Source organism: Oncorhynchus clarkii, chromosome 19 (genome assembly GCF_045791955.1).
Source record: "Oncorhynchus clarkii lewisi isolate Uvic-CL-2024 chromosome 19, UVic_Ocla_1.0, whole genome shotgun sequence".
NCBI lineage: Eukaryota > Metazoa > Chordata > Actinopteri > Salmoniformes > Salmonidae > Oncorhynchus > Oncorhynchus clarkii.
Window position 1 is genome coordinate 17676865 of NC_092165.1, and position 272500 is coordinate 17949364.

The following is a 272500-nucleotide window of genomic DNA, read 5'->3' on the forward strand; positions in this document are numbered from 1 at the left end:
ATCATAGGCCCCGGGGCTTGTTTATAGCCCCCCCCCACATTCCTCAACAACCACTTGAAAAAACGTATCCTGGAAAAACTCCCCAGTTGTTAACTATTATAAGCATACACACCACTATGCTTGAAAATATGGAGAGTGGTACTCAGTATTGTGTTGTATTGTTGGATTTGTCCCAAACAAAACATGTTGTATTCAATTAATTGCTTTTTTGCAGTATTAATTGAGTGCCTTGTCGCAAACAGGATTGGAATATTCTATTCTGTGCAGGTTTCCTTCTTTTCACTCTAATTTAGGTTAGTATTGTGGAGTAACTACAATGTTGTTGATCCATCCTCAGTTTTCTCATATCACAGCCATTAAACTCTGTAACTGCCACCATTGGCCTGAAAGGGTGAAATCCCTGAGCGGTTTCTTTCCTCTCCGGCAACTGAGTTAGGAAGGACGCCTGTATCTTTGTAGTGACTGGGTGTATTGATACACCATCCAAAGTGTGATTAAAAACTTCACCATGCTCAAAGGGATTTCTGTTTTTTTTTTACTCATCTACTAACAGGTGCCCTTTTCTGTGAGGCATTGGAAAACCTCCCTGGTCTTTGGGATTGAAACTGTGTTTGAAATTCACTGCTCGACTGAGGGACATTACAATGCATGTGTGGGGTACAGAGAGGAGGTAGTCATTCAAAAATCATGTTTAACACTATTATTGCACACAGAGTGAGTCCATGCAACTTATTATGTGACTTGTTATGGACATTTTTACTAACTTATTTAGCCTTGCAAAAGCAACGGTGTTGAATACTTATTGACTAAAGACATACATTATTCATTAATTAGTAAACATTTTGAAAAACACACTTCGACTTTGACATTGTGGGTTATTGTATGTAGGCCAGTGACAAAAAATATGTACATTTTATCCAATTATAAATTCAGGCTGTAACACAACATGTGAAAATAGTTAAGGGGTGTGAAGGCAATGTATATTATTCGGCTACAGTAAGCTACACATTTTTAAGTAAATAGCTGTATTAGACTGAAAATATATAAGGTGATTTCGTCAAACTTGTGAGGCTCTCCATGCTCATTAAGTGCTTTAACATATTTTCTGCTACTTCACACAAACCAGTTTTAAAATTCTCCCTTCCTGTTTTACACTCCCTGAGACCAATCAGAAATGTTTCCTTGGCCAAGTTTTCCCCAGAGTTTCATAAAACATCTACACATTTGGTCTCCTGTCTCTGCATGATCGCATTTTGCGCCAGGCAAAGGATTGGCCTATAGGTCCGCTTCAATTCTTCGGTGCAGCAGAAGGGGGATTTGGTGGTGTGCTGCCCACAAACATTATTCATGAAGGCTACACTGTCCCAAAAAATCCTCCCTTTGTCCTGCATCTGGGTATTTTAAATCACCCTAGAGGCCAGTGAACCCACAGCACTAAATGAGCCAACCGGGCCTGTTGTAAGCGTGACATATCCAAACTCCACGGTATGTCCCCAGGTTACTCTTAGACGGCCAGTCGAGTTGGAGCGAGAGAAATGAACAAGACAAGTGAGAGAGAAAAACAGAAAAGATATGGAGAGAGATTTGCATAAAAACTATGAACGGGGGGCTACTAAGGAGAAAGCGACACGGGGAGGAGGCACAGGGCTTGCAATTGACGTTATTACCAGCCGGCGCAGGTCCAGAGGTCCGTGATGTGTTTCGAGGCATTTTGGAGTGTTCTGTTTTATTCGAATGCCTCTTAAGGGGAAAGCAATCCAAAAGTAACTTAACATTATCCGATTACATTACTGAGTTTGGGTAATCCAACATTTGCATTACAATTTTGGAGGTAACTAGTAACTGTAATGGATTACACTTAGAAAGTAATCTACCCAACCCTGTTGGTCAGTGACCGGCGGCAGTAAGCCGGCAGGTATTTACAGAATGCAATATATATTTTATATTAGTTTTCCACAATTGTTTACACATGTTTGCTGACTCTTTGGCCCATTTCCCCAAAACTGTAAACTACAAACAAAATGCAAAACTCTACAAATCTCTGGCAAAAGCAAACACTGCATTCAAAACTGTTTTATCCCTTTCCAAAATGTTTTTGCATCAAAATGATGCACATGCGTCATATGACTAGATCTGTCTACTAACGAACACACTGATGTGATCAACACAAAACACATCTATGAATATCCCATCAGTAGGTTTATGCCTTTTGCATTTTCAGTGTTACACTGTAGCCGGTTGTAAAATATTGTTACAGTAATATATACCTACTCAAATATACATAAATAAACACACACAAATGTAATACAGTAACAAAAACATTGTCATTTATTTCCAAAATGCAGTATTTTTGATCACTGAAGTCTTGTATATAAATGAAATTTGTTGCAAAATCAAATACAATTTATACAGCCCTTCTTACATCAGCTGATATCTCAAAGTGCTGTACAGAAACCCAGCCTAAAACCCCAAACAGCAAGCAATGCAGGTGTAGAAGCACAGTGGCTAGGAAAAACTCCCTAGAAAGGCCAAAACCTAGGAAGAAACCTAGAGAGGAAACAGGCTATGAGGGGTGGCCAGTCCTCTTCTGGCTGTGCCGGGTGGAGATTATAACAGAACATGGCCAAGATGTTCAAATGTTCATAAATGACCAGCATGGTCAAATAATAATAATCACAGTGAACAGGTCAGGGTTCCATAGCCGCAGGCAGAACAGTTGATACTGGAGCAGCAGCATGGCCAGGTGGCGATAACAAGGAGGCATCATGCCAGGTAGTGTATAGATAGATAGATAGATAGATAGATAGATAGATAGATAGATAGATAGATAGATAGATAGATAGATAGATAGATAGATAGATAGGAGAGAGAATTAGAGAGAGCATACTTAAATTCACACAGGACACCGGATAAAACAGGAGAAATACTCTAGATATTACAGACTGACCCTAGCCCCCCGACACAAACTACTGCAGCATAAATACTGGAGGCTGAGACAAGAGGGGTCAGGAGACACTGTGGCCCCATCCGATGATACCCCCGTACAGGGCCAAATAGGCAGGATATAACCCCACCCACTTTGCCAAAGCACAGTCCCCACACCACTAGAGGGATATCTTCAACCACCAACTTACCATCCTGAGACAAGGCCAAGTATAGCCCACAAAGATCCGCCACGGCACAACCCAAGGGGAGGCGGCAATCCAGACAGGAAGACCACGTCAGTGACTCAACCCACTCAAGTGACGCACCCCTCCTAAGGACGGCATGGAAGAGCACCAGAGCATAACACTTTCTAGACCCAAAAGGAGAAACCCATAAAAAAAAAAAAAAAAACAGGCTAACCTCATTTTCCACACCGTGGTCCATCTTTGGCCACCAGACGTATAACCTTGCTAGGTCTTTCATTCTCGACATCCCTGGATGCGACTGATGCAACAACTTCAGTAACATACCCCACTCTTGTGGTGGGATAACTACTCTTGAACCCCACAGAACACATCCATTTCGAACACTCAATGCCAAGCAGTGAGTGTAGTAAGGCATGATCTGAGGCTCTGTCACTGTAGGCCATCCTTTCAGGATAAATTCATGCACTGTGATAACGTCTCATCCTTTGAAGTCCATTGCCTGATTTGTGCGGTGTTCAGCGGTGCATCATCCAACACACCGATCATCAACACCTGGTCATTTTCTTCGTCCTGAATGATGATTTCTGGAACTGGCAGCCTACTCCGAGCATCAGCATTCCCATGGTATCTACCTGGTTTGTAAATTATTCTGTACTCGTAGGCCCTGAGCCACACAGCCCAACGTTGAACTCTTGGAGAGACCATTTGTGGTACTGGCTTTTGTTCATGGAACAGAGAGATCAGAGGCTTATGGTCGGTCACAATAGTGAATGTTCTCCCGTACAAGTACTTGTGGAATCTCTGTATTCCGAATACGGCAGCCAGTCCTTCCATGTCCAGCTGAGAGTACTTGTTCTCCGCTGGCGTCAACGTTCTTGACATGAACCCGGTATGTTTCTCCGCACCATTCTCCATCCGGTGGGATAGCACCGCCCCCACACCATACGATGAGGCACCACACGATAAGACGAGATCTCTGTCTGCTGAGTAGTGCCCAAGGACTTCTGCTGATTGCAGTAACACCTTTGACTTTGCAAAAGCTTATTCCAGTCTTTCTGACCATTTCCAGGCCACGTCCTTCCTTAACAGTTGATGCAGAGGAGCTAAGAGGGTAGAGAGGTTCGGGAGGAAGCGATTATAATAGTTCAGTAAGCCTAGATAGGCTTTCAGCTCTGTAACGTTTGTCGGAGCTGGAGCTTCCACAACAGCCCTCACTGTAGCTTTGACAGTGTGTAACCCCTTGGCGTCCACCTTGTGACCCAGGTACTGCACTTCATCAGCTAACAGCGTACACTTGCTCCTCTTCAGCCGGAGACCGGCGTCCTCCATCCTCCTCAAAACTTCCTCCAAGTTTCTGAGATGTTCCTCCTTCGTGACTCCCGTGACAAGAATGTTGTCGAGGTAAACCGCTACCTTGGGTATCCCCTGCAGAATTGCCTCCGTTGTTCTTTGGAAGATAGCTGGTGCAGAAGACACCCCGAAAGTAAGCGTTTATAGGTAAACATCCCTCTGTGGGTGTTTATGGTCTGGTACTTCTGTGAAGCTTTATCCATTAGCACTTGCTGATATGCGTGACTCATGTCCAGTTTTGTGAACTGTTGCCCTCCGGTTAACGTTGAAAGCAAATACTCCACTTTGGGTATGTTGTACTGCTCCAGAGAGGAAACTATTTACAGTCAGCTTATAGTCACCGCATAGTCTGATTGAACCATCTGGTTTTAGTATGGGAACAACTGGTTCTGCCCACTCAGAAAACTTGACAGGTATAACTATATCCTCTGCTAAGAGTCTGTCAATTTCCACATCCACTTTAGGCTTCATGGCATATGGAACGGATCTTGGCCTATAGAATCTGGGCGTAGCATCAGCAGCAACATGAATGGTAGCTTGGACATTAAAAGGGTCCCTAGCTCTTCGTTGAAAACACACTCATGCTTTGAAAGCACCTGCTGTAGTGTCAATGTCTCTGTGGTGACATGTTTAATTTCATCCCAGTTCAATTTTATTTCCTCCAACCACCCTCTTCCTAGTAAACTGGGGCCAGTACCTTCCACTACTAAGAGAGGCAGACTTTTCTTTTATCCTTGATATTCCACTGGAACATCAACAACTCCAATCGCAGTGTACGTTTTGAGTTTAATGGGGGTGTCTCTCAGTTTAGGCACTTCAACGTTTTTCACACTTCCTATAGAATTGGGACCTGTTCATCAGCGTGACACTACATCCTGTGTCTAGTTCAAACGGTACCTTAAATCCATTTATTCCTCATTTCCACAATGAAAGGCTTCACCTTTTTCATATTCGCCACCTGTACACTGTACATTGAGAATGCTTGCTCTGCGTCTGCGCACTCACTTTCTATGACTTGATTAGAGCAGTAGCTAGAGCGTCTGGATGTATTCTGTTTCCTGTTCTCTTTTCTGTAGCCCGTGGCTTGTTATATTTCATTGCGGCACGCCCTCGCAACGTGGCCTATTATCCCACACGCATGACACTTTTCGTGTTTGCATTTACAGTCAAACGCTGCGTGTTTGCCTTTGCAACGATAACAGTCTATTGGCTGCTGCACCACGGTTTTCTGTTCTTTGAAGTTCTACGTGCCCAGAGCTGCTCTCTTTTAATCTATGGCACACATTTGCCTGCAAATCCAGTGCCTTGCCTGCAAATCCAGTGCCTTGCCTGCAAATGCAGTGCATTTCTATTCGCGGACTCCATGGCCTGGGTCAGTTTGAGTGCATTCTCAAAAAGTGAGATTAGACTCTGATAACACGTTTATTTGTATCCTGTCATCATTAATCCCACACCCAAGCCGATCGCGTAGCATTTGCGATAATGCATTCCCATAGTTACAGTCCAATGCTAGTTCTCGCAACTCAACCACATATCCCCCCACTGATTCTGTAAATTATCTCATGCGTGAATCAAACTTGAATCTTTGTACTATCTCACTGGGTTATGGGTTGAAGTGATTTTTTAATAATAGCTCGACTAAATCTGACTGACTTTTCTCCTGGTTTATTTGGGTTTCTCATTAAACTGTACGTCTGTGCACCGACAACGCTTATGAGTATGGATTTCTGTATAGCGGCATCCGTTATTAGTTTCATTAGCAGCAAAGAAGTGATCCATTATTTCACAGTCCCATTCTTCATTTTTAGGATCAAATGGTGGTAGCGAGCCTATTGTTGCCAAAGCCATCTTTTCCAATTATTTCTCCCCTCACACAGTCAATATGTTGTCCTACCTGTATCCAGGGAATCAATCCTCCAGAATCTTCTACCGCTCACTTGAGTCTCACCTCCCGCGTCGCACGCCAAACACTCCGTTAAATTCGTGGCAAAAATAATCCAACGCAGTTCTCCATAGTTATCCTTATCGCCAAATATGTAGTATCCTTAGAGACTTCTAAGATTGATGAGACGTAAGAACGGTTTATTATTTAATTGTAACTTAGAATTACATTCTCTAATGCACCTGGCTTAAACTACCTGAAGCTTCCTTAATCACAGTTATATAGGCAGACATAGGAAATAGCTACGGATAGCGGGAAGCAAACTCCCGTCTTGAGTCAATACTGCCATCTATTGGTAAACATAACTATACCAGGTTACTACAGTAAGATACAAGGGTTTTCTGGACCAAAAAATGCAAATGGCTCATTCGGTGGAAACTCACGTTGTCCCAGATGACAACATACCTGGGCTGCTCTGGTCCACCCCTCTGAATGAGAATGCTATGCAGTGTGTTCAGAAATGTGATGTGAAGGGCGGTGTTTTAGGGACCTAGGTTGGCATGGTGATGGAGGACACCTTGCTGGCTAACGGCTGAGCACATGGTGATATTCCCTCCACGCTGTCCAGAGACCATCACAATGGCATAGTGGCCATCCCCTTCTTTTGACTAGGTTGAAGCCAACCTCATCAACAGTTGAAGTCAAAGTTTACATACACTTATGTTGGAGTCATTAAAACTCATTTTTCAACCACTCCACAAATGTCAAACTATAGTTTTGGCAAGTCGGTTAGAACATCTACTTTGTGCATGACAGAAGTAATTTTTCCAACAACTGTTTACAGACAGATTACTTCACTTATAATTCACTGTATCACAATTCCAGTGGGTCTGAAGTTTGCATACACTAAGTTGACTGTGCCTTTAAACAGCTTGGAAAATTCCAGAAAATTATGTCATGGAATTCGAAGCTTCTGATAGGCTGATTGACATAATTTGAGTCAATAGGTTGTGTACCTGTGGATTCAAGGCCTACCTTCAAACTCAGTGCCTCTTTGCTTGACATCATAGGGAAATATAAATAATTCAGCCAAGACCTCAGAAAACAAATTGTAGACCTCCACAAGTCTGGTTCATCCATGGGAGCAATTTCCAAAGGCCTGAAGGTACCACGTTCATCTGTACAAACAATAGTACGCAAGTATAAACACCATAGGACCATGCACCATCATACTGCTCAGGAAGGAGATGCGTTTTGTATCCCAAAGCTGAACATACTTTGGTGCGAAAGGTGCAAATCAATCCCAGAACAACAGCAAAGGACCTTGTGAAGATGCTGGAGGAAACAAGTACAAAAGTATCTATATCCATAGTAACTCGAGTCCTATATCGACATAACCTTAAAGGCCGCTTAACAAGGAAGAAGCCACTGCTCCAAAACCGCCATAAAAAAGCCAGACTATGGTTTGCAGCTGCAAATGGGGACAAAGATTGTACTTTTTGGAGAAATATCCTCTGGTCTGATGAAACCAAAATATAACTTTTTGGCCATAATGACCATCGTTATGTTTGGAAGAAAAAGGGGAAGGCTTGCAAGCCGAAGAACACAATCCCAACCATGATGCACGGGGGTGCTTTGCTGCAGGAGGGACTGGTGCACTTCACAAAATAGATGGCATCATGAGGAGGGAAAATTATGTGGCTCTATTGAAGCAACATGATATTGTGACACAAAATCACAACCTGTGTTATGGCTCGATCACAGACTCTGTACAATCACAGCGTCTCCTGTCCTTTATAGCCAGGAATTATGTGAGGTGAAGTCTTTTTTGTAGAGCCGGGTATCATATCACTATTAATTAACACTGTTTAGTTAACTGTGGAATGTAAGAGGGTCAAAGGCATTGAACAACTCTTCTATTCTATCCTATGTGACGAGGTGCCGCAAATTAAAAGGGAACTGGAGAAGAAGTCACAGGGGTAACAGTATGAATGCGTTTCAAATATCACCCTATCCCCATAGTGCACTACTTTTGGCCAGAGCCCTACGGGCCCAGTGTGTATCTCCCACTGCTCCTTACCAGTGGCAAGGCTAAAATTGGACACATTGTCATGAGGTTATATTTGCCTGAGGGCTCAGAGGACAGTCCTTTGACCTTTCTGTCTAACAAAGACGGACGTAAAAGACAGTAGGATCCACGTGGTAGCGTGACCTTTGAAATGCCAAACAGAGTACCGCTCCATTCGTATACGATGCCTGGTGATAGTACAGAGTTCTATGATAAACTGGTTGGGATTGCGTGTGGGAGTGGGTATTTGTGTTTTGTTCATGTGTTTTTTTTTGGGGGGGGGGGAGGGGTGCATGTGTATTTGTGTGTGCGTGTCCTTGCTTGGGTTTGTCTGCCCTACCAATGTACCTTTGTGCTTTTATTGTATCAGTCCATTTTGTCATAATGGAAAATAGGAAAGACTGACAACACACTGCGTTTTATGACATTTAAATAGCAATTGTTAAGGAACTTGTGTTGTCTGTGCTGACAAATAGTGCTCCCTCACCACACTGAGCTCCCGGTCTGTGAAATGTATGGCCACATGTATACACACACAGAATAATGCAATTGTCCATGTGGACTTCCAAGAGTAAGCGGGGTTATCTTCACGCTCTCAGGTTACAACAGTACCCTGGTTCGGTGTGTTGTGTGTGTGTGTGTGTGCCCCTCTATGGCAGTCCACTCTGTAATCTCAGTTTCTTTCTCCCATCCAATGAAAATGTTTGCCTCCTTTAACGATGGCACTAAACCACCCATCTGTGTTTTTCACACACACACACACACACACATACACACACACACACACACACACACACACACACACACACACACACACACACACACACACACACACACACACACACTTGTATAACAGATATCCCACTAGGCTCAGAAGTAATTTCAACTATGGGTCTGCCAACATGGCCATGCTCATGTTCGTAATCGTATCCGTAAATTGGCAGTTGACAGTCGGATCGGATGAGTTGAAATAGGCGTAAGTAGATGTTGGCAAAATACCTCCCTGCATGTTCTCACTTCAAAAAGCTGTTGATTAGGAGCAGCGCACGGAGGGGTGTGCCTGCGTCTCTGCTCGGCTTGCAGCAGGCAGCCAAGTCTGCTGTCACTCAGAATGCGCATCAGAGCTTAATCTTTTTTCCCTACCCTCGTCCCACTTGTTAGATATCATGCACATTGATAGCTTGACAGAAAACGTCCTCGCCGTGTGAGGCATCATAGTAGCAGACAGCAGCAATCTAAATGATCAGCCTGACAACATGCGAGGGAAATTAGGAAACGTGATTGGGTGAAAATATGAAGTGAGTAGATGGAAAAACAGGCTACAGCTTCACTCTATCTAATCAGACCTGCAGGGTCAATGTACAGCATCCTTTGTCTGTACAGACAGGCAAACTAGCCAGTTGAGTTACTTAGACCGCATAGAACGTCGCACATGACTGACATGACTGGTACACTTTTTATTTTTTAGGACAGATAATTCAAATAAATACTCGGATCATAATCGTATCCAGATAATTGCCCATATCCGTTACGATACTCGTTTTCTTCGACAACTCTAATTTTTTCTTCGACTACTCTAATTTTCAATTATATTTTTGATTTACGTTTGGTTGAGTTATCAACTCATGTGAATTCAACATGAAATCAACAAAAAATGTCACCATGTAATTGGATTTAGGTTCAAAGTTGGGTGCAAAATTCCCTTACGTTGACGACGTATATCTAATCCAATCAGCTTTCCACGTTGATTCAACGTCATCACATTACATTTTTTGGGGTTGAATTGACGTGGAAACAAACATTGATTCCACCAGTTCAACACCTAGCCCCATTCCACTGTAACTCTCTTGCCCTGTCGCCACACAAACATGGCAACGGCTGCTGTCAAAACAAACTTTGACAATGATGTACAATGCAGAGCGGATTTTTGCCAACAAGGCAACACACATCCATCCCACATCAGTCATTGTCAAAGTTTGTTTCGACAGCAGCCGTCCCCATGTTCGTGTGGCGACAGGGCAAGAGAGTTACAGTGGAATGCAGAGTAGATCATTGGGCCATCAGGTTATGCAGTGATCTGTTGGGGCTTCTTAGGTGGGGAGTTACTTAACCTTGGTGATTGTTGGAGATAGTGGCTGGAGATAGTGGCCGTCCAGAAACAACACCTAGCCCCTACACCAATGCACTTGTGTAGATTTGTAAGGATTTGATTAGTTTGGCAAATAGTACATCTCTATTAGAAGGCAAGATGGAGCTACTAAATAATGCATTGAAATACTTAGATTGGGTCCATAACGAAAGATGGGGAGTACAAAAGACACACACACACACACACACACACACACACACACACACACACACACACACACACACACACACACACACACACACACACACACACACGTCTTTACCAGTTGCCCGGTAGTCCTGCGAGCGCTTGTTGCTGTCAGGTCATTTCATTAGACATCTGTCAAGATGTCGTTGATTCAGGGTTAATTTCGTTCAAAGTATCGGTGTGGCGAACAGAACAGAACACAACCATCATTAGATTGAGAGAGGGAAAACATAATTCAAGTCATGGTGAGCTGAGAACACTCGCTGTGTGTGCGTGCGTGCACATGAGTGCGTGTTTTGGGGGGATGGGGAGTTGAAAAACCCAGCGGAGAGAAGCCCCGTGTTATTTTGGTCTAGAGAGTCTACTCCAGGTGGTTCTGAGAGAGGTTGGTTTGCCCATTAGGGTTTCTCATGGCTGGTGGCTGAAGTGGGTTTATTTCACTGGAGAGTGGTGGTCCTGAGGACCTGGCTCTCATCTTTAGTGCTGTTGTCTGGGTATGACCACACCCACACACACACACACACACACACACACACACACACACACACACACACACACACACACACACACACACACACACACACACACACACACACAGAGAGAGAGATTAGCAAGCAATAAACTTTTATAGAACTCAAATTGCTCAGACATGACTCCCAAAATGCCATGCTACAAATGAGAGCCTTTACGTTTTCTCAATTTCCGCACGTTGACATTCAGGAGGCAATTGCATTACTCTGTGACGAGAGACTCAACTATCGGTTCCGTGTTCTCACGGTTCCGTGTTTGGGTAAACATGGCTATTAAACGCATTTACATGCAGCTTTGTCACTTTGGGGTTATTTGTTTTTATTGCTCATTTTGTGTTCACCGTTTTCGTATTGTTTGGTAAAAAATAATACCGTTTGTTTTGATGAATGTGAAATCAATGGCTGACTGAACAAAGAATATCAAAACATCACAATACTATATACAGGAAATCACAAGATATATTTAGGCCTTTCAAATGATCATGAACATATTGTATTGATTGCCGTGAGAGAAGCCCTTTTGACTGACTTAGTGGACCACATGTCCATATAGATATCGGCCACAGTATTGAATAGGATCGCCATCGTCATTTTAGGCATGATCTCCCATGCATTAAAACATATACGCCCTTAGATCCACAGATGTGCTCAACCTTCGCAAGACATGTGACTGTCATGCCAATGCCAAAGATGGAGGAGTTACGAATGAGGAAGGATCACTTAAAAGCACCTTCCCAAGTGCTCAAAGCACTTTATAGACCTATTATAAGCCGGTGACCTCATGCTAATGTTGAGTATCGGATGCTATGGTAGCCATTTTGTACTATAATGCTCACCACCCATCAGCTATAATAGTGAAGGATACCCCCCACTTTCGCTCCAACCATATATACTGAGTATACCAAACATTAGGAACACCTTCCTAATATTGAGTTGTGCCCCCCCTCCCCACCACACACACACACACACACACACACACACACACACACCTTTTTGCCCTCAGAACATCCTCAATTCACTGGGGCATAGACTCTACAAGGGGTCAAAAGCGTTCCACGGGGATGCTGGCCCATGTTGACTCGAATGGTTCCCACAGTTGTGTCAAGTTGGCTGGATATCCTTTGGGTGTTGGACCATTCTTGATACATACAGGAAACTGTTCAGTGTGAAAAACTCAGCAGCGTTGCAGCTCTTGACACAAACCGGTGAGCCTGGCACTTACTACCATACCCCATTCAAAGGCACTTATATTTTGTTTCTTGCCCATTCACTCATTGAATGACACACATACACAATCCATGTCTCAATTGTCTCAAAGCTTAAAAATCCTTCATCTACACGGATTCAAATCAAATGTATTTATATAGCCCTTCTTACCTCAGCTGATATCTCAAAGTGCTGTACAGAAACCCAGCCTAAAACCCCAAACAGCAAGCAACTTCAGGTGTAGAAGCACAGTGGCTAAGAAAAACTCCCTAGAAAGGCCAAAACCTAGGAAGAAACCTAGAGAGGAACCAGGCTATGAGGGGTGGCCAATCCTCTTCTGGCTGTGCCGGGTGGAGATTATAACAGAACATGGCCAAGATGTTGATCTAGATCCTGACTAGAACCAAAAAATGTGATCATATTACTCCAGTGCTAGCCTCCCTACACTGGCTTCCTGTCAAGGCAAGGGCTGATTTCAAGGTTTTACTGCTAACCTACAAAGCATTACATGGGCTTGCTCCTACCTATCTCTCTGATTTGGTCCTGCCGTACATACCTACACGTAAGCTACGGTCACAAGACGCAGGCCTCCTAATTGTCCCTATAATTTCTAAGCAAACAGCTGGAGGCAGGTCTTTCTCCTATAGAGCTCCATTGTTATGGAATGGTCTGCCTACCCATGTGAGAGACGCAATCTCGGTCTCAACCTTTAAGTCTTTACTGAAGATTCATCTCTTCAGTGGGTCATATGATTGAGTGTAGTCTGGCCCAGGAGTGGGAAGGTGAACGGAAAGGCTCTGGAGCAACGAACCGCCCTTGCTGTCTCTGCCTGAACGGTTCCCCTCTTTCCACTGGGATTCTCTGCCTCTAACCCTATTACAGGGGCTGAGTCACTGGCTTACTAGGGCTCTTTCATACAGTCCCTAGGAGGGGTGCATCACTTGAGTGGGTTGAGTCACTTATGTGATCTTCCTGTTATGTTTTCGAATGACATCCCCCAATAAGTAAAATATTTAGTGAAAACAATAGTGGTCCTAAAACGGAACCTTGAGGAACACTGACATTTACAGTTGATTTGTCAGAGGACAAATCATTCACAGAGACAAACTGATATCTTTCTGACAGATAAGATCTAAACCAGGCCAGAACTTGTCCGTGTAGACCAATTTGGGTTTCCAATCTCTCCAAAAGAACGTGGTGATCGATGGTATCAAAAGCAGCACTAAAGTCTCGGAGCACAAGGACAGATGCAGAGCCTCGGTCTGACGACATTAAAAGGTCATTTAACACCTTCACAAGTGCAGTCTCAGTGCTATGAAGGGTCTAAAACCAGACCGAAGCATTTCGTATACATTGTTTGTCTTCAGGAAGGCAGTGAGTTGCTGCGCAACAGCATTTTAAAAAAAAATTGAAAGGAATGGAAGATTCGATACAGGCCGATAGTTTAAAAAAATATTTTCTGGGTCAAGGTTTGGCTTTTTCAAGAGAGGCTTTATTACTGCCACTTTTAGTGAGTTTGGTAAACAACCTGTGGATAGAGAGCCGTTTATTATGTTCAACATAGGAGGGCCAAGCACAGGAAGCAGCTCTTTCAGTAGTTTAGTTGGAATAGGGTCCAGTATGCAGCTTGAAGGTTTAGAGACTATGATTATTTTCATCATTGTGTCAAGAGATATAATACTAAAACACTTGAGTGTCTCTCTTGATCCTAGGTCCTGGCAGAGTTGTGCAGACTAAGTACAACGGAGCTTTGGAGGAATACGCAGATTTAAAGAGGAGTCCAAAACTTCCTTTCTAATGATCATGATCTTTTCCTCAAAGAAGTTCATGAATTTATTACTGCTGAAGTGAAAGCCATCCTCTCTTGGGGAATGCTGCTTTTTAGTTAGCTTTAGTTAGCTATTTTCCTCAATTAAGTTGGAAAAATAGGATGATCGAGCAGCAGTGAGGGCTCTTCGGTACTGCACGGTACGGTCTTTCCAAGCTAGTCGGAAGATTTCCAGTTTGGTGTGGTGCCATTTCCGTTCCAATTTTCTGGAAGCTTGCTTCAGAGCTCGGGGATTTTCTGTATACCAGGGAGCTAGGTTCTTATGACAAATGTTTTTAGTTTTTAGGGGTGCAACTGCATCTAGGGTATTGCACAAGGTTACATTGAGTTCCTCAGTTAGGTGGTTAACTGATTTTTGTCCTCTGATTTTTGTCCTCTGGATTGAAGTGGATTTAACAAGTGACGTCAATAATGGATCATAGCTTTCACCTGGGTCAGTCTGTCATGGAAATAACAGGTGTTCTTAATGTTTTGTACACTCAGTGTATATTATTTTTTGCATCACCGTGGCAGTATTCAAAGTTGAGGTGAAATTGTGAAACTGGGAGCTCTGTCAAATCTCAATTTTTTTGTTGCTGTATTGGATTCATTTAGCTGACTTGTTCCTTCTCTGTAGGCTAGCAGTCAGAACATTTTCAGTCACCCCGAGACTTGACAGAGATACCCTTTTCTTTGTGCGTTTCCGCCCCAATTTATATGCTAAATGAATCAATGATTGAGACTCATCTGAACCAGCACGCGAGTAATATGCTGTAGCTCATGTGTGACTCGATTGGTTAATACCGGCTGGATAAGACAGAAAATTTTAAAAAAAGTAATGAACATTATACAACAGTGTCGAATGGTGTGTCTGGTCAAATGAATTGTGAGCAGACGTGTTTGAGGAAACTGTTGGTGTGATTGATCTTTGACTCAAAATGGCCACCAGAGTGTGTTGGACATGGTTTCTGATGCCCTGTTCAGAAAGTACCTCTAAACCAATCATGCACCCACCCCTTATTGAGCCACATATGTCCTGGTCTCCTCCTAGTCTCTTTGATCATCTTCTTCATGCAATTCTAGCCAGGTTCAAATGTACTTCTTTGCTACTATAGGGCAGACGTGGGTTCAAATAAAATCATCATTTCAAATACTTGATCAGGGATTTGTTTAATTTGCCTGATGCAATGGGATCAAAGGACTAGTCCCAAAAGTGCAAACCCCGCCCACCTGGTACTCCAGGCCAGCTAAAGTGACCGCTCAAAGTATTTAAAATCGTTATTCGAAAGAGTATTTGAACCCAGGGGTATCTGTGTGAGACTTAATACATTAAAAAGCCTACAGGTTTATTTCTGACACTTGTGAAATAAGGATGGGCTCAATAAGCACTGAATGAGCATTTCAGGGGGGAGGGGAGGGGAGGGGGGGAGGACTCTAAAATCAATGAACACCTTCGTTCGTATTTCACTCAGAGATCAATACAGGAAAGGCCTTGCAGAACCCTCTCAAGTCATAAGTGATAATATTCGGCCGCCAAAGTTTGCGAGCAGCACCTTGAGGAGTTACTATCTCAATCGTCATGTTTATTTTGGAATGGAAAGGATAAAAAAGATGGAAAGGAGGGCAACAAACAAAAAGAGGGCGAGGGGGAGAGGATGGTTAAGAGTGATTTGGGAGACGACTGATCTCTCTCTCTCTCTGCCTAGCAGGCCCCGGAGGTTTTTTTGCGGGGAGAGGGCGGTAGAGGAATGTTTGATAAACGCCTCGCTCTTTGAGGTGTACCACTTAAGACCTCTCTGCATTAACGGTGGGCACTCACGATACTGAATGACCATCCATACTCCTACAGTAGACGACAGAAAGACAAACATAATAGATACGCGTCGGATTCAATCCGATCGTGCTTTGTTGGCTGTCCGGCATTTAAAGGTCATTCCCGATTGAGTTGACGTATGCGGTGTTCACTGTGAATGCCGTCTCCGCGAATGTGGGAGCATTGCCTTTGAAAAGTGCCTTGCCGACAAAGCGTGATGACTCAATGCAAGGCGTAGCTCAGTGCTCTATACAGCCAACAATGTGCCTTTTAAAGGCACTTTCACAGGTGTTCGCAGAGATCTAATTCATGGTAAATGCTGGGCATGTTGGCTCAAGCATAAATTACCTTTTAACATGTGACATAGTGCGCAGCGCTTTAACAGGCCTTGAATTGAACCTCTGTCTTAGGGAGAGTGATCGCAATGAGAACACAACACAGTATTTTTCACTTCTCATTGTTTTTATTGGTAATCAGTATGACATCGCCATTTGGCAGATTTCACCCTTTTCATCATTGAGCATCTCAAAGGTATAAAATGGTTCCCTCTCCTATATCATCACTGCTCTGAAACCACAAGATAGGTCAACACAATATACCGGCTATCTGGCCATATACCACATCATGCCTTATTGCTTAATTATACTCTTGCCGTTCTTTAGCAGGCGTGCTCCATAGTAAACATTGTCACTGTCATCCTTGACAGTGAACTAGTAGACTAGGAGAAACAGGAAGTGACATCAATTCTGTCTTTCTATCGAGTAACAAGTGGATATGTGACATACCGTGTAGACCACAGGGTTGGGATCAATTCCATTGCAATTCAGTCAATTCAGTCCAATGAAATGGGAATTCACCATTGTAGGGTCCAACGTCTCCTGAACACAAACGAGCAGAGAAAATCCAACTCAGCTGTGAACACGGGGACAAATGGGAGAAGATGCCTTGACAATGAATTGCATTACCCTTACATGCATCGCAATCAAGTACACTCAGCGCTGCCATAAACCAGTGTCTGGGAATAAAATGGTTCTGTGTGGATTATGTTGAGTGATGATGATGCTGGAAATGAAGAATACATTACACTGTAGTGAAGGATTTGTCATGTAGAGACCCCATTTTGTGTTACCTGCTGAATTCTCTGTCTTCGGGCTACTCCTCCTGGCTCTAACTGATGCTCAGTCTGACCTCAAAAGCTATAGGCCCTCACTCACTGTCCATTCTCTGTCTTCGGCTACTCCACCTGGCTCTCACTGACGCTCAGTCTGACCTCAAAAGCTACAACAACATTAAGAATAACGTGGATAAGCATTGATGACACAGCTCGTACATACAGAATTGTAAGAGATATGTCTTACTCTCATCACTTAATTATCTGAAATCTGACCCTCACTGGCTTGTCAGTCTGGCATCCAAGGGTAAAATGAGACCGAAGAATCATTAAAAGCAGACTCCTTGCCTGTTTTCCTCTTGTGTCCTAGGCTCGTTTTGATCTGGAGGTTAACATCAACCAGCTGTCAATGCACAATGAAACCCGTTTCATACCTGTGTTTGTCTTTCCAGTTACACTAGCAGAGCCATCATCTCTTCATTCTGCTGGTCAACCTTTCACTCATTGGCTGTCTCTCTGGTCTCAAACGCTACAAGAGAAGTCCAACAATGTAACAATTATCACTGCTGAGTTAAACAATACTTGATTCAGGATATTTTTATGGCAGTCTCTCTCTCTCTCTCTCTCTCTCTCTCTCTATCTATCACTCCCCCTCTCTCACTCCCTACAAGCCTGCCACTTTGTTCTTGGTCAGAATCAGCTCCACTCTCCGCTCGGCCACCTTGTCCTCGCTGTCCCTCAGTCCGGCCTCCACGTTCCTCAGCTGCACTCTCTGCTCCAACACCATGTCAAATAAAATAAAATGTTATTTGTCACATGCGCCGAACACCACCTTACCGTGAAATGCTTACTTTACAAGCCCTTAACCAACAATGCTGTTCAAAAAATAGAGTTAGGAAAATATTTACTAAATAAACTAAAGTAAACGATAAATAGTAACACAATAAAATTACATGACGACATAACGAGCCTGTATACAGGGGGTACCAGTACCGAGTCAATGTGTGGGGGTACAGGTTAGCCAAGGCAATTTGTACATGTAGGTAGAGGTAAAGTGACTATGGATAGATAATAAACAGAGAGTAACAGCAGTGTAAAAACAAGGGCGGGGGTGTAATTTGATTAATTGTTCAGCAGTCTTATAGCTAGGGGGTAGAAGCTGTTATGTTTAGGAGCTTTTTGGACCTAGCAGTTGCCATACCAGCCGGTGATGCAACCGGTCAGGATGCTTTTGATGGTGAAGCTGTAGAACTTTTTGAGGATCTGGGGACCCATGCCAAATCTTTTCAGTCTCTGGTGGGGGAAAAGGTGTTGTCGTGCCTTCTTCACGACTGTCTTGGTGTGTTTGGACCATGATAGTTCGTTGGTGATGTGGACACCAAGGAACTTGAAACTCTCGACCCGCTCCATTACAGTCCCGTCGATGTTAATGGGGTCCTGATCGGCCCGCCTTTTCCTGTAGTCCACGATCCTCTCCTTTGACTTGCTCACATTGAGGGAGAGGTTGTTGTCCTGGCACCACACTGCCAGGTCTTTGACCTCCTCCCCTCCCTATAGGCTGTCTCATCATTGCCGGTGATCAGGCCTACCACTGTTGTGTCATCAGCAAACTTAATGATGGTGTTCCACAGATCCACAGATGACGCAATCTCAATCACACTCCACACTGCCCTTTCAACACCATAGTGCCCCCATTTTCTCTGACCCCTCCATTCTCTCCCGAGCCCATGCCCCAGTGACAGAACTATAGTAGTCTTCATTCTGAAATGACGCTCCTTCAGAAATGGTGTAGTATTTTAAGGTTCAGTACTCAATTTTCTCATTATAAACACCTGTTTCCACAAATACCATTAGAAATCAAGTGTTCTGGTTAAAAATTGTTTTTAAGATAAAGCGAGAACTCTAGTGTGTTTACCCTTTAGACAGACTCTAGTCACGTCAGGAAACATATTTGGTAACTAATGTAGACAATAAAGACAAAATTCCTAGATCAAGAATTAACATCAATTGATTTGAAGGATTATTCTCAGTCAGACAAATGAGGCAAGAGTAGGTAGAAGTTGCCCCTAATAACTGATATTTTGTCATCGCCGTAATGGTTGTGCTCAGGACTGGGGTTACTTAATCTGATCCCAGATCTGTGGTTTAAAAGCCAGCTTACCCTTTTCCCCCTTTCACCAAGCTGTGTGGGGCGGAATGTAGCCTCGAGGTTACAGCGCTGGGCCAGTAACTGAAAGGTCTCTGCTTTAAAAACCGGAGCTGACAAGGTGAAAAATCTGGCGCTGTGCCCCTGAGCAAGGCACTTAACAGTAATTGCTCCAGGGGCACTGTACAATGGTGACCCTGGCCGTGACCCCACTCCCTGCGAGTGTGTCAGAGGGAGTTGGGATATGTAAGAAAATAACACATAAAAATCCATAACACACTTGTGTAAAAAGATATATAAGCACCCCCCCCCTCAAAAATTATTATCATGGTCGTGTGATTACCCATGATCCTTCATATCACTGTGCCACATAGGTGTGCGAACGCTTGGCAAGTTCCCATCAGTAGCCTCGACAAACTGTTTTGATCCCGCCGACCCCCTACCTTTCGCAATTATCCTTGCCATTATGAATAAAGGGAATAACCAATGGCACTGGATTGTTTAGGAAGCGCACTCACCCTGGAGTGATGAGGAGAAAACGGTCTGGAATTTCCAAGCGCTTGTGGGCAGTTACCAAGTGATACATGCTTAAATTGGCGGCCACGGCCTGCATTTTTTTAATAAATTTAAGCTGTGAGATTAAGTTTGAGCCAACTTCAAAGGTGGTCAGGGCATGCATGGCATCGGACCACCGAGTTTTGGAAAACCCTGCCTTAAGCCACACATGGGACATGTGCGCTGTGAGTGGCAGTTGAGATGCTGCACAAAAAGCATTGGGTGTTCACTGGGGGGCCAACTGGCTATCCTTCGTGAGACAAGGACAGATTTTCTTCCACTCAATTTCACAAATGATGAGTTCTCTTGCTACCACTGCTAGCAAGCTCTAGTAGGTGATAATATATAACATGTGATCTCTCTCCAAGGGGATTTATTGGCATGGGAAATACATGTTAACATTGCCAAAGCAAGTGAAGTAGATAAAATACAAAAGTGAAGTAAACAATTAAAATGAACAGTAAACATTACACTCACAGAAGTTCCAAAAGAATAAATACATTTCAAATGTGATATTATGTCTATATACAGTGTTGTAACGATGTGCAAATGGTTAAAGTACAAAAGGGAAAATAAATCAACATAAATATGGGTTGTATTTACAATGGTGTTTGTTCTTCACTGGTTACCCTTTTCTTGTGGCAACAGGTCACAAATCTTGCTGCTGTGATGGCACACTGTGGTATTTCACCCAGTAGATATGGAAGTTTATCAACAGTGGGTTTGTTTTCGAATTCTTTGTCGATCTGTGTAATCTGATGGAAATATGTGTCTCTAATATGGTCTCTCTCTCGCTCTCTCTCTCTCAAATATGCAGCAGCTCAGTGCATTGGACACTATACCTGGGCTGTGTTTAGACAGGCAGCAAAATTCTGATCTTTTGTCCACTAAATTGGTCTTTTGACCAATCACATCTTTTCACATCAGATCTTTTTCAGAGCTGATCTGATTGGTCAAAACACTACTAAAAGTCAGCAAGCCTCCCTCCAATAGTGGGTGAATGAAGATCCACATGCCATAATAAATGCTCTATATCCCCTAGCATTAGTCTATAGAAGCTGCAAATTCCAGTAATTTGTCTGTACAGCACATCATGTAGATGGGTTTATCTGACAGTGGGTGTTATTGTCAGGACAATTCATGTGGTGTAGATGTTAGTGGACCAGGGCATATGGGCAACCAGAGGTGTCTTGCATGAACACTTTTTGAATGGATACTGATGACCATATGCTATATCTTTGCATTCATTTGGTGTTATTCAATCGCCTGTAATGTTGGTCAAACAAGCCTATTATTTATGTGTGAAGTTCACACAGTGCAGGCAGTTCATGAAACTGGGTAATAACATGAAATAACCAATAAAAAACGAAAACTAAAATGCCCATAAGGCCTTGCTGTGTGGGGGTGTAGCTATCCAATTAAACAGACTAAATTAAGATATGAGCCACACAGCCAACGATTGCCATGCAGCAAACATAGAGAAGCTAACTTGCTATTTATCAAACTTTTCTATATGTCGCAGAGACACCGCCCTCGGCAACTTTCGTCAACAGTCGGCTTCGTTAGCCTTACTGCTCGAACACACCCAGTGTAATGGACACATTCCACCTCTCAGATGTTGTTGCATGCATTAACCAATGGTTGAATGCCAGGTCATCGACTGTGCAGTCGGGCACCAGATCACTATAACAAGCGATGTGGTTAGGTGATACGTTTAAATACCTATCCAAGCGTTGTAAGATATGGCATGTGTCAGCAACATCTGAGCAGGGGAGCATCTCTGCTTTGTGTGTTTACCTGATGTAAGTATTTGGCTGGTCAACTTAATATTAAAAAATACTTAATTTGTCTCTGTGTTAATGGTCCGTGTTTAGGCCCAAGCCACATTTGTTTATTGGCACACTAGTTTTCACGCTCTCCGGAGCCGATGTGAGCAAGACCTTCAAACAGGTCAACATTCACAAGCACGCGGGGCCAGACGGATTACCAGGACGTGTACCTAGAGCATGCGTGGACTAACGGGCAAGTGTCTTCACTGACATTTTCAAACTCTCACTGACCAAGTCTGTAATACCTACATGTTTCAAGCAAACCACCATAGTCTCTGTGCCCAAGAAAGAGAAGGTAACCTGCCTAAATGACTACCACCTCGTAACACGTAGCTATGAAGTGCTTTGAAAAGCTGATCATGACTGACATCAACACCATCATGCCGGATACCCTAGACCCACTCCCATTTGCATACCTCCCCAACAGATCCACAGATGACGCAATCTCAATCGCGCTCCACACTGCCCTTTCCCACCTGGACAAAAGGAACACCTCTGTGAGAATGCTGTTCATTAACTACAGCTCAGCATTCAACACCATAGAGCCCACAAAGCTCAGGACTCTGGGACTAAACACTTCCCTCTGCAACTGGATTCAGGACTTCCTGACGGGCCACCTCCAGGGGGTAAGGGTAACCAACAACACATCTGCCACGGTGATCCTCAACACTGGGGCCCCTCAGGGGTGCGTGCTTATTCCCCTCCTGTATTCCCTGTTCACCCACGACTGGGTGGCCAAGCACAACTCCAACACCGTCATTAAGTTTGCTGACGACACAACAGTGGTAGACCTGATCACAGACAACGATGAGACAGGCTATAGGGAGGAGGTCAGAGACAGAGACAACAACCTCTCCCTCAATGCGAGCAAGACAAAGGAGCTGATGGTCCAAACACACCAAGACAGTCATGAAGAGGGCACGACAACAACTTTTTCTGGAAAGGTTTGGCACGGTTCCCCAGATCCTTAAAAAGTCCTACAGCTGCACCATCGAGAGCATCCTGACCGGTTGCATCACTGCCTGGTATGGCAACTGCTCAGCACCCGACCATAAGGCGCTACAGAGGGTGGTGTGTACAGCTCAGTACATCACTGGGGCCAAGTTTCCTGCCATCCAGAACCTCTATATCAGATGGTGGCAGAGGAAGGCCCTAAAAATTGTCAAAGACTCCAGTCACCCAAGTCATAGACTGTTCTCTCTGCTACCGCACGGCAAGCGATACTGGAATACCAAGTCTATGCCCAAAAGGCTCCTTAACAGCTTCTACCACCAAGCCATAAGACTGCTGAACAATTAATCAAATGAATCACTTTACCCCTACCTACATGTACAAATTACCTCAACTAACCTGTACCCCCGCACATTGACTCTGTAACAGCCTCGTTTTAGTTATTTTATTTAGTTACTTTTTTATTAAATTAATTTTTTTACTTTAGTTTATTTAGTCAAATGTTTTCTTAACTCTATTTCTTGAATTGCATCGTTGGTTAAAGGGCTTGCAAGTAAGAATTTCACTGTAAGGTGTTGTATTTGGCGTGTGTGACAAATACAATTGTATTTTATTTGAAAGATTTGGTAGCAACCCATTTGGAAAGAAATTTTAATAATGACGAATGCTAAAAACGATCGTTAGAAAAAGTCTGATTTTCTACATTACAACTGTAAGCTGTTTGTGATAGCTGTAGTTGTTGTATCACTATTAAGGGGATAGTTACCTTGTAAGAGGTCTATGGACGAGGTATGACAGCAATCCATGCTTTGGTTTAGTTTCCCTGGCACTGTTTCTAAAATGTTAACGTTTTAGCAAATCCTATTCATGTCATGGAACCGATATTAGCATTTTTGTGTGCATCCTGTCTTGTTTAGGGATGGAGCCCTTTTTAATATTAGCCAGTGTGCAGATTGATACATAAATATGCACATTTTTCTTACTTTATTTAGTTTATTCTATTTTCTATTATTAAATTCTTACCACTGCATTGTGAGAAAGAGATCAAGGTCAGAAATGCATTGTACTGTCTTACACCTGTTGTAAACATTGAAACTTAAAACTCACCATGAAGAGAATGACATTCATAGCCATAATCATGCATTTCTATACAGTACAGATCAGGGACCCATGATGTAATCCCATTACCATAATTCTGTTACCAGGTGTAAATACTCTTCTTTTTATACTTCAATAACCAAAAGAGATTTTTTCTAACTCAAAGTGTCATGTCATAACTGACACCCCATTCTTTCTGCAGACATCTTTGAATCTTAGTAAAGAGCTTTTACATTTAAGAGTTTTTGGAAAACATAGTCACATAAAGAACTGAGGAAGATTTTGACCAATATTCTGTTACCAAACTTTGCATCTGCACAGTTCTTCCAGTATATGTATTTTTGTATAATGTTCCGTTAAAATTTTAAAAGTAGTCACTGTATGGTTTGTTAAACTTTAAATACATTTTTTTGTTTGGCATACATTTTAAAGTGAGACATCTGAGACTTTGTGTAATTCAGTTATCGTGGAATTGAACAGATACAAACTACAGTAGATCCTGTGTGGCATGCAACCCCTTCCCTGCATTAAACTCAGTACTTGGTAATATTCTAGACTAGTCTCTAGTATATAAACTCGGTCAGCGTGTACAACTTTCCTAGAAAATAAACCCACAACTGTTGTCGTGACGTGACTTTCATTAATGTGATGACTGTTATTTATTAAATCAAACTACCTATGTTTAATTGTTACTCGATTAAATTAATCATGTAACAATTAGGATTTTGGGTCACTACGGAAAAAGTTGTTTAATGAGTTACTATCTCCCGACTTAAACTCTAAAGATATATAGATATCTCTTACATCAATAACAGTCACTTATTAATCATTACCTCATCAGTCTCATTCTGAACCCTAGCCCTTCTGAATACTCAGTACTACACAAATGTATTTAATCATTTATTTACTTACTAACTAAATAATAACACAGAATACACATACACACTTACAAGAGACAAAAGTCCCTAGTGGACTGTCAAGATATGACGGCTTGTTACACATATGTAGAGTTGAGGGGTAGATAAAGAGAGGGAGAGAAAGAGAGAACACTTGAATACATTTGGAACTTACACTCAAATGAATAGTAATACTTTGCAGATGAACCACCGATCATTCAGAGAAGAAATGCAATATATATATTTACGTGTAGCTGTCCTTGATCGTCGTCTCTCTGTTGAACCACTTTCTCAAAAAGGGTTTGAGTGTCCAATCCCACTTCGGTGTGAGACTCGGCTGGTCTTGGAGTGTTTGTGAGAATAGATACTTCAGGTGTACCAACGGTTGTCTGGGAAGGATTCTTCCTTTCCACCTCGTGTCTTTTACTCAAAGTTCTAGGACCACTTTTACATGCACAGCTGCAGACTGTGAATGTTCTGGTCTTTATCTTCTTCACTCGTGTTGAGAGTTTCAGAGTTTCTAACCTTTTTGTAATGTGGAGCCGCCGCTCCACGCTGTCTGGTCTTATAGTTTTAACCATTTGTGACATCTGGCTTACACCGTCCATCTGCTTGGTCTCAAGGTTAATTATTTAGTTTCAGGCTCCTGACCACTTTACACGCCAGCAGCAACCCGACATGTTTTGGTCTATTGTACATTTCGTTACCAAGGCTTTTATCCTCAAGTTAAAAGGGGGGCGTTCCATCACACCGACACAATGTCACTTGGGCCTGGTTACTGACTGGGCACAAGTTTATATGAAAAACGATTTTCTAATTTAGAAGGCAACGGTATTCTGTAAACAAAGGCCTTTCTTTGGTGGATACTGAAAGGCAGAGAGGGAAAGTTCCCTCCTGCTTAAATGTACGACCTAGTGTTAAGGTGTCCAGACCGGCACAGCCCCCCTTCCCCTCTTCTGTGGGAGAGAGAGGGTCTGGCTACCTTCAAACATTTGCCTGATGGGTCCTTTGATCCACAGTCAGGAGAGTCATGACACTGTTAAGGAGTGTAAGGTGGACAACACCCATTAACCCCTAGTTAACTTGTCATTTGGAACAGGCTTGACGCGGCTAATATACACCAGTGTTTTGGGAGGCGGTGAAGCAAGGCAAGAAACAAGGACAGTTGAATATGGCATATATACAGATTTTTACAAAGCATTTTTTGCCTGTAGGGGGTAGTGTGGTAAGTTGAACCAAATATTTAGTTGAGCCACTCTTGTTTCTAGGAAACCATACACAAAATGAATCATGTGACCAAATATTTAGGCAGAGGTCATCATTCCATGGAGTATGTGAAGGAAGAAACCACATGGAAAAAGCAGTAAGCAAGTTAGGCCTAGAAATGTTCACAAAGTCAAATAAATGTGTTATAGGTTTCATGATGCTTGTATCTAAAACAAAGTAGGTCACTTTAATATTGTTCTGCACATCAGTTGGGGTCTCTATAAGCTACAATATGAGGTCCTAAACCTAGCATGAAAGTGCATCCTTGTAGCTCTGTAGGCTAATATAGTCAACACGTTGAGCCAATGGCCACCATACCCCATACAAATGATATTTACATTTTGTCCACTGTATGCATAATATGCATAGTATTTTTGCAATGTGTCATTCATATGAAATCAAGATAGTGTTTTTTTTATTGTTACAGAGCGGATAAGGGAGTGAGAGAAGGGAAGAAGCCAGTAGAAGAGCCAAAGGGTATTTTCTGATGACATGGAGTCTGAGCTTGCATATCAAGAATCTCAGGGACCAGTTTTATGGGCTTAGTGGCCTCAAATGCAGAAAACTTGCCTACGAATTGGCACATCGAAACAAGATCCATGTCCCAGAGAACTGGTCAAGAGCTGGAAGCGTAAGTGATATTGAACAGAGATATATCTGAATGTAGGCATACATTTAAGATATACAATATACAACAGCTGCATTCCATGAATAAAAGTTTGACCTACCAACACCATCACCTTGATGTAGTGATACCGAATGTAAAAAAAAAAACAACATCTCAACTTACCCCACTCTACCCTACATTGTTAACCTGCATCATTCACTGACAACATTTTTTTTTAGAGATAGTGGTCTGAAAGACTAGTGATGATGTGAAGTTTAAAACTCAGCATGAAAGTTTGGGGATAACAACGTTATTCTAATCTAAACCTGTGAATGTGAGGTCCCAACCTCACTGTTTTGTTTCAGCTTGAGGCAGCGATTCAGGAACGCGTAGATATGACTTTCTTCCATCTGTAGAGCGTTAGTGGGCTGCTGTATCATCACTCAGTTAGCGGAGCATAACTACAGACACATATGTGAATATGTGACTACTGCAGGCTTAGTGGTGACTGCCCTCTAGTGCAGAAAACGCCTAACAAAATCTGACACGGGCACAGTCTTGAAATAATACACACTTGATTCTATGTGACGCTTACGTGTGGTGATTCAAAACGGATTTATCATCAACTCAACACGCACACGCACACACACACACACACACACACACAAACACAGCAGCAGACCACGCAGCAGCAGATTATCAATATTATATTTACTCAAGCCGAAAACATGAGCTTCTCCTGATCTGGCCTTGTCTGGTCTTACTTTGAGGGTTGGAAGTAAAAGAAACGTATAACCTCTACTAAAGCACCCAGTAACACCCAGTGAATACTAACTCATATACTCATTTAGAATATATATTTTAGAGGACAACTCCACCATAATGTCTTAAGGCCCTAACAATATGACTTAAACAATTGATTGTATGCTGTAAATAGTATTTGTTACACAGCGCCATCTGGTGGGTTTTCAGTGCTACTATAACATCAAGCTGATCCAGTGACAAACTGCACTCGAGGCAGAAACGGCAGCCTACTCCAAACTTCACTCAGTAATTCCTGATCCTATACATTATGCTATGTTCCTCATTAATTATTTAAAGTTTTAGATAATTAACCCTTTAGATATAAAACAAATATATAAAACAAAAATGTTTGATACAATATTGTTTTTTGGCCTTTACGACTAAAGCCCATAGAAACGCATTGAATAACAGATTGACAAAAAAGAACAGTAAAATAATTCATCAAAAGAAACAAAGTTTTGAAGTGCCTGTCCTAAATCTAGGAGATATAAAATAACTTTTGTTCCTTTTTTTTTACACATATTTACTGTGATTTTCGGGATGTCTCATGATCTGACAAACACAGCTTTGTCACATTTCACCGCAGATGCGAAAGTGTGACACTGGTGGATTGAGACACATAAAATGCAAAAAAAAAAAACGGATCTCTCCGAGATTGTTATGTAATTTAGATTGAAGCACCGGTTCGTCTATTGAATCTAGAAGGTTAAACATTTTAAGCAATTATAGCCGCGACTTTGTTTAATAGAAAGCACCCCACATGCCATTTGGGAATTAAATTGGATCTGTGGAGTTTAGGATTAAGGGAAGGCATGAATGATTGTGAAATAGCTAGACCATAAACGGTCCCCAACCTCTGTTCCAGGCACAGATCATTTTTTGATCCCCCTAATAATTAAGGTTAGGATTAAGGTTAGTAATCTGATTCTAGATCTGGGAACATCTACCTAAACTGTATATTCTCACCCTATGTGTCACCCCACGCAACGGTTGAGACAGATCAAGGTAGGAGAATGGTTCCCGAATGGGTCTCAATTGAGATAAAGCATAATCCCAAAATACACACAAAAGGTGGAGTTGCATCATATTTGTAACAGCCATTCTGTCATATGCTTCTTCTATTTTAAATCACGAAGAAATGTAACCCCCCCAAAAAAGCATCAACATATTTTTGTAAAGTTGGACCAAATCATTGCAACAATTATTTGTATTGTGCAGAAATGTCTATTTTCTTTTTTTTTTTACATAACATGGAAAGCTGGTTAAACATTTGATTTAACAGGGCCCTTGGTTTGAAATGTCTACAAAGTCCACTCACCTGAGAACAACTATAACAAAAAGTATTTATAAACACACAACATTCATTTGCATTTGTTTGATACCGTTCCGTTTTTTCCATTCCAGGAATTTTAATGAGCCAGTCCTCCACATTTCTCCCTGTTCCATCCTCCACTAATATATTTAAAAAAAATGGCATTGAGTCACATCTTCCATAAGAAATTGTCCAGACTGTGCTCCTGAGAGTTTTAAAAGTGTTTTCCCCACACATTTCTGTTGATAAATGGCGTGATTCAAACTCTAATAACTCATTAGGATGGAGGGCCAGACATTCTAGAAGTTCTGGAGGAGTCTGCTCAAGCAGGAAATGAAGGCCCACAGGGGACCATGATGTGCAAAAAGTGAATTAAATGGGCACAACTTTTCCCCATTTATTTATTTGGTCATTTTTCAGGTACGACCATTAAAATGTCTCTGTCTGACAGGCGATAATACACCATGTCAAAGTTTACGGATTGTTTAACAATTCTAATTCTGTCACCGAGGGAAAACAAATGTTATATTGATTTTGTTGACATATGGGTGGACTGAGTTTGCCCCTAGAATGCCTTACTTACAAAATAACAGGTCTGAATAGGCAGCAGACACTCCGCAAATGGTTTCTGAGAAGAAAAAGCTCCCAAACATTCCATTTCACACCTTGAATAAGGCCAATTCTAACTCTAATGGATATCATCAGGCCAATTGTAACTCTAACTCAGCTTTTCCCAAACTCCGTCCTGGGGTCCCCAAGTGGTGCTCATTTGTTTTTTTCTCCCTAGCACTACACAGCTGATTCAAATAATCAAAGCTAGATGATTAGTTGATTATTTGAATTAGCTAGCTGTGTAGTGCTAGTGTAAACATCTAAACGTGCACCCCTGTCATGGTTAGGTCAGGGTGTGACTTGGGTGGGCAAATCTAATTTTCTATTTCTTTGTTGGCCTAGTATGGTTCCCAATCAGAGGCAGCTGTTTATCGTTGTCTCTGATTGGGGATCATACTTAGGCAGCCCTTTTTCCCACCTTCAGTTGTGGGAACTTGTTTTTACTGTGTAGTTACTGTGTAGCCTGCAGAACGTTACGTTCGTTTATCTTTTTTTGTTGTTGTTGGTGTTCATCAAAATAAAAGAAAGATGTACGCTTACCACGCTGCACCTTGGTCTCATTCCAACAACGGACGTAACACAAGATCCCACAACAAACGGACCAAGCAGCGTGGTCAGGAGGAGAGGACACAACGGAAACCCGAGAGGCAGCCCAAAGGGGCAGATGACGTGGGCGTCGGTGCTGAGGGGTGAGTCCGGGACCGAGGAGGAGTTCTTGGACCATTTGAGCGAGGAGTGGTTGGCAGTGGAGAGGGACGAAAGAGTTTGGAGGGGTTGGAGTCTGGAGCAAGACAGTCGCTTTGAGGAGCGTGTGACCCGGTACGCATCCACAGCCCGGTGCGCTCTGTGCCAGCTCCCCGCATTTGCCGTGCTAGAGTGTGGGCATTCAGCCAGGACGGATTGTGCCGGCTCAGCGCTCCTGGTCTCCGGTGCATCTCTTCGGCCCAGGATGTCCTGTGCCGGCTCTGTGCACTGTGTCTCCGGTGCGCCTTCACAGCCCAGTACGTCCTGTGCCACCGCCCCGCAGTTTCCGGGCTAGGGTGAGCATCCAGCCAAGACGGGTTGTGCCAGCTCTGCGCTCCAGACCTCCGGTGCGTCTCCACGGCCCAGTATATCCTGTTCCAGCTCTACGCACCAGGCCTTAAGTGCGTCTCTCCAGCCCAGTGAGTCCTGTGCCAGCTCAACGCACCTGGCCTCCAGTGGTGATCCATGGCACGAAGCCTCCAGTGATGATCCAAGCGGAGCAGGGTCTGCGTCCCGCACCGGAGCCTCCACCCAGATGAGATGCCCACCCGGACCCTCCCCTATAGGTTCAGGTTTGCCGCCGGAGTTCGCACCTTTGGGGGGGGGGGGGACCTTAGAGAGCCTTTTTTATTCTCTGTTTGGTTCGGTCAGGGTCAAATCAAATGTATTTGTCACATACACATGGTTATCAGATGCTAATGCAGGTGTAGCGAAATGCTTGTGCTTCTAGTTCCGACAATGCAGTAATAACCAACGAGTAATCTAACCTAACAATTCCAAAACTACTACCTTATACACACAAGTGTAAAGGGATAAAGAATATGTACATAAAGATATATGAATGAGTGATGGTACAGAACGGCATAGGCAAGATGCAGTAAATGGTATCGAGTACAGTATATACATATGGGATGAGTAATGTAGGGTATGTAAACAAAGTGGCATAGTTTAAAGTGGCTAGTGATACATGTATTACATAAAGATGCAGTAGATGATAGAGTACAGTATATACATATACATATGAGATGAATAATGTAGGGTATGTAAACATTATATTAAGTAGCATTGTTTAAAGTGGCTAGTGATATATTTTACATCAATTTCCATCAATTCCCATTATTAAAGTGGCTGGAGTTGAGTCAGTGTGTTGGCAGCAGCCACTCAATGTTAGCGGTGACTGTTTAACAGTCTGATGGCCTTGAGATAGAAGCTGTTTTTCAGTCTCTCGTTCCCAGCTTTGATGCACCTGTACTGACCTTGCCTTCTGGATGATAGCGGGGTGAACAGGCAGTGGCTCGGGTGGTTGTTGTCCTTGATGATCTTTATGGCCTTCCTGTGACATCGGGTGGTGTAGGTGTCCTGGAGGGTAGGTAGTTTGCCCTCGGTGATGCGTTGTGCAGACCTCACTACCCTCTGGAGAGCCTTACGGTTGTGGGCGGAGCAGTTGCCGTATCAGGCGGTGATACAGCCCGACAGGATGCTCTCGATTGTGTATCTGTAGAAGTTTGAGAGTGTTTTTGGTGATAAGCCAAATTTCTTCAGCCTCCTGAGGTTGAAGAGGCGCTGCTGCGCCTTCTTCACGATGCTGTCTGTGTGGGTGGACCAATTCAGTTTGTCTGTGATGTGTACACCGAGGAACTTAAAACTTACTACCCTCTCCACTACTGTCCCATCGATGTGGATAGGGGGGTGCTCCCTGTGCTGTTTCCTAAAGTCCACAATCATCTCCTTAGTTTTGTTGACGTTGAGTGTGAGGTTATTTTCCTGACACCACACTCCGAGGGCCCTCACCTCCTCCCTGTAGGCCGTCTCGTCGTTGTTGGTAATCAAGCCTACCACTGTAGTGTCGTCCGCAAATTTGATGATTGAGTTGGAGGGTGTGACTTAGGTGGGCAAATCTCTGTTTCTATTTCTTTGTTGGCCTAGTATGGTTCCCAATCAGAGGCAGCTGTTTATCGTTGTCTCTGATTGGGGATCATACTTAGGTAGCCCTGTTTCCCACCTTCAGTTGTGGGATCTTGTGGGAAACCCTGCTCTAACTGATAACATCAAGCAGTTACATAATTATTTTATTCATAAAAGTAACCTATTAACAATCTTTCACTGTACATTTAAAGGATGGGTAACAAATACAAATGTATGTAATTAATTGACTAATTCATCCCTTCATAAATACATCTATAGTACAGTACTACTGACACAAAGGCCGGTTTGGCCCAATAAAGGGTTAAATATACTGGAAACACAATATTCAACATCTTTTTTTTCAAAGCCTTTTTTAGGGACCTTTGTAAGACTCTTCCTGCGCAATAAGAGGTGACTTTTAAGTGAACTGAATAGACGTGTTCCATCCTAAATGGCATCATTTTCCCTATATAGCGCACTTATTTTTTACCATGGTCCATGTAGCGCACTATATAGGGAATAGGTTTCAATTTGGGATGTAGCCATGAACTCATCAGCTCTTTGAGAGCTAGCTAGCTAAGTGAGGGGCTTTCAATGAAAATGTGTTATTGATGTGTATGACCTGATGTTAATGCATGTGATGTGTCATAGAAACTCTCTATAAGGGCTGAGACATCAATCAGGTGTAAACAAAACGTATTTTTGAAGAATGTGTCTGTTTTCCCGATTTCTTTAAAAGACTGGACCACTAATGAGAGCTAATATTCTATAAGACTGGGGGAGTGTTTCCAGTGTATGTGTGTGTCAAATCAAATCAAACTGTATTAGTCCCATGCGCCCGAATACAACAGGTTACTGTTGTTACATGCTTACTTACGAGCCCCGAAACAACAATGCAGTTTAAAAAAAAATACAGATAAGAATAAGAGATAATAGCAACAAGTAATTAAAGAGCAGCAGTAAAATAACAATAGCGAGACGTTATACAGGGGGGTACCTGTACAGAGTCAATGTGAGGGGGCACCAGATAGTTGAGGTAGTATGTACATTGAGAGTTATTACAGTGACTATGCATGGATGACAATAGAGAGTAGCAGTGGTGTAAAGAGGAGATGAATGAGGGGGAGGGGGTAAGGGGGGGGGGGGGCACTGCAAATAGTCAGGGTAGCCATTTGACTATCTGTTCAGGAGTCTTATGGCTTGGGGGTAGAAACTGATTAGAAGCCTCTTGGACCTAGACTTGGTGCTCCGGTAGCGCTTGACGTGTGGTAGCAGAAAGAACAGTCTACAACTAGGGTGGCTGGAGTTTTTGATGGCAGGAAGGTTGGCCTCAGTGATGTACTGGGCCGTTTGCACTACCCTCTGTAGTGCCTTGTGGTCGGAGGCCGAGCAGTTACCATTCCAGGCAGTGATGCAACCCGTCAGGATGCTCTCGATGGTGCAACTGTAGAACCTTTTGAGGATCTGAGGATCCATGCCAAATCTTTTCAGTCTCCTGAGGGGGAATAGGTTTTGTCATGCCCTCTTCAGGACGGTCTTGGTGTGCTTGGACCATGTTAGTTTGTTGGTGATGTGGACACCAAGGAACTTGAAGCTCTCAACCTGCTCCACTGCTGCCCAGTCAATGAGAATAGGGGAGAGCTCGGTCCTCTTTTTCCTGTAGTCCATAATCATCTCCTTTGTCTTGATCACGTTGAGAGAGAGGTTGTTGTCCTGTCACCACATTGCTAGGTCACTGACCTCCTCCCTATAGGCTGTCTCATCATTGTCCACTGTTGTGTCATCAGCAAATTTAATGATGGTGTTGGAGTCGTGCCTGTTGGTGCAGTCATGAGTGAACAGGGAGTACAGGAGGGGACTGAGCACGCACCCCTGAGGGGCCCCTGTGTTGAGGATCAGTGTGGCGGACGTGCTGTTACCTACCGTTACCACCTGGGGCGGCCCGTCAGGAAGTCCAGGATCCAGTTGCAAAAGGAGGTGTTTAGTCCCAGGCTCCTTAGCTTATTGATGAGCTTTGAGGGCACTATGGTGTTGAATGCTGAGCTGTAGTCAATGAATAGCATTCTCACAAAGCTGTTCCTTTTGTCCAGGTGGGAAAGGGCAGTGTGGAGTGCAATAGAGATTGCATCATCTGTGGATCTGTTGGGGCAATATGCAAATTGAATTGGGTCTATGGTTTCTGGGATGATGTTGTTGATGTGAGCCATGACCAGCCTTTCAAAGCACTTCATGGCTACCGACATGAGTGCTACGGGTCGGTAGTCATTTAGGCAGGTTGCCTTAGTGTTTTTGGGCACAGGGACTATGGTGGTCTGCTTAAACATGTTGGTATTACAGACTCGGACAGGGAGAGGTTGAAAATGTCAGTGAAGACACTTGCCAGTTGGTCAGCGCACGCTCGCAGTATACGTCCTGGTAATCCGACTGACCTGTTTAAAGGTCCTACTCACACCGGCTGCCGGAGAGCGTGATCACACAGTCTTCTGGAACAGCTGGTGCTCCATGCATGTTTCACATTTATTTGCCTTGAAGCGAGCATAGAAGTAGTTTAGTTCATCTGGTAGGCTCGTGTCACTGTGCAGAGAAAAATACATTCATAAAAAATCCTACAATGTGATTTTCTGGAATTTTTTTTCTCATTTTGTCTGTCATAGTTGAAGTGTACCTATGATGAAAATTACAGGCCTCTCTTATCTTTTTAAGTGGAAGAACTTGCACAATTGGTGGCTGACTAAATACTTTTTTGCCCCACTGTAGACCGCCTCCCCTTGTTCTATCCTGCCGGTACATCGTATAACCAGCCAGCTGTATGTTGATATTGTCATCGTTCAGCCACGACTCCGTGAAGCATAAGATGTTACAGTTTTTAATGTCCCGTTGGTAGTTTAGTCTTCCGCGTAACTTGTTGATTTTATTCTCCAAAGATTGCACGTTTTCTAGCTGAATGGAGGGAAGTTGGGGTTTATTCGATATCCTACAAATTTTCAGAAGGCTCTTCATGCAGATCACGTATATCCTTTGCGTGTGGCTCATCAGTGTCAAAAAAATAAATTCTGCTAGTCCGTGGTGAGTAATCGCAGTCCTGATGTCTAGAAGTTATTTTCGGTCATAAGAGACAGTAGCGGCAACATTACATACAAAATAAGTTACGAACAACACAAATAAACTAACAAAAAAATACAATTGGCTGGGGGCATGTAAAACATCTGCCTTCTTCTCGGGCGCCATCTTCACCTGTGTGTGTGTGTGCACGTGCGAGTGTATGAGTTAACTGCCAGAGCAGTTATTACACCTAACCAGACCTACAGATCCAGACACAAATGAACATTAAAAACCCCAATCTATCCCTCAGTTTTATACTCATATGTGCCTCTTAATCTGTAGGGTGATTGCAACAACAAAAAATTCTGCCCTCTCTTAGAACATCTTGCATTCCATTTTATATGAAACACAAAATAAAGTACAAGTAGTCAGGTGCTTTTTCTTGCATGACAATGTACTTCTCAGACAAATAGCTCACTAATAACCCCGTTCATAATACACCCAAAACAAACAGTTTTTCCTACAGTGTGGTAACTCACGGTTTTCCTCATTCCAGCAAGTAGTATGTTTTAATTCTTTGGTTGACTGTTGGTTAAAGAGAAACTTAATGCAAAAAACAACTTATCTGGTTGAAAACAAACTATGTGGCATTGATATAGTGAACGTAAGACACTGGCCCTGTTTGAAAGCATCAAATTCATGATGCATTGTGAGCAAAGGGTGACTGACTGATCTACAAATAATAATGAGTAGTTATTTATGGTGCAAGGTGATTTGTAGATCAGTCAGTCGGCAGTCGCCTGCACTGTCGGCTTCAATGTCGAACAAGCCTAACCACATCGAAACACACCCCCAAGACCCAAATCTCGCTTTGTTAATGAGTACCAAAAGAGCCCAGGTGGAATCGGTAAATGTAGCCCCTCTTTAAATTTAACCTTCCCTCTATCACTGCAAAAGACAATACACGGATAACTGAGTAACACCATTTACTTATTTATAAGGGCTCAATTCAATCAAACCCACTCAAACCATAATACTTTAAATCTTTCTGAGTGTTTGATTTAGCCTACTTGGAGTGCCAGGTTTGCACTTTAGGGACTTTTCTGTTGGACTTTTTCTGCCTGATTGGATTCATTTCAGACAAAGACCTCGCACCGTTCAGAGCCTCAATCAGAGATAAAGCAGAAACATACTATGGCTTCACTCTGAATGTTTATCAGAGACGTTCCTCTCACTGGCATTGTCATTTAATATTGATGTCAAACCACACCTGCATAAAGCCTAATCATTCTGAGTGAGTCTGTGGTGCGGTGTTCCTTCATCTGCAACTGATTGAATTGGGGCCTTGTACATTTTCAGTTGTAAAGCTTTTCTTTGATCCAAAAAGTACTCGAAGGAAATAGTAGCAACATTTGTCCATGGTCAATATGTACAGTTGATGACAAAATGCAGTGGCTACTGGATATTTTTGCCAGAAAAGAAGGGGAAGAAGAAAGTTCATCAAATCTATTGCATGAGCACCTGCGAAACCAATAACCGTTAGCAATAGGCAATACTCCTTGATCAATAGATGTGACCCGATAACACTCCAGACATCAGCTGTCCACCCACACAATTGCCCTCAGCATGGTATGTTTGCACAATGGGTATGAATTCATATAAATACACCAGATCTCTTACTAGCAAAGATACACTGCAAAAAGAGAGCTTAAAGAGCAGGTAAGATGCTAATTTCTGTACTATATCCTTACTACAGTACATGGTACACATCATGTTGATGTCTTTATGATATACACATATTACTGTATCAGAAAAGTGGTTGAGCCTTTCTAAAAAGTAAATTTTCCTTGTTACCTCCTGCTCCTCTTTCTGTCCACTGCCTCTACATTTCCAACCATTGATACAATCAGGGATCGGAGAAGCATATGGTACAGAAACGTCTTTCCACGACATGGTCTCCATCAGCTTTAGGGGTCTGTTGACCAATCAGAGATCGACAACAACCATGACATCATCCAAACCCATTTCGATCCAGCCAGAGGTGACTATTGCTTTGGTTACTTCAATAATAACGAGTTTCCTCCCAGCTCTGACCGATCCAAAGAGGCAAGCTTACTACGCAGTGGGGGATATCAGTAAGGCTAACTCTTGGACCTTGCCTGAGTATATCACTCAAAGCTACTACAACACACTGAAGTCAGGGAACAGAAACAGGGACAGGATGATTGTTAGGGTTGTCCGGGCCAATGGGTCAAATCAGTTCAGGTTGGACGAGGTCTTTGTCACTCAAGTGTATCCGTTCAATGACAACTAAGCAAAGTCCTTTGATCCAAATCACACAAATAGCATTGGCTTCGACCTCTTACGAGACATTCACATGTTGCAGATGGTCAGAGGGAGGAACAACACATTGGCCGGTTTGGAGGCATTTCTGATGCAATCAGGATATCAAACGTGCCCGACAGCCGAATTTCAAGTCCGTTCCGCAAAGTCGGTCCGATTCCGAAAGGCTTCAGATGGTGGAAATCAAGATAGAGGATGATTGTGTACCTGATCAAACTTCAAGTCAAACCAGCTGAGAACGGCCACCTGAAAGTTAGTTGGAGCAACCTAAAATCATGGACCGTTACAGGGCGGTGGGGCTTTTCAAGGATGATGTTAGTCCGACCAAACTATCTGAGTCCCCTTGTCGGCAACAACACATCCAGAACCTCGGACGTTTCCGTGGCCCTGAACCCTGGTCTTCAGGTCAGGCTGCATAAACGGAAAATCTCTCTGGGACATGACTGACATGAAAGTCTGGCGTGGTGCTGAATTTGACGATGTGGACGGGTTGATTCCCATTGTTGTGAAAGGCTACGACACTAGCCTGCAGCTCTACATTAAAAAAATGGCTACGCCTGCGCTCGCCTGTTTCTGAAGACGTCCTTCGCTGACTGGAAGGAGGTGTTTAATTACTTGTGGGTAAGGCGCTACTCTGCGAACAGCGTCCACGACAACGAGTAGCAAACCTACCAGTGGGGCAGTGTATTTTACGAAAGAGACTTCCTTAGAGGAGATACCTGCATATGATGTCTATTTTTATGAGTTCAGCATGGCCCTTTCTCCAGGTTCCCAGGCTCGATTCATGCTGTTGAACAACAATGAAGTAGCACGTACGGTGGCCTGGGATAGTCAACCCTAATAACCAAAGCCCACAATGAAATGTAGAGCATTTTTATACCATGATGATGTTGGGGTCTTTCAAGGAAATCTTTATATAAAAAAAGTATTTGACCTTTGAATCATCGTTGACATGCAACTTTTAATCAGACAATAAAGTCATTTTTTCAAGGAAACTTGAATTTGAATCTTGAGTCTAATTACAAAATCACCGGTTTTTATTTGGCACCTCTTGTTTCATGAATAATTCTAAACCTAATTTTCTAAATAAAATGCAATAGTAATAAACTGTACTAAATAAGCTATATCTATGATTAACGTGTTCGTAATGTTAAAGTTGATGAATAACTGAACATTGCAAGAATACATTTATCAGTATGCAGTCATGTTGAAGTATGTGCATTCAACTTTTACAATACACTTGGATTTCAATTGGATCTTAAATGTAATACCTATTAGAGTTGTAGTTTCACTGTTTTTATATAGTGGTGCATGTGGTGAGTGTGAATGCCCCAGATGATCTGTATATGAAATAAACAGTTAAGTCTGTTAAGACCAATGTTGGAAGTCCGTGACCTGAAGCAGCAATGTAGCATGATGCCAAGTTCAAGCTAAACTGCAATAACATGATTAACGAGGGATCTCAATAACTCAAACATGGTGAGTTTTGATAAATAAACCTCGTTTGTGGCTGGTAACCAAGATGTAATGCGACTCAGTTTCGATGTTAACATGGTAACAGGGAATATGCGTTACTGTATCGGCCTAACACGCTGTCTGACTACACCTATGCAGGCTAGACAATTTCCTGATTATGTCACTCGAGACCATTCCAGAACAATAGGTGGCACTGAGCGTAATTGAGACAGGATCGTTGTTAGAGTTGTCTGTAGAGATTTGACGAGAATAGATCATATTTTTATTATACATCACCTTCCAGTTCAGCACAAATCAGCCAAATACCTTTGTGATACACATCGACCTTATTAGACAGATCTGAAATCAAAATGTGATATCATTTCTGGATTAAGCAGGATTCAAAATTAACACATACATGCACATTAAAGCCAAGGAATACAGTCATAATGAGACCTCGAGCTGTGAAAACACGAGGGTGTTGATTGCTGGTATGAAGGTACGAATTAGATGGAGCGACCTAACCGCAGAAGGACTTTGTTGTCCTTAAGCCATTTTGCCACAACTTTGGAAGTATGCTTGGGGTCATTGTCCATTTGGAAGACCCATCATGAAGCCATCTATTTTGTGCACCAGTCCCTCCTGCAGCAAAGCACCCCCACAACATGATGCTGCCACCCCCGTGCTTCACGGTTGGGATGGTGTTCTTTAGCTTGCAAGCCTCCCCCTTTTCCTCCAAACATAATGATGGTCATTATGGCCAAACAGTTCTATTTTTGTTTTATCAGACCAAAGGATATTTCTCCAAAAAGTACAATCTTTGTCCCCATGTGCAGTTGCAAACCGTAGTCTGGCTTTTTTATGGTGGTTTTGGAGCAGTGGATTCTTCCTTGCTGAGCGGCCTTTCAGGTTATGTCGATATAGGACTCGTTTTACTGTGGATATAGATACTTTTGTACCTGTTTCCTCTTCACAAGGTCCTTTGCTGTTGTTCTGGGATTGATTTGGACTTTTCACACCAAAGTACGTTCATCTCTAGGAGACAGAACACGTCTCCTTCCTGAGCGGTATGACGGCTGCGTGGTCCCATGGTGTTTCTACTTGCATACTATTGTTTGTACAGATGAACGTGGTACCTTCAGGCGTTTGGAAATTGCTCCCAAGGATGAACCAGACTACAATTTGTCTTCTGAGGTCTTGGCTGATTTCTTTTGATTTTCCCATGATGTCAAGCAAAGAGGCACTGAGTTTGAAGGTAGGCCTTGAAATACATTCACAGGTACACCTCCAATTGACTCAAATTATGTCAATTAGCCTATCAGAAGCTTCTAAAGCCATGATATCATTTTCTGGAATTTTCCAAGCTGTTTAAAGGCACAGTCAACTTAGTGTATGTAAACTTCAGACCCACTGGAATTGTGACACAGTGAATTATAAGTGTCTGTAAACAATTGTTGGAAAAATGACTTGTGTCATGCACAAAGTAGATGTCCTAACCGACTTGCCAAAACTATAGTTTGTTAACAAGAAATGTGTAGAGTGGTTGAAAAACGAGTTTTAATGACTCAAACCTAAGTGTATGTAAACTTCCGACTTCAGCTACGTCATACATGATATTTCTACAGTTGACGTTGATGTTTACCCTGACTTGCTTTACTTAATTGCCCCCTAAATAAAGTTGGATGAATAAAGTTGTATCGAATTGAATTCAATGAAATACTTGAAACACCAGCAACAAATAAAAGACACAAGGCACCCAAATGTTTTTTTTATGAATAATTTATTGCCAGTAGGAAAGCGTGAGCTAATGGCAGTATTCAATAAAAACCTTAACAAGACCATAGCACTGCTCACACCCACATAGACATCTGAAAAAGTCAAGTGTCTATGGATAACTTTGCACTATAAATATATTGGGTCCCATTTTCGTGGTGGAAAAATAAAGAGGTTCCAAAGTCACCATGTACAAACAAACAAATAAAAAATAGAACAACACAAGAATATGCAGTCGCTCATCGAAAGACCCTTTCTGAAATGAGCAGGAGACGATCAACTTTCAACGGATACATTGTGTTCTGGAAAAGCAGAGCTCTTCTCTTTTGTTAAACAAGTTTTTTCTTATTGTGAATGAAGGAACAGTAAGGCTGATAATGTAACACACCATTTAACTTGTGTTTTTTTTTGGGGGGGGGGGAAACAAAAGCATGAAATATCTACAAAACCTAGTAAACCTTGAAATCAAAACTGTACATTTAAATTTACATTGAAAATGAACGAGGATTTGTATCAAAATCCGTTTGCACTGTTTTACCTCTACAAATACAGATATCACCTTGAATTCTGAGTTGTATTTATCATAATTGTTAATGGTGTCAATGGTTTTCTTTTTTTCTTTGTAGTTGTACATCAATGTACTTTTCCGTCAGACATTTCTTGTGCATAATTGACATTTACTTAAAGCAATGGCACAGCCAACTCAAACAGGGGTATTTTTCCAGTACTGCAGGATTTGGACTGAGTAGATAGAGGAGGCTACGGGGTCCAGTGCTAAATGATATCTCCTTGAAGTCACTGCCGCCCAGCCAAGCAGCCTTCAGAGTAAGACCAGCCCCGATTACTCCTGTTTAGGTGAACAAATTCATTGCTCTCTGTGTGTACAGCGTCTTGCGAAAGTATTCGCATTTTTCTTATTTTGTTGCCTTACAACCTGGAATTAAAATAGATGTTGGTGGTTTGTATCATTTGATTGCAGCTCCTTCAGGGTTATCTTTGTTCTCTTTGTTGCCTCTCTGATTAATGCCCTCCTTGCCTGCTCCGTGAGTTTTGGTGGGCAACCCTCTCTTGGCAGGTTTGTTGTGGTGCCATATTCTTTCCATTTTTTAATAATGGTTTTAAAATGGTGCTCTATAGGATGTTCAAGGTTTTGGATATTTTTTTATAACCCAACCCTGATCTGTACTTCTCCATTCCCTGACCTGTTTGGAGAGCTCCTTGGTCTTCATGGTGCCGCTTGCTTGGTGGTTCCCATTGCTTAGTGGTGTTGTAGACTCTGGGGCCTTTCAGAACAGGTGTGTATAAACACTGAGATCATGTGACAGATCATGTGACACCTTTCACACAGGTGGACTTTATTTAATTAATTATGTGACTTCTGAAGGTAATTGGTTGCACCAGATCTTATTTAGGGGGTGAATACATATGCACGCACCACTTTTCCAGCTGTCATTTTTTTGTATTTTTTTTAAACAAGTAATTGTTTTCATTTAACTTCACCAATTTTGTTTATGTCCATCACATGAAATACAAATAAAAATCAATTTAAATTTCAGGTTGAAATGCAACAAAATAGGAAAAAATGCCAAGGGGGGGCGTGAATACTTTTGCAAGGCACTGTATGTATAAGTGTGTCTGTGTCAGTGTAGTGTCTCTTTGTGTTGTGTGTAGTTGTAGTGTGTACATACACGGGTAGAGGGGGTTAACATAAGGGAGAGATGGAGGGGTGGGGGTTCAGGCACTTTTGTTTGGATCCAGTGTCAGACTTCAGTGTGCTGTTGGGAGTCCAGTGCGGGGATGGCCAGCTGCTCAAAGTGTCCCTCGTCACCGCTCTCATAGTCGCTCATCATGACCTCTGACTCCTCGCAGCACGCCGACATGTCCGAGCAGGAGGCCGTGGATGTGTACAGGGACATGGACATGTTGTCCAGCGCCGGCGCCTCAAAGTCCCCCCGTCCGTACCCCATGGGGTAGCCACCCCGGTAGCTGCTGGCGCCGCCCATGGTGGACGTCGGGGTGGAGTTGGTGGCGGCCGTGGAGCTGCCCCGGCCCAGGCTGCCCTCAGCGTCGCTGGGGTAGTGGTGGTGCGGTAGGTACTGGTTAAGGCTATAGAGCTGGGGCAGTGGTGGGCGGTGGCGCACCCCCGAGGCCGAACTCGAACCTGGGCTGCCAGGAGGCGCCAGGTCCCTCCGGGGTGGTTCCAGGGTGGCGTAGCGGTCGCCATACTCGGGTAGCGGTGGCAGGGGCAGGTCTTCGTGGGCAGGGAAGTCCTCTAGCGGCAGAGGGAAGTCGCTCTCGATGTCGTAGCCGCCGGGGTAGTAGTCAGTATCGATGGCGTTTGGGTCACTGTACAGGGGGGCCGGGGACTCCACGACCTCATACTGCGGGAACTCCTGGATTCCAGGAAGTTGAACACTTGGCATCCAATCAGAGGTGTCCCAGTGATAGCCTGTTGGACAGGATGCAAAGAATTAGACACCACAGGTCCCACCACCTTACACCTCAAAGCACATACCCACACACCAGCAGCATGTTAGTGTTAAAAACCCACACCATGCAATTTTCATGACACACCAACACATTCAGTTGGATGTGTTAAAAAATAAACACAAAAATCCCAAAACAGTTTAAAATGCACACGAACACACAGCTAGTATAAACAAATACTGATTAAGATGTAATACACTTGAAACAGACACTTGTACTACATTTACTGCTTTTATGGAGTGGTTTATGCTGAGATCATTTCCAAATGGGGGTGAATACGATTAGTGACTTTCAAAGCAACGTTTCAAACATTTGCTTTAGAATTGGCTCAATTTTTTTTTAGTGTTAGACATCAAAGGAATCTAACTTCATTCAACGTGGGACTGTTATAGTTACTGGGGGAAAGCGGGGACACAAAACACATTTTAGGGTCTATGTGAGGGATTTGAATTGAAGTACTGTGACAAAATTAGTTTCCATGTTTAGTTTATAACTATCGATATGATATTGTTTCGACCAAATAATGCTTACACATTTCCAGTCTTATTTCCTCACAGCATCTACGTCATGCAAAGGATTGTTTTGTTGGTTGACAGTAAGGGGGGGGGGGAACACCACTGGGCTTCAGGCAAAAAAATGACAAAACAGTCACCTCTTGGGTTCTTGAGATCATGAGCCAAAAAAGACTCTTTAGACGCGGCGAGACGGGAGAGAGGGAAAACAAGTCAAGTTAAGAACCCGAGAGAGAGAGAGAAGCCCAGAACAAGAATGAAACATGAAAAAAAACACCTACTGCTCTTGAGTAAAGATACACGCCTACAATACAAACAACAGTAGTGCCATTTTCTTAAACGGTCAATTGAGGGGCGAGGGAAATTAACCTAGCCCCTTCCAAATGACATTTTCGCTGCTCTGTTAATTGGCCAATCGTGTGAGACATTTCAATTTTGAGACTCAAATTAAGCAGCGCGATTCAAATTACAATAATTTGGATGTCAATGAGATGAGGCATATCATTGGATAAGGAAATGGCATCTCCGAGGCCTAACTCATCATCCTGACACTGAGGACGGAGCATGAAACTACCAGAACTGGGTTAAAATAGTATTCAAAATAATTTTAAACTGTGCTTGCCTGTTGCAATGGAACCAATAGAAATGTGTTTTTAAAGTGCAAACTCCGCCCACCTGCTACTACTCCAGGCAGGTGGAAGCAAACACTCAAAGTACTTGAAAGATTTCAAATAGTATTTGAACCCAGGTCTGGAAACTACGGAACGCAACCACACAGAAACACCACAGACGACTAACGAGTATTGAGGTGATAGTAGTAAAAAAGTACCTTCTCCTTCCACCGAGTCAATAACAGAGTTGACAAGGTGGATAACCGTCACTATGGAGGCTTGTGAAAGGTAAGGGAAAGGAGCAGATGAGGAATATTTTTACATTAGTACAAATGATTTGGAAAAAGAAACCAAACAAAAATGGAAGAGCACGTTTGCGTCGGGAAACGTCAAACCGACGTTCGAGAAACGTTTCCCTACAAAAACATTTTCCCCCCTTGTGTTGCTCTGAAACGTATGTAGTTTTTGGTTGGTGGGGGGGAGGGGTAGGACGAAGACGGGAGGGTAAGACTGACTGCATGATGTTGAAGGATGTCTACATTGGATGTTTGGGTTTCAATGGTTGGTCACAACACAGAGGTGGAACGGGACACGGTGGAGAGGGGAGTTTGGTCTTTGTGCAAGAGAACACACAGCAACAACATACGGAGATGCTAGGGGTGCCATTGATAGTATGGAAGGAAGGATCAGAGAAATTCTCAAGGATAAAAACGCCTTTCCAGCCCTAAAATAGCTAAGACTATATTTTTGTCCAAATACAGTCTAAAAAAACAGCTAAACAATACTTCACAAAAAAGTTGAAATATTTTCTATATAGGTATACTGTGAAGATATCTATGATAAATACATTAGATCGATGTATCAGAAATCCAGCAGGTTTTCACGGTCAGGTTATAAGGATAAGTACAGATGAAGGTTGTGGTGATTGATGGCAAACACATTCCCTACAACCCAATGTGAAATGAGGGCAGATATGGGAGAAGAACCATCATATGTACTTTATACCCTTGCTTAATTCTCCTCACTGTCTTCTTCAAACATCCATCCGTGGCTAGATTTTGTTTGAAAAGAAACACATGCAAAAAGAGAGACAAAAAAAAAGAAAAGGGGACATACAAGTAAAATAAGAGAAAATAACTTAAAATCATGTTATGATGCTAATTTGCTAACTTCCTTGGCTAATGCTAATTTCCCCTCTTGCCACTTCGGTGGGGAAGCCTGTACAAGCACGCCTGTTTTGCGGCTCGGGCTGAGTAGAGGGCGAGAAAAAAAAAAGAGACCGACAACAGAAAGGCCTTTTTATTCTTGGAGAATCTTGCAAAATGTTTTTTTTCTTTTCTCTTTGATCGCTTCCTTCTGTACCGAGGTGATTGAGGACTTACAAGCTGACCCCTAGTTAAAACCGTGTTCTGGGTCTGTGGACCGATTTGATCCAAATGGGAACTGAAGCCCCGCAGCAAAAAGGGAGAGAGAAGAACACATGACCCCACAGAGCCACCGCCGCAGCCAATCACGGCATGCAAAGAGCGATGATTAGCATGTAGCATGTTCACAAGTCACCTACGGCCAAGGGGCCACTCTACAAAGAACTGCAGTCAAACAAGAACCAGAAGAGTTTTCCACAAGCATCCACACTTGTGCTGTCCACTGCAAACATGCACGAGTCTGATGTACTGCTTCGGGAATTCAGAATTATACAACCAAAGTAAAAGAACATATTTAGATCTACAAGAACAAATATGGGTCTGTAGACGACCAAACTTGGTTCACTTCGGGTATGAATCAATCTAGTCAATACATTAGGACATTTATCAATGAAAAGAGGTTGACCATTTCTGTTCAGATGCATACCGTTATCGTCACAGGACTCGGACTGGAAGGAGCTGAGGGACTGGACCTCAGACATACTGCCCCTGGTGTTGTAGTGACAGACACTGTCCTCCACTGGCTTCTTGGTCAAACAGTGATCCAAGTCTACTACCTTAGCTGGAGTACAGAAGCACACACACAGAGATGTAGGTGGGTGAAGTAGTATGTCCGGGAAGGGACGACACGCAGGGATTCGCTACATTTCTACTGTGATCAAGTTCGAGTGGTTTTTGTACTTTGGCTTTAGTATTGGACACGAGGGTTGAGAGATATCTGCCCCTTTAATGTCTAGATAGATCATTCCAGACTGTACAATTGATGTCCATATTTATAATATTATTGTCACATTATTTAATGACAATCTTAGTATGGTGAAAAAATTATATGTTCATTTCGACATATTCATTCAGTCTAACTGATAAAACTTCACAGTTTTGATTTGTAAAGTACAAAAAGAGTATAACTCTTGCATTTCCCGACTTATCGTCAATATCAAATATCACGATAGTCGATTTAATCATATAAAATCGGCCCAACCCCATTGGTCACACCGTGAATGATGTGAAGGTAATTCCCACCAACGAGCCCATCAAAATGTATAATAGGGAATCTACAAATATGAATCAACAATAAAGATATGGACTGAAGTAAAGGAGCTTTACCGTCGTACTCGTAGTCCCAGCTGGGCTTCTGGATGGAGTCGCTGTCGGAGACCGAGTTGGAGGGCGGCGGCGGAGGCAGATTGGGCGCCACGCTGCACACGGCAACCGTCTTGCGGTGTCCGTGCATCGTGTCCGGGTTGAACGTGCTGAACTCGGGGTGCTCGGGGATGGCCGAGCCCTCGAACGAGTTGCGGTCCAGGTTGTTGCGCGAATCGCTGGGGATGCTGGGTGTGTACGAGCTGGGCCGAACAGGCACCTGCGGCGGAATGTCAGAGTAAATGTTCTTACAGAGCTTTGCGTCAAAGTAGGGCCCCTGGAGGAAGGAGTGCGGCGCTCCTAGGCCTCCCGGGCTGCGCTTGTTGTCGTCAGACTTGGACTTTCTTCGGCACGCCCTCTTGCGGATGACCACGAAGAGGACGACCAGGAGGAAAATGGCGGCCACAAAGACCACAATACCGATGACTTCCTCAAGGCCGATGTTCCAGGAGGTGGAGATGAACTCGTTGCGGACCTCGGAGCGGAGTTCGCATAGCCGCCCGATGTAGCCCAGGGAGCAGTTGCAGGTGTACGAGCCGTAGGTGTTCTGGCATTGGCCGCCGTTGGAGCACGGGTTCTTCAGGCACTCGTCCACATCACCGAGGCACCTGCACCGCAACGAAAGGACAGGGAGGATCAAGAGACATCAACATGTTGACAGTAAAAGATAGTTGTTTGGCCAATGGACTACGGGAAAAACGGTGGCTTTGAGAAGTAAGACGGCCACCCTTTGTGCACACATACCTGTCACCCTGGAATCCCTGTTCACACTCACACACAGGACCATCCAGGCTGTCAATGCACTTCCCACTGTTTTTACAGGGGTTGTCTGTGCAGTACGGCCCCACCTGGCACCTGCAGCGAAAAGATACGTATACAATACAGCAGCCTAGACCAAAGAGTAATGCGAAATAACCGTATTACTTCCTGACAGTCACTGATCCAATGCGGCATCCGAGTATCTCAGAGAATTATCGAGACGCGTGCATGCGATTCCAGCTCTGCGGAAACGCTCATTGCCATTTCCTACAGTGCAATGCTTCCGTTTTTTGTTATCAACACGAGGCTCAGGCTCAATTTTCATTTCAGATTGAGCGGATGTTATGGATGGAGAATACTGAGGGCCTGGCTAGGAGCAACAACAAAAACGTAGATAAGCTGAGATTGTTTCCTCTGTCAAAATATTTATACAACACATGCCAAAACAGAATATATATATTTTTTAAATGTCATCCAAACATTGAAATTGGTAAGAGGGCATCATTTGTAATACCATGCTTATATCTGTCAGCAAAAGTCAGGAAAAATGGCTTGTCTGAGCTCCCAAATCTATAATTCCATTTTCACCCTTAAGCAGTACACTATGTTCATAAAAGCATCATATCTATGCGAAATAGACAGATTCATACCGTTGTCCCGAGTACTGCCCTCTGCACTGGCAGTAGAGGTCGTCGCCGCGTGGCACGCAGGTTCCCCCGTACAGGCAGGGGTTGGAGGCACATGGGCTGATGCCAATCTCACAATGAGTACCCATGAACGAAGCCTTGCACTTACAGAAGTAACCTGGTGAAACAGCAGAGAAAGCACAAGAGAAAGGTTGGACATGCCATTGTAATTTGGTGTTCACAGGACCGTGGGGGAAACAGGTTTGGATTGAGGATTGAGGATTACAGCTGTATACTTTAACTTTGGGCTCAGAAACGCACATTCGGATGACACAGTAATCATCTTCAAATAATCAAAACGTTGGGCATTATAAGCAGACTAGGTTGAGGAGCATAACTACGCAACTCGAGTAGACACGACACCAGGCGACAAAAACCACAACGGGAGCTTCGTACCTCCGTTGGCCAGTGAGGAGCAGCTGCCCCCGTTGGTACAGGGGTTGCTGGAGCAGCCCTCGGTGGCGGGCGCCAGCACGCACCCGGGTGCCACGTCCACCGCGTCCTCCAGCACGGCGTGGGCGCCACGCGCCTTGGTGTTGAGCGGCAGCTCTTGGCCGTTGAGCACGATGGCTTCCACGCAGCCTCGGAGCCCATTGGTGAGGGGCAAACTGCGACCGTGGCGCCCGGCTGTGGAAGGGGGGTGCTGGCGCACATGCCCGCCGAAGTAGACGCTGTTGTCCAGGTTGAGTGTGCGCAGAGTACCCGGCGCTGTGCCCGAGGCGGCGTGCACGCGGTCCAAGACCAGCTTGGCGTAGTTGCCATCCACCTCGAGGGTGACCGCGTGCCATTCGCCGTCGTTGACCTGGGTGCTGTGCACAGAGACGATTCCAGGGCCACTGCCGCAGTCAAACTTGTACTGCAGGCGGCCATTCACAATCTGACGGAAGGAGAAAGGGAGAGAGAGGAGTTAGGCCCCGTCCAGATAGAACCGCTAGTCCCTACCCACCATAGGAACTTCTGTAGCTCTAACCAGCCTGGATAAGTAGCAGCAATATGGCAAAACGGTCACCTTGCCAAGGCGGGGCTACCATAATTAACCAATAAGGAACGGGCGGGGGTGTGGTATATGGCCAATATACCACTGCTAAGGGATGTTCTTAACTGGTTACAAATGTAACCAGAGCAGTACAAATAAATGTTCTAGCAGGGCAGACATTTGACGAACTGACCTGTAGGGATGGTGGCATCCTATGACGGTGCCACGCTGAAAGTCACTGAGCTCTTCAGTAAGGCCATTCTACTGCCAATGTTTGTCTAGAGATTGCATGGCGGTGTGCTCGATTTTATACACCATATACACCAGCAACGGGTGTGATTGAAATTAGTCGAATCCACTAATTTGAAGGGCTGCCCACATACTTTTGTGTATATAATGTATCTTGCCGTATCACATTGTCTTGTGATATCATGTAATATTCAAACCAGTAAGCTAAATCCCTTGGAGCACTAGTGTCCCAAATGGCACCCTATTTCTTCTATAGTGCACTACTTTTGACCAGAGCCCTATGGGCCCTGCTCAAAAGTAGTGCACTATGTAGTGAATAGCTGATCCTCTGGCATCCAGACCATACACCGGTGAGGAATGTGTGAGAAAGTGCTTTCCGCTTCCCTCTCAGCATTCCCTGAAAATAGCACGGCTGTGTGTGTTGTTCGACATGCAGTCCCACCACCGCATTCCCAGAGCCCTTTCACGTGAGGATCATAAAAGACAACCAGCACACAGCATGGTGGCCCCCCCAAGGGGAGGTCCTGGCAGCTAGCGATTATCAGGCCGTTGCCTACACAGGATAACATGGGCTAATACGGAGATTGGGCATGGGACTGGGAGCTGGAGCAGCAGACTCAGAATAAATAGGACAGTACCCACAGCACAGACAAGAAAGTGGTTTGTTTACTGTGATTTCATGCCCAAGCTGGGAAAAATACTACGGTGGACTTGAAATGGTGTGGGAAGGAGATTTATGTTCTTGTAGTCTGTGGCTAGTAGCTAGAATCCGGCGTCTTCTCACATGGACACGCGCAAACTGTGTTTGACCTTTGACCCACCTCCAGGATGCTGTAGTCGGTGCCCTTGGCGTACATGACGGTGGCGTGGCTGGAGAAGGTCCTCAGCCTGAGGGACAGCTTCATCTCCTCCTTGTTCTCATTCTCCATCAGACGGTACTTGACATAGCCCGTCCCGCTGAACGTCAGGGACTGACCGTCTGGGGAGGAGGGGGGGGGTAAAGATAAGTATGGGGGGGAGAGATAATAAGAGGGAGAGACCGATAACTAGACAGTGAATACAGAGACAAAACAAACAGTAGGTTCATATACACTCATTTGACAGCTTCATATCAGTGAGCGAGAGGGAGAGAGATATGCAGAGAGGGGGAGAGAGAGAGAGTCAGATAGGATGAGAGGTGTGTCTGCTCTTACCGGAGCACTTGCCCTGCTTGGCACCATCTGGACACACACAGCTATACTTGGCCTCCTTCCGGTCTGCCACACACTCCATGCCCTCTGGGCAGGGGTTGGCATCACATAGCTTGTTCACCGTGGGGCATTTGCCACCTGGAACAACAACGTACACGGATTAAGAGCATGATGAAGCCAGAATGGGGTCAGGGGGTGAGGGGTGTGTGTGTGTGTGTGGTGGTGGGGGGGGCATGTACGTATTTAGGTCCATGTACGTCTCGGTGTGTGCCTGTCAGTACCTTCACATTGACAGGTAGCCGTGCGCTGGTGTCGTGGCGTGACGAAGCTGAGACGGGCCGTGCTATAGGTGGACATGGCGGTCCTGTCCAGGCTGATGACCTCGTCGCAGAAGCGCAGCGGGCAGTCCAGGCCGGCGCACAGCTTCTTGACCACGCGCACGAGGCGCACGCCCGTCATTTCCTCGATGACCGCCGCAGACGAGTTGAGCTTGCGGAAGACCGCCTGGAGGAGCAACGGTGAAGACGTTAAAAAGACTGAAAGATCAACCTGGAAGTCCTTAAACGGACATGTGACATGTTGCAGCGAATTCGGCACTTGACTATTCTTCATGGTGAATCCTAGAGTTTTGATTCTATTTCACAACTGTAAATACATTCGGTCAATTTCTATGGTTGCCCGTCTTCTATTCATACTTTTATGTTAGTGGAAGACAGACCAGTATTTTAAAATGTATTCATACATAGTGTGCCATATTATGTGTTATGCTAAAGTTAATATCCCTATCACCATTATTACAAGCATTATATTGCGTTAAATTATTACATATGCTATTGGTATTATTATCGGTATCATAACCTCAATGGCTAGTAAACAAAGTCAGTGCTGATCTAGAATCAGTCACAATTGATAGGATGATATGGACAGGGGGAGGACCCGATCCGAGATCAGCACTCCTACTATGAGCCGTGGTCATGGTTCTTACCTCCTGTGGTTGGTAGGGACTCCCGGACTTCTCCAGAACCAGTAGAACATCCAGGTCTCCTGTCCCCTGCTCGGAGGGCTGCAGACTAACCAGCTGGGCCTCGCTGCGTCTCACCCCCGCTACATTCCTCAACGCCCGCTGGAACGTGCGCCAGTAGTCCCCGACAAACTCCTCGGGCGCGATGCCGGCGAAACGCACGGCGATGGAGTTGTCCAGCGCCTGCCGAGTCACTTGGCGCACGTGCACGTTCACGTCGGCCGTCGCCGAAAAGCGCCCGTCCGTGACGGTGATGTTGAGCGGGTAGTGGCCCACGTCGAGCGGGCGCCGGGCGATGACTTTGCCGTCCGCGGCGGAGACGGTGAACAGAGCGTCTTCGGCGTTATCCGGGGATGATGGAGGTGCGAGACTGTAAGTTAGCGTGTCGTAAATGTCCTGGTCGGTGGCGTGGATTTTGCCGAGCACGCCGCCGGGGTACTCCTCGCCGGCGACAGAGATGTAGATGTCCAGCGGAAAGACGGCGGGCGGGTAGACACTCTCGTCGATGACCCGGATGCTGATGTAGGCCGTGGAGAGGAGCTGGGGCTTGCCGTTGTCAGCCACCTAGAGGGAGAGGAGAGAGGGATAAGTCTCACGTTGTGTCTGTTGCGAGAGAGATAGAGAGAAATAGATAGAGAGATAGAGAGAGAGGAGAGAGGGATAAGTCACACGTTGTGTCTGCTGCGAGAGAGATAGAGAGAAATAGATCGAGAGATAGAGGAGAGAGGGATAAGTCACACGTTGTGTCTGTTGCGAGAGAGATAGAGAGAGAGAGAGAGAGAGAGAGAGGAGAGAGGGATAAGTCACACGTTGTGTCTGTTGCGAGAGAGAGAGAGAGAGAGAGAGAGAGAGAGAGAGAGAGAGAGAGAGAGAGAGAGAGAGAGAGAGAGAGAGAGCGGTGACCCAACTAAAGCTTTCATATTAATTATCAAAAACTCATACTAGGCCTAGTTATAAAATGTCTCCAAAACTTCGACACAATTCACTTATTTTACTGCTTTCATTCAACAAGTTAACAAAAATTACTATTTCTGATAACATATGAGCCCAAATAACTGCCACCATGTCGGCGATCCCCCATATCATCCCTACACGGGTAATAACATAACTGTGCTCGACCTATGATAGACTATCACTGCGTCAGTTGCGTGTTAGTTTGCTTGTTTATTATACTCTAGTATCGCCAAATCACTTATCGTCCAAGAGCGCTCAGAAGGCTAACCAAATGACATACAGGGTACAGCAGAAAAACAAACAAGACACGTGTTGGAAGTACTCCATCTTTGCCATTCATTTTGCTGTATGCAGCTCCACTTCCCCACTGTAGAGGGAGCTTATGCTCTTCCATTCTCCTAATGCTGAACCTTCCCCACTCATCAATACACAAGTCAAAATGGACCACCTGCAGAAAGACTAAGGGCCTACGTGCTCAGACAAAATGAAAACGTCCACCTGCGTTTGGAAGGCATTTACACAGCCAGAGACGCTACAAATCAAATCAAATCAAATTTTATTTGTCACATACACATGGTTAGCAGATGTTAATGCAAGTGTAGCGAAATGCTTGTGCTTCTAGTTCCGACAATGCAGTAATAACAAGTAATCTAACTAACAATTCCAAAACTACTGTCTTGTACACAGTGTAAGGGGATAAAGAATATGTACATAAGGATATATGAATGAGTGATGGTACAGAGCAGCATAGGCAAGATACAGTAGATGGTATCGAGTACAGTATGTACAAATGAGATGAGTATGTAAACAAAGTGGCATAGTTTAAAGTGGCTAGTGATACATGTATTACATAAGGATACAGTCGATGATATAGAGTACAGTATATACGTATGCATATGAGATGAATAATGTAGGGTAAGTAACATTATATAAGGTAGCATTGTTTAAAGTGGCTAGTGATATATTTACATCATTTCCCATCAATTCCCATTATTAAAGTGGCTGGAGTTGTGTCAGTGTGTTGGCAGCAGCCACTCAGTGTTAGTGGTGGCTGTTTAACAGTCTGATGGCCTTGAGATAGAAGCTGTTTTTCAGTCTCTCGGTCCCAGCTTTGATGCACCTGTACTGACCTCGCCTTCTGGATGATAGCGGGGTGAACAGGCAGTGGCTCGGGTGGTTGATGTCCTTGATGATCTTTATGGCCTTCCTGTGACATCGGGTGGTGTAGGTGTCCTGGAGGGCAGGTAGTTTGCCCCCGGTGATGCGTTGTGCAGACCTCACTACCCTCTGGAGAGCCTTACGGTTGAGGGCGGTGCAGTTGCCATACCAGGCGGTGATACAGCCCGCCAGGATGCTCTCGATTGTGCATCTGTAGAAGTTTGTGAGTGCTTTTGGTGACAAGCCGAATTTCTTCAGCCTCCTGAGGTTGAAGAGGCGCTGCTGCGCCTTCTTCACGATGCTGTCTGTGTGAGTGGACCAATTCAGTTTGTCTGTGATGTGTTTGCCGAGGAACTTAAAACTTGCTACCCTCTCCACTACTGTTCCATCGATGTGGATAGGGGGGTGTTCCCTCTGCTGTTTCCTGAAGTCCACAATCATCTCCTTAGTTTTGTTGACGTTGAGTGTGAGGTTATTTTCCTGACACCACACTCCGAGGGCCCTCACCTCCTCCCTGTAGGCCGTCTCGTCGTTGTTGGTAATCAAGCCTACCACTGTTGTGTCGTCCGCAAACTTGATGATTGAGTTGGAGGCGTGCGTGGCCACGCAGTCGTGGGTGAACAGGGAGTACAGGAGAGGGCTCAGAACGCACCCTTGTGGGGCCCCAGTGTTGAGGATCAGCGGGGAGGAGATGTTGTTGCCTACCCTCACCACCTGGGGGCGGCCCGTCAGGAAGTCCAGTACCCAGTTGCACAGGGCGGGGTCGAGACCCAGGGTCTCGAGCTTGATGACGAGCTTGGAGGGTACTATGGTGTTGAATGCCGAGCTGTAGTCGATGAACAGCATTCTCACATAGGTATTCCTCTTGTCCAGATGGGTTAGGGCAGTGTGCAGTGTGGTTGAGATTGCATCGTCTGTGGACCTATTTGGGCGGTAAGCAAATTGGAGTGGGTCTAGGGTGGAGGTGATATGGTCCTTGACTAGTCTCTCAAAGCACTTCATGATGACGGATGTGAGTGCTACGGGGCGGTAGTCGTTTAGCTCAGTTACCTTAGCTTTCTTGGGAACAGGAACAATGGTGGCCCTCTTGAAGCATGTGGGAACAGCAGACTGGTATAGGGATTGATTGAATATGTCCGTAAACACACCGGCCAGCTGGTCTGCGCATGCTCTGAGGGCGCGGCTGGGGATGCCGTCTGGGCCTGCAGCCTTGCGAGGGTTAACACGTTTAAATGTCTTACTCACCTCGGCTGCAGTGAAGGAGAGACCGCATGTTTTCGTTGTAGGCCGTGTCAGTGGCACTGTATTGTCCTCAAAGCGGGCAAAAAAGTGATTTAGTCTGCCTGGGAGCAGCCTCTGGAGAGTTCGGGGAGGATTACCAAACGTTAAGAGAGAAATACACAGTGTAGAACAGATGGAATTGTCGGTCAGAGAGAAGAGGGAAACCATCTCGGCTCTGCTCAATATATTTCTATCTGCAACATTCAGAACGTTAGTCTGAGTCGAGAAATCGCACTTCTTTCTCATCCGCCTACTCCTTTTCTCCGAGGAGAGAGAGAGAGCGAGGACAGTAGTTCACCGACTGGCAACACGCGAGCTGGCTGCGGCGCTCACCACTATGCCTCTCATGTGAGATGTTTCGCCTTGCACTCTGATTCACTCGGTGTGAGAGAGGGCAGCAGGATTTTCTTTTTATTTATACATGGTGATTATTTAGATTTGACGCTACAGATCTTGTTATCATTTTGATGTTTCTAAGAGAGGTTCATCACAGTGGGCAGCGGCAGAGCAGGCTATTTTCCACAGAAAGAGAGAGAAGGGAGAGAGAGGTAAGCATAGGTATAAGTATGATGGGGGAGTAGAGGGGGTGGAGAGAGAGAGAGAAAGTTAAAGAGAGATAGAGAGAGACACAGAAAGAGGCAGTTACAAAGAGAAAGAGAGATACAGAGAGAGAGACACACAAAGAGAGAGAGAGACACAACGAGAAAGAGAGAGACACAACGAGAAAGAGAGAGATACAAAGAGAAAGAGAAAGAGAGATACAGAAAGAGAAAGAGAGATACAGAAAGAGAAAGAGATACAGAAAGAGAAAGAGATACAGAAAGAGAAAGAGATACAGAAAGAGAAAGAGATACAGAAAGAGAAAGAGAGGGAGATACAGAGAGAGATAAAGAGAAAAAGAGATACAGTGCCTTGCGAAAGTATTCGGCCCCCTTGAACTTTGCGACCTTTTGCCACATTTCAGGCTTCAAACATAAAGATATAAAACTGTATTTTTTTGTGAAGAATCAACAACAAGTGGGACACAATCATGAAGTGGAACGACATTTATTGGATATTTCAAACTTTTTTAACAAATCAAAAACTGAAAAATTGGGCGTGCAAAATTATTCAGCCCCCTTAAGTTAATACTTTGTAGCGCCACCTTTTGCTGCGATTACAGCTGTAAGTCGCTTGGGGTATGTCTATCAGTTTTGCACATCGAGAGACTGAATTTTTTTCCCATTCCTCCTTGCAAAACAGCTCGAGCTCAGTGAGGTTGGATGGAGAGCATTTGTGAACAGCAGTTTTCAGTTCTTTCCACAGATTCTCGATTGGATTCAGGTCTGGACTTTGACTTGGCCATTCTAACACCTGGATATGTTTATTTTTGAACCATTCCATTGTAGATTTTGCTTTATGTTTTGGATCATTGTCTTGTTGGAAGACAAATCTCCGTCCCAGTCTCAGGTCTTTTGTAGACTCCATCAGGTTTTCTTCCAGAATGGTCCTGTATTTGGCTCCATCCATCTTCCCATCAATTTTAACCATCTTCCCTGTCCCTGCTGAAGAAAAGCAGGCCCAAACCATGATGCTGCCACCACCATGTTTGACAGTGGGGATGGTGTGTTCAGCTGTGTTGCTTTTACGCCAAACATAACGTTTTGCATTGTTGCCAAAAAGTTCAATTTTGGTTTCATCTGACCAGAGCACCTTCTTTCACATGTTTGGTGTGTCTCCCAGGTGGCTTGTGGCAAACTTTAAACTACACTTTTTATGGATATCTTTAAGAAATGGCTTTCTTCTTGCCACTCTTCCATAAAGGCCAGATTTGTGCAATATACGACTGATTGTTGTCCTATGGACAGAGTCTCCCACCTCAGCTGTAGATCTCTGCAGTTCATCCAGAGTGATCATGGGCCTCTTGGCTGCATCTCTGATCAGTCTTCTCCTTGTATGAGCTGAAAGTTTAGAGGGACGGCCAGGTCTTGGTAGATTTGCAGTGGTCTGATACTCCTTCCATTTCAATATTATCGCTTGCACAGTGCTCCTTGGGATGTTTAAAGCTTGGGAAATATTTTTGTATCCAAATCCGGCTTTAAACTTCTTCACAACAGTATCTCGGACCTGCCTGGTGTGTTCCTTGTTCTTCATGATGCTCTCTGCGCTTTTGACGGACCTCTGAGACTATCACAGTGTAGGTGCATTTATACGGAGACTTGATTACACACAGGTGGATTGTATTTATCCTCATTAGTCATTTAGGTCAACATTGGATCATTCAGAGATCCTCACTGAACTTCTGGAGAGAGTTTGCTGCACTGAAAGTAAAGGGGCTGAATCATTTTGCACGCCCAATTTTTCAGTTTTTGATTTGTTAAAAAAGTTTGAAATATCCAATAAATGTCGTTCCACTTCATGATTGTGTCCCACTTGTTGTTGATTCTTCACAAAAAAATACAGTTTTATATCTTTATGTTTGAAGCCTGAAATGTGGCAAAAGGTCGCAAAGTTCAAGGGGGCCGAATACTTTCGCAAGACACTGTACATAGAGAGCGAGAGAGAGAGATAAAGAGAAAGAGAGATACAGACACAGACACAGAGGGAGAGATACAGAGAGAGATACAGACACAGAGGGAGAGATACAGAGGGAGAGATACAGATACAGAGACACAGAGAGAGAGAGATACAGAAAGAGATACAGAAAGAGAAAGATACAGAAAGAGAAAGAGAGAGAGATACAGAAAGAGAGATAGAGAGAGAAAGAGATACAGAGAGGGAGATACAGAGAGAGAGAGACAGAGAGATAGAGACAGAGAGACACACAGAGAGATACAGAGAGAGATACAGAGAGAGAGGGAGAGATACAGAGGGAGAGATACAGATACAGAGACACAGAAAGAGAAGGAGAGATACAGAAAGAGAAAGAGAGATAGATAAAGAGAGAGATACAGAAAGAGATACAGAAAGAGAGAGAGAGATACAGAAAGAGAAAGAGAGATAGAGAGAGAAAGAGATACAGAGAGGGAGATACAGAGAGAGAGATACAGAGAGACACACACAGAAAGAGAAAGAGATAGATAAAGAGAGAGAGAGAGAGACAGAGATATACAGAGATACAGAGAGAGAGACAGAGAGAGATACAGAGAGAGAGATAGAGAGAGAGACATAGAGAGATACAGAGAGAGAGATACAAAGAGAGAGTTACAAAGAGAAAGAGATACAGAGAGAGTGAGAGATACAGAGAGATAGATACAGAGAGATAGAGAGAGAGATACAGAAAGAGAGAGAGATACAGAGAGAGAGACATAGAGACAGAGAGAGATACATAGAAAGAGATAGAGAGATACAGAGAGTTACAAAGAGAAAAAGAGATACAGAGAGAGAGACAGAAAGAGAGAGAGATACAGTGAGAGATACAGATAGATACAGAGAGGGATAGATACAGAAAGAGAAAGAGAGATACAGAGAGAGAGTTACAAAGAGAAAGAGATACAGAGAGATAGAGAGATACAGAAAGAGAGAGAGATACAGAGAGATACAGAGAGGGAGAGATACAGAAAGAGAGAGAGATACAGAGAAAGAGAGATACAGAAAGAGAAAGAGAGATACAGAGAGAGATACAGAGAAAGAGAGATACAGAGAGAGATACAAAGAGAAAGAGAGATACAGAGAGCCAGAAAGAGAAAGAGAGATACAGAGAGAGAGAGAGAGAGAGAGAGAGAGAGATATATAGAGAGAGAGATACAGAGAGAGAGACAGAGAGACAGAGAGAGATACAGAGAAAGAGAGAGAGAGAGAGATACAAAGAGAAAGAGATACAGAGAGTTACAAAGAGAAAAAGAGATACAGAGAGAGAGACAGAAAGAGAAAGAGAGATACAGTGAGAGATACAGATAGATACAGAGAGGGATAGATACAGAAAGAGAGAGAAACAGAGAAAGAGAGATAGAGAAAGAGAAAGAGAGATACAGAGAGAGATACAGAGAGAGAGAGATACAAAGAGAAAGAGAGATACAGAGAGAGAGAGAGAGAGAGAGACACAGAAAGAGAAAGAGAGAAAGAAAACAAAAGTGAAGGAAATACAGTAATAGAAGGAGAGAGAGTGACCAACCAACTCTCCATATATGCTCCTATAGTACCTGGACATGCAGCAGGTAGTTCTCCTTGGTCTTCCTCTTCAGCTCTTCCACCACCAGCAGCACCCCCTGTTGGTTCACCTCGAACACACCCCCCTCATTGCCGTCGACGATGGCGAAGGCGAACGGCGGCCCATTGTGCGTGGCGTCCCGGTCGGTCACCATGAGCTGGACAACGCTGGTCCCCATTGGACGATTCTCCTGCGAGAAAGGGAAGTGGTTTAGACTTAGTATTCAGGGATACTGTGGGCAGTAACGACTGCTGTGTGAGAGAGCAGGAGAGGGGATTTGATGTGGGAATCAATCTTGTGAATCAATCTTTCTCTTCCTCGAAGGCTAAGCCATTTTTTTCAGTGTGCGTATATATGTGTGCGTTTGTGCACAGACACCAAATCCCTATATCAGATTTCAGAGTTTCTCCGAAATTACGTTTCTGGTTTTCACTGTCGGCTCCTCAAAAGTAAAGACAGTGACGGTGCATCCCTATTTGCCCAATCTCTCCCTCCCTTCCTGATAGTAAAAAGGGAGGAAAGATGCATTTTTTTGTATCATCTTTCGAATCCTTACACCTTCAGTCATCTCACCACTTCTTTCTTCACTTCCAACCCCTCATCCCTCCCTTCTTCTCTATCCTCTCCTCTCCCCAACTCTTCTCTCCCCGTTGGCCTCTCTTTCCCACCTTCCCCACCCTCCTCCCCTCCCACTCTCTCCTTCCATCCACCCCTCCCTTCCTCCTCACCTGGATGATGAGGCTGTAGTTGGCAGTGGAGAAGAGGGGCGGGTTGTCGTTGACGTCGGACACGTCGACGTTGACCGTGGCGCTGCTGGAGCGGGCCGGAACGCCGTTGTCTGACGCCAGCACCGTCAGGGTGTACCCCGATGTCTGATGGGGAAGGGAGGGAAGAGGGGTGGGTGGGGTGGCGGGAAAGAAATGGAGATAGAAAGAGAGGAGGGAGAGAGGAGGAGAGAGGAAGACAGAGAATTAATACCTCTCACTCTCTACTGCTTTTGTAAGCGATTATGCAAAGCTGACTGGTAAACTGGCTCAGCGTTTCAGTTTGATTGCAGTCTACAGTGCAATTAAGGTGTCACCGAAGACAGAATTAGATATCCCCACACACACACACAAATGCATATATTGACACACACACACACACACACACACACACACACACACACACACACACACACACACACACACACACACACACGAACTTCAAAGACATTTCACAGATATGCATTTGAAGGAATTTACATCAATGCCCATCCATTATAACGTTTGAATGTTTCACCATACCGTCTCTCTGTCTAGCTGGCGTGCCACTTTGACCTCTCCTCTGATTGGGTCAATGGTGAAGGGACTGCCCTGGTTCCCCGCCACGATGGAGTAACGCACGTGGTTATAGGCTGGCCCGTCTGCATCCTCCGCCATCACCTACGACCCGGGACAACAGGAGAGAGGAAGAGTAACGACCAGCCGCCGAGGACGACACACACACACAGATGTAGGCTTACACACACACCTGCTCCGACACGAGACCGTGGGACACATATATTCACACACACCTGGCCAGTATTGAAACGGATCCTAGGGGAGATCAGGGGACGGACAGGATTCACACGTGAGTGAGACGGGCAAGCATAACAATCCTGTTTAACTTCTTATGGCTGGGGGGCAGTATTGAGTAGCTTGGATGAATAAGGTCTTTAAAATGGTGTAAAATATTTGTATGTTTGAGGAATTTAAATGATGAGATTTCTGTTATTTTGAATTTGGTGCCCTGCACTTTCACTGGCTGTTGTCAAATCAATCCCGTTAACGGGATTTCAGCCGTAAGAAGTTAACGACGAATCATTTATATTCGGGTTGATTAGACACAGTTGACAAATGGACACAGGGGAAGAAAGAGGGAGAGGAGGGGTGAGGGGCCAAGGGAAGAGGTGTTAGAAAATGTATATCGGGGCGGCAGGGTAGCCTAGTGGTTAGAGCGTTGGACTTGTAAACTGAAAGGTTGCAAGTTCAAATCCCTGAGCTGACAAGGTACAAATCTGTCATTCTGCCCCTGAACAGGCAGTTAACCCACTGTTCCTAGGCTGTCATTGAAAATAAGAATTTGTTCTTAACTGACTTGCCTAGTTAAATAAAGGTCAAAATAAAACAAATAGAAAAGGGGGAAGGGGAGAGGGTGAGAAAGGGACGTGAGTCACCTGTCTTTAATTCATTTGTGTGTGTGTGTTACAGTAGGCTGAGCATGAAGAGCGGAGGGAGGTCCTCGTTTAACTCTGCACCACCAGAAGGTGATCTAGCACAGCAACTGATACGTGACAGAGAGAGAGGGTGCTGACTGAAAGACTAGTTAAGAAAAGGGTGAAATAATGGGATGAGGTGTGCGTGCGGTGGTATTTTATGAGCGGGAGGGAAACAGAAGAAAAATGACACTGCCTATACAATGGTAGGGGAATCCCCGCAAAACAAAAACATGTTCCAACACAACGCAAACAAACTCTAATATATTCCTTTAGCGATTTTATATGCTTCTTTGTTCTAGTTTTCTAGATCAGAACGGTCACTCATCGCTCAACTCACCGCCACCACTGTCTTGCCGGGTTCGGCGTCTTCGGCCACCACGGCGGCGTAGGTGGCCTGGCCGAAGGCGGGGCTGTTGTCGTTGACGTCCGTCAGGTTGATGTTGACCGTGGCCATGTCGCTGAGCGGCGGCGTGCCCCCGTCCGTGGCCTCCACCGTCAGGTAGTACTCCTGGGACGCCTCGAAGTCCAGCGACTCGATGACGAAGATGTCACCTGGAGGGGAGACGAAAGAGGGAGAGGGAGGATAGGACGGATGGATTAGAAGGTTCCTCCACTGTCCCAATGTACACAACAGAAATGTCATCTGCTACGTCCCCTTTGAAACGCAGGTTGACGTTTACTGAGTGATCGCCCCTTAGATAGGCCAGCTGCAAAGTCGAAATTGGCTAATTTAAGGTCAGGCATTAGGGTTAGCAGTGTGGTTAGGGTTAGGGTTCAAAACAGCTAGTAACCACTCTGCAGGGCTGCATCCAGAACAAGACTCATTACAAAAACAAGCTAAACCTGCCACACATACATACACACATACACTTCCTTTATGTGTCCCCTGGCGAGACATATAAAGGAAGAGAAGAGGTGGAGACAAGAGGGGCAGAGAGATACAGACAGAGAGAGAGATACAGACAGAGAGAGAGATACAGACAGAGAGAGAGATACAGACAGAGAGAGAGAGAGAGAGAGAGAGAGAGAGAGAGAGAGAGAGATATACAGACAGAGAGAGAGCGAGAGAGATACAGACAGAGCGAGAGATACAGACAGAGAGAGAGAGAGAGAGAGAGAGAGAGAGAGACAGAGATACAGAGAGAGAGAGACAGAGATACAGAGAGAGAGAGAGAGAGAGAGAGAGAGAGATACAGACAGAGAGAGAGATACAGACAGACAGAGAGAGAGATACAGAGATACAGAGAGAGAGAGAGAGAGAGAGATACAGACAGAGAGAGAGATACAGACAGACAGAGAGAGAGATACAGAGAGAGAGAGAGAGATACAGAGAGAGAGAGAGAGAGAGAGAGATACAAAGAGAGAGAGAGAGAGAGAGATACAGAGAGAGAGAGAGAGAGAGAGAGAGATACAGAGAGAGAGAGAGAGAGAGAGATACAGAGAGAGAGAGAGAGATACAGAGAGAGAGAGAGAGAGAGAGAGATACAGAGAGAGAGAGAGAGATACAGAGAGAGAGAGAGAGAGATACAGAGAGAGAGAGAGAAATACAGAGAGAGAGAGAGAAATACAGAGAGAGAGAGAGATACAGAGAGAGAGAGACATACAGACAGAGAGAGAGAGAGATACAGACAGAGAGAGAGAGACAGAGATACAGAGAGAGAGAGAGAGAGAGAGAGATACAGACAGAGAGAGAGATACAGACAGACAGAGAGAGAGATACAGAGATACAGAGAGAGAGAGAGAGAGAGAGAGATACAGACAGAGAGAGAGATACAGACAGACAGAGAGAGAGATACAGAGAGAGAGAGAGAGAGATACAGAGAGAGAGAGAGAGAGATACAGAGAGAGAGAGAGAGAGAGAGATACAGAGAGAGAGAGAGAGAGAGATACAGAGAGAGAGAGAGAGATACAGAGAGAGAGAGAGAGATACAGAGAGAGAGAGAGAAATACAGAGAGAGAGAGAGAGAGATACAGAGAGAGAGAGAGAGAGAGAGAGAGAGAGAGATACAGAGAGAGAGAGAGAGATACAGAGAGAGAGAGAGAGATACAGAGAGAGATACAGAGAGAGAGAGAGATACAGAGAGAGAGATACAGAGAGAGAGAGAGAGATACAGAGAGAGAGAGACATACGAGAGAGAGAGACATACAGAGAGAGAGAGACATACAGATAGAGAGAGAGAGAGAGAGAGAGAGATACATACCAGTCTGAGGGTCGACACTGAACATGCCGTGTTCGTTCCCGCTCACGATGGCATAGGCGATCTCCCCGTTGGCTTCAATGTCCCGGCTAGCGGCGTGCACCCGCAGCAACTGCGTGCCCACCGCCACGTCCTCCGAAACGCCCGCCACATACTCGCGGTGCTCGAACACAGGCGGGTTGTCGTTGATGTCCAGCACGGAGACTGTGACGCGGGAGAGGGACGAGAGGCGGCGCGGGGAGCCCCGGTCGGAGGCGCGCGCTTTGAGCTCGTACACGGCCCGCGCCTCACGGTCCAGGGGCTTTTTTAAGGCAATGACGCCGGTATGCTCGTCCACGGAGAAGTGGCCGTCGGCCGAGTCGGCGAGGGAGAAGAGGATGTCGCCGTTCAAGCCTGGGGAGGAGACAGAGAAAGATGGAGATCGTGTTAAAAACACATGGACTAAAATAAAACTAAATGTGTAGAATCTGATATTCTGACATAAGAGCATTAGACTAACATTACTCTGAGTGACAGTTCATTATCATTTTGCCTTTGTTGGAAAGCAAAACCATGAACAATCCAAACGGGAAACAATATAAATCTCTGTGTACTTTCTCAGCAATACAGCCACACACTCCTGAGTAACAATACTTTGTCATATCAGCCGTTCAACACCATATACCCTTTTCGCCGACCAAAAGCAAACATGCAAGTCACATCGCCCTCGTAATAACACCTCGCCGCTTCCCGACAGGGCGGTCCAAAAACAAGACAGAGACGGATGTGGACAATAACCATAATGCCTTTTTGCAGGTGGCCCACATCTCTCTCTCTCACACACACACACACACATTCTCCTCCTCAGCGCATCTCATTACGACTAAAGAGACTGTCTGTGTCCCAAATGGCACTCTATTCGATAGTGCACTACTTTTGACCAAACGGGCCCTAGTCAAAAGTAGTGCACTGCAATGGGAACAGGGTGCCATTTGGGATGCAGTTCTTGTCGGCGGGAGCCCGGCTTATTGCCACCTGTTGGTTCCAGTCACCGTCGCTTTTATCAGACCAAATTACTCGGCCGACGGAAATTGCTTGATGACGTCTAAGTGGATCGCGCCAAATCGTTAAGCAATCTCGACTCCCGACACCAGGCGATTATACTTCATATCCAGTCTTCTGGAGGTTTCCTCCCACACTGTGGCCTGATTGTGTCATGTTTATGCAGTACCTTATAAAACTATGTTCCTACTTTTATCTTGCATCCCTATCTGGTATCCAAAACCAGTCTGCCATTTTACTTAACCACAGGCAGACAAAATGTCTACATGCTAACTGACTATCTCCAAATTCGGCACCGTGGGTTTGATTAAACTGTGCCTTCGGAAGACAGCATTCGTTGAAACTTTATCGACAGCGGTAACAAAGACGTTCCTCCTCAGCCCAAAGTGGCAAGAAAGCTTGTTTGCGTCTAGTATTAGCCACATGAATGGTGTTTACCAAATAGAACGAGGGACAGCACAGACAAGGAATAGAAAGACAAAAAAATACTTCAGAAGACAACTGGGGATAGAGAGGAAAGAGATAGGGGGATAGAGAGGAAAGAGATAGGGGGATAGAGATGGGGGGGGGGATAGAGAGGAAAGAGATAGGGGGAAAGAGATAGGGGGATTGAGAGGAAAGAGATAGGGGGATTGAGAGGAAAGAGAGAGAGGAAAGAGATGGGGGGATAGAGAGGAAAGAGATAGGGGGGGATAGAGAGGAAAGAGATGGGGGGGATAGAGAGGAAAGAGATGGGGGGATAGAGAGGAAAGAGAGGGGGATAGAGAGGAAAGAGAGGGGGATAGAGAGGAAAGAGAGGGGGATAGAGAGGAAAGAGATATGGGGATAGAGAGGAAAGAGCTAGGGGGATAGAGAGGAAAGAGATAGGGGGATAGAGAGGAAAGAGATAGGGGGATAGAGATGGGGGGGGGATAGAGAGGAAAGAGATAGGGGGAAAGAGATAGGGGGATTGAGAGGAAAGAGATATGGGGATTGAGAGGAAAGAGAGAGAGGAAAGAGATGGGGGGATAGAGAGGAAAGAGATGGGGGGGATAGAGAGGAAAGAGATGGGGGATAGAGAGGAAAGAGATGGGGGGATAGAGAGGAAAGAGATGGGGGGATAGAGAGGAAAGAGAGGGGGATAGAGAGGAAAGAGAGGGGGATAGAGAGGAAAGAGAGGGGGATAGAGAGGAAAGAGATGGGGGGGATAGAGATGGGGGGGATTGAGAGGAAAGAGATGGGGGGGTAGAGAGGAAAGAGATGGGGGGATAGAGAGGAAAGAGATGGGAGGATAGAGAGGAAAGAGAGGGAAGAAATAGGGGGATAGAGAGGAAAGAGATAGGGGGATAGAGAGGAAAGAGATAAGGGGATAGAGAGGGAAGAAATAGGGTGATAGAGATGAAATAGATGGGAGGATAGAGAGGAAAGAGAGGAAAGAAATAGGGGGATAGAGAGGAAATAGATGGGAGGATAGAGAGGAAAGAGAGGGAAGAAATAGGGGGATAGAGAGGAAAGAGATAGGGGGATAGAGAGGGAAGAGATAGGGGGATAGAGAGGGAAGAAATAGGGGGATAGAGAGGAAAGATATGGGGGGGTAGAGAGGAAAGAGATAGGGGGATAGAGAGGAAATAGATGGGAGGATAGAGAGGAAAGAGAGGAAAGAAATAGGGGGATAGAGAGGAAAGAGATAGGGGGTAAGGGGATAGAGAGGAAATAGATCGGGGGATAGAGAGGAAAGAGATAGGGGGATAGAGATGGGGGGGATAGAGAGGAAAGAGAGGGGGAAAGAGATAGGGGGATTGAGAGGAAAGAGATAGGGGGAAAGAGATAGGGGGATTGAGAGGAAAGAGATAGGGGGAAAGAGATAGGGGGATTGAGAGGAAAGAGATAGAGAGGAAAGAGATGGGGGGGATAGAGAGGAAAGAGATGGGGGGATAGAGAGGAAAGAGCTGGGGGGGATAGAGAGGAAAGAGAGGGGGATAGAGAGGAAAGAGATAGGGGGATAGAGAGGAAAGAGATAGAGGGATAGAGAGGAAAGAGATGGGGGGATAGAGATGGGGGGGATAGAGAGGAAAGATATGTGGGGGAATAGAGAGGAAAGAGATGGGGGATAGAGAGGAAAGAGATAGGGGGATAGAGAGGAAAGAGATAGGGGGATAGAGAGGAAATAGATGGGGGGATAGAGATGGGGGGGATAGAGAGGAAAGAGATGGGGGGGTAGAGAGGAAAGAGATAGGGGGATAGAGAGGGAAGAAATAGGGGGATAGAGAGGAAAGATATGGGGGGATAGAGAGGAAAGAGATGGTGGGGGGGGGGTAGAGAGGAAAGAGATAGGGGGATAGAGAGGAAAGAGATATGGGGATAGAGAGGAAAGAGATAGGGGGATAGAGAGGAAATAGATGGGAGGATAGAGAGGAAAGAGAGGAAAGAAATAGGGGGATAGAGAGGAAAGAGACAGGGGGATAGAGAGGAAAGAGATAGGGGATAGAGAGGAAAGAGATATGGGGATAGAGAGGAAATAGATATGGGGATAGAGAGGAAAGAGATATGGGGATAGTGAGGAAAGAGGTATGGGGATAGAGAGGAAAGAGATAGGGGGATAGAGAGGAAAGAGATAGGGGGATAGAGAGGAAAGAGATAGGGGGATAGAGAGGAAAGAGATGGGAAGAAATAGGGGGATAGAGAGGGAAGAGAAAGAGAGAAAATGAGAGAGAGAAAACAGAGTGAGAGAGAGAAGAAATAGAGAAAGGAATGTGTCAGCATAACTTCTCCCTTAAACGCCAATAAAGGTCACCAACCAGCTTCATAGTTTGTTAGCTTCTTTCCCCCAGACCGATAAGAAACCACTTTGAGAAGCGCCGCCATGGCAGTGGGCACACAGCAGGGACAATGACGCGAGTAAGTATGAAACTGCCAAATATCTTCAACCCAAATGAGCCGGTCTAGATAGCACAACTGGTGTCGGGAACTGGCAGTGCTCGAAATGTGTCAACATTTGGAGCAAAGAAATACTCTTGAGTCTCAAATGTCGATGATATCCCGCCCGAATAGTGAATGAATCCTCTTATCTATCTGACAATGGAGGTTGGACACGCACGCCGGTGCACACGCACACACTCAGTCCAATGGCCGCTGGCTGAGTGAGCGAGGACAGTGTGACCTGGACTGTGGCAAAAAAGAATAATATTTTGTCTCGTCAGAGTCGTCATAGATGGGCCTTGACTTTGTTATTTCCCTGTGCGTGGGACTCTTCGGTTCTCCTGGCAATACGGGCATACATCAGCCAATACACATTTTACAAGGCTGGCGATAAAGACCCAAACTAGAACTCTACAGGTCTGTGTGTGTGATATATGTGATACCAACACGTGTGAAAGGAATGCTCGGGAAACACATGTTTACATTGGAAGTGCAGCTCAGTTTCCACCTCATTTTGAGGGCAGTGTGCACTTAGCCTGTCTTCTCTTGAGAGCCACGTCTGCTTACGGTGGCCTCTCAAAATAGCAAGGCTATGCTCACTGAGTCTGTACATAGTCAAAGCTTTCCTTAAGTTTGGGTCAGTCAAAGTGGTCAGGTATTCTGCCACTGTGTACTCTCTGTTCAGGGCCAAATAGCATTCTAGTTTGCTCCGTTTTTCTGTTAATTCTTTCCAACGTGTCAAGCAATTATCTTTTTGTTTTGTCATGATTTGATTGGGTCTAATTGTGTTGCTGTCCTGGGGCTCTGTGGGGTGTGTTTGTGTTTGTGAACAGAGCCCCAGGACCAGCTTGCTAAGTGGACTCTTCTCCAGGTTCATCTCTCTGTAGGTGATGGCTTTGTTATGGAAGGCTTGGGAATCGCTTCCTTTTAGGTGGTTCTTTTCTGGATGTTGATAATTAGCGGATATCGGCCTAATTCTGCTCTGCATGCATTATTTGGCGTTTTATGTTGTACACAGAGGATATTTTTGCAGAATTCTGCATGCTGTCTCGATTTTGTCTCCCTCCAGCTCCAAATGATCCGAAATGCACCTACAGTTAAAATTGGGGGAGGGTGAGAACTTAATTCCTCCACTCCTCCGTTCAGATATCCTATATGTTGGCACGGAGGTAAGGGCGGACTTTAGGAATTCCGTGCTCGTGTGAGAAGAGCTTGTCGAAAAAGCAGGCCCCTGTTTTGACTTCCTGAGTGAACGAGCGACCCAGTTCTTACATCCAATTAAATCTATCAAAACTGTCAGTTTAACTGAAGGACTGAGAGAAGGGGAGGAAAGACGGGGGTGAGAAAGAGAGAGGGAGAGAGAGAGAGAAAGAGAGAGAGAAAGAGAGAGAGAGGACGGACGGGGGTGAGAAAGGGTGAGAGAGAGAGAGAGAGAGAGAGAGAGAGAGAAAGGACGGGGGTGAGAAAGGGAGAGAGGGAGAGAGAGAGAAGGAGAGAGAGAGGAAGGACGGGGGTGAGAAAGGGAGAGAGAGAGAGAAAGAGAGAGAGGACGGACGGGGGTGAGAAAGGGCGAGAGAGAGAGAGAGAGAGAGGAAGGACGGGGGTGAGAAAGGGAGAGAGAGAGAGAGAGAGAGAGGAAGGACAGGGATGAGAAAGGGAGAGAGAGAGAGAGAGAGAGAGAGAAAGAGAGAGAGAAAGAGAGAGAGAAAGAGAGAGAGAAAGAGAGAGGAAGGACGGGGGTGAGAAAGGGCGAGAGAGAGAGAGAGAAAGAGAGAGCGAGAGGACGGACGGGGGTGAGAAAGGGCGAGAGAGAGAGGAAGGACGGGGGTGAGAAAGGGAGAGAGAGAGAGAGAGAAAGGACGGGGGTGAGAAAGGGAGAGAGAGAGAGAGAGAGAAGGAGAGAGGAAGGACAGGGGTGAGAAAGCGAGAGAGAGAGAGAGAGACAGAGAAAGAGAGAGGAAGGACGGGGGTGAGAAAGAGAGAGAGAGAAAGAAAGAGAGAAAGAGGGAGGAAGATGGAGGAAGAGGGAGGAAGAGGGAGGAAGGACGGGGGTGAGAAAGGGCGAGAGAGAGAGAGAGAAAGAGAGAGAGAGAGAGGACGGACAGGGGTGAGAAAGGGCGAGAGAGAGAGAGGAAGGACGGGGGTGAGAAAGAGAGAGAGAGAGAGAGAGAGAGAGAGAGAGAGAGAGAGAGAGAGAGAGAAAGGACGGGGGTGAGAGAGAGAGAGAGAAAGAGAGAGAAAGAGGGAGGAAGAGGGAGGAAGGACGGGGGTGAGAAAGGGAGAGAGAGAGAGAGAGAGAGAGAGAGAGAGAGAGAGGAAGGAAGGACGGGGGTGAGAAAGGGAGAGAGAGAGCGAGAGAGGAAGGACGGGGGTGAGAAAGGAAGCGAGAGAGAGAGAGAGCGCGCATCTTTTTCGTCCATACTTAGGCTTTTGAAGGGAACAGGCTGACACGCTCCCCTAGTCTAGAACACCTTGCCCTGTCAGAAGAGTCATTATCAAATGCCAGTAAAATAACCAGAACCTAATTGGTAGTGCCGCTAAAAGTGCCAATCGTGTCCCATTTTTAGGAAAACTCGCTAGCATCAGAGCTCTTGAGTTTAAATACGGCCGCCACACTAGCGCTTTCAGCTGTCCTCCATTTGAGGGAGTTCTGGGGTCCAATCGGTTTCGTCTCAAAGCGGCTGCTCCTGGTCAGGCGGGTTTGCTGTAAGACGGTGTAAATATATGTGGCAGACTATTTCATCCAGAGCCACGCAGACATTTTCGTATGGGTGGCCCCAGCGGGAACTGAACCCGTGATCCTGAAGCTGTACGCTCCATTCTCTACCAACAGAGCCGCACAGGGACACAAACACAAAAGTCATAGAAGACTGTGAAGAGAACGTGTGGGTTGTGACTTATCTACCGGCCAAATGGCAAATAGAACATGGCCATTAGGACTTTTTAGAATCCAGTGCTCGAAGGAGAAGAGAATTTCATTCATCCATCCCTGTCATCGTTGTTTATGCCATAAGAGGCTAGTGTAAAATGGTGGGGATTACTGTGATCCTGTGGAGTCAGCCATTGCAGGGGAAAAGCAAAGCAGCCATACTTCTCAAACAACTACGTCTGTATTACTCAGCGGAAAGATGAATTATTAAGTGACTCGCCTGTTCACAAATAAAGATGACGCGGTTCAAATTCGACTAAGTTTACTGACGGACGACGCCGAGCTCCGCGGCGGCTACAGAAAGAGGAAACGTACTGCGCATTGTGCACAGCGTCGAGAGCACCGGGGGTACAGCACGAGACCAGAGAGCTCAGCATTGCCTGGTCAAAGACTGGTCAGATAAGAACAAGAAACAAAACGGATCAACTCGTTTGTAAATAAACAAACAAACGTACCGGTGTCGAGGTCGGTGGCGAGCAGCCGCGCCACGAAGGTGCCGACCTCCGTGTTCTCGAAGACGGTGATGGCGTAAGGGCCCGAGGTGAACTGTGGCGCGTTGTCGTTCACGTCCTCCACGGTCAGGTGCACGGCCGCCTCGCAGTAGCGCCCGCCGCCGTCTAGTGCCCGCACCGTCAGGCGGTACTCCTCCTCCTCCTCGCGGTCCAGGGGCTGCTGGGTCTTCAGTTCACCTGGGAAATGGAAGACGGAGAAAGGCACGTGTCAATCAACGGGGCAGGCAATCACACACACACACACACACACACACACGTCAATCACACACACTTGTTAAAAGCGCTGACACACAACACAAACCCGCAGCCAAACACACACAAACATGTCAATCACACGCACTCATTAAAAGCGACGGCACACACACAAACACGCAGCCAAACACACGCACAAACACACAGGCGCGTTAAAAGTTCTTGCAATCCACACACACTTCTACAGGCTACAAGAGGTTGCACTCTTTTATATTTTTTTTATTGTTGAACAAGGACAGATAGTGTTAGAACAGCATCCTCTCCCTCCCAGGCCCCTTCCGAGAAAGCATCAAAATAAAAAGCAGGTCAAGCTAAATGGTCTCTGCGCCGTTTAGTTCCGTGTAGAGTGCCCCTCGACCAATTCAACGCGGCCCACCGGCTGGTTTGAGTAAAAAGAATAACTGAAACCAAATCGCTACCGGGTACAAATGATAACGGAACTACATTTCTAAGGTCCCGTTAAGATAATTCACTCTGTCCATCGTGTTCACAGTCGCCAAAACAAAAGGTTTCAGGTTGAGGGAAGCTGATCTGTAACTAGGGGGGAAACTTCACTTCAACATTTAGTTCCCGAAAACCTAACAACCTTGTCATGCTCACCTTCACACACACACCTCTATTTTTAAGTTGGCATTAGCCGCTTCGGTGCTTTCAGAAGTAACACTTCTCACAGATCACTGAGTCAGACAACGTGTGCCTGCATTCATGCGTGTTCTGAGACCTCATATCCTCTTGTATGCCACAAACCCCTTCCCCTGATCCAGGCATCCAACCCACATCCAAACAACTAATGGTTTTCAGAAGAGGATGGAGATAAATAAATAAATAATTGACAGGGAGGAGGAGAAGGGGGGAGAGGGACGCAGGAGGACAGGAGTAGTTGGCAGCTAAGAGCAGCTAGGAGGTGTCCTGGGATATGGTGCATGCCAACATTACCGGGGTCTCGCTGGACACACATGGCGCCCGCACAAGCACACAAACTGCCGTTACTAACCAAGCCTCTTAGTGTTCCTCGCATGCAATAATCAAATCCAATTTTATTGGTCACATACACATATTTAGCAGATGTTATTGCGGGTGTGGCGAAATGCTTGTGATCCTCCTTCTCGCCACGGAAAAAAGGACCCCCTCTCGATACCCTTGACTAAATCCCTCTCCTTCAAATTTGGCCCAAACCAAATTGAAATGGCCGGATTCTTTCGCTCTTCTTCTCTCCCTCCTCGCTCGCCGCTGGCTCATACAGAGGTATCAAAGTACGTCTGAACTTGAACCACAATAAAAGGGGCTGTTGTGGTGCTGTAAAAGTATGGGGCTGCTCTCTCGGTCTCTAGCCTACTCTACACCGCTGCCTTGTTTCTTCACAACCCTCTCTCTCTCTCTCTCTCTCTCTCTCTCCCTTCAGAAATAAACCAATGTGCCATTTATTTATTTTGTGTGGGGGTTAACGGGAGCTAACTGGTATTGTGTTTTCCGAGGCCCGACTCGTGTCATTCCATTTTGCCTCCGCTTTCTGCAGAGGAGACTCGAAACCTTCAGGCGAGAACAACGTCGCTTGTATGTGCGATGAAACTCGGGTTCTTAGCGCCATCGCTCGCTAATCCTCCGGGGGGGGGGCAAAATACATTAAAAATAATCATGAAAAAGGATGCGACGTAAACAAAATCCCCCTTGCCTCTAGACACACACACACACACTCTGGGGTGGATGGATTATGATTCAATCAGAAAGTGTGCAGTGTGCATGACTGGTGTCCACACTGGGAGGTTATTACTGTGTCTGTTTGTGACGGTACAGAGGGAGACAAAAGACAGGGTCCGTGAGTGTAGGGATGCAAGGCTCAAACATCAAATCATGGCATTGTAAAACTGGTGTGTGTGTGTGTGTGTGTGTGTGTGTGTGTGGGTGTGTTAGTGTTACACGTCATGCTGCCATCACGCACCCATGGACATTTGATAGTCATAGTAGTCAGAATAACCTTGGACGTGCCGTGAATGTAAACTGGATGAATGCGAGCGCAGTGCAGCCATTTGAAATGACTCGAAACGACTCTACATTGCGGCAGACATGAAACCTGTGGTTATTTTGAGTTTGGATTAGCTGTATGGTAGCATGGGCAGACTAGTCAACACATCGAGTGTGTTGAGGTGTAAACACAGACAGACAGGAAAACAGACAGACAGACAGACCAACACACACACCTGTGTCGGGGTCGATGGTGAAGAGCTTGGCTCCCGGTCCCTGGAGCTCGTAGGAGATGTGGGCGTTGGAGCGAATGTCTGCGTCCGTGGCCGAGACCTGCAGGATGAGCCTGCCGGCTGGGACGTCCTCGGGGACCCTCTCTGTGTAGAGGGACTGGGGGAGCGGAGAGAGGGGAGAGAGCGAGAAAGGGAGGATGAGAGAGTGTGTGGGAGGGAAGAAGTCATCAGAAGGTAGGAAAATTATTGATGGTGGGGGGGGGGGACAGAGAGAAGTAAAGGTAAGGTAGAATATACAAGAATAAGATTCATTCAATAGGTATATTAACAAGGGAGGAAATGGATAGAGGGGTAAAATGAAAAGTCATTACAATCGACAGCAGTATGCAGTATGCACTTAAACCATAATACAATCAGCAATGGAAATGCATTAGCTGGTAAAAATAGCCCTCAATGCTAGAAAATTACCCCTTAATTTTCGCTTGCCTTTCTTCAACGAGAAGTCTTTCCAAACCTCTTATTTTCCTCCCTCGCTACCTCCTTCCCCTTCCCCCAGATACTTGTCACGCATAGCGTGTACCGCCAAAAGCAGATAACATGACATGTTTTAGTGGCCTGCCTTCTCTCTTTACCTTCTCGCAAACCGGGCTGTTGTCGTTGGCGTCCAGGACTTTGACCTCGACCACGGCCTTGGCAGCAAAGGTGCCGTCGGTGGCGGTGATATTTAGGAGGTAGCTGTCGCGCTCCTCGCGGTCCAGTGGCTTCCTGACAGACACTTTCCACTCGTTCTGGAGGTGCTCGATCGCAAACTGTCCTAGAGGGTCGCCTCCTGTATGGGTAGAGAGTCATTGGGGAGAGTTAAATGGTGAGAGAGTCAATGGGGAGGGTCAGTGGGGAGCGAGTCAATAGGGAGAGTCAAATAGGGATAATGGCATTCAAACTAATGAGCAAGGCGTCACAATATGGCCCCTGCCTCTGGTTTCGAGAGGACTAGTGGTTTTGTGTGTGCGTGTGCGTGTATCTCAAGGGTTTTTGCGAGTTTGTGCTCTATACTGAATCATACATCAATGGCGGGTTGTTCTTGGAATCAGAGAACATCTTGTCCTGCGAGTGGTCGCGAAGCGCAAAGAGGAACTGCATCCATGTCCACCAGTTGTCGATTCCTATTTCAAAAGCTGTCCGCTGGTCAGAGTCGTGCTCAACCCCCGGGATCTTTTATAGTGCCTGAGCAAATTTACTCAGCTAATGGTCCTATTATTCATTTATCATAACCACTTCAACTTGCAAACCAACGTTCATGAAGAATGTTTGGTGCACAGGAAACCATAATAAGGAGGGTGGTTTTTTGTGTAGTAGGAAATGTGCATCCAAACTAATATGAGAGCTCATTTCTAAAATCTCTGGTTATTAAATGTGGCACAGTCATTCCATCCGCTAATGAGCACCAGAGGAAGTGCATTTCCCACCATCAATTTCAAAGTGTCATCAAAATAATTAAACATTACCTTTTTCTTTCTTTCTTACTGATGACCTACATATTTGCCTTGATCTTTCGCAAATTAGTCGATTCAAAGTGTTTACAGATAAAGAATGTGCATTATATGTTCAGAGAGCAGATGTGATCTTCATATTTAAGCGGGTGTAAATGTCTAATCCTCTTTGAGCAATGTTTATTAAAGCTGTTTATTAACACAAACAGGGAAGGCTATCAAGCCATGAGCTGTGAGCAGAGAAAATACTGGTATTGTTAGAGATAAAAACCCACCTGTGATAAAGTAGTTGACTTGTTTGTTGATCTCCTCCGTGTCGGCGTCCGTCGTGCTCAGGATGGCAATGACTCCACTGGGCGGACGGTCGTCTTCGCTCACCGTGCCCTTGTAGATCTCGGCAGTGAAGCGCGGCGGGTTATCGTTGACGTCGGCCACGGTAACCTTCACAGTGGCGCTGGTCACCAGCTGCACCTTGTCTCCGCGGTCTGTGGCCAGCACAGCAATGGAGTACTTGCTGGTCTTCTCACGGTCGAGCTCTTTCAATGTCGTCACCCAGCCTGTCTCACTGTTGATGGCGAACAGCTCAGAGATCTCAGCCAAAGTTTGTTTGGGGTCCAGGCTGTAGATGACTTGACCGTTGGTGCCCGAGTCCTGGTCGGTGGCTTTGACCTGGATCACTGGCGTGCCATCTGGAAGGTTCTCCACCACCACCGCCTCATACGGGTCCGACTCAAACACAGGCTTGTTGTCATTGAGGTCCTTGACCTGGATGTTGATGTTGACAAACGCCACCGTTTCGTAGCCCTCCTGTTGGCTCTGGGCTTGCAGCGTGAGCTGGTACCACTTCGTGGTCTCGTGGTCCATACTCTTCTCCAGCTTCAGGGCCCCAGTGTCCCGATCCACCACGAAGACCTCATTCTGGTTACTCTCCGGGGTGTTGCCTTTCACTAGGCTGTAGAACACCGGTTGTTCACTCTCCGCCTGGATGACGTCAATATCCGTGCCGATGGGCATGTCTTCGGCGATGGTGAACCGGTAGTGTGGCTCTGCAAACTTGGGGACCGGTACCTCAGGGGCCACTATCCTGATATAAACGCGGACGACGGATTGCTTGGAAGGACTCCCAGCATCCTTTGCCCTAACGTAGAAAGCGTAGAGGTTGTTTTCGAGTCCGATGAGGCTCTCTTTGGTGACAATGACTCCACTGAAGGGGTGGATTTCGAAGTTCTCCTCCACGTTCTCCACGTCGGCTTCGATAGTGTAAGCGATGTCGGCGTTGCTTCCCTCATCCATGTCTGACGCAGCGATTTTCACCACGGTGGTTCCCCTGGGGACGTCCGATGCTACATTGGCTTTGTACTCCACTGCCCTGAATTGTGGGGCATTGTCATTGATATCTGTCAAAATCACATTAATAATGCAGAAGCCTACTTTGCCGCCACCGTCCTTTGCCATGAGCGATATGGGTATCACCTTCTCAATGGCGTTCTCGCGGTCTAGGATCTCCAGGGTGAAAATCTCTCCATTTTCATTGACAGAAAACTTGTCTTTGGCAAAATTGTTGACGATGTGGTAAGTTAGGCTCCCGTATGTGCCAGCGTCTTTATCTGTGGCTTTGGCCTCAGCAACTAACGTTCCGACCGGCGAGTTCTCAGTGAGTTCAACTACGTAATCGAGCTGGGGGAAAGTGGGGTTGTGGAAGTTGGCACCGTTGACTGTGACTTTGACCATGGCCGAGGTCCTGAATACACCATCTGACACAGACACGTTGAGGTTGTACAGTGGCTCCATCTGTAGTTTGCGGTGGTTGGAGATGACGATGGCCCCAGTGTTTTTATCCATGGCAAAGTTCTGGTCCTTATTGCCAGACAGGATGGAAAACTCAAGCCTGCCGGTGTCTGAGCTGTCGGCGTCGGACGCCTGGACATGGGTGACGAAGTAATCGCGGGGGGCCAATTCGCTGACTGTGGCTTTGTAAGAGCGCTCAGTGAACACCGGAGCATTGTCATTCAGGTCAGTGACATCTATGGTCACAGTGACATCACTGGAGAGGGCAGGCACTCCTCCGTCCACTGCGCGGACAGTCAGCTTGTGTTGCTGCTTTTCCTCCTGGTCGAGCATGCGAGCAGTCCAGATGATTCCCAAGTCACGGTCAATGCTGAAGTAGTCTGAGCTCTTTTCCTTGTCTTCAACTAGCTGGTAGAAGAGCATTTTGTTGTTGCCAGTGTCGGAGTCTGTGGCAGCAACTTGCAAAACTGCAGTGCCGATGAAGGAAGCTTCAGAAACATTTGCGTTGTAGGACTTTAGTTGGAAGACAGGGGGATTATCGTTGACGTCTTCCAGAATGATATCGACAAAGACATCAGCGTGGGCTCCAGTCAGTGAGTCTGTGGCTCGGACACTCAATTTATAAGCGGGGTGGGCCTCGAAATCTAGAGGTTGAATTACATGTACGACACCGGTGTTGAAATTGATGGAAAACTGACTGAAGGCATCTCCCTCAGAGATGGTGTATACTATCTTGGGGCCTTCGGAGTCAGTAGCCTGGACGTGAACTACAGGTGTGTGTAACTGGATATTTTCAGGGATTTCGATGCTGTAGAATGCCTTCTCAAACACTGGCATGGCTTTGTTTACTATAGTTATGGGCACTTCCACTTCTGCCGAGAGGGCTGGTTCTCCTGCATCTTTGGCCACAACGTTGATGACAAACTCACTGTTGAGGGAGTCTTTGTCTAACTGTTGTTTGAGGGAGATTTCTCCCGAGGGGCTGATCTGGAAGTGCTTGTGGTGTTCTTTCAGGTGGTAATGGATTTCAGCATTTTGACCCACGTCCCCATCCACTGCTGTCACCTGACGGATGGCCTGCCCCTCCTCTGCGTCCACCTGGACCAAGGCTTGATAGGGCAGGTTGACAAACATGGGCTGGTTGTCGTTCACATCTTCTACGATCACCGTCACCAGAATGTGGGCCACTTCGGCAGAAGCATCCTCCCTGGTCACCTCCACGACGAGGTCGAACGTGTCCTGCGCCTCACGATCGAAAGGTATCCCTGTGGTGGAGAGCACTCCAGAAGTGCGGCTGATTTGGAACCTCTTGTCTGGGTTCAGGACGGTGTAGAAGAGGGGTTCGTTGATGTGGTTCCCCACAGCGGCAATGACCGCTAATGTTTTCTTCTCAGAGGAGTTCTCTTTGACGTAAGCCTTGTAGGAGTCCCTAGTGAACTTCAGGCTGCTCTCCTTGTTCTCACGGATGTTTATCTTTATTGATGCTGTGTTGGCGAACCTGCCGTCCGAGACCCTCACCCTGAGCTCGTACCTGCTTCTTAGCTGGGTGACGTTCTGGATAGTGATGATGCCTGTGTTGGAATCCATCTTGAATTTCTCCCCGATGTTCCCCTCTGAGATGGAGAAGAAGAGTTTGGAGTTTGGTCCGGAGTCGGCATCTGATGCGTTGACTTTGATTACCTCGACACCTTTGTAAGTTGGCACGATCACTGATGTCTCGTAGAGCTCCTGGCTGAACTGCGGCGAGCAGTCGTTGACATCGATGACTTCGACGGTCACGTTGGCGGCTGTCTCGGCGAACAGACGCGGAATTCCGAGGTCGTGGACCTGAATGGTGAAGCGGAATACACTCCTTTGTTCGTAATCCAGAGTGGTTGTCATTCTAATGGCTCCCGTACTGGAATCGATGGCAAAGTAGTTGTGAGCGAATGGCTCGACGATCTGATAGACCAGCATGGCGTTGGCATCGCGGTCAGCATCCGAGGCGCGGATGACCAGCGGGGTGTTTTCTCTGGTCAAGACCACACTGTTGATGGGAGCCAATTCGCTAATCATGCCTGTGAACTCTGGCTGGAGGAAGATGGGGGCATTATCGTTCTCGTCCTTCAGGTGAATCAGCAGAGTGGTGTTGCTAGCAAGACCAGCCATGTTGGTTCCCTGGATGGTCAGTCTGTACTCAGGGGTCATTTCATAGTCCAAAGCCCTCGAAGTTACAACCACACCGGAGTTTGGGTTTACATCAAATGCGCCATCAGTGTTGCCACCTTTGATTTGGTAGAACACAGAGGACTGGCTGGTTGCTGTGATCATGGTTACAAAACTTCCGGGGAGGGCCAATTCGCTGACCTCTGCAGAGAACTCCTTAGCAGTAAATCTGGGAGTGGCATTGTCCGACACGGTGACAGCGATGTGGACGGTGGCCGTGGCAGTCAGCGAAGGGGTTCCTTTGTCGGTTGCCTTCACAGCTAGTTCAAACTGGTTATTGCTGCTTCGGTCCAGCTCCTTAGCCACGGTAACAGTGCCCAGCACCGGATCAATGGCAAATGAGTTTGCAACATTTCCTGTTCCAAAAAAAAGAACACAAGAAGATTTATTAACGTGGTTACTATGGCATTGATTTTCATTTCAGCCGGAAATGTGTGCATTTCTTAAACATTAAAGCCAGGGTGCAATTTTAGGCTTCTTGATTACCGTAAATTGAATTGGCTAGAGTCAATGCCAGCGCCCTCGAGGAAATCTAATTAGCATAATAAAAAATCCCCATAAAAATCTGTCAATTTAAGCTAGAGATGTGTATTTTTTTGCAGAGGATGTATCTCAATCCACTGCATCCGCCGATGGCGCTATTCCACATCTGCTGTGAAAGGTGACAGAGCTAGAGCGTCGGACCATAAGACATCCTGAAAATTGGTCTTCTCACAAAATCGTCGGTAGCGTCCAAACAGTTTGGCCTACAAACTATTATGACCCCTCTATGGAAGGATGAGACTCTCACGAACAATTGTGTTCTCTGTTTTGCTCCACGACCCCCACAAGCGTCTTGGGACACGTCTTGAGGTTAGTACAGCCGATCTGACAACTTCCCTCTGTGGGAAGGTGAGACTATCACGAACATCATGTTTTTCTCTAGGATGCCCACAGGCCTCACAAGACTCGTCTGAAGGTTTCCCAGTATAAGTTTTTTAATGGAAGTATATATGGAGACTGGTTAGAGTCAAAAATAATGGGTTAGATACATGTCCTATATCTTTCAGATATAGAACAGACACTTAAGAAAAAAATTCCTTCAGATTTTTTTTTTTGGGGGGGGGGTGTATCTGTTGTTCCATGTAGTGAATCTGTTATTCAATGTTTTTGTTTGGACTAATAGCAGTAAGAATATATATATATATTTATATATATATATATATATTTTTTTTTTTTACTTTTAAAATTCTTAACAGCAAAAATTATCCTTGGTATGACCTTAAAACAATACAGCAAATTCAAGATGAACCCCTCTAATTAGCATACTCCCTGCTTTTGTCTAAAAGGGATACAGCCTAGGAGAACTTACACAGCAGGTTAGGATAATTAAAGTAGCAGGTTAGGATAATTAGGTTAAGGTTAGGAAAGGGGTTAGGGTTAGCTAAAATACAAAAACAAAATCTACTTTTGATGTCTAGATTTACTTAAATTGACATGACCCCCTTCATTCCCTCACCCCCCAAATAGGCCATAGCTCTCGAAAGGCATTCGTGAAGATTGCCTACATCAGTCCACCTCTGCTTTGAAAACCTGACTCATTCTCCGGCAAGATACATTTCAATGAGCTTGAGTCATCTCAACTATCTGAAAAATGTACATCCTAAACAAAGAACCCAGCCAATGACTACATGCCCGACCCTCTCCCAAAACACAGCTTATTTTACAGGGAAAACAATGGTGTGAAATTCAGAGGGGGCATCGGCCCAACTCCCACATGCTTGGAGATCCTCTGACAAAGTCCTCCTACTTTGCGTGAAGTATTCCATTCATGACTGAGGGTCAGTGGGCAGGGGACCTCTGGATGCCCTGCATACATTTTCCCCAGGCCCATGCGTTGGTATCGCTAACTGGGCTGCTATGCATACCTCTATCATGACTGGCCAGAGGCTAGAGAATGCCAGTATGGCTGACATGTTAAGAATGCGGCTCCGGGGTGAAGTTTCCCCTAGGTACCGATCTAGGATCAGCCACCCCTCCTCAAATCCTAAACTTAACCATTAGTGTGGAAAATGCAAAACTGACCCAAGATCCGCATCTAGGGGCAACCTCATGCTACTCCTAAGAATGTAGTCGAGGGCGCCTGTGGTGCTGTTAGCCAACCTGACTCGATGCTGTAGATGACCTCTGCATTCTGTCCCTTGTCTTTGTCCAGGGCTGTGACCTGGAGGACTGCCGAGCCCAAGGCGGCCGACTCGAAGACGCGCCCGGAGTAGGGCGAGCCCGCGAACCACGGCGCGTTGTCGTTGGTGTCCGCCACGTCCACGATGACGCGCACCAGGTTCCTCTTGACAGGGATGTCCTGGTCACGTACCTGGGGGGGAAGGTGAAGAGAGCGAGAAAGAAAGAAGAGACAGAGAGAGATGCAGAGAGAGACAGCGGAGGAGACAGATAGGGATGACAGAAAAAGAGAGAATGAGTGAGTTGTAATACAATCTGAAGCAAACTTTTTTCCCCCTCAACAGTAACTTCATTAAAATGGCTCATCAAATCGTTTAAAAAAAAACACGTCAAAGCAACAATTTTTCTAAAATGTTGTCTTAATTCCCAGTGATCCAAACAAGTAAACAATGAATGGGGGGGGGGGGTCACTTTGGATGGGCGCTGCATGGTTAGTTCCAAATGGCAAATACCAGCAAACAAACAAACAATTAATCAATACAGGCTGACTGCCCATCTGTTGGAATTGGAGAATGGCTGATTAGGAGAGAGTGGTCTGAAACCTATGTTACTCTCTCAATGGAGAAAGTGGCTCAGAATCAAACCTTTCATAATATGCTAATAGAACACCGACATTCCTTTTATCTGTTCCGTTTCTATGGTAATAATGATGATGATATAAACAACATGTTCCGATTGGCTGGGCTGAGTGGGTTTGTTCAGGGTGTAGAGTGCATGTGTTAATAGTCTGAGCACCACGCCACTTTGACCAACGCTCTAGCACGTTTTTCCAGCACACTTGGCACTGATACCAGAATAATAACACACATTATTAAATAGGTAGATTCGAGAAAATCTGTGAAATCCGTACCATAACGGTGAGAGTGTGGCGCCGCATGGTCTCGTGGTCAAGCCGCTCGGCCGTGTAGAGGGCACCGGTTCCCGGGTCCAGACGGAACTTCTTCAGACTGAAGGGGTCGGTGCTGCTCAAGAGGGTAAAGGTCAACTTGTTCTTATCGTCTTCGTCCGTGGCACCGATCCGGAGCACCTCGGTCTCTGGCGGCGTGTCCTCGGCCACAACCACCTCATAGCGTGGCTGGGAGAACTGGGGCCGGTGGTTGTTGGTATCGATGACACGGATCAGCACCTGGTGGAAGGAGGGGAGAGGGATGGTAGATGTCAGTGTAGTGAATATTTGAGTCAGGGTCAATCTGAGAGTAATGCATGATGTTTTTGACTTTTCACTGTCTCTCAGTAATTGTTTCTCTGTCTCCATTCTTCACTCACGCTCTCCCTTTCCCCATTCCCGAGAGTGCTATTTTCATCCTCTACTTCCCATCTCTCCCTCCCACTTTCTCCCTTCCCGACTCCCTCTTCCCCTCTCTACATCCCTTTCCATCCATCTTTCAAGTGATGAGCAGTGTTGTGAAATATTTTCCACCGGATGGCCACTGCCGACAAGGAAAACAAGAAATCAATGTGGGGATAGCCCTAATGTATTCAGGTGAAGACACATTGCGGGAGCATTGAGGGAGCGTTAAAGAGGCGGTGATAAAGTTACAGGTGATCGCTTGATAAACAAAATCAAAGTAAGCCATCAGTTGTGAAACGTGAAATGCATATAGAAATATATTGCAGATTCAAAAAGGTTCACCGGCTATTTGTCACACGGACAACGTGGGTTTCATAGTTCAAGGATGAAGATTGATTATGAAAAAAAAATATATCTGCTCATACACCGAGGTACACTTTAATAGGAGCGTATAATACATTGACAGATATATTTATGCACACGATCTCTGATAAAAAAGTGCCATTGTGTAATTCCATAACACAGCATCACACTCTAAAACATATATTGCAACAAAACACATATATTGCAAAATATATTTTCCACACAGAGACAGACCTTTTTGTCACAATACCACAGTTGGCAATGTGGAAGTTTCCCCCCCCCATTTCATGCAAAGCATCACATCCCTGGTCCCTAAACTAAAAATCCAGCGAGGCTTGTTTTTAATCAACGTCAGCCACTCGTCTACTGGACTTCCGACGAGGGATTAGGGCGAGCCCATGGAATGGCTGTGGCTGGCCCGGCGGGGCTTTTCCACGGCGGAAACAACAGGGAAACACAGATTGGTCACCTGGATGCCAGCCACCAGGGGGCAATGTCCCACATGGGAATAACACATCCAGCTGGAACCCGTATACCTGAATCCCACTATATAGGGCCAAACTGAGCCAAGCCGAGCTGAGCCATACTGGGCTGGCCTGGTTGTACATCCGCCATAGTTGCTGGAAGCGTGCTGTAAAAGACAACGTGAAAACAAAATATTTGAGCCGGCGAGGCGCGGTTCAAATCAAATCAAAAGGGCCCATACACATATTCAGCAGACGTTATTGCGGGTGTAGCGAAATGCTTGTGTTCCTAGCTCCAACGGCGCAGTAATATCTAACAATACACACAAATGTAAAAGTAAACGAATGGAATTAAGAAATAAGAGAAATATTAGGACCAGCAATGTTTGCATTCAGGGCTACGGTAGGAATCGTAGTCAAGAGGACAGAAATAGTCAGCTCACTCACTGCCCACACCTCTGCTCTGCTACGCTGTCAAAAAATGTCCGTTGGTGCCTCTTGACAGCAACGAGAGGATGGAGAGCACTGCCAGCAGAGCGCAGGAGACAAATATAGCCTAATCTGACGGGTGCGATAACATAAAAAATCTGTCGTGTGCTGTGAGGTTGGCAGGGCTGGCTGGGTTCACAGATGCCCATGTCAAGCAGCGGGGAGTACAGCTATTGGCTAGGTTACGTACTATTTAGGCAGTGCTTTGGCTTCAGAGCTGGCAGTCTCAAATGTTAGCGGCATGCTAACAGTCAAGAGTTGTATCAGTCTGCTAGCGGATTGGATGAAAGTTAAGCTTCTGGAAGATATTCTTCTCAGTCCAAGTAGAATTGCATACCGCAGTGTACTGTATATTGCAACTGTACAGTTGCATCTCTAATCTATCCCTCTCGCTTTCTATCTCATACAGTTTTGTAGGGAACTTGGCTGTTATCTAGATGCAGGCATGTCCACAGATGGGGTTTAATCTGTACCCGAGCACCTGCCCTTTTGCCCTCCTATGAATTACTTTTCATTTCAATTTAGATTCTCTTTTCATTTTTCATCTAAAATGTAACAGAGTGCTCATCAAACGAGCAAATTTCATAAGCTCTTAAATCTCAGCCCGAAGAAGCTCACTTGTCTGACTTGCATGTAGGGGCCACTAGCAGCGAGACTTGAATGCTGGTAGGAGGCTACTTTAGAGTGGTATCTGTCATAAGTGTGTCTCTCACTGTTAGGGACATAGTGAGCTTCTTCGGGCAACTTGACTGCGTCTTAGATGTCAGCAGTAGAACAAACTCACATCAAGTAAAAAAAAAAGTTGGTTTCAACAGCATAGCGAACTAGCTAGCATATTTACGTCATCATTCGCTCCGATCAGCTGATAAGACCCTCTTTTCCCAATGCCAATCACCTCTGGTCGTCTGGCATTAAGCTTGCTCACAATGTGTGATGTTGGCTGTTGATTTAGAAAATAAATAGGTCTATACATTTGGACATTTTGGCTAGAGAGACATTTGGTATGTTGTGATTTTTGAGCTCTGAAAGTTATTTCTGAGCACCAAAACGTCTGTGCACGGTCCTGTTTAGATCCTTCTTGAAACTGTACTCAGTGTGACCATAAAGGGGTCCCCAGTGGGGTGTCTGTGGTGTTATGGATAGGACCCCCTTGGCAGCCCACCAGTCTCTCTCTCTCTAGTCCAGGCGCCTCGTTTCATGTCCCGCCAGACGTCACACTCTCTGAGGTCCCCGGGGCCTCTGCGATCCAGTTTGCACACACATACAAACACTCTCAACCCGCCACCGCGAGTTGAGCCCCTACACAATGCGTTTCAATCTGGACGGTGGCAGATAGCGCTGTGAGCAAAAGGAGGGCCCTTCACAAGCGGCTGGGCCTGAGAGAAAAAGAAAAAAAAAGCAATAGAAAAAGAAATCCCAGGCGAGTGTCCGCTCCTATCCGCCCAACCATCCACCAAGTGAGTCTCCATACTGTCAGAAAGGAAAGGGGCGGGTGGGGGGGACGAGACCGAGAAAAAGACAAAAGTCCACCATCATCTATCCATCGGTCTATTTTTTGGGAAAGAAACACACATTCGGTGAGGAAAGCATATAGCCTCTTCAAGACACTTTCAAAGGGGCATTACCCCCGACTCTGAATTATGCAGTGTGACTGGCGGTTGAAAAGACGGCAAAGGAGAGAAGTTTCCTCACTCTAGATACCTTCTTGGGGGACTCGGGTCAACACAACACGATTGGGACTGAGACAACGAACGGAAACATATGACAGATGAAGAGATTAAAGGATGGAGAGAAAGAGAAAGATTTTTTTTTTAAAGGTGAGAGAGATACTGAAAGGGAGAAAACGGCTGAGAGGAGAGCCTGATTCACAATGAGTAATAGAAGGTGAAATTCAGAGAGGAGACAGTGAGGGAGAGAAAGAAAGAGAGAAAAGATAAAGACATAATACATGCAATATGAAGAAAGAGGGGAACAGACGGCTCCAAGAGAATAAAAACAGTTAGATAAAGGAGGTGAAAACGGACAGCATCTACGCGAAAAGGAGAGGAGGAACAAGACAAATATGGAAAGTGAAAGAGAGAGAGAAAGATGGAAAAAGAAAACCGATAAATGGGAGCTGAGGCAGATTGTGGACACAACAGCCTGAAGCACGACTGCAGAGCAGGAGGATGGTATGGGGGGCTAGCAAGGAGGCAGGGGAAAGGAATGGACGGGGGGCAGCCTGCCGATGAGGTGCCCAGGATGGAATGTTTCTCTCCGCCCCTGCTTCGGATCAGCTGACCCACACACACACACACACACACACACACACACACACACACACACACACACACACACACACACACACACACACACACACACACACACACACACACACACACACACACACACACACACACACACACACACAGAGAGAGAGAGACGCCGCTTTGGAGCAAGAGGCAGACAAACAGAGAGACAGACTGTTCGTTTGGTAGGTAGGTATAGGCAGGCAGAAAGACAGGAAAGGGAGAGCGAGAGAGAAAGATGGACAGAAAGACAGACAAACTCCCACATAGCAGAACACCACACAGAAACATTTTACTTCACTATGGTGTCACTTAGCCAGTCAGAGAGCTAGGAACAGGTCAGCAAGTCAGCTGGAACAGGCATATAAGCCTAGGTCCAACCACAACCGAACAACAAACAACAGCGCGAGCGAGAGCCAGCCAGCAACTTTCGAGAGGGACAGAAAGGGAAAATGAAGCCAGAGCGAGAGAGAGCGAAAGAGAGAGAGAGTTCACACCTCCCCCACACAGACCTCCAAAGCAGACCCGTGCGCGGCGTCCAACATGGTACACGTGAGGCAGAAAAACGCCACCGCCCTCAGCGGGTGCCATGTCCTGGTAAGGCGGGCAATGATGCCCCTTCCCTGCCCCCGCCAAGTGGCAGGTTTTTGGGTCCGGGATGTTGGCACGGTCCAACCTGTAGCTACATGCTTCTCGAAATAGGATTGAAATAGAACACGACCAACAGAGGTCCAGTGTTTCTTGTTTAGGCCTTATTCTCCCTTAACAGAATAAAGAAAAATAATGATCTCTGCATGGTGGGACTGAGAGGGAGGGAGGGAGAACCTCAAATTTGGAAGGGAACAGAGAGGGAGGGAGAGAAAGGGAATTGAAAGAGGGAAAGAGAGAGATGGAGACCGATAGAAACGGCGCGAGAGACTGATAGAAACAGAAAGAGAGAAATAAAGAGAGAGGGAGAAAACAAGAAAACAACCAAACGCATTCCTTGGAGAGAGGAAGAAGGGAGGAGAGAGAAATAAATGAAAGAAAATAGGCCAGCAAGTCTGGCAGAGGCAGACACCACATGACTTTGAATTGAAGGAGAAGGTAAGTGAAACTGTGTGTGTGTTCCGTTTCGACTAAACGAATGGCATACTCCCGGCCACAGGGTACACGGCACACCTCCGTCACAGAAAACAAAGTACCCAAAACATCCCTTTGTATCTTGAATCCGTTGTTTGGCATGTTCTGTTGTTTATTAATTTTTTTATCTTCCCCTTGGTTTACACGCAACGTCACAAAAATAGGTCTTACTTAGGTGTCATCCACAAAGTCAATTACTCTGTTATCTCCATTGACTCAACTCCAAACCTTAAAAAGCTGAAACAGAATATTGAACTTTATAAAAGCAGACAAATCCAGGGGGACAATATATATAAATATTGAAGCATTTTAAAATCTCTTCAAAAAAGATTGAACAAAAAGGGTAACACTGAATATTTTACATAATTTAAATCAACAGATCGTCAAACTGACACATTTTGTATTCTCTCTCACTCTCTCTCTCTCCCCCGACACACAGACACCCCTAAAACGGGCCAGACCACCCCCACCCCACTCCCCAACACGACCCAAATTCCCTGTATGTGTGCTAATCCGCGGCCTGCGACTGATTTTCTCTGATGTCTAACTAAGAGGGTTCGGCTCCACAAAGGCCTTCACACACCCCTCACAGTAACGAGAGGCGACTTGAAAAACGGGGTGCCGAGCCTTTTGACCACTGTCAGCGCCATGACTAATTGTGTTATGTAACTTCTCCCCTTTGTCACGCCATCCCACTGGTCAAAAGATGAATGCGTCCCAACTGGAACCGTATTTCCTATAAAATACACTCATTTTGACCAGAGCCTTATGGACAACGCCCTCGACTGTCCGAGGAAAGAACTGATCAGGGGAATCAGCGATACCCAATATTTATGTATTCTGAACTTGGCCAAATCTGACTAATAAGTCAATGTATCGACTGGGATAGAAGAGAATGAAGGAGGGGTCTGCTGAAGTGAATTGTCCTCGAAGATCGCGCGCGCGCGCGTGTGTGTGTGCGCATATGCAAGCGTGTACAGTACCAGTCAAATGTTTGGAAACGCCTACTCATTTAAGTGTTTTCCTTTATTTTTTTTAACTATTTTCTACATTGTAAAATACTAGTGAAGACATCAAACATATGAAATAACACATATAGAACCGTGTAGTAAGCAAAAAGGTGTTAAACAAATCTAAATATATTTTATATTTGAGATTCTTCAAAGTAGCCACCCTTTGCCTTGATGACACCTTGGTATTCTCTTAACCAGCTTCACGAGGAAGTCACATGGAATGCATTTCAATTAACAGGTGTGCCTTGCTAAAAGTTAATTTGAGGAATTTTTTTCCTTCTTAATGCGTTTGTGCCAATCAGTTGTGTTGTGACAAGGTAGGAGTGGAAAACAGAAGATGGACCTATTTGGTAAAAGACAAAGTCCATATTATGGCAAGAACAGCTCAAATAAGCAAAGAGAAACGATAGTCCATCATTACATTAAGACATGAAGGTCAGTCAATCTGGAAAATGTCAAGTGCAGTTGCAAAAACCATCAAGTGCCATGATGAAACTGGCTCTCATGTTGACCACCACAGGAAAGGAAGACTGAAAGATACAGTTGAAGTCGGAAGTTTACATACACTTAGGTTTGAGTCATTAAAACTCATTTTTCAACCACTCCACAAATGTATTGTTAACTTCTTATGGCTAGGGGGCAGTATTGAGTAGCTTGGATGAATAAGGTGCCCAGAGGTGCCCAGAGTAAACTGCCTGCTACTCAATCCCAGAAGCTAAGATATGCATATTATTAGTAGATTTGGATAGATAACTCTGAAGTTTCTAAAACTGTTTGAATGATATCTGTGAGTATAACAGAACTCATATGGCAGGCAAAAACCTGAGAAAAAATCCAACCAGGAAGTGGGAAATCTGAGGTTTGTAGGTTTTCAACTCATTGCCTATCGAAGATACAGTGGGATATTGGTCATATTGCACTTCCTAAGGCTTCCACTAGATGTCAACAGTCTTTAGAACCTTGTTTGATGCTTCTACTGTGAAATGGGGGCGATTGAGAGGGGAATGAGTCAGAGGTCTGCCACAGAGCCACGAGCTGGCCATGCTCATTCACGTGAGAGCGAGCTCTGTTCCATTGCATTTCTACAGACAAAGGAATTCACTGGTTGGAACTATTATTGAAGATTTATGTTAAAACCATCCTAAAGATTGAATCTATACATCGTTTGACATGTTTCTATGGACTGTAACGGATCTTTTTGACTTTGTCTGCGCCTAGTGATCGCGCGGCATGAATTTGGATATGTGAACTGAACGCGCTAACAAAAAGGAGGTATTTGGACATAAATGATGGACATTATCGAACAAAACAAAAATGTATTGTGGAACTGGGATTCCTGGGAGTGCATTCTGATGAAGATCATCAAAGGTAAGTGAATATGTATAATGCTATTTCTGACTTCTGTTGACTACACAACATGGCGGACATCTGGTTGGGTTGTTTTGGTCTCTGAGTGCCGTACTCAGATTATAGCATGGTGTGCTTTTTCCGTAAAGTTGTTTTGATATCTGACACAGCAGTTGCATTAGGGAGAAGTGTATCTATAATTCCATGCATAATAGTTGTATCTTTTATCAATGATTATTATGAGTATTTCTGTAAATTGATGTGGCTCTCTGCAAAATCACTGGATGTTTTGGAACTACTGAACATAACGCGCCAATGTAAACAATTTTTTTTATATAAATATGAACTTTATCGAACAAAACATACATGTATTGTGTAACATGAAGTCCTATGAGTGTCATCTGATGAAGATCATTAAAGGTTAGTGATTCATTTTATCTATATTTCTGCTTTTTGTGACTCCTCTCTTTGGCTGGAAAAATGGCTGTGTTCTTTTGTGACTTGGCTCTGACACAACATAATCGTTTGGTTTGCTTTCACTGTAAAGCCTTTTTGAAATCGGACACTGTGGTCTTTAAAATGGTGTAAAATACTTGTATGTTTGAGGAATTTTAATTATGGGATTTCTGTTGTTTTGAATTTGGCGCCCTGCACTTTCACTGGCTGTTGTCATATCGATCCCGTTAGTGGGATCTCAGCCCAAACTATAGTACCGACTTGTCTTTGTGAGACGCAGAGTAGGTGAACGGATGAACTCTTCATGTGTGGTTCCCACCGTTAAGCATGGAGGAGGATGTGTTACGGTGTGGGGGTGCTTTGCTGGTGACACTGTTGATGAAGAATTTAGAATTCAAGGCACACCTAACCAGCATGGCTACCACAGCATTCTGCAGGGATACGCCGTCCCATATGGTTTGCACTTAGTGGGAATATAATTTGTTTTTCAACAGGAAAATGACCCAAAACACCTCCAGAATGTGAAAGGGCTATTTGACCAAGAAGGAGGGTGATGGAGTGCTGCATCAGATGACCTGGCCTCCACAATCACACGACCTCAACCTAATTGAGATGGTTTGGGATGAGTTGGACCACAGAGTGAAAGAAAAGCAGCTAACAAGAGCTCAAGATATGTGGGGACTCCTTCAAGACTGTTGAAAAATAATTCCAGCTAAAGCTGGTTGAGAGGATGCCAAGAGTGTGTAAAGCTATCATCAAGGGACAGGGTGGCTACTTTGAAGAATCTAAAATATATTTTGTTTAACACTTTTTTTGTTACTACATGATTCCATATGTGTTATTTCATAGTGTTGATGTCTTCACTATTATTCTACAATGTAGCAGTAGTAGTAAAAATAAAGAAAAACACTGGAATGAGTAAGTGTCCAAACGTTTGACTGGTACTGTATGTATGTGTGTGTGTGTGCATTTTGCCTGTGTGTGTGTCTCTCTCTCTCTCCACATGACAATAGGGTGCTCTGTGATGGATCTGAAGCCTCCATTTAGCGACGCTTCCTTCAGCGGGCTGTGGAAAACACAGCCGCCCGCTTCGCCGCCCCAACCCAGCAGGCTGAGAGGGGCTCGGCGGCACACAGGGCCACATGATAAAAGGCTCTATTTACAGGCAGAGACAACAAGTAGAGTTTTTTCCCCCCCAAAACAGATCTCTGAATGCTTCTGAGAAGAGGCACAGAACCATTGGGATTGGAATTTCAATTGGAATTTCCAGAGTCGATAGGCCCGAGACTGTGACTATGGATAGGGACCTGGGTTGAAATTAGAGGTCGAACCGATTATGATTTTTCAACGCCGATACCGATTATTGGAGGACCAAAAAAAGACGATACCAATTTATCGCAATTATAATAAACACAGAAATACGAGCCTTTGGTCATTAATATGGTCAAATCCGGACACTATCATTTCGAAAACAAAACGCTTATTCTTTCAGTGAAATAAGGAACAGTTCTGTATTTTATCAAACGGGTAGCAAACCCAAGTCTAAATATTGCTGTTACATTGCACAACCTTCAATGTTATGTCATAGGAGCGAGGGAGGAAGAAAGAGCAGCCCAAACTGTAGCATATACCCTGACTCTGCGTGCAATGAATGCAAGAGAAGTGACACAATTTCCCTAGTTTATATTGCCTGCTAACATGAATTTCTTTTAACTAAATATGCAAGTTTAAAACAATATGCTTCTGTGTACTGATTGTAAGAAAGGCATTGATGTTTATGGTTAGGTACATTCGTGCAAAGATTGTGCTGTTTTCACAAATGCGCTTTTGTTGAATCATCGCACGCCTCTAAACCTCAAGAGATTATTCATCTCGGGATTAAAGAATGTGGAGTGGACCTGCACTTTTCTTTAGCCCCAGTCTTTTCGGGAGTCCTCAATTTTCTTCTCTCTCTCTCTCTTCGGGAGTCCTCAATTTTCTTCTCTCTCTCTCTCTTCGGGAGTCCTCAATTTTCTTCTCTCTCTCTCTCTTCGGGAGTCCTCAATTTTCCTCTCTCTCTCTCTCTCTCTCTCTCTCTCTCTCTCTCTCTCTCTCTCTCTCTCTCTCTCTCTCTCTCTCTCTCTCTCTCTCTCTCTCTCTCTCTCTCTCTCTCTCTCTCTCTCTCTCTCTCTCTCTCTCTCTCTCTCTCTCTCTCTCTCTCTCTCTCTCTCAGAGAGAGAGAGAAGAAAAGACATGCAGGTTCAGTGAGGGGGAAGGAGGGGCGTAGCTGCAGACACGGGCTGTGGAATGCACACTTTTTAAAAAGCGCCTGGCTAGACAGGCACCGTTCTTCCGCCCTCCTCTCCTTCTTCCTCCCTCGCTCCTAGGCCCATCAGAAATGAGACAATGGAAGAATCCCGGCGCTGGTCTGCCAAGAAAGCGGTTCTGGAGTATGCCCGGTGTGGTGTTGACCCACGCGCGAGTCTAATCAAAAACAGGCAATGGACGGGCGCACAGAATTTTTGACCTCACTCTAGATCCACCTCCTTGCTTAACCCCTCGTCTGTCTGGCTGTCAGACAAAGGGAGTCACAGGTTCATTTAAATTTGGCAAGAGTGCCGAAAATCACAACTAAAAGCATTGAAAACGGACGGACACAGAATGAGGACTCTTGTGCAAACCATGGTTCATGGTTCATCCTACCTCATAGGATCCGTGACAAACTGTACCGCCGTCAACAAACATTAACGTTCCAATTACCTGGGTGCTGACAAAACGCGTCCCGTCCGTTGCCGCCACTGTCAGGTTGTAATTGGATTTCTGCTCGGCGTCGAGGGGCCTCGCCACAATCAGGGTCCCGCTGGCCTTGCCCACGTCAAAGCGGCTGTCGTAGTTCCCACCTGGTGGAAACGACGGAAGGAAGGGTTAGGCGGGCACACAAATTAAAATGGATAGGAAATGAGTGGGGCCATCATCACCTGTTTAAATTATAACGCAGTACGGGAGCTAGGTAAGCTAACAGTGACATATGGTTCTGTTTGGCCGTGGCATTAGGCAAGAGGAACTTATACATTGTATGTAATCCATGTATGATAATAAATGTATATTATCCATACTGTTGCTTACATCAATATGATAAGCAACATTATCCCTATTGTTGATACATACAGAAGTATACAGTGGGGCAAAAAAGTAATTAGTCAGCCACCAATTGTGCAAGTTCTCCCACTTAAAAAGATGAGAGACGCCTGTAATTTTCATCATAGGTACACTTCAACTATGACAGACAAAAGGAGAAAAAAAATTCTGAAAATCACATTGTAGGATTTTTTATTAATTTATTTGCAAATCATGGTGGAAAATAAGTATTTGGTCAATAACAAAAGTTTCTCAAAACTTTGTTATATACCCTTTGTTGGCAATGACAGAGGTCAAACGTTTTCTGTAAGTCTTCACAAGGTTTTCACACGCTGTTGCTGGTATTTTGGCCCATTCCTCCATGCAGATCTCCCCCATAGCAGTGATGTTTTGGGGCTGTTGCTGGGCATCACGGACTTTCAACTCCCTCCAAAGATTTTCTATGGGGTTGAGATCTGGAGACTGGCTAGGCCACTCTAGGACCTTGAAATGCTTCTTACGAAGCCACTCCTTCGTTCCCCGGTCGGTGTGTTTGGGATCATTGTCAGGGTGAAAGATCCAGCAACGTTTCATCTTCAATGCCCTTGCTGATGGAAGGAGGTTTTCACTCAAAATCTCACGATACATGCCCCCATTCATTCTTTCCTTTACACGGATCAGTCGTCCTGGTCTCTTTGCAGAAAAACAGCCCCAAAGCATGATGTTTCCACCCCCATGCTTCACAGTAGGTATGGTGTTCTTTGGATGCAACTCAGCATTCTTTGTCCTCCAAACACGACGAGGTGAGTTTTTACCAAAAAGTTATATTTTGGTTTCATCTGACCATATGACATTCTCCCAATCTTCTTCTGGATCATCCAAATGCTCTCTAGCAAACTTCAGATGGGCCTGGACATGTACTGGCTTAAGCAGGGGGACACGTCTGGCACTGCAGGATTTGAGTCCCTGGCGGCGTAGTGTGTTACTGATGGTAGGCTTTGTTACTTTGGTCCCAGCTCTCTGCAGGTCATTCACTAGGTCCCCCCGTGTGGTTCTGGGATTTTTGATCTCCGTTCTTGTGATCATTTTGACCCCACTGGGTGAGATCTTGCGTGGAGCCCCAGATCGAGGGAGATTATCAGTAGTGTTGTATGTCTTCCATTTCCTAATAATTGCCCCCACAGTTGATTTCTTTAAACCAAGCTGCTTACTATTGCAGATTCAGTCTTCCCAGCCTGGTGCAGTTCTACAATTTTGTTTCTGGTGTCCTTTGACAGCTCTTTGGTCTTGGCCGTTGGTGCCATTAATACAGGTAACGAGTGGAGGACAGAGGAGCCTCTTAAAGAAGAAGTTACAGGTCTGTGAGAGCCAGAATTCTTGCTTGTTTGTAGGTGACCAAATACTTATTTTCCACCATAATTTGCAAATAAATTCATAAAAAAATCCTACAATGTGATTTTCTGGATTTTTGTTCTCATTTTGTCTTTCATATTTGAAGTGTACCTATGATGAAAATTATAGGCCTCTCTCATCTTTTTAAGTGGGAGAACTTGCACAATTGGTGGCTGACTAAATACTTTTTTGCCGCACTGTATGTACTGCACTGTGTATCACCGATGTAAAAAACATTTCCCTGTACTTATGTTAACTTTCCAGGCACATTACGGAAGCATATGTGCAAGTGGTATGATGTGTATACATCAATCACTTACAGTTAGTTGCATGTGTCAATATATTCCACGAGACACCGTGAATGAAATACACATACGGTACATAGACAAAATGGAGCCATATGTTCATGTTCACGTGCGGTATATGTGTTGACGTAAATCTGTTGTCACACGATCACAAGAACGACAGAAACAAATGCACAAGCTCAGCCACGTGACAGCATGACTGGGTTCAAACGCCATTTGAACTCTTTCAAACACTTTGAGCCTGCATGAAGTGTAGCATGGGCGGGGTTTGCACTCCTATTGGTCTATGAAGCCAGGCAAGCTCAGTCAAGCACACCTAGAGTAGTTGAAATGATTTCAAATCGTTTTTGAACCCAGATCTGCATGACAGACATCACAGTCAACAATCTCCAACGGTACTAGAGAGATCACTTAATACAGCCAAGGGCAGCAGAGAGATCCCATTACAGCAGATCTACCTTCTGCTGTACAGTTGAGGTCGCAAGCCATCTGAACGACGTAAAACACTTCCCCCGTGTCTCCTTCTGGACAAACCAAATCCAGTACAAGAGACATTCCCAAAGGAGAAGAGAAGAGAAGAGAAGCAGAGAAGAAGAAAACATAGAGAAAAAAGAGAGAGGCAAGGCGTCAGTCAAACGTTGGTTAGGAGAAGGGAGGAGGGAGGAGTATTTTCAAGAAATTTATGCAGTAGAGATGTTAACATTCACCATGCAAAGAAGTCACTATTAGAGACTCAATTATTACAGGGAGCAAGGAGAAAATAGGTTGTACGTTGGTTTTGTTTTTGGGTTTGTTGGGTTCACACTCATATTCGCTTGCTTGGGTTAGTGCTAAGAAGAATGCTACAAGAATCTATGCCGAGGATGTCTTCCCTTGTCTATACAACTAGATTCATCTCCTTCTAGAGCGCATTCGACTGACCCACATACACACGCATGCGCGTATGCACAGACCGACACACGCAACCTAAAACGGAACCCTGCAGCCACTCGTCAAGGTTTCACCTGTGATCTCGAACCAGACTGGCGTGTCCGACATCTCCGTGGTGATGACCCCCACCATGTGCGCCACGGGGTCGCTCTCCATCACTGAGAAGAAGAAGGGGGGCTCCTCAAAGGCCAGGGGGGGGGCGCTGGCCGCCACCTCCGGCTTGGGGATCCACTCGATGTGCAGCCGGCAGGTGGACGACTTCTGGGGGCGCCCGTTGTCCACCGCTTTGATCTGATAGAGAGAGAATGAATTGATTTGAATTGATTTGGGTAACTAAATTACACAACAAAACACACTGGATTCCCAGCGGATAGCACTTATAAGCATGAATTAAAATACTTGAATTAAAACACAGGGAGAGTTAGGGGGGAGAGGAAAGAGAGAGAGCGCAAGAGAGAGAGAGAGAGAAATAGAGTGAGAGACAGAGACAGATAGGCCAAGAGGTCAAAGAACGGCCAGCCAGCCCCACATGGACAAAAACAACCACAGAGCAGAACACCTGTTACCATGGCGTCCCCCGTTAAACAGATGTCCGGGAGATTACAGTGTTAAGTGTCTAATTCCGTCAAGTGAGATAAATCTATCACAGGCAACACTGGCCCAAAAGTACTATGACATAAAAGTACTGTGACTATCCTAAACCTCAAAATGCTATCAACAAATGCAATATGGCATGTACATTGGAAATGTAAAAGTAAATCAACGTGAATAAATCAAAGCCCCCAGTCCGATATGAACAAAAATATAAACGCAACCTGTCAAGTGTTGGTCCCATGTTTCATGAGCTGAAAGAAAAGATCCCAGAAATGTTCCATACTCACAAAAAGCTTTTTCTCTCAAATGTTGTGCACAAATTTGTTTACATCCCTGTTAGTGAGCATTTCTCCTTTGCCAAGATAATCCATCCACCTGACAGGTGTGGCATATGAAGAAACTGATTAAACAGCATGATCATTACAAAGGTACACCTTGTGCTGGGGACAATAAAAGGCCACTTGAATGTCCAGTTTTGTCACAACATAATGCCACAGATGTCTACATTTGAGGGAGCGTGCAATTGGCATGCTGACTGCAGGAATGTCCACCAGAGCTACTACCAGATCATGTAATGTTAATTTCTCTACCATAAGCCACCTCCAAAGTTGTTTTAGAGAATTTAGCAGTACGTCCAAATCGGCCTCACAACCACAGACCAGCCCAGGACCTACAGAACTGGCTTCTTCACCTGCTGGATCATCTGAGAACAGCCACACGGACAGCTGATGAAACTGTCTGTAATGAAGCCGTTTTGTGGGGAAAAACTCATTCTGATTGGCTGGACTCCCAAGACACCCCCCCCCCCCCCCCCCATGGCTGCGCCCCTGCCCAGTCATGTGAAATCCATAGATTAGGTCGTAATGAATGCATTTCAATTGACTGATTTCCTTATATGACCTTTATCTCAGTTTTTTTTAATCTAATTGCTGCATGTTGCATTTATATTTTTGTTAAGTATAAGATGCGGAGGAATTTCCTAGCGAAAAATACAAAAACGATGAATCAACATGCGCTAGGCTACTCACGGTGAGGATGTCATACTCCCCGGCGGAGGAGAACTTCTTGGACGACACCAGACCCGTCTTTGGCTCGATGAAGAACTTCCCGTGCTCATCTCCCTCCTCGATGGAATAAGAGATCTCCGAGTTGGCACCCTCATCACGGTCCGAGGCGATCACCCGGTACACGGGATCCCGCTTCAGAGCCCGGTCCTTTTCCGTTTTTTCCCGTTCTGGAAGCTTGATCTTGTAGATCTTCTCCAGGAACTGTGGCCGACTGTCGTTCTCGTCCAGGACTTTGACGATGACACGGACCGTGGTGGATTTGGCGGGAACGCCGTGGTCGGTGACGGTGATCTATTTGGGAAAAGTTTGGAAAAACATGTTATTAAAATGGAAGTATGGAAATTGATGCCTGTGACTATTCTGAACAAAAAAAGAGCAGGAAACATGGAATTAGAATGGGAATTCCGTGAGAGAATTTTTGAGGAAAACATGGAATTACAATTGGAATCCTGTTTAAGACTGTGAGAGGGAAAAGAAGGAAACGGTGAATGAAACGCTTCAAAGGATCCATGTGAATTAACTGTCATCACATTTCATATTTTGAACGGGCATTGTGTTCCATATTCCCATGCAACCTTGGAAAGAGTGTTGTCACGTAAACATTTCCAATTAAAGCCACGTTTAAAACCAGTTTAGCGAAACAATGCATATACTGCAGAGGAGGGGGGGGGGGGGGGGGGGGGAGACCAGGCAATAATGGAGCACATATGTGTAAGCAGTAAACTCTGCATCTCCTAAATATGTAATGACCGGAGCTCCGACGTTTTAAGACGTTCCTTATTCGAAGTCCTTGAACTAACCAAAGAGAGCGGAGGTAAAAAAGCAAACTCACTTTCTTCTCTCCCTTTTCCCTCACTTTCTCCCCCTTTCTCTCTCCCCCCACTACCTCTTCCTCCCTCTCTCCATGTCATTGCTGTGCTCACAAATGTTTCTCAGTTAGTCAATTGGCTGCCAAAATTGAAGAAATTCCTTCCCGAGATTAGCGAGCTGTCAAGTCATTTTATTCAAAGACCCATGCTGTGCTTCCGGGAACCAATATGCGAAGGCAACAGGCTTGTTATTCACTCGCTCGCTTATTGAAGTTGAATTGTTCCCTTTCCTTCTTTCTTTCTTTCCCTTTCACTCATTGTTTTTTTTATGGTGAATGGATTCAATGAATGTGAGAGGCAAGTGTTTTTTTCTGAGACGAGCGCAACAAGACGGTCCAAAGAGGGCACTCGCTTTGCTGCTTTGCTTTTCTGCCACAGACGAATGAGACTCGTCGTTATTTTGGGGATGTAGCAGGTCCCGTTTCTTTGGTGAGCAATGTGCCCCTAAGCAAGGCAGTTAAGGCACTGTTCCCCGGGGCGCCCAAGACGTGGATGTCAATGAAGGCAGCCCCCCAGCACCTCTCTGATTCAGAGGTATCCCCCTTCCCCAATGTCTTCTTATTGCTCCAAAAACAATATGTTCCGTTAAATGGGTTTACCTTTATTTGACTAGGCAAGTCAGTTAAGAGCAAATTCTTATTTTCAATGACGGCCTACGCCGGCCAAACCCGGACGACGCTGGGCCAATTGTGCGTCGCGCTATGGGACTCCCAATCACGGCCGGTTGTGATACAGCCTGCATATGAACCAGGGTGTCTGTAGTGACGCCTCTAGCACTCTTTTCTTCCTCACAGCGAAATAAGTATTAGGTATCAAAACACCAGCCTGGTCCAAGATCAGTTTGTGCGGTCTTTCCAATTCCCATGGTCATTGACACATAACACAAACTGATCTGGGACCAGGGTTTCAAAAAAGAAAAACACCAATGGCACCCATTTGGAGAGGTTTGATTAAAAAAAATTCAAAATAATGATGAAACCCTACAGCCCATAGTTTGCTTGAGAGACTTAAGTTGGTTTTAACATTAGTTTTAACACTTGGTAGTTTGAACACTCAGCTGCTTTAACACTTTGTTAATTAGGCCTGGCTTAATGGCTGAATGGTGTCTTTCAAATGAAATGCACAGCCAGCTTAATGTACGCAGCCAGCAATAAGCTTAGATGACCCAAACAAACACAACACTTAAATCTCATGAGTAACTGGGAAACTGAACTGGGGATCGTCTATCTCACAGCCGGGAGAGATGTGAGCAATTCTGAGCTTAAAGCGTCAGAAATAAAAAATAAAGAGCTGAACAATAGTCATTTAAAACCATCTGCTCAGCGCTTTAGCAAAAACACTTTGGGGTTGTGGTCACACGCCATTTGGCACTAGCAGCGACAATTAGCGGCATAATGTGTTTTTGTTTTCCTGCGCCTAGTCGGTCCAAGGCCGCCCGAGTTATTTGCCCGAACAAAATTAATTAAATGGGACGACGAGGACCATTCGAGTTTGGGGCGGCGTGCGCCTCTCGGGAGCAGTGTTGCCGGTGCGTTGGCCCGTATTCTCATATTCTGTAATGAACATTGCCATTACGGGCAGATGAGTTCATTTGGCCCCGTTTTCAGATTATATTCATGTATCCCAAATGGCACCCTACATCGACATGGTGCACTACTTTTGACCAGAGCCCTAGGTGTCCTGTTCAAAAGCAGTGCACTATATAGGGAGTAGAGTGTCATTGGTACACACGCTTTGTCCACAGTTCCGTCTATGAAATCAAAGCAGTGGATTGAAAAAAGCTGAAGATGAGGACCCGGGCTAATGTGAACAGCTGAACTCGGCTGTGTGTGTGTGTGCATCCCAAATTATATCCGATTCCCGATATAGTGCACTTCTTTCGACCAGGGCCCACAGGCCTCAAGTGCATTAAATAGGGTGCCATTTGGGATGCAACACAAATTGTAATTATTGCAGAGCGACCGAAGAGACAAGATAGGAGCATCAATTACAAAAACTAACTGAACTCTGTAATACTGTACGGGGAACAAGTGGGTTAACTGCCTTTCTCAGGGGCAGAACGGCAGATTTTTACCTAGTCAGACAGAGTGAGTGAGTGAGTGTGTACATGAGTGCGCTTCCGAGCCGTGCTAGACAGTTGCTCATCAGCACATCCTACTCTTTCAAAACAAAGCCTTTACCAGAGGCCAGTCTCTCACCATGTCCGACAGACAGTCACAACAACGTGAAGACCGTGTCACAGTGGTTCTCAGGCTTTTTAGGAATGAAATGTTTACACTTGGTGCGTATTGTTGCGCGTCTGCAACAAACCCCTGGTCAAATGGCGGCCAACTGTCAAGTCTGTCGTCGTGAAACATTAGTGCCTAGACACTTCAGAGGGCATTAATCAAGAAAGTGGCTGAGACTATAGACACTTGGGAAGTTGGTGTAGAGATATGCCTATGAGCAGAACATTAAACTTGTCTCTCTTTCAGAACTGGGCGAGCATGTCCTAACATGTCTCCCTTGTTGTTTCCTCTCTCTCCCTCCCTCTCTCCCTCCCTCTCTCTCTCTCTCTCTCTCTCTCTCCCTCTCTCCCTCCAAGGGCTTTATTGGCATGGGAAACATATGTTAACATTGCCAAAGCAAGTGAAGTAGATAATAAACAAAAGATTACACTCACAGACGCTCCAAAAGAATAAAGACATTGCAAATGTCATATTATGTCTATATACAGTGTTGTAACAATAGCAAGGCTATGCTCACTGCGTCTGTACATAGTCAAAGTTTTCCTTAAATTTGGGTCAGCCGGGAGGGGGGGTGGCTGGGTGGATGGGGAAAGGAATGGAGTTTATGATGGGGAGGGGTTGGTAGGTGGTGGTGTGTGTATGTGTGTGTGTACATGCTTGCATCTGTGCATGTGTGCACATGCCAGCGTGTATGCGTGTGAGCGCCACTGGCAGTGGGAGTGGAGGGAGGTCTCTAAGTGAGCAAATGCCAGGGTAATCTTGGTGAGCCTGGCATTTGCAAAACTGACCTAAGATCAGCTTATAAGACAAAGGTGGCGGAGGGAAGACCTCAAATCCTGGTCTGAACCCCTTTCTCCACAACCACCTGAATATACATATATGTACACACACACACACACACACACACACACACACACACACACACACACACACACACACACACACACACACACACACACACACACACACACACACACACACACACACACACACACACACACACACACACACACACACACACACACACACACACACAACCAGTCAAAAGTGTGGACACACCAACTCATTCAAGGGTTTTTATTTGTACTATTTTCTACATTTTACAGTGAAGACATCAAAACTATGAAATAACACAGATGGAAACATGTAGTTACCAAAAAAGTGTTAAACAAATCTAAATATATTTTATATTTGAGATTCTTCAAAGTAGCCACCCTTTGCCTTGATGACAGTTTTATAAACTCTTGGCATCCTCTCAATGAGCTCATGAGGTAGTCACCTGGAATGCATTTCAATTAACAGGTGTGCCTTGTTAAAAGTTAATTTGTGGAATTTCTTTCCATCTTAATGAGTTTGAGCCAATCAGTTGGGTTGTGACAAGGTAGGAGAAGAAAACAGAAGATGGACCTATTTGGTAAAATACAAAGTCCATATTATGGAAAGAACAGCTCAAATAAGCAAAGAGAAATGACAGTCCAGACATGAAGGTCAGTCAATCCGGAAAATGTCAAGAACTTCGAAAGTTTCTTCGAGTGCAGTCGCAAAAACCCATCAAGCGCTATAATGAAACTGGTTCTCATGAGGACCGCTACAGGAAAGGAAGACCCATTAGAGTTACCAGTCTCAGAAATTGCAACCCAAATAAATGCTTCACAGAGTTCAAGTAACAGACACATCTCAACATCAACTGTTCAGAGGAGACTGCGTGAATCAGATCTTCATGGTTGAATTGCTGCAAAGAAACCACTACTAAAGGACACCAATAAGAAGAAAAGCATTGCTTGGGCCAAAATACACGAGCAATGGACATTAAACCGGTGGAAATTTGTCCTTTGGTCTGATGAGTCCAAATTGGAGATGTTTGGTTCCAACCGCCGTGTCTTTGTGAGACGCAGAGTAGGTGAACGTATGAGCTCTGCATGTGTAGTTCCAACCGTGAAGCATGAAGGAGGAGGTGCTGTGGTGTTTTCCTGTTGATACTGTCTGTGATTTATTTAGAAGTCAAGGCACACTTAACCAGCATGGATACCACAGCATTCTGCAGTGATACTCCATCCCATCTGGTTTTCACTTAGTGTGACTATCATTTGTTTTTCAACAGCACAATGACCCAATACACCTCCAGGCTGTGTAAGAGCTATTTGATCAAGAAGGAGAGTGATGGGGTGCTGCATCAGATGACCTGGTCTCCACAATCACCTGACCTCAACTTAATTGAGATGTTTTTTTAATATAACCTTTATTTAACTAGGCAAGTCAGTTAAGAACAAATTCTTATTTACAATGACAGCCTACCCCAGCCAAACTTGGACAACTTGTGCGTCGCCCTATGGGACTCCCAATTACGACCGGATGTGATGCAGCCTGGATTCGAACAAGGTACTGCAGTGACGCCTCTTGCACTGAGAGGCAGTGTCTCAGACCACTGAGCCACTCTGGAGCCGTAGGTCTGGGATGAGTTGGAACGCAGAGTGAAGGAAAAGCAGCCAGCAAGTGCTCAGCATATGTGGGAACTCCTTCAGGACTGTTGAAAAAGCATTCCAGGTGAAGCTGATTGAGAGAGTTCCAAGAGTGCAAAGCTTTCATCAAAGCAAAGGGTGGCTACATTGAAGAAACTAAAATATATTTAGCTTTGTTTAACACTTGAAGTTACTACATGATTCCATATGTGTTATTTCATAGTTTTGATGTCTTTCACTATTATTCTACAATGTAGAAAATAATTTTAAAAAATAAAGAAAAACCCTTGAATGAGTAGGTGTGTCCAAACTTTTGACTGGTTATTTATTATGTATGTATGTATGTATGTATGTATGTATGTATGTATGTATGTATGTATGTATGTATGTATAAAGAAGTGTACGAATGTCACTGTGCATTTTAATTTGGCCCCAACATGAAAGAACTGGAGGAGCGCTTTGAGCTTGTTAACATTTAACGTGGTTATTTAACGTCTGCTGGAGCATTTCTTCAAACGGGACAAATGAACAGCGTAGTAATAACAAACGGGCACTGGCTATGTATTCGTAAAAACAGGAGCCTGTTGGAAAAACACAGAGGCTATCAGCTCTCTTCATCTCTAATTCTACTGTCACACACCAACCAATGCCCCTGAGATTAACCCTCAAGGGTGGCTTTGGACTCTGACTGCCCTGGGAATCTGCTCAGTCGTTCGCACAGAGGGCTCCTGGCCTGGTCACTTTAACAAATTAAAAAAGGGCTTTTGGTGTCGAAAGCTTCAATTTAGTTTTCCTCTCTCTTGAGGCCTCTGCAACTCGGCACTCAAATCTAAGAGTAGGCCATTTAATTTATCATAGATGTGGTTGGAGAGAATGAGAGAGAGAGGGGGGAGGGAAAGAGAGAGAGGGAGAAAGAGAGAGTAGGAAGAGAAGGAGAAGCGGGAGGCAGTAAAATGTCTCCCTCAGGAGAACAGATCTCTCCCCTCCTCTCCCCCACTATCTTTACTCTCCAGTCCCAGAATAAAATGAGTGTGTCCCACTGTGTAAATTGAGTATGAAAACACAGGGAGTGGCTGGCATGCGGGCACACATCGGCATTAATTGGCATCCAATGAACCGCAAATTGCATTAACTCCTATAACGATAATTAAGCAGCGCCCAATCTGGTTAATCGATCTTGGCACAAAATTAAATGTGCTGGCGTTAAACGTTTGGTTAGGTTGGGCAGAGGGAATGGAATGAAGTGGGGGGTGGGGGTTGGAAGGAGGGTGGGTGGGGTTAGAGAAGAAAGAGAGGGGGAGACAGAAAGAGAGAGAGAGACCTAGCGATACAGAGAGAAAAAGTGAGTATCCACAAGTTTAAACATCAACCCGGCGTTGAAGGTTCGCTTCCTGCCCCGGCTTGCCCCCCTCGATCCCGTGACGGTACACTGGAGAAGAACAAAGGCACAGTCACCCTGATTCCCCCCTGGAAATCTCAAACGGCGGAATCATGATCCAAAACCCAAACCCCCTTCCGCCGGTTAGTGTGGAACTATGCGCTGCGTCTCTGTGCCCCAGCTTGTTTTGGTTGGCAACACTTGGCGCTCGGCCAAAGTACGTTGGTTGGAGGTTGAAGACAGCCAAGTCTAAAGGCCGTTTCGGCTGAAGAGGTCGTCCTTGAGGGCCTTTCTGATGATTAGCAATGCTGCTAATGCTTCTCCAAACAAACACGAGGGCTCACACAGACGGACAGACAAGGAAGTAGACCGTTTTTTTCATTCCCCCTCTTCTTTCTCCCTCCCCCCTTTCTGTTAGTGGTAGACCAGACAAAACAAGGTGCTTACCTCAAGAATGTGCTCATCCTGCTGTTCTCGATCCAGCTTCCTCGAGGTAGTTGTAACAAGACCTGTTGTGAGAAAAGAGAGGTTTGTTAGTACTATGGCCCCAATCAATGTATTAATGTTGCATCAATGTTACATCTTCTTGCTAAAGGACAATGTGATATTCCATTTTCTTGACTTGATGCAATCATGAAAATGAAATCACAAAACCATAGAGAAAAAGGCAGAAAAATACTGAGAAAAAAAGGCATATTTGTAACGGCAGACAAACTTCATTACAAGACGCATGACGTGCTTCCTAAAGCTAAACTAACACCAAAGCATGAAATGGCCAGGGTAAATAGCTGATTTACATTTTTTTTGTGGGGGAAAATCAAGCCCTCCATTCTTTGTTCCCTTGGTTATGTCATCCAACCCTTCTTCTAAATGACCTACGAGAGGAGGAAGGGGCTGAGATACTGACCCTTAGAGATAACCAACCCCCCCCCGGTCACTTCCGCGACCCAGACAGGTCCACTGTCAGGCCACCCCGTCCGCCACAGGTGAAATATCGCGGAGGTCCGCTGACGGGCTCTGAAACAAGCGGTGGCCTCTAAAACTCTAACTGAGGCTTATAGCGCAAGCTGAACAAATACAGAGGCGGGCAGTCAAGAGGCAGACACAGTCAACTGCAGCACCAAGCCCGAGCGCCAGAGTCTCAACTCGTCTGTGTAAGGGTTTCGAATGAGATCCCCATGGTTTGGTTTTAAGGATTTTCGAGATTTGAATCAGATTCAACCAAAGGACAGGGAGAAGAGAGATAATTTTGTTTTAAATATATGGCTACATTATACGAGCAGTCTCTTCTCCTCAAATAATAAGCAGCGTATTCTCACTCCCGGCGTAATTGTAACCTTGCAGTAGACATGAGTGCAGAGTAGACGTGCCAGAGCAGACCGCACCAGAGCCGGCTGGTCGACCTGATTATCATAGCAAAAAAAAAAAAGGATTTCCGAAACCCGAGCCCATCAATGGCACATATGGTGCAAACCAGAATAGCAAGCCCACAACTTACAGCACCTCTCAAAATAGCCCTGCACAGCAAATGAAGTACTCAACTGAGCCAGAGCTCCCCCGGGCGTCATACCTTACCCTAAAAAGTAACAATGTTCATTTGGAATTTAAAATAAATAAAAAACAAAGCGCTATCAGCATTAGCGAAAGACAATGTTTCCCTTGTGTGCTAAGCTAGTTTTTGTTTTGTTTGCAATACATTGAACAAAGCTAATGAAGGCGTTACAAGTTGGAAAAGCTTGTCCGGGAAATTGGGAGCGATTAAGAAAGGAAGGACGCTTGACAACATGCCACTGTCAGGACAAATGCAAGAGCTAAGTCAATGGGCTACACTGTACTGTTGTAATAATGCTGGGTAGTTTGGCCATGGGTAGTGTTATGGGTTGAGACTAGCAGCTAACTGGCGAACAAGGCTCTTTGTAAAAGAAGGTAAGGCATATCGGTGGGGCTGTCCTGAAAACAGGACAATTTGCTGGGCATCTCAATGGACATAAACAAAGTGATCGTATTACCCCCATTTCCCAAAGAATGAAAGAGAGAGTGGCTCTCACACACACACACATATATATATATATATATATATATATATATATATATATATATATATATATATATATATATATACATACATACACACACACAATAATATTACCCACATTTCCCAAAGACTGGCAAAGAGAGGGGGTTGCGCTCTCACACACACACACACACAAACACACGTTCCCCTTTGTCAAGCTGCCAAGTGTGCCAGGCTGAAAATCCTCCACAGCTTTAATTGAAGGGACGGGGGTTGACTCCTCTGCACATCCATCCTAGCGAGAAGCTAAATTTAACTGAGGTACAACTCTTAGGAAAGGTTGCTCTAAATTGATCCGGATGGCTGGAGCTATCTTTCTTTTTTTCTTAAAGTATCTTAGCTGTCTCCTAGCTCTCGGGAGCGGTCCTTTGATGTGGGGTTAGAAGCGTCAACAACTATGAAGTGGTACTCTTAGCTTACGTACGTTCCAATCTTTATCTGAGCCACGGCTCCAGGCTTCCAGCCTCCGAAGATCAATTCTGCCTTTGGATTGGAAATACACTGCCGCCAGTAAGTACTATACACAGTTTACCAAACATTAAGAACACCTTCCTAATATTGAGTTAAATCAAATCAAATCAAATCAAATCTATTTATATAGCCCTTCGTACATCAGCTGATATCTCAAAGTGCTGTACAGAAACCCAGCCTAAAACCCCAAACAGCAAGCAATGCAGGTGTAGAAGCACGGTGGCTAGGAAAAACTCCCTAGAAAGGCCAAAACCTAGGAAGAAACCTAGAGAGGAACCAGGCTATGTGGGGTGGCCAGTCCTCTTCTGGCTGTGCCGGGTGGAGATTATAACAAAACATGGTCAAGATGTTCAAATGTTCATAAATGACCAGCATGGTCGAATTATAATAAGGCAGAATAGTTGAAACTGGAGCAGCAGCACAGTCAGGTGGACTGGGGACAGCAAGGAGTCATCATGTCAGGTATTCCTGGGGCATGGTCCTATGGCTCAGGTCAGTTGAAACTGGAGCAGCAGCACAGCCAGGTGGCTGTGCTGCACCCCCCCTTCTCTTCTCAGAACAGCCTCAAAACGTCGGGGCGTGGACTCTATAAGAAAGCGTTTCCACAGGGAATGCCCGACCCATGTTGACTCCAATGCTTCCCACAGTTGTGTCAAGTTGTCTGGATGTCCTTTGGGTGGTGGACCATTCTTGATACCTACAGGAAAATGTTGAGCATGAAAAACCCCAGCAGTTCTTGACACAAACTGGTGTGCCTTGCGACCTACTACCATACCTTCTTCAAAGGCACTTAAATCTTTTGTCATGCTCAATCCATGTCTCAATTGTCTCAAGGCTTAAAAATCATTCGTTAACCTGTCTCCTCCCCTTTATCTACACTGATTGAAGTGGATTTAACAGGTGACTTCAATAAGGGATCGTAACTTTCACCTGGATTCACCTGGTCAGTCTATGTCATGGAAAGTTTTTTTTTTACAGTCTGTGTATAGCTATAGGGACTAGTCCTAGATACAGAGTCCAGACAGAAGTCAACATGACTAAGTTGTGTTAAGATTAGAGGAGCTGTACAGCTGTTGGCAGGCTACATATTGGCCTGCAATCAGGCTACATACAGGCCTGCCAACAGGCTACATATAGGCCTGCCATCAGGGAGAAGCTTGCCGTTCCAAACCCAAAAACCAGCTCTCAAAACACACACACACACACACGTAAATCACACACACACTAGACAGCAGAGAGAAGGTTGCCGTTCTAATCCACAATATAGCGGTCCAAACACACACAAGCCTCCTCAGGAGTGGGCTGAGCCGGGGCCGACAGTAATTACAGCCAGGCTGTTTTGAGAAGAGGGGAAAAACAACAGTTGCAAAAGAGAGGTCGCTCCTCAGCATATCCTTCAGCACAACCGCGTCTCCAAAATGGAGGCCGGGGGAGCTGGCTGGGACGATGCCGGGCTGGGACGACACAACCCAGGTATTACTGCAGTGATTAGCAGTCTAGCAGGGTGACACATATTTAGCTGTCGACTGCAGACGTGTGGGAATCTTGTTGGTGTCTGCAGTGGGTGATTTAAACCCTCCTCGGTTATGAAGGAGCTATATGAGCGCCTTGAGATATTTACCGTAATTGTTGAAAAACTAGCAAAAATCTCCCCGAGATTTCATTATTTGATCTAGGTCGGGATTGCTGTTTTTCTGTTGTGTTGAGGGTAAAAAAATATATAAACGGCCCAGGGCGACTCGTTTTTCTCATAAGGAGAAAACATTTAACCTCTCCTAGCTTCGAGTGCCGAAGACAATAATTTCAACATCTTCGTGTTTCATTGTAGAATCTACCAACTAGCTCCAAGCTAGTCTCCGGGGAGACACAACCAGAACCCAAAATTGAGGTAAAAAACAGCCATTTGTTTCCTGCACTTGTTGCTCCGTCACAACAGGCCCAAGAAAACCGTCATTATCCCAAAGTGTGTGTCGCACGGCAAAGTATCCCAAAAGAAGTAGCCCAAAGCATGGCCGACTTGTGTGAGGGGTTCTAAGATAAGGCAGGATAAACAGTTAAGAGTAGAGAAGGGGTTGTTTGGGTGTTCCTTTAAAAAGGTGAGCTGCCACAGAGCCATTGACTGGGGACCATTGATGGGCCTCCGCAGATGTATCATTTAGCTAGCGGAGAAATGCCGCACTTCACACAGCTTACAAAAAGGCCCCTGCGTCCCCGTAAGAGCCCACTTCACACGTACAAACAGGGATGCAGACAGGGACACAGATTCACACAACAAGATAGAAACCGCCACACACTCGGACAGGGACGTACTGACAGGCACACACACAGACACAGTGTAAGTGGACCCAGACAATACCCTCCCGTGACCCTCCCACACCTGCTGCTAAGAGGGGGTCTTTGTGAAAATGGCTAGCATTTAGCGAAGGAGAGAGAGACAGCTATATCACTCAAAAACTAAAATGCCTGCCTCGCTCCCCTAAACGCACACACACCCCAAGGAGGGATAGGACCATGCTCCCTACCTCATTACCCTCCTACCAGGTAGCTAATAGGACTCATCTAATGGATATTCATAAGAGGGCGTATAAACAAACAATGCATGCGTCCCTAATGGAAACCTATTCCCTACATAGTGCACTTCTTTTGACAGTGGGCCCTGGTCAAAAGTAATGCAGTAAGTAGAGAATAGGTTTCCATTAGGGACACAAAAAGAGGGACCCCTACTATGAGCTCACTGTCTCTCTGTAGACGGCTCTCGAGTAGGAACGGATACAGGAGATCTGGGAAAATATATAATGGAAGCTGAGGACTATTGGAAGCTTGGGAATTTTCCCCCGACAGGATGTGCAGGACTGACGATAAGCGGAAGCGCAAGGAAGCACAGTTGCTTACGACCACGAACAGAAATAAATATTGACACTGATGGAACGCAATTTCGGGGGACCAATTTTTATAAGGTCAATGTCATCTGTGGTCGTGGTACATTGAAAGCGTATCAGAGCCACCTGGGTGTTACTGATTCTGATTACCATTGTTAAATATGACGGGGGGGGGGTCGCATTCACAGGGCACCAAACAGAAGACAACTGGCTAAAACAGTGAGTGACTTCTCCAAGGAGAGGCACACATTTTCATCTCCCGTTGCAAAACATTGTGCTAACGGTGTCCCTATAGGAATGCAGCCCCTGTCTGTTTTTTTATTGGGGGGGGGGGTGTTCTCTCCAGATGCCTGCTTGAGAGTGTGATTGATGTATGGGTTGGTGACGAGGATGAGTAATTGGATACTGTGGAGCTGATTACCAGCTGGGGTCTACATACTGGCTATACTGCTTATATTATGCCTGAATGTAATGTGTCTGGCTTCAATTTAGAGGGAGGGAGGGAGGGAGAAAGAGAGAAACAGAGAGAGGGAGGTAAGAAGAGAAAGGTAGAGCAAAATAGACAGTGAAAGACCGGAAACACCTTGTGTGTGAGTGAGAAAACACCAATCCCAGGCAGACGACAGCCATGTTTTTTTTAATGTTTTTTTTTTTATACATGGGCTCCTGTGTACATTCCCGTTCTCAGTCACGCGCTGAAGACAGACAGTCTGGCCGGTGTGCCAGGATGTAGATTCAGCTGTTCCCAGAGAGAGGTGAGGGAGGTGCTTAGGAGCTTAGGAAGGGGCGAGCCGGGAGGAACAGGTGTCCTAAGTCCATACTTAATGAACCTCGAAGCCTAGTGCTATAGGCCTCCCTCACACTCTCAAACAGAGAGACAGACGGACACACACTAGGCAGACACACACACACCCACACACACACACACACACACACACACACACAGACAGAAAAACACCCTACAAAAGGTTCAGGTGTGTGGATTAGGTTCAGGTGTGAAGCTGTGGATTGTTTTCCCTGAGAAAAGTATACTCCATCCCTTTCCTTTCTCGCTCCTTTAACAACATTTGGTGTCTCGTGCTAGTTGTTCGGCCCCCGAATAGCAGGAAACAGCGGGAAGTTGTTGGTGGTATTATCCATTTCCTATCTGGCTTCCCCTCGCGCTCGGCCTTTGATAAAACGCGGATGCACATTGTCAGATGTTTTTTCTCTCCCCTTATCAAATAGAGAAGGCGCCGCTGAAAGCCGATATGAGTATATCACGGAGTGGATGATTTGAAGCCCGGTCCCCACCGGCAATTTTTGTTTGTTTTTCCTGTTCCAACGGCTTTTCATACAACTACCGGCATTAGAAATGCATATAAAAGCTGTCAGAGGAAACCATGCTTGCCAACGCAATACCGAGATATTCCTTTTCAATTTACTACAATGACTGGCTCTCTGATCCGGACTCGCTAGGAGGAGGCATTGAGCACTCATTTTCAATGGTGGCCAAAACATTTTTTTAAATAATAATAATAATAATAATAATCACCTGGGTTTATCTTTCCTATTCATTTCAATACGTTGGGTCAACTGCTGCCGCCAAATGTGGGGGAAAATGTGGTATACACACAACTCTGTCCCACACAGGACATGCCATTGTCAGGACTAAAAGAGGAGGCAGAACTAAGTGAATGGGCTATGCTGTACTGTTGTCAAGTGAAGAACATTGAGTGCCTCATTGTGAAAGGGGAGGTTTTGTGTGTTTGCGCTCCAAGGCTAACTTACAACAGACTATACAATAGTCTCTTGGGCAAGGACAGTGTTTGATCCTAGGGAACCTTGAACCTATCGTCCTAAAAGAGAGTCCTAGAGGGATCGTAGTTAAACACTGAAATACTGAACCAGAGACTATTGGTGCTCTTGCTCTTTACAGATCACAATGATCATCACCTTTATCATAATCATCAGCACATGATCTATCACCTTTGGACTACATAGGATTGCCAGCGAGTTAGAATTAGTCTATCGCAGACTCTGCGATATTCTTGTGACCTTTGGCTGACCTCTCCCACTCCCTCCCTGTTTCCTGAGTGCAAGTGTATATCCGACGAGAAGTCACGGCTGTTTGAGCACAACCTCCAGTTCCCAACATTGTTTAAAGCCCAGTCCAAACCGTCACAGCAGGCTGCCTTCGTCATTTAAATCCCTCTTTCGCCAGGTATCATCAAGGGTAAAAGCCTTCCTAGTCTCCCTCTATGCAGGTAGGCAGCTCACGTCCACCTCTCCCTGACGACCGCCCGAGAACTACCCCCCCCACGTCGCTTTTTTAACGAGAGGCCAAAGCTTTGTAGCGATTTAAAAAGTGGAGAGTGCACGTGAGAGCGGAGGCTTGTACAGAGCAGGAGGTGGGTAACTCGATAACTCTACTTCTATAAGAGCTTGCTGGGGGTCAAGCCGAGCGAGGGTGGGAAAAACAGAAATGTGTTTTCCGACCGGAGCTGTGTTTGAAAAGGACGCTGAACCCACAGAGAGAGAGAGAGGGGGAGGGATGAATGAGAGAGGAGGCAGGGAGGGAATCCTGTGGTATTTGTATCATGATAAACCTGATCCGCTTCAACACAGCGAGTGGGTGGGTTAGCACTAGATCAGGTGAAGGAGAAAGGGGGAGAGTCGTTCACACCAGCTCTGGATACACACCACTGAGTTATGTGAGGAGGCACATACAACGCTACAAACACAGACTGCATACATACATTGATGGTCAAGGAGTCAATCTCACAAAGCAGACAGTATTCAAGTGACCCAATTCTCCTTGGCGTCTTCGAAAGACTGGGGAAAAGAAAACATTCAAACAGCGGGGAGGAACTCTTTTTATTCCAGACCAAGCGAAACACCAAAACCCATGAATTCCCATTGTCAGCTTTCTCCGAATGGGAATGCCATGGTGTCTTGCGAGAGAGAAGGAGAGAGCTGGCCTTGCACTTAAATGAAACCCCTAGAGTTACAGGGAACTAAACAGCCGGACTTGTTTACTCTGCAGAAATAAAGTAAGCCTTTCGTCCAGGGATTTAGCCAGCCGATACGAGGACTGCACAGGGAAAAGGGCAAGGTGACACAAAAGCAGCCAGGAGATGAAGCCTTCATCTGCGTTTGAAGCCCTCGGACTGTCGGGCAATAAGCTACAGGAGGAAAATGCTAGCGTCATTGATACAGTGCCTTGCGAAAGTATTCGGCACCCTTGAACTTTGCGACCTTTTGCCACATTTCAGGCTTCAAACATAAAGATATAAAAAAAGAATCAACAACAAGTGGGACACAATCATGAAGTGGAACGACATTTATTGGATATTTCAAACTTTTTTAACAAATCAAAAACTGAAAAATTGGGCGTGCAAAATTATTCAGCCCCCTTAAGTTAATACTTTGTAGCGCCACCTTTTGCTGCGATTACAGCTGTAAGTCGCTTGGGGTATGTCTCTATCAGTTTTGCACATCGAGAGACTGACATTTTTTCCCATTCCTCCTTGCAAAACAGCTCGAGCTCAGTGAGGTTGGATGGAGAGCATTTGTGAACAGCAGTTTTCAGTTCTTTCCACAGATTCTCGATTGGATTCAGGTCTGGACTTTGACTTGGCCATTCTAACACCTGGATATGTTTATTTTTGAACTATTCCATTGTAGATTTTGCTTTATGTTTTGGATCATTGTCTTGTTGGAAGACAAATCTCCGTCCCAGTCTCAGGTCTTTTGCAGACTCCATCAGGTTTTCTTCCAGAATGGTCCTGTATTTGGCTCCATCCATCTTCCCATCAATTTTAACCATCTTCCCTGTCCCTGCTGAAGAAAAGCAGGCCCAAACCATGATGCTGCCACCACCATGTTTGACAGTGGGGATGGTGTGTTCAGGGTGATGAGCTGTGTTGCTTTTACGCCAAACATAACGTTTTGCATTGTTGCCAAAAAGTTCAATTTTGGTTTCATCTGACCAGAGCACCTTCTTCCACATGTTTGGTGTGTCTGCCAAGTGGCTTGTGGCAAACTTTAAACAACACTTTTTATGGATATCTTTAAGAAATGGCTTTCTTCTTGCCACTCTTCCATAAAGGCCAGATTTGTGCAATATACGACTGATTGTTGTCCTATGGACAGAGTCTCCCACCTCAGCTGTAGATCTCTGCAGTTCATCCAGAGTGATCATGGGCCTCTTGGCTGCATCTCTGATCAGTCTTCTCCTTGTATGAGCTGAAAGTGTAGAGGGACGGCCAGGTCTTGGTAGATTTGCAGTGGTCTGATACTCCTTCCATTTCAATATTATCGCTTGCACAGTGCTCCTTGGGATGTTTAAAGCTTGGGAAATATTTTTGTATCCAAATCCGGCTTTAAACTTCTTCACAACAGTATCTCGGACCTGCCTGGTGTGTTCCTTGTTCTTCATGATGCTCTCTGCGCTTTTAACGGACCTCTGAGACTATCACAGTGCAGGTGCATTTATACGGAGACTTGGTTACACACAGGTGGATTGTATTTATCATCATTAGTCATTTAGGTCAACATTGGATCATTCAGAGATCCTCACTGAACTTCTGGAGAGAGTTTGCTGCACTGAAAGTAAAGGGGACGCCCAATTTTTCAGTTTTTGATTTGTTAAAAAAGTTTGAAATATCCAATAAATGTCGTTCCACTTCATGATTGTGTCCCACTTGTTGTTGATTCTTCACAAAAAAATACAGTTTTATATATTTATGTTTGAAGCCTGAAATGTGGCAAAAGGTCGCAAAGTTCAAGGGGGCCGAATACTTTCGCAAGGCACTGTAGCTAGCTAGTTAGCTAAGCTACACGTGTCTGCAATGCTCACCAAAATAGGGAAAAGGGTGACCCAAAAGTGGCATGAGAAGAAGCCTTTATCTCTCTGTATTTGAAGCTGTCAGAGTTTAAAGCAGACGGCTGAAGGGAAGAAATGTTAGCTTCAAAGCTAATAAGCTAGCTAGCTACGCATGTGTATGCAACGTTTGCCAAAACCCACACAAACCCGCACAATTTTTTTCCTTTATTTTTTTCCCCACCCCTTTCTAGAGCTTTGTAGATATGCCAAAACAGGGCCTTGCTCCCGTTGCTGTTTTTGAACATATAACTACAGAGCGTACTCTCCTGTAATATGTGGGGAGAATGCCATATTGAGTTGATAATGTCGACCGGGTACGAAGCCAATGTTCATCCGTCTTAATGGTAGTGATATGGAAAATAAAAAGATAATGTGTCCCATTCGCTTATGAACATCCTGTGACGATGTTTCAGCAACAGCTGAGATGCTCTCTCTCTCTCTCTCTCTCCATATAAATGCATATAGAAGTGATTCAGTTAAGTTTATCTTTGAACAAATGTGTCCCATTCACTTCTGAATATTACATTTAATGTATTCAGCAACAGTTGAGATGCACTCAAACCCCCCCCCCCCCCCCCCCCCACTCTCACTTTCTCCTTCTCCTCCAGAGAAATTACACAAACACATATACGGGGGCAGTGATTTAGTTAAAGTTTCTCTTTGTACAAGCCACCTCTTTGTCGAACCTGACGCTAGGAGCCCTGGTGTTCCACTGATTAAAAAAAATTAAGTAAAACACTTTGATATGCATGAATGGGTTTCATCGCTTGCTCACCACCGTCCTTCGTGTGAACCATTTGAGAAGACCGACAAAGCAACCGGAGCAGCGGTGCGTGTTTGGAACATAAACAGGTAGACTCAGTAGGCCCGTAAAGCTTTGAGTTTCATAAATACCCCGTAATCCGGAAGGGGGGACATATTTGCGGGTAATATGTAGGCTAAGTAGAAGCATTCGGTTCAAAGGGCAAGTTGAAATCTGCTTTGTAGTAGCTAAATAGGGTCGTTTTTGGAACTTCCAAGAACAATGCGTGGAAAGACCATGACTCATATCGGATACGTTAGGAAGAAAGAACGTGGAGTTTCAATCCAGACTCTTTGTATGGGAGGCAAAAACACCCAACTACAATACACTACGGTGGAAGCGACTATGGGGCCGATCTTCAGCAGCTAACCGGAAAATAGACAAACCGACACGTAGAATTCACTTTCTCAGACACGCCTTTGGGTTTTCAACAGTTGAGCGGAGACGTGCTTTCCATCTCAGAGGTCAAAAGAAAATCATTGGATGTCAGTCCAAATCAATGGCCGGGGTCAAATATGGATCTGCCCATTGATCAGAGGGCACCAATGGAGCTCTTAAGGGAACACAGTATAATAGAATCAGACAATCCTGTTAAAACGTTGGGTGAAATTAAACCTCTTCGGCTGATCAAATCTTATGTGATTAATCACCGGTGTGCATCCATGTCTAGGCTGGTCTGCCCTGTATACTAACTACAGATAGGAGAAACTCAAATCGAGGCCATCTCCTAAAATCCAACAACGGCTATTATCTCGACAGCATGAGTCTGGCGAACTCATCTCTACTAGTCTATACTGTAAATCACTTCAAGAATGCCTGCTCCACTTCAAGAATGCCTGCTCCGTTGCAAGATAAATACACTTTGCCCACTGTGTTCAGGATGTCTTATCTGTCTAAGTGGAATCTTACAGTCAACCCACACCCACACTCACACAAACCTTCCACCTCCCACACAACTCCCCCCTTCATGATCAAACCTATGCCTAAATGATCTAAATGCAGCCAAATGCGCATTAGAAAGAAAAAAAACGGGGGGAAAAAAAAACTCTTTCTCCCCTTGGAGAGTTGCCAGCAGTCGGGAAAGCTAGAGAGAGCATGCTATATGACGAACCCTTATTTGGTCAAGAACATTTACATTGGCCCCTGCTATAACAAAAATAACCACAGTTTGTTGATGGGAGGACCGCCTTTGGATTATGGGACCACACAAGTCAATGGGGGAAATTGGAGAGACGACTGCGCTACCGCCCATTCCTCATGTCAGTTTAAATGAGTACTTCCATTTAAAGCAACAAGAGACGAGTACGCAAAACTCAGAGGAAGGATTTAAATGGAGTTTGTTAATTAGCAGCTACTGAAAGACATACAAGGTTGCACAATGCAATCAAAGTAAACAGGCTTGTTTGTAATAACAATGCTGTGTTAATTATTAAAAGGGGACATACAAATCTAATTTTGCTGATTGAATTGATTCAGTCTAGCAGACTTTTCATATTGAGCCGCTACTTTGGTAACTACTGTAATTCCATAACTGGGCATGGGGACAGCAGATAAGGCATTTGAAGTCCAGACTGAATTGTAATGAAAGCCAACTGAACAAAGTCAAGCTCTATGATATTATACTAATAAATCACATTCATATTTATAATAACATGGTATCTGTCCAAGCTGAATATAAAGTGTGAAAAATTCCTCAAAACCCCATCAAAAATAACACACAGTCCTCTGAAGAAAGAAAAACTACAACATCCACATTCCAAAACTTTGCAACCTGTACTCCTTTTACTCCTTTTACTACTATTTCCGCTCATGTTGAAGTCAAATCACTGTCTGCACCAGTGGGCTTTACCCCCTCAAGAATAACGATGAAATATTCAACGTTCGTCCATTTTTAGAACACCATATGTGAACACACTGTGCTCTGTGGTTAGTGGGGAAAACCCCTGTAGACAGCACTCCTATCGACCATGCTAAAATCACGTGGGCATACTGGAGATACCGAAGGCTTCTTATAAAACAAGAACAAAAATATTGATATCACCTAGATAACCTACAACTGGCCCTGTGTACCCTCAAAGTCTCAAAGGGCAATTGAACATCTCTTCTTTCTACATTTATTCTTTATGGAGAAGCGATATTCACAACCTTGTGAGAGGAGTTGGATTCTTTCAAGTGATTAAATTGGACATGACATTACATACACTCAACTCTCAGTAGGTATGTAGCCTATTGCCTACAATATGTTAGGCAATGGTTAATTGATTGCTGGCCACACATTATACGTGGGAGGATAAATCCAAGGCGCTGTACATGCTTCGTGTTTCATATTACAGAACACACTTTGTCTATTCCACATTGGAATAGACAAAGCAAATGTGAAGCAAAAGACAAGGCCATTTCCAATACATTTCATTGTACCACACATGGATAACACTAATAACATGCATGAACTTAACTGGTTGTTTTCTATCTACCTTTACTATTCTGGCAATGCACTTCATTTAAAGTATAGTAGCACTACACGTTTGCATGCGAGAATTCAATTCCACCTTGGGAATCAATAAAGTTCAATTCAGCAAAGTGGCGGCCTTTGCCTTCGTCTTACCCATCTTGGAGTTGATGGCGAAAAATCCCTGCGGGTTGCCACTGGTGATCTTGTAGGAGAGCTTGTCGCCGGCCCGGGCGTCCGGGTCCACCGCCTCGATCTGGATGATGGACACATCCTTGGGCGAGTTCTCCGCAACCGACGGGTAGTAGACGGGCTCAGAGGTCTGCGGCGCATTGTCGTTGACGTCCTGGACTTCCACGTAGACCTCCACGAAGGCCGAGAGAGGCACCACGCCGCCGTCCGTGGCGTACACAGTCAGCCAGTAGTGCGGGGTGGTCTCGTGGTCCAGGAGTTCCTGGGTTCTGATGACCCCTGGGAGAAAGAAAGAGAGAATCATTAGTTCTTAGGGCTCTTTTATTATGAAAGATAAATACATCTTTTTTTTATATGGAAAACCAAAGGGACAGCCTCCTTTTTTTCAATTTTCGCCTAAATGACATACCCAAATCGAACTGCCTGTAGCTCAGGCCCTGAAGCAAGGATATGCATATTCTTGGTACCATTTGAAAAGAAACATTTTGAAGTTTGTGGAAATGGGAATTGAATGTAGGAGAATAACACAATAGATCTGGTAGAATAAAATACAAAGACAAAACCAACCAGTGTTTTTTACCACCATCTTTGAAATGCAAGAGAAAGGTCACTGTTATAGCTGTCACTCTGGATATAATTCCGATAGTGTCCACAAGATGGCAGCGGTGTATGTGCAAAATTTCAGATGGATAACTTGAAGATTGACTGACCTACAATACTTTTAGTGTGAAGTCCCCAGAGTCATTTGGGCAAATCGTGAAGGACACATTCATATTGAATTTTTCTGCAAGAATATCGTCAAATCTGTATACTTGGACTTTGATTCAGCTTTCCAAGTATTAGTAGCCACATTATAGGTTCAACATTTGCAAAACAACCAGTTTTCATAACTTCGTAACTCTGAATATCCTTATAATGTTTGTCCAAAATGAAAAGGCATTATGTCGTACAATGTTAGTACCTACATTTTACGACATATACATGGTTTCTGGATACTCCCGTAAAGCCCAGCTCATTGGCTATCTAGCTAGCTTTGATTGACCCCGATTGGTGCTTATTTGAGAAAGATACAGCCGTTCAAGTAATGGCCGCCCAAGTCGTCGATGTGCCATGAAGGCATAGCTCTCTGACCAAATATGGTGTCCTATAGGATATACTACACCCCTAATGAAATAGTGAAGTCTTGTTACCTTCTAGGACCTCTGAGGAATAGATACTAATGTGATTTGACTTGTTCAAACAACATTTAGGGTGAGATTTTCACAGATTCCTTTCTTTGCAAATTGAACGAGTGGAAATACAAAATTGATTGCGTGCTGTATGGACCTTTTTAGGGTATGAAAAATGATTTTATTTAACAAAACGACACTTCATGTTATCTCTGGGACCCTTTGGATGATAAATCAGAGCAATATTTCAAAATGTAAGTACACATTTCACCTTCAGAGGTGAATTTATCAAACTTATCGCGTTGAAAAAAGTGTTTTGTTGTTAGGAGCTCTCCTCAAACAATAGCATGGCATTTTCTTTCGCAGTAATAGCTACTGTAAATTGGACAGTGCAGTTATTTTAACAAGAATTTAAGTTTTCAGCCGATATAAGGCACTTACAGTGGGGCAAAAAAGTATTTAGTCAGCCACCAATTGTGCAAGTTCTCCCACTTAAAAAGATGAGAGGCCTGTAATTTTCATCATAGGTACACTTCAACTATGACAAAATGAGGGGAAAAAATCCAGAAGATCACATTGTAGGATTTTTAATGAATTTATTTGCAAATAAGTATTTGGTCACCTACAAACAAGCAAGATTTCTGGCTCTCACAGACCTGTAACTTCTTCTTTAAGAGGCTCCTCTGTCCTCCACTCATTACCTATATTAAATGGCACCTGTTTGAACTTGTTATCAGTATAAAAGACACCTGTCCACAACCTCAAACAGTCACACTCCAAACTCCACTATGGCCAAGACCAAAGAGCTGTCAAAGTACACCAGAAACAACATTGTAGACATGCACCAGGCTGGGAAGACTGAATCTGCAATAGATAAGCAGCTTGGTTTGAAGAAATCAACTGTGGGAGCAATTATTAGGAAATGGAGAGACATACAAGACCACTGATAATCTCCCTCGATCTGGGGCTCCACGCAAGATCTCACCCCGTGGGGTCAAAATGATCACAAGATCGGTGAGCAAAAATCCCAGAACCACACGGGGGGACCTAGTGAATAACCTGCAGAGAGCTGGGACCAAAGTAACAAAGCCTACCATCAGTAACACCCTACGCCGCCAGGGACTCAAATCCTGCAGTGCCAGACGTGTCCCCCTGCTTAAGCCAGTACATGTCCAGGCCCGTCTGAAGTTTGCTAGAGAGCATTTGGATGATCCAGAAAAAGATGATTGGGAGAATGTCATATGGTCAGATGAAACCAAAATATAATTTTTTGGTAAAAACTCAACTCTTCGTGTTTGGAGGACAAAGAATGCTGAGTTGCATCCAAAGAACACAATACCTACTGTGAAGCATGGGGGTGGAAACATCATGCTTTGGGGCTGTTTTTCTGCAAAGGGACCAGGACGACTGATCCGTCTAAAGGAAAGAATGAATGGGGGCATGTATCATGAGATTTTGAGTGAAAACCTCCTTCCATCAGCAAGGGCATTGAAGATTAAACGTGGCTGGGTCTTTCAGCATGACAATGATCCCAAACACACCGCCCGGGTAATGAAGGAGTGGCTTCGTAAGAAGCATTTCAAGGTCCTGGAGTGGCCTAGCCAGTCTCCAGATCTCAACCCCATAGAAAATCTTTGGAGGGAGTTGAAAGTCCGTGTTGCCCAGCAACAGCCCCAAAACATCACTGCTCTAGAGGAGATCTGCATGGAGGAATGGGCCAAACTACCAGCAACAGTGTGTGAAAACCTTGTGAAGACTTACAGAAAACGTTTGACCTCTGTCATTGCCAACAAAGGGTATATAACAAAGTATTGAGATAAACTTTTGTTATTGACCAAATACTTATACTCCACCATAATTTGCAAATAAATTCATTAAAAATCCTACAATGTGATTTTATGGATTTTTTTTCTCATTTTGTCTGTCTGTCATAGTTGAAGTGTACCTATGATGAAAATTACAGGCCTTTCTCATATTTTTAAGTGGGAGAACTTGCACAACTGGTGGCTGACTAAATACTTTTTTTCCCCACTGTATATGTACCGACCTGTTGTTCCTCTAAAATAACGCGCTGCATGATTTACAACTGTCCCATTGACGGAACACTGGATCCTTAACAAGATTTATGAAAGAGAAATTAATATAATTTTTCCACATGGAAAACCATTTCACTCCCAGCTTTTTAGATAGAAATTGTCTTAGTCCATACATATAAAAACAATAAGGCCAGCACTCAAAAAGTAGTTCAAAGAGCATTCAGCATTCTGCTATGGGGATCAAACACAAATGCTTAGGAAAAATGTATTTTTCAGTATGTAGATAGCACTTGAAAGAGAACAAAGAAAAAAAAGAGAAAGGAAAGATGGCACTGAATAAGTTTCTCTTTCTCCCTATTTTAATCATAGGTAGGTGTCGGTGCACAGCAGTGTGGGGAATATGGTAGGGTAGAAGGTTGGTATTGACATCAGCCCCTGCTGTCTGTTTCTACATGACAGGCCTGGTGTTTTACAGCAGGCCATATGCCATGAGGGGCCTATAGCTTTCAGCTGAGCAAACAGAGGAGCTTTCAAAAGACCTGTTAGGACTAACATTTCACAACAATACCCCCCCACCACCGATGACTGAAAGGAGATCAGTGGTGGAACCATCAAAACGGCACACTAGAAAGCAGGCTAGTCAGCAATCCTTCTCTGGATGGGTGCACAATTGTTTCCCTCGAGGATTACCCAACGTTTATGATGTGGTTTCTCATGCACATTTTATTTGGGGCTTTAAAAATATATCTGATCATGAGGCAGGCTTGTGTTGTGTCATGTCAGGGCTAAAGCAATAGGAAATGACTCAGTTGTTAAGCAGACAATCTCTAGAAAATCTCTTTCCACACGATTTAAGTAAACATTAACATAAAGAAAAAAAAAGGTCACAATGACCTGCTATCGAAAGCAATAAAAAAAGTGAGATCATTGGACCGGCCCACCGCCGACGATAATAAGTTATAATAAAGCCAGGGCGTGGGCCTGGTTCCCGTGTATAGGCAAGCGGTAATCGCACACTGCTGTGCACTAGATATGGCAGAGAGTCTATAACACTGTCCTAGTGTGCCATATACCGAAGAATGATAAGACACTGCTCCATGGCACCTCTCCTACTTTTCCTATGGCCTGCCTTTCAAAAACCTTTGTTGCTCCCTGTAACTCAATCACTTGCACTGCAGGACTGTAACCACGAGAGAGAGGCCTACATTTCGCCTCAGGGGGGAATAGAAAGATTCCGTGGAAAAAAAGAGAGAACTCCAAAATACCTGTCACTGACATTTCACTTTTCAGGGGTTTCAGAGTTTTTATTCACCTCAGATTTACTGTATCTTATGTCTGAATCTGAGGTGCTTTTTGTCATTACTCATCATTACTGCTAGCCAGGGATAGCGGTTAGCTTGAGGCGTGTAATAAGGCAGGGAGGCAGTGCGGCAAAGAGGGAAATGGATAGCACTGTAACACTCCATAACACTTCCTACAGCCATGTGGGGGTATAACCGGACCCAGAAAATACTCACACGCCTCGACTTATTCCACATTTTGTTGTGGTACAGCCTGAATTTAAAATGGATTACATTTCATTTTTTTGTCACCTACACACAATACCACATCATGTCAAAGTGGAATTATGTATTTTGAAATTTCTACAAATTTCTACAAAATTTAAAGCTGAAATGTAGTGAGTTAGTAAGTAAGTTTTCCAATTCCTCGAAAAGAAGGCACCTATGGGTAGATGGGTAAAGAAAAAAAAGGCAATTGCTGAATATCCCTTTGAACATTGTGAAGTTATTAATTACACTTTGGATGGTGTAACAATACTCCCAGTCACTACAAATATACAGACCTCCTTCCTAACTCAGTTGCCGGAGAGGAAGGAAACCGCTCATGGATTTCACCATGAGGCCAATGGTGACTTTAACACAGTTACAGAGTTGAATGGCTGTGATAGGAGAAACCTGAGGATGGATCAACATTGTAGTTACAAAACTGTAGTTACAACAATGTTGTAGAAACATTTATGGAATCACTACAGTAAGTTGCTCAGGATAAGAGCATCTGCAAAATTACCAAAATACTAAAATGCAGTTACTCCAATATACTAACCGAATTGTCAAGGGGAAAATGAGGAAAAACATGCATCCTGTTTGCAAGAAGGCACTAAAGTAATACTGCAAAAATACTGCACTCTCCATATTTTCAAGCACAGTGGTACCTGCATCAAGTTATGGTATTAGGCTTGGACGGTATACCGTACATTTTATTATTTGTAGTTACTTTTTAAGTAAATACCTGCAGTCAACTTGTGCAATGGGTTAGGAGATAAAGCAGATCGCGTTCTCCATTTCATCTGTCACATTATGTTTCATTATGAAGCTTACCGTTGTTCCCCAGAGCAGTTGAACCAGTCGCGTGTTTGTTTGTAAATAGCACAACGGGAGAAAGTGGGGGCAGCTGAGACCAGCTGTGTATTGACAGGGATCGCATTTTATATTGAAAGTAACCAGTCTTTTTTTTTTGCTTCAAAAGAGTGATCTATAGCTATAGCAGCTATAGTTTTCCTTCACAGAAAATACATTAGTGCAACACATTTAGCAGAAAAAAAGCTTACATTTTCATCAGATGACAACAAACGTGCAACAAGTAAATGAGCTAACAATGAAAAAGCAGTATTTTTTTTGCAAAAAAAAACAATGCATGGCCATCATATTTCTAATGTCTATTATAGAAAAAATGTAACCAGCTACATTTCCTAATGTTTTGCTTAAAGTTAATATTGCATTTTACCGGAGAAAAGTAGGCTGGCTACACTGAGAAAAGTATCAGAGAAAAGTAGTTACACGTCAGTCAGAGCGCTGTCTTTGATAGAATACTCATTCGTGAATTCTCTTCCTAGTGGAAAAGTGCAACTGAAGCACATTTGTTTGATGCTGAGCAAAAATTACAATAAGAAGCATTTTAGATCTGCATTTACAAAACAGCAATATATTTCGTATGCATTTAAAAAAAAAAAAATGCTGCGGAAAAACAAAACAATTCTGAGACAGGTCGATCCCTAAGTTTAACTTGCTAGTTATCTAAGTAAGTGGCTGAATTAATAAGGTAACGGGGCATCATATTGTGTTAGCTTTCTGCCGTGTTTGAGAAGCCAAAACCCTTTGAATGAGTTATCTGTACAGCTACCACTGCAGCTTGATTTCCTTGCGTTTTTTCTCCTCTCCGTTCTAGACCATCTGCTCCTGCCCCATCTTATCCAAGCAGAGCAGGCAGGCCCGTTGCCCTAGCGACTCCCAGACTCGGCATTCAGGACAAGCATGCGTCAAAACATTTGTTCATTTGCATAATATCTCTCGTTCACATTCGTTTGTAAATGTCCAAACTCACCAAAAATGACATTCGGTAGGTCTTACCTACATATCTATAACTTTATTAGCTGGATAACTTTGTTAGCATTCTGGTAAAAGATGCCTAATGGGCTTTTTTCTGTTTTTTGGCGCCCCTTGTGTACTAAGCCAGTAATATGGATACCGCCCAAACCTAATGGATATGCTTGTAACCGTTTTCACACGATAAAAAATGTACAGAGTGGAGCTAAGAACAGACAAAATCCTTGAGGAAAACCTGGTTCATTCTGCTTTCAACCAGACAATATGAGACAAATTCCCCCTTTCAACAGGACATTAACCTAAAACACAAGGCCAAATCTACACTGGAGTTACTTACCAAGAAAACAGTGAATGTCCCTGAGTGGCCAAGTTACAGTTTTGACTTGAATCTACTTAAACATTTATGGCAAGACCTGAAAATGGTTGTCTAGCAATGATCAATAACCAACTTGACAGAGCTTGATAAAGAATAAATTGACAAATGTTGCGCAATCCACTTGTTCAAAGGCTGTTAAAGAGACTTACCCAGAAAGAGTCACAGCTGTAATCGCTGCCAAAAGGTGCTTCTACAAAGTATTGACTCAGAGGACTTAAATTAGATATGTCTGTACTTTATTTTACTACATTTGCAAACATTTCTAAAAATCTGTTTCCACTTTGTCATTATGGGGTATTGTGTGTAGATGGGTGAGAAAAATATATATTTTAATCCATTTTGAATTCAGGCTGTAACACAACAATTAATTAAGTAAAAGGGGTATGAATTAAGTAAAGGATTAAGTAAAGGGGGTATGAATACTTTCTGAAGGCATGCAGGGTGTAATATGGTCCATGTCATATGGGCATACAGGGTTGTCAAGGCTTGCCGGCTGGCACCGAATGTGAAATGCACCCAAAAGGGCGATCGTGAGGTGGAAATCGAGAAGAGAAAAAAACGTGATTATATAACGAAGTAAACAGATTACAAAAAAATATATATTGCCAAACAGAAAAGTAGTCAAAATGTGCAAGTGGGAGTTTTTTTCTCACGGAAGCACTGTCGACTACTCACTGCACTCGTTGAGATAGCTTCTGGGAAGAACAGATGTGCAGGGATTTGCAAATGTGAAGCACGAATAAGAAACGTGAGTGCTAATCTGACTGCTAGCGTCCTGCGAGAGCACCGGGAAAGAGAGGCAGAGAGAGAGAGAGAGAGAGAGAGAGGGTGGAGACTGGGAAAAGAAGGAGTGAGGATGAGATGAAGAGAGCGGTTGAGTGGGTGAAAGAAAATGGAGTGAGAGACTAAGATAGAGGGGAGTGTGTGTGTGTGTGTGTGTGTTGTACTTTTCCATGTAAGGATGAGAATGTGTGATAGAAGGTGAAAGAGAACAGGGAGAGCGAGAAGGATGAGACATTTGTTGTGCCCGTGCCAAGACGATGCCCATGCTTGATTGCTCATCCGTTTGACTGGGAGACACTGGCATAACAGAACCATTCCACTCGCTCAGGAGTGTCAGGCTTTTAAGCAGCCCGCTGCCAACCCTAAAGCCATTGGCATGGAGAAGAATGCTTTATATTAGTGCAGTTCTGCACTGCAACAGGTGGCTAACAAGACTACATCGTCATAGAGGACCTTGACCCAAACTCACCTCTCACAGGAAACGTAAACAAACTGTGGTAGATAAGGTCAATTTGTACAATAGCATTGTAATGGTCGACCGGCAGAAGTAAGAAAGTCCCCCCCAAAAATGTATAGTTTGATGAGGCTCTGACGCCTAGAATAGTTCAATTTAAAGAGAACCCATTTCGATGAACCTCTAACTGAACACAATGACAATTTCAGTTGACATCTACTTTTTTATTCAAACATGAAAGCGTGACTACCAGAAGACAAAGCGTCTATCGAAACATATCAAATCAATAGTTGGCTGGATAATTACACAGTGTATAAATGATGAATCGGAAGGATTTAACCATCACACCCATACCATTTCATTCCATTCGCTCATGAGCGTCAGGCTTTTAGCAGCCCACTACCAGTCCTTAAGCCATCAGCAAAGAGAAGATGGCTTTATATTACTGAAGTTCTGCACTGCTACAGAAATTATCACGGAATTATTGTAAAGCACAGAACACCGAAAGAGTTATCACAGTGAATCATTGTAATGTTTGTTTAGGTTTCAATTAATCCCGGAAAATGCCAAACGATTTGACAGGAAAAGAAAACGTCATTCATTCATTCTAGTGGTGACTAACAACAAGAATACATAGTCATAGAGGACCTTGACCCTTAAAAACTGTGGTAGATAATTCCAACACATACAATAGCAGTGTACTGGTTGACTGGCTTGTATCTTTTTTTTATAGTTTAATGAGGCTCTGACACCAAGAATATGAAGTTCAATTCAAAGAGAAAACTATTTCAATTAAACTATTGCTGAAAACAATGACCATTTCAGTTACTTTTTATTCAAACATGAATGTGTGACTGGCTTTAAATAAACCTACTAGAAGACAAAGCATCTATCGAAACCATAGTGGACTGTATAAATGATGAATCTGAGGTGTTTAGCCATCGCACCTATAACTCTAGGCTAGTCAAATGAGGAAGTTGCAAAATGTGCCCTTGAGGCAATAAAAACAGTTGACAAAGCCTAGGCAACCTACCTACCCAGCCAGACTTACTCTCTCTCCTTACTTTCCCTCTTCCTTGCATACCCTACGGCAACACCTTCCACAGTCACCTAGCACAGCAGTCAGGCTACACAATAAAAAGAGCTAACGGCTAACGCTGTTCCAACAATTCTGCCATCTCATATAGGCGTGAGAACTGCAAAGTGTGTTCATTTCAAAATCAGTCTACCGGAACAGGTCTACCGTGACATTTACTCAATAGCTAGTTACAGCGGGGGGGGGGGGGGGGGGGGGGGGGGCTGGAAGAAGTCCGCTGCACAACACATAGCCGCTGAGTGTTGTTTTTGACAAAATGGTGAGATAACATGGTTGCGCTTCGAGGCGCCGAGGAAAATGGCAGGGGAGGTCTGGAGGTCTGAGGACAGAAAAAATGTCAGTAGATTGGATAAAGCCAACTGATCCAGAGGAAAAACAAAAATGTACCACACAGTGGGGGTAGTAACTGCAGAACTATACTATGATGCTCCCTATTTAGTTCAGAGGATGAGGTGTACTCAGTATTTCTGGCATGTATAGGACCAAGGTCCCTGTCATGAAAGGGGGTAATTAGTGGGCGGGGGGCTAAATTGGGGAGAGACAAACTCTTTTCCCCAGAAGGCCTTGTAACTACAATGGCGCCGCCACAAATGGAGGGGATTGCACATGTCATGGATTTCAAAAGCTGGCAATTGAAACAAATTAGAGCGCCAAAAAGATTACCAGTTGTCAAAAAAGGATTAGGATTTGCAAAACCCTGTTTATCCCCGTGCTTATTTTCATATGGTAACACGCCGTCTACTTCAGAAACTGAGTCAATATCACATTTTTCTGGCATTGAAAACCGTGTAATGAGGAATTAGGCTGCAGTCAACTTTACACAGCCCAGAGAAAAACTAGTTTTGCAGTTTTTCTATTGTCGACAAAGATATCTAAAGGAGTCGAGATGGTCTTCCGATGACCTTCACAACAAGAGGCCGTACAGGAATAATTTACTCGCTTCGGAGACCACGAGAGAACAAAAATATGTCTTCTCAAGACCGAGAGATCAGCTCTTTCGGCTTACGCCAGCACTCCCTTGGTCTGCACTTTAAAAAGTCAGACGTCTGCTTTGAACTACCTCTTGGTAATTCTGCTCTCCTTTCCCCTCGCATTCCTCAGCCTTCTTAGGACTCCTACCTCACATGTCTACATAAACTTTCTCAGTCCCCCCCTTCCCCCTCCCCCCTCCCCTCTTTCCACCGGCCCTGGCGAAATGCTTCAAATTCCTCCAGCACGTAGAGCCCTGGGTGTATTAGAAAAAGAGTCCTGAGCTAAGCTTCCCATGCCCCCGCAACTTAAATCAAATCATCTCTTTGGTTCCAAGAGTTCTCAGAAGCTAAGCCCTGCACTTCCAACATTTTTCAGTCCATACTGTAAGTATTAATTCCTGAAACTTTTGAAAAATTCACAAGGCTATGAAGTGCAGCCAAAGGAGGAAAAAACTCCACCTCATGGGATGACCACATAGCCTACAGGGCTCGCGGTCGCACTCATCAACTTTATTACCTCATAGAATGGTGGATATTTCTGAATACTGCAGACAGCTTGAGTTACACAAGGTAACACATCGGCTAAAGGCTTAGAATCACCATGCAAATGAGGACTTAGCAGGCTATTGAAGTGTCAAAGACCTTATCGGGGTCATTGACCAAATATGGTGGCGCTTTGAAGAGTGACCAGCATTCAGGGGATATTCAGTACATCGGTGTAGATCCGGGAAAACAAATCATCCAAACAGCTGCATGATGGAGTTCACACGGAGTCTCTCAACTCAAAAAGCGCATGTCTCTCTGCTTGCCGTGTGATTAGCGCACGGCAAGAGGTGCCGGAGCACCAAACCAACAGCTTTTACCACCAAACCATAAGACTGCTGAATAGTTATTAATCAAATGGCTACCCGCAATATTTGCACCGACCCATTACATTTTTTTTGCACTGACTCTATGCACACTCACTGGACTACACACACACTCATGCATACTACACTGACTCCGACACACACACGCTTACAAACACAAAACACCACATCTGACACCACACTTTCACACCAACACACACTGCTGCTCCTCTGTTTATTATCTAACCTGATTGCCTAGTCACTTTCACCCCTACCTACATGTCCCTATTACCTCAATCACCTGAACTACTTCATACCCCAGCACACTGACTCGGTACCGGTACTCCTTGTGTAAAGCCTCATTATTGTTATTTTATTGTGTTACAAATTCCTTTTTTATTCTTCATTTTAGCTCATTTCCGTACTTTTTAACTCTGCATTGTTAGGAAAGGGCTCGTAAGTAAGCATTTAACAGTAAAGTCTACACTCGCTGTATTCGGCGCACGTGACAAACAAAATGCAATTTGATCTCTCTTTGACCCGATGATCCTCTGAGTTGTGCCCCCGCCAACCACTTCCGCTGCATTTTGTATACAATCGCCACCAGAGGCAAAAACCAGCACTATCAACAGCTGGGCTTAAGGGAAACGCTACCTTAAAACTTTAGACAGACCGAATCATTTCAGACAACTTAACAATGTGGAGCAGTGTGCTTCACTCTACATACTGACCTAATCGTATATAGTCTTAAAAGGAGAGGCTACTAACCAAAAGCACTAAACAACTGCCATTTACTAAAACTGCACTAACAGACCAGTGGCACATTCATGTTTTACAGCGGCATGGATATTCAAAACTATAGCTTCATGACGCTGTGTAATAAAATAAGAATCCTATTCTAGATTCTCTGGCCCAAGGGAAAAAATGAAAGAATGGCTGCATTCATCTGGAGTGAGGGGGATAGGGGAGAACGTAGCAAGATAGACAGTGAAAGAGAGAGAGTCTTTAATGAACAAAAGGGGAGTGATGCAATGAGAACATGCCTGATGGGATTTTTCTATTTTTTTTTCCCAGGCAGAATTTAGCCCATTAATTCCAGTTGAGGAAGCCTATTGGGACATGCCCAGGCAGTTTCCATTGTCACAGAGTGCAGTGTTATTTTGAAAGCCTCAGAGCGGGCCTGTGAGCTGGGCACCTGGTTTAATATCACGTTATAAATTTAAGACCTGTTACCTCTAGGCCCTCCAGTGCCAATCCCTGTTTATCTGACAATAGCGGGCGCGATGCACCGTCTGTCTTCCCCTTATTGCAAAATGTTTATGAAGCCCCCCTGACACCGACTGTACTCAATGCGCTGCGTGCGGTAAATGGTTCCCGTGGAAAGGTATTTTTTGAAGACAGATAAGGTGCTTTGAAATATAGGCCAGCTCTCATTTTCCAAGAGGCTGCCATCCTGACATTTACAAAGGTTTATTATTTTTTTCATTCAATTATTATTGTCTTTGGAGATTAGAGTGGTATTTGATCTTGCAACCTTTCGATTACTGACCCAACGCTCTAACCACTAGGCTACCTGCCGCCCCCTATATACTGCCTATTTGGGGCGACAGGTAGCCTCGTGGTTAGAGCGTTGGGCCAGTAACCGAAAGGTTGCTAGATCGAATCCCCGAGCTGACAAGGTAAAAATCTGTTGTTCTGCCCTGTTAACGCACTGTTCCTAGGCCGTCATTGTAAATAAGAATTTGTTCTTAACTGACTTGTCTCGTTAAATAAAAGGTTAAAAAAAAGAAATATATATATATATACTAGAAGTCGACCGTTTAATCGGAATGGCCGATTAATTAGGGCCGATTTCAAGTTTTCATAACAATCGGAAATCGGTATTTTTGGGCGCTGATTTAACTATTTATTTTTTTACACCTTTAATCTTTATTTAACTAGGCAAGTCAGTTAAGAACACATTCTTATTTTCAACGACGGCCTAGGATCGGTTCAGGGGCAGAAAGACAGATTTTCACTTTGTCAGCTCGGGGGATCCAATCTTGCAACCTTACAACTAGTCCAACGCAATAACGACCTGCCGCTCTCTCGTTGCACTCCACAAGGAGAATGCCTGTTACGCAAATGCAGTAAGCCAAGGTAAGTTGCTAGCTAGCATTAAACGTATCTTATAAAAAACAATCAATCATAATCACTAGTTAACTACACATGGTTGATGATATTACTAGATATTATCTAGCGTGTCCTGTGTTGCATATAATCTGACTGAGCATACAAGCATCAAAGTATCTGACTGAGCGGTGGTAGGCAGAAGCAGGCGCGTAAACATTCATTCAAACAGCACTTTCGTGCGTTTTGCCAGCAGCTCTTCGTTGTGCGTCAAGCATTGCGCAGTTTATGACTTCAAACCTATCAACTACCGAGATGAGGCTGGTGTGACCGAAGTGAAATGGCTGGCTAGTTAGCGCGCGCTAATAGCGTTTCAAAATTCACTCGCTCTGAGCCTTGGGGTGGTTGTTTCCCTTGCTCTGCATGGTTAACGCTGCTTCGATGTGGTGGCTGTTGTCGTTGTGTTGCTGGTTTGAGCCCAGGGAGGAGCGAGGAGAGGGACGGAAGCTATACTGTTACACTGGCAATACTAAAGTGCCTATAAGAACATCCAATAGTCAAAGGTTAATGAAATACAAATGGTATAGAGGGAAATAGTCCTATAATAACTAAAACCTAAAACTTCTTACCTAGGAATATTGAAGACTCATGTTAAAAGGAACCACCAGCTTTCATATGTTCTCATGTTCTGAGCAAGGAACTGTAACGTTAGCTTTCTTACATAGCACATATTGCACTTTTACTTTCTTCTCCAATTTAAACCAAATTGAACATGTTTCATTATCTACTTGAGGCTAAATTGATTTTATTGATTGTATTATATATTATATTAAGTTAACTTAATACAACTTAATTTTAAAATAAGTGTTAATTCAGTGTTGTTGTAATTGTCATTATTACAAATACACAAATATATATATATATATATATATATATATATATATATATATATATATATATATATATATATATTTTAATTGGCTGATTAATCGGTATCGGCTTTTTTGGTCCTCCAATAATCGATATCGGTATTGAAAACTCATAATCGGTCGACCTCTAATATATATATAAATAAATAAAGAGGCATTACAGTTGTTGAGAGGTATGACAGGAATGTTGGGACAGTATTGGAGTTTAAATGCATGTTTGGGCAGCATTTTCTATTTTCAAGCTTTCCAACCCTAAGAGGCAACCATGGCACCTAGGCCCAAATACGTCACTGTCTCCATCTGTATAACACGGGACTTGAACCCAGTGCCATTAAGCTGCTGTCTCTGGTCATGCTACCGTAATTCTGATGTTTCCTGTCTTTGGTCTCTACATTGGCAGCTTAACAGCGAACGGATGGGGGGGAATTTCGAAAGGAGCATCATTTCTCGCTGTTTGATTTTAAGTGGCTGTCTTTCAACACATGAAACCTCAAGACTCGGTACGCCAAGTACCATTTCACTTTGACATTCAGTCAGTTACGCTTTGATAGCCAAAGCATAATCTAGAGAAAATAAACAGCCAGCTAAGCCTCTGTCAGTTACCCCCCTTTCACTGCGGTAAACTCCATTTTGATTGGGGCAATGATCGGAAAACAACGACTTCACATTCAGCTGAACACGTCACAGGGAACTGCAGGTCTTTTCAAAGTAACATGGGAACACAACGCCAAGATAGAGAACTGAACATCAAAAATGGTTTCTTGGCCCAAGTTTCAGCATTCTAATTATCCCAGTAAACTTCACTAAAATTGAATTTGATGCTTTTCTTTCCTGTCAAATGTGTGACAAAACATTGAGTTACTGCAGTCTTGTATGCGTCTGCAGAATGTCTGTGCAACCATTACTTCAAATGTACAGTAGTTTACGTAAAAAGAAAACAAAAATGTCACCAACCATTATTAGCTGTTGGTCTCAATTGACTAGATTAGCATGACAAGAGTTCATTCGCAATCGAGCAAACCATCTGCACGCGGCACCTTTACAGGTTTTCAACCCAAAAAAATACTTAACGGGCTGCGAGAAGCAACAAACTTTAACTGGGGAAAGTGCGCTTTTCATTTAGCCTCCTACAATCAACTTCGGCCCGCTGCACATTCCTGGTCCCGTCGCCCCAGCAACGGCGCTCAAGCAAAGACCATTACAAGTCATGTGGCTCTTTTCAGTGTGCTGAAGAAGTCACACTTCTGGCTTGAGCTTCTGCGTATAGAATCAACAAAAAATAGAAGGGACCGGGCACGGGTGCTTGGGTTCAATCAATCTCCCATGAAGCTTTGGTTGTGCAGACATGGCTATCGCCTCCCACTACCCACCCACCCCACTCACCCTGGGATAGTGAAGGCAGCCAAACATGAAAAGACAAAACCATTCGGCACATACCTCCCTTATCTGGCATCACTGAGGGTCGGCCCTACCTTACTCTCGACAGGAAGGGCAATGGGGGGGGGGGGCAATTTGGGGAAGAGAGGGGGAGAAGGCCCGTTTTGAAGAGGGGAAAACACAAGCTCACAGAGCTTTGCCATTACACATCAAACTATTTAATTTGCCTCCACAAAGAGCTCTTTCAGCACACCGGCTGCCTCCAACTTGAAGCGAAAGGGCAACGCATACATTATCCAATGAGCAAAGGGCAACGCATACATTATCCAATGAGCAATGGGCAATGCATACATTATCCAATGAGCAAAGGGCAATGCATACATTGTCCAACGAGCATCTGGACGGAAGAGGTGATTCACTGGGGCTGTTTGAGACTCCTTCCCTTTTTCCTACATAAATGCAAACACACCGCATGAAGGCCTACACATTTGTTCACCTTTACTACTAGTACATTTTAAGCCTGGAGACTTATCAATATGCATTTTCACCTCTTTTTTCCAATGCTCTTCTTCCTCCAGTTAAGTGAATCAGTGCAAATAGAATTTTCACCACAGTTCACAAAGTAGGCTAACGAACTAAAAAAGACATGCTTTCGATAGTGCTGTCAAAACAGCATCAAAACAAGCAGCCACTGGAGAAGAAACACAACGAGAGAGAGTCTGGTCGAGCTCTTTACGTCAAAGGCTGAAATACAAGGTATTAGGAGTTCTAACAGAAAGGCGCGCTTAATTGATCACAGAGGACCCCGACCCTGACCTCATAAAACGGCAGTCAATCCTTTAGTGGCAAGCACCAAGTCTAATTGATCTACTTGGAGAACTGTCTGCGTCGACAACAACGTACCAGTAGGGGACATATAGGGTCTACGTCCATAGCTTACCTCACCACTAATCAAGCACAGCCCACGACAAACATCATCCACCCTTCCCTCAGCAACAACAGCTGCATTACTGGCTTTAAAAAAAAAAAATTATAGGAACGTCGGTGAAAGCTTTTATAGTGCACTGCAGAGTGAAGACCATTAAGAGTCGATCTCAATTTAGATGCACAGAGAGAATGGAATGTCCAGTGGCTTTGTCCCAAAATGAATGCCACTCACCACCTCGGCAACCCCACAACAAGAACTTCTACTCTACTCGTGATGAGGGGGCGGGGGGGGGGGGGGGGTGTATTATCTTTTTATATATATATATATTACAGTATCGACGATATCGCAATATAGCTAGGTGGCTGTAACTGCACCAAAATACATGAACCAGTATTTTTCCTTCATAGCTTGTTCTCCATCTTTTTAAATAGGGAGCCATTTTGTTTTCAGCACTTTTAGCACTATGACTGATCAAAACTTGTTTCTTCATGGCTCTCTCTCTTGCCCCTCTGCAGCAGACATATTGTGAGCAATATGTTTGGAACATGGAATCGCAATAAAATCACAGTATAGAGTCGCAATATATACACAGTAGAATCATGAGAAATACAATAAACACTTTATTGGCACTTAAGTATTGTGATAATATCTTATTTTGAGGTCCCTGGCAATTCCCAGCCCTAAAATTCTACGCCCAACCACAACAGCCACCCTCTCACTTGAAGCCTGAACTAGCCTACTTTGTGAGAGGAGTCCATCTTGTTGTTCCTATCTCTGTATCATGACCTCAAGCTCCAGCTGTTTGTTCTTTTTTCTAACTGAATGTTTATTAAATCAAGGAACTAGATTCCATGCCTGGCCCTGGAAACATCAATCAGGATAGCGGCATACCTAGCTGGCCTTAAGTGTGTCAGGCCCCCCGTTAGCTCGATAACCCAAACAGCAGTGTCTGAGCACACGAGGCCAGAATTAGCTTGGACTGCACACAACATCTCACCAGGGCTCCACATAGCCCCCAGCTCTAAACATGTTTGTGTGATGTGCAGACGTAAATACAAGGGCCAGAGATCCAGATGGGCCCGGGCCAGACGTTTGGCAGATATAGCCGTCTACAGTCGGACAATAAGAACTGTATAGGGGGAAACATGTCGATTCCTATCTTAGATGTAACAACTTTCTGGGTTTTGTTAATCTTATCTTGGCCTAAAAATGGCTGAAATACTGCTGTTAGCAAAGACAAAACCCTGAAACGGGTTAAAAAATATATATTGAAAGCTGAAGTTACATAAATGAATTTCCGCCTCTGTTCACTGAACTAAATTAAGCTGGTAACTAACTATAAAGTTCAAGATTTAGGCTAAAGGGGATAAACTGAGAGCCAAAATGGTATCTTCTTGGCGGTAAGACGAGAGGCATGGGAGTCAAATTGGCACTGAAGACCTTGTCAATTGCACATTCCTCATCACTACCCCTCCATTCTCAAACCCGGGGTTTCAAGAGGATACAGTGGATGAATAAAGAATGCATATACGGAGAACATGAGATTCCAAACGGCATTTAACTTAACCAGCCACAGATGCTAGCCAGCCTTCCCATACTAGCCCCCTCAGAAAAACTTTTCCAGAGCTTAAGGTGTGTGTGTGGTTTCTGGCATGTACCCTTTAGTTTTAGCACTTTTCCATTTGTTTTCTTCTCTTCTCAACCCTTGTTTTTCTACTTGTCGGAGAGCACTAGATGTGGCTGCATCTAAAGTGATGCTGGGTGTGTTTGACATCGATTTCTTGTAGAGCATAATCCTCATGTGGTAACCTTGCACCCCCTTTCCAGTGCTCAGAACCAGACCAACCCCACAAACCACCTTCAGTCAATGCATGAATTCCCAGGAGGCACACCGTTGCCTTGGGCATATTTGGTTTGCTACCAGCTCTGGCTGTGATCCCTAACAACGGGACTGAATAGCAGGGCAATCCTATCATTGCCACTCCTGATAAATCACTCTGAAGGCCATGGAGGTCGAGGGCAGGGAAGGAAGAGCAGGTCAGGAGCTCCCGGTGACCTGCATCCAATACATTCAGGAGTGGGATATCAAACAAGAAGTGGGTGTCCCTTACGGAAACAAGAACACTTCAGAGATTCGTCCCAAGATCCACAGCCCCAAGCCAAGGGCCGAGTCTCAACTAACAAACCACAGAGCAGAAATCTCTGTTGCCTAAATATAAAAACTTTGTTTCAAATGTCAATTCCCTAAAGAGTGCATTGTGTGTGAGAAAGTTTCAAAAACTTTGATGAGTGGGACCGAAGCCATTTTTAAACCAATCTCAGATGAGTTTCAAATTGCATTTCAAGAATCAAAGGCTCGCTCCAGTTTGCTCTATTTACATTTTCCCTCCGTATCTTTGAACAAAAGAGGTAGAATTATCTACAAGCAACAATCTGACAACTACCCCAGAGAGAACAATCACACTAAGACTGGACAGGCACAATAGCCGACAGATGGTCCTTAAGGAGCAATGCTTCATGCCAGCTCATCCCGTCATGCTAAATTTACCAGCAAAGAAAGTGTGATTTCCCCACAGGTTCATGGAAGGCCCAACTAATTTACTCCACTTAATAAAGTGTATGCCTCCACCTGAATCTAAATTAACATTCTCTCGTCAATTTCTCATTTAGTTACTTTAAAATCTGTAAATTACATTTCCAGAGACTTTGCATTGAACTTCCAGACTTAGGGGATAGACTACATATATGCTAAAAACCTAATGTTTTATGCATCAAGTTTCATTTTTACATTAAATATGTATAGTCCTATGCAGAAATACATTTTAAAAAGGGAAAAACTGGCACTAAGCCACCCAGAGAATGGTACCTATGTTTAAAAACGAAGGGTAGCATTCAGGTCTGACGCACCCAAAACGGGGGTGACCAGTAGCTTTTTGTGGCAAAACCATTTGAATTCCAGACTGTTTATTTTTAAACCCTTGGCACAGGTGTTTTAACGTCCGTGATCAGCTGAAAAAAAAGTATTACTACTTTCCTTGTAGTAAGACCACAAAGAGGCCAGCAAATGCATTTCGCCAGCAACACAACCATTTAGATTTGCAATACTAAAGCAGATATGACAATCACAGAAAAATAACTCTTTCATTGTGCAAACAATTTCCATCTCATGTGGGATGAGCCAGCATGAAGCATTATTAAATTTGCATATGACTCGTTTTTCAACATTGAAACAAAATGCAGTGTTCAGCACAACAGTGCTCGTGTGGGAAAGTGGGAGTCAGTGGGTAAAATCCCTAAGCAACCCTCTTAATTCCACGGCAACTAGTTTGGAATGTCTACTACAGGTCTAGGAGACAGCTGCTCCAGCTGTTCCTGACATCAATTCTCTTTGCTCAGACAGAAAAATGAAAGGAATCAGGAAGCTTAGCAGTTCTCCAGGAAGCAAACCTCACCTCTATTCACTATTTACCCCCACCGCTGATATTTCGGGGGGGGGGGGGGGGCATGGGCAGAAGAGCACAGTCTGCACAGATACAGGGGATTGCACCCCATTTTGCATCCCAGTCATTTACAATTCATGCATGCCCATTTGGTGCCTTAAATAATAAATTATAAACAAAATGGGCCTCCACATAGGGGCAATATGGTAATGACAGATGCAAAAAGAAAGTGAGAAACTCACCAGTCTCTTCATCAATGGTGAATATCCCTAGGCCAGAACCGTCCCGTATGGAGTAGTGTATTTCTCCGTCTCTTCCTTTGTCTTCGTCCTGAGCCGTTACTTTCATTACAGATGTCCCAATGAGGACGTCCTCTTTTATAAATCCCTTATCCACAAACGAGGGGAACCACGGGCGATACAGATTCTCGTTTACGTCCACTACATCCACCTCAATAAAGCATGTTGACGATAAGGAAATGGGCTTCCCTTTGTCCTTGGCTTTCGCCGTGAGGTTGTACACCTGCTTTTTCTCGTAATCCAGATTCTGCAGGATGCGTACCGCGCCGCTGACTTTGTCCACATCGAAGTTGCCATCCCCGTTATCGATGAGGCTGTACCGTACCTGACTGAACAGCCCGACATCCGGGTCGTGAGCCTCCAGCCACATAATCACAGTGCCGATCGGGAGGTCCTCCCTCACCTTCACGCCGTAATTTGACGGGATGAATTTGGGAGGATTGTCATTGATGTCCTCGAGAATGACCTTTAGCAACACTGTAGACACGAGTTGAGGTTCATTAACGGCCTGGTCACGTGCAGCAATCTTCAGAATGTAAACCGGGTGAACCTCGCGATCCAGCGTCTTTTTCACCGTCACTACTCCAGTCAGCTCGTCAATGGCAAACTGGTCAGTGTCGGCCACAATTGAATACCTGATTACTCCGTTATCTCCCTGGTCCTTATCGGTGGAATCCACCTGGACGATTTCAGTCCCCACTGGTGTGTTTTCACTTATTTCCAACGAATATGAGTCTTGCAAGAACTGCGGACTATTATCGTTAGCATCCAAGATCTTAACGTCTAAATGACGGGAGGAGGACTTCTGGGGTATTCCTAGATCGTAGACTGTGACGTTCAGTGTGTAGTGGTCCGTCGTTTCCCTGTCCAGTGGAGTGTGAACCAAAAGCCAACCGGTGTTCATATCTACAATGAAACGACTCTCTGTATCTCCTCCTGAAATAACGTACACCAGTTTTCCGTTAAAACCACTGTCTGTGTCTGAGGCGCTTAGATGGACTACCCTAGCCCCAACCGGAAGGTCCTCTTTGACCTCAATGACACTGGGGAAGGACTCTGCAAACTGAGGGGAGTAGCGGTTAACCGAATGGATGTCCATGAAGTTATCGTCGGGCTCAGTTGGGGCTTGGATCTTAGTGCCATGAAGCAGCTTTTCTGCCAACATAGTAGCAACCCCAGTGTCGACGCACTTCAGTTGGACAGGCTTGCGAGCTGTGATGACAGTGATGTTCATAGTCATTGGTTCAGTCTCATGCTCTCCATCACTGGCTCTGATGTGTAAGCTATGGAAGGACACTTTAGCTGCCTCCCCCTCGCTCAGTGTTCGTTTCAAAGAAAGCACACCCGAGTTGGAGTTCAACTCAAAGAGATCAAGATCATTCCCAGCTTTTATGTCGTACCGCACGAGCTGCAATTCATCTGCGTCAATAGCAGACACCGTCGTTATCTGCTCTCCCACGCCATGGTCTCTAGGCACCGTGACTTCACAATCAACGTTTTCGAATAGAGGCTTATTGTCATTCAGGTTATTCAGTGTGACAGTAACTGATGCCTCCACCTCCCGTCGGAAAGGGGTACCCCAGTCTGAAGCCCTAATTTTGAGATTATAAATCCTTGGCATCAGCTCATAATCCAGCTCCTCTGAGGTGCTGATGACACCAGAGAAGTAGTCGATGACAAACGGCTGCGGGCTCACGTTGGCAATGCTGTAGGTCACATATCCGTTCTCGCCACTGTCCAGATCAGTGGCTTTCACTGCTAACACATTGGTCCCTACGGGTACATTCTCATCCACAGTGGCCTTGTACGAGGTCCGTTGGAACTCAGGGGCATTATTGTTAACATCTATAATGTCAATGATAACCTTAGTCGCTGCCTTTTTGTCACTGGTAATAACTTGTAGTTCAAATTGTGTGGCATAATCTGCATAGATGGGTCCAGTTGTGGTGATTAAGCCAGTGTCTGGATTAATAGCAAAACGATTCTTCTCTGCCTTATATCTGAAAGCATACTTTAACTGTGGATACTTTGGCAAGGCAGTTACCATGGCAACAGGTGTATGGAGAGGGGCAAACTCACTGAGATTGACCCTATAAACAGCACGTTCGAATTTAGGGGGGCCCACTTTAAACTGTGGGGATGTTACATGTACCACTTTCGCTGAAGAAAACTGTGGGGGGCTTCCTTTGTCCTTGGCCTGTAACGTGAGGTTGTATCCGAAAGTCTGGGTGTCCCAGTCTACATCCTTGACCGCTTTGATTTTGTACTCCTTGCTCCCGGGACTAGTTCTCAGGGCCTTAAACTGCTGGAGGGGGTCGCCCGCCACCACGCTCAACGACGCAATCTCCCCATTTGGTCCCTGGTCGTTGTCCTCAACGGTCACTATGGCATAGGTAGGGTCGCGGTCAGTGCCCGAGGGCGCCAGGGTGACGGCGGTGATGACAGGCGCGTGCTCGTTGGCCTGCTCCACCCTCACCGTCAGCTTGGCCATGCTACTGAAGCCGCTGCTGCCGTAGAGCTTCATGCCTCGGTCCACAGCCAGGATCTCCAGGTCATACAGCTTGGTCTCAGCGTGATCCAGCTTGCCCGTCAGCGTCACCACCCCGCTTGTGGGGTGGACGGCGAACATATCTGTCCACTCCCGGAAGCTGTAGTAGTACTCCCCGTTCGTCCCAATGTCGGCGTCCGTGGCTGTGACCTTGGCCACACTGGTCCGTATGGCCGTGTTCTCGAGCAGCGAGACGCTGTAGGAGGTGGGAGAGAACAGAGGCCTCAGATCGTTGGTGTCCTGGACCTGGACCTTGACTCGGGTGCGAGCCTCCACGTTGGTGCCCCTCTCCACGGCTTTGACAGTGAGCAAGTAGTGGTCTTTAACCTCCCGGTTCAGAATGGCAGTGCTGCCTCCTTTGGTCCTTATCCTCAGGAAACTAAAGTCTCCCAGGACGTAGTCCTCTGCTTTGAAAAGGTTCTCATTGTCTCCTGACACTATTTTGTACCGTATCTCCCAGGTGGGGTCTGTGATGTAGATGCCCATCTTCGCATGACTCTCTAAGTAGGTCTTAGCAGCAGAGTTCTCGTATATGGTGGCATTGTAAACAGAGTGAGTGAACTGCAGGACCAATGCCTTCTCCGTCCTTTGGTTCCCTGTGCAGCCGCAGAGGAGCTGCAGGAGCAGCACGAGCAGTGAAGTCAAGTATTTCCCCATTTTCGTACCGTGTTCTCTACCAAACCACCTGGAGACACACAAAAAAGAAGGTTAGAATCAAGCTAAAAATAAATAAACATAAAATTAAACATTTAATTACTTTTTCAGAAAATCTCAATAGGGATGGATCAGTGCTTAAAATTTAAGAGCATAATAAAATATATGTCTTTATGCTAACAAGCAAAAGGGCTAAATGTTGAACCTTCCTAAGAGAACTGTGGTTTTACAGTGGCACGGTGAATGGCTGCTGTTAATATCTGCTCGACAAAGGTCTCTAACCTTATCCCTCTCTTTACTGTGAGCCTCAATGGACTCCTTTAAATGGCATGACAAATTATGGTCAGGCTGATGAATGGGTGTTATGTTAGAGGGGAAGAGGGAGAAAAGATATAGGCCAAATAACTTATTTATCTTAGCCGGCATTCCTCTTAATATTTCAGCAACAGGTTTAACAGAAAAGACACACTACATAAATATGTTTTACTGTTTCAAAGCACAATTCAGAGACCAGTCTCTTCACTTCAGAACATATACTAATTTAATTCAACCCTCTATGTAGAAATGATGACGGGGGTCATTGGTAATGACCAAATAGCTGTAAGGCATTCAAGTCTCACTTATTCCATTACAGGTCAAGCGAAAACAGACTTCAAAGCTATGATAAGCAGATTTCACTATTCCTTCTACCAGCCTTTAATCGCACATCTTTGAAATGCTTTGATCTACATGTCATTATAAAAAAATAGCTCAAACAGATACATTACACGAAGAAAGGGTTGGAAATGGTGGAAAAGTGGTACTGTCCTCGCATAACCAGATATGCAAACTGACTCAAAATAGACGGTCTAACACGAAAGGAAGTGACATTCAGGCATACAGGTTTGTGCTCATATTGGATTTCACATGTATATTACAAGTACATTATTATGCCTGGAAATAGTGTATGATCAAAACAACTGAATTCTAGCCCGAAAAGCTGTTTCTACACTGACTCTGGGGCCTTAGTTCCTGAGCTTTTCTACTTTCTCTCTAGTAGGCTGTGCTATAATAAACACAGCGCTGCTCTTTGGGCTTTTAGAGGGTTGCCATCCGGAAAAGCACATCCCAGCCTAATGACGGACACTGCTGTCCTGCTGCCTTAGATCATGCTGAATGTATGTGGGCAATAGACTACATCTATACATTTTATGAGGCTAGTAGCATAATGCATGCATGAGAACTTTCAACAACCAAAAAAGTATGCCTTGAGGATATATTTTTTCCCCCCTGAGGATTAGGATATCTATTCATGTCTTGAGTGTAGGGCTTTATGGCACGGTAATATCAGGTTAGTAAACAATCGTAAGTAAAATAAATCCATGTACAATGTTTTTTTGTTTTTTTAACTAAGTCTGTATACACATCCAGGATTTTTAGACTGCTGAACTAGGCTATTCCTGGCAAATCAAAGAATGACAAAAAAAAAAAAAAATATATATATATATATATATATATATATATATATATATATATATATATATATATATACATGTTTTTCCATGTTATATAGAATAATGAACTTTTTTTTGCTGAATTCATATTCTTGGAGGATGGCAAAAGACAAAAACTAAAGCTTCGTGAAAATCATTGCTTGCTGTCTGTTGTTTAATTGTCCAACACATCCACCAGCGGTCCCCATTCCAATTCATTTCACGTAGACACCGCAGCCGTGCGGGAGCCAGATGTATGGATTGTTTAAAGAAATGGCAACAATGCCCGAACCGCCAACACAACACAATGTGTAAAACGATTCCCACACATAAACAAAAGGCGTAAAACAGTGACCAACTTCCAAAGCCTCTCATTTCGATAGTAGTCTATTTAATACCTTTCCTAAACACTTTAAAACGTTAAACTTCACTGGAGGAAGAAAAGGGCTCTGTGATTTCTGTCCACTGCTCGAGCGCCACTGACAGAGAACTAGTCCTGTCGGACTATCTCAACTTTTATAAACTCCAATTCACAAACCACAAAAACAACTTGCTCATTCACAGGGAAAGCGCTACAACAAACACATCACATTACATACCTATTGCCTCATTAACGGCGTGGATTTGGTGGTTTTTCATGTAGTTTGTAAGGTACGAATGTCTGCATGGTAACTACGTGGACTTCCCTCTCCGCGACTCTTTCCACTTCTTCTCGTTGCTCCCTTTCTTCAACACTGAATTCGCCCAGTATCTCTCCGCGTTGCGCACGCCCGGATCTACTTTGCTGGCATGAAGATAAAACAACCAGCTCGCTCCCCCGCTTTAAGAACCGAGATAACGGTTCATTTTGATCGGCTCTATTTCCTAATCTAATTTCAATGATTTATTCCTTCCTAGGCTATAATTACTATTATTATGTATTTTTATGTAACCTTGATTTAACTAGGCAAGTCAGTTTAAGTACAATGTATTATTTACAGTGACGGCCTACTCCGGTCAAACCCGGACGACGCTGGGCCAATTGTGCGCCACCCTATGGGACTCCCAATCACTGCCGGATGTGATGCAGGCTGGATATATTAATAGGCAAATCATTTAAAATATCATTTCATAGGGAAAAATCATGCCAATACCTATGCACTATTATCCTATATGATTGCATGTTACATGCATCCATAAAGTGAACATTACAATGTATTCCCCCAATGTAGGCTTACACAATGTTTTGGCACATTTACGCACGGTGCCAATATTGTTTGAGGTAATCCAAGCAAATTGAAATAGTTTTTTGGGTGTATGTTTAATTTTTTTTAAATACCGTTTGTGTGAATGGTGTCCCTATTAATCTAAACAATGGCCAATACAGTAGTGAGGTTCAAATATCCTACAACGTTTTATTATGAGCCTATGTGGGGGAAAAAGTGTTTTGCTATTTACAACCTCAAATTTAATTTCGACGTGTGCAACGAGAGGCAGTGCACATTTACACGCATGGTATTCAAATCTTCACGTTGGAATAGTCGTAGTAATAAATGTGCAATAATATATTATTCCCGAATTCGTGCGCATGGGAGTGTGACCGATATGCGATTGATGGCGCTCTCTCACTATTGTTCAGGCTATTTTCTCTCCAAAGCACTGCGCTCTGGACGGCACATGCTGCTGCTCACCCATAACTTTATTGTGTGTGTGTGTGTGTGTGTGTGTGTGTGTGTGTGTGTGTGTGTGTGTGTGTGTGTGTGTAGTGAGAGTGGAATCTTGGAGATTGTGAAGCATAGGCTACCAGTAAAATGTACTATTAAAGCCTCCTCGGAAGTTTATCATGTCAATAATGTTGATGATGATCATTATGAAAGACTCTTGCTATTTTCAATTGTTTTATGCAATACATTATCGTTACGCTATCAGTGTAAAGCAATGCTATTTCCTAGATTACTTACCAGACGAGCTGGATGACGCTACCTCTCCAAAGTTCTGTTCAAATAAATCCCAGAAAATGTTGACAAATTCTGTTTGCGAGCATGTCGCAGAAAACGATAAAGTGACACACAGGAACCAATCCGACACCGGTTATTCCACATTATTTACATTTTCAACTCCTCCGAAATCCGTAAAAGCGACATTTTCATGAAGCGTGTATGGCACTTTGGAGTCCACAATCGTTCATCTGCGTGCACTTCGGCTGCAACCTCCGTTTAACAGCAGTGTAGCCTACTGTTTCTACCGGGATGCCTCGGTTTTAGGAAGCAGTGACGTAACGAGGCTCACACGCCTTCGTTGCTTTCCTTGCTGATTCCCATACAAGTTCAACTAGAAAGCAAAGCGACTAGGAGTCTGAAATAATAAAATAGCCAAAAGGATTCACTCGTTGGTAATGCTCAATTGCTTTGCTACAGGACCATAACAATTACTTTCCCTGTTGAACATAGCCTACACAACCTTAGTTTATCATTTATGTTATATTGTTGCATAAGGCTGCAAATGTCTGCATGAACTCATAAAATGACTGTAAAATGCAATCTATGGAAAATATGTTATATACCCTTTATATATAGCGTCAACATGCATGAAAGTGGAAAACCCAAACACAGACTACTATTCCACAGTGCAGTCACAGCCACATACCAGAAGTTAACCCCATGCTGTGTGCAGGTCGGCCACAAACTAACACACCCTCAAGTGCACGTTTTAGTGTGATGCGAACCAGTCATCTGGTGCATACTGATCCCTGTCCTATGTCCATTCACCAATACCTCATTAAACAACATTAATTTTAAAAAAATTATAATTTAACAGTAAATATTTCAAGTGTTCGCCCTGTATTATCAGCTATGTACAGTGTTTTAGCAATGTGAAAATAGTTGTAGTATGAAAAGTAGGGGAAGATAATATTGGTGGTATTTACAATGCTGTTTGTGCTCCACTGGTTGCCCTTTTCACATGGCAACAGCCACACATCTTGTTGCTCTGATTGCGTGCGCATCATTCTCTCTCTCTCTCTCTCTCTCTCTCTCTCTCTCTCTATGTGTGAGAGAGATTATCCAATCCCAACCATGACTATTAAATGGAGGATTGAAGATCAGATTGTGGGGGTAATGTTTGTTATCTCCATTGGGGTTTCAGCCTACATCCTTTGTCAACATTCTTTCGTGAAAAGGATGATTGACAGTTGGCTATTGACAGACATATCACAGGGATTAAAACAAGGACTCGAGAAGAGTTGTGGTTAGGGTGCTCAAACCCCACTTTAACTTATGCTTTAAGTTGTGGTACCTACCCTCTAGCTTGGCACTCGACACGGATCATGACTGTCACGCCCTGACCTTAGAGAGCTTTTTATGTCTCTATTTTGGTTTGGTCAGGGTGTGATTTGGGTGGGCATTCTATGTTCCAATTTCTATGTTTTGGTATTTCTTTGTTTTGGCCGGGTATGGTTCTCAATCAGGGACAGCTGTCTATCGGTGTCTCTGATTGGGAATCATACTTAGGTAGCCCTTTTTCCCTCCTTTCAGGGTGGGTAGTGACTTTTGTTAGTGGCACTATAGCCCTGTAAGCTTCATGGTTGGTTCTTCGTTTGTTTTTTTGTTGGCGACATTTTTAAATGAAAGGGAGAATGTACGCTCACCACGCTGCACTTTGGTCCACTTCTTTCGACGGCCATGACAATGACAAGATAGCTCTTACTATGCCTTCAGCAATGTACTTCTTCCCTGTGATTTGTGTCTCCTAGCTAAAAAAAAACTTTCAAATGTAATTTGTCAAACGCACCGAATGCCACAGGTGTAGACCTTACTGTGAAATGCCTACTTACAAGCCCCTACCCAACAATGCAGTTTTAGGAAAATAGAGTTAAAAATTCAAAAGTCACTTGCACATCTGAGCTATCTTTTTTCCAGGTGTAAGGTAACAGTTGAATAAAATGAGAAACCCGCACACCGCTCATGATAGTATCGCTGCTCTTTAATAATAAGCTTTATGTATCGGGCTCAAGGCCTTGATCAGAGCTTTTTGCCTTGAGGCCGATATGTAAAGCTTATATAAGAGCAGTGATACCATCAAGAGCAGTGTGTGGGTTTCTTCTTTTTTTCTCAGGAAAATAGTTAATAAAATAACAATGATAACAACAGGTGCCGAGTCAATGGGGGGTGCCGGTGCCGAGTCAATGTCAGATTTGTACCTTGTCAGCTCGGGGATTTGAACTTGCAACCTTTTGGTTACTGGTCCAACACTCTAACCACTAGGCTACCCTGCCGCCCCAAGGATGGTGACTGGTCCAACACTCTAACCAACGATGTAGAAGGTTTTGAAGATCTGACAAATCTTTTCAATCTCCTGAGGGGGAAAAGGCATTGCCATGCCCTCTTCATGACTTTGGTGTGTTTGAACCATGATAGACTTCCAAGATGGCATAGCAGTGGGATGTCTGTTTTGATTGTCTTGTACCGTCCCTTGTATATATCGTTTTTCTTCGTATACATTTCATATACATTTTTTTATATTGTTAATCTCAATTTCCATCTACGGATATCCATCAATTTCCATCTATTTCCACATACTCTCCTGCAACCTGCCTCACCCAATGTGGTATGGATCTGCTATTTTTTATACTTTAGAACCAGAACACCCTTCAGGAGCTAGCCAGCTAAATGTCCCGAAGCAGGCACCAGTTAGCCTGGAGCTAGCCACGAGTTAGGGCCGTCTCCCGGCAAGCCGAAGAGATCCATCAGATAATTCCTGGGCTTCAATACCTCTTTAGCCAATTGGCCTGGACCCTTTGCTGCCAACACGGAGCCTCGCCGATCCATTACGACTGGTCTGCCGACATAACCATCCGAGGGGGTTTCAACAGGCTCTACCGTTGCGACGTCCCCCTGAGGCCCATCTGCTAGCCTGCGAACCCCGGCCTGATAGCTGTCTCAATCGCCGTGCCTCCAGCTCGCCTAGCTACTCACTGGACCCTATGATCACTCGGCTACACATGACTCTCCCTAATGTCAATATGCCTTGTCTGTTGTTGTTTTGGTTAGTAACTTTTGAATTATTTCACTGTAGAGCCTCCAGCCCTGCTCAATATGCATAAGCTAGCCCTTTTTTACCACCCCCCACACTTGCGGTGACCGCACCTGGCTTAAATGGTACCTCTACAAAGACAAAACCTCTCTCATCGTCACTCAATGCCTTGGCATACCTCCACTGTACTCACATCCTACCATACCCTTGTCTGTACATTAAGCCTTGAATCTATTATTCTGCACCCAGAAACCTGCTCCTTTCACTTTCTGTTCCGAACGCACTAGACGACCAGTTCTTTTAGCCTTTTGCCGCACTCTTATTCTACTAATGCAATCTAATGCAGAGATAGCAGAGATAGCCTGCAAAGTTCTGTCATACTATCCAGGTCTGTGCCCAAACAATTCAAGCTTCTACTTCAAAAAATCCACCTTTAATTTAAGTTTGCCTGCATTATAATCCCTGTCACTAGGAGCGCCACTTCTGGATGAGCATTTTCTTGTTTGCTTATGGCCTTATACAGCTTGTCTGAGTGCCAGCGTTGGTTTGTGGTGGTAAATAGATGGCTATGAAAAATATACATTGGTAGATAGAGAACCTTATGATAATTGGTAGACCACACCATCTCAGGCGAGCAATACCTCAAGATTACCTTAATATTAGACATCATGCACCAGCTGTTATTGACAAATAGACAAAACCCCACCCCTCGTATTACCGGACGTAGCTGTTCTGTCCTGCTGATGCGCGGAAAACCCAGCCAACTGTACATTATCCGTGTTGTCGTTCAGCCACAACTCTGTGAAGCATAAGATATAACTGTTTTTAATGTCCCATTGGTATGATAGTCTTGAAAGGAGCTCTTCCAGTTTATTCTCCAGTGATTGAGTGTTGGCCTATAGAACAGATGGTAGAGGCGGGTTACTCACTCGCCAACCAATTCTCACAAGTTACCCTGATCTCCGCCCCCTGTATTTCCTTCTTTTCTTCATGCTAATGACAGTGATTTGGGCCTTGTCTGGGAGCAGCATTATATCCTTCGCGTCAGACTCATTAAAGATACATTTTACGTCCAGTTTGAGGTGAGTAATCGCTGTTCCGATATCCAGAAGCTCTTTCGGTCATAATAGACGGTAACATCAACATTACGTACAAATAGACAATGCGAAAAAACACACAAATAGCACAATTGGTTAGGAGCCCATAAAACGGCAACCATCCCCTCTGACAGCATTTTTCCCAACTATGTCCCAAATGCAACCCTATTCCATACAAAGTGCTCTACTTCTGACCAAAATTAGGGCACTTTATGGGGAAAAGGGTTCCATTTGGGACATAGACCATGACTCCTATAAAACAATGGAATCTGAACCCAAAGGTTCAATACCAGTTGGAGGGGTGATTGAGTTATATTCGCTAAAAGTATAACAAATTGCCCCCATTGTCCCAGCAATGCTTACCCCAAGGCTGATATCTTGTTTTTGAATCACAAACTATTCCAAACATTCTCACAATGTCACACTGTGCATTTTGCACCCCCATCACAATGCAAATGTGTTAGTGTTAAACTAGTTGTACTTGGTGGGGATTTCAGGCAATTTCATAAGCGTTTATGGGGAATAATAAAAGTGCAACGTTTTTCCTCCTGCAGCTAGTGTGAACGACTGCTGTGCGCCAAATACAAATTCCCTCTTCTCCCTTGAGTGGGGCAAGAAGACAAATCCTCATGGTTGGAGCTCTACTTGTAATTACCCACCAAAAATTATAGTACATAACCGCGCTCTCAAAATTTTAAACAAACTGCTATGAGAATTGACAGTCAGGCATTATGCATTATTTTATATCTGCGTCAGACACAACACTGTCCATAGGGTCATTTTGTATGGGGATCGCAGCTTGCTTGCTTTAAAGGCCCAATACAGCCGTTCTTATATCAATATCAAATAATTCCATTAAGTACCCTACTGTAATACATTTCCATTAAAATGGGAAAAAATGTTTTTTTTTTTGCAAAAAAATATTTCTCAAGCAAACATTTTGCTAAGACTGTCTGGGAGTGGTCTGAGTGGGAAGGGGAAAACTAGCTGTTATAGGCAGAGAGGTTTGGAACACTCTTTGTTATTGGTCTATTAACAAATTTACCGCATGGTGATGTCACCATGAAAAGCCGAAACTGCCGCCCATGCAAACCTGCTGATTAGAAGGTCCTGAATAGATAGTATTTTCAACCAGCAACAATCAGAAAATAACAATGATCTAATTTTTGCACACTTTTAAAGTGTTGATTTCATAAACTGTTGTACAATATGATATAAAACACAGGAAAACCACATTTTGACCGCATTGGGCCTTTAAGCAAACACATATGTGTTTGCCATGGCAGTGTCTGGAATAATGCACTTCTTTCCTCCAGACTTCTTCTATGTCTGTCCGTCTTATAAATATCCACACATGCTCTCTGAAAAGAAATGTATAGCTCATAACCTTTAGATCTTCCCGTTTGACTCAGAACAGAAGTTGTTGTTTGATGAAGGCCATTGCTGTTCAGTTGGCTCTGAGAAATAATTGAACATACAATGAAATCTGATCTTAGAATACCTTTGACTCAGAAGTTGTTGTATGTTGAAGATCACTGCTATTCAGTGGACCTACTACTAGCCAGAAACATTTATCCTGGTTGAACCAGACTGAATGCTGTGAAACAATGGTTAATGCAGTGTTCAGTCTGGTTGTCCCAGGTGGATTAAAATGGAACATTGGAATGGATCCATTAGCTTCATAAACAAGCCGGCACAGCCTCATTAAACTCTGAAAATGTGTTTTGTGACATACCCCCTCTGGCAAACTTGACAGGACCCGTCAGACCCTCAACATTTCAGACTATCCACCTGCAAACCAAATGAGTCCAGCCTTCTAAACCACAATATAGATCCTAATTAGCAAATCAATGGTTCATCTTTAGCCGCGTGGTGCCTAGTCTTTTTGAGGCATTCTCTGAGGTGCATTGTCATCGGCTCTGCAGAAAGAAACGAGGTCAGTGGAGGTGAGCCATCAAGCGTGAGGGCAGGAAGAGTTAAACACACAAAAGGATAGAGAGAGAGAGAGAGAGAGAGAGAGAGAGAGAGAGAGAGAGAGAGAAAGAGTAAGCCCAATTAATTATAAATACTCAAAGAATCAGAAAGACAAAGAGAGAGGTGTGGTGTGAAAGGTAATGAGATGGGGGAAGTAGATATAACCACGCTATTATAATAGTGTCAATGGAATTCATTGGATCTACTGCAGGTACATGTATTTAAATATGAGAGTGATGGGAGAATAGGATAGGAACTAGTTCACTACATAACATGATGTATTGTCCTTTAGCATCCAAAGTGACTTGCAGTTCATATGACACATATTTAATATACAGTATGTGGCCCATGCCAGAATCAAACCCACAACCCTGGAATTGCTAGCACCTCTCTATCCCACTGCACCATTGCAACAATTATCAACCCTGCTTTCAATATTGGGTAGATGAGGACAAACAAATTGACAGCTGTGCCATATAAATTGAAAAATAGTTGGGAAGAGATTTTCGATGTAACAATTCCGTGGCACATGGTTTATGAATTGACACGCAAACGACGCCGGATTCAAAACTCAACAAAAAAAATTTCGATTTAAATTATTATACAAAATTCTTGCAACCAATAGAATGTTATATACTGTACAGTTGAAGTCGGAAGTTTACATACACCTTAGCCAAATACATTTAAACTCGGTTTTTCACAATTCCTGACATTTAGTCCTAGTAAAAATGCCCTGTTTAAGGTCAGAATGTGAAATGTCAGAATAATAGTAGAGAATGATTTATTTCAGCTTTTATTTGTTTCATCACATTCTCAGGGGGTCAGAAGTTTACATACACTCAATTAGTATTTGGTAGCATTGCCTTTAAAATGTTTAACTTGGGTCAAATGTTTTGGGTAGCCTTCCACAAACTTCCCACAAAAAGTTGGGTGATTTTGGCCCATTCCTCCTGACAGAGCTGGTGGAACTCAGTGGAACTCAGTCAGGTTTGTAGGCCTCCCTGCTCGCACATGCTTTTTCAGTTCTGCCCACACATTTTCTATGGGATTGAGGTCAGGGCTTTGTGATGGCCACTCCAATACCTTGACTTTGATGTCCTTAAACCATTTTGCCACAACTTTGGAAGTATGCTTGGAGTCATTGTCCATTTGGAAGATCGATCAAGCTTAATATCCTTACTGATGTCTGAGATGTTGCTTCAATATATCCACATAATTTTCCTACCTCATGATGCCATCTAGTTTGTGAAGTGCACCAGTCCCTCCTGCAGCAAAGCACCCCCACATCATGATGCTGCCACCCCCGTGCTTCACGGTTGGGATGGTCTTCTTCAGCCTTCAAGCCTCCCCCATTTTCCTCCAAACATAACGATGGTCATTATGGCCAAACAGTTATATTTTTGTTTCATCAGACCAGAGGACATTTCTCCAAAAAGTACGAATCTTTGTCCCCATGTGCAGTTGCAAACCATAGTCTGGCTTTTTTTATGGTGGTTTTGGAGCAGTGGCTTCTTCCTTGCTAAGCGGCCTTTTAGGATATGTTGATTAAGGACTTGTTTTACTGTGGATATAGATACTTTTGTACCTGTTTCCTCCAGCATCTTCACAAGGTCCTTTGCTGTTGTTCTGGGATTGATTTACACTTTTCGCACCAAAGTACGCTCATCTCTAGGAGATAGAACGCGTCTCCTTCCTGGGAGGTATGATGGCTGCGTGGTCCCATGGTGTTTATACTTGTTTACTGTTGTTTGTCCAGATGAACGTGGTACCTTCAGGCATTTGGAAATTGCTCCCAAGGATGAACCAGACTTGTGGAGGTCTACAATTTTTTTTCTGAGGTCTTGGCTGATTTCTTTTGATTTTCCCATGATGTCAAGCAAAGAAGCACTAAGTTTGAATGTAGACCTTGAAATCCACCCACAGGTACACCTCTAATTGATTCAAATGATGTCAATTAGCCTATCAGAAGCTTCTAAAGCCATGAAATAATTTTCTGGAATTTTCCAAGCTGTTTAAAGGCACAGTCAACTTAGTGTATGTAAACTTCTGACCCACTGGAATTGTGATACAGTGAATTATAAGTGAAATAATCTGTGACTAAACAATTGTTGGAAAACTACTTGTGTCATGCACAAAGTAGATGTCCTAACCGACTTGCCAAAACTATAGTTTGTTAACAAGAAATTTGTGGAGTGGTTGAAAAACGAGTTTTAATGACTCCAACCTAAGTGTATGTAAACTTCCGACTTCAACTGTATGTGGGAGATAAAAACCTTCCCATAAGTTCATTTATTTTGGTACTGTCCATATGTAGCTCGTTTTTGGTCACAGGCCCAGGAATGGCTGAAGATTTGTAACATTTACCTAGAGCTAACGCTGCATATCACAATACTGGGTGATTTGAAAAGTCATAGTCAATCGATCAATAATATAATGTTTCATACAATCTGTAAAAACTATGAGAATAGAAATTTTCCGAACTTTTGTGAAGCATTACAGCACAGTTAAAAAATATATGGCGTTATGAGATAGACGGGAGGGGTTGAATGGAGCTGAAGGGTGGGACTAATAACAAGATAACAAACGTAAAGCTTACAGGGTCTGTAAAATGTATATAGGTTCAGAACTAATGTGAAATAGCCCAGTTACAAATATAGGGCAAACATGAATCAAACTGGATGGACATCAGAAATAGAGGAAGGCCAGGACAAAAAACAAACAAATTATAAATATTGCAAAATAAATTGTGTCCTTAACATGTATAAGCTGGAAGTAGAAGTCTAAGTGTTATTGTTTATTAGTTTACTCCAATTAGGGGAGTTTGAAGAAACTTAAAAAGTTATTGAAATGTTCCGTATTGACTCACCTTCACGTCTTAAAGTAATGGTGGACTGCAGTTTCTCTTTGCTTATCTGACCTGTTCTTGACATAATATGGACTTAGTCTTTTACCAAAAAGGGCTATCTTCTGTATACCACCCTGTCACGATCGTCAAAATAACATTCGGTCCAAGGCGCAGCGTGATATGGGTTCCACATCTTTTTATTTGTGAAACGCAAAAAAAAATAAAGAGCAAACGACACGTGAAGCTATGGAGTGCTCACAGGCAACTACACATAAACAAGATCCCACAAAAAAACAGTGGGGAAATGGCTGCCTAAATATGATCCCCAATCAGAGACAATGCTAAACAGCTGCCTCTGATTGGGGACCATACCAGGCCAACATAGAAATAAAACAACCTAGATTACCCACCCTAGTCACACCCCGACCAAACCAAAATAGAGAATATTTTGTACCCCAAAGGTGCGGACTCCGGCAGCAAAACCTGACTCTATAGGGGAGGGTCTGGGTGGGCATCTAGCTTCAGTGGCGGCTCTGGTGCGGGACGAAGAACCCGCTCATCCCTCGGATCCAGCCTCGGTGGGGGCTCTGGTGCAGGACTTTGCCACTGCCCCAGACCACGGGTCCAGCCATGGGGCAGGGTTGAACGCCGTGCCCGGACTGGGCACCGACGCAGAGGAAGGCTCCAGCCATGGAGCGGGACTGGACGCCATGCCTGGACTGAGCCCAGCGACTCCGGCCATGGAGCAGGACTGGACACCGTGCCTGGACTGGGCATCGGCACAGAAGAAGGCTCCGGCGTTGGAGCTGAACTGGATGCCGTGCCTGGACTGGGCACCGGCGCAGAGGACGGCTCCTGCCCTGGAGCGGGACTGGTTCTGGACCGGGGAGCGTCGCATGAAGTTCCGGACCGGGGAGCGTCGCATGAGGTTCCGGACCGGGGACCGTCGCATGAGGTTCCGGACCGTCGCCGGAAGCTCTGGACCGTCGGAAGCCGGAAGCTCCGGACTGGGGACCGTCGCCGGAAGCTCTGGACTGGTGACGCGCACTTCTGGGCGCGTGCGAGGAGTAGGCACAGGATGTACCAGACTGGGGAGGCACACTGGAGGCCTAGTGCGTGGAGCTGGCACCGGTGGTACCGGACTGGTGACACACACTTCAGGGAAAGTGCGAGGAGCAGGCACAGGACGTACCGGATTGGGGAGGCACACTGGAGGCCAGATACATGGAGCCGGCCCAGGTTTCACCGGACTGATGACATGTTTCTCCAAACGCCTGCGTTGCCGCATATTCCTAGCCAACTCCGTTCTCCGGTATCCCTCCTCACACTGTTCCAACGATTCCCAGGCGGGCTCTGGTACTCTCCTTGGGTCGACCGACCACCTCTCTATCCCCTCCCAGGTGGTTTCTGGCTCTCTCCGTTCACTCTCCTCCAATTTCTCCATCTTCTCCCAGATGGGCTCTGGTTCCCTCCTCGGCTCCGCTGACCACCCCGTGTACCCACCCCAAATTTTTGGGGGGTGCTATCCTTTGGGCTTCCATTGTGGCCGCGAACACAGGCGTTGGCGCTGTCCTCCCTTCTCTCCTTGCATCTGCCTCCAAGGAAGGCGATCCTGTCCTGCAAGGATTTCCTCCCAAGTCCAGGATCCCTTCCCATCCAAGATCTCCTCCCAAGTCCCGGATACCTTCTCCTCCTGGGCACGCTGCTTGGTCCTGGTGTGGTGGGATCTTCTGTCACGATCGTCAAAATAACATTCGGACCAGGGCGCAGTGTGATCTGGGTTCCACATCTTTTTATTTCTGAAACGCAAAAAACAATAAAGAGCAAACGACATGTGAAGCTATGGAGTGCTCACAGGCAACTACACATAAACAAGATCCCACCAAAAAAACAGTGGGGAAATGGCTGCCTAAATATTATCCCCAATCAGAGACAATGCTAAACAGCTGCCTCTGATTGGGAACCATACCAGACCAACATAGAAAAAAAACAACCTAGATTACCCACCCTAGTCACACCCCGACCTAACCAAAATAGAGAATAAAAAGGCTCTCTATGGTCAGGGCGTGACACACCCCTCCCTACCTTGTCACAACATAACTGATTGGCTCAAATGCATTAAGGACAGAATTTCCACAAATGAACGAGGCACACTTGTTAATTTAAATGCATTCCAGGTGACTACCTCATGAAGCTGGTTGAGAGAATGCCAAAGAGTATGCAAAGCTGTCATGAAGCTTGGAAAATTCCAGTAGAGACCAAAGGAATTTCCAGAGTTAACCATCCCTGAGACCAGGTGTGTTAACTCGTCTGTCTGAAGTTTAGTAATGATGTTAGGTACAGTGGGACTTTTTGTAAAAGGGCTTTAAAAATGAAAACATAGTGATGTATCAACCTACGAGAGCCAACCAACTTTCTGGTAGAGAATGCAGTGTTGAGTCCTAAAATTGCGCTATGATAAACTGCATCTAACGGCTTCAATAAAGTGTCAGTTGCATTCATACAAACTAAGTTGCCATACTCTAGGACCGATAGGAACGTCGACTGAATATTCTGCTTTCTACTATTTAGCGAGAGGCAGGACCTATTTCTATCGAAGCCCATTTTTATTCTCAGCTTCATAACTAACTCATCGATATGATTTTTAAAAGACAGCTTTTCATCTATCGAGATGCACAGATATTTGTAAGCAGGGACACAATATAGACACCATCCAAAGTACATATGCTCAATATTCAGAGTACTTTTTTTGCACTCTAGAGAACAAGATATACTTAGTTTTACCTGCATTCAATATTAATATTTCAGGTCAGTAAAGTGTTTCTGTAATGCAATGAAGGCAGACTGTAGTTCAGATAGAGCCTGGTCAACCGTGGGGCAATAGCATACACAACAGTATCATCGACATACAAGTGCAGACAAGTCGATATTGTTCAAAAGTACAGGACCCAGCAATGGCAGCATAGGCTGAGAGCTCCTGTAAATATTGTACATACTTAGTTGATTTGTTTGGCTCGCTTGGCTAACTAGCTGACTGTTAGCAATCTAACAAAAGACGCATTATGGTCACAGCAGCATCGGCTTCTTCACCCAGCCGTGGCCGTGAGTGAACTGCCGTGTGGTGATGACAGAGGGCTCCCTCGTAGTAAGGAGATCATTATACTCTGGACTGGTGTGTGGTGTGCTTTTAAGGTTTACTTTTAGCACCCATAAGGGCAGCAAAACAAGCATCACACAAGTGATTGCCACACATCGCTTGAGGAGGTGTCATCCAGTAGCTACAGTGGGGAGAACAAGTATTTGGCACACTGCCGATTTTGTAGGTTTTCCTACTTACAAAGCATGTAGAGGTCTGTAATTTTTTATCATAGGTACACTTCAACTGTGAGAGACCGAATCTAAAACAAAAATACATAAAATCACATTGTATGATTTTTAAGTAATTAATTTGCATTTTATTGCATGACATAAGTATTTGATACATCAGAAAAGCAGAACTTAATATTTGGTACAGCGATCATACGTTTCCTCTAGTTCTTGACCAGGTTTGCACACACTGCAGCAGGGATTTTTGCCCACTCCTCCATACAGACCTTCTCCAGATCCTTCAGGTTTCGGAGCTGTCGCTGGGCAATACGGACTATCAGCTCTCTCCAAAGATTTTCTATTGGGTTCAGGTCTGGAGACTGGCAAAGCCACTCCAGGACCTTGAGATGCTTCTTACGGAGCCACTCCTAAGTTGTCCTGGCTGTGTGTTTTGGGTCGTTGTCATGCTGGAATACCCAGCCACGACCCATCTTCAATGCTCTTACTGGGGGAAGGAGGTTGTTGGCCAAGATCTCGCGATACATGGCCCCATCCATCCTCCCCTCAATACGGTGCTGTCGTCCTGTCCCCACGCAGAAAAGCATCCCCAAAGAATTATGTTTCCACCTCCATGCTTCACGGTTGGGATGGTGTTCTTGGGGTTGTACTCATCCTTCTTCTTCCTCCAAACATGGCGAGTTGAGTTTAGACCAAAAAGCTCTATTTTTGTCTCATCAGACCACATGACCTTCTCCCATTCCTCCTCTGGATCATCCAGATGGTCATGGGCAAACTTCAGACGGGCCTGGACATGCGCTGGATTGAGCAGGGGGACCTTGCGTGCGCTGCAGGATTTTAATCCATGACGGCGTAGTGTGTTACTAATGGTTTGCTTTTAAACTGTGGTCCCAGCTCTCTTATGTTCATTGACCAGGTCCTGCCGTGTAGTTCTGGGCTGATCCCTCACCTTCCTCATGATCATTGATGCCCCACGAGGTGAGATCTTGCATGGAGCCCCAGACCGAGGGTGATTGACCACCATCTTGAACTTCTTCCATTTTCTAATAATTGCGCCAACAGTTGTTGCCTTCTCACCAAGCTGCTTGCCTATTGTCCTGTAGCCCATCCCAGCCTTGTGCAGGTCTACAATTTATCCCTGATGTCCTTACACAGCTGTCTGGTCTTGGCCATTGTGGAGAGGTTGGAGTCTACTTGATTGAATGTGTGGACAGGTGTCTTTTATACAGGTAACGAGTTCAAACAGGTGCAGTTAATACAGGTAATGAGTGGAGAACAGGGGGGCTTCTTAAAGAAAAACTAACAGGTCTGTGAGAGCCGGAATTCTTACTGGTTGGTAGGTGATCAAATACTTATGTCATGCAATTGAATGCAAATTAATTACTTAAAAATCATACCGTGTGATTTTTTGTTTTAGATTCCGATTACAAGCTTTGTAAGTAGGAAAACCTGCAAAATCGGCAGTGTATCAAATACTTGTTCTCCCCACTGAATAGAGGGAGTTGGGGATTTACGAGAACAACATCTGAGGAGAGGACAACTCCAGCAAACCAACTCCATTATCACCATCATCCCTACCACTCGGCTGCCAGAGAAATTGATGCCTTCACCAGGAGCAGTCACTCTCTGAAGCTAGTAGAGACCTGGACGCTCTCAATTTCTGTTTTCTTCAGCTCCTTTTTTTTTCTTGTTTATTTTTCGTCAGTATACCGCAATTCAGATTTTAGAGGCAAATTTGTACTAGACAGCCTAACCAATAATACAATCCTTTATATATTTGCCCAGCCATTTCCCCCTTCAATCCTAATCCCATGGGAATTGTGTTGGGATTATACACAAAATGCACATTTTGGACATGGATTTGCATGTTTGGATTAGAAAAGCCCTGTAATAGACGCTCGTGTTTGTAGAAAAAGTGCCTCCATCTTGTTCTGACACACATTAAAGGGATGCTCGGTTCCTTTTCACAAATATACATTACTCATCCGCGACTCTGCGGTCACTGATAATTTTGTTTGAGAAAATTTGCTTTGCTCTCTATATCAGGCAGAAACACATGTCAAAGTCTAGAAGACTCCCAAGTCCACATTTTCTGCATCAGAAGCGAAGCTCCGCCCTGCCGCCTCGACGAGCGACTCTCAACAGTCAACAACAGACACCTCCTCTGTGTTCATTAATTTGCATCACAGGATTTAAGAAGTGTGAGTAGAGAGATACAGTGGATTGTGAATTCTTTGGGCCTTTAAGCACCATACATAGTTCCACATATCCAGTTGATTCTCAACCTGCCTACATGTTTCCTTTCACATATTGCAGCAAATGTTGCATAACAGAACATGATATTCTCTTCTCCTCCTCTTCCACTTCACTCCTCCTTCCTCCTTTTCTTTGACAAAAACAAGCCAAACATACAGTACTCCTCTGGGCGATCATGTATTATGTATCTCCGCACACATTTGCTTATCTAATAGGAGCGTATTGTCTGTTATTTAGGAAGCTTAGGGAAGAGAGCGCCCCTGGGCCTTGCCTGGTTCTAATCCTCAGATCTGGCCCATGATGTCACATCGCTCCTGGGAATGGGAAGATACTCAGAGGCTCTAGGCGACGACTCCCGTCTCGTAGCTCGACATGGAGAGGCTTGGTGTTCCTTAATCTTGACGCACACATCCCATTAGCGGGATCATTTTCATCAACATCCGCTGAATTGCAGAGCGCCAAATTCAAATTAAATTACTAAAAATATTTAATTTTCATGAAATCACAAGTGCAATATAGCAAAACACAGCTTAGCTTGTTGTTAATCCACCTGGTATGTCAGATTTCAATAAAGCTTTTCGGCGAAAGCATACCAAGCGTTTATGAAAGAACACCTCTCTCAGTAGACAAAATATCACAAACAGCTAGCAGCCAAGTAGATTGGTCACGAAAGTCAGAAAAGCAATAAATTAAATTGCTTGCCTTTGATGATCTTTGGATGTTTGCACTCACGAGACAGTTACACAATAAATGTTCCTTTTGTTCCATAAAGATTATTTTTATATCCAAAATACCTCCATTTGTTTGGCGCGTTATGTTCAGAAATCCACAGGCTCGAGCGGTCACGACATCGCAGACAAAAATTCCAAATAGTATCCGTAAAGTGCGTAGAAAGATGTCAAATGTTTTTTATAATCAATCCTCAGGTTGTTTTTAAAATATATAATCGATAATATGTCAACCTGAATGTAGCTTCTTCCATTGGAGAGAGAGAGAAAATGGCTGTTGCGCATGAAAAACTCTGCTGGCAACCCAGCCATCCACTGACGCGATGGGTTCTTTCTCGCTCATTTTTTCAAAATAAAAAGCCTGAAACTATGTCTAAAGACTGTTCACACCTTGACGAAGCCATAGGAAAAGGAATCTGGTTGATATACCTTTAAATGGAGGCAAGGCATCCAATGGAACAGAGAGCTTTCAGGAAAAACAGCACTTCCTTGTTGGATTTTCCTCGGGTTTTCGCCTGCAATATCAGTTCTGTTAAACTCACAGACAATATTTTGACAGTTTTGGAAACTTTAATCTGACAATTATATGCATATTCTAATTTCTGGACCTGAGAAATAGGCAGTTTCAAATGGGTACGTTTTTTAGCCAAAAACTAAACTACTGCCCCCTACACTCAAGAAGTTACAGTCTGGAATTCGAAACACAGCAAAATGGTAGCTCCACCACTTGTTTTTGTATATCACTGAGAGATGGGTCTGGGGAAATGTAACCCCTCTCAAATAAATAAAGAACGCACTAATCCCAAACTGCAGCTTTGAGGCTCAGAGAGAAAAGGCTCTGAATGGCCATTGCAGAGACAATACAGATCATGTGTGTTTTAGTCCGTAATGCCTGTAGGTCCAGATAGAACCAAAAAGGGTTCCAGGTAGAACCAAAAAGGGTTATTTTTAAGGGGACTCCTATAAGGACAGCCCAAGATCACTTTAAGGTTCTAGATCGCACCTTTTTTCATCAGCTAGATTAAAGACAAGCAGCACATTGGCATTACAAAGTATTTTCCGAAGCACTGGTTAGCCTAGATTAATTAAGGGCTAATGTCTGTATTCAGTGGGGATTCCAGATCCTTGAAAATGATTCAGCTTTGAAAACATAAAACTGCGCACCCTTCTGTATGCATTGTAAGAATAAACAGACTGAAACGAAAACGGACTGTTAGGGCAAATGCCAGAAGAGCTGGTCCATCATTAGCCCACTGGGCCTGTCTAAATTGGGTTGTTTTTCACAGAATGATCATATATATTTGGCTAGAATTATTATTTATTTGGCCTCATAGGAAAGAAATGGGCCGATGTGGGGGCCTTGAGGACCAATTGGGGCCGGTGTGTTAGAAATTCCTTGGGGCCCAGTCTGTCCCTCATTCAGTAGAGTATGTTTAAGGATATTCAGTGATGTCTCTACAATAGTGGTCCTTAACAGTAGTAATGCCAGTCAACGGCGCGAGAGACAGTCACTTTAAAATGTGTGCAGTGGAAGGGACAATTCCCAGTATATGACCCACTGCTAGAAATCACAACGGGGACAGAGAGACAAATCAGTGGAGCATTATAGAGACGGTGGCATTCATCAATGATAGATGGGCCTCACTCCCAGCCAGCAGCCAGCACACTGTGGAGACCACAGTACAGTGAGATGCACAGAGAAGTACACTGAGATGCACAGAGAAATGAATGGGAGTCAGAAGACAAACACATACTGCTCTTTCTTGTCTTTTTTTCTGCCTCTCTCTCTGTCTCACACACGCGCACTCACGCACACACACACACACACACACACACACACACACATCTGCTGTTCTGTCGCACGCACCATCGACCCATCTACCTAAAAAAATGTTTCAATTATTTCAGATAACTTATAAATAAATCTATTCATATACAAAAGTGTTTTACCTCACATAGCTCAACCATAAGGTCCCAATTCAAATCAACACACAAGCTGTTCCTCTTGAAGACATTGTCATTGTATATTGATGCAAAACCACACCTGTGCTTGGCGACAGAAATGTACATGAAGCTGCAGTGTGGTTTTCCTTTATATGCAATTGATTGACTTCAGACCGTATTGTATTCAATGGTTAATATCAAGGAACTAACTAAAATGTTCAGATGTCAGACAAGATTCACTGAACACCTCCGTTAGAGTAGGACCACTCCAACTCAAGCTTCTAAGCAGGCATACATAATTGCCCACTTGCTCTAATTGTTCTTATGGTTAAACATATGACAAGACATATTCATATGCAGAATTGAATAATACAATTGCAACATGTTGGTGAAATGTCCCTTTAGAGGGATGAGTCATAAATAGACCTTGCTCAGAGAACACCCAGAGGGCCAGAGGGAGCCAATCAAAGCCCAGCGTGAGGGTCAGTGTCCATTATGTGTGAGCACAACTCTAATTAACATTCAGATGTGATCAGACAGCAGGACACTACAGGTTTGATTACTTATTTATTTCATAATAGGCTATGGTTGCCCCTAGTCACTGATTTTGGGCCAGTTTTGTATTTCCCCCACTAATGGTAAAGATTTGGATTAGGGTAGGGTAAGCTGATCCTAGCTCTGTACCTAAGGGAAACTTCACCCCGGAGTATAGAAGTTTCCCATTGATCAGCTAACCATCCCCAAATCCTGACCATAACCATTAGGGGCAAAAGGAAAAACTGACCTTAGATCAGCTTCTAGAATGCCTAAGTGCAACTTTACCTTACCTAGCAACATTACCTTACCTAGCAACATAACAGCATACCTCAGTGATTTTTCCATCTGTTGTTCACATCGGAGACGTCAGGGACAACCAACACAGACGGACTCATCTCATATTTATGAGTTAATTGTCTGTTGCTCTTTCTCTCCCTCCATCCATCTCTTCCCGTCATCTCCCTTGTCCATCGCTCTCTTGTCTGAAACCTTTCAGGACGCTAATGTTATGCGGTTGACATGTGGACTGACAGATTGGAGAGAGAGAGACACTCTGATCCCACACCTGTCTCCCATGTGGCGTCTCGACTATGGGCTCCTATTTGCAAATCAGCAGCCATTAAAAATTGCCTTCATCAGTGTTAAACTCCCACACGAGCGAAAATTCACTTGTTTTAGCTGAAAGACGATGCCCATAGCTTACCGATGATGTTGCACAACGATTTAAGTAAATAAGTCATAATTTTAGTCAAAGTATGATATATTTGGGCTTGAAGTGGGAACTTTGTGGAAATTGGTGACCTGTAAGTTCTTTCTGACTGCGTGTCAGATACAGGGCTGGCTTGAGTTAACCACCTACCTACAAATATGTTAGATCTAACATGTGTGGGCTCCTTACTTCCTGTTTACAACCTGATGCCACTGTGGTCTGCAACGCACTTCGACTGTTAGGAGATGTTGGATGGGCTAACGCTAACAAAATAGTAGGGATGCACAATATATCGTGAACATATCAGAATCAGACGATATTAGCTAAAAATGCCAACATCGGTATTGGCCCGATGTCTAGGTTAACGCCGATGTACACAACTGATGTCAAAGCTGAAGTGCATACCTATATAACGTAGGTACATGAGGTAATGACGCCACGTGAGATTTTGCGCTACACGTGCAACACAGCATTCCTAACCTAGCCCACAATGTCTGCTGTGTGGATCGAGCAGTCATCAAGACGAGCAGCCATTTGAAAGAGTAAGAACATTTCAGTGAGACAACTCTAAGTCAAAATCGATTAATGCCAAGATAATGGAATACATTGCCCTTGACAATCAACCGTTCTCTGTCGTGGGTGATGTTGGCTTTCGCCGACTGGTCGAGCAGCGGTACACACTACCAAGCATGTTATTTTTCAGATGTTGCCCTACCGGAGTGACACATTAATAGCATCACAACTGGCATTTGGACCAGTGATACCAGCCCCAATGAGCATGCTCAGTCTGACAGCACAATGCGTTGACTTTTCTCAGTATGAAATCCTCGACGTATTGCATGCTCATGAATGTGTTGGTTGTCATACCACTGCTGCCATTTCAATGGCATTTGAGAACATGTTTGAAACTTTGAAACATGAACACACTAGCTAGCTCCATTCGAACAACTGACTCAAGACAATCTCATCAACTGCGCCTGCAGCAGACGCGATACCCTCTGTCATGGCATTGAAAAGCCTGCTCAACAAAATTGCAGACACAGAATGCCACCGAATCTCTTGTTCACAGCCTCTCTTTACTGTGTTGCCACCGTGCTCGATGCTATGTTCCACGACCGCTACTTCGATGCAGACAAGAAACAGGGTTTAAGTGAAATGTTACATACACAGCTGGACAAGACGGAAATGGACACAGTGACAGTGCGCATCGAGGAAGAGAGGCCACGGACAGACAGAGCTGAAACCTCACTGCTTGACATGTATGATGAAATACTGGTTGAGAATGAAACGACTGAACAAATGAACCACGAAACAGCACAGCAAGTAAGTGAAAGAAATAGGTTTGGATTGTTTTACTGGTAATGGGGACATGCGTAAATGCCAACAAAATAACGTTTTGGTCAGTGTGGTGTGTGTGTAACCTTTATTTAACTAGTGCAAATTCTTATTTACAATGACGACTTACCCCGGGCAAACCCGGACGACGCTGGGCCAATTGTGCGCCGCCCTATGAGACTCCCAATCACTGCCTGATGTGATACAGCCTGGATTTGAACCAGGGACTGTAATGATGCCTCTTCCACTTAGATGCAGTCCACGTGTGTGTCTTAACTACATAACTGTGCTAGAATACTTTAAAGGCCGCAAAAAAATGTAATATCGGTTATCGGTATCGTTTTTTTTGGAAAGGAAAATATTGGATATTGGTATCGGCCAAAGATGTCATATCGGTGCATCTGATTAGTGGATGAAGTGGATAGATGAAATATCGACACAGCTGGGACACCTCGTCGTTTCTGGAGAGATGTGCAGGGCTGCGCTACAGCAAGAGTGTAGTGAGCAAGTTGCAGTTACTCGCTTACTATACACGTTTGGCTGTCTAGTTATCTATAGCATAGCTAACTGTGCAGTGAAGTAAATCCATACGAAGCAAGTTAATATTTTGCTCAATAAGTAAATCGCTGCTTTACCAGTACTAACACTACCGAACCTCCTTTTGTTACCAAACACAAAGCTTTCTCCAAAACTGCAAGGCGTCTCTACATGAAGCTGTCAAAGGGAATATGCTTGCTGGCCAATGTGACACAAAAGATAGTTGCCTATGTACAATTTTCTCTTACAGTCTGACCACACCACCCGCATCGCATGTACGAGCGTTGCAAAATAAATTTAGAATTCTATGTTATTCAAGTATTGCGTCTGCGTTGCCAAGGGTTGAAATAGAAGTTCTATCAGTTCTATTTCTGACGCAGATCGTGCTGCAAGTCCTGCCTCTCCCATCTCCTCATTGGTTTATAGAAGCAGGTACCCACATGCAATCTTCTCATGGAACTAAACAAGCATTTCCGCACTAGGGCTGCAATCCAAACACTTACAAGACAAACCCTATCCCCTCAGTCCTCAAAATAAGTGGACACTTCTGATGATGTATCATGACGTCTAATGAGTATAGACTCCGTATAGAGCCGCCCTTGCCCAGAAATTCGTCAGTCGTTCATCCCGCGATGATTGTGTTTTCAGCCACCGGTATCTCGTAGGTGCTTTATATGTGCTACAGTCAATTATGATTGCATGTCTACTTATATTAACTATATAATTATTAACATATGCCTACTGTATGATAGCTAGCAAATTAATTAGCTAACTAATGTTAGCCTGCCTATGTTACATCTCTCCCTCTCTCTCTGTGTGGGTGTATCTGATTGTGTGAGTGGAGACAGGTGTGCTGGAGTCAGAGCAGATCCCCACCAGCTGCAACCTGTTCCATAATCAAGACCTCTACAAATACTTAGCCCTGCCACTTCCATGCTGCCAGATAGTAGCCTCTGCTCAGTCAGTCTGCATTTCAAGCTGTTTGTTCCTGCATAGATCTTGTTATCCTTTGGTGCCTGTTTTCCCTAGCCTGACGCTGCTTTTCTCTCCGCCACAGTTCCGTCCACTCTGACTCTGATCCCTGTTGCCAGTCCCTCATCTCGTCAGTACTGCTTCCTTGCCCTGGACCCCCGCTCTACTGCTTCCTTGGATTCCGCTCCGGACTTGATTACCCATCTCCCCCCCAGCTTTTCAATAAATACTTTGGTTGCCTTATCCCTGTCTCCTCATCTGAGTCTGCACTTGGGTTCACCTGCTCCCCCCCACGTAACAGCCTAGCTACTTCTGATGTAAAATGTTTATTTCTACAATTTCCAAAAGCTAATCAAACAAAAACATCATTACTTTTACGAGACGTGTTTGTGCATTAATAGCATAATTTCTAATATATTTACATTTGTTTTTACTTACACTTGTATGTTGACTCTGTATTGATGTTGAGATTTTACGTTTTGGTGGACTTTTCTTAGCAGATGCACAATCATCGCAAATCGAATTATGGGGAGTTTCAGGCCCCGAAGTGAACATATTTGTACACTCGCAAACTCCGTTAAAAACTTCCCTTGCTCGGCTAAACATTTTGACCGACGAAAAATATGGCCGCGAGATTCCCCAAAGGACATAAGGCGAGGTTAAGTGGACAAGAGTGAGTCTTTCATGACTTTGAAACTCAGCCCAGGAGAGGAATTACATCTAATAAGTGGTGGCAACTTCCTCTAGAGGGATCCTTGAATGACATATGCCCAGCTCTCAATGCAAGTAGTGAAAGTGTCAAAACAAAGCTAATGAGAAGTTCATATTGAAATACCGTGTATAAATTCTAATGAATACAGATATGACATGGAAACAAACAAACACTCTTGTCTTTTCTGGTACTGATTTCTGCAGAGAGCGGCTATTTTGAAGGTTTTACTTGCAATAAAAACGTTAATTTTACTCTGCTTAGCTGACTTCACAGACTTCAGGATACTTCAGGATTTTGGCAATGAATCTCTTTATCTACTTTCCCAGAGTCAGATGAAATCATGGATGCCATTTTTGTCTCTGAGTGCAGTTTGAAGGAAGTTGCTAACTAGAGCAATTGTTAACTAGCGTTAGCACAAGGACTGGAAGTCTATGCGTATCTGCTAGCTTGTGCTAATGCTAGTTAGCATTGGATGGCAAAATTACCTCTAACTTCCTTCATACTGGACACAGAGACATACATATGCTATCCATGAGTTCATCTGTCTCTGGGGAAGTAGAAAAAGGGCCTCATTGGCAAAATCCCGAAGTATCCATTTAAGTTGCTCTGGAGAAGAGCAGGTGCTGCTAAATGTATAAAATTTTAAATGCAATATAAACAACAGCATAATAGCGATAAGCCAACCTAATTAATCTTTAATTTATTTGCCTTCTCTCTTCATGGATGAAAGCTAATTGTGTTTTCTCTATGTGCCTAATAAGAATTACCTGAACTGTCAAGCATGCAACCTTCTTCTGACGGCCAAAATCGATACATACTTGCCCATGAAACTGCAAACAAACTACTGTTTACTTTACGCTGTAGCGTCTCTCACTCAGAAAGGTCAATAGACTCTCCCTGTTACTGATAGGATGAGAGAGCTGGCCCCTGTCCTTTCCACCACAGATAGATCGAGTGGGGACATCTTTATGTACTGTACTCTCTCTTTACTCTCGCCCGTCTCTCTCTTTCTCTATCACACTCTCTCTCTCTGTGCCTCTTTCTATCTCAATTAACCTGTTAGTGTGTGTGTGTGTGTGTGTTTGTGTGTGAGTGAGTGTGGATGTGTTTGGATGTGTGTGATAGAGTGTGTTTGCACTGCACCCACCCCATCATATGGTTCACCTACAGTATCCTTCCTCAAAGAGACATGTCCAAACACAGCTCTATCAGGGAACGGCGGCTCCCCTTTGAAGGCCTAGAGAATGTGCCTGGTGCAAAGCAAACTGCCCCCCAGCTCAGCCCTCTCAGGGTTTGTGTACAAAACACCACAGCTGAGTCACTGTGGAGAAAGTGGTAACAGCGAAAGCCACTGAACTGTGAGGAGAATGAAGGCTAAGGATTCATCTCTTCAGCTCTGTGTATGACACAGGAGGTTGGTGGCATCTTAATTGGGGAGGACGGGCATGTGGTAATGGCTGGAGCGGGATAGGCGGAAAGGTATCAACAACATCAAACACATTGTTTCCAGGTGTTTGATGCCATTCCATGCGCTCCGTTCCAGCCATTATTATGAGCCGTCCTCCCCTCAGCAGCCTCCACTGGTGTATGACTGCACCCGGGAACTAGATGTACTCATATAACCTAGCCATCTGAAAAACCATGTTCATGTTCATTAGACACAACACAGGAGAAAACTCTATCAACTTGTGCAAATGTTCTGCTGCAAAACTTTTGTTACGGTGTGCACTTAGGAACACAAGCAAGGATCTCATCTCTGCCTGGCATGGTTCATAGGGCAGGGTCATAGAAAAATCAATGATTATAGGTTTAACATTTGGCATGCTATGTAATGATATAGTTCTAACCTCAACAAACTTTATTTCTCTCCTGTAATTAAAGCTATGGGTTTGTCGACTTAGAACACTATATTCCCATTAGATAATGTTCAGTTGCAGCCATTTCTATAAGTTAATTTAGCAACCACTTTTATCCAAAGCGACTTAAATAACTTACAGTGTATTTAATATGTGTGGGCCATGGGGGAATCCAACCCACAAGCCTGGTGTTGCCACCAACATGCTCTAACTAACCCCAAAGCCCTGGAACCATATCAGAGGCATTTCTAACCTATTGTATATAACTACATTTAAAGACATCTCCAAACCTGTCTGGAACGATTCCCCCTCCTCAGTCCAATAGTCATAGAAGGTATATCCAGGTCCCCCCTTCACATATACATTTTTTTGCTATCTGGCAATCTGTACAGAATCTCTGTTCCTCTGTGCTCTCTTGTAATCTCAGCTCAGACTGTTAATATGTATTTACTCTGTTGTGTATCAGGGATGCAGCTCTCATCTCCCCAGAGTGGAGCAGTTCTAACTGGTCCTTTATCTGGCCTGGCTGCTGTCTGGATGGCTGGGTCCTCAGCTGCCACAGGGGTAGATGGATTCATCTGGAGAGGAACTTGTTCGGAGAGAGATTGGGGTTGAGGGGTTGGGATAGAAAGCAAGAGAGAGAAGGGAGAGAGAGAGAGAGGAGAGGGGTGGAGGGGTAAAGCGAGAACAAGGAGTATGACACACAGAGAGAGGAAAGAGAGAGATGTAGAAATAAAAAGTTGGAGGCAGATAGAAAGACAAACACAGGGCTATCAGATGTGGAAAAAGAGAGAGAGAAAGAGAGACGAAGAGAGAGAGAAAAAAGAGAGGTGCAACTGAGTGTGTGCTGGTGTGGCTGTAGGCAGATGAAGATTAAGACCTGGGACCAACTACATACACTATAGCTCCCATCTACTCCCATCTATTTTAAGATCTAATCAAAGCCCAATCTATTTATATTGATAGAAACTGTAGCATGACATGAAATCTCATTTAGTAACTCATTACCATAAACCATCATGTAGCTAGATAAGGCTATGTGAAATGTTTGTGTGCTTTCCTGTGTACGAGTGTATTAAAGAGAGAGTGAGTGGGGGAGGGGAAGAACAGGAAGAGGTGAGAGAGAGAGAGAGAGAGAGAGAGAGAGAGAGAGAAAGTAAAAAGAGAGAGATAAATGTGGGTAACAGAGAGAGGGAAAAGAGAGAGGGATGAGTATTACATGGATGTAGGGAGAAAATTAGAAAGAGAGAGGAACCCTCTCAACATGATTTGTGTTTGCACTGCATACTAAAATCATACTTTGACATGTGGGCGCCTCAGTGATATCTAAAATCAATATTTTCATAAAGGATCTAATATATCTGACAAAGGAGAATTCCTGGCTGAAACGGATAAAACTATGATTGGACATAAGTAGATAGGTAGAACAGTAGAGCTCACATAATTCATACTGCGGCGTTATATGCAAGGGCATATAAATCTGCAGCAAATCGGCAGGTTGCCTAGTGGTTAGGAGCATCGGGCCAGTAACCGGAAGGTTGGTGGTTCAAATCCTGAGCTGTCGAGGTAAAAATCTGAACAAAGCACTTAACCTCAATTGCTCTTGTAAGTTGCTCTGCTAAATGACTTAAACGTAAATCAACTGTAGAATGCATGAGGGATTAATTTCAAAGGCTCTGGAGAAGGTTTTTATCCAGAGAGATGGATTGTGATTGGTAGATTGCTCATCAACAGAAGGTTAAAGATGTATGATCTTATAAGATATTTCTGTTCACTGGATTGCATGTAGTGCACCACTTACGTAGCGCATGCACACGGTTAAGGACACACACACACACACACACAGTAGAGTAACGTGAGCTTATGTTCAGGCAGAGGCTCCTAGAGGACAACAACACTCTGAACTAAACAAGCTCTTCACTCCATGAGAGTAAATACGATCTCCGGGTTTTGTCTCTGTGTCTCTTCATAATTGTTGAGGTGCTGCACTTTCAGGGCTGCCTTCTCTGTATGGGGCTCTGTATTAATGTGGGGGTGTGTGTGTGTACCTGCATGGTGCTCTGTGCTAGTACTGCTAGTACTGCCAACGTCAAGGTGTTGTGACAGTCAACTCCCTGCTGTGGAAGACCACTCTGTATTTCACTTCAATTCAATGGGCTGTATTGGCATGGGAAACATATGTTTACATTGCCAAAGCAATTTCTCTCAATTTAACAGAGCAACGCTTAGTTTTCTATCTCCCAGGCCGCCGCAAATAACAACAACAATGTTTCCACTCCTCGTCGTCTTGTTTTCCCTCGAAAGACGCCAGTACCCCTCATCCTTTCTTCTCGGAAGAACGAGAAAAAAGAAAGACAATGTCAATAGCAGAATATTGGATTGGAGTGAAGACCAAGACAGAACTTGTTTAGCGATATGTCATTGGCGTTAGAGAAGAGGAGAGTTCCTGGAGGAGGGAAATTCAATAGAGCCTTAAATATCACAGGAGCATCAGGGTCAAATCATCTCTGGACTGTTGGTCTGTTTGTCTGCTGCAAATGAAGAGATATTGAAGGAGCCCAGGACCACAACCGGAGAAGATACGATCAGTAGATGCATCATATAAAGTGGATATCAGTACAATTCTAACAGCAGATATGGCAACAGCAATAGCAACAATATAAATGAGCTGTATATTTACAGTGGTATAGTAGGATTCTATAGCCTAAATTATAATACGTCAGTAGTACATACTGTATTGATCATTACAATTCTACCATTGAGGAGATTTCAGCAGTAGATTTCCAGTATGGAGGAGATATCAGAAGTACTATATCGGAGCAGTACTACTGACATCCCATAATTTAGGCTAGAGTATCCTACTATACTACTATAAATATACAGCTCAAGACATGAACAGTACATTGTTAGAGTTTTCACAAATATAACTTAGCAGTAGATTTACAGTAGTGTAGTAGTGTAGCATAACTTGGGCCAAGGGATATCAGTACTGTATGCCTTGTTGTGGAGATATCAGCAGTACCTGAAAATCAACAGTAGATCGTGTCGTGACAGTGTATTCCCAAAGAGCTATAAGCAGTAGATTGATAGTGTTTCACCAGAGAGATCCATCTGATAATGTTATATTTTACCTGAGGGGAAAATACCTGAAATGTGCAGCCCTATCAGCAGTAGATATAGTTAGGTAGTGTTGCTGATAGGATGTCTCCCTTAAAGCTGCAACGTGTAACTTTTTGGGAGACCTTTATTTTTTATTTTTGTATTTCACCTTTATTTAACCGGGTAGGCTAGTTAAGAACATGTTCTCATTTACAACTGCGACCTGGCCAAGATAAAGCAAAGCAGTTCGACACATGGAATAAACAAACATACAGTCAATAATACAGTAGAACAAGTCTATATACAGTGTGTGCAAATGAGGTAAGATAAGGGAGGTAAGGCAATAAATAGGCCATGGTGGCGAAGTAATTACAATATACCAATTAAACACTGGAGTGATAGATGTGCAGAAAATGAATGTGCAAGTAGAGATACTGGGGTGCAAAGGAGCAAGATACATAAATAAAAACAGTATGGGGATGAGGTAGTTGGATGGGCTATTTACAGATGGGCTATGTACAGGTGCAGTGATCTGTGAGCTGCTCTGATAGCTGGTGCTTAAAGCTAGTGAGGGAGATATGTGTCTCCAGCTTCAGTGATTTTTGCAGTTCGTTCCAGTCATTGGCAACAGAGAACTGGAAGGAAAGGCGGCCAAATGAGGAATTGGCTTTGGACGTGACCAGTGAGATATACCTGCTGGAGCGAGTTCTACGGGTGGGTGCTGCTATGGTGACCAGTGAGCTGAGATTAGGAGGGAATTTACCTAGCAAAGACTTGTAGATGACCTGGAGCCAGAGGGTTTGGCGACGAGTATGAAACGAGAGCATACAGGTCGCTGTGGTGGGTAGTATATGGGGCTTTAGTGACAAAACGGATGGCACTGTGATAGACTGCATCCAATTTGTTGAGTAGAGTGTTGGAGGCTATTTTCTAAATGACATTGTCGAAGTCGAGGATCGGTAGGATGGTCAGTTTTACGAGGGTATGTTTGGCAGCATGAGTGAAGGATGCTTTGTTGCGAAACAGGAAGGAGCCACTGCGCCACCCGGGAGGCCGCGGATTGGAGATGCTTAATGTGAGTCTGGAAGGAGAGTTTATAGTCTAACCAGACACCTAGGCATTTGTAGTTGTCCACATATTCTAGGTCAGAACCGTCCAGAGTAGTGATGCTGGATGGGCGGGCCTGGTGCGGGCAGCGATCGGTTGAAGAGCATGCATTTAGTTTTACTTGCATTTAAGAGCAGTTGGAGGCCACGGAAGGAGAGTCGTATGGCATTGAAGCTTGTCTGGAGGTTAGTTAACACAGTGTCCAAAGAAGGGCCAGAAGTATACAGAATGGTGTCGTCTGCGTAGAGGTGGATCAGAGAATCACCAGCAGCAAGAGTGACATCATTGATGTATACAGAGAAGAGAGACCTGATTAAATTAACACAGAAATATATATGTTATAGATCTGTCATTCTCATAGAAAGCAAGTCTAAGATGTGGTAGATCTGTTCTATGTTTGCTATTTCTATGCTTCCCGCTTATGTTTTGTTTTTGCATCTTTGACTTTCGGTTTCTCAAACAGCTGAAAATACAATATTTGGGGTTATGGAAATGATATTTCACTGCGGTTTAGATGGTACAATGACTTTCTACACTCTACTTGTTTGTTTTGTCATGTAAACTGAAATGATTGAAACTATTAGAATTTTAGCAACCAGGAAATGGCGGAGCGATTTTTGCAGTGTACAGTATCTTTAAGAGTGATCGAAGTGGGGTAACGGGTTCCAAACAAAGCTCAGAAGGTTCCTAGTCAGTGAAACACACACACACACAATTTCCCCTCTCATCGAGAGTCAATGTAATTTAATCCTTCAGAAGTATCGTGCGTCTGGTTTGCAGATTAGAGATTTAAGTTGATAAGGGAGGGACCAGGAAAGACAAGGAAAGACCAACATAGCACCGCATGTTGACTCAGCCATGTACACGGCCATGTATATGCCTATAGTCCTTCTAATGCGGGAATAGCTCGGCCGTACTTAGCTCGCCGACGAGAGTCGTTATATGGCGTATCATAAAAGGACCAAGGGTATACGACAGGGGGTTGCAGGTGCACGCTGAGATAATTATGTGGAAATTGCATATACATTTATTCATTTCACAGATGCTCGTATCTCCAATGACCCAGAAGTCAAGGTGAGGTTAGTTCATAGTCAATGTCATATGTTAGGCCATATGGCCATATGACTGTACATGAAAAGTCCTTGGGAATGTTTACATAATAAATGAGCAGCGGAGCAAAGTGTTGTGTTGACCATTTCTACAAGCCAATGAGAGAGTAGTAAGATGGTATTGGTGTGGCTCCTCTCCCTGTTCGGGCGGCGCTCGGCGGTCGTCGTCACCGGTCTACTAGCTGCCACCGATTCCTTTTTCTTTTCTGTTGGTTTTGCCTTGATTGTTTTCACCTGTACCTTAGTTGTTGGTAATTTGGGGCTATTTAAACTTCCAGGGCCCGCCTGCTTTTGTGCGGGCTTATTCCTCTCTGTCAGTGGTAGATTTTTGTTTTGCTTATACTTATTTTTGCTGTTCGTTATTTTCCCTTGTTTTGGGGGACTTATTAAACTGTTTATTGGTTATTGTGCCTGTATGTTGGCTAGACCCAGCTGAATAAATACATCTACATTGGAAGCTTTGCTCTCTGCGCCTGACTCCACACCCACCACTCCTAGCTTTCGTGACAATTGGTGACTTGCATAGGGGACTCAATGAAAGTGTACTGTGGAAAAACACATCCCACAGCAATTTGAATTGCCGTAAATGGAGGTATTCTGTGAGGATTGGTGGTCTAGGACCGTTTATTCTATTCCCATGTTACCTCTTTCTCCTTCTCATCTATCTTCTCCCAACTCTTACTAGTAATTCAAAGTAAAACATCTATCTGGGACATCACAAAACGCCTTTAGTACAAAGTAATCTGCTACCCTATCAGTGATGTATTATCCCACTGACCGCAAAATAAAAGTTCCCTAAAATATTTTCATTCGCGCTGAGGTGCCTTTAAAAATAATTTGTTTACTCTAAAACGAGATTTAAAGGGCAAGGTTTTATCAAGATTACTTCACCTAAATTATGTCTGCACTATCTAGGAAGTGAAATGTTCGTGCTATTAGAGTTTCCCACAGTATCACCCGATAAGAATCTCAAATGAAATCTATAGCGAATTGCTCCATTTCCGTGAGACAAGAAGATTAGTGTTGTTTGCTTTCCACAGCATGAAATCTCCCCGGTACGAAATACTGATGCAATTACACTGCTGCCAACCCCAACATGCATACATACATTCACCCACGTATAGAACATTTCTTGACTCCCAAAAGATACGTGCTTTCTTTCTCAGACTCATTAATTCTCCAACCAGACCCTTCCCTCTATAAATCTATTTTTAATCTTCTTTGCTTATTTTCCATTGATCAGTTTTGTCGCTAATCACAAGAAACATGTGGGCGTAGCATGGGGACTATTTTTGCACCCGAAGGAGACAAATTCATAGAATTGATTTTGTGGAGCTAGCGTTGGACATTTATCTTTAAAAATCATCTTTAAAAATCATCTTACAACTTAGTGGGACTTTTGCCCTGGTCCAGCTCTTTCTACGTGAATATCGCATGGCCCTTACAGGTAAAGGATGCATACACAGTATCTTAGCTCGGATTGAACCGCCATGAAGCTAAAACGGGAAATACCCACATGAAATCATACCACCTTAGAGGGGTTAGATTAGTTTTTAAAAGCCTATAACTGTTTTATATCTGTCTTCTCGACTCACTGTGACAGCCATTTTTAAAACAATGTTTATAGATAACGGGGGGTTAAACGGGAGTAGCTTCTGGATTGATGGGAATCAAATGTGAATGTCCACATTAAACCGTACCACCTATTAGGGTTGCATTTGTTTTTATAGCTCTTCAAACTAGTCCTCTTTGTCTCCGTCTTTATGACTCACTGTGGCAGCTCTTTTGCAAACCTGTTTATAGGTAATGGAGGTTCATGGAGAAGAAGTTTCTGGATAGATGGAGGGACCACCCAGAATGACCTAGACTGCCAACGGGGGGGTTTATGACAGCTTCCTCCTGACCTCATGGACCAGTTGTCCCCTTCTCCAAGGTGACAGGTACGTCAACGTTATCCGCTATTGACCCCCCCGTGGACTGGTTAACTGACGGAAAGGTCAACTGGTGTCTGTGAGTGGGTGAGTGCCACTGGAAGGAAAGTTTCACCGTGGCTCCCTGAAAGGCTGGAGTCATCTGATACTTCCACAGCTGCGGCGGCTACTGTAATAAAACAGTTCATATCCTAGGTAGACAACGGAAGAAAAAGAGCCCGAAAACAGCGGGTGTGTTTCCTTCACTAACTCAAAGCAGTGAGTGGTGAGCCAGATTTTCCTTGACACTGAACAGAGATTCAGCTTTCTCCGCCTTCAAAAGAAGGGAGTTCGGGTCTGTTCTGAAGTCAATTCAGACCAGGCGATGAGTATTTATGAGTGAAAACAATGTTTGTGAGATGAAAGGTTTGGGGGAGGACCCTGTCCTGCAGAATTTCTCTTCAGATTGAGAGATAGATAAAACAGAGGGGGAGAGCTTTGGCTAAAGTACATAGACCACCCGCCAACCCCCCGGGCAATGGAGCCTAATAAGTCTCTTCAAAGAGCAAGCGAACACGACACAGTGAATTTATTGAGACATTAGGAAAATGGAGAATAGACCAAAAAAAAGGGGTGAACATGTCCGCCAGAGTGCTGTTACGGCATGTGAATTGTGACTGTTATTGCATTTGAATAAAGTTGCATTCTTACGGACATAATCTCCTCAAATCCATCATCTACCGACAAGACACATGGAGGGTGAGACCGAAGGACAGCTGGCTATACTCTGTGTGTGTGCGTGCGTGCGTGCGTGTGCATGCATGTGTGCGTGTGAGAAGTTGTGCCTGCATCTGTGCCCATATGCACCTTTGTGTGTGTGTGCGTGTCTGTGGTCTTGCTTTCGTGTCTGCACACACACAAACACACACACACACACACACATTTGTGTGTCCGAGAGTGTATGTGGATGTGGCAAGGGAATTTAAAGAGAGAGAAAATAGGCTGTATATGAGGGAGGATGGGACCATTGCTAGCACACACATAAAATACTTTACAGCACAGCAGGGCAACAAAGAGGCAGTAAAGCACCCTGCTTCCCATTACTAACATAGCGGCACTACCCATGTGTCCATGACCACAGCTGTAATCTCTCATATCCCCCGCAGCTATAGGCTGTGTCCCAAATTATACCCTTTTCCATACATAGTGCACTACTTTTGACCAGAGCCCTATGGGGAATAGGGAATAGTGCTATTTGGGATGCAGTAAAAGTCTGCCACCACGGCCTATTCTGCTTGCATGGCTTTTTTCATGACTGATTCTTGCCGCGGGTCGTCATAGTAAAGCTGCCTGACAGGTCATCATAGTAAAGCTGCCTAACGGGTCATCATAGTAAAGCTGCCTGATCGGTCATTATAGTAAAGCTGTCTGACAGGTCATCATAGTAAAGCTGCCTGATCGGTCATCATAGTAAAGCTGCCTGATCGGTCATCATAGTAAATCTGTCTGACAGGTCATCATAGTAAAGCTGCCTGACAAGTCATCATAGTAAAGCTGCCTGACAAGTCATCATAGTAAAGCTGCCTGACAAGTCATCATAGTAAAGCTGCCTGACAAGTCATCATAGTAAAGCTGCCTGACAGGTCATCATAGTAAAGCTGAGTTGAGAGGGGAGAGGGAAAGAAGATACAGGCATTTGGTAGGGGTGCTTTGTGGCTCATAGAAACTGATCCAGGTAGAAATAGCTGATCTGTAATCAGTTTTGAGGATAGAAACACTCATCAGCAATGCTAGGTGATAACGAGTAGCTCTTTAGCCTTTCGTTATGGTGTGTGTGTGTGTGTGGCTTTCAGGTGTACAACTTTGAGAATCACCAGAAAGTGTTAGAGAGAGCAAGTTTGGCTTGTGTACGAGACAGTGACCTGTGAAAAACCACTAGAGGACATCGCCACTGACCTCTATTCATCTGCGGATCAGTATACACACTACACACACACTGAAACTCAAGCGAACACACACACACTTTGTAGGTCAAATAGACAAACACTGGTACTACTCACAAACAAATAAGCAGACACACGCACACACTCACACACACTTGTTTTACTGTATTTGCTGGGAAAAAGCTATACATTCCCATTCAAAATTCTATTTTCCCTAACCCCTAACCCCTAACCCTAAGCCTTAAACCTAACCTAACCCAAACCTAACCTTAACCCTATGCTTAACCCTAAAACCTAACCTTGACCCCAAACCCCTAACCCTAATTGTTACCCTAAACCTAACCCCTAAACCTAAAATAGCCTTTTTCCTTGTGGAGACCGGCAAAATGTTGCATTTCCTTGTTTTACTATCCTTGTGAGGACTTCTGGATCCCACAAGGATAATAAAACTAAACACACACACACTGTCTTGTACTAGACTGTCCCATTCAAAATCCTATTTTCCCTAAACCTAAACCCAACCCTTACCCTAACCTTAAACCTAACACCTAACCTTAATCCCAAACTTAAACCTAGCTCCTAACACTAAAACTAACCCTAGCTCATAACCCTAAACCTAATTCTAACCCTAACCTTAAAGCATTGACTATGTGGGGACTAAAAAAAGATCACCAGTTGATAAAATGTTTGTTTGTTTACCATTCTTGTGGGGACTTCTGGTCTAGTTAAAAACGTCCACTGGAGAGAGAGATACAGACACACACACACTAGAGAGAGAGAGAGATACACACACACATGCACTAAAGAGAGATGACAATGTGCACTGAGGGAAATCTAGAGAAAAAAACAGTGCTCTGTGATATCATCAACTGATGAATGTTCTAATTTCCTGGTTGTTTTCCACCTCTAAATGTCAGGATGGAACAGGCATGAAATCAATGTTTTCATATCCGTTCATTGGGGGTCAAGATTTTCTTGACCTATTTTGTATACAGGAAGCATCTACCTGTGAGGGGAGTCTACTAGTACCCAGACTGTGGGTCAGATCTTACCACGCAACATATGACCCAGATCTGGTCCGAAACTGAAGGGTTGGGCCTTTGCTTATGGGCCGGCCCTTTATTGAGCTATGTGGTCCCCTAGTTGCTGGTCCACTAAATGAGGGATACATCCACCTTGCCTGGTTGATGGTTTGGCAACCAGGCCCACTTCTGGAACGTAATTCCAAGTGGTATGTGACAAGTGTTTGGGCCATAATAATTTAGCAGTCCAGGGTATGTGCCCCAAACAATTCTGCAACAACTAAAAAAGGTCAAATGGTAAAAGGTATGTATACATGAAAATGTTGAAATGTGTCAATCGCAGGTTTGAATGAATCGAGGCCCTAGCAAGAAGCACAATATCAATGCAATCCCTTACTATCCTTTTAAAATCTCAGTGTGAATGACCAATGCATATCTTTAGAGACGGTGCATCCAGATCCCTCTAATTCGTTTCCGGAATCACTCGTTTAGCTCCTGACGAAAAGAGAGCCTGTTAGAATAGAATGGGTCTTGCGGGACGTCGTTCAGACTCATTCTAAAGTGGCACAACCCCCACCATTGTTTTCCAGGGCGACTTACTTCCAATAAACAAGTGTAATTGATGCCCACCTATTCTGTGGCAAAGAAGATTATCGGCAGTGTAATTGTCTCATTGTATTGGAACAGGGATCTCAGAGGGAGAGTTGGGCTGAATAGATTGGAGGAGCGTTCAAGATCATTTGAAAGCAGAGCAACAGCAACAGCATCTTAAGTTGAGCAATACATGCAAACATCACTTGGTTTCATCCACTCATCCATCATCCACTGAAGTTTAAAGTGGAACTGACAGCGTTTTACCTTCTTATGGCTGGGGGCAGTATTGAGTAGCTTGGATGAATAAGGTGCCCAGAGTAAACTGCCTGATACTCAGGCCCAGTTGCTACTATATGCATATTATATAAAACACTCCGAAGTTTCTAAAACAGTTTGAATGATGTCTGTGAGTATAACAGAACTCATATGACAGGCAAAAACCTGAGAAAAAAATCCAACCAGGAAGTGGGAAATCTGAGGTTTGTAGTTTTTCAAATCGTTGCCTATCGAAGATAGTGTTTATGGGGTCATATTGCACTTCCTAAGGCTTCCACTAGATGTCAACAGTCTTTAGAAACTTGTTGGATGCTTTTACTGTGAAGGAGGGGAAATGAGAGCTGAATGAGTCAGGGCTCTGCCAGAGTGCCATGAGCTGATCACTGTAATATTACTTTTCGTATGAACTTTCGCCTGGACTTGCCTGTGCCTCGTGAGTTTGGCTTGTGTACTAAACGTGCAAACAAAAAGGAGGTATTTGGACATAAATGATGGACTTTATCGAACAAATCAAACATTTATTGTGCAACTGGGATTCCTGGGAGTGCATTCTGATAAAGATCATCAAAGGTAAGTGAAAATTTATAATGCTATTTCTGACTTCTGTTGACTCCACAACATGGCTGATATCTGTATGGCTTGTTTTGTTGTCTGAGCGCTGTACTCAGATTATTACATGGTGTGTGTTTTCGGTAAAGCTTATTTGAAATCTGACACAGCGGTTGCATTAACTTCTAGGTGCACCCATCCCTTTAGCGAGATCATTTTCATCAACATCCGCGGAATTGCAGAGCGCCAAATTATAATTTATTTTCATGAAATCACAAGTGCAATATAGCAAAACACAGTTTAGCTTGTTGTTAATCCACCTGGCGTGTCAGATTTCAATAAAGCTTTTCGGCGAAAGCATACCAAGTGTTTATGTAAGGGCATCTCTCTCAGTAGACAAAATATTACAAACAGCTAGCAGCCAAGTAGATAGGTCATGAAAGTCAGAAAACCAATAAATGAAATCGCTTACCTTTGATGATCTTCGGATGTTTGCACTCACGAGACTCCCAGTTACACAATAAATGTTTATTTTGTTCCATAAAGATTATTTTTATATCCAAAATACCTCCATTTGGTTGGTGCGTTATGTTCAGAAATCCACAGGCTCGAGCAGTCACGACATCGCAGATGAAAATTCCAAATAGTGTCCGTAATGTTCGTAGAAACATGTCAAACGTTTTTTATAATCAATCCTCAGGTTGTTTTTACAATATATAATTGATAATATATCATCTGGGACTGTACCTTCTTCAATAGGAGAGAGAGAGAAAATGGCTGCTCCAAGGTGTTGCGCATGCAAAACACTGCTTACGCGATGTGATCTTTCTTGCTCATTTTTCTAAATAAAAGCCTGCAACTATGTCTAAAGACTGTTCACACCATGGGTTTAAGCCATAGGAAAAGGAATCTGGATGATATCCCTTTAAATGGAGCGAAGGCAGGCTATGGAACATGGAATTTTCAAAATAGCAGCCACTTCCTGGTTCGATTTTCCTCAGGTTTTCCCTTGCAAAATCAGTTCTGTTGTACTCACAGACAATAGTTTGACAGTTTTGGAAACTTTAGAGTGTTTTCTTTCCTAATCTGACAATTATATGCATATTCTAGATTCTGGGCCTGAGAAATATCCAAACATCAAAATACTACCCCCTGCAGATATGAAAAAACAGACAATAATTTAAAAATATCAAATTCCCAGCTTACGCTACAAAACCAACTATATAAGAGTTTTTAAAAATATGTTATATTTTACTCCAAATTCCATGACGTAAGCCATTGCTGGCAGAATAGATGGATGCAGTTCAATATAATTCACCAATACATTTCTTGGTAGTCCAAAAAATATTGCCATCAGGTTGTAAATCACAACTGACCTGGTACATTGTTTGCTGCCTCCACCCACTGTTTCAATTTCAAATTACTCTATATTTTGTACAAAAATGGACGAATATAACTAAGGCTGGGAATGTCAATACAATAAAACTAGACGATTTTGCAGGAGTATTTAGATGACTAATAGGCTAGCGTATCTATTTACACTGAACAAAATATAAAGGCAACATGTAAAGTGTTGGTCCCATGTTTCATGAGCAGAGGGAGTGTTGGTGTTGGTCCAACATATATTTTGCTCATGAAACATGGGACCAACACATCTAAATACTACTGCAACATCATCTACTTTGATTGTTATGACAATCCCAGCCTTAGTTATATTCGTCCATTTTTGTGCAAAATATAGAGAGTCATTATGCAGTGGGGCAAACAAGTATTTAGTCAGCCACCAATTGTGCAAGTTCTCCCACTTAAAAAGTTGAGAGAGGCCTGTCATTTTCATCATAGGTACACTTCAGCAATGACAGACAAAATGAGAAAAAAAATACAGAAAATCACATTGTAGGATTTTTAATGAATTTATTTGCAAATTATGGTGGAAAATAAGTATTTGGTCACCTACAAACAAGCAAGATTTCTGGCTCTCACAGACCTGTAACTTCTTCATTAAGAGGCTCCTCTGTCCTCCACTCGTTACCTGTATTAATGGCACCTGTTTGAACTTGTTATCAGTATAAAAGACACCTGTCCACAACCTCAAACAGTCACACTCCAAACTCCACTATGGCCAAGACCAAAGAGCTGTCAAAGGACACCAGAAACAAAATTGTAGACCTGCACCAGGCTGGGAAGACTGAGTCTGCAATAGGTAAGCAGCTTGGTTTGAAGAAATCAACTGTGGGAGCAATTATTAGGGAATGGAAGACATACAAGACCACTGATAATCTCCCTCGATCTGGGGCTCCACGCAAGATCTCACCCCATGGGGTCAAAATGATCACAAGAAAGGTGAGCAAAAATCCCAGAACCACACCCAGTGAATAACCTGCAGAGAGCTGGGACCAAAGTAACAAAGCCTACCATCAGTAACACACTACGCCGCCAGGGACTCAAATCCTGCAGTGCCAGACGTGTCCCCCTGCTTAAGCCAGTACATGTCCAGGCCCGTCTGAAGTTTGCTAGAGAGCATTTGGATGATCCAGAAGAAGATTAGGAGAATGTCATATGGTCAGATGAAACCAAAATATAACTTTTTGGTAAAAACTCAACTCGTCTTGTTTGGAGGACAAAGAATGCTGAGTTGCATCCAAATAACACCATACCTACTGTGAAGCATGGGGGTGGAAACATCATGCTTTGGGGATGTTTTTCTGCAAAGGGACCAGGACAACTGATCCGTGTAAAGTAAAGAATGAATGGGGCCATGTATCGTAAGATGTTGAGTGAAAACCTCCTTCCATCAGCAAGTGCATTGAAGATGAAACGTGGCTGGGTCTTTCAGCATGACAATTATCCCAAACACACCGCCCGGGCAACGAAGGAGTGGCTTCGTAAGAAGCATTTCAAGGTCCTGGAGTGGCCTAGCCAGTCTCCAGATCTCAACCCCATATACAATCTTAGGAGGCAGTTGAAAGTCTGTGTTTTTTTCTCATTTTGTCTGTCATAGTTGAAGTGAACCTATGATGAAAATTACAGGCCTCTCTCATCTTTTTAAGTGGGAGAACTTGCACAATTGGTGGCTTACTAAATCATTTTTTGCCCCACTGTATATATATATATAGGCACAAAAATATTATTTATTTCAAATTTTTGCTACAAATTTGTTTACATCCCTGTTAGTGAGCATTCATCCTTCGTCAAGATAATCCATCCACCTGACAGGTGTGGCATATCAAGAAGTTGATTAAACAGCAGTGAGCATGCAATTGGCCTTCTGACTGCAGGGATGTCCACCAGAACTGTTGCCAGATAATTTAATGATCATTTTCTCTACCATAAGCTTCCCCCAACATTGTTTTAACGAATTTGGCAGGACATCCACATGGCCTCACAACCCAGCCCTCCACATCCAGCTTCTTCACCTGCGGGATTGTCTGAGACCAGCCACCCGGACAGCGAATAGACTGAAGAGTATTTCTGTCTATAATAAAGCCCTTTTGTGGAGAAAAGCTAAGTCTGATTGGGTGTGCCTGGCTCCCAAGTGCCATCCCAGGCCCACCCATACCTGTGCCCCTGCGCAGTCATGTGAAATCCATAGTTTAGGGCCTAATTTATTTCAATTGACTGATTTCCTGATATGAACTGTAACTCAGTAACAGCATTAATTGTTGCACATTGCATTTATATTTGTGTTCAGTATACAGTAGCTATTTATTTAGCAAGGAAAAAAATACAGAGCCTAACATTAGCTTGCTAGCTGCTGGGAGGATGTCATGTCATTGGAGGAGTGGGTGAGTGACCGACTTTTCCCCTTCATCGAATTTTTCGGTGGCTACAGCTAGATATGCAGGTGTTATTTGGTTACCTAGCAAGCATAATTGAGTTATGTTGAACTTGAAAGACAGTCTCCAGTTAGCATATCTTTTGCATTCATAAATTCACTCTGGCTATCTACTCCGATTTCAAAGCACTCTTGTCTGAGTGTGCCAGAGCGCAGAATAACTGACAAATTTACAAAAGCGCAACACACTCTGAATATTACCGGTATCAGTAAAGTTATTAAATTGCTGCCAGCAGCAAAGTTAGTCACTAATGCTCTAGATAACATGTAAACAGCCTGACCAGCTCTGCTAGGGCGAGTGAGGTGTTCTCTCATTTTTAGCCAGTTAGCTTCGGTGATTGACTACCATTGTGAGGAACGCTCAGATCAACCCTACTCCTCAGACAGAGAGTCCAGTGTCAATAGTGCAGTGGCCTCTCAGAGCGACACACTCAGAATTTACGAACAGACAACCTGACAACGCCCTGCATTTATAAATGACCCAGAGCGCACTCTGACACACTGTGGTTAAATTTACGGATGCACTAACTAAGGTTAGGGATAGCAAGATGGCGCCAGCAGATATAGTCACCTCGCTTCGAGTCCTTAGGAAACTATGCAGTATTTGGCTTTTTTATGTATTATTTTTTTTACATTGTTACCCCAGGAAATCTTAAGTCTTATTACATACAGCAGGGAAGAACTATTGGATATAAGAGTAACGTCAACATTACGACCAGGAATAAGACTTTCCAGAAGCGGATACTCTGTTTGGACCACCACTCAGGACAATGGATCTAATCCCAGAAGTCCAACCCGAAACAACGGCCCCGCAGAAGGGGTACGGAGCGGCCTCCAGGTCAGGCTCCATAGACGTGAACATTGCCCATCCGCTCCCGAGTATACTACTCGCCAGTGTCCAGTCTCTAGACAACAAGGTCGACGAAATTCAAGCAAGGGTTGCCTTCCAGAGAGACAACAGAGATTGTAACATCCTCTGTTTCACGGAAACATGGCTCTCTCGGGATAAGTTGTCGGAATCGGTTCAACCACCGGGCTTCTCCATGCATCGTGCCGACAGAGATGAACACATCTCTGGGAAGAGGAAGGGCGGGGGTGTATGCTTCATGATTAATGACTCAAGGAGCAATAATAACAACATACAGCAACTCAAGTCCTTCTGCTCGCCTGAAGTAGAATTCCCTACAATCAAATGCCATCCACATTACCTCCCAAGAGATTTTTCGTCGTTAGATTTTAGCTCATCTCACTCTGGCTAGAATTAGTTGTTGATCTTGTTGTTATTGATGTGCAGAACTGAGGGCGAGAGAGCCTACCTTTTCATGGTTGTTTGATCAATAGGACTATAAAGTTCCCAAATGTAAAAGGACTCCGGTGGTATTTGCATACTGTATTTGCGGAAATTCATTCAGATGTATTTTTCGGCTTTTTGCGAGTTCAAAGTGAATGATGGCAGGCCTGTGTGGCGAATGGCTTATTTGCATAAAGGCCTTCTATAGCTCTGAATGGCTATTGCGCAGCGGTGGTCTTGGACAAGATACTGTAGATGTTTTATTTACTGCAGTGTCTATTAACTTTCCAATCGTATGTCCGCTTTCCCACTCTATATTGCTATAGAATTTTCTCAAATGCCTTACTATACGGCATTCCCAAACATTCTATGAATTTATAAAAACTGAAAATGACCATAGCTAAGCTCTTGCTTAAAAGGTGTCATATCGTTTCTGGAGGTGTACATTTAAAAAATGCTGTCAGTTACACTAAGTGTATAACTCAAGTTAAAACACGCGCACACACACACACACACACACACACACACAGCTTACTAGCTGCCCAGCTGGGATCACCCTATTTACACGTGTGAAATTTAAACTGGAGCCAGTCAGATGTGATAAAGCAAATAATTGCAGCATCCTCGTATGGCTAAAGAGGCAACTGGCTGTTTGAGTGAATGTGTTTACGTTCAAACTGAGCTCACAAGAACTCTGAGTACAGCAATCATTTTGAATAATGTCTCCTAATTATCATGACTGCTGTCATACGATAGCCGCTGCGTAAATATAGCAGGAATACACCAGAAACAGGATTCACACGACTTTACAATTTCATAACAAATTGACTAGCTAACAAATTGAACCACTGGAGATGCACTAGGTGCTACTGTACCAAAGAGGCACCACTCATTGCAGAGAACACTACTATTAGGTCTGGGTATAGTGAGGCTTGGAAGGAGTGTCTCCCTCCACTCTTCAGCTATATTTCTATAGAATCTATCTGTCCTCTCTCCAGGTACAGATGTATTTCTATAGGATCTGTGCCCAGTGGAATAGCACAGTCTGCAGAGCCAGGGGGATAATCTATTTCCTTGCGGTTCTACGCCCAGGGAGACAGATTTGCAGCTAAAAACATTTGAGCGTCTTACCAGAGCAGCACTTCGGTTCCTCCTCCTGCCAAAGCAACACACTGGAAATGGCAGGACAGACAGATTGACAGGAGCTAGGAGGAGGGACACACACACGCGCGCGCACACACACACGCACGCACGCACGCACACACAATTCTCGAAGTTCAGTTTGGTGAGTGAAAGTTAACAGAGAATCAATGAAAACAATGTATAATTACTCCCAATTAATCCTAATCCCCCAAAATTACTCCTAATCCACATTGCAACATATTTCAAATATCACTTTGGCGGCCAACATGTTTTACTTTTCATAACAACTACACATTGAGATATTAGGGTATCTGGGGTCTTATGCTTAACACTTACTGAAGGTCTTGGAGTGACCTTATCCAACAAACTGCCACAACAACCAGATCAAATGGCTCACCTTAAGTCTGTTTAGTAAAACAATTAGCCTGTCGGTAACTTCAGTGGTCAGTGTGTGTGCGTTTGTGTGTGTGGACACACGTTTCTCCTGACAAACCTTCCTTTCTTTCTGAGGCAGAACAATGAGCACTTCTCCATCTCCTGGGAGGTGTCTGTGCTGCCGAGTTGCGTAATAAGGAGGTTGGGGTGTAAACACATTGTGAGAGAGTGTCATTTGCTGAGAATAATGTTTTGTTATGTTCTACGTGAATATACTTGTGACAGAGTGTTATAATGTAGCAAACATTATATAAATGTTAATATAACTCCCATACTTATGTCTCACACTAGCTAGCCACCTAGCTTGGCCTAGCTATATAAACGTAATTGAGAGACACTACTCACCTCAGTACCATGAGCTCTATGATTATAAAGCATTGAACTTAAGTGGTTCGATCAGAAGGCAACATATATGGCCAATGAAGCAACCAATTCCTGTTTACATGCTGTTGAATGGGTCATTAATCATGACACTGTATGGGCACTTCTTGTTGGGGTGGTGACTTAGTTTGATTGACATATGATTAATGAGCAGTTTGCTTTGTTAGTACAGGAGTCAGTGCGGCTGTTTTCACAGAAAAGGGCAGGGTTTAAGTGCTTAACTATTTGGTTACAGGTTACTGCAGGTATCACCTCTTTAAGTACTCACATGCATATACACACACACACACCTCAAACTGTTATTCCACAGCGAACACATAACACATGACATATATGTTTACACTTTTACTACTCTTTGCTGTGTTGTTAGGCAGTACAGGTCATCTACAGTATATCGTTTTCTAGTTGGTAAGATTTAGCAGTTTCCATGAATGGTTTCTAGGTAACAACAAAGCAATACATAAAAGTTTACAGTCCAATAATAGTTGTGCGAAACAAGTAAGTGCGCTAATTTCATCTAAGTGTGCTTCCCCTACTTTGACATAATCATTCTGTTTACAACTTATACACTGTAGTGTGGTTAAGGGAATAGTTATGGATTTTGGCAATGAAGCCCTTTATCTTCTTCCCCAGAGTCAGATGAACTCATGGATACCATTTTTATGTCTCTGTGTCCAGCAGGAAGGAAGCCAGAGGGTGTTTTGGGAGCCAATGCTAACTAACTTAGCGCTATCGTGCTGTACCCAAAGACGTCTTTGCACTGCTAGCGCTAACGCTAATTAATAGTGACTCGCAAATTGCCAAAATACCCAACTATCCTGTCACGACTTCTGCCGAAGTCGATGCCTCTCCTTGTTCGGGCGGTGCTCGGCGATCGACGTCACCGGTCTTCTAGGCATCATCGATCTATGTTTCATTTTCCATTGGTTTTGTCTGGTCTTCTTACACACCTGGTTCCAATCCCATTGGAATTACAGTGCCTTGCGAAAGTATTCGGCCCCCTTGAACTTTGCGACCTTTTGCCACATTTCAGGCTTCAAACATAAAGATATAAAACTGTATTTTTTTGTGAAGAATCAACAACAAGTTGGACACAATCATGAAATGGAATGACATTTATTGGATATTTCAAACTTTTTTAACAAATCAAAAACTGAAAAATTGGGCGTGCAAAATTATTGAGCCCCCTTAAGTTAATACTTTGTAGCGCCACCTTTTGCTGCGATTACAGCTGTAAGTCGCTTGGGGTATGTCTCTATCAGTTTTGCACATCGAGAGACTGACATTTTTTCCCATTCCTCCTTGCAAAACAGCTCGAGCTCAGTGAGGTTGGATGGAGAGCATTTGTGAACAGCAGTTTTCAGTTCTTTCCACAGATTCTCGATTGGATTCAGGTCTGGACTTTGACTTGGCCATTCTAACACCTGGATATGTTTATTTTTGAACCATTCCATTGTAGATTTTGCTTTATGTTTTGGATCATTGTCTTGTTGGAAGACAAATCTCCGTCCCAGTCTCAGGTCTTTTGCAGACTCCATCAGGTTTTCTTCCAGAATGGTCCTGTATTTGGCTCCATCCATCTTCCCATCAAAGCAGGCCCAAACCATGATGCTGCCATCACCATGTTTGACAGTGGGGATGGTGTGTTCAGCTGTGTTGCTTTTACGCCAAACATAACGTTTTGCATTGTTGCCAAAAAGTTCAATTTTGGTTTCATCTGACCAGAGCACCTTCTTCCACATGTTTGTTGTCTCCCAGGTGGCTTGTGGCAAACTTTAAACGACACTTTTTATGGATATCTTTAAGAAATGGCTTTCTTCTTGCCACTCTTCCATAAAGGCCAGATTTGTGCAATATACAACTGATTGTTGTCCTATGGACAGAGTCTCCCACCTCAGCTGTATATCTCTGCAGTTCATCCAGAGTGATCATGGGCCTCTTGGCTGCATCTCTGATCAGTCTTCTCCTTGTATGAGCTGAAAGTTTAGAGGGACGGCCAGGTCTTGGTAGATTTGCAGTGGTCTGATACTCCTTCCATTTCAATATTATCACTTGCACAGTGCTCCTTGGGATGTTTAAAGCTTGGGAAATATTTTTGTATCCAAATCCGGCTTTAAACTTCTTCACAACAGTATCTCGGACCTGCCTGGTGTGTTCCTTGTTCTTCATGATGCTCTCTGCGCTTTTAACGGACCTCTGAGACTATCACAGTGCAGGTGCATTTATACGGAGACTTGATTACACACAGGTGGATTGTATTTATCATCATTAGTCATTTAGGTCAACATTGGATCATTCAGAGATGCTGCACTGAAAGTAAAGGGGCTGAATAATTTTGCACGCCCAATTTTTCAGTTTTTGATTTGTTAAAAAAGTTTGAAATATCCAATAAATGTCGTTCCACTTCATGATTGTGTCCCACTTGTTGTTGATTCTTCACAAAAAAATACAGTTTTATATCTTTATGTTTGAAGCCTGAAATGTGGCAAAAGGTCGCAAAGTTCAAGGGGGCCGAATACTTTCACAAGGCACTGTATGTGTGTATGTTGTGTATTTAACCCTCTGTATCCCCTCATGTCCTTGTCAGAGATTGTTTATTGTTATGTTCATGTTTTATGGATACCTTGTGCGACGGGTTCTTGTACCCACATTTATTTCATTATGGACTTTGGTTTTGGAGTTTGTGTTTTCAGTTATTAAAATACTTCATGGCTGAGGTTTATGTAAACTTCCAACTTCAAATGTATATATATAACAAAGGTAAATTGAGTTTTTGACCGCACTGGGCCTTTAAAGATTCATTTTTAATATGTATGATTCACTCCAATCTCTGTACCTGCATTAAGGGTCAGCTACCATCAGTTATCTTTAGATTTCTCCAGGGTACACGCACAGGCAGATGTTTACGACTGATGCATGTTTGTCCTACTTTTATAGTTTTAAGGATCAAGTGATCCATTTCACTAACTTGATGTGAAAGTACCAGATCTACTTTCTTCTCGATAAAATAGTTAATTTATCTGAAGTACTTTTCATGTCCGCTTTACTCCTTTTTGAATTGCCACCTACTGTGAGAGGATATGAAATTGCTAAAAAGACAGGAAGTCTGAATAACACCATGTTTGCGTATGAAATTGCACCCTATACCCTATTCAGTGCACTACTTTTGACTGATATGGACTACTTTTGACCAATATGCACTACTTTTGACCGATATGCACTACTTTTGATCGATATGCACTACTTTTGACCGATATGCACTACTTTTGATCGATATGCACTACTTTTGATCGATATGCACTACTTTTGACCAATATGCACTACTTTTGACCAATATGCACTACTTTTGACCAATATGCACTACCTTTACCTTTTCCCAAAAGCATCTTTAAGGTTAAGTTCATGTTTGAACCATAGGTTCCTATGGGTTCCTACCATAGGTTCCTATGGTTCTAAGATTAACTTAACCAAGGTGTAATTTCGGATGCAAACCATGTGTTCAGCCATAAATCAAATAATTGCAGGTTAGCTCAGTGTAAAACAGCTTAAAAGCCTAGACTGCCCTTCATCCTACAGATCAACCGTTGTAATCATCTGAAGTCTCTTATCCAGCCATACATGTGGGGCCTTTGGTAGTAATAGTTACTGATGGCATACATGCACACAAACGTATCAACGCTTAGCAATACACCCACATTTCTTAATAACTTGTTTGGGTCACGACTAACCACACAATTAGTACGTGTTATTAATAAATTAGTATTGCAGCATTTGTGAACATTCATAAGCAAGAAAGCATTTATGAGTAATATTAAAAGCCTGTCTGTATTCCTGTGTATTTGATAAGCATATTAAAACAATAGTCCTAATGTATGGTAAAAGTGTTCAGAATAAGCAGATATCAACTAGGCATGTTTGGATACGTTTGACAGTCCAGTCTGTCTCTGTCTATTTTGAGTGGCTTGCACAGCAGCCCACTCTGTCTGGCACAGCGACTCCACATATTCATTTCTGACAAATAAATCTCAAACTGTAATGATGGACTCCAACTTAGGCATGACTTATGGGCTAGCCTCCACTGCTCATCTGCCATCTGTCAATCAATCATCCCCCTGCTCTACTCCTGCTGTTATTTATCATTCAGTTCCATCCATCCTTCAGCAGCTGTCTATCGTTCATCAGGATGGATGAACTGATTAACGACGACACTCTCCCTCCTCACGACGCACTGCCCACTATACTTCTACTAGCACTGCTCTCTCTCTCTCTCTCTCTCTCTCTAAAGGGCTTTATTGGCATGGGAAGCATATGTTTACATTGCCAAAGCAAGTGAAGTAGATAATAAACAAAAGTGACATAAACAATCAAAAATGAACAGTAAACATTACACTCACAAAAGTTTCAAAGGAATAGAGACATTTCAAATGTCATATTATTGCGATGTACACTGTTATAACGATGTGCAAATAGTTACAAGTACGAAAGAGGAAATACATGAACAAAAATATCAGTTGTATTTACAATGGTGTTTGTTCTTCATCGGTTGCCCTTTTCTTGTGGCAACAGGTCACAAATCTTGGTGCTGTGACGGCACACCTCGGGAGTTTATCAAAATTTGATTTTCAAATTCTTTGTGGGTCTGTGCTGTGTAATCTGAGGGAAACATGTGTCTCTAATATGGTCATGCATTTAGCAGGAGGTTAGGGAGTGCAGCCTAGGTTCCACCTCATTTTGTAGGCGGTGTGCACTTAGCATGTCTTTTCTTGAGAGCCAGGGCTTGCCTTCGGTGTCCTCTCTCAATAGCAAGGCTATGATCACTGAGTCTGTACATAGTCAAAGCTTTCCTTAATTTAGGGTCAGATATTCTGCCACTATGTACTCTCTGTTTAGGACAAAATAGCATTACAGTTTGCTTTGTTCTTTGGTTAATTCTTTACAAAATGTCAAGTAATTCTATTTTTTGTTTTCTCATGATTTGGTTGGGTCTAATTGTGTTGCTGCCTCTCTATCCGCCTGTATGTGTGTATTATATCCATCAGGGTTTGTTTGAGGTGAAAGCGTTTCAGTTCCCCCTTCTCTTTCTTTGTCACTAAGTGTCTTTCTCCACAGGTATCTCTCTTTATCTCCCTCTCGTGCCACTGCATTCTCTACTAAACAACAGAGAGAATGATGGTAGGAGTTTATACCTCTGTTTATGTCTTTATCACAATTTTTTGTTTTGTTCTCTCTCTTATTTTGTCTCTCCCTCCAAACCTCCTTCTCTCTCAGACCCTGTTGATATAAACTGAGGGCAGCCTCCCTCCTCCTCCTCATCCTCCTCCTCCTCCTCTCCCCCTACCTTGGGTCATTCCTAATGAGAGGCTCTTAAAGTTTCCCCCTCTCCCTCTGGTCACATTAAAGAGTGTTCACCTTCTAAATGACAGATCAAACCAGGAGAAACGAAGGAGAAACGAAGGAAACTCCACCAAGGGAAGCAATGGCCTTGTGGGTTCACATACTAGTTGAAATGTTCCTGTAAATTTTAATGTTTTCTTTAGTCTGCCTGGAGTGCCAAATGGGCCGGGTTTACACTTTTGCAATATTATGTTGGCTCCATTGTGCCAGGCAAGCTCAATCAAGCCCAGATAAAGTATTTGAAATTATTTTAAGTAGTATTTGAACCCAGGTTGGGTATTGAACGGTATAATATGTCCTTTAGCAGAGGACAAATAAAAAAAGGCATACAATTTATTCAAATTACTGTAGCGTTCTCCAAGAGTTGTAGAATAAATCATGTTGCCAAAACCCTAGATCTCAAAGGCATCTAATTCCATTAAATGTTTTGATTGTGAACAAGACATTTTCATTCGAATTCCTTGTAAAAACAAAGTTAACTCTACTTCCTGGTAATCATTGTGTCCCTGTAACTGTACCTTAACGCTGGGACACAGATTTTGATACTGGCTGCAGAACTGTGCAAATCTGTGTCCCTGTGTTCCAATAGCCAAGTTCAAAGGCAATCAGAAGGGCCAATTTTGGCCCCTTTGAGTGGAAATCAATATTGACCATCTGATCCGTCTCCACTGCTCATCTGTGACACTTGTTTCCGCTTCTTTGTCTTTCTCATAATGGACCCATGGACCAGAGCATGTGGTGGGTAAACGTCTGTCTTTCTTTCACTCTCTTTTGTCTCAGATCAGGGGATCCCTGACCAGATGATGGCAGAGGGATAGTTCCTTTCAGAGAGATCCAGTGAAATAAGATGAGACCCGGGCTCAGGCCAGGGCTCATTGGTGGTCTCATTGGTGGTCTCCTCCCCTCTCCATATAAGGCCTTTAACTGGTAATGAATGAGTTGCCTAATGAGTCTCTGGCACAAACCCAGCGGCCAAGCGTTTCTCCCGCGCCTGCCGCCGACCGTCAGGCAGTGTGAAAAATGTGGAGGATCAGTGGTGGAGCAGAAGACTCATACAGAGGATGAGGGGTTGGAGAGAGGCCTCGGTTATCACCACTACCAGAGAACGGGGTGTGTGTGCACTCTTGCTGTGGGCATCATTGTATTCCTAGTGCACACTGCAGATGAAGGGGTGTGTGTGTGTGTGTGTGTGTGTGTGTGTGTGTGTGTGCGCCTCAAGAACTAAAACCCGCTAGGGGACTGTTAATGAGTTCATGTTAATGACATGAATAATACTACACTCTTCGGATCAGATCAGAACTCAATGAGGCCCCGTATTGCTTAACATGGTCTCCATACTGGCTGACTTCAGATTGGAGGTCGACACGGTCCCACCACGTTAGAAACCAGACTCTCCATGATACTCAATAAGGCCTCCGGTAGAGAAGATGAAAATGACAGATAGTATCTCTTCAATTATCGCAGGGGCATCATCTCCCCATCAGCAGATCCATATTAGGGTCATTATCTATCTACACAGTCAGTGTCTCTGGAGCACAAATCTGCAATTGCAGCTAAAACTCCATCATAACTACTGTGCACTACAAACCTGGATGAATATGGACCAGCGATCAATAAATCCATTCTAATTCCATCAGACAGCGTGGGGGGAAACGGCAAGGGAGGTTTTAGAGAGTGCATGGGTAAGAACGATATAGTTCGAATTGATTGAAAATAACTTTTCATTGCTGTTATAATAATAAATCTTCTGAGAGTCGCGAGATAAAAAACGATCTACAACCGGTTCAGATGAACATTTACTTTGGGACTTTTGATCAGACCTTGAAACCCTATTATGGGCTGAAATGAATTTGATTTTGACACCAAATTCAACCAACTAGCCATGTTGATTCATTCAATGGTTGTTTTTTTTTTGACACTACAACAATTACAGGGTAGCCAACTCTGCTGACACTGACAAACAGATCAATAGAAACGATGTGGTCGGATCCGTATAATTGGCCTACGAAAAGGGGAGACACGAATATAGTGTGACGTCCGTCTAACCTGGAGTTGGAAATTATTGTCCAACAACAAACAAAAGTGGCACTGACCCATTGACAAAGACAGTGAATATGCACCTCACAGGGACTATGGCCGATGTTCTCTGCTCGTGCCAATATCACAGGCTAATGTTCACTCAGTTAAGTTAAGAATTTTGATAACTGAAAGAACGATTGGGGTCATTCCACTATCATCTATTTACAGCAATAGCCAATTTGCTTTCCAAACAGTTTTTCCATGATTGTATTTTTAAATATTGCAATATGCCTGCCTGGGTCTCTCTGCGTTTCACTGATAGTCGCAACTCAACAATCATCTATTTGGTATTTGCAGCTCACGCTGCCCAAATTGCGGGCCCTTCCGACTGTAGGCTATGCGATGTAAAACAATCCACAGGTTGTTGTTTTTAAGAAGCAAATGATCCTCCGTGGCCAAATCATGCTTTATGCTGTAGTAGCCTATTTTGAATGATTGTATTTATTTCTGTAGACAGGAGTGAGCTAATTAGGCTATATCATTTTGGCAATTTAATTCAGGTTACTTTAGGGAAAGCTTGGCTTCCCTTAGCCTTATGGACACGCCACCTATGCCTTTTAATGTGGCTCCTGTAGGCTGCCTGCGCACATTCGTCCACACACAAAATCATCTCAGCATCCAAATCCCAACAGTGTACTGTGCACCTGCAATTTTATGATTGGAAAGAGACTTTTGTTACAAAACACCTATATGTATTGTAATGACGTTTTGTGATTGTCATTAGGCCTAGACTTGTAGCCTGAATTGATGCATCCACTGTTGTCCATGCGCCTCGGTCTAGGCCACTCATCTCCGCCTTGTCCATAAGTGTCTCGGCCACTCATCTCCACCTTGACAAAATGTAAGTATTTTCCTCAAACCACAATGCAATTTGGATATTTGAGGTATGTACCACCCGGTTTCCAGTCAATTCACACATTTTTCATGCGGCTGACATGCAGTAATATTAAATAATGGTATAATAACCTTTCGTTTTTTAGGCATTGTATTAATTGTGATAGGCTCACATTTTACCGGTACGGAGAACCCCCACTATTTATTTTGCCAGGACGCCATACCAGGCAGTACCACCTTACTTTCACCCCTGGTGATAACATTGATAAAGTAAGTTGAGATCATGTGGAAACTATGCTGACACTTTTTTTTTGCCTGGAGTATACAATGTGGCCAAGAAGAGACTCAAGAGGAGAACTCAAACGTTATCATTGTTCTGTCAACTCTCTGTTCAACACTCCAGCAAACCAACGCAGTCACAAAGTAGGAAGACAGATATACAGCGTCATCATTCGACCTCAGCGATACTGTCGTGTATCCTGTCTTAGCTTTTTTCCAAAGCTTTCAAGGACCGAGCCGGCAAACTTGTTGACTTTTGAATTTTATCTGACCAGTGGGGCCTGTGCTACTTTCCCGGATACACCAACTGCTACCCACCTGCAAAAGACTGCCCAGACAATGGTTATCAATGGTTTTCATGGTTTTCAATCAACAAAAGTTTATATTTGTGGGAGAGTTACAGTGACTGAGTGGACACAACGAGGCACGCTATATGTTTTGTATGAATATTGTTTGTTTGGAAACTGAACCTTCAGAAAGAAGTATAGAAATTTGACATGACATTCCGTAAATAACAAATGTCCAACAGCGAGGTCAAAAATTGGTGCCATAAAATGACATGTCTGAATATGTCCCATTACTGAATCAAAGATTGTCAGAGTACTGAATCGCTTTTAACAATAAAAACAATTATTCTAAAGTGCATTCTGTAGATTGAACCTGTTCGAACATATCCTGTACTTTGAGGGCATAATTGAACTAATGTGATGAGATAATTACAATGATTAAAAACAGCATGTTGTACGTACGTAGGTGCTTTAACAAAGCACGTAATCATTTTAAGGACATTTTAAGGACTATTTTATGCTTATGGCTTTCAATGCTTCACCATGGGTTATGATTGTGTGATATATTGCTTATTATGAACTGGGTGGTTCAAGCCCTGAATGCTGATTGGCTTGACAGCCATGGTATATCAGACCGTACACCACGGGTCTGACAAAACATGTATTTTTTTACTGCTCTAATTACATTGGTAAACAGTTATTAATAGCAATAAGGCATCTCGGGGGCTAAGTTCTGTGTCCAGGCACTCCGCGTTGCATCGTACATACAGACAGCCCTTAGCAGTGGTATATTAGCCATATACCACACCCCCTCGGGCCTTATTTGCTTAAATATAGTTTACAGTGCGTACTAGAGGTGCTTTGGATGAGTCTTTGCACAATGGGGTCTCTGACTTAACGACTTTACAGGTCCGTAGAACACTGGTCAGAAGAATTTGCACACACTGCACATAGAGTTTTCTATTTGTTTTTCTAGCGATTGTACGTTTGTTTATGTTTAACTCTGTGCTGCTGTTGTTTGTCGCACTGCTTTGCTTTATCTTGGCCAGGTCGCAGTTGTAAACGAGCTTGCCTACCTGGCTAAATAAAGGTGACATAAATCAATTGAATTAAATACAAAATGTAATGTAAATCAAATATAAGAGACGGGGTCTTCAAAAACAAAGTTAAGTCCAGTCCAAAAATCCCATGAGGCCAACATTATAAGACACCGTTCATTTTCAGGATGAACTGTTCTAGTTATGGCTGAAAGAGGAGTGGATCGTGAGCAGTAGCACAGTGTGTGCTTCCAAACTGGCACACTATTACCTACATAGTGCACTACGTTTGACTAGGGTCCATAGGACCTGTCTTCTCACATGATACTTTGGGAAAATAACAAATTATACTGCATGGGTCATTACAATGAACATGTTGGGGATTTTTTTAGATGCGCATTGGAATGCGTGCAGGGAAATGCGACACGATTTAGGTCATTTCATTTCTGAAAATGTTTCACTTTAAGCCCTATTGAAAGAAATGTAAAGAAATGGCTCCTGTTTTTCTCACAAAGCTTCACACTGACAGTCTGATGGGCCAATTGAATGAGTTTAATAAAAATGGAATGATATGCTGTAACAAAATGTTAAATCTAATCAAAAGGAACATAGATCATGTTTTGTGTTAGAAGGAACCCCGAAACCATAGAACTTTTATTTTCTCCGATCTCTTTTCACTTGAACACAGCTGCTTAGAATATATCTTTGAATCGGTTTACAATGAGCGTTGAATGACAGGCTACGTTTCCAATTTACACATGATTTGTTCCCGGTGGACTTGTCATTGTGCCGATACATACGGTAAAAAAGAAAATGGATACTTCATTTCAGTAGAAGAAGATACATCCTAGTTTTGCCTCTTTCACATTGGTCTCACAAAGGCGACAACCATTTTATTAATTCAATTGTATTGTAAACATAAACATTGGTCAATGTCAGACAAAATATGCTATGCCCCATAATTGAAATGGTTCCACCTCAGTGAAACGTGCCAATGCTATGTGAGTGAAAATGTGGATGTTTTACACCTTTCCGACCCCAAAACAGCACAAGCTCTTTGTTTAGGTTACGACAAAGGAGTGTGAAAAGCAGATAGAAAATAGACTGGTATAGTACTTCTTATCTTATCCACAGAGCCACAGACTTTACTTGGTTTATTATAGGAAAACTACAGTGAAAAGCAGATATCATTTGTAATTGTCTGCTGATCGTCGGAGATTTGCACCCGCGGTACACGTACAACCTTTAGAAACACACAAAGCAGCAGAAAAGCCTACCAATGTCATCCAAAAGTGAATTTCGGTGTGAGAAATGTTGCGTAGGCTCATTGCTCAGCACTTATGAGTCATTTTAAGCGTGACGCGTCATTTGCTGAATAAAGCCAATAAAACCTTATGTAAATGGGGGAAAAGCACACAATGCAAGGCCGAACGCCTTGCAATTTCCACTGTAATCAAGAGAGAAAAAATACACAGCGACAATATTTCATAGCTTTACAAGATACAGTGCCTTGCGAAAGTATTCGGCCCCCTTGAACTTTGCGACCTTTTGCCACATTTCAGGCTTCAAACATAAAGATATAAAACTGTATTTTTTTGTGAAGAATCAACAACAAGTGGGACACAATCATGAAGTGGAACGACATTTATTGGATATTTCAAACTTTTTTAATAAATCAAAAACTGAAAAATTGGGTGTGCAAAATTATTCAGCCCCTTTACTTTCAGTGCAGCAAACTCTCTCCAGAAGTTCAGTGAGGATCTCTGAATGATCCAATGTTGACCTAAATGACTAATGATGATAAATACAATCCACCTGTGTGTAATCAAGTCTCCGTATAAATGCACCTGCACTGTGATAGTCTCAGAGGTCCGTTAAAAGCGCAGAGAGCATCATGAAGAACAAGGAACACACCAGGCAGGTCCGAGATACTGTTGTGAAGACGTTTAAAGCCGGATTTGGATACAAAAAGATTTCCCAAGCTTTAAACATCCCAAGGAGCACTGTGCAAGCGATAATATTGAAATGGAAGGAGTATCAGACCACTGCAAATCTACCAAGACCTGGCCGTCCCTCTAAACTTTCAGCTCATACAAGGAGAAGACTGATCAGAGATGCAGCCAAGAGGCCCATGATCACTCTGGATGAACTGCAGAGATCTACAGCTGAGGTGGGAAACTCTGTCCATAGGACAACAATCAGTCGTATATTGCACAAATCTGGCCTTTATGGAAGAGTGGCAAGAAGATAGCCATTTCTTAAAGATATCCATAAAAAGTGTTGGTTAAAGTTTGCCACAAGCCACCTGGGAGACACACCAAACATGTGGAAGAAGGTGCTCTGGTCAGATGAAACCAAAATTGAACTTTTTGGCAACAATGCAAAACGTTATGTTTGGCGTAAAAGCAACACAGCTGAACACACCATCCCCACTGTCAAACATGGTGGTGGCAGCATCATGGTTTGGGCCTGCTTTTCTTCAGCAGGGACAGGGAAGATGGTTAAAATTGATGGGAAGATGGATGGAGCCAAATACAGGACCATTCTGGAAGAAAACCTGATGGAGTCTGCAAAAGACCTGAGCCTGGATGGAGATTTGTCTTCCAACAAGACAATGATCCAAAACATAAAGCAAAATCTACAATGGAATGGTTCAAAAATAAACATATCCAGGTGTTAGAATGGCCAAGTCAAAGTCCAGACCTGAATCCAATCGAGAATCTGTGGAAAGAACTGAAAACTGCTGTTCACAAATGCTCTCCATCCAACCTCACTGAGCTCGAGCTGTTTTGCAAGGAGGAATGGGAAAAAATGTCAGTCTCTCTATGTGCAAAACTGATAGAGACATACCCCAAGCGACTTACAGCTGTAATCGCAGCAAAAGGTTGTGCTACAAAGTATTAACTTAAGGGGGCTGAATAATTTTGCACGCCCAATTTTTCAGTTTTTGATTTGTTAAAAAAGTTTGAAATATCCAATAAATGTCGTTCCACTTCATGATTGTGTCCCACTTGTTGTTGATTCTTCACAAAAAAATACAGTTTTATATCTTTATGTTTGAAGCCTGAAATATGGCAAAAGGTCGCAAAGTTCAAGGGGGCCGAATACTTTCGCAAGGCACTGTAAATGGATGTCAATATATTTGAAACCCCGATTTAGGCTTAGCTGCCAAAATATTGGCATTCATCACGTTGATGGGAGCCATGTTAGTGTACTGCTTTTCTTTTCAACATCAACAATTTAAGATACTTTTTTTCAATCAAGACCCCCTCCCCACCGGGCGCACTCTGGTTGAATCACGTTGTTTCCACATGATTTGACAAAATTACATTGAACCAACGTGGAATAGAGGCTGAATTGACATCTTTGCACAGTGGGTTGAGGCAGTAGATCTGTCAGAACGTGTAAACAAAACAGGGTAAGGAACAGTAAACGATATACCATACACACATACGGTAAGCACTCTATCCTGTCTATAACATGTGAGATGTGCGTATCGGGTAATGCAACGTGTCTCCCACTTAAACAAATCAATAGAGATAACGAACCTGCTGAACGCAGTTCGGCTTTAGCAGTAGATGAATCGCTTTAGAAGCCTAAGCTCAAGACAAAGACCTGGGTTACATATTGAGAAATCATCTCAGAGTAGGAGTGCTGATCTCGGATCAGTTCTCTCTTTCAGGTTGGTCTTGAATAAGACTATGAAAACAAGAAAGACCTGATACCTATAGATCAGCACTCCTACTCTGAGACGCTTTGTCACTACGGGCCCTGAAGACACCAAGCTCCATTTCCTTCTTTGAGATCATCACAGATCAACAGCGGTGGCTTTTCCGTGTGGTTGTGCGTTGAGCTCTTTAACTCCCGGACTTTGCATCTCCTCGCCACCATGTCAGTTCCGCTCTGCGTAGCCGTAAATAAGAGGGAGAAAGGGGAGGTATGGGCGCTGCTCAGGACGGGTTGATGGTGGATGGTGGCACCTGCTGGTTTGACAAGATTGATCCAGCTGTGGTTGTGGCGGTGGTGCTGGCAACAGGGGGGTGGTGGGGGGATTTTGGCTGTAGTGGCGGTGTGGTGTTGAATGGAAAAGTTTGCCCCGCAAGCTACAATCAGTGGAAGAGCACATGGCACACATGGATGCAGGCATAGAAACACACAGGCACTCACGTGCACACACACACACACACACACACACACACACACACACACACACACACACACACACACATACACACACATACACACACACACACACACACACACACAGCCAGCTAGCCAGCTTCAACGAGACTACCCCTTAGCACTGCACATTTCCTCTGAAGTTATGGTTTCGACGTGATGTGCTCAAAACAGCCTCAGATGATCCAAATTTGTATTGATAGACCTCGGTTCAAATATATACACTGTTCAGAAAAATAAAGGGAACACTAAAATAACACATCCTAGATCTGAATGAATGAAATATTCTTATTAAATACTTTTTTCTTTACATAGTTGAATGTGCAACAAAATCACACAAAAATTATCAATGGGAATCAAATTTATCAACCCATGGAGGTCTGGATTTGGAGTCACACTCAAAATTAAAGTGGAAAACCACACTACAGGCTGATCAAACTTTGATGTAATGACCTTAAAAGAAGTCAAAATGAGGCTCAGTAGTGTGTGTGGCCTCCACATGCCTGTATGACCTCCCTACAACGCCTGGGCATGCTCCTGATGAGGTGGAGGATGGTCTCCTGAGGGATCTCCTCCCAGACCTGGACTAAAGCATCCGCCAACTCCTGGCCAGTCCATAGCATCAATGCCTTCCTCTTGCAGGAACTGCTGACACACTCCAGCCACATGAGGTCCAGCATTGTCTTGCATTAGGAGGAACCGAGGGCCAACCGCACCAGCATATGGTCTCACAAGGGGTCTGAGGATCTCATCTCGGTACCTAATGGCAGTCAGGCTACCTCTGGCGAGCACATGGAGGGCTGTGCGGCCCCCCAAATAAATGTCACCCCACACCATGACTGACCCACTGCCAAACCTGTCATGCTGGAGGATGTTGCAGGCAGCAGAACGTGCTAATTCTCCACGGCGTCTCCAGACTCTGTCACGTCTGTCACGTGCTCAATGTGAACCTGCTTTCATCTGTGAAGAGCACAGGGCGCCAGTGGCGAATTTGCCAATCTTGGTGTTCTCTGGCAAATGCCAAACGTCCTGCACGGTGTTGGGCTGTAAGCACAACCCCCACCTGTGGACGTCGGGCCCTCATGGAGTCTGTTTCTGACCATTTGAGCACACACATGCACATTTGAGGCCTGCTGGAGGTCATTTTGCAGGGCTCTGGCAGTGCTCCTCCTGCTCCTCCTTGCACAAAGGCGGAGGTAGCGGTCCTGCTAATGGGTTGTTGCCCTCCTACGGCCTCCTCCACGTCTCCTGATGTACTGGCCTGTCTCCTGGTAGCGCCTCCATGCTCTGGACACTACGCTGACAGACACAGAAAACCTTCTTGCCACAGCTCGCATTGATGTGCCATCCTGGATGAGCTGCACTACCTGAGCCACTTGTGTGGGTTGTAGACTCCGTCTCATGCTACCACTAGAGTGAAAGCACCGCCAGCATTCACAAGTGACCAAAACATCAGCCAGGAAGCATAGGAACTGAGAAGTGGTCTATGGTCACCACCTGCAGAACCACTCCTTTATTGGGGGTGTCTTGCTAATTGCCTATAATTTCCACCTGTTGTCTATTCCATTTGCACAACAGCATGTGCCATTTATTGTCAATCAGTGTTGCTTCCTAAGTGAACAGTTTGATTTCACAGAAGTGCGATTGACTTGGAGTTACATTGTGTTGTTTAAGTGTTCCCTTTATTTTTGTTGAGCAGTGTATATATATTTGTTTTTCAAAAGTCTGTCTGTGCTTAATTGAGCTTGCCTGGTGCATTGGAACCAATGGAATCGTGCCAAGATTCAAAGGAACTCCAGGCAGGCTCAATCAAGCGTTTAAAGCAAACAACTACTCTAACCCAGATCTGGGTGGTTTGAGACCAAAGGCTTCCTCCCCTGGGAATGCCTGCTGTTCCACCCTTATCAGTCCCCTGGTTGGTTCCCAGAGGTGACCTTCAGACAACACCCCCCCACCCACACTCTCCCCTCATCAAAAGGAGCAGCCAGATTAGACTGGGGAGAGAGAAGCTTTTGAGTTTCCAGCCTGCCCATAGAGATGGATAGAGGACACACTTCCCACAAACGCTGTTTTAGCAGGAAATGGAGATAGTCCCATAGAGGTCCTGTAATTCAATGGATAGCCCTCAGTGGTGTTGCCCATGCTGTCACAGAGGCGGTCAAAGGCGATCAATGATAAAGATAGGAGGTGTGCCCTCTTTCCATCTCTATGGGCAGGCTGGAAACTCGAAGGATTCAACAAAGGCCTCATAGAGTCAAACCTCCCATGGCCACACTGGCCTCTATCTCTATCGTAGAGGGCTTCACCGCCCACAGATTTAATGCACTCTGCTGCCATCATGGAAATATCCTCATGTGCCAGTCCACAAGGGTGGCCATTGGGTCACCACATCAAACACTAGAGTGCATGCAGATAATCTCGGTGATGTTCCCAATAGGCTGGCTAATACATTCATCCGAGTATAGAAACAGTGTACACCAAAAAGTGTGTTGTGATGAGAGAGAAATATATAATTTTGACAAATAGGACAAAAAAGTCCATTGCCATATGAACCTTTGTTTGTCAACTATAGACTCGGTATTGCAAAGAAAATTAATTATATTTGAAATGCAGCCATTTTTTTCAGAGATAAAAAGATATTCCTTTGTCAGAAACCATGAATAGTCAATGACACTCATTGAAATAGAAGAGGGAGTTTGAATTAAAAACATGGAGGGTGAATGACATTACTCCTGACATGGCGAACCGAGTGGGCGCACTCTGTGAAAGAGGGATGCAATTAAGATAACCTACAAAAGAGAGACTTTTGTTTGTGCTGGTTGTCAGTGTGGGACACCTAGCATATTATTCTGGCAGGCGCCCGTTTTATGAAAAACATCATCAGCTCTGATGCCTGGAAAGATATACTGTAGCTTTTTTTTGTCACTGTGTTAATAATGAACCTGGAAACGGCTGAACATTTCACATTTGAGTAATTTAGCAGACACACTTAGCGACTTACAGTTAGTGCCTTCATCTTAAGACGACTGCAAAGAGAACAAAGGGAGATATGAGTCTCCAGCTTCAGTGATGGAAGCGGACGACACTGTGATAGACTGCGATCGAATTTGCTGAGTGGAGTGTTGGGGGCTATTTTGTAAACAATATCGCCGAAGTCAAGGATCGGTAGGATAGTCAGTTTTACCAGGGTATGTTTGGCAGCATAAGTGAAGGAGGCTTTGTTTTACGAAATAGGAAGCCGATTCTAGATTTAATTTTGGATTGGAGATGCTTAATGTGAGTCTAGAAGGAGAGTTTACAGTCTAACCAGACTCCTAGGTATTTGTAGTTGTCCACATATTCGAAGTCACAACCGTCCAGAGTAGTGATGCTGGACGGGCAGGCAGGTGCTGGCAACGATTGGTTGAAGAGCATGCATTTCATTTTACTAGCATTTAAGCGCAGTTGGAGGCCACGGAAGGAGAGTTGTATGGCATTGAAGCTCGTTTGGAGGTTTGTTAACACAGTGTCCAAAGAAGGGCCAGAATTATACAGAATGGTGTCGTCTGCGTAGAGGTGGATCAGAGAATCACCAGCAGCAAGAGCGACATCATTGATGTCAAGTCAAATCAAATTATATTGGTCACATACACATGGTTAGCAGATGTAAATGCGAGTGTAACGAAATGCGTGTGCTTCTAGATCATGCAGTAATATCTAACAAGTAATCTAACATTTTCACAACAACTACCTTTTACCCTCCACTGTAAAGGAATTAACAAGAATATGTACATATAAATATATGAATGAGCGATGGCAGAATGGCACCACTTGAGTGGTTGTTGTCCTTGATCTTTTTGGCCTTCCTGTGACATCGGGTGGTGTAGTAGGGCAGTTGTCCTGGAGGGCAGGTAGTTTGCCCCCGGTTATGCGTTGTGCAGACCGCACCACCAAATTTCTTCAGCCTCCTGAGGTTGAAGAGCTGCTGTTGCGCCTTCTTCACCACGCTGTCTGTGTGGGTGGACCATTTCAGTTTGTCCTTGATGTGTACTTTCCACCTTCTTCACTACTGTCCCATCGATGTGGATAGGGGGGTGCTCCCTCTGCTGTTTCCTGAAGTCCACGATCATCTCCTTTGTTTTGTTGATGTCGAGTGTGAAGTTATTTTCCTGACACCACACTCTGAGGCCCTCACCTCCTTCCTGTGGGCCGTCTCGTCGTTTTTGGTAATCAAGCCTACCACTGAGGTGTCGTCTGCAAACTTGATGATTGAGTTGGAGGCGTGCATGGCCACGCAGTCATGGGTGAACAGGGAGCACAGGAGAGGGCTGAGAATGCACTCTTGTTGGGCCCCAGTGTTGAGGATCAGAGGGGTGGAGATTATGTTTCCTACCCTCATCACTTGGGGGCGTCCCGTCAGAATGTCCAGGACCCAGTTGCACAGGGCGGGGTCGAGACCCAGAGTCTCGGGCTTAATGACAAGTTTGGAGGGTACTATGGTGTTAAATGCTGAGGTGTAGTCAATGAACAGCCTTCTTACATAGGTATTCCTCTTGTCCTGATGGGTTAGGGCAGTGTGCAGTGTGATTGCGATTGCGTTGTCTGTGGACCAATAAAGTCAATAAATTACTATAAAATCAAACTTTCATGAAATCCCACATGTAAGATACCAAATTAAAGCTACACGTGTTGTGAATCCAGCCAACATGTCAGATTTCAAAAAGGCTTTTCGGCGAAAGCAAACGATTATCTGAGGATAGTACCTCCGTAAACAAAAGAGAGAAAACATATTTCAACCCTGCAGGCGCGACAAAAAACGCAGAAATAAAAATATAAATCATGCCTTACCTTTGACGAGCTTCTTTTGTTGGCACTCCAATATGTCCCATAAACATCAGAAATGGTCCCTTTGTTCGATTAATTACGGCGATATATATTCAAAATGTCCATTTATTTGGTGCGTTTGATCCAGAAAAACACAGGTTCCAACTTGCGCAACGTGACTACAAAATATCTCAAAGTTACCTGTAAACTTCGACCAAAACATTTCAAACTACTTTTGTAATAAAACTTTAGGTATTTAAAGTAAATAATCTATAAAATTGAAGACGGGATGATCTGTGTTCAATAAAGGAAGAAAAAAAACTAATGCTACCTTTCTGGTCACGCGCCTATAACAAACAGTACACTTGAAGTTACCCTCGTTTTGAACAGGGCTACTTCTTCATTACACAAAGGAAAAACCACAACCAATTTCTAAAGACTGGTGACATCCAGTGGAAGCGGTAGGAACTGCAGAAATCTGGATTCCCAATTAAAATTCATTGAAAAGAGAGTGACCTCAAAAACAAAATCTGAATGATTTTTCCTCGGGGTTTCGCCTACATAAGTTCTGTTATACTCACAGACATGATTCAAACAGTTTTAGAAACGTCAGTGTTTTCTATCCAAATCTACTATAATATGCATATCTTATCTTCTGGGGATGAGTAGCAGGCAGTTGAATATGGGCATACATTTCATCCGGACGTGAAAATACTGCCCCCTGTCACCAAGAAGTTTTTAACAGATAGCATTCATCACTTTATCAAACCCTGCTCTGACTTTCACTCATTTAAAAACATAAAGGGAGATAACGCAGTCTGTGTCTTGCCACATACAGTCCATTTAATAAAGGTTAAATAAAAAAATAGATCTAAAAAATGTTTTACCGTCGTTAATCTTATGGGGCCAGCATGTCTAGAGAGTGGCCAAAACACTAAAGTTGCAGATGGTGTAATATTGTTCAAAAGCTCATGTATGAATGATCAAAGGAGAAATTCTTACACTCAGCAGTATTCTCTGGTTCACCAGAAGGGCAGTTTCATTTGTGTAATATTCAAAAGATAAGGCTTAATTAATGACTTATAGCTGCCGAGGAACAATGAGAGAGCTCTAAACGGTCTTGATATATGACCAAAGGCTCATTCTGTATAATTTACTAATGTACTGTCATATACAGCTGGACCAAACGTTCACATCAATATCAATTAAATACTGTATGCACTGAAATTAAAGGATGCATCCCAAATGGCACCCTATACCCTATAACGTGTGATCCAAAAGTAGTGCACTATTTAATGGAGAAAGGTGACATTTGATACTCAGCCTTGGAGTAATATTAAGGTTCAGGTTAGTGTGAATTGTGGAAACTGGGTGGAAAAAGACACCAGACACATGATCTTGACTTTAATCTTGCGAAAACTTTTACTGCCAATTTAAACCACTAAAGGTAAGAGATTATTCAAATGTTCATTATTCAGATAATTCATTATTCAGAATGTATTAATTTCTTCTCATTGCTTCTCATGAGTTAGTCCTCTCACACTGTAGTGCCTATGTACAGTATGTGTGTGTGTCTGTGTGTATGGTTTATTTCTATTTTCCACAAGATTTATCCCTTTTTTTCAGCACCCCTTTCTCCCCTTTTACGATGAGTGGATTATGGGGGAGGCTGAGTGTGGTCTGGGGATGAGGAAGAGTTCTGCTGATTTATGCCCAAGAGGGTCATTTGTTACAGAGATAATCACCCAGTGGAGAGATGGTGTGGATATTGGAACTGTACTTAATGGGCTGACTCCTAGACGGATTGGTTGTTTAGCCCCCAAAAGAAAATGCTAATAATATACTTATACAAAAGTATGTGGACACCCGTTAAAATGAGTGGATTCGGCTATTTCAGTCATACCTGTTGCTGACAGGTTTATAAAATCGATCACACACCCATGCTATCTCCATAGACAAACATTGCCGGTATAATGGCCTTACTAAAGAGCTCAGTGACTTTCAACAGGTCATCGTCATAGGATGCCACCTTACAACAAGTCAGTTCGTCAAATTTCTGCCCTGTTGGAGCTGCCCCGGTCAACTGTAAGTGCTGTTATTGTGAAGTGGAAACGTCTAGGAGCAACAACGGCTTAGCCGCGAAGTGGTAGGCCACACAAGCTCACAGAACGGGACCACAGGTTGTAACACTCACTACCAAGTTCCAAGCTGCCTATGGAAGCAACGTCAGCACAACAACTGTTCGTCGGGAGCTTCCATGGCCGAGCAGCTACATAAGCCTAAGATCACCATGCACAATTCCAAGAGTCTGCTGGTGTGGTGTAAAGCTCGCTGACATTGGACTCTGGAGCAGTGGAAATGCATTCCTTGAAATTATGAATCACGCTTCACCATCTGGCAGTCTGACGGACGAATATGGGTTTGGTGGATGCCAGGAGAACGCTACCTGCATGCGTGCATACCTCCAACTGTAAAGTTTGGTGGAGGAGGAAAAATCGTCTAGGGCTGTTTTTTATGGATCGGGCTAGACCCCTTAGTTCCAGTGAGGGGAAATCTTACAACATACAAATACATTCTAGACGATTCTGTGCTTCCAACTTTATGACAACAGTTTGGGGAAGGCCCTTTCTTGTTTCAGCATGACAATGCCCCCGTGCACAAAGCGAGGTCCATACAAAAACGGTTTGTTGAGATAGGTGTGGAAGAACTTGACTGGCCTGTACAGAGCCCTGACCTTAACCCCATCAAACACATTTGGTATGAATTGGAACGTCGACCGCGAGCCAGGCCCAGCCTCCCAACATCAGTGCCAGACCTCACTAATGCTCTTGTGGCTGAATGGAACAAGTCCCTGGAGCAATGTTCCAACGTCTTGTGGAAAGCCTTCCCAGAAAAGTGGAGGCTGTTATAGCAGCAAAGGGGGGACCAACTCCATATTAATGCCCATGATTTTGGAATGAGATGTTCGACGAGCAGGTGTCCACTTACTTTTAGTCATGTAGTGTATGTATGCTGAACAAAAATATAAATGCAACATGTAAAGTGTTTGTCCCATGTTTCAAGGGCTGAAAGCTTATTTCTCTGAAATTCTGTGCACAACATTATTTACATCCCGGTTAATGAGCATTTCTCTTTTGCCAAGATAATCCATCCACCTGACAGGTGTGACATATGAACAAGCTGATTAAACAGCACGGTCATTACACAAGTGAAACTTATGCTGGGGACTATAAAAGGTCACTCTAAAGTGTTCTGTTTTGTCACACAACACAATGCCACACATGTATTTAATTTTGAGGGGGCATGCAATTGACATGGTGACTGCAGGAATGTCCGCCAGAGATAATTGACTCCTAATTTCTCTACCATAAGCTACCTCCAACGTCATTTTAGAGAATTCGTCCAACCAGCCTCACGACCACAGACCACATGTAACCATGCCAGCCCCGGACCTCCACATCTGGCTTCTTCCCCTGCGGTATCATCAAATCAAAGTTTGTCACGTGTGCCGAACACAACAGGTAGACATTCCAGTGAAATGCTAACTTACAGGCCCTAACCAACAGTGCAATTTTTAAGTAAAAAATAGGTATTGGGTGAACAATAGATAAGTAAAGAAATAAAAACAGTAAAAAGACAGTGAAAAATAACAGTAGCGAGGCTATATACAGTAGCGAGGCTATATACAGTAACCAGTTAGTCGGGCTAATTGAGGTAGTATGTACTTGTAGGTATGGTTAAAGTGACTATGTATATATGAGAAGCAGTAGCGTAAAAGAGGGGTTAGCGGGTGAGGAGAGGGAGGGTTCTGAGGAGTATTTTTTGTCTGTAATAGGGAAAGGGGGATGTCCTAGTTAGTTGTACAACTGAATGCATTCTTCCACATTTAACCCAACCCCTCTGAATCAGAGAGTTACGGGGGGCTGCCTTAATCGACATCCGCGTCATAGGCGCCAGGGGGAAAGGGGGTTAACTGCCTTGCCCAGGGCCAGAACAACAGGTTGTTTACCTTGTCAGCTCGGGGATTCGATCCAGCAACCATTCGGTTAGATTAGGGCCTATCGAATTTATTTCAATTGACTGATTTACTTATATGAACTATAACTCAGTAAAATCTTTGAAATTGTTGCATGTCGCATTTATATTTTTTGGTTCAGTATATACTTTGAAATTGTCAAAAGTTTGGACACACCTACTCATTCATGGTTTTTCTTTCTGTTTTCTATTTTCTAAATTCTAGAATAATAGGGAAGACATCAAAACCATTAAATAACACACATGGAATCATATAGTAAGCAAAAAAGTGTTAAACAAATCAAAATATATTTTAAATTTGAGGTTTGTCAAAGCAGCCACCATTTGCCTTGATGACAGCTTTGCACACTCTTGGCATTCTCTCAACCAGCTTCATGAGGTAGTCACCTGGAAGGCATTTAAAATGACATGTGTGCCTTGTTAAAATATAATTTGTGAATTTTCTTTCCTTCTTAATTCGTTTGAGCCAATCAGTTGTGTTGTGACAAGGTCGGGTTGGTATACAGAAGGTAGCCCTACTTGGTAAAAGACCAAGTCCATATTATTGCAAGAACAGCTCAAATAACCAAAGAGACACGACAGTCCATCATTACTTTAAGACATGAAGGTCAGTCAAAGCGGTCAAAATATCAAGCACTTAATGGGAGTATGATTTGTTTTTCAACAGGACAATGACCCAACACAGCTCCAGGCTGTGTAAGGGCTATTTGACCAAGAAGGAGCGTGATGGAGTGCTGCATCAGATGCATTTAGATGCATCATCTAAACTCAACCTAACTGAGATTTGGAATGAGTTGGACCGCAGAGTGATGAAAAAGCATCTAACAAGTGCTCAGCATATGTGGGAACTCCTTCAAGACTGTTGGAAAAGCATTACAGGTGAAGCTAGTTGAGAGAACACCAACAGTGTGCAAAGCTGTTATCAAGGCAAAGGGAGGATCCTTTGAAAAATCCAAAATATATTTTGATTTGTTCAAACATTTTTGGGTTACTGCATGATTCCATATGTGTTATTTCATAGTTTTGAGGTCTTCACTATTATTCTACAATGTACAAAATAGTAAAAAATAAAGAAAAACCCTTGAATGAGGGGCTGGCTTAGATCACTTTCAAAACATAGAAATCTTCCCCATATGATGCAAATGCATCATATGATGAAACATCATACGGAATGTTTTCAGTATTTTGAAAATGACCTATCTTTCAAACTTTATTGCTGACAAGCAAAACGTTTTGGGACTATGTCAACAATTGACTAATTTAACAAATACCAAAAGATAGTTTTTGGGTGGAATATTCCTTTAAACCCTTCAAAAGAAAGGGCCACATTTGCAACATACAGTAAAACAAATGGTCAATTTAAGATATGATTGTTATGATTATCATTGGAAAAACATATTCCTTTTTATCACTGAAGACTTGTACGACATCCCAAATGGCGCCCTATTCCCATAGGGCTATGGCCCAAAATAGTACACTACATAGGGAATAGGATGTCATTTGGGACGCAGGCTATAAATGGGTTAGCTGACAAAGTCATGAAAATGGTGCGTACGAGGGTCACAATAGAAAAAAAACATGTGCAATTGGTTCAGTAACCTGTAATAAATAGAGTGCTCTCTGTTTTCTTCCAGAATGTGTGTACATTTTCTGTGGCCAATGATGGTTGTTTGTTCTCTACTTTAGTCTCCATGTTCTTGACGTTGTTGCATTTGAAAAAAAAAGCTGTTTACTGCACTATTCCTAATCTAACGGGATACTGTACGTGTCACACTGGGATGCCGTATGAGCGATAGTCTTCAAGTGCCATTGTTGCTGGTTCTCTCAGGGCTCTATTCAATCTGCACCATGGAGGTTCAGCTTTACAGCGTGAGACAAATTTGAAAGGCAACGGTTCCTGCTTTAGCTGACACTGCATTCAGGGTGAACTCCGAACTACAGCTCAATTGGAAATGACCTTCACATTTCTATGGTGGAATCTGTAACGCTTCAGCTTTACAGACTGAAAACACTTTTTTCAGTCTCCATTTTGTTGCGTCTGAGAAAAGTAGTATACTATTCCTTATTTATTGGGATGCCGTACGTGCCATACCGGTATACATACATGTGTGCGTCTTCTGTGCCATTGTTGCTTGTTCTCTTATTGTCAGTCTACATTTGTTGTGTCTAAGAAAAGTAGTTTGCTATTCCTTATCTATTTACACTTCCTGTTTCACACTTATGTAGATCAGACATACAGTATGGGAGTGTAAATGTTACACAATTTGAGCCCTCGATGTTTCGTATAGCAAGGTCGGTGCTTCTCAGAAATGTTCCACAACGGGGGAAGAAAACAATGGGGGTATAGTGTGAAGTGGGCTAGTAATCAATGCAGCGGCATAGGGCTTTTTAACGTGCTGATGAATAATCTGAGCGGCCACTGTGTGGACTTCTCTGTTTCAAGTGGTTGTTTTTTACCGGAAAATTATCTCTGAACAGCCACTGCACACAGGGTTTGAGAGAGAGTCGGATCTTTCAAGGCAATGCAGGAGCATGCACAAGCCCCTGAAAATGGTTGGGTTGTCTTTTCAATAAACATGGTTCTTTTCAGTTGACCACTGTTTGAATGCTCCCATTTCTCCTGGTATCTTCTCTGCCTCTTTTGTTGCATTTGCATATTTTGACCTCCAAGAAGTAGTTCAGAGGGTTTAAACCTGTGCAGAACTCAGTCCTAGAATGTCTTAAGGTCACATTGTTTCTTTTTTATAAACAGGACACTGAGGGAACGTCAGAAATGTCATATTTTCCGACTACCTGCGGAACCAAAACTGAGAGAGAAATGTGTGAAAGTTTACCAAGACAAATACCGCCCCATTATGTTTATTGAATGGCGATTCGTCAGCTCAACATGCTCCAGAGTTGACCTAAATCTTCTGTGTTACACAAGCAAACATGAATTTGTGACAAAAACTCTTGATTTCCAATGTGTAGCTTCAGGTGCAAATGTGTTTCTGTTTACTGGTGATTGATGGAGTTGCAGAAAGGCAACGTGAGGCGACATGCTCACGGTTCGGTTCCCTGCCTTCCCAGAGTGTAGTTGTGGATGGGGCAGCCCAGATGGTTTATCAGGGCGAACTGTTAGGCTCACAACGCACCAGTAAGGTCACGCTTCACAGCCCACCAATCACAGAATCACTGCAGAGGGAAATGGCACCTTTCTCTGATGTGTCTCATTTCAGCTCTCGTACAGATTGTCAGTTCTCATCATGTCACTAGATGAATAGATGAAACAGTAAGGCATATTATACACTAACGTTCATCAAAGGACTGTTAAGTGTTATGGTCAGATGCAGTGGGGTTATTTTTGATGTTATGAAGTGTTTGTTTTCTATTGAAAAGCTAAATGAATGTAACAATCTGTAGCTGTCACTTTACAAGACGTTTATGTGAATCGCAGTCATTGTCGGCATGACAGAAGATGACACTTCAACTCTAAACACCTTAGCAAAGGATTGAAAGAAGAACTGGGATTCACTTGAAAGCAATCAAATCCACATGTGAAAACAGTCAAATCCGAGAGGAATGTCAATGAAACCTAATGCGTAATTCTGCTCGTTCCTCACAGAAACCATCTAGACACACTATTAGTGGTAAACCATCAAAATAACAGCAAGGCTGAAAATAGCGCTTGTTGTCGTCATGGAACAGACTGAAAGTCTAGAATTCCTGGTCCAGGTACAAAATAATTCTCTACAACCTTGATAAGGCGTCACTGTTTTTTTTTTATCATCAATTGCTTCTCTGGCTCTCGGCTGCGGTGTAAATGAACGTCTGCTTCCTGCAGCAACAACACTGTTCTCCAATTTGTCTGACAGGATGTTATGGTAGAAAGCAGTACATTACCCAAGAACCCACCGCCAGACTGTATTAGCCCGCTGAGCTAAAGCCAAGGCACATACCACCCAGACTGTGTTCGTCCACTGAGCTAAAGCCAATGCATCACATAAGTGCCATTCACCGAACCACTACTGTTACATAAAGATTGCTTAGGTGTTTCCAAACTTTTACTTTCTAGTTTCACAAAACGTTTTCTTCTCACTCGCTTCTCATTTACCATCCCATTGGTCCTATTTGCATTGTCATAATTGGAGTGCATGCATGCAAAGCGGCATCTTTAAACTGGTTTCATAGTCTTGGATATGTTCATGACATTCTCAGGAGAGCCTCACTGATCCATCAGAGTTGGAAACCTGCAAATTGTGTACATTTTTCTTTTTTTACATTTCCACAAAACTTTGAGAACTACTAAAATGTCAGTGAAATGTAGGTCAAATGTCATGAAGAAACAGGTTTTAAGCCAGAGTAAAAACAACTCACAGCATTGTTCGTTTTCATTTGTATTTTCTCCTCTCCCAGTACTGTGCACCTTGACCTTCTCCCCATAATGCAACATTAAAAATGAATGTCATGTGAGTAGATTGGACTCTTCCCCATATGTTTCCCGTCGGCAACAAAGGAACAAGCCACAGGTACAGACGAGAGCAGACCCCTGAGTAGAAGCACAAAAGAAACCCCTGTGTCCCAAGCACTTCTGGAGCCTCTGCTGCTGAGATGTGTGTGTCAAACCTCGGAGCCAGAGAGCTGAATAGCCCAGCACTAGCCATGGATCAGACCCAGAACCCACCACTGTGGGAGACTAGAATGAAACAACAATGATGCCTTTTTTTTCTCCCTGAACCACCAGAGACATATTTTGGCTCTGTGTCCATTTGGCACAGGCTCCCATCCAGCCATCCATCCATCAGTTCCAAGGTAGAGATTACTCAGTTCAAAAGTGCCTGACAGCCACCTGAATAAGCTTGAATAGGACCAATCCAAAATTAAGTCCACAGTCTCCACACTGGTTCTGAGAATAAGCTTTGGGTCACCCATGTGTAACAGGGCTGACAGTGAAAAAAAATAGCATATAACTGGGGAAAGAGCCAAAATGGACACCTAATGTCACCCATTATATCTGAGGACTGAGTGACGTGGCTCTGAATGTTTCATTATCACTGCATGGGAAGGGACTGTAGGTTCTCCAATGTGTATTTTCTGCCTAATGGCTGAGAAATAATTGTAATGAACCCACTGATTTCTGGTGGCCCTTAACAGCTTCTAATAGACTTCCTTAACTTAGTCTCATGGTACTTAACTCAATCGCTGTTTCTTGAACAACGAGAGTAACCCACTGAGCTCTCCAATGATTGACAGGTGAGGTGGGGGAAGTGAATATTTGCGTAGGCGGGCATAGGGCAATTTAAACGCACACCTGTAAATTGTTTTTTATATATATTTTTTTACTAAGAACGTTCAAGTATGCAGTATCCAAATCCTGCTGAGAATGAGACAGTCCTAATATGGACATTGTACGTTTAAATTACACTATTTACCTCCAGCTTTTGTGGGATGCGTCTCACCTACAGTATGATGGAACGCAGCTTCCGCCTTTGCTGTCAATTTCTTGAGGTAATTGGCTGAAGAAAAGAGTGTCGTGGAGCTATGAATTGTACAGTACAGACCAAAGAGTGCATATTTTCCCTGGGAGCGTCTCCATAAATTGCAAGGCTGGAACGGCTATTTAAGTAAATTACCTCCATTTTCTGTGGGCCTTGACCTGTACCACAAGCTCGGGTCCGAGTCTGAAATGGAAGCTGTTCAGATATTAAATTAACTTTGTAAAGCCAAGGGGAGCTCTGTTATTTGTGTTTTGTTCATGAGTGGCAGTTTAAACAGATTTCATTTTGAAATACAAAATTACTAAAAATGACTACAAATTGAGAAAAAGCGGGTTTGTTTATGAGAACTGCTTGAATCGTCTCTTTCTACCTTGATGTTCTCTTGGATGATGGGCGTCCCTAGTCTGACAGACAAATTGTTTATTTTAGAAGAAATTCTCTCTTGTGCTTCTCTCCCTGAGAGAATGACATTCATATGCATAATTATGCATTTCTGTGTAGCACAGATCGGGGACCCATGATGAAATTCAGTTACTGCAATTCTGTTTCCTGGGTGTAAATCAACTTCACTTACTGTAGTTCAATAACCAAAAATAGATTTTTTCAAAGTCAAGGCGTCATGTCATAGCTGACACCCCATTCTTTCTGCAGACATCGTTGAATCTTAATCCAGAGCAGATATTTAACATCGTTTTTGGAAAACGTGGAAACATCCTCATAGTTCTTCGAGTAAATGTGTCTTTGTAAAATGTTCAGGTTAAATTATTAAAAGTAGTGCTTGTGCATGAGTTTCATGGTTTGTTAAACTTTGAAATTAATGTTTTTTTGTTTGGCATACATTTTATGTGAAAAAATCTCAGCACAATTATGTTAATGTGGAATTTTCCAGGGGTAGAATCCCAAAATATATGTGTATTGTGTAGTGGTAGAAAGAAGTGTAGCTAGTTGTACTAGACATGTTATAGATAAAATGACCTCTTTCCCTCCCTCCTTCCTTATCTTAACATAAGAGGATACCAACAGCATGTTTTAATCAAATTCTTTCCTTCTTTGTCCACTATAAATATGCTTGTACAGTATACCTCTGTGCCATTCATATTTTTCTCAAAGCATCTGGATTATCACCCTTTGGTAAATGAGACAATTACGTACTACTTATAACAAACACATGCATATTCCCTAAACTGACACATTCATCACAACGAGCACACTAATCTGAAAAAGGTGGCTAAACGCTAGAGCAAAATAAAAACGTTAAGTCAACAGTGTTGATGTGCATTCACCCTCTACTACACCTCTGGTTTCCATTATATCAACAAGCCCGACATTTCAATGTCTGTATATGTACAACCTCACATCAGCCGTTCACCTACACAGTGTCCATATTAGGACACGTGCAGAGCATATAATAAGTATTCACCCCCTTGGACTTTTTCACTTGTTGTTGTGTCACAAAGTGGGATTATTATTTTTTTTTTTCATCATACACCATAATGTCAAAGTGAAAAGACCATTTTATAAATGGTTAAACATTTCTAAACTTCCACGGACGTGTGGCTGTCCTGAGGTGTATATCCTTCCTTCTTCCGTAATTCAACAAATGACATGTTCAGCGCGTTTCCATTGAAACAAACCCAATTGTGTCTGTTTTGTGTAACCCAACACAACCTCACATCAGAGGTTCACGTCACTCTTCTTCCGTGGCCTGCTGTCATCGTCAGGGGACAAACGAGACTATTTATACACACAGAAATTACCTCAGGAATGTACGGGAGCATTAAACACATTGAGCACATGATCGCACTGGGAACACGCTGATCTCCATCTGTATCTGTGTGTGACGGCTTGTCTTGCATCTTCTGTGTTGCGGTAGTCTTCTAAGGAATTGCTCTCTCTCTCTCTCTCTCTCACACTCTCACACTCACTCTCACACTCACACTCACTCACTTGGTTTGTCCTGGGAGAATGCCCTTCAGTACTGTGTCTTATTAGAGAATATACAGAGGATACAACCTCTGTGTTTTGACTTCTCGTATTATTTCCCTCCGAATTTCAACTAGTATCCTCCCCTGGGTCTGAAAAACATTGGAAAAAGAGCTGCAACACTGACAAACCACGGGGGGATTTTTCGCTTTCTGAAAAATCCATGTCTTTTTTTTTTGTGTAAGTGGAAATATTTCCTATTCTAAGGAGGCAGAATTATTTGAGTCATTTATTGTATACATATGTTATTACAGAGACAAATCTTTATCATCCCAAACAGCTGATGCTAGTCGAAGGCTCATTTTTGTCGAATGAATTAATGAGTTCATTCAGAAAAATGCATTGAATATATAGGGGGCGTTACTTTACTCACCATGAACGGCGACCAGCATTTAACCGCATATTTTTCTTAACACACTGTAGTAGTATTCTGTATTCTGTAGTATTTATGTAGAAGCTGTATTACAGTATGTGTACAGTCTGCATGGCAATAGCAGAAAAACCTTAAAGCAACCTATAAAAGTTCAAACAACCTTGCACATAGGTCGTCTTGTACATAGCAGAGAGACTGAGAGGTCACAATTATGTACATCTGTAGCACAAAATGCACAAGAATTAGCTTATTTTTACACATAATTAATTTGAAAGTCCTTCAGTGCCTTATGATTATGCATGAGCACATGATTCTCTTAGATTTACGATAGGATAACTGTGTTTCATGAACTCCCCCAAGGAGCCAATTATTGGAGACATCTTACTAACTATATGCCATTGCATGTCATTGCCTGATTTCTATTAAGCGGCGGCACATGGATTCTACTGTAATGTGAAGGTCACAATGTTTTAACGCTCATGATTTGATATTTGACCACTGGCACAAACAAAACTACATTTAAGATGTAAAAAGTCCAATTCAAATGAGTGATGTTTTCATTTATTTCTGGTTCTCAATGCCATCTTATAAACTGGCCGTCGCCATCTGCTTTGTGACTAAAATATCACGAAATCAACTGGTGGATGTGTTTGAAAACAGTTTTAATGTGTTTGAGAGGTTTTAAGACATCAATTTAAATGAATTCGCACACTTATTAATTAATAAAAAAATTGACCTTTATTTAACCAGGTAGGCCAGTTAAATAAAGAATGACCGTGGCTGCTTTCCAATCTTTAGGAATCTCAGACGATACGATGGAAAGGATGAACAGACTAGTAATAGGGGTTGCAACAATTGCGGTGGATAATTTTAGGAAGAGAAGGTCCAGATTGTCTAGCCCAGCTGATTTACAGGGATCCAGATTTTGCAGCTCTTACAGAACATCAGCTGTCTGGATTTGGGTGAAGGAGAAGCGGGGGGGCTTGGGCCAGTTGATGTGGGGGGTGCAGAGCTGTTGGCCAGGGTTGGGGTAGCCAGGTGGAAAGCATGGCCAGCCGTAGAGAAATGCTGATTGAAATTCTCGATTATTGTGGATTTATTATTTATTTCCTATTGCACGTGTGTTTGTGTGTGCATCTGTGCCCTTCTCCCTCTCTCCCTGGGGTTGTACTGTATAGCTCAGTATTTAGGGTTATGTTGAAAGAGACCAGGTCCCTCTGTAGAAGGGTGTGCCGGAGGCCAGTGACATTTCCCCTTCCTCTGAATGAAGTTCACTGGTTCAGAGTGCCCCAGTGGTGGAAATGTATGACTTTCTCACCAAACCAGGTATTTCCCAGCCTCATAGTCATACTTAACCACTGTAGGGCCCATGTTCATGAAACAGGAGTACTGATCTAGAATCAGTTTAGCCTTTTAAATTATATTGAATGGTCAGATGGGACCCGATCCTAGATCAGCAGAACTTCCCTCAGAACTTCCCTCTTTTTATTACGGTCCCAGAATCCTTGTCTGGGACATATCAAGGTAGTCATCATCACAGAGAAATGGCTTCCTGGGGGTTGTAAATAAGCTGTTTTAAAACAAATTGCTGCCACTTGTTGAATCCTAATCCTTGTGTATCAGAGTATACAGTAGTGGAGAACAAGTCTGGTTCTCAACAGTTCAATTTTTTTTTGCCAATGTTATTCAGCCTCTATTCATTAATTGAAAAAAGACAGGAGTTCATGTTGAAATGTCTATATTTTTTCACGCCATTGTTTATTGACCAGCAGCATACCACCCTGCATCCAACTGCTGGCTTGCTTCTAAGCTATGCAGGGTTGGTCTTGGTCTGTCCCTGGATGGGAGACCAGATTCTGCTAAAAAACATTTCCCAATGCCCCAGGGCAGTGATTGGGGACATTGCTCTATGTAGGGTGCTGCCTTTAGGATTGGATGCTAAACAGGTGTCCTGACTTTCTGTGGTCACTAAAGATCCCATGGCACTTACCGTAAGAGTAGGGGTGTTCACCCTGGTGTCCTGGCTAAATTCCCAATCTGGCCTTCAGACCATCATGGCCAACTAATCATCCCCAGCTTACAATCAGCTCATTCATCCCTGTAACTATTCCCCAGGTCGTTGCTGTAAATGAGAATATGTTCTCAGTCAACTTACCTGGTAAAATAAGGGTAAAATAATGTTTTATGTCGAAATGAAAATACTTTATAGGCTTGAACAGGCCATGTCAACTTGTGACAACCAGCCCCACATTATATGCAATTATAATTGAATGAATATTGCGTTATCGGGCAGGTGCTATGAAACGAGAGTTATGAATGCTTCGGTGTAGGTGCATATTGAAATCTAGGACATTGTGCGCATGATGTGCAGTTTGTACATTGTCAGACATTTCCTCCGTCACCATTGACTCCAACATTTCACTGTCTGGCATCTGTTGAAATGGCAACTTGTCGTCTACTGCAGTCTGCTCATACAATGGGTGCATCCCAAATGGCATCCTACACCCTATGTTTGTGACTTATTTTGTACATAGTGTTGCTGCTGCTGCTATCTCTTATGACCGAAAATAACTTCTGGACATCAGAACAGAGATTACTCAACTCGATCTGAAAGAAGCTTTTTCCTTTAACGAGCCCGACGAGTCTGACGCGAAGGACATACTACTTTCTCGGGAACAGGCCCAAATCCCTGTCATTTGCTGAAGAAAAGACAGAGAAAAAGGGGCCGGAGGTCGGGCTGACTTCTGAGAATCCGTAGGCAAAATATCTTGACTACCCTGTATCCCCGCACTCGGTACCGGAACTTTTGATAACTTTTTACTTTAGTTTATTTGGTAAATATTTTCTTATCTTTACTCTTTCTCGAACTGAACTTTTGGTTAAGGGCTTGTAAGTAAGCATTTTACGGTAAGGTCTACACTTGTTATATTCGGCACATGTGACAAATACAGTTTGATTTGATTTATATTAGTGCACTACTTTGGACTAGAGCCCTATGAGCCCTTCTGAAAAGTAGTGCAATATATAGGGAAGAGAGTGTCATTTGGGAGACATCCCATGCCTATGTAAAGTGATATATCTTATTCGCCTGCAGCAGCAAAAACAAGACTCCTTGCCCTTCCATTATGGGTCAGCGAGGGAACATTTCTCTCCCGGATGAGTGGCAGCCACATTGTTTGACTGGTTCTATATGTGAAAACACACACAAAAAGAGTGGTCCAAAGACCGGATTCCTTCCCTTCTATCCCCCTGATATCAGACACATTCTCTTTTCGGTCCTTCCCTTTCTCTCTCTGTTCTCTGTCTCTCTTTCTTTTCATTCTCTTCATTCTATTCACCTCTGTCTCTGTCCCCTCCCTCTCTTTTTCTCTCTCCTTCTGCCTCTCCCCTCCTCTCCTTCAGGTCTTTGTTTAACATGGATTCAATTCAGTCCAGTAGACACATACCAGCGCATATTAGTAGCATCAGATCTGGAAAGGCAAAGTGAGTCATAATGTGGACTAGCAGGGTCTGTGTGTTGACCTGCAGAAAATGGCTTGGGGGGTGAGGTCACTGTTCTAAAATACAATACCACAGTTGGACCTCCCTGTATATACAGTACCAGTCAAAAGTTTGGACACATCTACTCATTCAAGATATGTACATTTCAAAATATAGAAAACATTCCGTACGATGCATCATCATTTCATGATAAAAGCATCATACAGGGATGATTTCTATATTTTGAAAGCAATTTAAGCCAACCCTGCCTGTTTGGCCTCAAAGTTGAGCACGAGTTTGGCCGTGCTGCTGCTCCAGTTTCAACTGTTCTGCCTGCGGCTATGGAATCCTGACCTATACACCGGACGTGCTACCTGTCCCAGACCATTTATGAACATTTGAACATCTTGGCCATGTTCTGTTATAATCTCCACCCGGCACAGCCAGAAGAGGACTGGCCACCCCTCATAGCCTGGTTCCTCTCTAGGTTTCTTCCTAGATTTTGGCCTTTCTAGGGAGTTTTTCCTAGCCAACGTGCTTCAACACCTGCATTACTTGCTGTTTGGGGTTTTAGGCTGGGTTTCTGTACAGCACTTTGAGATATCAGCTGATGTACGAAGGGCTATATAAATACATTTGATTTGATTTGATTTGGGTCGCTAGATTTTTATATTTTTTATATACAGTACCAGTCATTCAAGTGTTTTTCTTTATTTGTACTATTTTCTACATTCTAGAATAACAGGGAAGACATCAAAACTATGAAATAACACAGATGGAATCATGTAGTAACCAAAAAAGTGTTAAACAAATCAAAATATATTTTATGTTTGAGCTTCGTCAAAGTAGCCACCCTTTGCCTTGATGAGTTTTGCACACTCTTGGCATTCTCTCAACCAGCTTCATGAGGTAGTCACCTGGAGTGCATTTCAATTAACAGATGTGCCTTGTTAAAAGTAAATTTGTGGAATTTCTTTCCTTCTTAATGCGTTTGAGCCAATCAGTTGTGTTGTGACAAGGTCGGGGTGGTATACAGAAGATAGCCCTATTTGGTAAAAGACCAAGTCCATATTATGGCAAGAACAACTCAAATAAGCAAAGAGAAATGACAGTCCATCATTACTTTAAGACATGAAGTTCAATCAATATGGAAAATATCAAGAACTTTGAAAGTTTCTTCAAGTGCAGTCGCAAAAACCTTCAACCGCTATAATGAAACTGCCTCTCATGAGGACCGCCACAGGAAAGGAAGACCCAGAGTTACCTCTGCTGCAGAGGATAAGTTCATTAGAGTTACCAGTCTCAGAAATTGCAGCTCAAATAAATGCTTCACAGAGTTCAAGTAACAGACATGTCTCAACATCAGAGGAGAATGCATGAGACTGCTCTTCAGAGGAGACTGCTTGAATCTGATTCAAGCAGTCTCCTCTGAAGAGCAGTCTCAAGGTCGAAAGAAACCGGTACTAAACGACACCAATAAAAATAACAGACTTTATTGGGTCAAGAAACACGAGCAATGTACAATAGAACGGTGGAAATCCAAATTTGAGATTTTTGGTTCCAACCGCCGTGTCTTTGTGAGATGCAGAGTAGGTGAACGGAAAATCTCTGCATGTGTGATTCCCACCATGAAGCATGGAGAAGGAGGTGTGATGGTGTGCGGGTGCTTTGATGGTGACACTGTCAGTGATTTTATTTAGAATTCAAGGTACTCTTAACCAGCATGGCTACCACAGCATTCTGCATTGCACCTAGAGGGACTATCAGTGGGACTATCATTTGTTTTTGGCAATGACCCAAAACACCTCCAGGCTGTGTAAGGCTATTTGACCAAGAAGGAGAGTGATGGAGTGCTGCATCAGATGACCTGGCCTCCACAATGACCCGAATTCACCCAATTGAGATGGTTTTGGATGAGTTGGAGCGCAGCGTGAAGGAAATGCATCAAACAAGTGCTCAGCATATGTGGGAATTCCTTAAAAGACTGTTGGAAAAGCATTCCAGATGAAGCTGGTTGAGAGCACACCAAATGTACAAAGCTGTCATCAAGGCAAAGGGTGGCTACTTTGAAGAATCAAAAATATAAAATCTATTTTGATTTGTTAAACACTTTTTTGGTTAGTACATGATTCCATATGTGTTATTTCATCGTTTTAATGTCTTCACTATTATTCTACAATGTAGAAAATAGTCAAAATAAAGAAAAACCCTTGAATGAGTAGGTGTGTCCAAACTTTTGAGTGGTGCTGTGTATATATATATATATATATATATATATATATATATATATATATATATATATATACACACACAGTTGAAGTCGGAAGTTTATATACACCTTAGCCAAATACATTTAAACTCAGTTTTTTCACAATTCCTGACATTTATTCCTACTAAAAATTCCCTGTCTTAGGTCAGTTAGGATCAACACTTTTTTAAGAATGTGAAATGTCAGAAAAATGTTAGACAGAATGATTTATTTCAGCTTTTATTTCTTTCACAGCATTCCCTTTTGATTTTCCCATAATGTCAAGCAAAGAGGCACTGAGTTTGAAGATAGGCCTTGAAATGCATCCACACCTCCAATTGACTCAAATGATGTCAATTAGCCGATCAGAAGCTTCTAAAGCCATGGCCATCATTTTCTGGAATTTTCCAAGCTGTTTAGGCACAGTCAATTTAGTGTATGTAATCTTCTGACCCACTGGAATTGTGATACGGTGAATTATAAGTGAAATAATCTGTCTGTAAACAATTGTTGGAAAAATGACTTGTGTCATGCACAAAGTAGATGTCCTAACCGACTTGCCAAAACTAGTTTGTTAACAAGAAATGTGTGTAGTGGTTGAAAAACGAGTTTTAATGACTCCAACCTAAGTGTTAGTAAACTTCCGTCTTCAACTGTATATACACTTCCGTTCAAAACTTTGGGGTCACTTAGAAATGTCCTTGTTTTTGAAATAAAAAAAATTGTCCATTAAAATATCATGAAATTGACCAGAAATACAGTGTAGACATTGTTAATGTTGTAAATTATTATTGTAGATGGAAACAGCTGGTTTTTAATGGACTATCTACATAGGTGTACAGAGGCCCATTATCATGGCCTTTCAGGCAGAGTTCCTCTGTCCAGTGTCTACTTAATGGGTACTATTTAATGAAGCTACCAGTTAAGGACCTGTTTCTCAAACTAGACACTCTACTGTACTTGTCCTCTTGCTCAGTTATGCACCGGGGCCTCCCACTCCTCTTTCTATTCTGGTTAGAGCCAGTTTGCGCTGTTCTGTGAAGGGAGTATCACACAGCGTTGTACAAGATCTTCAGGTTCTTGGCAATTTCTCGCATGGAATAGCCTGCATTTCTCAGAACACGAATAGACTGACGAGTTCCAGAAGAAAGTTATTTGTTTCTGGCCATTTTGAGCCTGTAATCGAACCCACAAATGCTGATGCTCCAGATACTCAACTAGTCAAAAGAAGTCCAGTTGTTTTGCTTCATTAATCAGCACAACAGTTTTCAGCTGTGCTAACATACAGTAATTGCAAAAGGGTTTTGATCAATTAGCCTTTCGAAGTGATAAACTTGGATTAGCTTTCACAATGTGCCATTGGATCACAGGAGTGATGGTTGCTGATAATTAGCCTCTGTACGCTTATGTAGATATTCCATAAAGAATGTGCCGTTTCCAGCTACAATAGTCATTTACAACATCAACAATGTCTACACTGTATTTCTGATCAATTTCATGGTATTTAATGGACAAAAAAAAGCTTTTCTTTCAGAAACAATGACATTTCTAAGTGTCCCCAAACTTTTGAACGGTAGTGTATCCCTGTATATCATACAAAACATCTCACATGTCACGCAGACTGAAATAACTCCCGCTGAGACTATGGAAACTCCTGCTAAGATTGGAAGAACTTCTGCTGAGACAGTCCTAATATGAAGACTGTACAGACAGCCACAATATATCAGAAGCATATTGCCAATCTAACAAATCACAAACATTAGATTAGATATACTTTGTTGTCTGTTGTTCACATAAATGTTCTTTGCATACAGAAAAAGCAATTAGTTTCATCACATACTTTTTTTTAAGGATGTACATTTAAACACAGTTGAGTTTGCAAGAAAGGCATTTTACTGCACGTGTGCATATGAAATGAAAACATTTACCCATGAACAACTCTCATTCATACCTCCTCCCAGTCATTTCTTACTCTATTCTGAATAGACGGTAGATATATTGTTCCAAAAACCTTGCTTCCAAAGGAGATCACGTTTTTTTTTAGTTTACTGAAAAATCACCAATTCTCATTCTGTATAAAGTCTCAACAGGAGTTTGCCACTCTCCGGATAGCTTGCTGAGAGCTGAACTACTAAACTTGACGTATGAAAAGCTTAAAAACTCAATTCATATCCATTTCTTCTCCCTGTATTTACACTTGCTGTGTGACTCTGTAAGTTCCAACTTAATACCCCTGACGCAAATCTCCCACTTTCTGAAGTTTCAATGCTTTTTCTTACGCAACACTTCCACTGAAATCCCCCCACGTTAAATTCAAGTAGTCCATTAAAATGTCTAAGCTCCTTTGACTGCTTTTCCTCTTTTTGCATTTCAGAGTTTCAGAGTTTCAGAGTTTTAGAGTTTCAGAGTTTCAGAGTTTCAGAGTTTCAGACAGTCATAGCGTTTGACGACTCGGGTGAGTGATGCTTTCTGACCAATGAGGGGCCTTCTCTCATTTGGGCAAAAGTCCGTTCTTCGCCTTCTCTCCTCCGTGACCGGGAAAACAATAGGCGTTGGAGTGGTCGAGGAGTGTGTCAATTGTTTAGTAGGCAAACGAAATACACTCCATCCTTGATAGCCTCCTTTTGGCGAGGAAGCACGAGTGTATCCTACCACAGAATAGTTATTTGTATATATATATATATCTGCCACACGCCCTTTGAATCAGCTTATCCTTTTATCTATTAAATGTCTTGCCCAACTGTCTTAATCACCTTACACATTTATTTTGGGATCCACCCCTGTACATGTAATTTGCCTGATGGAAGTGGCGAGTGGAGAAGGAGCTTCTCATTTCATACAAGCACATTTTCATCCACGTTCACTCTCCTCGCCACCTCTTCTCGATTACCTTGCACCTTTTTCAAAGGGAGGCGTGAGAGGATGGAGGAGAGAAGACGCAGGGGTTGAGCAAATCTAATTGATAAAATTACAGGGTCTGGCTGCTCTGAGTTCTGACCACGTCCTGTCAATCACAGACACAGCGAGGAACCCACTCCGCTTGCTCTGTGGACAGAATGTTATGTTAAGGTATTGAGCATTGCATTAGATACCCCTGGACCACCCAGTAGCACCCAGTGCCTGGTCTACTTTGTGTACCTGTTAGGAGTTTGCTCTTAGCCAGAGTGCCAGACTTGGAATAGGGGTTCGGAAGAGTGGTGTGGAAATAAGTGAATGTGGGTCAATAGATGTAATGAATGTTGTTTTCAAGATTACATTGCTCGTCTAAATGACTCAGCCAAGGCTTCAAAGTTTCAAAGTTTATTCACCACGTTCACAGGATGCAACAATTGAAAATAGATGAAAATAAAAGTATGAATACAAAAAACACAAGAGCTGAGATGAGAGTTAAAGAAAGTCGAGAATGTGAAAAGTATGTACAGTGGGGCAAAAAAGTATTTAGTCAGCCACCAATTGTGCAGGTTCTCCCACTGAAAAAGATGAGAGGCCTGTAATTTTCATCATAGGTACACTTCAACTATGACAGACAAAATGTGAAGAAAAAAAATCCAGAAAATCACATTGTATGATTTTTAATTAATTGATTTTCAAATTATGGTGGAAAATAAGTATTTGGTCAATAACAAAAGTTTATCTCAATACTTTGTTATATACCCTTTGTTGGCAATGACAGAGGTCAAATGTTTTCTGTAAGTCTTCACAAGGTTTTCACACACTGTTGCTGGTATTTTGGCACATTCCTCCATGCAGATATCCTCTAGAGTAGTGTTGTTTTGGGGTTGTTGCTGGGCAACACGGACTTTCAACTCCCTCCAGAGATTTTCTATGGCTTTGAGATCTGGAGACTGGCTAGGCCACTCCAGGACCTTGAAATGCTTCTTACGAAGCCACTCCTTTGTTGCCCGGGCGGTGTGTTTGGGATCATTGTCATGCTGAAAGACCCAGCCACGTTTCATCTCATATATCTAATATGGTCCATACACGTGTAACAATTCTCATTGGTGGAAAGAGAGGAGGACCAAAATGCAGCGTGTTAAGTGTTCGTCATATTTTAATTGAAAAACTGAACACTACACAAAATAACAACGAAGAGAAAACGAAACTGTTCTGCCAGGTGAAGACACTAAACAGAAATCAATCACCCACAACCAAAATGGGGAAAACAGGCTACCTAAGTATGATTCTCAATCAGAGACAACGATCGACAGCTGCCTCTGATGGAGAACCATACCAGGACAAACACAGAAATACAACAGACTACCCACCCCAACTCACGCCCTGACCAAACTAACACAAAGACATAAAAAGGAACTAAGGTCAGAACGTGACAACATGTAAACAGGAAATCTACTCAACAATATTTGTGTGTTTGTGTGTGTGAGAGAAATAGAGTTTGTGTGTGTGTGTGTGTGTGTGTGTGTGTCTGGGTGCAGTCGCACTTAGACAATAAAATAAATAGCGTATACTCTGTGGGTCCGGCGCAATGCAATTAATTAATTGATACCAACGTTTTGACAGCTATGCTGTCTTCATCAGAGTTACATCTGATGGTTTATCAAGGTGGAGCTACAACCATACTTACCTGGTAAAATAAAGGTTCAACCTAATAAAATATTGTTTCCATGTATCCAACCTCAGATCTACATGAAGTGCCTAAGAAGAAGAGGCTAGGGAAACAAAGCCGCAAACAAATGAGGATGGGAGAGTGTCAGTGAGCAGAGCACTCTCTCCGGCATTCAGATGTCTGATGGATATTCAGAGTATACCTGACGGTTGTCTTGGATACGTGTTGGGGAATGGTAGAATTTATGTTTTCCTGAGAGGAAGTATTGGAGAGTGTTCTGCATCCCAAATGGCACCCTATTCCCTTTGTAGTGCACTACTAAAGTAGTGCACTGTATAGGGAGCCTGGTACTATTTGGGACACAAGCCTGTGTGAGCATACCTTTCGGGAGTCTCTATCCTTGAATCTGTTGCCATCTGATGGATGGCTGTGGTGGGGATGAATATATTGTTTTGATCGTTCATCTCACCAAATGTGACACACAAGCATAATAGAGTACGTACAACTTGGGAGGGGACACTGGAGTTCTATAGTAGCAGAGGGACAAATGATATTCAAGGTCAATGTTTACCAAAGAGCTCTAAAAGCATGCCGTTATTGTGACTGAATGATTTTAACACAAGTAGTTTGCAGTGTTGGTGAGTAGTGAACTGCATGCAATTAAACTACATAGTATTTAAACGCATTAGCTTGGAGGTAGTGCAAATACATTCACATCTTGGTAGTGTTTCCAGTAGTTAATGACTTCTTCCCATGGAGCGGAGACGCTAACTCCTGGAACTACACACAACTTTGTTTCGCAAGAAAATACAAAAATATGGGTGAAGTAAGCAATGCCTGCGTTTCTTTTTCAGCGTCAGACCTGCCTAATTCTCCTATAAAACATTGTTTTTTGGAGTTTAAGAGGCTAAATTGACACATTCTGTTTATAACATCTGAATCCAGAGTGATCTGTTATTGCAATTTGCGTTCGGTGACACTTCATATTTAGATAAGACCATTTTTCACAAAGTAGTTTAGATGTAAGTGAAGGACTTTTTAAAAGTAGATTTAGTTGAGGAAGCTGTAGCTTACCTTCTTTCATTGTGAAGTAATTGCTAGCTTGATACACTATATTTCCAGAGTAGCTTCCCCAACACTGTTAGTTTTTTTAGTTCCAGGTTGCACATGAAGGAAAATAAATCACAGAACTTTCTCTTTTGTTCTCTGTGCTCTGTGACACACACACACACACACACACACACACACACACACACACACACACACACCATATGGCTCTCAGTCATTTTCATTGAAGAAAGCAGCAGCTGGGGACTGGAGGAGACTGTGGTGAAAATAAACTCAGGGGAGAGGTGACCCACTGAGCCTGCTATAGTGCTGTGTTTTTGTGTGCATGTGTGTGTGTGTTGAGACAACGGGGGTGGACTGGACTGGACAGGACATACCTCACCTCAGCATTACAGCACTAAAGCTCCAAGGGAGGCAAATGCTACAAATTGAATCTGTGCGAGACAATTCAGCAGCAGTTTATGGACAAACCAGGGGTTGTATTCACTAGGAACCAAACTGGCCAAAACTGGGAAGGATCTACCTGAATTCGTTGAATAAGAAACACTCGTTTTCACCTAACATTGGGTCAGAGGGAAAATGTCATGTGTGGTATATATATTTTTTGGAGGGATTCATTGCAGAACTAAATTGTGTGCGTGCGTGTGAAGTGCTTGGCTTGAAGTATTTGAGAAGCTACTTTACAAAAAAAAAAAAAAAAGAGCTTGTCCCTCAATTGTATTTTTATCCAAACCCATTTAGCTGCACGCCAATTACTATTATGATCTACTGATTCCTTATATTTATCAATGTCCCCGAAGTAAACAGAATATTCCAAAGAGTCCTTGAATTTAGGTATTCTCTCTCTCTCAGGACCTGAGCCCTAGGACCATGCCTCAGGACCATGCCTCAGGACTACCTGGCCTGATGACTCCTTGCTGTCCCCAGTCCACCTGGTCATGCTGCTGCTCCAGTTTCAACTGTTCTGCCTGCGGCTATGGAACCCTGACCTGTTCACTGGACGTACTACCTTGTCCCAGACCTGCTGTTTTGAACTCTCTACCGCACCTGCTGTCTCTAACTCTGAATGATCAGCTATGAAAAGCCAACTGACATTTACTCCTGAGGTGCTGACCTGTTGATCCCTCTACAACCACTGTGATTATGATCTATGAACGTTTTGAACATCTTGGCCATGTTCTGTTATAATCTCCACCCGGCTCACCCAGAAGAGGACTGGCCACCCCTCAGAGCCTGGTTCCGCTCTAGAATTCTTCCTAGGTTCTGGCCTTTCTGGAGAGTTTTTCCTAGCCACCGTGCTTCTACATAAGGCGAGACCCAAATGCAGACATCGGAGGCAGATGGTTGGAGTCTTACAATATTTATTAATCCAAAGGGCAGGCAAAAAAGGTGAAAACCAGATCAGAGTCCAGGAAGTACAGAGTGGCAGACAGGCTCGTGGTCAAGGCAGGCGGGTACAGAGTCAAGGCAAGGGTCAAACCGGGAGGACTAGAAAAAGGAGAGTACAAAAAGCAGAACAGGAAAACCGCTGGTTGACTTGGAAGCTGACAAGACAAACTGGCGCAGAGAGACAGGAAACACAGGGATAAATACACTGTGAAAAATAAGCGACACCTGGAGGGGGTGGAGACAATCACAAAGACAGGCGAAACAGATCAGGGCGTGACACTGCGTCTGCATTGCTCGCTGTTTTAGGTTTCAGGCTGGGTTTCTGTACGGCCCTTTGTGACATCGGCTGATGTAAAAAGGGCTTTATGTATACATTTTATTGGTTGATCCTTATCGAGATTAACTCCAGTGGTGATGCTGGTGTAATTCTGGCCACATTTAGAGATTTCTCTCAGCTGAGGTGTGTGTTCTTCACTGTGGCAGTCGACTGCCGGGAGTAAATCTTTATGGTGGTGCACCGCCTCGCTCCCTCTGTGTCCGCTGCACACCTGCAGAGCTCAGATTAAAGCGGAGTTATCTGTGTAGAGAGAGAGAGAGCGCGCATCTGCCACTGTCTCTTCCTCAATCATGGGTTTCATCTGGTGCTTGTTGTTGTCGTTTTCCCCCTGAAGTGAGAGTAGGAGGGAGGAGGCCTGCAGTCCAGCTTATATCCCTCTCTCTACGTGAACACCTGGGTATTAACACGTCACTCAATACCCAAACTGTCTATCTACCTGCAGGGAAAATGCTTCAACTTTAAATAGCCATTACAGCCACGTGTTTACTACATTTGAGTAATTTACTAGACGCTCTTAGCCAGAGCGGCTTACAATCAGTGCATTCAACTAGAATATGATAAACAACCACATGTCAACGTCATTCTAAGAAAATCCATCTTCAAAATAGACATTATCTTCAATATCAGATGATTTGCCAGTGGAATAGCCTATAAACTGACCACGTACCAGGATAGTTAGTACGTGTCCTACATGAATACCTACCAGAATCCTTATACCTGGAATGAAATATGCTTCTTCTTTGTCATGTACAAAGCCGTCAGAAAGTATTCACACCCCTGGACTTTTTCCTCACCGTTGTGTAACAGCTGAATTTTAAATGGATTAAATTGACATGTTTTCTTGTCACTGGCCTACAAACAATATGCCATAATGTCAGAGTCATTATTTGTTTTATTAATAAAAAACAGCAATGCTGAAATGTCTTGAGTCAATAACTATTCAACCCCTTTGTTATGGCAGCCTAAATAAGTTCAGGAGTAAAAATATGCTGAACAAGTCACATAACAAGTTGCATGGATTCACTCTGTGTGCAATAATAGTGTTTAACACAATTTTTTGAATGACTTCCTAATTTCTGTACCCTACACACAATTATCTGTAATGCCCCTCAGTTGAGCACTGAATTTCAAACACAGATTCAACCACAAAGACCAGGGAGTTTTTCCAATGTCTCGCAAAGAAGGGCACCTATTGTTAGATGGGTAAAAACAAATCGGACATTGAATGTCCCTTTGGAGCATGGTGAAGTTATGAATTACTTCACCATGGATACATGCATCCTTCCTAACTCAGTTGCCAGAGAGGAAGGAAACACCTCAGGGATTTGACCATGATTTCCTCATGCCAATGGAAACTTTAAAACAGTTACAGAGTTTAATGGCTGTGATAGGAGAAAACGGAGGATGTCTCAACAACATTGTAGTTACTCCACAATACTAAGCTAAATGACAGAGTGAAAAGAAGGAAGCTTGTAGAGAATAAAATATTCCAAAACATATATCCTGTTTGCAATAAGGCACTAAAGTAAAACTGCAAAGAAATGAACTATGTCCTGAATACAAAGTGTTATGTTTAATGCAAAATTAACACATCACCAAGTACTATTCTTCATATTTTCAAGCGTGGTGTTAGCTGCGTCATGTTATGTGTATGCTTGTCATTGGCAAGGACTAGGGAGTTTTTTAGAATAAAAATAAATAGAATAGAGCTAAGCTCCGACAGACACTGGGAGACAAATTCACCTTTCAGCAGGACAACAACCTAAAACAAAAGGCCAAATATACACTGGAGTTGCTTACCAATACGACATTAAGTGTTCCTGAGTGGCCTAGTTGCAGTTTTTACTTTAATCAACTTGAAAATCTATGGCAATACTTGAAAATGGCTGACTAGCAATGTTCAACAACCAACTTGACTGAGCTTGAAGAATTTAAAAAATAATAATCTACAGATAAATAAATACTGCCAAAGGTGATTCTAACATGTATTGACTCACGGTATGAATACTTATGTAAATGAGATATTTCTGTATTTCGTTTTCATTTAAAAAAAATAATAAAACATTAAAAACATGTTTTCACTTTGTCATTATGGGTTATTTTGTGTAGATGAGTAAGATCATTTTTTTTTAAATTCATTTTAAATTTAGGCCATAACACAACAAAATGTGGAATAAGTCAAGGGGTATGAATACTTTCTGAAGGCACTGTAACTAAAAAGCCTCAATATTGACACTGTAATAAGGATGAGGTGTTAAAATGGAGGATCCTTCACCACAGCAGATATGAAAGACCTCATATAGAAGCTTTAGAATCATCAACTGCAGGTGCACTGACCTTGGTTGACCCTGATCTCTCCCCCTTCCTCTCCTCCTCCTCTCTTCCGTCGTCATCCTCCTCTGACTCTATCGTTCATACACCTGTTCTTGACGTGAGGGAGGGAAGGCAGGACATCAATGGGAGAGAGCAAAGCTGTTAAATACAGCCATTCCAGGTTACTTTGTCAAAAGGAGGGAATCATTTCCATACCATTAGTTTCTATCCAGAGCTATAGATTGTTTCCACACAACTATAATGTTATTATGTCTCCTTGATAGACATGGTTACAGCTTTTCTGAAAAACAGACATTTCTTTGCCATGCAGTTAGGGCCCTAGAAGGAAATCATCCTATACTTTCGTATGCCATTACAGAAGCATTTACGAAAGTGGGCTTGTGTGCTAAACCGAATGCAATATTCTCTTCTCTTGCTTCTACCTGGAGGGAAACCAGGGGGAAAGCATCAGCATGCCTAGAATGTAATGAGTTTAGCCTTATTCACAATGCATCATGGTTGAAGTCCCCCCCCCCCACACCCCACCCACCCGACACACTCTCGACAGGGAATACGACACACACACACGTCACGAACCCAAGGGAAGACAATGCCAGGAGCTATAGACAAACACTGATTGGCTGGGGCTGGCTGGGGCTGATTTGTCCACACTCCAGGTGTGACTGGAGGTTAACTAGAGTGGGGAACATTCCCACTTTGGGGAGGCTGCTGTTTATCATGAGGCTGGAGCTGCCTGAGGAAGAATGCGAGACGACCAACCACAGAATTCAATACAACTTTATATTATATAGCTCTATGTGGCCAACAGTCAGAGAAAAGTCCTAGCTGAAACGTATTAGTAGGTGAGGCTGAATAAATATAGGAACTAATGGTGCAGACTGTGGTGTGTGTGTGTGTGTGTATCTCTGTGTCTGTGCACGTTTGACACATTGCTTTGAACAGACGTACAGAGAGCTTGAAGAAGCCTTCCCAGGCCCAGTGGCAGGTTGATGGCAGTAAAGGGGGTTGTGAGCAGAGCAGAGCTGTCAGGTGTTGAGGTGTCTGACAGACAGAGGGGTCAGGAGGAACCGCAGGGGGCCATTATCAGAGGCCACGCTGTTCCCCTAACACACTGTGTACAGCTGCACCAATCACGCATGCACGCATGCACACAGTCTTAAAAAGACAAACTGTACAGAGCACTGCAAAAATACAATTTAATTGCTTTTGAAACGATCTGTTTAGTCTCCTGGGGAAAAGAGATCACCAACCTTACACCTCCAACTGTCAGAGCAGTGCTATTTTCACAAATACATTAATTGTGGCTGCAAATGAGAGACCATCTTCATGCTTAATTCACAACAAGCATTTTGAGAAAAAATGCAAACTCATATCTCCAATGCAGAATCTAGCTCTACTTCACATCCCATCCAGAGAATAGCCCTCGAGGGGATGGCTGCCGTTTTACGGGCTTCTAACCAATTGTGCAGACTGTTCTCCCTGCTACCGCATGGTACCGGAGCTCCAGGTCTAGGTCCAAAAGTCTCCTTAACAGCTTCTACCACCAAGCTTTAAGACTGCTGAACAGTTCATCAAATGGCTACTGTTTGCATTGACCCCCCCCCCCCCCTTTTTTTACGCTGCTGCTTCTCGCTGTTTATTGTCTATGCACAGTCACTTTATCCTTATCTTCATCTACATATTACCTCAATTACCTCGACTAACCTGTACCACCGCACATTGACCCGGTACCCCCTGTATATAGGCTTGGTATTGTTATTTTATTGCGTTATTTTACTTCAGTTTATTAATTTTCTTAACTCTTAGTTTTCTTAAAATTGCATTGTTTGTTAAGGGCGTGTAAGTAAGCATTTCACTGTAAGGTCTGTTGTATTCGGTGCAAGTGATTTGATTTGATATGTACGGTGCACAATTTAGGATATGCCTACTCCCTATGGAGTTTTTTCATAGGAAATAGGTACATTTGTCATAGGAAGTATTGGCTTTATTTCAGACAGTAGGGATGTCCTAAAATGTAGACCATACCATCTGTCCCACACTGGTTGATTGGAAACACCTTTCAATAATGTATTCATGGCATTCACTATAGGCATAGCACAATGGCTATTTTGATTTAAAATGTATTCATTTAGGGTTCAACATATATAGAACATGTATTGCCTACAAGCTTTGATAAAAATGTGCTATCTAGAACCTAAAATGGTTATTTGGCTGTCCCTATAAGATAACTCTTTCAAGAGCCTTTTTTTGGTTCCAGGTAGAACCCTTTTGGCTTCAGGTAGAACATTTTTAGGTTCCGTGTAGTACCCTTTCCACAGAGGGTTTACATGGAACCAAGAAGGGTTCTCCTATGGGGACAGCCAAAGAACTCCTTTGGAACTCTGTTTTTCTAAGTGTGTACTCTCTGTAGAAGATCGGTAGCCATCTTCTGAATTTTGTTAGATTTTAGATTTTCATGATAATAACATATCATATTGGCAAGGCAATCACTGTGTGTTACTTTGACATGGCCGCTCTGTTCACTAGCCATTGAAGAGGTGGAATGTTTTAATGGCCAAAGTCATTAATCAGTTCCCTGTCCTAAATGGCACCCTATTCCCTTTGTTGGACTACTTTTGATCAGGTCCCATGGGCTCTGGTCAAGAGTAGCGCACTATGTAGGGAATAGATTGTCATTTGGGAAACAGACCAGTTCTAAAGGGATACCCAGACAATGGGCATTTGAATCAGGAACACCTATGACACCTACAGTGCATTCGGAAAGTATTCAGACCCCTTGACTTTTTCCACATGTTGTTACATTATAGCCTTATTCCAAAATGTATTCAATTGTTTTTTTCTCCTCATCAATTTACACAATACCCCATAATGACGAAGATAAAACAGGTTATAGACATTTTTGCCAATTTATTAAACATAAGAAATGGATATGACAATACAAGGGTATGACACCTGTATTTGGGAAGTTTCTTCCATTCTTCTCTGCAGATCCTCTCAAGCTCTGTCAGGTTGGATGGGGTGTGTCGCTGCACAGATTTTGTCATGTCTTTCCAGAGATGTTTGATCGGGTTCAAGTCCAGGCTCTGGCTGGGCCACTCAATGACATTCAGAGACTTGTCCCGAAGCCACTCCTGCGTTGTCTTGGCTGTGTGCTTAGGATCACTATCCTGTTGGAAGGTGATCCTTCGCCCCAGTCTGAAGTCCGGAGGATCTCTCTGTACTTTGCTTCATTCATCTTTACCTCTATCCTGACTTGCCTCCCAGTCCCTGCCGCTGAAAAATATCCCCACAGTATGATGCTGCCACCACCGTGCTTCACCGTGGGGATGGTGCCAGGTTTACTCCAGGTGTGACGCTTGGCGTTCAGGACAAAGGTTCAATCTTGGTTACATCAAACCAGAATCTTGTTTCTCATTGTCTGAGAGTCCTTTTGGCAAACTCCAAGATGGCTGTCATGTGCCTTTTACTGAGGAGTGGCTTCCGTCTGGCCACTCTGCCATAAAGGCCTGATTGGTGAAGTGCTGCAGAGATGGTTGTCCTTCTGGAAGGTACTTCCATCTCCACATAGGTACTCTGGAGCTCTGTCAGAGTGACCATTGGGTTGTTGGTCACCTCCCTGACCAAGGCCCTTTTCCCCCGATTACTCAGTTTTGGCCGGGCGGCCAGCTCTAGGAAGAGTCTTGGTGGTTCCTACTTCTTCCATTTAAGGATGATGGAGGCCACTGTGTTATTGAGGACCTACAATGCTGCAGGAATGTTTTGATACCCTTCTCCAGATCTGTTCCTTGACACAATCCTGTCTCGTAGCTCTATGGACAATTCCTTCGACCTCAGGGCTTGGTTTCTGCTCTGACATGCACTGTCAACTGTGGGACCTTATATAGACAGGTGCCTATCAAAATAATGTCCAATCAATTGAATTTACGACAGGTGGACTCAAATCAAGTTGTAGAAACATCTCAAGGATGATCATTGGAAACAGGATGCAAGTGAGCTCAATTTCTCATAGCAAAGTGTCTGAACGCTTATGTAAATACGATATTTATGTTTTTAATTTTTAATATACAGTGCCTTGCGAAAGTATTCGGCCCCCTTGAACTTTGCGACCTTTTGCCACATTTCAGGCTTCAAACATAAAGATATAAAACTGTATTTTTTTGTGAAGAATCAACAACAAGTGGGACACAATCATGAAGTGGAAGGATATTTATTGGATATTTCAAACTTTTTTAACAAATCAAAAACTGAAAAATTGGGCGTGCAAAATTATTCAGCCCCCTTAAGTTAATACTTTGTAGCGCCACCTTTTGCTGCGATTACAGCTGTAAGTTGCTTGGGGTATGTCTCTATCAGTTTTGCACATCGAGAGACTGAATTTTTTTCCCATTCCTCCTTGCAAAACAGCTCGAGCTCAGTGAGGTTGGATGGAGAGCATTTGTGAACAGCAGTTTTCAGGTCTTTCCACAGATTCTCGATTGGATTCAGGTCTGGACTTTGACTTAGCCATTCTAACACCTGGATATGTTTATTTTTGAACCATTCCATTGTAGATTTTGCTTTATGTTTTGGATCATTGTCTTGTTGGAAGACAAATCTCCGTCCCAGTCTCAGGTCTTTTGCAGACTCCATCAGGTTTTCTTCCAGAATGGTCCTGTATTTGGCTCCATCCATCTTCCCATCAATTTTAACCATCTTCCCTGTCCCTGCTGAACAAAAGCAGGCCCAAACCATGATGCTGCCACCACCATGTTTGACAGTGGGGATGGTGTGTTCAGGGTGATGTGCTGTGTTGCTTTTACGCCAAACATAACGTTTTGCATTGTTGCAAAAAATTCAATTTTGGTTTCATCTGACCAGAGCACCTTCTTCCACATGTTTGGTGTGTCTCCCAGGTGGCTTGTGGCAAACTTTAAATGACAGTTTTTATGGATATCTTTAAGAAATGGCTTTCTTCTTGCCACTCTTCCATAAAGGCCAGATTTGTGCAATATACGACTGATTGTTGTCCTATGGACAGAGTCTCCCACTTCAGCTGTAGATCTCTGCAGTTCATCCAGAGTGATCATGGGCGTCTTGGCTGCATCTCTGATCAGTCTTCTCCTTGTATGAGCTGAACGTTTAGAGGGACGGACAGGTCTTGGTAGATTTGCAGTGGTCTGATACTCCTTCCATTTCAATATTATCGCTTGCACAGTGCTCCTTGGGATGTTTAAAGCTTGGGAAATCTTTTTGTATCCAAATCCGGCTTTAAACTTCTTCACAACAGTATCTCGGACCTGCCTGGTGTGTTCCTTGTTCTTCATGATGCTCTCTGCACTTTTGACGGACCTCTGGGACTGTCACAGTGCAGGTGCATTTATACGGAGACTTGATTACACACAGGTGGATTGTATTTATCATCATTAGTCATTTAGGTCAACATTGGATCATTCAGAGAACATTCAGAGATCACTGCACTGAAAGTAAAGGGGCTGAATAATTTTGCACGCCCAATTTTTCAGTTTTTGTTTGTTAAAAAAGTTTGAAATATCCAATAAATGTCGTTCCACTTCATGATTGTGTCTCACTTGTTGTTGATTCTTCACAAAAAAATACAGTTTTATATCTTTATGTTTGAAGCCTGAAATGTGGCAAAAGGTCGCAAAGTTCATTGGGCCGAATACTTTCCCAAGGCACTGTATTTGCAAACATTTCTAAAAACCTGCTTTCACTTTGTCATGATGGGAGTATTGTGTGTAGATTGATGAGGGGAACCATCATTTAATCAATTTTATAATAAGGCTGTACCATAACAAAATGTTGAAAAAGGGAAGGGGTCTGAATACTTTCCGAATGCATTGTATCTACTTGTCTTTTGTTGGGTCTCTTTTCCACTTCCAGTAATGCTTTCTTTTTTACTCCTAATTAGAATGATGTGAGCAGATGATGACACATGAAATGCATCTCCCTGGGTGTGTAATTGGACTGTGATCTTGTCTGGTTGTGAAATTGGGACTCTCTATACTCCTCAACACCCAGAATGGAATCACAGTCAAAGGTTGTCAGTATCAATGACGTTGATATGCTGTGCGTTAAACCACACGAAAACATACAATTTTCCAATGTATGAATATTAGACGGACAATAAGGCTTTTTACATTTGAAACTAACTGTGAAGTGAATTTGAATCAAGATGTAGTTGCCTACACTGGATTTAAGCAAATAACCCAATTTAAAAATGTTCACCATGGGTTGAAATGATGCAGACACACACCCAAGAGTTGTCAGACTTTGACTCGACAGACAAGCAGACTATAGACTTGGACTTTTTTTTCTTGTTGACACACAGCAAATAGTCTCCGACAGAGTTCTCTCTGTTTGGGTATGGGAAAGATCTGTTCGGGAATAAAAACACTCCCTTTAAAAATATTGCTAAGGCCCTCACTGTACGTTAACTCAGCAGGGTGTTGAAAAATACATTTAGGATTACACATTTTCACGTCATGTTTCGCTCACCAGACACCAACGGACATGAAACCAAACAGTATGGTGCCATTTGGCGTAGAGGCGACACACCGTAAATGACAGATTTCCTTTATCTTGACTTTATCTCCCGGTGTCTGTTTTAGAACTGCCCGGCGACAAATCCACAACCATATGCAACGAGTGAGTTATGATCAAAAGCCTTTTTTTTTATTAATCCTGTTCATGCTTTGTAATTGAACATAACATTCAAACAACAATCAGCTGTAACCTTCTCCCTTAATCAACCAAACCAATTGGCATTTTACTTACCGAGAGAAACATTTTTCACAGGATGCGTTTGAGGCTGTGAATACAGAAAGCTCGACGATAAAGCCAGGTTCACAATAATCATTTTGGTTTGCGGTGTCTGTAGGACAGCCTCCGCCTCACAAGAAGTGCCAGTCTCAACCATTTCCTCATGAGGCTGTCCTTTTGGTCACGTTGAGTGCTTCACATTAAACCTCTTAAGTTTCGGACCCTTTCTATCAATTTTCACCTAAAATGACATACACAAATCTAACTGCCTGTAGCTCAGGACCTAAAGCAAGGATATGCATATTCTTGATACCAGTTGAAAGGAAGTTTGTGGAAATGTGAAATTATTGTAGAAGAATATAACACATTACACACTGAAATGCAAGAGAAAGGCCATAATGTATGATTCCAGGTTAGGCGGCATTTAGATTATGGCCACTAGATGGCAGCAGTGTATGTGCAGCGGTTTAGACTGATTCAATGAACCATTGCATTTCTGTTCAAAATGTGCCAAATGACTGACTAAATGTGCCTAATTGGTTTATTAATATATTTTCAAGTACATAACTGTACACTCTCCTCAAAAAACAGCATGGTATACTTTCACTGTAATAGCTACTGTAAATTGGACAGTGCAGTTAGATTAGCAAACATTTAAGCTTTCTGTCCGTATCAGATATGTCTATGTCCTGGGGAATGTTCTTGTTACTTACAATCTCATGCTAATCACATTAGCCTATGTTAGCTCAACCGTCCCGCTCGGGGGACACCGATCGCAGTTTATGGCCACTTCACCCTAGAGAACATAAAAACAGCAGCTAGCTTAACTTAATCTTGGGAAACACACACACACACATAAACTGCACCGGCAGATAGTGGACTGAGAGATATCTCTACCTCTACAGAATCACACCAAAAAGTGTGTGATTTCGTGCCATTTGGTCACTGTGTGCTTCACACATTATGGTCAGTTCATGCTCAGAAAAGGACTCCTGAGCTGAGCGATACTCTTATCTCAAGCAAAATCACATTTCTCAGTTTCTGTCCCCTGATGTTCCCTAAATCCCGGAACAGAGCTTAGCCTTCTAGCGACCTCAATGTGGCCCGGTCTGAAAAACAAAACGAGTGTATTTTTCCAGGGCCTGCTCACAGATCTTTTATGTAACACAAAAAAAGGGACCAACTGGGACCAACTGGTAAGGGAATAATGAAGGGATGGCGCATTGGGACGCAATGGTGCTTAATCCAACTGATGGACATCTGCGGATGAGCGAACTGTCGTATCGGACTGTCGGCGAAATCCCTCATCCCTGTATCAAGGTGGGAGCGTTTATGTGGGATCGTCTAGGGCGGTCTCGGGACTTCATTGTCCCTAATTTTGTGTCAAGGGACATCTTGCCTTGGTCTAGGAACTAAAAATGTCCGCCACATGCAATCCACTGCGATGCTTACCTCTGCCTGGACATGAGAGCATGGCTGCGTCCAGGGACCAAACACTACTCCAAGACAATTGTGTATTTCTGACGGGATTGGATAGGTGTGAGCAATATGGTAAAATGTCATATCAAGGGACAATATGGAGATATTAAAGTATTCACTATACCTTCCAAAGTCTTTCAGATCTAGATTAGAGAAAAGTAGCTACGGGTTATGTCTGTAGGGGCCATCATTAGACAAGCTCCTAGGCACAGGTAATAATGGACCCCTGAGGCCCCACTTCATGTTGCCTGGTTATAATTTGCTCACATCACACTGAGAGCAAATGAGCGGTTCTGGCTAAGTGGCAGACCTCCAGCAGCTCCACCTGCTACTGTATGCCTATGTGTGAGCAAAAATCCAACAGCTCGGAGCTGTCTCTCCCTCTTAGTCGGTAACGCTTTATAATAACAAATAGCATATAAATGGTATTGGTCCTACAGACCCAAGGGGTTGCATCTTTTCCTTCCTGCCCAGCGCTAAGATATGGGATTCAGCTAATCAATTTATCACCAAGGCTTTGATTGGTTGAATCAGATGTGTTATTGCTAGTCTAGAATGAAAAAATGCACACCACTTTGAGTTCCAAGGACCAGGAAGAATCAGGAGTGGGGAAACACAGTACAGTAAGCACATTGTGCAACTTCCCCTGCTCTGGGTCCTATTGTTCATGGCTTGTCACGTTGCATTGCGTTGAGTATAATGTGATTTTAGATCTCTGGCTGGGATCAAACTGACATTGCTGACCCCTGTGTCGCCCAGCTTGTGGTGGATACTGTGATCTCTGCCAGCTCAAACACCAAATGAATCTCCCTTTGAGCCATTGCTGCCTCCACACACTGCATGACTTCTGTCATCTTCTGCTGTGTTTGCATGGTGGGGTGTAGACACACGCACACACACACACACGCGCACACACGCACACACACACACTCTGATGGAAGGACACACACACACACACACACACTCTGATGGAAGGACAGATACACACACACAAACACACACACTGTTTCAGTGGTACAATATAAGCAGTAGTATTGCAAGAAGCAGTAGTATTGCACTGCTGGAATTGGTTAAACATATATTTTATTTGTATGTCTGCATAGTTCATGTGGCTTGGGTAGGTGGTGGAATTATAAAACTGAAGGGAAAAAAAACGATTCTGACATTCAAGAGGATGTTTATTAAAATTGAGATTTGACCCCAATTACAGCAGACCAAACTGAGCTAGTTTGACGTCAATTTGTTGGTAATTAGGAGACACATTCAATGATTAAAATGTCAGCTGTTTGATATTCTGCGAGATCACAGTGTAATTAACTTCACTCACAACAGCAACGCTTATTGTTCTCCATTGTATGACTGAAGGTGAAATTAATGCTCAAATCCATCCTAACACTCGTACAAGGTATAAAAAACACTTGAACTTTGCAACAATTATTTTACCTGTTACTTATATGAATTTGTATTTATAGTTTTTGTGAATACAAGTGAATGTTCAGTTAAAACAGATACATAAAGATGTGTACAATGTGTCCGTGTTTATCCTCGTCCTTTTCTTAATGAAGGCCTATCCACTGCTTGTTCCTGATGCATAGGCTATGTATTCTTAAATCAATTCAATCAATCACGAATAAAGATCAACGCCTGCAAATTGATTTTCAGTGTCTGTTAACGAAAATGGGATCCGCAAAGCGAGATCCTTGAAGTAGAATCAAACTTTTTAGTCGAAAATTCTGTCTCCCCCAATTATAGCAATATCCTGTGATAACTCTTACTGCAGTTCCCCGGCAACTGACTGACAATGAATTACTTGCTTATCATCCTGTGTGTTTGGGCACCGCTGCACATGGCAGCTTGCGCAGTTATTGATATTCAGAGTCAAAATGATGCTCATCAGCTGATGCAGGATTTCGGCAGCTCATCACCAACTATTGTGGTTCTGTTTCTTTTACGCTGGATCAGGGTTGTTGTTTCAGTCGTTGATGAAAAGTCGAGCCACAAATTACTTTTCAAAACGGATATTAACAAGATGGTGCTGACACAGGCACTGCACTGATTTGGAAGACAGCACCCCTTTAAAAAAAATATATATTTCTGTATTTTATCCTTTCTTATAATAAAAAAATGGAGAAAACAGAAGATACCCGCACACTGCTCTTGATAGTATCACTTTAATAAGCTTTATATATCGGCCTCAAAATACCTTTTTTTTAAATGATGTAGACATAGCTCCACCCACATCCATGCGTCAAATGTGGTTGGAGTCAAGGGAAACTAAGTACTTGTTACCAAATATAACAATGTGCATTTCAGAAAAATTTGAATAAAGTGTGTACAAAGCTCTGACGAAGGCCTTGAGACTGATACGTAAAGCTTATTATTAAAGACTAGTGATACTATCAAGAGCAAGTGTGCAGGTTTCTTCTTTTTTTCTCATATTATTCAACTGTTACCTTACACCTGGAAAAAAAAGATAGCTCAGATGTGCAAGTGCCTTTAGAATAAAAAAACAAGACGTACTGTTAAAACAATTCCAGCAGGTGATTGCAACCTAAGTGTAGAGCATCAAGAGGATACTGTAGGCTAAAATGGGAGGATATAGGCTACATCTTATCCAGACTTAGACTATGTCTTATCCAGGATAATCTAGTTAATGTGTGACACAGTTGGCCAAGAGTCCTGACTCTTCCTGCTACTAAATCATCGCCTTGCAGGGAACTCCACTCTACACACTTGATCTATAACAGGGTCATATTCACACGGCACCAAACAGGGGAAAACGCTCTGAAACAAAGGAGGGACAACTTGAACATGCCCAATGAGAAATGCTCGCTTTTGGTTTCAGTTGCCAAAACGTTTTTCTACATTTCGCTAAAACCGTGAGCTAATCTATCTGCCATAACCTGTAAAGAGATGAGTTTAAAGTAATCCTAGTCACCAAATAAAGTGGATTAGGAATATCCTCTTTGGGACTCTCAGTCTGTGAGGTCATCATATGGGCGTCAAACTGAGGTTTATGGGGAGGTAATCAGGGCTCAGCCCAGCACTGACTTACCAACTCAATCCCCTTGTTTTTGTTACTGTACAGTTCCTGGTGTTCTATTGCAGCGGTTCCCAAATATCCTTTATGTTGATGACCTTTTGCAGATGAGCTTTCCACGTTGACTCAACAACATAATATATATCTATTTATTTTTTAACGAAAGGATGTGGACACACTGTCCCATACCTAATGTGCTATAAACTCAGCAAAAAAAGAAACGTTCTCTCACTGTCAACTGAGTATATTATCAGCAAACATAACAAGATTCAACAACTGAGACATAAACTGAACAAGTTCGAAAGACATGTGGCTAACAGAAATTTAATAATGTGTCCCTGAACAAAGGGGGGGGGGGTCAAAATCAAAAGTAACAGTCAGTATCTGGTGTGGCCACCAGCTGCATTAAGTACTGCAGTGCATCTCCTCCTCATGGACTGCAACAGATTTGCCAGTTCTTGCTGTGAGATGTTACCCCACTCTTCCACCAAGGCACATGCAAGTTCCCGGACATTTCTGGGGGGAATGAGATCCGGGCTCTTCGCTGGCCATGGCAGAATGCTGACATTCCTGTCTTGCAGGAAATCACGCACAGAATGAGCAGTATGGCTGGTGGCATTGTCATGCTGGAGGGTCATGTCAGGATGAGCCTGCAGGAAGGGTACCACATGAGGGAGGAGGATATCTTCCCTGTAACGCACAGCATTGAGATTGCCTGCAATGACAACAAGCTCAGTCTGATGATGCTGGGAGACACCGCCCCAGACCATGACGGACCCTCCACCTCCAAATCGATCCCGCTCCAGAGTACAGGCCTCGGTGTAACGCTCATTCCTTCGACGATAAACGCGAATCTGACCATCACCCCTGGTGAGACAAAACCGTGACACTTTTGCCAGTCCTGTCTGGTGTTTTTTTTGCCCATAGGCGACGTTGTTGCCGGTGATGTCTGGTGAAGACCTGCCTTAAAACAGGCCTACAATCCCTCAGTCCAGCCTCTATCACATGACAATGATGAAGAGTTGGCAACAGCACATACAGTACAGGACCAGGTTAGGCAATAATAATCTCTGTCATGAGAATCTATTTGCTGACAGTTGTTTTGATCATGATATTAGCTTTGAAGACAATCGATGGGAGACGACCACTGCTAACTGCTTGACTAGCCATGCGGACAGTGTATGGAAATGAAAACAAATCCCACCACTCTCAGGGATAATCCAGAGACAGGGTTTCATCTGATCCAAATTGAGATCAAAGGGTGAAATGGAGGCCATGTTTTATAGAGTAGGTCTACTCACTGCAAAGCTGCCTGTCTGTTCCGGTTATGTTAGCTAGCTAGGTGACAGCAGATGACTCATTTATCACTCTGCCTGGGTTACTGAAGTCACCAAAAATAATCCTTTATGAACGTCTTACGTAGCATTCAATTATAATTTTTTTCAAAGAACAGAATAGAATTTTCATTAGTTTATGTCACTGTGGGCTATTTGCTGCCACGTGCTCATCTGATCTGTGGAGTGCATGGAACAGTAGTTATTCTTAGAAAAAGTGATATCTTGAATTAGAGTCTTTTTCGGAAACCTCAGAATCTGGTCTTTTGGCGCTCAGTTTCCCTGCCTCTGTGACATGACATGTCCTCTTAATAGTGGCTTATGACACAAATTCTGTTTGTGACGTCGAAATTCAAACAAAATGTGTGTGTTAAGTAGACGTATTTCGGTAAGGTCCAGGACGGAGGCGAGCATAACTTTTTTTTTAAATGGCAGAGATATTTCTAGTTTACATTCATATGCAGTCAAAATGGCTGCCTCTGCGCTTCTAGTGTTAGACAGCAACTTCAGAGGCTAGAACTGATCTTACTGAACCTCTGTCCTACTATGGACACCGTATTCTAGAACTTTCTCCCCTAAACTTGTGCTTTGGGAGGCCATTATGCGTCACAAGGACATCAAGGGTGAATGAGTAATCCTCAGGGCTCATCGACAAGCTGTCATAAAGCTACTGCAGTAACATGAAAGGTTCTAAACCAATTATACTGCCTTGTACCTGGTCTGACCTGCTGCATGAACAACACACCACATTGAAGTCAATTAAGACATCAAGCTCTCAGGAGCCCTGTTCATTTAGGCACCAAATGGAAGAAAACCCGCTGGGTGTCTATTTGAACCTTTCTAACTAGGCAAGTCAGTGAAGAACAAATTCTTACTTACAATGACAGCCTACCGGGAAACAGTGGGTTAACTGCCTTGTTCAAGGGCAGAACAACCGCTTTTTACCTTGTCAGCTCAGGGATTCGATCAAGCAACCTTTCGAGTTGCTGGCCCAACGCTCTAACCTCTAGGCTACCTGCCGCCCCATTATGCCCAACTTAACATGACCAGTTTCACTCCATTTTCAACACTGTCCTGGTCATGTCTTTAATCTGACATTTAGACAATCTTTATTAGTCATCATCTATACTTACGGATCTTCAAAGCAGCTTAGTATGAACTATAAGCAAGCGTTTATATTGTATTTAATAACGAAAGGCTCCGTTTTAAATCTAACGATTGTGGCATGACTATAATCATATCAATTATTTTGATGATAACGTGACTAATACTAAAGAGTTTCATTCCAAAATGTATCCATTACATTTTTGGGGGGGGCGAATTAGCTTCTATTGTTTAAAGAATTTATGAAACAGATTGGTGTGTTTTCAATATCTAATCATGTACTATATTTGTTTGGTATTGGTATTTGGGTATTTCATTAGGATCCCCATTAGCTGTTGCAAAAGCAGCAGCTACTCTTCCTGTGGTCTATCACTTGATTGTTTCATTGCAGAGAGACAGATAATCACGTATGTTTTTTTGCTAACGCTAAACACTGAATGTACAAAAAACAAATTTGCTGACGCTACACACTGAATATACACATTTGTTTTTACTGACTCTATACACTGAATGTACAAATGTATTTTTTGCTGATGCTGTACACAATGTACAAAAAAATGTTTTGCTAACGCTATACACTGAATGTACAAAATGTATTTTTTGCCAGCGCTATACACTGAATTTACAAAATGTATTTTTTGCTAACGCTATACACTGAATGTACAAAATGTATTTTGCTAACGCTATACACTGAATGTACAACATTTTTTTTGCTAACGCTATACACTGAATGTACAAAATGTATTTTGCTAACGCTATACACTGAATGTAATTTTTTGGGGCTGACGCTATATAATACATTACGATATCTAGGTGAGGCAACAATATATCACAGTGAAAATATACAGTAGTCAAACATTCCATTCCAGCTAAACAATGGATATATAGCATTTTGCAAAACATTATAATAATACATATCTAAAAATCTATGAATGAAAAATCTGAGAACAGGTACTCATAATCAATCATTGCTAGTGAGAAATGTCTGGATATAGCTTTTTAGAAATACACTCTTGAATTCCTTAAGGTAATTATGATGTTTTCATTTTGAGTGTAATGTGATCACATGCTGAGTTGCTTCAATTGAACATCACTTTGAAATGGATCCCTGGAGTGAAAAACCTCTTTATATCCATTTATTCTAAGTAATGCTGCTCATGAGCCTATAGTACTTTACATTACACTTACTTCCCAGTGGGCAAAACTGGTTACAATGACATTAGGCTAAATTAAGTATTTTGTGATGTCACGGTCAGGTTGTGTAATGGTTGTAAAGAGGATGTTTTTTTTAGAGGTCTGAAAAATAAAACAACATTAAAAAAAAGTCCTTAAACCTGGTCTAAGATCTTTACCTGGTTGTAATATGGTTATCTGGCAATAGTATAAGGAACATGATGCAGTAGCAATCAGTTTGGCCAGAAGCCTACATTCCACACTTTCACAAGGTGTGAGATGGGTGCCTATTTCAGCACAAAGGAATTTTGACATTCTGACGAGAATGTCTGTACAGCACAATGTGCATAGCCACTACGTGAGCATCAATGCAGTCAACACGCACTGCAGTGGGAGCCTTCATAGATGTGGTCTTTCTTTCTGACAATCGTACGCTTGGACCGTTACCGGTGAGTCCCTCAAGCATGAGCTCACTGACCATAGGCTGTGAAGTCACAGAAGAAAGCGGTGAGATTTTTGATTTTTCACATCATTCAAAGGCACGCACAGTCGGGTGTGAAATTTGAATGCAAGCAATTCATTTCCATGTCATGGATGTACAGGAGCAGCTATTAGGTGTGTGTGTGTGTGTGTGTGTGTGTGTGATTTAGTTACATAGCCTGATTTGTAAGGTAGCTTGATGCACTCCAGATCCGTCACTGCACAGTGGTATGATTACCACCAATTAAATCAGGGCATGGATGAAAAGGTGACTCAGCTTTCAGCAGTTTGCCAATTAAAACAACTGAGTTTTACTCTTGTTGTCCACACACGTACGCACACCCACCCACCCACCCACACACCCACCCACCCACACACACACACACACACCGCAACATCAATCTTGGCCAAAGCAATTTGCTGACTTCATGAAAGCAGTTTAACGGTGCAGAAAAAGGGAACATCAATGCCCAGATTTGGAAGTCACCATTGATCTTTGTCCCACTAGGAGCAGAACAAAGGTTCCATTGAAGCCCACACATCCTCACCTATGATTTATAACTGACTGGTGGCCATCTCGGGATCTGAAAGAGTGCGTTATTAATGGTTGTGGGAAGGTTGCGGCAAACCTGGGAGAGAATGGCCCGGAGGGGAAATAACGGCTGTCGACAGTTCACTGCTTAGTAAGGACCTGAAGGACTGAACTGTCCTTCTAATCTAATACACTGAGGGGTCATAGCTCTGAACTGTCCTTCTAATCTAATACACTGCCGGGTCATAGCTCTGAACTGTCCTTCTAATCTAATACACTGCGGGGTCATGGCTCTGAACTGTCCTTCTAATCTAATACACTGAGGGGTCACGGCTCTGAACTGTCCTTCTAATCTAATACACTGAGGGGTCATGGCTCTGGACTGTCCTAATCTAATACACTGAGGTTTAGGGATCTGAACGGTCCTTCTAATCTAATACACTGAGGGTTATGGCTCTGAACTGTCCTTATAATCTAATGCACTGAGGGGTCATAGCTCTGAACTGTCCTTCTAATCTAATACACTGAGGGGTCAAAGCTCTGAACTGTCCTTCTAATCTAATACACTGAGGGGTCACGGTTCTGAACTGTCCTTCTAATCTAATACACTGAGGGGTCACGGCTCTGAACTGTCCTTCTAATCTAATACACTGAGGGGTCATGGCTCTGGACTGTCCTAATCTAATACACTGAGGTTTAGGGATCTGAACGGTCCTTCTAATCTAATACACTGAGGGTTATGGCTCTGAACTGTCCTTATAATCTAATGCACTGAGGGGTCATAGCTCTGAACTGTCCTTCTAATCTAATACACTGAGGTGTCAAGGCTCTGAACTGTCCTTCTAATCTAATACACTGAGGGGTCACGGCTCTGAACTGTCCTTCTAATCTAATACACTGAGGGGTCATGGCTCTGGACTGTCCTAATTTAATACACTGAGGTTTAGGGATCTGAACTGTCCTTCTAATCTAATACACTGAGGGTTAAGGATCTGAACTGTCCTTCTAATCTAATACACTGAGGGTTAGTGTTGAAGGATTTTTATCAATAATGACTAAATAATGTATACATTCAACGTGGAATTATAACTAACGTTAATTAACAGAACTCTATGCTGTCTGAAGAATAAAATGTTTATACATAGACCAAGAGGAAGTGTTAACAGACAACTTGTGACCACAGTGAAACTAACAACAGGATAAATTTCTGGTCCCCATCCAGGGAGGGGAAATACCGTTGGACTTGCAATAGATTGCGTAACATGTGGTAACATAAGATTAACAATATGTGTGTGTAACGGTTTTCCGTATGAGAAGGAGAGTCGGACCAAAATGCGGCGTGTAGATTGCGATCCATGTTTATTGTGACTATAGCAACACGAATCTAAATACAAACAGTGCAAAATAATAAACGTAATGAAAACCGAAACAGCCTAAACTGGTGCAAACTAACACTGAGGACAATCACCCACCAACACACAGTGAAACCCAGGCTACCTAAATATGGTTCCCAATCAGAGACAATGACTAACACCTGCCTCTGATTGAGAACCATATCAGGCCAGACATAGAAATAGACAAACAAGACATCCAACATAGAATGCCCACCCAGTTCACGTCCTGACCAACACTAAAACAAGGAAAACACACACGAACGATGGTCAGAACGTGACAGTACCCCCCCTCCAAGGTGCGGACTCCGGACGCACAACTTAAACCTATGGGGGAGGGTGTGGGTGGGCATCTGTCCGCGATGGCGGCTCTGGCGCTGGACGTGGACCCCACTCCATAACAGTTTTAGTCCACCTCCTTAGCGTCCCTAGATAGGTTACCCTCCTTAAAGACCGCTCGGGACAGAGGGGCAGCTCGGGACAGAGGTAGCTCGGGACTGATGGGTAGCTCAGCACTGAGAGGAAGCTCAGGCAGGTGGTTGGATCCGGCAGATCCTGGCTGGCTGGCGGATCTGGAAGATCCTGGCTGACTGGCGGATCCGGAAGAGTCTGGTCGACTGGCGGATCTGGAAGAGTCTGGTCGACTGGCGGATCTGGAAGAGTCTGGTCGACTGGCGGATCTGGAAGAGTCTGGTCGACTGGCGGATCTGGAAGAGTCTGGTTGACTGGCGGATCTGGAAGAGTCTGGTCGACTGGCGGATCTGGAAGAGTCTGGTCGACTGGCGGATCTGGAAGAGTCTGGTCGACTGGCAGATCTGGAAGAGTCTGGTCGACTGGCAGATCTGGAAGAGTCTGGTCGACTGGCAGATCTGGAAGAGTCTGGTCGACTGGCAGATCTGGAAGAGTCTGGTCGACTGGCAGATCTGGAAGAGTCTGGTCGACTGGCAGATCTGGAAGATTCTGGTCGACTGGCAGATCTGGAAGAGTCTGGTCGACTGGCAGATCTGGAAGAGTCTGGTCGACTGGCAGATCTGGAAGAGTCTGGTCGACTGGCTGCTCTGGCTGCTCCATGCTGACTGGCTGCTCCATGATGACTGGCAGCTCTGGCTGCTCCATGCTGACTGGCTGCTCCATGCTGACGGGCAGCTCTGGCTGCTCCATGCTGACTGGCTGCTCTGGCTGCTCCATGCTGACTGGCTGCTCCATGCTGACTGGCGGCCCTGGCTGCTCCATGCTGACTGGCGGCCCTGGCTGCTCCATGCTGACTGGCGGCCCTGGCTGCTCCATGCTGACTGGCGGCCCTGGCTGCTCCATACTGACTGGCGGCCCTGGCTGCTCCATACTGACTGGCGGCCCTGGCTGCTCCATGCTAACTGGCAGCTCTGGCGGCTCCTTGCAGACTGGCAGCTCTGGCGGCTCCTTGCAGACTGGCAGCTTTGGCGGCATCCTGCAGAAAGGCAGCTCTGGCGGCTCCTTGCAGACTGGCAGCTCCTTGCAGACTGGCAGCTCTATGCAGACTGGCAGCTCCTTGCAGACTGGCAGCTCCTTGCAGACTGGCAGCTCCTTGCAGACTGGCAGCTCCTTGCAGACTGGCAGCTCCTTGCAGACTGGCAGCTCTATGCAGACTGGCAGTTCTGAACAGGCGGGAGACTCCGGCAGCGCTTTAGAGAAGGAAGGCTCTAACAGCGCTAAACAGGCGGGAGACTCCGACAGCGCTGGAGAGGAGGAAGGCTCTGGCAGCGCTGGACAGGCGAGGCGCACTGTAGGCCTGATGCGTGGTGCTGGCACTGGTGGTACTGGGCCGAGGACACGCACAGGAAGCCTGGTGCGGGGAGCTGCTACCGGAGGGCTGGGGTGTGGAGGTGGTACTGGAAAAACCGGACCGTGCAGGCGCACTGGAGCTCTTGAGCACCGAGCCTGCCCAACCTTACCTGGTTGAATGCTCACGGTCGCCCTGCCAGTGCGGCGAGGTGGAATAGCCCGCACTGGGCTATGCAGGCGAACCGGAGACACCGAGCGCAAGGCTGGTGCCATGTAAGCCGGCCCAAGGAGACGCACTGGGGACCAGCTGCGTAGAGCCGGCTTCATGGCATTAGGCTCGACGCTCAATCTAGCCCGGCCGACACGCGGAGCTGGAATATACCGCACCGGGCTATGCACCCGCACTGGAGACACAGTGCGCACCACTGCATAACACGGTGCCTGTCCGGTCTCTCTAGCCCCCCGGTAAGCACAGGGAGTCTGCCCAGGTCTCCTACCTGACGTAGCCATACTCCCTGTTAGCCCCCCCCCAAGAAATTTTTGGGGCTGCCTCTCAGGCTTCCATCCGCTACGTCGTGCTGCCTCCTCATATCTGCGCCTCTCAGCTTTCGCCGCCTCCAGTTCTTCTTTGGGGCGGCGATATTCTCCTGGCTGAGCCCAGGGTCCTCTTCCTTCTAATTCGTCCTCCCATGTCCATACCTCCTCTTTGGGCTGCTCCTGTTGCCTCTTCTCCTGCTGCACCTTTGGGCGGCTACACTCCCCTGGTTTAGCCCAGGGTCCTCTCCCTCCGAGGATTTCCTCCCATGTCCAGAAATCCTTATTGCGCGTCTCCTCGCGCTGCTCCTGCCTGTTGACACGCTGCTTGGTCCTTTTGTGGTGGGTGATTCTGTAACGGTTTTCTTGATGAGAAGGAGAGTCGGACCAAAATGCGGCGTGTAGATTGCGATCCATGTTTATTGTGACTATAGCAACACGAATCTAAATACAAACAGTGCAAAATAATAAACGTAATGAAAACCGAAAACAGCCTAAACTGGTGCAAACTAACACTGAGGACAATCACCCACCAACACACAGTGAAACCCAGGCTACCTAAATATGGTTCCCAATCAGAGACAATGACTAACACCTGCCTCTGATTGAGAACCATATCAGGCCAGACATAGAAATAGACAAACAAGACATCCAACATAGAATGCCCACCCAGTTCACGTCCTGACCAACACTAAAACAAGGAAAACACACACGAACGATGGTCAGAACGTGACAGTGTGTGTTGGAATTGGATTGAAAAGTAGCCAATAGGAAGAAAGACAATGTCCAAGAAGAGGAGGGAAATATTAAAAAGCTATGACACTGTATGTGATATATAAGCCAATGTACATGTGATTATGGCAGAGCTCTCGGAAATAAATGCTACTGATTACTTTTAAGGCTGGTCTCTGTCCATTTTATGCAAATAAGGATCTTACAAATTCTTAGAAACGGACAGAGAGTTTAAATTGAATTGATTAATGAATATATAGGAACCAAAATTCCTCTAACAATCAGGGATCTGAACTGTCCTTCTAATCTAATACACTGAGGGTTAGGGATCTGACCTGTCCTTCTAATCTAATACACCGAGGGTTAGGGTTCTGAACTGTCCTTTTAATCTAATACACAGAAGGATAGGGATCTGAATCAAATCAAATGTATTTATATAGCCCTTCTTACGTCAGATGATATCTCAAAGTGCTGTACAGAAACCCAGCCTAAAACCCCAAACAGCAAGCAATGCAGGTGTAGAAGAACTGTCCTCCTAATCTAATACACGTTGGGGTTATGGCTTTTCTATTAACTGTCCTTCTAGCACAATGGGGGGTATGGCTCTGAACTGGGAACTGTCCTTATAACCATATGAGAGGAAGGATAAATAAGGCACTTATCCAATTGTCCTCTTAAAGCCTGACTGTTGCATCGATCAGCGCTGATTGCGGATCAGTTCTCTCTGAGTCAGAGCTCTCCCCATCTCATCCAGTAAACCTGGAGCCAATAAGACAGAGTTCTGCACCAGTTAATTCAGCCACATGCAGTATCAGAAATGGCTTTTTAACCCTTTAACACTACAACCAGAACTATACAGTTCATAAACTGGGTTTGGAAAGCTGGGTTTGAGATCTTAGAAGTTGAAGGGGAAGGTGATTTGAAAATCTGTGGTTAAGGCCTTCAGTACAGTGTAAACATTCTGAATAAGGTCCTCTGACACAGCGTAAACATTCTAAATGAAAACACTTATCTGGAATGCATTCCATTTGCTTTTCAATGAGTCGTGGCCTAAATATATCTTTAACTATGTATGGTTCCTATTGTCATATAGTACGGATTAGGGCAACTCTACAGCTTGGTCTAACTTCTAGCATGCTGTAGTGCTGGTGTGATGGACTGGGTTCAAAGACCGGTATCCTGCTCACCACAAGACTAAGCCAGTCTAAGCCAGCTGAGCTAATGTCTGGGCATTCGGGAAGCTAAAGCAGGTCACCGAACCATCTCTGTTACTTTGGCACTATCACCCAAATGAACGAGACAAAGGCTGTCCCTTGGCTGTCAAAGCCCTGCCCTGTGCCCACTCCTCTCCTGGTCCCCTCTCTCTAAATTCCAGCCAGGTAGCCAGGGTACTGGGACAACGTGCCTATTGAACAGGACTTACTGGAAGTGTTTCAGTTAAGGGATTAGCAGACTTTCTCTCGCTCGGCTTTAACTCTTAAGCCTCTGGAGGAAAGGAGGCTGTTGCTGCATGATGAGGATGGGGATGGTGATGATAGTGATGATGATGATGGGGATAATGGTGCTGGTGACGATGGTGATGCTCGGACTGCTGGCCACCTACTTTGACCATCTGACAGCAGATCAACTGGAACATGAAGAAAAAAACTAATTACCCAGTGATACCCATAAGCCATTAGTCCATCTGTCCCAGCCAAGATTAGCAGCATAATCACAGGCTAACAATGTCTCAATCTGCATCATTAGCATCCAATCACGTTGGGCTGTAAAAAGCAGTATACCAAATTGAAATGTACGATTCCCAAAAACTTTATATAGCGGTGCAGGAAAGTTCCCAATCAGAGACAATGACAAACACCTGCCTCTGATTGAGAACCATATCAGGCCAAACACAGAAACAGACAAACTAGACACACAACATAGAATGCCCACTCAGATCACACCCTGACCAAACAAAACATAGAAACATACAAAGCAAACTATGGTCAGGGTGTGACAAACAGCCCTTCAGCAAAAAGGCCAATAGCAATGAAAGAAGCAATACTCAAATGCATGTGACACTGTCCTAATATGATCACCGCAAAAAAAGTTATGTTAATGATAATAATGCCAATATCTATGTTAATGCACTGACTATTCTATTGGATAGTATAAAACACTGTTTGTTTACTGGCATAAAGAAAGATCCTTATACAATATATGTAGAGGTAACAAACCAGTGAATCACAATTCAGTGCTCTGTCACAAGTGACTCATAAGTGTCAGGGTTATTGTGAGAGCTCACTCTAACTGGAGAGTGCAACTTTGTGTGTCTTGAGATATCATCATAATGTAAAATCATTCATTTTCAGGAATCAATCGCTATAAAAACATTAACATCTGCTGCACAAGAGGCCTTAAGTCAAGAGAAAAGTGCTACATTGCCACAAGACATCCTAAATAAATGTTAGTACAATAATGTAAAATTATGGATTTGCTTGGGAACGAGCCACTGGGATAAAGAAGTACCAACTTTTTTCACAGATGTATTTGGAAGGCAGTTAAGATTCCGTGGATCCACAGAAACTGACAGACTGTTGGCAGTTGACTGCTCTTATTGGCAGTAAGCAGTGGAGAGCTGTGGTCGCTGCACACACACACACACAAAATGGTTCTGTATAGTGCTAAATAAGGGTTATTTAGCTTGTAACCATAGTGGAAGCCTTTTTTGATGCTACATAGAACCGTTTTAAAGGTTCTACAAGGAACCATGCTCGTAAGGTTCTAAATGAACGTGTACGGTGCTTTTAAGACCCCTTTCCTGAGGTTCCATAAATAACCTTTTTGGAGAACGTTTTTTATAAAGAACCTTTCTCAATCTCAAAGGTTCTTTGTATGCTGAACAAAATTATAAATGCAACATGCAACAATTTCAACGATTTTACTGAGTTACAATTCATATAAGGAAATCAGTCAATTGAAATAAATAAATTATGCCCTAATCTATGGATTTCACATGAGTGGGCAGGGGTGCAACCATGGGTGTGCCTGGGAGGGCATAGACCCACCCACTGGGGAGCCAGGCCCAGACAAAAGATGTAGGACAATCTTCCCCTTTTATTTATTTTGGGGGGACTATTTGTTGTTCCATGTAGGGAATATGTTATCAAATATTTGTTTTAATATATTTCTTAATCATGCTTCAAGAATTCTTAAAATTAGGAATAAATTAGTAAAATTATCTTTGGTATAACCTTCTTAAAACAACTCTATGTAGCTTAGTAGAAATGGTCATAGAAATACTTAGAAAGAATAAGATGTAGCTCTGGTACTATGGATAACTATTGAAAAATAGCTGATATGCGTTTCTCTAAATTGCAATGGACAACCTTTGGTAGGTAGACTACAGTACAGCAAGGCCAAGTCAGCCCATGCTCATGGTTCTCACAGGGGAAGTGGAATGATAGGCTACAATGACTTTGCTCATGATCATGCACGCCGCAAATGACTTATAGTAAGTTCATTGAATTCTCATTTGCGGATCCATTTCGTTATATAGATAGACACTTGTGGTTTCGAGCTAACGTTACACCAATCAAAACAGTTGATCGTGTAGTGAAGCAAAACTTTGGTCAAAACCATTTATCTTGGGGTGACAAGGGGAGCAATTTAGCAATTTATAAAATATTCATACATATATTTATTTTAACACAGACTAGCTAAAAAATAAGTGAACATTTACAAATTATCCAATGGATAATCGTCTGGTAAAAAAAGAGGTACAAAAACATAAGTTTGCATTCCCTATTTTAATTTGCATCATGGCCCAAGCGGACACAAGGCAGTCGCAAAGAGGAATATCTTTGCAGCTGTTTCTGATTAATTAACGCTGGTGGGTGGTAACATTCAAATAATATCCAATCCTGAAACAAAATTTTGGCAGAAAATAATTTGCATGCCATGTCATACCTAGGACAATACTCTGCATTTACATGGATTTGCATGAAGTGGGCAGTTTGGATGTGTCAGTTTAAGCCCAAATATATCATACTTGGACTAAAATTATGACTTATTGACTTAAATCATGCAAAACTATGGGTAAACTTTTGCCATCGTCTTTCAGCTCAAAAAAGTGGATTTCTACCGGTGTGGGCGTTTAAGCATACGGTGGTCAGATTAGGACAGCATCACGTCCTTGGAAAGTTGTTTATGTCCTAATATGGACCCCATTTTAGCGTTACTTCTAGGATTCCACTGTGATTGGTGCTAACTTTTATTTTCCATAATAGCATCTATATTATTGCAAAGTTTATTAAGATATTCAAATAAAATGTTATTTCATCGAAATCTACAGGAGCCAATGAAGACGACCAGTTATACATTTTCAATTATCAGAGATTTAGATTGAACAACAACTATGGCACCAGTGAAACAACAATGGCACCAGTGAAATGACAGTGATCGGAAAATGTAAAAGAAACATTTTCTTTGATGTAAACGCTTAGATTCTAGTCCGTAGCTCTATTTTTTCACAAGCACAGTCTATCTCAGATACATGAAATATTCTCTTCCCTCAATCCATTTATTTTACACTTCGTGTCAGATAGAAGAGTGTCAAACCAATTTTTACTTGATCAAACATATGCCCTGATTTAGAAACATGTCAGGTGAGGGGTGTCAGCTGGAGCAAGACGGAGCAATGATCGCGAGACTCACACACATTGAGAGTGTTCTGTAAACGTTCCTCTTTGCACTTGAAAACCCTTTCAGATAATTCCCACTGTGCCGTGGATTTTCCAAAGGCATCGAAGGAGTCGGATAGACATGGAATAGCACTGCCACAAATTGTGTTCTTGTTGTACTTGGAAAGTCACATTGCAGAGTTTAAAACCTTAGCATACAGTATATTTGATACCCTGTCTCAAAGAAGATAAGGGAAGGATTCTGTGTGACCCAAACTCCAGTTACACGCCACTCACAGGTAGATGTTTCCTGAATTCAGAACGTGCGTGCGTGGGTAGACACTGCATAAACAGACGTGGCATTGGCGTGGGAATTGAAATATGACTAGTTCAAACAGACAAATGAAACACCCATAATTGCATCATGCGACTCATTCCGACTGAAATATACCCATAGCATTCCGTTCATTATTTTCATCCATCATTAGCCGTATTATATCATTAACAAATTCGGCACATATGTGTCAGGGACTTTCGGTCGCATTAAAAACTGCTCATGGTATTATTATATTATCTCATTACCCGAAATGAATTTGGGGCCCAAGGCAAAAGGACACGTTTACAATTAATTAAGCATGGGAGGTTCAGTGTCGGGCACCATATGGCCTGTGCCAGTTAACAGTCCTTTCGCTAGGGATTACTACAGTTTGGCTAATGGTGTCAGGCATTGGTTATTGAATGGATAAAAATCCTCAATCCTTCCTGATACTACCGAATGTGTAGTAACGAAGGCATTCTAGCCCTCAGATATACATGACAAATTCAATATATGTGTGGTTAAAGCTTTCGAGGCGGCAGGTAGCCTAGTGGTTAGGGCGTTGGTCCAGTAGCTGAAAGGTTGCCAGAACGAATCCCCGAGCTGACAAGGTGAAAATCTGTCGTTCTACCCCTGAACAAGGCAGTTAACCAACTGTTCCTAGGCCGTCGTTGTAAATAAGAATTTGTTGACTGACTTGCCTAGTTAAATAAAGGTTAAATATACTTTTTTAAAGCTTAGTAATGAGCAATGTGCAGTCAGTTATTAGATACACCACTTTGCCTATCAGCTAAACACAAGAAGAAGTGGCTCCAGTGGGCATATGATCAACAACACTGGACAATTGAATCCAAGCAGCATAAATCCATGGCCCCATCCTGCCTTGTGTCAACGGTACAGGCTGGGTGTGTAATCGTCTGGAGAATGTTTTTCTGGCACAAATAAGGTCCCTGGATACCAATTGAGCAACATTTGAATGCCACATGTTATAGAACCCATACCCCGGAGAATTCAGGCTGTTCTGGAGGCAGGGGGGGTTCGACCAAATACTAGATGCATGTAGCTAATAAACTGGCCACTAAGTGTCCGTTCTTTGGACAGATGGGTGGATGGATGGACGAATGGATGACGTAATTGCTGGATGGCTTGATGGATATTCAGGCCTTATGCGTCTCATGCCACCTTTTAATTCAGTCATAAACACTTGCAGATAATGCCATAAGAAGAGCTGCTGCAGGGTCACACATAATCACAAACATGAAATGAAACTAGCTCTAGGCGCATGCATCTTCGCTTTAAACTAACCGAATAGTTCCAGTTTAAAATGTGACATCTGGAACTGAACTCACCTTATTAATTTCCTTTAAGCACTCAGCATTAGCTAATACAATACAATATCTATCAGATGAATCTACCATATGTTTTCTGCCGTGGTTTTAATTATATACAAATGGGGCAAAAAAGTATTTAGTCAGCCACCAATTGTGCAAGTTCTCCCACTTAAAGAGTTGAAGTGTACCTATGATGAAAATTACAGGCCTCTCTCATCTTTTTAAGTGGGAGAACTTGCACAATTGGTGGCTGACTAAATACTTTTTTGCCCCACTGTATTATATCTAATAAAATTGTGTTTACTGAAAGAAATCACGGTCCATAATCTGATCTATATCAATCATTATTCTGCTCTACATATTAGTCCCCTTAATCAGCATGCTTGTACACGCATGTGCGAATACACACAAACACAAACACATGCATACACGTACACAGGCACAGGGACAGATTAAGAAATCATAGGCCCCTGGCTTTCCTGTTTTTTATATAGCCCCACACATATATGCGTATATACACTACCATTCTGTAACGGGTGTCGTCTTCTGAAGAGGAGGAATCGGACCAAAGTGCAGCATGGTAAGTGTTCATGACTTTTTATTAAACAGAACACTGAAACAAAAATGACAAAGTGAATAACCAAAACAGTCCTGTCAGGTGCAAAACACTAAACAGAAAACAACTACCCACAAAAACCATGTGGGAAAAAGCAACCTAAGTATGGTTCCCAATCAGAGACAACGATAGACAGCTGTCCCTGATTGAGAACCATACCCGGCCAAAACAAAGAAATACAAAAACATACGAACATAGAATGCCCACCCAAATCACACCCTGACCAAACCACAATAGAGACAGAAAAAGCTCTCTAAGGTCAGGGCGTGACACATTCAAAAGTTTGGGGTCACTTAGAAATGTCCTTGTTTTTGAAAGAAAAGCAAATTTTTTGTCTATTAATATAACATCAAATTGATCAGAAATACAGTGTAGACATTGTTAATGTTATAAATTACTATTGTATTGGGAAACGGCAGATTTTTATGGAATATCTACAGAGGTGTACAGAAGCCCATTATCAGCAACCATCACACCTGTGTTCCAATGGCACGTTGTGTTAGCTAATCTAAGTTTATCATTTTAAAAGGCTAGTTGGTCATTAAAAAACAGTTCTGTCGACACTGTCTGCAGGTTGTCTACACTCAGAGAGCTCCTGAGTCTTCCTGTGGTTGGTGGTTGCAGAAAAAAGAAGTACTAAATATGTGTTTCCTTATTTTTTTTTATTATAATTTTTCGCTGCCTCTTGGCACACACACACACACACACACACACACACACACACACACACACACACACTGCTGTGTCCTTTGTTTTGATCACAGTCACTGCATGTGTGCCCTCTAAGGCGTTGTAATCTGACCAAACTAAATTAATCTCCTGTCCAAAGACTGAGACCTCTGGCTTTAGGAGAGTGTTGAGCTGCATCCCCAAACAGCACCGTAGACTTCAAGCTGCAGGCCAGCTTTACCCAGACAGGCAGGAAGGCCGATAGCTAGGCAGACAGTCAGACAGAAAGGTGATATATACCTTCGGGTCAGATAGTTATGAAACATTAGACAGACACACAGACTGGCAACCGGGCAGGCATACAGACAGGCAGGCCGGAAGGTAGAGAAGCAGACAGACAGACTGAAAGGGAGGTCAGATAGTTCTCAAAAATTGGAGAAGGAGCAGCTCTAATCCAGCCATCTGGTCTATTCTACCTGCAGTGGGACTCCATGGTGACTCATACATCACTCCTCCTCCCAGGCCGCGTTTGATCGTAAAGTGACCGCACCGTCTCTCCTGGAGAACGGGTGTCGTGACTGCTCCACTGCAGTCTCAAGCTAACGGCTAAGTTCTAACAGGGGGAGTCCACTGCAGTACAGAGGCGAAGATAAGAAACTCTGGCTAACACGTTTGATCTTGAGACAAAGAAACTCATTTTGTCAGTCTCATCTTTGGGGTTTGAGGAGAATCAGTGACATAGAGATCTCTCCTGAAAGACAGCCCTGCCCTGCGCTGGCGTCTTCTGGCGTGGCAGGGTAGCGTCGCTCTAATGTATGAGCAATGGGCGTGATTCGTGACGGTGTCTCAGCGCGCGTGTGTGCCTGCGTGTTTGTGTGCCTGTGTGTGCGCACGTGCGTGTGTTCTGGGCTGTCTTGTGGGCTTTGTTGTTCCAGTTCCAGCAGTAACACATGGAACACAGGCAGAACCCAGGCGGGGGAAGGCTGAGGCACAACGGGGAGAAGAATCCATACGCTAGATTCCGACTCCTCACAACGGGAGTGGATCTGAGATCCAGCCAACCTGCTGTGGCTTCAGGCCTCAGGACATCTCGGCTCCAATCAGCGTTACCCATTCCAATCATGGATTTATGGGCAGTGAGGTGCAACAGAAGAGGAGTTTCTGACATGTAAATAAGGACATGGAACATCAAACGTATTTATTGTTTAAAAGCCCATGTGGCTGCACCATATGTCACGGTGAAGATCTCATTGCCACATGTGGGGACGTAGGGACAAAACGTGGGGACAAAACGGGAGCGTTAATGATTCCCTGGTCAGAAGTTAGTCACAAAGAGCAGACTATGAGACTAGATGTGTCACAAAGGGCGCCCTATTCCTTACGTAGTGCACCCCTTTGGACCAAAGTCCTAAAGGGTCTAGGTCGGGCGCCACTTGGGACGCAGCTACGGGGCTATATGATTGACGGTCGGGCAGTCATTTTCACGAGGTAGTCATCTATCACCTGGTTTGCCTTGTGGCTGTGCGTGTGTTCTGAGGTTCTTTTGTGCTCTCTGTTTCGGACTCGGACACACGTGTGGACACATACATATGCACCAGGGCCAACGCGCACACACACATACGCACACACACATGCTGTCTGTATAAAAGCAGTCAGACACGACATTGGCTTACAGAATTATGAATAAATGAATGTTTCATCAGACCCCCAAAAAAGGGCTGTTCAAACTGTGAATGCGCTGCCTTTCACCGACAAAACAACATGATCCACCATATCCTCTCTTCTGTGTTCAATGGCAATTCACATGTCGTTTTCCGGATGTTAGACATAACTGAATGCATGGCGATGGGCAATTAAATATACATCTAAGGCAGACATCAATGACTCATGACAGCACGCAATATCAAAAAGGAATAGGATTTTCATAGGTTGTAGGCCCTTAGACACCTGTTGCAAAATTCAAGATTTAACATTGTGAGGTGTGAGTCTACTAGACAGCATGACAGCACAATGGTGTCTTTTCCTAGAATGTATTAATATTTATCAAAAACATGAAAGTTATCCAGTACAGTAGATACAATTTCCCTACCCTGTAGATTGAGCAGGTTGTGTCTGTCTGTTTGCCTCCCTGTCTGTATGCCTGTCTGCCTGCCTGTCTGTCTGTATGCCTGCCTGTCTGACTCTCTGTATGCCGGTCTGCCTGCTTAATAACGTTATTAACACAGGTGTGAACAAGGCCTTACAGATCAATGCAAAGTGTGTCAATTCAAGCCTTACTTCTCCGTCTTCATTTGGGGCCACGGCAGCCTTTCATTTTAGGAAGTAAATAGCACATTGATCCAAGGCAAAGTCTTACAACAACCGAATGGTAATGAATGAGAGGAAACGCTGTGATTGGAAAGGACAAAAGAAATGAAGAGATTAATGGAGCTGTACTTGTCCAGACTGTCAGATCACTGATGGGGGCTTTCTGGTGACTCTGCATCTCAATATACAGTATATACATCAGCAACAGCTAGTTCGGCACAGGGAGGACCATGTATGGTACAGGAGATTCAGTAGGTCAGCACTCCTGCATTGTACCAGACCCTAAGTGGGACTGAACCCAACATCATACTGGGACTAGTACTTGTTGCAGTGCATCAGGACCCTATTTTGCACTGGTTTTAGTAGGACAGGACCCTATCGTACTGGTTTCAGAAAACCTGGAGTTTATCAACTGGAGTTTCTCTAGACCATTCATGTGATGGTTGTATCCTGATTTAGATTGACACAGAAATGAACACACCAGTTCTCTATAGCCCTGATGACCAGCAACTAGCATTCCATAGTACGTAACTAGCGTTCCATAGTGAGTTCTTTATGTTAGACAGTATGAGACTCTTTGTTGTACTTTATTGCATTGATCCTTGTAGAGACTGAGTTGGTTTTCATATTATTGTTGTGTAGAGAGGAATGGAGAGGAGAGGAGAGGAGAGGAGAGGAAGATTAAATGGAGCATATATTTACTCAGTCACACACGGACAGGGTTGTTCTACACCGCATATGATGCTTTGTGGAAATTAGTGAGTGAAATCATGCTAAGATTATTACATTGCAGAAGATGGACTGGGAAAATATGTTGTTTTCTCACAACATACACCCACAGATTTGGACATACATAAGCACACGAACCACATAACGCCCCCCAGGCGTGCCTGGCATTTGGTGGTGTCTGATTTTTGGAGCAGTGGTAACCTTTCGGCAGACGGAGCGGTCATCTGGTCAGGCGCCGTAGACGGGCACATCGCTCACCGCTCCCGTGTATACTACTCGCCAATGTCCAGTCTCTTGACAACAAGGTAGGCGAAATTCAAGCAAGGGTTGCCTTCCAGAGAGACATGAGAGATTGTAACATTATCTGTTTCACGGAAACATGGCTCACCCGGGATACGTTATCAGAGTCGGTACAGCCACCTGGTTTCTTCACGCATCGCGTCGACAGAAACAAACATCTCTCTGGTAAGAAGAAGTGCGGGGGTGTATGCCTTATGATTAACGAGACATGGTGTGTTCATAACAACATACAGGAACTCAAGTCCTTTTGTTCACCTGACCTAGAATTCCTTACAATCAAATGCCGACCGCATTATCTACCAAGAGAGTTCTCTTCGATTATATGTTTTATACTCTATGTAAACTGGAAACCACATATCCTGAGGCTGCATTTATTGTTGCTGGGGATTTTAACAAAGCTAATCTGAAAAACAAGGCTCTCTAAAAATGTATCAGCATTTCAAATACGCGATCCGGGTTGGATCATTGCTACTCTAACTTCCGCGACGCATACAAAGCCCTCCTTCGCCCTCCTTTCGGCAAATCTGGCCACGACTCCATTTTGTGGCTCCCAACTAAAACAGGAAACGCCCGTGTTCAGTTCTGTTCAACGCTGGTCCGACCAATCTGATTCCAAGATTGCTTCGATCATGTGGACTGTGATATGTTCCAGAAAGACAACATTGATGTACCTGCTGATTCGGTGAGCGAGTTTATTATTACCCACGTTGACTATTAAAACCTTCCCCAAACAGAAACTGTGGATTGACGGCAGCATTCGCACAAAACTGAAAGCGCGAACCACTGCTTTTAATCATGGCAAGGCGACCAGAAACATGACCGAATACAGTGTAGCTATTCCCCCGAAAGAAAATCAAAGAAGCTAAGGGTCAGTATAGAGACAAAGTAGAGTCGCAATTCAACGGCTCAGACAAAATACGTATGTGACAGGGTCTACAGTCAATCACGGATTCTAAAAAGAAAACCAGCCCCGTTGCTGATCCTCAACACGGGCCCCACAAGGGTGTGTGCTCAGCCCTCTCCTGTACTCTCTGTTCACCCATGACTGCGTGGCCATGCACGCCTCCAACTCAATCACCAAGTTTGCAGACGACAGTGGTAACCTTGATTACCAACAATGACGAGACTGTAATGTAATTTGATTTGACATGAAGCAATTCTAAACTCACAAACAGCAATGTTCAACAGGGGGGGGGGGGGGTAGCAGAGATTTGTCTGTAGTTGTCTTTCCATTTAAGGTATGCAAAGTGGAATCACTTTGAAAACATTATCACTGCTGTAAGCCAAATGAAAAGAAAACCAACTGCATATTTAAATAATAGCTAGGCCTCCATGGAATGAAAGTTTAGGTTTTATTTACATTACTTAGTTTTGTGTCTGCCAGCAGGCTGCAGGTTACTGCGCTAGCAGCTCGCTAGCTAGCTGGCTAAAAACAGCAAGCAAGCTAGCCTTTTAGCTTCCCACATCTCCCCCATTTGAAATATGATTGTTTTGCCCTGGTAAATATTCAGATAGTTTACTCACCAGTGTAACCTACAACTTCATCCCAATGTGATATGCTGCTCCAATGTTTTCACTCCCACAACAGATAAAAACAGAATCTTATCACGGAAAAAGGCTCATGGCTACCAGCTGTTTTACTGTGTAGCAGTAATTATTACTCCTTAACAAAATATATTGGTAGGGGGATTCTAACAAGGCTACAATGTTGTTTGGTTTGTTGTTTGACCAGTCGCTGAGATTATATTTGGTTTTCAATGCAGAATAGGCTATTTTGATGCATAGCCTATAGATCAGATAAAGCAACCAAGCGACGACACTACCCCCACGTATCCGCCAAGGAATGATACGGCGAGTCTGAATTTTCAGGTAACACAAAAGTCGAATGCCGGATGCGCATCACAAGGATCCTCCCCTTTTGTGACGAAACGCTTCAAGGCAACGCTGCGCTTACGCTCCGTACCTACTGTCTCTGTAGAGTGCGTAGACTCCGTCACCTAAGCTGCCTTACATTGCTAACCCACAGCTTTTATCACAACAATATGAACGAGTGTCAAGCTGGTGCGCCATCAACGCACCGTGGGGAGAACCCAAACAGTGTGATGGTCTCTTTCAACAGGACATCACACTGTGAACAAGTCATTTGGAGTAATTGCAGTCACATGCTCCGGTGGGCCCTGGGGATATAGCCGTCACAAATACATTCCGACGAATCAGTCGAGAATGGTTTGGAAGCTTCGACGGTAAGCATTTGTACTCAGTTGCCATTGAATGAGGAGACGCAGAGCCCATACTGTACACGTTTATACACACACGGGGGCACGTGCGCACACTTCACTTCCGGCGCCGACAGAGATGGCCGCCTCGCCGCCTCGCTTCGCGTTCCTAGGAAACTATGCAGTTTTTTGTTTTTTTACGTGTTATTTCTTACATTAGTACCCCAGGTCATCTTAGGTTTCATTACATACAGTCGAGAAGAACTACTGAATATAAGATCAGCGTCAACTCACCATCAGTACGACCAAGAATATGTTTTTCGCGACGCGGATCCTGTGTTCTGCCTTACAAACAGGACAACGGAGTGGATCCTATGCAGTGAACCAAAAAAATGACTCCGAAAGAGAGGGAAACGAGGCGGTCTTCTGGTCAGACTCCGGAGACGGGCACACCGTGCACCACTCCCTAGCATTCTTCTTGCCAATGTCCAGTCTCTTGACAACAAGGTTGATGAAATCCGAGCAAGGGTAGCATTCCAGAGGGACATCAGAGACTGTAACGTCCTTTGCTTCACTGAAACATGGCTCACTGGAGAGACTCTATCCGAAGCGGTGCAGCCAACGGGTTTCTCCACGCATCGCGCTGACAGAAAGAAACATCTTTCTGGTAAGAAGAGGGGCGGGGGCGTATGCCTCATGGCCAACGTGACATGGTGTGATGAAAGAAACATACAGGAACTCAAATCCTTCTGTTCACCTGATTTAGAATTCCTCACAATCAAATGTAGACCGCATTATCTACCAAGAGAATTCTCTTCGATTATAATCACAGCCGTATATATCCCCCCCCAAGCAGACACATCGATGGCTCTGAACGAACTTTATTTAACTCTCTGCAAACTGGAAACGATTTATCCGGAGGCTGCATTCATTGTAGCTGGGGATTTTAACAAGGCTAATCTGAAAACAAGACTCCCTAAATTTTATCAGCATATCGATTGCGCAACCAGGGGTGGAAAGACCTTGGATCATTGTTACTCTAACTTCCGCGACGCATATAAGGCCCTGCCCCGCCCCCCTTTCGGAAAAGCTGACCACGACTCCATTTTGTTGATCCCTGCCTACAGACAGAAACTAAAACAAGAGGCTCCCACGCTGAGGTCTGTCCAACGCTGGTCCGACCAAGCTGACTCCACACTCCAAGACTGCTTCCATCACGTGGACTGGGAGATGTTTCGTATTGCGTCAGATAACAACATTGACGAATACGCTGATTCGGTGTGCGAGTTCATTAGAACGTGCGTTGAAGATGTCGTTCCCATAGCAACGATTAAAACATTCCCTAACCAGAAACCGTGGATTGATGGCAGCATTCGTGTGAAACTGAAAGCGCGAACCACTGCTTTTAATCAGGGCAAGGTGTCTGGTAACATGACCGAATACAAACAGTGCAGCTATTCCCTCCGCAAGGCTATCAAACAAGCTAAGCGCCAGTACAGAGACAAAGTAGAATCTCAATTCAACGGCTCAGACACAAGAGGCATGTGGCAGGGTCTACAGTCAATCACGGACTACAGGAAGAAATCCAGCCCAGTCACGGACCAGGATGTCTTGCTCCTAGGCAGACTAAATAACTTTTTTGCCCGCTTTGAGGACAATACAGTGCCACTGACACGGCCTGCAACGAAAACATGCGGTCTCTCCTTCACTGCAGCCGAGGTGAGTAAGACATTTAAACGTGTTAACCCTCGCAAGGCTGCAGGCCCAGACGGCATCCCCAGCCGCGCCCTCAGAGCATGCGCAGACCAGCTGGCCGGTGTGTTTACGAACATATTCAATCAATCCCTATACCAGTCTGCTGTTCCCACATGCTTCAAGAGGGCCACCATTGTTCCTGTTCCCAAGAAAGCTAAGGTAACTGAGCTAAACGACTACCGCCCCGTAGCACTCACATCCGTCATCATGAAGTGCTTTGAGAGACTAGTCAAGGACCATATCACCTCCACCCTACCTGACACCCTAGACCCACTCCAATTTGCTTACCGCCCAAATAGGTCCACAGACGATGCAATCTCAACCACACTGCACACTGCCCTAACCCATCTGGACAAGAGGAATACCTATGTGAGAATGCTGTTCATCGACTACAGCTCGGCATTCAACACCATAGTACCCTCCAAGCTCGTCATCAAGCTCGAGACCCTGGGTCTCGACCCCGCCCTGTGCAACTGGGTACTGGACTTCCTGACGGGCCGCCCCCAGGTGGTGAGGGTAGGCAACAACATCTCCTCCCCGCTGATCCTCAACACTGGGGCCCCACAAGGGTGCGTTCTGAGCCCTCTCCTGTACTCCCTGTTCACCCACGACTGCGTGGCCACGCACGCCTCCAACTCAATCATCAAGTTTGCGGACGACACAACAGTGGCAGGCTTGATTACCAACAACGACGAGACGGCCTACAGGGAGGAGGTGAGGGCCCTCGGAGTGTGGTGTCAGGAAAATAACCTCACACTCAACGTCAACAAAACTAAGGAGATGATTGTGGACTTCAGGAAACAGCAGAGGGAACACCCCCCTATCCACATCGATGGAACAGTAGTGGAGAGGGTAGCAAGTTTTAAGTTCCTCGGCATACACATCACAGACAAACTGAATTGGTCCACTCACACAGACAGCATCGTGAAGAAGGCGCAGCAGCGCCTCTTCAACCTCAGGAGGCTGAAGAAATTTGGCTTGTCACCAAAAGCACTCACAAACTTCTACAGATGCACAATCGAGAGCATCCTGGCGGGCTGTATCACCGCCTGGTATGGCAACTGCACCGCCCTCAACCGTAAGGCTCTCCAGAGGGTAGTGAGGTCTGCACAACGCATCACCGGGGGCAAACTACCTGCCCTCCAGGACACCTACACCACCCGATGTCACAGGAAGGCCATAAAGATCATCAAGGACATCAACCACCCGAGCCACTGCCTGTTCACCCCGCTATCATCCAGAAGGCGAGGTCAGTACAGGTGCATCAAAGCTGGGACCGAGAGACTGAAAAACAGCTTCTATCTCAAGGTCATCAGACTGTTAAACAGCCACCACTAACACTGAGTGGCTGCTGCCAACACACTGACACTGACTCAACTCCAGCCACTTTAATAATGGGAATTGATGGGAAATGATGTAAATATATCACTAGCCACTTTAAACAATGCTACCTTATATAATGTTACTTACCCTACATTATTCATCTCATATGCATACGTATATACTGTACTCTACATCATCGACTGTATCCTTATGTAATACATGTATCACTAGCCACTTTAAACTATGCCACTTTGTTTACATACTCATCTCATTTGTACATACTGTACTCGATACCATCTACTGTATCTTGCCTATGCTGCTCTGTACCATCACTCATTCATATATCCTTATGTACATATTCTTTATCCCCTTACACTGTGTACAAGACAGTAGTTTTGGAATTGTTAGTTAGATTACTTGTTATTACTGCATTGTCGGAACTAGAAGCACAAGCATTTCGCTACACTCGCATTAACATCTGCTAACCATGTGTATGTGACAAATAAAATTTGATTTGATTTGACACAAGCATGCACACATACGTATCGAGACGTCATTGAATATAAATGCTCTTTCTTCAATTATTCCATTTGTTTACTTCCTGATTTAGCTGCCTTTAATTATAATTGAGCCCAACACTGACACACACACACACACACACACACACACACACACACACACCATCAAGTTCACCAACTAAGGGAATTTAAACAAGTTTGCTTCAATACATCCCCAAGGCCTCAATACAATACGAATGGTGAACAACTCCAGTCCTCAAGGGCTGCAGTGTCTGCTTGTTTTTGCTCTTGCCGGTTATTGACTGATTCAGACCTGGGGAAAAGCTTGTGTGCACTCTCTGGGCAATCAGTGACATTAACAAATCAATTAAGTGCCTGAGGGAAGAGACAATCAACAGGACAGCTGCCCCTCAAGGCCTGGAGTTGTGGATTTTCCTGTCTTAGGACATGCCATGTTTAAATGCCAAAACAAAGCTGCTATTTTATTTATTTTTTAGATAAGAATGCCTTTTCTGAAGCATGAGTCTCTCGTGTTGCTTTAGGGCAATTCCCCGGTAACGAGAGTAACGCTCGTCTTCAGTGGAAGGAAGAGTGGACCAAAGCGCAGCGTGGAAAGTGTTCATGATATTTATTTTCAAGAAACCCTCAAACAAAAATAACGAAATCGAACAGTTCCGTCAGGCACAGACACTAAACAGAAAATAACACCCCACAAAACTCAAACGGACAATGACAACTTATATATGATCCCCAATCAGAGACAACGATAGCCAGCTGCCTCTGATTGGGAACCACACTTGGCAGGCAAAAACAACAAAGAAATAGAAAACATAGATTTTCCCACCCGAGTCACACCCTGACCTAACCAAACAGAGAATAAAAAAGGATCTCTAAGGTCAGGGTGTGACAACGAGTGCTGCTGAGACAAAGATTTTTCACTTTATAATGTTTGTCAAACAAAAGCCAATGATTGCAAAGATGGACAAACCATACAACTCTATGCACAATGATTACCTTGAACAATTTCCACAGAAAAGTTTTACAAAAACACATTTACTTGAGAACTGTCAGATGCAAAGTTTGGTAACAGAATGACGGTTTCTGCGGTTTGTGCCGTGATTCTGTTAAGGTAACAGTACTTGATTATCTTAATGTGTTTTGTAAGACGTTCAGTGGATAGATAACCGGTACATGCCGTTTTCATGCTTTTCATCCTTACAGGCCTGACTGTAAGGAGCGCTAGGAGTGCAGTGCTCTTACCGCCACTCCACATCGCTGAACATACCACCGGAGTCCCTACGGAAATGTCGCGGAGAGAAAAGTGAGGAGGCGCATCACACATCAAATGGAAGAAATCAATATGGCCCTGGCATGTCCTCTCTACGGGGGCCCTGAGGTTCCGCCTAGGTTACACACATAGCAACCTTCCACTGCTAAATGGAGATCGTCAAGGATTCAGTTTAAACGCAACAAACTGTCAACCATGTTGTACGTAGGTCAACTTTAGACCCCTTAGCACCACTCACTATCCATAAGTAGCTAATGAACTGTGGCAGACTGGTTTATTTTTGGATGTATATGGTGAGGAATATGTACGGAGGTGTGCAGAAGAAGAATTAGTAACACTGTGTAAGAAAGAGTAAGTACATCAGTAACTAACCGATGAAATGATAACTGTTGGTATTGCTCTTATCCAGCTAACAAGACATGGTCCAAGATTGTAAACGGGAACTTATCTTCTGTACCCCTTGTGCCTGGGAAGAACATACTCAGGAAGAAAAAAAATGTATGGCCCCTGGGACGCTTGTGAAAAAAACATGTGACAGTGTGATCCGCAAACGCTCTAGAAATTATC

General features: G+C 43.6%; 1 protein-coding gene across 8 annotated transcripts; it reads right to left on the bottom strand.

The window, feature by feature from the left end:
• Positions 1 to 40567: 40567 nt before the first annotated feature.
• On the bottom strand, positions 40568 to 145051 carry LOC139374883 (protocadherin Fat 1-like). Of its 8 annotated transcripts, none has more exons than XM_071116072.1 (31): positions 144816 to 145051; positions 138145 to 141434; positions 117968 to 118282; positions 104717 to 104778; positions 97297 to 97626; positions 95749 to 95965; positions 95203 to 95268; positions 92691 to 92830; positions 81969 to 82244; positions 81041 to 81251; positions 75181 to 79254; positions 74048 to 74244; positions 73419 to 73572; positions 70912 to 71145; positions 63592 to 63981; positions 61728 to 61942; positions 60438 to 60575; positions 59880 to 60023; positions 59144 to 59341; positions 51594 to 52193; positions 50890 to 51112; positions 50612 to 50746; positions 50240 to 50397; positions 48590 to 49070; positions 48158 to 48311; positions 47493 to 47603; positions 46713 to 47356; positions 46033 to 46167; positions 44400 to 44459; positions 43711 to 43746; positions 40568 to 43020 (listed from the first exon to the last, which is right to left on the bottom strand). In XM_071116072.1, exons 2-31 carry the CDS (start codon positions 141404 to 141406, stop codon positions 42332 to 42334), a joined length of 14049 nt encoding a protein of 4682 aa, XP_070972173.1. In that variant the 5' UTR covers positions 141407 to 141434; positions 144816 to 145051; the 3' UTR covers positions 40568 to 42331. The 8 variants fall into 8 exon arrangements, 7 of the variants coding, with proteins under 7 accessions (XP_070972173.1, XP_070972174.1, XP_070972176.1 ...); XM_071116073.1 differs by lacking the exon at positions 144816 to 145051 and adding an exon at positions 143475 to 143590; XR_011627742.1 differs by lacking the exon at positions 40568 to 43020 and adding an exon at positions 45564 to 45624.
• Positions 145052 to 272500: the final 127449 nt, after the last annotated feature.

Coding starts and splice junctions, on each gene's coding strand:
- LOC139374883 (XM_071116072.1), bottom strand. CDS start 141,406: ATGGGGAAATACTTGACTTCACTGCTCGTGCTGCTCCTGCAGCTCCTC. Junction 82,245..92,690: donor CGCGTTTTGTCAGCACCCAG/GTAATTGGAACG, acceptor TCCTTCCACCAG/GTGCTGATCCGTGTCATCGA. Junction 73,573..74,047: donor ACAGCCCGGTTTGCGAGAAG/GTAAAGAGAGAA, acceptor CCGCTCCCCCAG/TCCCTCTACACAGAGAGGGT.